Below are 208,278 nucleotides of genomic sequence, written 5' to 3'. Positions count from 1 at the left end.
CCATTTCATTCATTCCCTCTGAATATATTTACTGCCTCTCAAATGCTTCTGAAGCGATACCCAGAGTTTATTTAATTTTATTTTTATTGTTAATATAAAAATAATTTATAATTTTAAATTGCTGTGGATGTATTCGGCCTATGTCCCATTAGGATAAAAAAAACTTTAGTCTTCAGCTCAATCGCAGCTTCAGGTTGCCACCGGCGCCCTACGTAAAGCATTTCGTCATGACGTAGAGCCTGACCCTCCCTCCTCCCAGAGACATAGCCCTTGAGCTCAGCCAATCACAGTGCGGGGCTCTCAACTTGACACCACCTACCGCCAATCGCAGGGCGCCTGCTCCCTGCCAACGACAGGCGGCCGAGAAGAAGCCCCGCCCACCGCGGGAATATCAATAGGGGAGCCATGGGAGCAATGGAAGCCTCGGCTCTCGCGAGGATGCTCCCTGAGCTCCCCTCTTCCCGAGGGGGACCGTCACGTGACTCGGCATCACCCAATCCGCGCGTGGGCCGCGGGGGTCGCCGCGGTTCCCGCCAAATACGAGCGCGGCGGCCGCGGCAGCAGCGGCGCGGGCGGGAGGGCGAGCAGCAGCGGCCGCCTGAGCGGAGCCCGCGCCTCCGCCGCCTGAGGGGAGCTCGAGACGCCGCCGGGGCAATGGTGGAGGAGCCGGAGTGCGGGGCGCCGGGCGCCCGCGGAGCGGCCGCAGGTCGGTTCCGGCCCACGCCGAGGGGAAGGGGGGGCGCGGCGCGCGGCCTGTGCGGGCTGAGGCGGCGGTTTGGGGGCCAACGGGCCTCCCGGCCCCGGGCCCGCTCCTCCCCGCCTGGCGTTCGGTCCGTGGAGCCGTTAACAATCCCGAGGAAGGGCCTTGCAGTTCGAAGGGCACCCTCCTTGACGTTATTGTTGCAGCCGCAACCATTTTTTTTCCGGCACTTTTGCGTCCGTTTGTCCTTCCAGAGCGCTTTGCGGTGACGGGTGTGTGTGTGGCCAGGAGGGGAAGCTGAGGCCCAGGGAGGCGAAAGGGCCGGGTTTGCAGGTTACCGAGTGTGTTTGTGTCCCCTGGACAAGTTGGACCCTGCAGCGGTCCTGTGGCCGGGTGGGGAAACTGAGGTCCGGGGTCACACGGGCTCGAGGACCAGAACAGCTGCGTCTGCGGGTCAGGGCCAGCCCAGGTAAGCGGCCCGGATGGTAGGGGTCTCGGGTTCTTGATGCTGCCGGATATGCATGGTGAAGACCTGTCTTTCTGCTTCCTGTGTCTTGGGAGGGGGCTTTCTGGCGCCTGGCAGGGCCCCAAAACGTGGGGTGGTGAACCAAGGAAGACCAGACGGGTTGTCTCCTCTGCTTGACTCCCATTTTACCCCCAGCACTTGGCACAATGCCTGGCACATAGTAGGTGCCCAATAAAGATGGGTTGGTTGAATGAATTAAGGGTTGGTAGGGACATCAGCTAGTTTAGTTCAGGGTTTTTCAACCTCAGCACTACTGACATTTGGGGCCATCCTGTACGCTGTAGGGTGTCGAGCAGCATCCCTGACCTCCACCCATTAGGTCTCAGTAACAACCTCTTCTTCCCAGTTGCGACAACCAAAAATGTATCCGAGGCATTGTCAAGGGGCCCTCTAGCTGAGAACCACTGTGCTAATTGTTTCCAGACTTCGGGATTTCAAAGAGACATAGAATTCATATAAATAAAGTTGGGACTGATTGTCATTTGACCCATTAATCATGTTTAATTAAAAAATTTTAAAAGCACCATCTGTTTTGACCATGCACCATAAAAGGGAAGGATGTTTTAATGCCAACTAAAATTAAGAGGGATATAATCTCAGGATAAAGAGCAGTGGTAAGTTTATACAGAAGTGTTTGTTAATTTGTATGTGTACCTTTGAACAATCTGAATCCCTGGATGGGATCCCTTTTTATGTCGACCTGAGGTTGCTTCTGGGCCCCGGGTCACCTCTGTTCCACTTGCATCAAAGCTGGTGACTCAGGGCCATGCCAATAAATCCTTGTGGTTGTCCTAAAAATAAATTTAAGTGGCTAAAGATTATGTATCCTTCAGCTGACGGGAGGAAATCCATGTTTTTGGTAACTGAAAACTTGAGAATGATATTATCTTGAAATAGGTAGAACGGAAATGTGAGCCTCTGGGTACTTTTCTTATATTCCAAGCTTGGAAGTGGGGAGAGCAGCTTCATCTAAGGGCAGCTGAGTTTTTTAAAAGGCCCTGATCTGCTTTTATTTATTTATTTATTTATTTTTAATTTTTTTTATTTACACTGTTTAAGTCTATATAACGGCTTGTCTCACAGAGAAGAGAACACCAGAATAGGTTAGACTTTCTTGCTATAGCAAGCTCAAATTGTGTCAGAGTTTTGATCATCTGCCACAGAGTGTTGCTTGCATCCTGATCTGCTTTTAAAAAATACTCACTTGTATGTATCTTTTTAAAAAAAAAAAATGTAGATTGGCCAAAATAACTAAATTAGACTTTTCCAAGCCAGGTCTAGCGGGTGTCAGCTTCTAAACTTATTCTAGCCATTTGAAGATATTTATCCAAAGATTTGGTTCTATTTATAGTCATTTCTGCATCAGCTTTGTTATTGTGATGCTTTTTTTGAGATTTTTTGTGTGTGCGTGCAGGAAAACATTCTCCCTTATCACTTCTTGACAGCACTTCAGCTCCAGCTTGGCAAGCTTGAAATGCTTTAAGATGTATTACCTTTTATAAACTCTGTTTTGAAAGAAAATAAGCCCTATTCTAATTTTACAGATTTGTTGGTGGGGAGGGCTTGGTTTGGAGGAGGATGATTTGGGTTCATATGAATGGTGAAATCAGTGATACAATGTTTTCTCTCATCTCTACTTTTACTCAGTCTTCTTTTCATTGTCCCTGTTACTGTGTTCATTGGTTTTCCACTATGTGCCAGGCCCTGAGCCCGTGCCACAGGTACAGTGTGGAGCAAGTCTCCCTGCTGTCATAAAGCTGGCATTCTGATGGGGGAGGGGGGAGACATAAACACAGAAGTCTCAGAGTGATAAGTGCTCAAGGAAAATAAAACGAGATGTGACGGTGTCCAGGGCAGAATTTCTCAACTCATTATCATTTTTGGGCCAGATAATTCTCTGTCGTGGGGTGCAGTCCTGTGTGTTGCAGGATATTTAGCAGTATCCCTGTCCCCTACCCACTAGATGCTGGTAGCGCCCTCTCTCCAGTCATGACAGCCAGAAATGTCCTTAGACGTCACCAAATGTTCCTGGGGAGGTGGGATTGGGGGCGAAATCAGCCACACTGGACAACCACTTTGTACACAGTAGGTACTGCATGTGTGTTTGCTACTTCATTTCCAGCATTTAATAACTTACCCTTTGACACTTATTCACAGCCATGGATTGCAAAGACAGACCAGCTTTTCCAGTCAAGAAGTTAATACAAGGTAACTTTCTGGGAATGGGTTAAATATTTGTTCCTGGTTTATATCCTTCATTGTCCTCTCAATTATATTTTCCATTCCCCTTGAGCAGAGGCCATCTCTTGGGGTCCCCAGCAGAAGTCTCCAAGGGGCTGAAGGGGAGAAAACAGTTGCATCTTAACAACTGGAAGCTGGGAAACCCGTTTCATTACACTGCTGTTGCCAGGAGGATATCCAGAGTTTGCTGCCCTTACAGTTGGATTTCTCTACTCCAGCACTATTGACATTTTGTAATGTTTTTGTCATGGGGGGCTGTCCTGTATACTGTGGAGAGTTTAGCAGCATTCCTAGCCTCGTCTCCCAAGTCGTGACAACCTTTAATGTCTTCAGACATGGCAGGCACAGCTGCCCCTGGTTGAACAGCGTTTTACAGGAAGTGTCCCCAAATCCTTTCGTGTAAAAAGGGGACTGGATTTACCCTTAGGCCAGGTTAGTGGCTGGACTGTATAAAAAAGGATGGTTTCTGGTTTTCAAAGCTTGGTTACCTGGTTCCCCTGTAGCAGTTTGCCTTCTCCTGTGTCAACTGATAGCAGGTTTGGTGTTGGTGGGAATCATATGAAGGGCAACCATCTTCTGAGGTTAAAGAATTAGGGGCAAACCGTAGAATCCAAGAGCATGATAATTTTATAAACTGACCAAAAACAGGCTTGTTTGTTGAGTCTATTACATTAGAAAATAGTTAATAAGATGTTTGGGCATTTGAGTACATGTGGACTCCATGGGAAGTCACTCACCTGAACTTCCTCACTCTCTTGAGGTGTTGCTGTGTATCTCTTGGGACCAGCCAGAAGGCTGGCATGCAGTGGGAGGGTACTTGTTTCATTGGCAAGAAAAGCTAACAGCTTGGGATGCTGGGAGAAGAATGAAATCTTTCCGCAGATGGATCTATCTCTTTCGCTCTTCAGAGCCAGATGCACTTATCTTCAAATGAGATTTCCACCCATAATAAATAACTTTGGAATTTGAACTGAATCTCAAACAGATCAGAAAGTGTCTTCTCCTTTGAAATTCTTGCAATGTCCCCGCTATGAAAGCTTGTCAGTTTTTGTTTGTTTGTTTGTTGCTTTTGCTTTTAGTTAGGGTGTTGGAAAAGTACATAATGAGAAGATAACCCCTTTTTAAACTTTAGAAATTCCCTTCACCCCCAAGCACAGCAAGGTCGATTACTCATTGAGCACGTGGAATATTAAAGCATTGATTGTCACTCTTCACACCCTTACTCAACATACGGCCTCCTTCTCTTTTGGTTTCAGCTCGTCTGCCGTTCAAGCGCCTGAATCTTGTCCCAAAGGAGAAGACGGACGACGGGTTGGACGACATGGGGGGCGCTCAGGGTGCTCCTGTGCAGGGTCACGTCCCTGATTTAGAGACCTCTTTGGACCACTTGGAGGACAACTGTCACATGGGCTCCGACATAGATTTTAGGCCAAAACTTGTCAACGGGAAGGGCCCCTTAGATAACTTTTTAAGAAGTCAAGTCAAAACCAGTATTGGCCAGACTGTGGTAATAAGCGATTTGACGGAGGACTCGAGTGACCCACCGGACGGCACCATGGGCCACGATAAGCTAAATTCTGCAGCCTCTCCCTCCCAGGAGAATGTAAACAGGGTCACAGACGAAGCTGGAGATGACAGGGGGCTGCCAACGGTCAGTCAGAAGGACGAGCTGGCGTTTCCCGAAGAGGCCCTTTCAGACCTCCCGTGCAAAACAGAGGCGGAGGGTGCTGACTCGGGGGGCGCGGAGAGGAGGGGACTCGCACAGAAGGGCTCGCCCCAAAGCTGCCCTGAGCTGACCGGTGGCCTGAGAACGTGCTCCGAGAAGGACCAGGACGGCTGGAGCGGGGCCAGGGGCATCCTGTTCAAGGGGAAGGTGCCTGTGGTTGTCCTGCAGGATATCCTGGCTGCCAGACCCCGAGCCAAGTCTCCTCCTGCCACACCTCCGGGCCAGGCTGTGCCCTCCGAGAGCGAGGCGCTGGAGTCCAGCCCCGAAGAGGACTCTGTCCTGAGCCATTCGTCCCTGAGCTCCTCCTCTCCCACCAGCTCACCCGAGGGGCAGTCTGCGCCCGCCAAGCAGCACAGCAGCCCTAGCCCCCTCCCCGCCTCCACACCCGTCCGCAGAGTGAGTATCTCCCCCGAATCAGTGCCGTCGGAATCCAGAGGCTTCTGGGTATGGCCCCTCACTCTTCACCCAGGGACACTGTGTCCCCCAGATGGCTAGTGGCCGAGCAAGTGGTGCCGGAGACCAAGTCCTGTGACTTTCCAGCATCGAAAGCCATTGGGGTGTTTGGTTGTGTGTACGTTGCGATGTGCTGATGGTTCTGTGAGTCGCTGGTGTGTCGGTGCCATCCTGGTAGCCCTGTTCACACCTAATTAACGGTGCTGGTCACCTCAGCCACTTTAGTGACTAACGGGTGTAAGCGGGCGGCTGTGACCCTTGACTCAGCCTTTAGCTTCAGCTCCCTGCATGCCTCCTGTTCCAACACAGACTCGTAGGGCCGTTGCTGTCAGTAAGCAGTCAGTAAGTGTTGGTGGAGAGACCCCAAGACGGCAGGAAGAATAAAACAGGGGCATTCTTTAGGGTCAGCTCTTGTCAGCACGGCCTGCCCATCTTAAAAACCTCACCCAGAATGGCGAGAACAGGAGAGTCCTGGCACCATGTTTAAGGACCTGGACAGGTGACTTTGGAAATGCCTGTTTCTGTTACTGGCTTCCGAGCGGCACAGTGGCCGATGTCTCTGTTCTCACCTGTCCTTGAGGTCCTGTGGGTAAAACTGATAGAATCAGTCAAGAATACCAAAGCATAGTGAACAGTGTTCTTTGGTTTTTTTTGGTTTTGTAGCACTTGTGTTTGTTCACATCAGGCTTTCACATAAGATTGGATCCTGGGGTGGGTTGTTCATTTGCTAACTGTACCTGCTTAATCTGACCATAAACCACCAACCTTGACTGCTTTCTAAAATTCGATCTCTAAGGGACTAGTTATTTTTCTAGATGGTTCCATTTCTTGTGTTTTACCTCCTTGAGATTGGAGAATGGGAAAAATGGCTTCCTCTTTAGGTACACAAAATATCAATCAAGAGTGGGGTCGTCTTTTTTCCTTCTAAGTTTCTAAATGTGGCAGACTGACATACTCATTTTTTAAACTTTCATCTGAGCTTTTACCCAGACTCAAAATCCGAGTTTGAGTCCCTTGCTGTCAGCCATCTTGTTCTGTTCTGTCCCTCCCGTTGCTCAGAATCCTTCCAGACTGCTGCTGCTGCTTTGCAGAGCTACTTTGTCACATGACTCATGACAGCCAGTGAACCTGGAGAACAGGACATGTACACATGTTTCTATTCTCCTTAATAGCTTCATTTTTTTTTAAGTTTGTTTTTATGCCCATAGCCAAGCCTGAGGACTGGGAAGCCATGCAATTGGGCCTTGTCACAGAAGAGTGTTACTTCTTGTCCGCTGGCCTGAGTGGCCATGCAACATCTGAGCACGTGAAACCAAGTGTGCTGCGTTTAGGAAATCCTGCCTCTGAGAGGCTCAATCTGGCTCTGAACACAGGCTTGGAGTTTTGAGATGTTCTAGAAGACAGTGTTACCACACAGCTTGGCAGATAATTCACACTGCAGGTGGCGAAGCCTTCAGGACCCGCCGCCACCCAGCCTGTGGCAGGAAATCGCCCCAGTCACCCACAGGATGGGAGTAGAGCCCCGTGACTTTGGGTGACAAGACAGGTATGAGAGCGAAATGGAATGACCACCAGGAGGTGCCTGAGGGCCTGGCGGAGGCAGCCCACCTCCAGCCTCACACACTCAGCTTTCCAGTTTAGCTTCTCACCTTTCGGGAGTGCTGGATTTCCTGGTCGGTTGGTTGGTTTCATGGTTGGTACCTGACTTTCACACCTTTCCCTGCTGTGGGCCCAAGTTTTTCCTGACCCCTGTGACTGTGGGGAATACTATTGTTCTTCCGTTTTCCCTCTCTGTCTCCTCCTCCTCCTCTCCAGACTGTAGGCAGACACTTGTTGAAGGCTTACAGATTGTTTCCTATTACCATGTCATGTGTGTGGTTTTTATTGGGCTCCGTTAGTTCTGGACTTGGAATTGTAAAATCTCTGCATTTGGAACCCCTAAGCATTTGCTGGTCCTCTGTTTTGTGTGTGTGTGTGTGTGTGTGTGTGTCCTGAGAGAGCTTTGTTTCATTTTTGTTTTTTAATAAATTTATTTATTTATTTTTGGCTGCGTTGGGTCTTCGTTGCTGCGCGCGGGCTTTCTCTCGTTGCGGCGAGCAGGCGTCTCATCGCGGCGGTTTCTCTTGTTGCGGAGCACAGGCTCTAGGTGCGCGGGCTTCAGTAGTTGCAGCACGCAGGCTCAGTAGTTATGGCTCGTGGGCTCTGGAGTGCAGGCTCAGTAGTTGTGGCACACAGGCTTAGTTGCTCCGCGGCATGTGGAATCTTCCCAGACCAGGGATCGAACCTGTGTCCTCTGCATTGGCAGGCAGATTCTTAACCACTGCGCCACTAGGGAAGTCCCTGTTTTGTTTTTAAAAGTACTTCCAGGTATCTAGAGAGTCCGACTTTGAAAAACAATTTAGGAACACCTTTTTGAGATAATCCAGGGTCTCTTGATTAGCCAGAATGTGGCTATTTGTCATCAGAGCTTTTTACCACCTAGGATAGAACCATTTCTCCAGTTTGTTTGCAGTTAGATGTGTAATTCAGCCTACATTATTGATGACTCAAGATTATTGTTCCGTAAAGGATTGTGTGGATACGGTGGTGTTATTGGAATCTATGGCTTGCCTCTGTACAGACGCTGGAACTGTTTCCCAGGTAATTTAAATTATACAAGTATTAAATTCTCCATGTTTAAAAAAGATCACTGAAACACTGCAGCCCCCTTTGGCTTTTTTCTGTCCCCCAGGTTGCCACTATCTTCATCTTATATTTCTCTGTGTGGTGTGTATGTGAGAGATCCCTAGGAATAAACAGTATCATTTTTGTTTCTTTACATGGGCCGTATAGTGTAAATATGTTTCTTTTTCATTCCAGGGTGTCTTAGCAATTTTTTACATTGGGATGGGAAAATCTCTTTTTAACTGCTGTATCATACGTTGATGGTCCCGTGATGGTGTGGATAAACTGCAGTTTGCATAGTCATTCTCCTTGATGGATATTTCTGTTGTCTCTCATTCTTGGCCTTGACAGACAGTAATTGTCATGAGCTTCCCCAAGTTGTTAAGTGGAACTGCAGGCTCACAGGAACGGGCGTGTCAGGTTTTGCCTGCTCTCAATCCCCACATGCCTGGACCAGTTAGGGTCGTGTCTCCCCTCCGCCTGGTGTCCCTCCCCTGCTGTCAGGTTTCTAGCTGCTGCGGGGCCTGTCCACAGCCACCTCTCCTCCCCTTCACTTACTGCTGCTTACTTGCTCTGGGCCTAGAAATTAGACCTCGTTAGGTATCACATCAGAGTGAGTGGGCCCTAGGATTCTCCCAAATAAAGTGTAGGAATTTTACCTCACAGACATGGTTATATCTGCCTTGACTCTTTGGGGTAGTTGATGTGTGTGTTTCATCCTCATTGTGGAATCCTGGATCTTGGTTTTTGGTAGCTCAGTTCCAGGTTGGTAAAATGTGTGGCCTATATTTTGAGAGAGTTCTATAAATACTTGGGCCAGAGGTCAAGAAGATTAAAATTATATCTGTTCAGTAAGGTCTATCTGAGTGCCTGGTAAAGCAATAGAGATACTAGTTTTAAATAAAATCGTAACTGCTCTGGTTGTTGGATATCGTTAAGGCCAGCTCTTGGTAGTCATGTCAACTCTCTCATTCCTGGACTCACAGCAAAGGGGAAGATTGTAAAAGGCACTGATTCTGCAGCTGAAATTCAACAACAGATGCGTCTTGCTCCCCAAACACCCTCATATAGCTGTCTGGCAGTCACATTTGGTGCTACCATCTTTAAACACAAAGGACAACGATATAGACACAGCACCTTACAAGTCCTGCTGTTAAATCCTTTCTTGTGGGGCTCAAGTCCGCAGGCTTGGCAGGCCAAGTGGATGCTGGAGAGGCAGATGCTTTTTCTTAAGCCCTTGGTAAGACGGCTTTGGCGTTTCTGTGGGCGCCTGCGCAGTGAGGTGGGATTGAGCATTCTGCCAATCACATGGCTTTCACATGACGGTGCGCGGCCCTCTCCTGAGGGAAGGCTTAGTCCAGAAAGGACTCGGTGCATCCTGAGTAAGAAGGATGTCTTAATCTGTAGTTTTCTTTGGTAGGAAGTCTTAGGGCGAGGCTTTCCTAGATAGAGGAAGCACTGTTTTTACATAGTTTTGTTGGCATGTCAGACAATTTCAAGAGAAATGGGCTTTCGGTTTTTCAGCTCGTCTCATTTTCTGGCTGCCTCCTCAAGTCTAAAATGAGCCCGGGTGGGTATTTCTTTCCAGCCTGAATTCTCCCCATTGGTCTTCCATGCAATGAATGGTCTGTTCGCCAGGATTCCCCGCTCTGGAGGTAGCTTAGGCCAGTAGCCTGGACTCCTTGTGTGTATTCCTACCTGGGACCATTTAGCCAGCACGGCGAGGGAGTCCAGCCGTGTGTCTTGGTCAGTCCTTGTAGTGGTCAGTCCTTGTAGCCCATGCTCAATTTGAAGCAGGACGATAGAGAATGCTGTGCTCTAGAACACAGGGGTTCTAGACCAGATTGCCACCTCTGGCCAGCTGACCTTTCTTCCTGGGCGTTTACTCTGTGTTCTAAGAAGCAGGGCTGTGCTGGGCAGGGGGTACAAACATGGGAATCCAGCCCGTACACGTGTCTTACTTGACTCACGGGGTGTTGATTTGTAGACATTACAGGCAGACCTTGGAGATAATGCGGATTTGGTTCCAGACCCCCACGGTAAAGCGAGTATCACAATAAAGTGAGTCACGTGGATCTGTTGGTTGCCTGGTGCATATAAAAGCTATGTTTACACTATACTGTAGTCTGTTTAGTGTGCAATAGCATTATGTCTGAAAAAAAGCACATACCTTAATTAAAAAATACTTCACTGCAAAAAACGCTGTTGTCTGAGCCTTCAGCAAGTCGTTATCTTTGCAATAGTAACATCAAAGATCACTGACCACAGATCACCATGACAAGTATAATAATGATGAAAAAGTTTGAAATGTGAGAGTTACCAAAATGTGACACAGAGACACAAAGGGAGCAAATGCTGTTGGGAAAATGGCATTGTGTTGGTGTGCCTGTACTCACACAGGAAATTTCCACTGGCAGCCTCTCCGGGGAGAAGCAGAAGGGGCAGCAGCAGTGCTGGGCTGCGTGCCTGTAAGACTCCGTCCTCTGTGGCCAGGGCGCCTCCTCTCCAGGTGCCTACAGACCTACCACTCTGTGTCTCCCTGACACCAAGGCCCCTGGCTGTGGCTTCTTATTTCCAGCTTGGCCACCTACGTTTTTTGGTTATCTGCCTCCCGGTCTCCCCTTTTATCCCCACATGCGTTGGAGTTTATGACCCAACTAAGAAGTTTTGGTTCTGTTTGCTGGAACTGGTCACCCGGAAAGGTTTTCACTGTTGTTGTTTTACATTGTTTCCTCCTTGCCCTCCCCAAGGACTGTGCAGTATGTTAAACGTGTTAAAGTGATTGAAACAACCTGTGTTTACAGATCAATGTCTTTCCTTTCAGATAAGTAAGAAATTGGTCAAAGGCTCTGCAGAGAAGAACAAGGTGAGACTGCAAAGAGTAAGACATGTCCCATGAAATAGAAAGTTCCCCTGATGCGCTTTTTGCAGTAAATAGGAAACAAAGCCCTTTGCCCTTCTCTGGCCCCGTTTTCACCCTCCCCTGCTTGTTCTGAGCATTATTTTGATTCTTGCTTCATTTTGCATAACTGGGCCTCGTGCTTATGGGTTGCATCATTTTTAGGTTGTTGAATCCTAAGGTTTTGCACGTAGGCTTTTCTAAGCTCTTATTATAATTAGTACTGACTGTCATAATAGTTGGGCAGCCCCACTGTAGTTTAAAATTGCCTTAAAAATAACCCAGTGGCTCTCCCTGCGCCCCAGCCTCCTATGCGCATAGATTGAAGTTCCATCCCTTCCCAGGCGCTGTACCGTGGTGGCCCCTACATCAGATGGGTGATTACTGTTTAGTGGTTCCCTGCTGAGTCTTCCATTCTGTTATCTGGAGGTCACCACGTTTCACACCCAGCAGTGCAGGGACCTTCTTCCTTACTGGATGAATTGCAGAGAAGGCCATGGCCTTCTTCCCCGACCAGCTCACGGAAGGGGCGCCGATGACAGTTGGCTGTGCGCTCACCAGGCATTTCCTGTGCCGTCTGCCTTATGGCTGTGTTCGATTTTTGTGGGTCAGATTTTGATGGCTTTTTTAGAGTTTATCTCATTCTTCATTGTAGTTTCAGAGATGGGCACCTGCGGGGCGGGAGTGGGGAGGGCCTGATTCCAGAAGCCTCCTGTCCTCGTAGTTAGCAGGGGGAGACTCCTCCTCACCACCCGGCACTCGCGGCTGGTCTCGTTACTCAGTTACTCGATCCAGACCAGCCCCTTCTTCAGGTATCCCACGAGTCACGTGCGGAGGGTACCTGGCAAGGACGTTCTCAGATCTCTACCAGCATGCCTCCATGGCTCTTGTGAAGCGAGCAAAGGTTGATCGGGGCAGAGGGTAGGATATTCTCTAGGGACACGGGCATGATCATAGGCCTGTACCAAAAGCTGAGTTGTCGGGCTTCTGCCAAAGGTGAGAAGCTCACCTTTGGTGGTTCCTGTCCTTGAGAATTACCCTGCGCTATGTTAGAAGGTAATGCCCTTCAGTCTGGGAGGTGAAACTTGTTTAAAATCAAAATTATATAATAACCCAGCGCCCCAGGCCACATACGAATTCTTTGGAATGAGGAGCTGATGTGATTAAAGGAGATGTTCCCACTTTAAAGAATATCCAAGAAACTAGCTGTTTCCTCCTGCTGGTGATGAAACGGCACTGCCGTAGTCATAGAGATCACTCTGGGTCCTTTCTTAACGTCTGACCTTTTCAGATCCCAAGAAATGTTTGTTCGTTTTGGGTTTTTTAATTAATTAATTAATTTATTTATTTATGGCTGTGTTGGGTCTTCATTTCTGTGTGAGGGCTTTCTCTAGTTGCAGCAAGTGGGGGCCACTCTTCATCGCGGTGCGCGGACCTCTCACTATCGCGGACTCTCTTGTTGCGGAGCACAGGCTCCGGACGTGCAGGCTCAGTAGTTGTGGCTCACGGGCTTAGTTGCTCTGCGGCATGTGGGATCTTCCCAGACCAGGGCTCGAACCCGTGTCCCCTGCATTGGCAGGCAGACTCTCAACCACTGCGCCACCAGGGAAGTCCCCGTTTTGGTTTTTTGAGAAATGGTTTTAAAGATAAAAAGAATTTTTTCTTTTGAGAAATGGCTGTAAAGATTTAAAAAAATTTTTTTTTGCTTTTATTTTTTAATGTGTTCTCATCTGCTCCTCACTGTTTTTTTTTTTTAAATAATTAATTAATTTATTTGGTTGCGCCGGGTCTTAGTTGCAGCAGGCAGGCTCCTTAGTTGTGGCATGCGAACTCTTAGTTGCGGCATGCATGTGGGATCTAGTTCCCTGACCAGGGATTGAACCCGGGTCCCCTGCATCGGAAGTGTGGAGTCTTACACGCTGCGCCACCAGGGAAGTCTCAGTTCCCCCCCCCCCTCGGTTTTTAAGACTTGCTCGTCAGGTTCCCCCTCCTTGTCTCATCCCACTCTCCCATTTCAAGAGAAAGAAAAGAAACCCTATTGTCTGGAATAGTTTTGGGGGGACGGGAAGGAAAATATTTTTGTTTTGAAGGTAGGGAAGCAAAACCTGTGGGTGTTTTTGTGTCTTTATTTCACCACAGCTTTCTGAGCAGATAAATGCAGTTCAGACCCAACAGCAGGTACCCGGTGTAGGCAGCCTAGAGGTGCTTACTTAATCTTTTTTAATTAAGTAAAAATTAACCCTCATCCCACGTTTGAAGACGGTGTCTTAAACGTATCTTACTTTGAATTGCCCAGAAGGTCCTGTGGCAGCCGGCTAACCCTCATCGCCTTTCTCATGACAAGGAAATGTAATGGACTGAAAATTCCCTTCTTTGTAAGGACGCCGACCAGCAGGCTGCTCCCGGGGCTGGTTCCTTCGTGCCTCCCCTCTGCTTGCGCACGGCCGCCCCCGGACGCCGGCGCGGCCCTTCGTGGCATCCGCGGGGCTGAGCTGTGGACCGTCTCCCGTGCAGGATAAGGAGCGCCTGGGCAAGCAGCTGAAGCTCCGGGCCGAGAAGGAGGAGAAGGAGAAGCTGAGGGAGGAGGCCAAGCGGGCCAAGGAGGAGGCCAGAAAGAAGAGGGAGGAGGAGAAAGAGATGAAGGAGAAGGAGCGGCGCGAGAAGCGGGAGAAGGACGAGAAGGAGAAGGCAGAGAAGCAGCGGCGCAAGGAGGAGCGGCGCAAGGAGCGCCAGGAGGCCCTGGAGTGCGTGCCCCGCCCCCGCCCCTCTCCCCTCCCCCCTCCTCTCCCCTCCCCCCTCCCCTCCCCATGCCGGCCTCGTCCCCGTCCGTCTCCCGGGGACAATTGCCGGGCATGGGCCGGGCCTGTGCTGGTTGGTGAAGCTGAGTTTTGATGTCTCTTAGGGCTAAGCTGGAGGAGAAGCGGAAAAAGGAAGAGGAGAAGCGGTTGAGAGAAGAGGAAAAGGTAGAATGTTCTCCCAGAACTTGCATCTTCCTGTGTGTTTGAGAAGCGGGGTCTTTTGCCTGATTACTGCTAGATTTCGGATGTCGTCCCAGAGGTAGTGGGAAGCGGGGCGGGGGGCCCAGGGACTGACACGTGCCTGCTGGCTTGACATCCCGGTCCTTCTGCAGCTCTGACCTTTTGAGACTGCCTGGTACCCACTTGTGGGTTTTGAGAGCTAACAACAAAATAATGCTTTCAATCTAAAAATGCTTGGGGTTCAGTTCTAGGGGCTTTTGCATGTTTTAAAACAGTTTCTCGGGATTTCCCTGGCAGTCCAGTGGTTAAGACTCCGTGCTTCCAATGCAGAGGATGCAGGTTTGATCCCTGGTGGGGGAACTAGGATCCCATATGCTGTGCGGCATGGCCAAAAAATAAAATAAATTAAAAAATAAAAAAATAAACAGTTTCTCTTCATTTCTTCCTCATCCTCCTCTTCTCTTACATTGCAGCGCATTAAAGCCGAGAAGGCGGAAATCACGAGGTTCTTTCAGAAACCAAAGACTCCACAGGCCCCCAAGGTGAGCAGCTGGCCTCCTTTGGCTTTACTTTTGGCCTTTGTCAGGCTGTTCCTTTTGAAAAACAAAAAGATGTCTTCTGACCCACTGGCTCTGCTTTCATCAAGAGGGGCCTCCGCTTGCCCAGGGAGCTTTGATCTCTGGTAGGGTCTGGAGGTTCGATATCTTGTCATTCACTATGTGCTCAAAAAGGCAAAAAGTGGCACGTTTGCTAAAACTGCCAAGCATTTAGAGGTTGCTTCGTCAACAGTTTTGTGCTGGGAGCCGTGTGGGAAGGTGTAAGGGAGGAAGACCCAGTCCTCACCCTCGGAGATTTTCTGCTCAACGTAGGAGACAAGGTTGAGCATAAAGCATGTGGGATTCAGCACAGGATTCTGCTTCCCCATCTGCCATCCGGTCACCTTCTAGACCATCCTTTGCCTGTGGAGACCCCAGACCTCCATCCCCCCCCTCCCTCCATGCTCCAGAGGTGTGACCCACCTCCTCTGATGCAAGGGTGTCCTTCCAGATCATTCTCTGGGTGCGTGCATCCCTTCGTATATTTGTGTATTTATGTAGGTAACAAATCATGAATTTATTATGTTACCGCTTTGTTCGCTTAGCCCTATCTTGGATTCTTGCCATGTTGGCCTCTCTTCATTCTTTTTCGTTGCTGCATAAAGTGTCGTGATGTGGGTGGCATCATGGTTGATATCCCCCTCCCCTGTTGATCCCCCCAAACGGTGCATGGATGTCACCTCTCGGGACGCGGACTTGCCACTATGTCCGGAGGACACAGCGTTGACAGAGTTGTATTTGTCATTGTCCAAGTGCCCTCCCAGCAGGAAATGCTGATGGACAGTCTCCCGTCCCCACAGTGCGTGAAAATACGTCCTCTCCGCCTACTTACTGCCAGCACTGGATGTGGCGAATTTTCTTACAACTGCCGACCTGACGGGTGAAAAATACGTATCTTTGTTTCACTTTGTTTTTCCTTGATTCTCAGTGCAGTTGAACATCTTTTCATCTTTGCTTGCCATTTTATTTCTTTTTCTGTGACTTTCCAGTTCCTGTTTCTTGCCCATGTTTCTGTAGGATAGGCTTTATCCCGTATCTCTGGCTCTTTATATAGTCTGGGTTTTCATTCTTGGTGGGGTACACTACACATACTTCCTTCAGTCCATTCCTTCCCCCTTGACTTGTTGATGGTATCTCGTACAGAAATTTTTCGTTTTAATGTGAACATTTTTATTCTTTTACTGTAATTGGCTTTTGCTTCAAAAGCCTTATGTATCCTGTGGTTACAGACATGTTCTAATTTTTTCCAGGTTTTTTTTTTTTTTAGCTTACGTTTTGTTTTTTTATGTTTAGTTCCTCAGCTTAGCTGGAATTCTTTGTGCCCGTGGATTCGGGCGTGGCCATAATGTTTCCCTGTACGGATACCTGATGTTCCCAGCAGCTGTTAGTGAGGAGAACAGTCTACTGGTTCTTGGCCTCGGCTGTGTGTTGGACTCACCAGGGAGCTTTAAAAATCACTGGAGCCTGGATCCCATCCCAGAGAATCTGATGGGCCTGGCTTGGGCATCAGGATTTTTAACAGTTCCTGGGTGACCCTGTCATGCGACCCACAATGAGGGTGCTGGCCTCAGCTGTTGTTTTCTTGCTGGGGTGAAAGGCTGGCCTTCTTATACCCAACCTCAGAGACGTACACGCTCCTCCTAACCCCCCATGTTGTCCTCACTTGCTGCCACCTTCGGGATCCGCTGACGCAGACGTTCACGATGCTGAAGGAGCTCCAAGAAGGGAACTCAAACCTACCAAGGTTGGGAATTTCTGGAGGTCCAGTGCTTAAGACTCTGTGCTCCCAATGCAGGGGACACAGGTTCCATCCCTGGTCAGGGAACTAAGATCCCACATGCTGCCCGACACCGCCAAAAAAAAAAAAAACCTACGAGGGTTTACCGAGGAGGATTCTTAGGACACAGACACCCGTGTTTCAGGTTTACGTCAGGCTTCAGCTCTGTTTCGAGTCATCTTGTAACAGTGTGGCGGGTCACTCTCCTAGGTCTCTGTTTGCTCATCAAGGTCTAATTATCTTTAAAAAAAAAAAATCCAGTGAGATCCGTCCTTTTCAGGAGTACTGATCAGCGAGTTCTGACAATGTACAGGGCCCTGCAGCCACCTCCGTCATCAAGATGTAGAGCATTTCCGTCCCCCCAGACGGCTCCCTCCTTCCACCACAGCCCTGGCAGCTGCCGACACGGTCTCTGGCCCTGTAGTTTCGCCTTTTCCAGAAACCCACTCAAATGCCATCAAGCAGCATGTGGCCTGTGTACGCGTCTCCTCTGACCTCCCAACCTGAACGACTCGAGAGCACCGGGCCTCGCGTCCAGCGGCTCCTCCTCACCGCTGCTGTGTGCGGGTCTGTCACAGTAGGGGTGCCATCACGCCCCTTCTCCATTTCAGACCCTGGCTGGTTCCTGTGGGAAGTTTGCCCCTTTTGAAATCAAAGAGCACATGGTCCTCGCCCCTCGCTGTCGGACCGCCTTCGACCAAGACCTCTGTGACCAGTTAGACCAGCTCCTCCAGCAGCAGAGCGGCGAATTCTCCTTCCTGAAAGATCTGAAAAGCCGGCGGCCCCTCAGGTCCGGACCCACCGTGGTTTGTAACCAGAACACAGACCTTTTTAACAGGTTAGTGCTGGTGGAGACTGCCGTTTGCCCGTTGGTGATGTCAGAGAGCCCCTGGGTGGCCCGGGCAGACCCCTGCATTCTGGTCGCTCCTGAGTCCTGTGGCCTTGGCTGGTCCTCTCCCTCCTGGGCCTCAGGCCCCAGACTCGGCTGCTTCACCAGACCTCTCTCTTCCGGCTTCCCCTGAGCCTCCGGAGTCTCCCGGGTGCAGCGGCTTCGCAGAAAGCCCTGCTTTGGAGGGTGGGCTGTGTGTGCCAGCCTCCCGGCAGGGCAGGGACATTCCCCCACTGTTGCCAGCTTACCCGTCACACGCCGCCTTGGTGCGCGCTGTGGGGCAGCTGCTGAACAGTCGGGCTTCTCCCTCTCCTCGCGCCAGGCCCCTGGAGTAAACGCTAGCCTGCCTCGGGGCAGGTGGTGCCGCCGCTTCAGGGCCGCCCGTCACGGCCCGCTGCCCTGGGGGGAGGACCGCTGGTGGTGGGCGGGCGCGCCACAGAAGGGCCTCTGAGCGGGGGTCTCTCCCCTCAGCGACGTGGTGATCGTGGAGAGCAGCAAAGTGGACGACGTCCCCGAAAAGAGGAGGTTTGGCAGGATGAAGCTGCTGCAATTTTCCGAGAACCACCGGCCGGCCTACTGGGGGACGTGGAACAGGAAGACGACGGTCATCCATCCGAGGGACCCCTGGGCCCAGGACCGGGTGAGCGTGCGGGCAGCAGCCCCTGGCCCTCTGCGCCTCCTTCCCAGTGCGCCCTTCTCCCTGGGCTCCGGGGACTCCCTGAGTGTTCTAGCCTGCGTGCGCCACCTTTCCCTTCCGCCCCTGAAGACGACAGTGACCACCGCGTGTTTGCCCCCTCAGGACCTCCTGGACTACGAGGTGGACAGCGACGACGAGTGGGAGGAGGAGGAGCCGGGGGAGTCCCTCTCCCACAGCGAAGGGGTGAGCGCGGCCGGGGGTGCTGCCGGCTTCCGGCGAGAGCCGCCATGGCCCGGGCCGGGCTCCCTCACACTCAGCGTCCGGGTTTACGGCCGTGCTGGGAAAACCTCAATGAGTGGCAGTAACCTGCCTGGCGGTGGACGGGGCGGCGTCCACCCGCTTCTGGATGGGCCTGCCTGCTCGCTGCCTCACCGAGGGACCCACCGCTCCCGCTGCTTTACGTCTGGGCCTTGCTCGTCTGTGTCCTGCCTGACCCCCACCCCCGCTGGAGCACGATGGGGCTGGGTCATGGGAGTGTGGCTGACCCTCAGGGTGTGCATAGGAGTGAGACTGGAAGCAGTAGGAGGCTTTTTCTTTCTTAGACGTTCACAGGTTAAGATTTTACGTGAAGCATGTGTTGTTTCCACACATCATGAACGTACTTTTCTCTCTTCTTGAGGACGACGATGATGAGGTGGGAGAGGATGAGGATGAGGACGATGGTTTCTTCGTGCCCCATGGGTACCTGTCTGAGGATGAAGGAGTAACCGAGGTGAGGGGTGAACGGGGAGGGGACAGGTCCGGAGCTTGGTGGCCGCCGACCTGGGGGTGGTGACATAGGTCTCAGCCCACCCCCACGGCCGATTCCGCGTGGACCTCGCTCCCCACAGCCTCAGAGGCTCAGCGCTCCCGCCCCCCCAGCTTTCTCAGTTCTGCCAGATGGTGGGACTGTTGAGGGAGCCATATCTAGGGCTCCGAAGGCCTGCCGGGTCATGGTGTGTGGGTAGTGGGGAAGCTGACAGGGCTGATGCCACTGCGGGAGTGACTTGTCTCAGAGCCAGACTTGCGGGGCCTGTGTTCTTCGTACGTTTCCAGCCAACGAGGCAGACAGGTCTCGTTGGGCCCGCAGTGTATCTGCCTTAGACAGTGGCACCAGTCTGGGGTGGGAGAGGGCTGGGCATGGTGATTTCAGCTTCAGGATCACATGTTAACCAGAAAACCCACAGTGGCATTAAGAGGCTTACTGGCGAGGTAATAAAAAATACCTGTGACTACCCAGGGATGGCCAGAGGGGGCAGATGCACCTGAGGCACCAAATGGGGGAAAGTGCCAGTTATCGTTCAATCCGAAAATGCCCTCTGCCCGTTTCATCACCTGTCGGGGGTTGGAAGCTGGGTGGGCGCCGTTCCTCGCCGGCCCGCCCCTGCACGTGCTCTCACTGCCCCAGAGGCTGGGATCACGGGTGCCGGGGAGAGGGACCCTGAGCGAGCGTCTGCTCTCTAACCTGTAAGGAGTGTGCCGACCCGGAGAACCACAAGGTTCGCCAGAAACTGAAGGCCAAGGAGTGGGACGAGTTTCTGGCCAAGGGGAAGAGGTTCCGCATCCTCCAGCCCGTGCAGATCGGCTGTGTCTGGGCGGCCGACAGGGACAGCGGAGCTGACCTGAAGGTGCTGCAGCAGTTCACGGCCTGCCTGCTGGAGACCGTGCCCCCCGAGGAGGAGCAGACGCCCAAGGCCTCCAAAAGAGAGAAGAGGGACCAGCAGAGTGAGTGCCGGGGACGGGTGGGGACGGAGGGCTCGGGCTCCCACCTCCTCCAGGCCCGGGGCAGGCAGGAGACTTCCTAGGCACGTGGCCTGGTAATTCAGAAGTTCTTCCAAAAAATAGCCAAAGCCAGCGCTTGTTGAGCACGTGTGTCCTTTCTGTGACACTCACGAGAGCAGTACGGGGCAGCCACTTCAGTCGGCCCGTTGGCCCAACCAGCACACACATCCCTAGCTCTTCAAAGCCTGGGAGGGCCCGCCACTCAGAAGGAGAACGTGAGGACTGTTACTAAGGAAACAGGCGCATGAAGTGAGACATGACAGTTTATCGCAACGAGTCCTGCCTCCTGAGGCTTGGGCCTCAGAATCTCTTCTGGAGCAAGTTCATGTGTCTTAAGTCCACCCATAAAAAGCCACCCGCACTAAACCTATTGTGGTTGGTCATTTCGTGATGTCAGTAAGCATTTTGCTGCTCACCTTAAACTTACATGGTGCTGTGTGTTGATTATATCTCAATAAGACCAGAAGGGAAAAAAAGTCCACCCGAAGCTGACCGTGTTTCTCGGCCTCGGTGACAGATTGGGGAACCCGGGTGCCACGTTTATTCCATCCCGCCCCCGAGTCTCATCCACCGTGTCCCCCCTCTCCCTGCCAGTCTTGGCCCAGCTGCTCCCGCTGCTGCACGGGAACGTGAATGGCAGCAAAGTGATCATCCGGGAGTTCCAGGAGTGCTGCCGCCGAGGACTGCTCAGCAAGGACGCCGGCAGCCCTGAGCTCAGCGCCGCCAGCCCCCCGAGCCCTGGCCCTTCCCGCCCACAGACCCCCACCACCGGCGAGGACACCGCCGTCCCCTCCAAGGCCAGGCTCAAGCGGATTATTTCTGAGAACTCGGTGTATGAGAAGAGACCCGACTACAGGATGTGCTGGTACGTCCACCCACAGGTGCTAAAGAGCTTTGCCCAGGAGCACCTGCCCGTGCCCTGCCAGTGGAGTTACGTCACCACAGTGCCCTCGGCCACCAGGGAGGACAGTGGCAGCGTCCCTGCCCCAGGGCCCAGCCAGGGGACGCCTGTCTCGCTCAAGAGGAAGTCGGCGGGCAGCATGTGCATCACCCAGTTCATGAAGAAGCGCCGGCATGACGGGCAGGTGAGACCCCGCAGCGGCTTTGTTATATTTAACAAACTTTCTTTTTAGAGCAGTTTTCGATTTACAGCAAAATTGAGGTGACAAAACTGACCAAAATTGAGGGGAAGGTACAGAGATTTCCCGTGTGCCCCCTGCCCCCGCCACGCACAGCCTCCCCCAGTATCAGCGTCCCCAGCCAGAGCTGTGCGGCAGTTGCAACTGATGAACCTACATGGACACGTCACTGTCACCCAGACTTCGTGGTTTACTAGCGTTCACCCTTGGTGCTGTGCGTCCTGTGGGTTTGGACAGATGTACGAGGACTTGTATCCAGCATTACAGTGTCATACAGAATAGCGTCACTACCCTAAAAACCCCCATGATCCGCCTATTTATCCCTCCCTCCCTCCAACCCCTGGCAGCCACTGATCCGTTTACTGTTTCCATGGCCTTCTTTCACTTAGTCGTGTGCCTTTAAACTTCTTCCCTGTGTTTTCATGGCTTGAGAGCTCATTTCTTTTTAGTGCTGAATAACGTTTCACGTCGTGGCTTTTATTTAGTTTTTGCACTCATTTAACACAGTTACTAAGCACTTGCTCTGCACTAGGTACCCTGCTAGGCCTTGTAGACAGTGGTGAGCAAAACACCATCTAATGGGAGACACAGACGGGGGTCGGTGGAGCAGACAGCCAGCCACGTGATTGCAGCCTGACAGCGCGTGGAGGAGGAAGCGCGTGGCCCCGTGGGGACACGTGTCGCGAGGGGCTTGCCCTCGCCTGGTGGTGGGCGGGCTTCCTGAGAGACGCTGGTCCCCAGAGTGAAGTCTCCAGTGCTGCCTGGACACCCAGAGGCTGGGACCCGAGCCTCAGCCTGGGTCTACGTTTGATTGTTCTTTCTCTTACTGGAATGTGGGCGTGAATGAGTCTCATCTTGTAGCTACTCTTACTGGAAACCTTGTGGTGTGAGTACTGGGTCCTCACTTTTTTCTTTTCAAAAGATAGATTTTATTCCTTTTATTTTATTTACTTTTGGCTGCGTTGGGTCTTCGTTGCTGCACGCAGGCTTTCTCTAGTTGCGGCGAGCAGGGGCTACTCTTCGTTGCGGTGCGCAGGCTTCTCAGTGCGGTGGCTCCTCTTGTTGTGGAGCAGGGGCTCTAGGCACGCGGCCTCAGTAGTTGTGGCTTGCGGGCTCTAGAGCGCAGGCTCAGTAGTTGTGGCTCACGGGCTTAGTTGCTCCGTGGCATGTGGGATCTTCCTGGACCAGGGCTCAGACCTGTGTCCCCTGCATTGGCAGGCGGATTCCTAACCACTGCGCCACCAGGGAAGCCTCTGATTTTTTAAAAATCTTATTGATTTTTGGCTGTGTTTTGGGTCTTTGTTGCTGCACATGGGCTTTCTCTAGTCGCGGTGAGCGGGGGCTGCTCTTTGTTGCGGCGTGAGGGCTTCTCATTGCGGTGGCTTCTCTTGTTGCAGAGCACAGGCATGCAGGCTCAGTAGTTGTGGCTCAAGGGCTTGAGAGCGCAGGCTCAGTAGTTGTGGTTCGCGGGCTTAGTTGCTCCACGGCATGTGGGATCTTCCCGGACCAAGGCTCGAACCCGTGTCCCCTGCATTGGCAGGCGGATTCTTAAGCACTGCGCCACCAGGGAAGCCCACCGGGTCCTCACTTGAGGCAGGCGTCTCACAGACCTAGAGATGTGGGGAGACTTGATTTTACGAGGAGGAGCTGGGTCTTCCGCTCACATCCCGGGCTCTCCTCGGGGGCGCTGCCACTCCAGGAGCCGCTGCTGAAGGCTGGGTGGTGACGGAGACAGAGGGGAGCCGGCATGCGCCCCAACCCCACCCCTGCCCCCCGCCCCCTGCTCCTCTGCTGTTAGTTAGTGTGTGGCCATCGGGGTGAGGAGGCCAGGGGGGTCGGGGTGGGGGGAACGGCTCTTGGAGTGACGTTTAGCCTTCTCCCTGAGGCCAGCAGACTGGTGAGGTCTCGGGTGCAACGTAAACCTGCTTCCTAAACTGTCACAGCAAGAGGGACCGTCAGAACCATCCGGTGTGGTCATGCCGGCTGTTCCTGCCGCTCCCCAGCCCCTGTCCCTGTGAGGCCTGTGGACACGGCTTGGTACTGGGGGAGCCCACCTGGTGAGGAGTTGGGGGCCCCAGCCCCACAAACACTTCCCCCCTGGGCCTCGACCCAAAACAATCCGTTATGTGTTCAAGCTGTGTTCAAGCCCCAGAGCCTTTTCACGGTCGATGTCATTAGCCAGACAATCTTAGCAGGACCGCGAGTGTGGCTGCTCTGGTTGAAACTGGCCAGAGAGCCCGTTTGAAAGGGGCTGGGTCTGGAAGACCTCCTTAGTGTCCTTATCCAAGCAGTGTTCGTGGGCTCCTACCCCCATCAGCCCTCCCTTAGATTCTCGCGAGACACAGCTGTCTTCCTGAGCCCCTCTCTGCTCTTCCTCTCCTGGTATGGCCATCCCCACGCGTGTTCATTGCCTGTGTTTCTCTATGTGGAAAACGACTGTTTAGCCCTTATTACTTTCCTCACGCCAGGCACTTGACGTGGATTCTTACGTTTCATTGGTGCTTCGTTGTTTACTGAGCTACCAAGAACGAGAAAATGCTCCCACATAAACTTGGTGTCCCTCCCCAGGTGAGAGGGGTTGATTCATGAGAGTCAGTGACGCCTTTCATCCCACAAGGCACACGTGAACAGCAGGCAGTGCGGCTTCTCCCCGTTCACAGGCCTTGAAGAGGCTCCGCGGTGTGGCGGGGACTCACGGAAGGCTACACAGCCGGTGGCTCTGGGTGTGCTGGCCCCAGCGGTTCTGATTCAGTGGGTGTGGGGTAGGTGTTAAGGTCTGCAGTTTAAAAGCCCCTTCTCAGGGAATCCCGTGGGAAGGCCCCAGGACCACAGCGTGGCCCAGCACAATGGGTGCATCTCGGGAAGGGAAGCTCAGAGCACCGGCTCTTCAGGGTGGTGGGGAGTCATCCCCGCTGCTCCTCTGAGTGCTCGAGGTGTGACACACTGCTTGTGACAACACTTGGTCCCCTGGAACTGGGCAGGCCTCAGGTATAAAGCCCCCTGCGTCACCTTAAACTCATGGGAGTTTGTCTCCAGCAACAGGAAGTCAGGAGCTTGTGAACATTGTCGTCCGGGGCCAGGCACCTCCTGTCGCACTCCCTCCTGCTTTAGTTTGTGGCCTTGTCTTCATGGTGGCAGAATGGCTGCTGCACCTCCAGCCAGCAAGACGAGGATGGCCAAGCCCACCCTGGGGAGGATTCCCGTTTGGCTGGAGGGGAGGCTGACTTCCACCTTATCTTTCTGGCTGGAATGCTCTGGCATAGCCACCCCAGCTGCAAGAGAGGCTGGTTCAATGAGACCTTGACTGACAAAATGCTGGTTGATTTGGAAGGGCGGGTGGGAGGATAGCTCTGGGTTTGCGTTGAGCAGGGCCTGTGCTGCACGGCGCCAGCATAAAGTGGGAGCCACGGGTGGTAGTTTCTGAGGTCAGGATTGGAAGAGGCCTGGGAGCACGCGGAATGCTTCCCCTTGCGTTTTCGTAAAGCCACTAACTGATCCTTCCACACGCTTGGCGGTAATTATTGCTAAACTATAAACGCATATGAGTAGTTTAGCTTGGGTTGGGCTTTTTCAATTTGTGGGAATTCGAAAATCTTTTCATTTAGAGTTCAAAGTAGCCATGCTACCTTACAGGTTTACAAGGTACCATGATCTAGTGAATCGAACAGGCTGAGGTCAGGTGCCAGTTCTGCCACCAAGTGTGTGTGTGGCCCCACGGCAGCTCAACCCTTCGGCCTTGGTCTTATTTTTACATGGGCAGGGGCTGCATTTGCCCTTTCCAGTCTCCATGCTTTGTGGTTCAGTGTCTTCCTACTCCGGAGGCTCACTTTCCGCCGCTGCACCCTCCCCTGCAGTAGTGACAGCAGCGTGGCGAGCTGTCCCGTGGCCCTCAGCTCAGCAGGACTCGGGGCGCCGTCCAGAACCCTCACTTCAGAGGCTTGAAACCTGTCGCGTACCTGTGGGGCTGTGGGCGGTGGTTCCTCCGAGATTTCCTCATTCATCTGCTCTTGGCTTCCTGTCTGGAGGGCCCAGGGGCTGGGGAGAGGTCTAAAGAGACACATCTGTCCCATCCCTCACCCGACCCAAACCAGTACCTCCAGGGCAGTGCGGGGGAGAGTAGCGCTGTCTGTTCGTCTTGGCCAGTCAGCTCTCTTGAAACAGGTAGCTGGAAACTGCCCACAGCGTCCCCAGTGGTGCCCCTGCCTGCCTGGGGCCATTCCTGCCTCGGTGGCTCCCAGCCCGAGGAGCCCAGCGTGGAGCTTCTACACTAGCACTGAGGGGGCTGTGAGCTTGAGCCCTGTCTGCCGGCCAGGCTGGGGAACCGTGGGCAAGGCGGACAGCCCTGGTGTGCTGTCGTCCCTTTTCCAGGCAAACGGAGACTTCTGTAGCAGAGGAGCTCCAGGAGTGTTTTGAGAAATAGCCTCCCCACGGAAGTAACCCCAACTCCACCGCCTCTGCTGGCTCTTTGTTCATGTACAGAGTGCGAGCCGCGTGTGGATGGGTGATGTATAAAATCGGTCCTGTTACTTTCCACAGTCTGTCTCTCTGTCCTCTCTGGTGGAAGCCAATGAAAACAGCCTGGGAATCTCACTGGAAATCCTACCCTCCGTAGAGCCTTCCCACCCCTCCCAACCCCTGTCCACAGGGTGCAGATGGTGTCCTCATGGGCAGAACTGGTCGGAGTCTCAATCAGAGGGAGAGAGTTAACCAAGCGTCAGGCGGAAGGGATGAAGCTGTTGGGCAGAGAAGGAAACACTGACCAACTAACTTCTCAGCCACTTAATGCAAATAATAATTCAGAGAAAGTGTGTGCTTTATCCATCTCTCTTTCAAACCAAACCAGAAACCCAGAGTTCTCATTCAAAAACAATAAACAAATTATTTTTGTAATCAGGTAAATAACAATGGGGGTAGTTTTCAGAAATCTGAACATAATTAGTTCATTTGAGAGAACTCCCCCAAAGTTTCCTTGGATCATAACCCATCAGACAGACTCCTCAAGATGGGTGGAGGAGGTCAGGAGTAGGGAAGCGGGTGGCGGGAGGGGCCACACCGTCCCTGTCTGCTGCTGCTGCCACTGCTGACGGCCGTGCGCCTTGTCTGTTCAGGTCGGAGCTGGGGACCTGGACGGCTTCCAGGTGGACACAGAGGAGGAGGAGGAGGAGGAAGGCGACTGTGTGATCATGGACATCTCGGATGTTGGGGGTGAGAAGAGTCCCAAACCCTCCTTTCCTTCAGGCTGGCAGGAAAGGGAAGAACGGTTACGGTCACTCTCCCGCTCGCCTCCTGTGACTAACGGGGACTGAGTGAGGAGGCCCTGGAAGGCGCTGGGCGGGCCGGTCTGATGGTGGTGCGGGCAGTAGGCTCCAGCCCAGGCCCTGGGCTGCCTGCCCTGGTCTGAAAGCTGCATTTAGGAAACCAGAGATCTGAAGGTTGGTGGTGATGAGCCGTGTCAGGGAGGGAGGGTCTGGGGTGGGGCGCCCGGCACTGGTGAGGGGCAGCCTCTGAACCGAGCTTCCCAGGGGCAGTGAGCCCCAGGCCGGCCATCCTCAGCAGCATGAGCTCCAGCAAGCCACTGGGCCTTGCCGCCCACTTTCCTCATCTTTGCCACGGGCTTCCCCTGCCCTGGAGGGTCAAGGGTAAAGCCGCTGGAAAGTGCCATGGAAGCACACGGGCTAGAGGTGGACACGGCCGAAGCTCTAGTGAGGATCGGGCAGCCTGCCCGGCCCCACAGTGGACACGGCAGCTGAAGCCCCTCCCTCTCTTGCTTTGCAGACATCCAGGCCCCGTGTGGAACCACTCCTGGAGCTGGGGGGTCTGTGGGAGTGGACACCAGTGAGAGCCTCGTGGCCTCCAGCTCGCTCGGCCCCTCCTGAGCGCCCCGACTGGCCTGTGTATGTACGTAGAATGGTTAGGGTATTTTCAATGCCTCTCAGATACTTGAAAGTCCCAATTCCTGTGTAAAGAGCACTTTGTCCTGCTTCGCAGACCTCCCTGGAAGTTTGGAAAGTTTTATATAGGATGCTTGATTAGTTCTTTTTGATATTTGTAAAAATTTCCCCCCCAAAGCTGCATATTATTCTGTCCCTTAATAAAGCATTATTGTGATGTGATGACCTGCACGGGGAAAGCCTGGTTGTGCTCTCCGTACCCCTGGCAGGCACTGTGATGAGATGCTTGTAAATGAATTGAAGCCCCTCGGGTGCGGTGTGGCGCCCGGACCTGACATGGATGTGTATAAACTATTGTCTAGCCTCACCTGGCATGTCTGTCGTCTTTTCAAACACGTCACTTCTGTGATTGGTGTGTCCATTGCCCTGGGCCCGAGCCCGGTGCTCTGTGCCGTCGGGTGTCCGCTCCCCGCCCTGCTGCCCCCTCCCCGCCACGCGTGGACCTGTGGCATGTGTATAAAGCTTTACGCTTTGCAAAAGCGCTGTTCCACCTCTTTGTTGTGAAATCCTCAACCTCCCCACTGACCTAGTTCAAGGTGAGGGCTTCTCGGCAGGTGGCTTATGCCGGTTAATCCCTCCTGCCCCTCGGGTAGGCGAGCAGAGGTATTCCCCACCTCCAGGAGCTGAATCCTGGCTTCCAGAACCGACCTCTGGGTCAGGCCACCCCTCGGGAGTGTTGAAGCTGAGCAGCGTGGAGCCAGCCACGGCGCCTGCTGGAGCCCTGGCCTCCGAGGCCCTGGAGCAGCCCTCGGACGGGGCTGTGATAGGCCCCGCAGAGGCGTCCGAGCATGCGCTGAGGGCCTGGGGCAGCTGAGATTTTGGCAGAATTCAGACTCCATCGGAACCGGGCTCCTGTCTGCCGGCCCCTCACATCATGCTGTCTTTGTTGCCGCTGTTCCCGAGATAGAAGAGTCGGCTGGCATCTCATTGTGAAGAATGGTTCAGTGTTGACTGTGGATGCACCCGAGACAGGGCGACACGACCCCAGCCCCAGGGAGCTCGCCATGTGGTGGCCAGGTCCCTGCCGGGCCTGCCTCTCCTGGCAGCACCCCAATCCTCCTGGAGGGGTCCCATTCCTCTCCAGCTCTGGATGGGTGGGGCTGACAAGCACCCCAGTTGTGGGGTGAGGACCCTGGCCCAATCCAGGACGAGCTGCTGCAGGTGGGGTGCAGCTGAGTGCCGGCACAGGGACAGGACGCAGGTGTGACTCCACCTGTGATGTGACTACCTGCAGCGGTCACGTTGCCTTAAACCGTTTTAGTTGCCACCTGACAATTTGCAGTCGACTCCTAGTAGTTGAGAGCAGAACGTGAGAGCAGGGTATCAAGCCGAGGCAGTGCTGGGTTCCGGAGATGAGGCGGCAAAGGAGGATGGGCCCAGGTCCTGCCCCCACGTGAGAACAGAGCTGCTGGCGGCCCAGGTGGGAGGCAAAGCGCGTGTGGCTGACGGGGTTACCAGGGAATTTTGTTTCAATCACATTTGGGGCCTGGATGCTTTAATCTCACAGTGGCCAGACAACCAGCCACCACTGGCCTCCGTGAAGGCAAGGGTCCAGTAGGGGCCACAGCCCGGGGCCAGGCTGTGGGTGAGAGGGAGGGGACAATCCAGATGAGTGGTCAGGAGTGGGGGCTCAGGTGTCTCCCGGCAGAGGTGTGAGCAGAGGCGAGTGCCCGCACCCTCCAGGCCTTGGTCCCCCCGTCTGTGTTGGCTCCCCACGGCTGCTGCAACAAACCACCAGACTTGCTCTACTGGCAGTTCTGGGGGGCAGAAGTCCGACAAGGGCCTTAACTGGCTCAGAATCAGGTGTCAGCAGGGCTGGTTCCCGCTGGAAGCTCTAGGGGGACTCTGTTTCTGTCCCTCTTCCAGCTGCTGGAGGCCAACCCGATTCCTTGGCACGCGGCCCCTTCCTCCACATCTCCCCGTCCCTTCTGTTTTCCTCCACGCATTAGAACTCACCAGGTTAACTCAGGGCCACCTCCCATCTCATCCCCAATCACAGGCCAAGTCCCTGTGTCACATAAAGTAATGCATTCACAGGTTCCAGGGAGGAGGATGTGGACATCTGGGGGAGCTTGCCCTGCGGGGCCTGCAAGGCTCCGGGGCCCTGGGAAGCGCTCAGCAGGGCTGGCTCATCAGGCCGGTGGGGACAACAATTAGGAAGGGGCGGGAAGTGAAGAGCTCGCCTCGGACGTGAGGGGCCCCTAGGTGCCCAGGCAGCCGCGGGGTGTCCGCCTGGGCCCACTTCACCGGGAGCCACAGCCGGGCCTCGCCTGCTGGCGGCTCTGCAGAGCTGCCACCCTGCGCCACCTCCCACGGCTTCAACTCACCACCGGGAAAGTAGTCAAACACCCTATTTATTCAGGTTTAGAATTTTACACACCGTGTCCTGACAGGCCCAGTGTCTCGTTCTTGTGCCAGTCACCTCAGGGCTAGCCGCAGCCACCGGGGCCACAGCACACGGGGACTGGGCCCAGGCTTCTCTAAGCAGGCTACTAGTGGCTGCTCCATCCAGGTGGCAGTCTCGGCACGCGTCCACGGCCAACCAGCAGCCCTCCCCATGCCTGCGGTGCCCGTGGGCAGGAGGAGGTTCCGGAGGAGGCTGGGAGGCCCCGGAGTGGTGGGGGGACCGGGGACGAGGGGAATGTGGAGGAAGCAGGGAGAGAGCATGAGACAGACCCACAGGGGCTGAAGCCAACCCTGCTTTTATTTCATTAGAGCTGCTTGATGGCCGACAGGAGCTCGGGTTTCAGGACAGATGAGTCTGGCTGGGTCCCCGCAGCCCTGATGTCCGCTAGCACGGCTGCATCCCACGAGAAGGTCAGGAGGGCCGAGGGCACCTGCAGTGGGGTAAGAAGCCTCAGCCTCGCTCTGGCCTTTATGTGACAGAGCTCCCGCTTCACGTTCAAATCTTCCTGCTGGAGCCGGGGCCACGCACGCCCGGGGCCGCTCCCCGCCGCTGATGGCACACCCATGCGCTCAGTCCGTTCTCATAACAGGGGCTCCTCTGATGATGACCCGGGCTCGGGGACGCCCCCTGGCCTGGCTGAAGCCAACCCAGCATCGGGCAGCAGTCAGTACTTCCTGTCCAGGCCTCCCTGAATCAGGGTCTGACCGCCCTCCAGCCCCCTCCTGCAGCCTCCCAGTAATTGCTTGCGTTTTGAACGCCACCTTGGCTCTGCGCCGCAGAGGACTCTAACACACTGGGCACATTCCCATTTTGTAGACACAGAGAAGTTACTCAAGATCACATGGCAAGAAGTGGAAAGGTGGGACTCACACCCAGGGAGCCTGGCCCCAGGACCCCTTCCCCTAATGCCATCCCCAACCGAAGAGCAACCCCCTCCTCGGGGGTTTGTGCCGATTCAACAAGAACCCAGAGAACCCGGATCCGCTGCGCGGGGAGCCCGTCACTCACCAGCCCGCACTCATTGAAGGCCAGGTTCTCGTCCTCCGACAACTTCTGCCCTCCCGAGGCCAGCAGCTCAAAAGGCAGCCAGTCGATCTGCAAGGCCTCCCGGACAAACGCGTACAGTGCTGCCACCCGCTCCCGGGCGTAGAAGGTCCCTGGCGGTGGGACAAGAGTGGCGCTGGAGCTCGTGGGAGCCCCCCTGAGCCCACCCAGCCCCCTGAGCCCTCGGCCTCCTCCCCCGGGACGAGCTCAGAACAGAGCAGGCTGCTCCTGCCGGCGCACGGCGGACCCGAGGCAGCATCGCCAGCACGCAGCACGCAGCACGCAGCACGCACCCTGGAGGAGGCAGCCGTCGGGGAAGCGCACGCGCAGCAGCGTGTACGTGTACTTGCGCATCTCCCTCTGCTCCTCCCGCTCGCGCATGGCCTTGGTCCGCAGCACGCTCAGCCGCTCCACGGCCTCTGACCGCAGCCGCTGCTCTCGCTTGAGCTCCTCCGCCGTGAGGTTGAAGAAGTCCGCAGGCAGGTCAAACTGGGAGGCCAAGGGCGAGGGCCGGAAGACCCGGCGCTGGCGGGCCAGCGTGGCCCGCACGGGCTCGGCGCGCAGCAGCTGCTCCTTGTGCTGCTCCAGGCTCTGGGGCTGGGCCAGGGCGGCCTCGCTCAGCACGTAGAACTCCTCGGGGCCCTCTGGGACACGTGGGCATGTCACTCTGCGGTGGCAGGGAGACCCCCGAGCCGGCCCCTCCCACCCCTGCCCCTGGGCTCAGCCACGGCCTTTCTCTTTTTCTCTTACCCTGGTCGGGGATCGGAAGCAGCACCTTCTGGAAGCCGATGGCCTCAAAAAACTCGTGGGTCCCTTCCAGGCAGTTAATGCGCTCCTGAGAGCGGAGCCAGAGGTCATGCGGGACACTTGGGGCCTCCTCGTGCCCCACCGGCCTCACTGCCCACCCCGCCCTTCTGGCCCAGAGTCCCGTCTCAGAGCGGCCGCTGCCCCTGGACAGGATGAACCCCCAAAGCTGTCTGCAGGGGTGAGCTCACAGAGGGCCTGGGATCCCAAAAGGTCAACACCAGGGTGAAGGAGGCTGAAGAGCCAAAGGACAGCGGAGGCTGGGAGTCCCCAGAAGCGGGGGAGGCGGGCTCTGGGATGCTGGATGTGGGTGGGGACCCCCAGGAGAGAGCGGGGCCCCACCAGCTGCACGGGTACCACGGGCCAGAGTGCTAGGACCCCGCGATTTCTCCACAGAAACCAGAAGTCTGCGTTTGCGTGAAAAATCTCCCCCGTGCCGATGTGTTCCCAGCTAATTCAAAGAAAAGTCGAGTCACGCCGTGGGTTGGTGGCGAGAGCAGACAGTGTACGCGTACTGTGCTCGTCCTGCGCTCACGAAGCCCTCCCTCCCTGCCTGGCACCTTCTGCCCACCTCAACTCCCAAGCCCTGCAGGGGCCCTTCTGCAGCCGGCTCTGGCCACCACCGGCTGGCTGCAGCCCAGCTGCTCCCACAGCCAGCCTGGGTCCTGGGTGGCCTCACAGGCCCGGCCACGCCGGCCACCCCAGGCTAAGTCACTCTGGTGGCAGCCCTCACCTGGAACACCTTGTTCTGAAGCTTGATCTTCCGGTACTTCTCCTCCTCGGGATGCAGGTGGATGTTGTCCAGGTACCTGGGGCGGACAGGGGAGAGCAGCTCAGAGCCACACCGGCTCGTGCTAAGAGTGACCCCCCGGGAAGGCTGCCGTCACACCCTGGACACCCCATAGAGCCCAACCCCTGGTGCCCCTGACACTGGGCCTCCTCCTCGGTCCTGTCTCCCCCTGAGGGCACCAAGGAGCCACCGTGGTGGGGGTGGAGCAGGCAGAGCCAGAGCTGATGGGTCCCCAGAGCCGGCTTGGGGGTTGCTGAGCAACACAGACTTCTGGCCCCACCCCCGACCTGCTCCCATCAGAGGAGTTGGCGGCCCCACCCCCGACCTGCTCCCATCAGAGGAGTTGGCAGCGGGGGAGACCCTGCCTGCTTCACATTCTTCTGATGATCCCAAAGGGAAGCCAGGGTTGGGAACCCCCAATTCAGTAAACCTCTTCGTTCTAAAGACTGGTAAACTGAGGCCCAGAGAGGCCAAGCCCCTTCCCCGAGGGCGAGGGGGAGTGAAGTGTGGGACCTGGCCTCACAGGGTGGGGCCTGGCCTCACTCCCATGGCCGTGCTCCCTCCGGGGCCCCTCAGCCGGTCGCGATGGAGGCCCAGGAGCTGGCACCCCGGTGGGAGGGGGCCACCCACTCACCTGGCGATGGTGTCCACGCCCAGCTTCACCCGGTCCCGGTCCTTGTTGAACGTGTGGATCTTCATGATGGAGGCGGCCACTGGGTCGGTGGAAAAGTGCTGGGAGGAGGGAGGAAAGCTGAGTCAGAAAGCGTCCACCTCAGGGCCTGGAGGCCATGCCAGCCAAGCAGCCAGGTCTCAGCACTCAGGTGGCAGCAGTGACACCGGTGACAACAGTAAGAACTGTCTGACAGCAGGCCCTAGCATGGGACCAAAGCAAACTCAACAGCAGAAAAAGGAGGAGGAAAGCCCTTTTGATGACTCCAGCCTGGGGCCTCAGCCCTGCCCTCACGTCTAGGGAAAAGAGGGCGATGGCAGCCCGGGTTACGCCACTCCTCAGGTCGGCGTGACACAGACCTTTGCCTACCGCTCTGGCTTTGGCGCCCAACGCCAGCACTGAGCGCGCCACCAAGGGCGCAGCAGCTGAGTGCCCGGGACCCGCTGGCCACCGCGGACCTGCCGTCCCTCCTCATCCCCCATCCCTACGAGGGACGTTCTAGAAACAGACGGAGGTGGCAGAGACAGGACGCAAAAGAGGTCTGTGACCTGCGGCTGCCTGGTCACTCCTGGGGGAGGCAAGATAGTGGAGACATCACTGACCGGTCCCCGTGCCTCGGGGGCTCCCCCTGCTTCCCTGGGGAGAGGAGGAGCTGCAGATGGAGAGGTCACAGGGCCCACAGTTGATCCCTCGACCGGCCAGCCTCTGGGCAGCCCTGGGGACCCTGCGAACAGCACCCCAGCGAGGAGAGGCTGAGAATGGATAACTAAGGCGAGGGGCAAGACTGGGCAGCAGATCCGCTCACGCTCTGGACAGCCACTGCACACGGCCACACCGTGTGGTCTTGTTTCTCTGCAGCCCCAGAAAGCCACTAGTTACATGGCGAGTGGGGCTGGCACCCGCGTCAGCCCCAAAGTCATTTGCTCTGCCTGGATAATGGTGGGGGTGGGGCCTCCCTGGCGGTCCAGTGGTTAAGACTCCACGCTTCCACTGCAGGGGCCACGGGTTCGATCCCTGGTCTGGGAAGTTCCGCATGCCGCGAGGTGTGGCCAAAAAGAAAAAAAAAAAAAATGGTGGGGGTGAACAGCTGGGTCACCAGAGGTGATGAATCAAGAGCACAGACGACCTGGCCCACTCAGATCTACCCCTGGGCAGCCCCACAGAAGCCCAGCCACAGCTCCTGGAAGGCAGCTGTGGGGCTTCCACCCTGCCCCAGCTACCTTCCCTCAGCTACACTGGGGTGAGCCTTCAGCAGCCACAGCTGTGTCACTTAGTTGTCTGATCTGAACTGGGCCAGCTCTCCTGGGAGCTTCAAATTGGGACCCAGCCCAGTCTGCCAGTAAGTTGCCAGGGTAGGACAAAGAGACGTGGAAAGGCAGAGAAATCGGGTCTGCAGAGAAGCAGCAGTAAGATGGGGGGTGTCTTCAGGACACGGCTGAGCCAGGCTCACCGCCCCCTACTCCAGCCTCCTCAGGACAAGCACACCCACCCACCCAGGGAAGAGCTGCAGCTCCAAATGCTGTTCTCAGATGTTTCCAGGCAGCCTGCAGCCTTGTTTAAATTAGGACCAGGGTGCACGAACGGACAAGGGGACAAAGGAACAGACACATCCAGAAAGGAACCGAATCCACGTAGGGATTTACTTTGTGATAACGGCAGATTTCACAGTGGCCAAAAGACAGGTGTTTCAATAAATGAGGACTGGGGAAAACTGGATAACTATCTGGAAAAAAAAAAGAAATAACACTAGCTCCATGCGTCCTATTCTACAGAGGTATAATTCTAGTGGGATCAAAGCTTTAAACATTAAACAAAGCAAACAACAAAAGACAAAACAGAAAAGCACTAGAAAAACCATGGAAGAGTTGTTTTAATCCTGAAGTGGCGAAGGCCTTCCTAAGTAGGTCACAAAACCCAGAAGCCATAAAATAAGGCCGACACATTGAATTACATAGAGATTAAAAATTTCTACATGGCCATATGACCATAAGCCAACTCTAAAAGTAAACAACTGGAGAAAAATATTCACAACTCAGATCATAGGCAAAAGACTAGTTTTCCTAATATGTAAAGAGTGCCTACAAATCAATAAGAAAAAAAAAAACACCACCCAACACAAAAATGGGCAAAGGATGCATTCTCATATGAAAACACAGCCAACCTAAGCCAAAATGGAAATGCAAACTAAAACTATGCTGAGATATTATTTTTACCAATCAGTTTGGGTAAAGACAAAAACTGTTTGGTAACCCACAGTGACGACGGGGGACAGGGAAATTGGTATTTTCTCACACACTGCTGGGTGAGTGTGAATCAGGACAACCCACATGGAACTTCATCTGGTGACAACTATCCAAAGCCCTACACGCTGTCCTCTGTCCCAGCAACTCTGCTTCTGGAATGGAGCCTACAGCTCAAAGTGATGTACAGACAAGGTTTTCATCATAAATATTGTCCTCACTAGCAAAAGACTGGAAACTTCCTACACGCTTATCAACACGGGGTTGGTTAAAGAGTCAGGGAACAATTTGCCGTGAGTCATCACGCAGTCACTGTGGAGAATGCAGGCTTTCAAACCGCTCAAGAAAAAATAGAGGCATGACAGAGCCAATGGGGTAAAAATGTTAGCAACTGGCAAATATGAGTAAGATGGGCAGAATGACATACATATTTGTGACCTGATCCCTGGAACCTGGGAGTATGTTAAGTTATGGGTCAGGGGGTGTGGAGGTGACAGATGGAGTTAAGGCTGCTGATCAGTGGACCTTAAAATAGGGAGATTAGCTTGGATTAGCCAGGTGCGCCCAATGGAATCACAAGGGCCCTTAAAAGGGGGAAGAGAGAGAGAGAGAGAGAGAGAGAAGCAGAGAGATGGCAGCTGGGAAAGACCTGGCCTGGCACCGCTGGCTGTGAAGACGGAGAAGGAGCCATGGAGTACAGACAGCCTGACTCCCCCTAGGGCTCCCAGAAGGCACACTGCCCTGCGGCCACCTTGACTGTGGCCCCGTGAGACCCAAGTCCCACTTCTAATTTCCAGAATTATAAGAGGCATGCTGTCTGGAGGCACCAAGTTCGTAGTAATCTGTCAGAACAGTAATAGGACACTCCCACCCTGAGTAAAGGATGTTCACGTGTTCTTTTTGTTCTCCTTGCAATTTTTCTTTAGGTTTGAAATTATTTCCAAATACAGAGTTTTAAGGGGGAAAAAAATGTGGAAGTTCTTTCTGTACTGATATAATACCTAGCAGTTTCCACGTCAGGCGTGAACGGTACATTACCTTTTACGTAAAACAAACACACAGCACGTGTGGCAGACATAGATGCATCGGTAGTTTGTACATATTTGGAGCATCTCTGAAAAGGGGCCTAGACTACTTACAGCTGCTGCCTCAGGGAGAATGGCCGCGAGGTGGGTGGGAGGCGGCTTTTCCCCGCCTACCCTTCTGTATCTTGAATTCTGTTCCTCAGGTAAGTATTCCCTCTTTAGAGAGGTTAGAGTAGAACCACAGCATATGCTCTGTGCCATCCGGGCTCCCGGGGGGTGGCTCCGGCACCGGGGCCGGCACTCACCGAGAGAATGGCCTCTCTGATGCAGGCGTCCCGCTGGTCCTTCCTCAGGATGGCCCCTGTGAACGGGCAGGTGAAGTACACTCCGGGCACTGCCAGGTGTGTCGAGCCCTCCTCTTTGGGCTTGGGCACCTGGGAGGATGGGTGAGGGTGTCTGAGCCTAGACTGTGGACAGAGGCCACCCCGAGCCGCCCGAGTGCCACAGTCCTGAGAGCCTGGCCCTGGGAGCCAGACATCCTGGTCCCAATGCTGTCCCCTCTGCCTATTAGCCATGGGACACCGTGGCCCAGTGGCCAAGACCCTCTGAGCCTGTCTTCTGGTCTGTAAGATGTCCTCGAGGGACCACCTCAGAATTCAACAAGGTAAGGAACGGAAAGCGTGGAGCAGCTCCGGACACGGTGTAAGTGCTGAATTGATCGTTCCTGCTCTTCCCGCCCCCCTACCTGGTGAGGAAGGGGCTTTGGTGGGAGAGTGAGGAGTCATGGTGCCCTGGACGAGTCCCAGCCTTGCTCTGGGCCTCAATTCCTAGGTAATATCCAGGGTCCCTTCCATTCTGAAATTCAGTGAGGCCTCACAGGTGGTGCTGCTCAGAACACCCTTTCTGCCAAGTTCTCCTTTGAGGCCTGCCTCCTCCAGGAAGGCCTCCCTGACTACACCAGTCTCCGTGGTGCCCTCCTGTATCCGAGGAAGGCAGCAGAGGGCAGCGCTAAGGCTAAGGGCTTTGGACTCAGACAGACTGGGGTTCCAGTCCTGCCCCTGCTGGTTTCAAGGTGCATGACCAAGGGCACCGGGCCTCACCTCTCTGAACCTCAGTTTTCTCTTCTGAAAAGTGGGAACTGTAACAGCACCTACCCTCATGGGGTTACAGGGGAGGGAGGGGACTTAACGGAGGTGCAGTCCCTCCCCCAGGGCCTGGGCCTGGTGTCATTAGGTGCCAAGCACGCAGGTCCCAGACGACACCGCCCTCAACCACGGGGATCCCCAGCGTCCTGAGGCCAGAGATGACCTCGACCCACCCCGATGTCCCTTCTGCATCTCCCCACCCTCTCCAGCACCAGATGCTTACCGCCCAGGGCTGGGCACCAATCAGACCAAACGCAGAAGAGAGCCCAAGCGGGCACTCCAAGGGCTCCCAGCTCCCCTGCCCGCCCCAGGCCACCCCTTGGGTGTCGTGCTGCCATCGTGATGCTTTTACCGGGTTGGTCCCTGGGGTCTCCGGGCTCCCACTGACAGTTGCTTCAGCTTGAAGTTCCTTTCTCACTGGGGGGGAGAGGCAGGGACGGGTCAGTGTGTGAGCCAGGCACACCATTCCCCAGCCTGGACCCTCATGTGGGTCAAACTCTAGTCCTTCCAGCTCGAGGTCCTCCCAGCCCGCCAACCTCTCCGTGCCCCCAGGCTGCGCCAGGCCACGTGCTCCTCCTCCTCTGAGTCCCAGCCCTCCCCTCTGCAACCTCCCTGACATCCGTGCTGCCCAGACCACAGCAGACCCCTTGGCCTTTCCACCTGCATGGCCCCTTTGTGGACTGGCTCACAGCTGTGATTTAAACCCTCCTCCCACCCCGAATCGCTGGCTGTGAAATTATTTTCAGCCAGAGCCAAGCACAGGACCTGGAACGCATGAGAAGTCAAGGATCAGCCTCGAGGACAGAGGGGCAGTGGCCTGCCCCACCGCCCCCCGTCCCCACCCCCGTGGCCCAAGGACGGCCGAGGCTCACCCTGGCTCCGGATGGACTCCTGCGACGTGGGGCCCCGCGCCCTGGGCTGCTTCTGCTCGAGCCGGGCCAGGGCCGCCGCGGCCGCCATCTGCGCCTCATCGGTGGGTCCCTGGCGGGGCTGCCGGAGCGCCGGCTTGCTGGGCTTTTCTTTGGGGGCCTTCTCCCTAAGGAGACGCGGAGGGACCGTGAGGTGACGTGGGGGCAGACAGAAGAGCTTTTGTCCCTCTCCCACTTCTGCTCCTGCCCCAGCAGACAGACATGGGCCTCTGCCCCAGGGGCCACCAGACAGGTCTAACGCAGACGGAGGAGCCTCGGGAGGCAGACAGTGACTCTGCTCCCGCCCTGCCCGCCACTTTGGACAAACCCTGCACCGGCCTGGGCGTCGGAGTCATCCTCTGTCAGGCGAGGTAAGAGCACACCTACCGTTCGCAGGGGCTGACGCTCTTCGCCCCCTTCCCTGGGCGAGAGGCTCCACCCTTACTGTCTACGAGGGTGAGACATGGAGGCTTCGTCTACTGAGCACCTACTGTGCGCCAGACAGCGCGCCAGGAGCTAGCTGTCGCGCAGCGCGTCTATTCCGCATGGCAACGTGCCTCCCAGGAGGCTTCATCTACTGAGCGCCTACTGTGTGCCAGACAGCGCGCCAGGAGCTAGCTGTCGCTCGGCGCGTCTATTCCGCATGGCAACGTGCCTCCCAGCGAGCGCTCCAGACGCCCTTTCACAAGCCCCAGAGGGCCACCGGAGCTCGGGCAGCGGGCCAGGCTGCACGCAGGCCCTGCGTGGAGTGTGTTACAAGGATCTGGTTTAGGGACTTCCCTGGCGGTCCCGTGGTTAGGACTCGGTGCTCTCACTGCCGTGGGCTTGGCTTTGATCCCTGGGCAGGGAACTAAGATCCAGCATGCTGCGCAGCATGGCCAAAAAAAACCCCAAACAAACAAAGATCTGGTTTAATCTCCCCTCCACCCTGGGAAGTAGGCAGGGTGATCATCCCACGGGATGGGCAGCTTCCTAACCCAACCTAGCTCGAGAGCGACCTGGCCTTGACGTTCCAGCAGAGATGGCCTTCTTCCCACCAGGGTCTGACTCACCTGCCTCACCCTCCTCCTTTCCTCAGGACCCTCTCCCGATGCCAGTAGTTGGAATCATCTGTGCTATATCTCTAGAACCTTCTCAGGAGCCAAGGCTCTGAGTTCATGGCCCTCATGCTTCCCGCTCTGCTCAGACACCCGGGCAGCCCTCTTTTCTTGTCCCCAGGCCTCTGGGAGCTTCCTGCCCATCCCGGCCCCTCTCTCCAGCCCTCCCAACAGCTGAGAGTTTCGGGTCGAAGAAAAGACAAGTCACGTAGTGCCACCCTAGCCCCATCTTTCCATAAAAACGCCATTTTTCCAAGACCCCTCACTCACCCGCTTCATGGCTCCTCTGGGCAGCCAGAGGGATCCTTCTAAAACCCAGTCACTCCTCTGCACAAAGCCCTCTCATCCCATGCAGGACAGAATCCTGCAGCTTCCGCACCCTACAGGCCCTTCACGACCTGCCCCTTTGCCTTGTTCACTCCTATCTAAACTCCCTGCTGTTCTTCACACAGACCCAACCTCCTACCACAGGACCTTTGCACCTTCTGTGCCTTCTACCTGGAGTGTTCTGCCTGGGAGGGACAGGCACCACTTCAACTGTGTGCGTGTGTGTGTGTGTGTGTGTGTGTATGTGTGTGAGAGAGAGAGAGACAGAGAGACAGGGGTTGATTTCCACACAGCTGAGTCTCACCTCATCCAGCTCTCGCTCAAAAGTCACCTTCTCAGAGAGGCATTCCCGGACCACCTAACAGTCACCCACATGGCTCACTCTCTGGACCCTGTTTATTTTTCTTCAGGGCCCATCTTTCATCGTTTATGTGTTGTTCTACTTGTCCTTCTCTCCCCACTACAACGTGAGCCCTGAGAGGGCACGGATTTTCATGCCGTAACAGTGCTGGACACACACCCTCGCACGCACCCTGAGTCTCCAGTCTGGCTCCAGGCACGTCACAGAAGCTTGGATCTCCGTGTGACTCCCCTCTCCTGTCCTCCCAGGCCTCCAGTCTGACACAGCCATCAGCCCCCACCTCCTTCCTGTCACACACAGTCCCAGCTGCACCAGCCCCCCACCTCCACCCACTACTTGAGGAACAAATGAATGGACCCCCTTGTCTGGCCCACCGCTCTCCCTGGGCCCCTCTTAAGCTGCCCTCCTCTCCCTGTCACCGCCCCAGGCTCCCAGGACCTGCACTTCCCTCCCGTACTCATGGATCTGACCCTCATGGGCCTCCTCTGTCCCACTACTCCTTTGTCCCCTCCCAAGAACCCCAGGGGCCCCCAATCCTCGTGACAGATGCCCTGATGTCCTTGCCACGCACCCGATCTCCCTCACCCACCCCCACTGCCTCATGATGCCCCACCACCCCTTCCTGCCAGCCTCCCTGCCTCTCCTCCAACCCCCTCCCAGCTCCGACCTCTTCACAATCCCTTCCATTATGCCTCACAGACCCCTCCCCAGGCTGACCTCTTTCTTCAGTCACTCCCCATCCTAAACCCCCTGGGGCCCCCCAGCCCCCTCTGTAGCTCCTGGTAGCAGCCCCAGCCCCTCCTGAACTCCCTCTTCTCATCCCATCCCCCCCAGTGGAGCCTCCTTCTCAGCCCACCGGCCCTCAGTCTGGCATCCTCACCTGGTCCAGCTCTTCACTATCCTCTGCACAGCACTGGCCCCTCACGCCTCCAGTGTGGCCCCAGGCCCTTCTCTTCTCCAAGTCCTCCCCAGATAAGTCTCAGAGGCCTGGAAATGCAGGCCACCTCCCCTCCCCTCCCAGGTCACCCTCGGGGCCTCCAGGCCACTCAGCCATCACCCACGAGGCCCCCCACCTCCTTCCAGTCGCAGACTCCCCCAGCTCCCCACCTCCACCCACCTGCCTCCCTTCTCCTCCCAGACCTTCCTCAGCCCCTTGCAGCACCCACCACCCACCCACCCAGTGCACCCGCACCTCCCAAGTCCCTGACCACCCTTCCAACAACGCCTCAGGCTCCCTGGGCTTCCAGATTCTCAACCCGTCCTCCCTCCTGCTCCAGAACCAAGGCCCAGACCCCTATCGCCACAGAGTCTAAGCCTCACGACTTTTTGCGACCCCAGCTCTACTTGTTTCTCCAGGCTCAGTCCCCAATCTCTGGTCACCTAGATTCCCCCAAGCCCTATGCGATGCCTCTTCAGGGCCCCTTCTCCGCATCCCCGGCCTCTCCCTTACCGCCCGCCCTAACCTCCTAGGGTCTCCAGGGACCCCCCCTCACTTTCTGCAGCCCCGCCCCCTCCAGCCTCTCCCCCTCCTGCCCCGCCCCCGGTGGCCTCCCCTCCCCCCTACTCCCACTCCCTCCCTCTTGCCCCGCCCCCCGAGGTTTCTCCCCACGCTCTGACTCTCTGCCGCCCCTCCCCGCCTCTCGTCTTCCCTGGCCTCCCCGCCCCTCCCCCTCCGCTCATCTCCGCCCCCGGGCCTCAAGCCTCAGCGCCTGTCACGCACCCCACCGACTCCATGAGCTTCTGACCGGGCCCCGCACTCTTGAACTTGACGTCGGCCTTGATCTCTTGGAAGAATTTCTTCATGGTGGCGGCAGGCCCGGCGGCGGGGGGCCGCGGGGGGAGGGGGCCGCAGGGGCCAGTAAGGGAGGGGCCGGCAGGAGCCAACAACCGGAAAGAAAATACTGGGCCGCCGGAAGTCCCGCCTTCCCGAGGGCAGCCCACGTGACAATCGGTCTGGCGCCGCTTTCTAGATGTCCGCGCCTTGCTGGCCCGGAGTGAGCGCTCTGCACTGTCGGACCGCGTCTCGGTGGTTCTCCTGGACTCTGTTGCCAGGGGCAACGAGGGCGCTTCCAGCGGGAGGCTGTGCTTGGGCGCCTTCCACCGGGTTCCCCAAGGAGTGACAGGAGAGGGAGGGACAGACCTACGACCCCACGGAGAAAGCGCTGGCCTTGTCCGTTTCCCTCCTCAAGAACCATCTCTGGCTCCCCAGCGGTTACGTGATAAGGTCCCAACTCAATATGGGGGCATTCAAGGTTCCCACAAGGCAACCCGGTGGTCCGCCCTAGTAGTCCCCCACGCACACAGTGTGGGAGAGAATGAAGAGGATGCACAGAGCTGGGGCTTGGGGACCCACGATGGCGGACCCCAAGGGTTTAAATTAAGGAGATCGGGAGATTATCCTCAGAGCATTGACGGAGTTTAAGGAAGAATGGAAGAATCTGGTGCCGCCCAAACTTTAACCTTCCTGAATTTCAGTTTCCTATCTATGAAATGGGGATAAGAATAGTACCTGCTGGACTTCCCTGGCGGCGCAGTGGTTAAGAATCCGCCTGCCAATGCAGGGGATATGGGTTCGAGTCCTGGTCTGGGAAGATCCCACATGCCGCGGAGCAATTAAGCCCGTGTGCCACAACTACTGAGCCTGCGCTCTAGAGCCCATGAGCCACAACTGCTGAGCCCACGGGCCGCAACTACTAAAGCCTGCACGCCTAGAGCCCGTGCTCTGCAACAAGAGAAGCCACCGCAATGAGAAGCCCGCACACCGCAAGGATGAGTAGCCCCCGCTCGCCGCAACTAGAGAAAGCCCACGCGCAGCAACGAAGACTCAACACAGCCAAAAAAAAAAAGACAATTAAGCCTCTAGGTCTAATTTATGGGAATTACAAGGGATGGACAAAGAATAAAACAGCCTCACAAGGGAATTCCCTGGCGGTCCAGTGGTTAGGACTTGGCACTTTCACTGCTGAGGGTCCGGTTTCAATCCCTGGTCGGGGAAATAAGATCCCACAAGCCGAGTGGCATGCCCCGTCCCCCGCCAAAAAACAAAAACAAAAACAAAAACAGCCTCATGAGGAGACAGACAAATCCAGACTGTGAGACATTCTCCAAGCTGACTGACCTGGTTGCTCCAGAACATCAACGTTGTGAAAAATAAACAAGATTCTAATTAAAAGGGATTAGAGGGATATAATCTTTACTTGTAGTGCAAGAACCTTGATTTGATCCCTGTTAAAAAAAAAACTGCAAAAACTTCTTAGAACAATGAAGAAAATTAGAAGTGGACTGAATATTAAATAATATTTTGGCATAAATATGAATTTTCTTTGCTGTGATAAAAGTATCACACTTATGTAATAAAACGTCCCTATTCTTAGGAAATGCTGAAGTATTTAGGGGTGAAGGGTCATGATGGATGTATGAAACTTTCAAATGTTTAAAAACAAATACGTATATATTCACACACATATAGAAAGCACATATGGAAAAATGTTAACAATTGTTGAATATAGGTGTAAGGTTGTGGTGGTTTTAAAATATGTCCATAAAGTCTTTGATGCTCCTGCTTTCCAAAGGTGGAGCCTAATTCCCCTCCCCTTGAATGTGGGCTGGACTTGGTGACTCACTTTTTTTTTTTTTTTTATGTGAATGGCGAAGAGGGTTGCTCTTTATTTGACTTTCTCAAAGGCTCCAGTATGCTCAGTAAAGTTTCAACTCATTCTGGGATGGAAGGAAAGGAACAGTGCCGACTAAATGTAGCATAATGTGACAAATACGACATAATGCTTGTTCAGTGGTATCCTTTGTTTTCATGGTTTGAGATAGAGAAAACTAATTAAGTGGCTGAATTTGGACAGGAATCCAGGTCTCTTAACTCTCCATCAAGCAAATAGTCTTTTTTTTTCTCACTATACAATACTATTTGGACAACAGAGAAAAAAGTTTTTTCCTAAGCCACGGAGACTTAAGTTTGGCAATGCACCAAAATCATGATTTGATATTAGATCTCAAAGCTGGAAGTAAGTTTTTGTTTTTTGGCTCTTTAATTTTTGAAATGGCAAGTTACCTTTATAGGTTGGGACAGTATCCAACTTCCCTTTTTTAACTTGTCTCTCCAAAGGCCGAGCTATTGCCACACGCTGCACTTTATAAGAATTAAGATCCCGTTTGTAGGTAATACCAAGATCAATCTCCCCCTGCTTTGGTTTATATTCTTCTGGTGCATGGCGAGGCTGTTTGACTATTTCATAAGGACGATAATCCGACTTAAATGTTGTTATTCCTTCCATTTTACCACGATGTGCTCGAAATTCTTGCTTGGGCTTCAGACTCTGAGGTGGAAGAACATTGCCATACATAGGATATTTTTCCAAATATTCAGCCGCAGGTACAAATCTGACACAGACACCAGGTCCTCATGCTCCCGGCTCGCGGGGTCGGCTCCACAGCTCCTCCGCACCCGCAGCTTCTGCAACTCCACCGCGCCGGCCTCAGTCGAGGCAACCGCGGGGGCCCGGCTAACGGACGCGCCACCGGCGGGTCAAAGGTCATGCGTTCCCAGGTGACTCGCTTTCCACAAATGGAATTGGGCGGAAGTGATAGCGTGCAACTTCTAGACTGGATCGTAAAAGACACTGCATCTTCCTCCTTGCTCTTGCCTTTTTTTTTTTTTTTTAATTTATTTTATTTATTTTTATTTTTGGCTGCGTTGGGTCTTCGTTGCGGTGCGCGGGCTTCTCATTGCAGTGGCTTCTCTTATTGCGGAGCACGGCGTGTGGGCTTCAGTAGTTGTGGCACACGGGCTTTAGTTGCTCCGCGGCATGTAGGATCTGCCCGGGCCAGGGCTCGAACCCGTGTCTCTTGCATTGGCAGGCGGATTCTAAACCACTGTGCCACCAGGGAAGCCCCCTTGCTCTTGCTTTTGAATGACTCAGTCTGGGGGAAGCCAGCTGCCATGTGGTGAGGATGCCCAAGCAGTGATGTGAAGAGGTCCATGCAATGAGGAGCTGAGGCCTGCAGCCCATAGCCATGGGAGGGAGCTGACACGGAAGTGGCTCCTCCAGCCCCAGCTGAGCTTTCAGATGATGTAGCCTTGGCTGATATCTTGACTGCAGTCTCATAAAAGACCCTGAGCCAGAACCCCCCCAGATCCCTGACCCTCTGAATCTGCATGACATAATAAATGTTTGTTTGTTTGTTTGTTTGTTTTGGCTGCACAGCGTGGCATGTGGGATCTTAGTTCCCCAACCAGGGATCGAACCCGCGCCCCCTGTGTTGGAAGCGCAGAGTCTTAACCACTGGACTGCCAGGGAAGTCCCAAAGGTTTGTTGTTTCAAGCAACTAAATTCTGAGGTAATTTGTTAGGCAGCAATAGCTAACTAATAGAAGAACGTACTGTGTTCATTGTGCTACCCTTTTCATCTATTCTAAATGTTTGAAATATTGAAAATTAAAGTTTAGTACTGTGAAATAAAGGATCATATCCCTTATATTCTCAAATGAAGATAACAAACTAATCCAAAATCACACAGCCAGACAATGGCAGAGACCCGCCACCCCTTTCCCTGAGAGTAAAGTGCTATCAGACTACTCTGTCTGGCATTCAACATCAGGAGGCTCCTGAGGGTCTAAAAAACCTCATCTCTTGTCACCACCCACTTTGCCCTCTCTGCCTTAGCTACCTGGCACTATTCATCGCTTATTACCTCCAGACCTTTGTCCAGGCAGTCACCTCTGCTGGAAGAGACCTGTCCCCAATCTGTCTAAAGTAGTCCTCTTCCTCCAGGTAGCCCTCCCTGACTACCTTCCTCATGCTGGGTGTAGTCTACTCTGAGCTCCCAAAGCACCTCCCTCTTAAAAAATCATTGGTAATATTTGCTGAGTGCTCTTTACGTGCCCATATTCTGTGTGTCATCTTCACAATCTTCACAGCAGCTCTGTTTATAAATCAAACAGTGTTAGGACTCCCATTTTACAGATGAGTAAACTAAGTTCTGGAGAAATCAAATTGCTTGCTCAAGGTCACCCAGCTTTTACATGGCTTTTGATTTTTGTGTTCCAAGATATCCCGCAGTTGCAGAAAAAGCTTCTCTTATGTTTTCTTCAAAAAGCTTTGTAGTGGAATTCCCTGGCGGTCCAGTGGTTAGGACTCCGCACTCTCACTGCCAAGGGCCGGGGTTCGATCCCTGGTCAGGGAACTAAAATTCCACTAGCCGTGTGGCTCGGCCAAAAATTTTTTTTAAATAATAATTTTAAAAAGCTTTGCAGTTTAATTTTTACATTTAGGTATGTGATTAACTTTAAGATTTCTTTCTGTGCGTGTGTATGATATAAGGTAGGGGTCAAGGTTGTTTTTATGTATTCATGTGGCTGTTTAGTTGTCCTAGAGAAATAGGACTTCAACTCTATAGGGTCCATATTTTTTTAAGATTTTTTTTTTTTGATGTGGACCATTTTTAAAGTCTGTATTGAATTTGTTATAATATTGCTTCTGTTTTATGTCTTGACCAGGGATCGAACCTGCACCCCCTGCATTGGAAGGAGAAGTCTCAACATCTGGACCGCCAGGGAAGTCCCTATAGGGTCCATACTTTTAATCCCTGTGGTCAGCAGAATAGTGCTCCCTAAAAATGACCATGCCTTAATCCTGAGAACCTGTGAATATAGTGACATTTGTGGCAAAAGAGATGCTTCAGATGTCACTAAATCAAGGACCTTGAGATGCAGACATGATCCTGGATTCTTTGGCTGGGCCCCATGTAATCACAGGGTCCTTATAAGAATGAGGCAGGGGGGTCAGAGAAGATGTGATGACCACAACAGTACGAGAAGGACCCGATTTGCTATTGCAGCTTTGAAGATGGAGGAAGAAGCCACAAGCCAAGGAACGCAGGCGGCTTCTAGGAACTGGAAAAGGCAAGGAAACTGATTCTCCCCTCAAGCCTCCAGAAGGAGTGCAATTCTGCCTATATTTGGATTTTAGCCCAGTGAGACCCATTTGGGTCTTCTGACCTCCAGAATGGTCAAAATAGATTTGCATTGTTTTGTTTGTTTGTTTGTTTTTATAAATTTATTTATTTTATTTATTTATTTTTTTAGCTGTGTTGGGTCTTCGCTTCTGTGCGAGGGCTTTCTCCAGTTGCGGCGAGCGGGGGGCCACTGCTCATCGCAGTGCGCGGGCCTCTCACTGTCGCGGCCTCTCTCGTTGCGGAGCACAGGCTCCAGATGCGCAGGCTCAGTAGTTGTGGCTCACAGGCTTAGTTGCTCCACAGCATGTGGGATCTTCCCAGACCAGGGCTCGAACCCGTGTCCCCTGCATTAGCAGGCAGACTCCCAACCACTGCACCACCAGGGAAGCCCGATTTGCCTTGTTTTAAGCCACTAAGTTTGTAGTAATCTGTTACGAAAGCAATAGGAAATGAATACAACCCCTAGACTAAATAACCCTAGGAAACAAGTACTGATATTTCTCACCAATTTATAGGGGAGGTTGCAAAGTTCTGGATGGACTTGTTCATATCCCTGCAGCTTGCAGAGGGATGATTCAAACCCAGGACCATCGGACCCCAATCACACTTCAGTGGGTGCTTCTTGAACCATAATGCAAACTCAAATCCCATGGGGAGCTTGTTTATGTATTTTTAAAAATATTTATTTATTTATTCACTTATTTTGGCTGCGCTGGGTCTTAGTTGCAGCACGTGGAATCTTTGTTGCGGCGTGCGGGATCTTTAGTCGGAGCATACGGGCTTCTTAGTTGGGACATGCGGACTTCTTAGTTGCGGGATCGAATCCAGGCCCCCTGCCTTGGGAGCACGGAGTCTTACCCAGTGGACCACCAGGCAAGTCCTGGGAGCTTATTTAAAGGCAGATTTTGTTGCCTCTGGTCTTGAGGGGGCTGCGATTCTGCATTTCTGACAACACCCTCCTGGGGAGAATGAATGAGGCAGGAATGAATGAATGAATGTTACCCTCACAGCTCAGGTAAGGAGAAGCTCTGGGGCAAATGTCCAACACTCCCAGATTCCAATCCCCCGGTGCTATCCCTCTGCCTCAGTTTCCTTATATGGAAAGCAGGGGTGAAAAATAACAACTGACAGGGGAATGAAATGAACCATGTTAAATGCTTACTATATGTGACTTGGAACATAGTAGCTGCTCAATAAATCTTAGTTATTATTCTACTTGGGTAAGTGGGCAGTAAATATTTGTTAATCAGAGGATTGAGGGACTTCCCTGGTGGTCCAGTGGTTAAGACTCTGCACTCCCAATGCAGGGGGCCCAGGTTCGATCCCTGGTCGGGGAACTAGATCCCGCATGTCACAACTAAGACGTGGCACAGCCTTAATAAATAAATATTTTTTTAAAAAATGATAGGATTGGAAGCTGATGGCCCAGGCTGTAAACTGGAGCTCAAGCCTGCAGCACACAGTAGGTGCTCAGGTCACCTGCTGTTTAGAAGGAGACGTTCCATGCAGTTCTTGGGGCAGGGCAGCACCTTCCCCACCTTGCCTCCTCCGGCCAGGTGCCAGGCACCATCTCTCAGGGAACAGGAAGCAAAGTCACCTCCCCAGGTGATGACTAATGGCCCAGCCGTTGGCTTCAGTGGCCTCTGATTTGGCGGGAAGGCATGGCTCCTCTCCCCGCTCAGCCTGCCACTTTGGGGGAGCCCTCCTAACCCTCTTGGGGAACTCTGCCCCCTGGCTTCCATCAGAGCCTGATCTTTTTTCAGCTGCTCGACATAGCTCAGTCTCTGGTTTTCTGCACTGGCTCAAGGTCTGGAGGAGAAGTTTGCACTGAATCAGGAGGGCCCTGGAGGTGGGGACCCAGAGAAGTGGCATTCTTGCCCTCGGAAGGACTGGATGTATGACCTCAGGCAAGGCACGCCCCTCTCTGGGCCTCAATATCCCCATCTGTACCCGGGCCTAGGCCAGACCCCTCTGCACCAAGTTCCTCATTTATTGTGCAATTTCTACCTCTATGTGAGGGTGCCCAGATTTAGCAAATAAAAATACGGAATGCCCAGTTAGATCTGAATTTCAGATACAAATACTTTATTGTTTTATATATATAATTTAAATTTACAGGGAATTCCATGGCAGTCCAGTGGCTAGGACTTGGCGCTTTCACTGCTGGGGCCCGGGTTCAATCCCTGGTCAGGAAACTAAGATCCTGCATGCCCAGTGGCTCGGCAAAAAAAAAAAAAATTACAATCTTAACCATTTGAAAAAGAACTATGTGTCAGATATTGTTATGTGTTATTTCATGATATATGCATTATTAATTATTTTTATTGTGATAAAATATATATAACACATTAACCATTTTAATCATTTTTAAGTGTGCAGTTCAGTGGCATTAAGTACATTCACACTGTTGTGCAACCATCCCCACCATCCATCTCCAGAACTTTCTCATCTTCCCAAACTGAAACTCTGTCCCCATGAAACACTGACTCTCCATCCCCTCCCCCAGCCCCTGGTCCCACCATTCTACTTCCTGTCTCTATGAATTTAACTCCTCTGGGGACCTCTTATAAGTGGACTCATACAGTATTTGTCCTTTTGTGACTAGTCTATTTCACTGAGCATAATGGCCTCAGGGTTCATCCATGTTGTAGAATGTGTAATAAGTACTTGTTTAGTATAGGTATGTCACAAATATTGCATGGAACATACTTACCCTAAAAAAGTATTGGTTGCATATCTACAATTCAGATTTAACTGGTAATTCTGAATTTTATCTGGCAATGTTACCTACAGCCTTTCTTCACACAGCAGCCTAAGGAATCTTTTTTATTTTTATTTAATTTATTTTTTTAAATAAATTTATTTATTGTATTTATTTTATTTTTGGCTGCATTGGGTCTTTGTTGCTGCATGCGGGCTTTCTCTAGTTGCCGCGAGTGAGAGCTACTCTTCGTTGCAGTGCGCGGGCTTCTCATTGCGGTGGCTTCTCTCGTTGCGGAACACGGGCTCTAGGAGCGTGGACTTTGGTAGTTGTGGCACGCGGGCTCAGTAGTTGTGGCTCGCGGGCTCTAGAGCACAGGCTCAGTAATTGTGGCGCACGGGCTTAGTTGCTCCGCAGCATGTGGGATCTTCCCGGACCAGGGCTCGAACCCCTGTCCCCTTCATTGGCAGGCGGATTCTTAACCACTGCGCCACCAGGGAAGCCCCAGGAATCTTTTTAAAAACAGCTTTATTGATATGTCATTTACATACCCTAAAATTCACCTTTTTTAAGTGTACAATTCAATGAATTTTATTGTATATTTACAGAGCTCTAGGACTATCACCACAATCTAGTTTTAGAACATAAGGTGATTTTCCATCACCTTAAAGAAACCTCATACTCCTTTGCAGTCACTCTAGATTCCTACCTTCAGCTCAAAGCAAATACTGATCTACTTTCTGTCTTGAAAAATTTGCCTTTTTTGGACATTCTATCAAATGTCATATGATGTTGGAATCATAGAGTATGTGATCTTATGTCTGGCTTTTATCACCGAGTATGTTTTGGAAGTTAATCCCTGTTGTAGTGTGTATCGGTCCTTCGTTTCTTTCTCTTGCTGAAGAGTCAGCGGTAAAATTCATCATCAGGATATACCACATTTGGTTTATCCATTTATCCATAGATGGACATTTGGGTTATTTCCCCTTTTTGCTTTTTGTGAATAATGCTGTTATAACTATTAGCTGTATAAGTTTTGGTGTGGATGTTTGTTTTCATTTCTCTTGGGTAGATACATAGAGTTGGAATTGCTGGTTCATATGGTAAGTCTTTGTTTAACTTTGTAAAAAAACCCAAAAAACAGAAAAACCTGCCTTTTTGAGATGTATTTCACATGCATAAGGATGTTTCTTGAGATTAAAGTATTATCTCTGTACCCTGTGATCAAATCCCTCCAGGTTTTTCTTCCCCAAGAAGTTAAAATAAAACCCAAGCGTGTCACTGATATTCACAAGGCATATGATAGGTCCTTAACGGACCCTTTTGCTATCCGCTCTGCCCTAAATGCCCTCCCAGTGCCCACCTCCCTACCTGGACCTATTTCTAGTCATCTTTGAGCTCTCTGGTTAAACTACTATCTCCTCCAGAAAATACTTCTGTTCCCCCATGATAGACGAAGTCTCTGGCATTACTCAGCCTTTTTTTTTTTCTTTTTCCTTTTTTTAAAAAATTGAAGTATAGTTGATTGACAATGTGTTAATTTCTGCTGTACAACAAAGTGATTCAGTTATACATATACATACATTGTTTTTTATGTTCTTTTCCGTTATGGTTTATCACAGGATGTTGAATATACTTCCCCGTGCTATAAAGTGGACCTTGTTGTTTTATTCAGCTCTTTTTTAAAAAAAAAATAAATTTATTTATTTTATTTATTTATTATTTTTGGCTGCGTTGGGTCTTCGTTGCTACTCTACGTTGCGCTGCATGGGCTTCTCACTGCAGTGCCTTCTCTTGTTGCGGAGCATGGGCTCTAGGCACATGGGCTTCAGTAGTTGTGGCACGCTGGCTCAGTGGTTGTGGAGCCCAGGCTTAGTTGCTCCGCTGCATGTGGGATCTTCGCGGACCAAGGCTCGAACCCGTGTCCCCTGCATTGGCAGGCGGATGCTTAACCACTGCGCCACCAGGGAAGCCCAATTCAGCTCTTTCTTAAGCATCCTATTTTATTCAGAGTTCCTTCCCTGGGTCTTAATTACAAAGAAATTAACATTTCTTTGCCTTGCTAGACGTTGGATACTTCAGGAGCCGGAGTAACAGCACCTAAGTGCGTCCAGTATTTCCTGCTGCCAGGCACAGTTTCCAGAGCCTTAGGGGCGGTGATGTCATTTAATCCTTACTCCCCTATAAGATCTGTACCATTATGAGTCCCGTTTTACAGGTTGGGAGACTGAGGCGCAGAGATTACATAACTTGGCCAGGCAGTGCTCAATACATTTTTCTCGACTGAATTAGTATGAATATTGGGTATTTTGTGGCTCTGGCATATGGTGCTCAATAAACTTGTCGTGAGTGAAGAAATAAGTGTTTTGTGAATTTTTTGGCTGCTTATCCTCAGACCCCCACATGACCCGTCCCTACCCCTAAGCCCCGCCCCCTCGAGCAGGCAACGGCGCGTCCCTATTTTGAGTTGAACCTCGTCAATTGCGATATCCAATGGCGGACAGCCGCTTAAGCCTTTCCTCCTGTGATAGCTAACGCCGGTTCTCTACCTTGAGCCGCTCCTCTCGTGGTACCCAATGCCCTTCAGCTCTATATTATGCCCCTCCTCACAGGAGCGGGAGGCTATTAATGACGCGCCCCCTACAGTGATTGGGCCTTCTTTCCTGTGGTAATCCAATAGCATGTTTCCTACTTAAGGCCCCTCCTCCTGTGGCGTTCTATGGCCCGCCCCTCTACCCTAAGCCCAGCCCCGAAGGAGCCTGGCTGCCTGCCTCTACTCTCCCAGAGCGCCTGTTTCCCTCCTCCTACCTTTCCTCTTTCACCTCCCTTAACCTCCGTCCCCTCCCATTAGGCTTCTGGGTCACGCCCCCTTGGCTCTACCCGTTATCCAATCCCGTTAACATGCTCTGCTCCAACCCCTCTTCTCATTGGTCCCCCTGCTCCTCTATCCCCGCACGTGGTCCTGAGCGACGGCGTCGCCCGCCCGTGACGGCCGCAAGGCGGGACTTCCGGCGACGGGCAGGCCAATAAACACGCTCCGACCCGCTACCCAGGCCGTCGCCCCCGCCCCCTTGGCGCCCTGCTCCCGCCCCCGGCTTCGCCTCCCTTTGCCGCCGCTGCCGCCGCCGCCGCTGCTGCTGCTGCCCGTGCCGCTGCCGCTTCCCGCGGCCTGGGCCTCCCGCCGCCAGCATGCCGCACGCCTTCAAGCCCGGGGACTTGGTGTTCGCCAAGATGAAGGGCTACCCGCACTGGCCGGCCCGGGTGAGGCCGCGAGGGAGATGGGCCAGGCGACGGGGGGTTGGGGGTGGGGTGGGGCAGTAGGGGCCCCGGGCCTGAGGGACCCGCGCTCCCGAGGTCTGGGGGACTCCGGGCCTGAGGAACCCGCGCGCCTGGGTTCTGGGGGGACCCGGGCCTGGGGGACTCGCGTGCCTGGGGGTCTGGCGGTCCCCTTCCTGAGGAACCCTCGCGCGGGGATTGTGCGGGAACCTGGGCCAGGAGGTCTGGGGGTCCCGGGCCTGAGCGACCCGCGCGCCGGAGGTGCGGAGGGCCCCGAGCCTGGGGGACCCGCTCTGGGGGTCCCAGAGCCGAGGGACATGGGGTTGAGGGACCTGGGGCCTGAGGAGCCAGGGTTCAAATCTGAAGGAGTTTGGTGGGTGTGAGGGGAGCTGAGGAATCTGGGATTTGAGGAGAGGGTTCAAACTAATGGGAAGGAGGTGCTCCGGGCTGAAGGACCTCTTTATGGGGGGCAAAAAGAAGCCAAGTTCTGAGGGGCTGGGGGTCCTGAGCCACGTATGAAGGGGGCCTATGGATGAGGGTTCCAGTAAGGGAGAAGAGTTGAGGGTCAAGGTTGAGAGATGCTCAGCAGGACCAGGGCTGGAAATAGGGCTGGGTGCTGTGTTCACAAGGTCGCTGGAGCTGAGGGGACTGGATCTGAAAATGTGGGGCATCAGAGACCGGAGATTGGAATAAGACTTGTTTGGGGGACCCTGGGGACTGGTGCCCTGTGAGGACTCCCCCGCCAGACCCTGGTGGAGGAGGCTGGTGGGAGCACAGGGTGGAGGGATGCTTGAATCAGAGGCCAGTCACGGGGACTCAAGCTGGAAAGAGAGAGCTCCTGAGGGAGGGGGCTGGGCCCAGGGGACTTTAGGGATCCCCTCTGGAGAAAGCTGGGATCCAGAGGACCCAGATGGTTCGAGGGGTCCAGTTCTGAAGGGAGTCTTGAGTGCGAGTCTCAGAACTGCAGTGTGGAGTTTCAGGCACTGTCTGTGGGGCAGGCCAGTGTGGAGGAGGGGCCAGGAGGTTGTTGCCATCCCCAGGTCTAAGTCACCCCAGGACTGATGTTGGTGGAATATGCATGTTAGGACTGAAGGAATTTGGAGGGGGAGGCAGTAGAAGCATGAAGCTGAAGGTTCGGCTGGAACAGAAGGAGCTCAGGAGTTGCCTGGGCAGTACTGTGGGGTGCCTGGAGATTTCAGCCTCGTTCCCTGCCAGACCCTCCCTCCCTCTGGGTGGAAGTAAGCAGAAGGGCATCACACAGAGCTGGGCGTTTGGTTGCAGAGAGGCCGCCACAGGATGCCAGGAGTGGGCTCAGGGACTGCTAACCAGGCAGCCCTGAGAGTGGTCCATAACGGGTGCTGCCGCTGGGATGCCTGTGCCTCAGGCTCAGAGGCGGGTCCTGGGTGAGGTCAGAGCAGAAGCGGGCCTGGAAGGCACGGGCAGGCTGGTCCTCAGCGTGACGGAGTTTGGGGATGTGTCTGTGCAGGAGCGGGATGCTTGGGATGGGTGTTTGGGGCCCAGGGCCCAGGGACTTTGAAAAGTAGCCCAGGGAACTGAGGAAGGAAGCTGGGTGAGGGGGGCAGGGAAGGTTCCAGCAGCTCCCAGGCTTTGAAGAGGACGGGAAGGAATTAATGGGGACCAGAGAACCCACTCAACCTGATTTGCTCGGGCTTACTTTCTTGGAAGCACCAGAGTGATAAAACTTTACGGGCACTTCCCTTCCTCCCAGAGTACCAGCTTCTCCCTCTCCTCCGCGCCCCGCTCCAGCTGGCTCTCTAAGCCCAGAATGCTTCCAAGCACCTGATTGGAAGGGAAGGGGCTGCTAGCCTCCTGTGGGGAAATGACTGACAGCTGCTGCAGCCCATGGGCCTATAGGGAGAGGGTGGGACTTCCTGGATGCTCCGGGCCTGTCTCCTGCAGCCCACCCCCCACCCTCTGCATCCTTGGAGCTGCCAGCTGCAGCCTCTGGGAGACTGATCACCGATTGCCTCTTTGCAGGAGGGGGTCCTTTGGGGGGTCCTGGGAGTTCACAGAAGCTGGGCTTGGCCCCAGCCCCTGGCTGCTCAGAGGACCATATTTGGCTTTGCCCAGGTGAAACACCTACCTTGGGGGAAGAGAGAGCACCCTGGGGGGAGCGGACAGGTATGCAACTGGGGGGGGGGGGGCGCGTTGCACAGAAGAAGGCAGATGCCTAATTGGAAGGTGATGAGCCTTCCTCTGAAGGCTCCCCTCCTCCCAGCGTGCTTTCCCCCAAGTAACTTGGCTGTTTTCCTGGTCACTTCCTGGGTCAGTGGGTGAAGCTGTCCCCCACCCCCCAGCCACCCCCTGACTGGCCTCTCACTGCAGATCGATGACATCGCCGACGGTGCCGTGAAGCCCCCGCCCAACAAGTACCCCATCTTCTTCTTTGGTACCCACGAAACGTAAGTGTCCCCCGCTGGGGGTGGAGTTTTTCCAGCTGTTGCCTCCCGGGGTGGCCTGGCTCACCTGGGCTCGGCCCGTGGTTCTTTTCTCCAGAGCCTTCCTGGGACCCAAGGACCTGTTTCCCTACGACAAGTGTAAAGATAAGTACGGGAAACCCAACAAGAGGAAAGGCTTCAATGAGGGCCTGTGGGAGATCCAGAACAACCCCCATGCCAGCTACAGTGCTCCTCTGGTGAGTCCATGCTGGGGGTGGGAGGTTGGCGGGGGTCTGCGGAGCCCAGGTCAGGCGGGCACTCGAGCGCGCTGGGGACCAGAGGTGGTCTTAGCTTGTCCCACAGAGAAAGGAGAGGCCTCTGGGACAGGGCTCCTCCCGCTGGGCACCGCTGATGTTTGGGGCCTCATCGTTCTCCGTGAGGGCGGTCCTGGGCACTGTCGGGGTTGGAGCAGCATCCCTGGCCCCACCCACGCGATGCCAGGAGCTCCTTCTTTACCCAGTTGTGACAACCAAACACGTCTGCGGACATTGCCGAGTGTCGGGTGGAGGGGTGCAGGATCCCTCCTGGTGAGACCCACTGCTCTAGGTTTAGCCTGAATGTGAAACAGCATCGTTAGAGCTCCTAAGAAACCTTTTGTTTTCTAAGGAGAAAAATTTTTTTCCTTTCAGTAACACCCTTTCCTTCCCCCATTACTGCCAGATTTCAGACTCGGAAAAAGGCTGTAGTTAGTAGACGTGAGAGCTCTTGCTTAGGTGGGAAAGAAGTGCTAAGAGTCACAGAGATGACATTCTCAGTGGCAAATCAGTGTCTGGAAACATTCAGGGAAAAAAGGGAATTTAGAGAAGTTGAAGTTAAATTCGTACCGAAGCCGTGGAAAGCTGAGGAAGGGTGGCAGAGGGGTGCCTTGCTCTGGGTGTTTTGGGGCGAGATGCAGACGAGGGGAGTTGCGGGGAGGTGGAGTAGCCTGGCCTCAGCAGGGCTGGGCTCCAGGTGGGCCGGAAGACCCGGCGAATTGACCGCAGGGCTCGGACCTCTGCTGTTAGGGAAGAAACGGACTTCCCTCCTGGTCTGTGGGCGGGGAAGCGGGAGTCGGAGAGGGTCTGGTTTGTGTGAGAGAAGGACCGAGTAGTTTTGTAGCATCTGGTCCTGCTTGAGAACTCGGGGTCTCGAGATGGTCTGGGTGTGCCTCTCCTGTGCCTCCGTCTACCCACCGACCCGGCAAACACTCCTGTATAGACCCCGGCCGCATGCATGCCATGTGGCGCACTAGGGACGAGGAATCCTAGGTGAAGCAGACACGCCTCTTGCCTTCTGGGAGCTCATGATCTAGAACCTGGGGTCCGTTCGAGAGCTCTCTCCAGTGCTGAGGGTTTGGCAGCCCCTTCTCAAGGGGCCAGGCCCACGTTTCATGTGTGTGGTGTCTTTTACCTCCCGTGATGGGTCTGGGAGATGGATGTTCCCCCTGCTTTGGTCCCCGCCGTCTCTCCGGGCTTTGCACATTCCGCACTTGGGTAAACGGATCGGAAGTTCCTGAAGGTAGTTGAGTTTCATGAGACCGTATTCTGGCCCCAGCCCAAGTGCTGGTTAGTCTTGTCCTAAGCTTATTGCCTCCTGGTGAATCATCACACCATTTAATGTTTATTACGCACCCTCAGCCTGTGAAGTACCGCGTAGATGCCTGCCCTCAAGGAAATGAAATTCAAAAATAGTGTAACCTTGACATTAAACCCACCCCATACAGACTCCCCAGGTTGAGAAGTAGCTATAGGTGTGAGAGCATATTACTGCTGTTTGGTTCTCTGACCCATGTGTGCCTCCAAACAGAACATTGGGTTAAAAATGCAGATCCCTGGGCCCTACCCCGAGAGGTTTAGGTGTGGTAGTTTAGGGCTGAGGCCTGGGCACCTTGAGGTGGTTCATCCCCCGAGTTATCTAGATGCTTCTGATGGAGCCAGTCCACAGCAGGCTTTTGGAAGCACCGCTTGGAGGGTGCCCGGGCAGTCTGTCTTTTCATCCTATAAGGTTTTCGTTTAGTTTTACGTTTTGAGTGGGAGTACAGACTCCTGGTACAAGACTGAAAAGTACAAAAGGGCGTACAGTGAGGGATCAGCCCTGCCTCTCGGCCGTTCTGTTTCAGTTTCCTCTCAAGGTAGCCCCAGCTACCAGTTCCTTGTGTGTCCTTCCAAGATTCTTTGTTCACGTAAAACCCTACATAGCTTGCTTTTTTGAAGCATGTAATGCTCTACTTGGCTTTATTCCCCCAATTGGTCTCTCTCGTCTGTGCAGAGAATGGCTTCATTCTTTCTGACAGCCTTAACTCGGCGTGCTCCCACCAGGAGCGTATGGCAGGGCCTGTTCCCGCACCCTCCTGCCAAGCCAGGAGGTGGAAAACGGTATCTCAGTGTGGTTCCAGCTATATCCAGTAATCCCAAGATGGGCTGGGTAGGTGGCATCTTTTCCATTTTACAGCTGGGCACGCTGAGGCCCGGAGCGTTCGCTTGATTGCCCGGAAGGACCCAGCTAGAACGTGAGGCCTCAGAAACCTAGACCAGGGTTTTTCAACTTCTCTCCCTCTCCATGGGGCGTCCTAGGCACTGTGGGCTGTTGAGCAGCATCCCTGGCCCCGCCCACTTGATGCCAAGACCCCCGCGCATCTTGACAATTTGAATGTCTCTAGACATTGCCAAATGCCCCCTGGGCAGAGAATCACCCCTTGTTGAGAAGGATTGACCTAGAAGGATCCCAGTTGATACATCCTTGTGACCTGATAGAGGAGGTAAAGGGACCTGTCCCAGTAGCTGGTTTGAGCTGAGCTGGAACTAAAACCCAGGCCTCCCGTCTCCCAGGCTGAAGTTCTTTTCTGGTCGGTACAAGCTGGGTGGGGTCCTGGAGGGGCAGGTGGGCCCAGAGAAGGACCTCTACACATGGATCCTGGGGTAAGAGCCCTGCTGTGTGGATGCGTGGACCTGGGTTCGAGGCCTGGCTCTTCCTCCTGTTCACCGTATTCTTTGGGGATTGGTTGATGTCACCTCTCGGAGCCTCTGTTTCCTCATCTAAAACAGAGGCTCAGGGTACGACGAGCTCTCACGGGGCTGTCGGGGGAACACGGTGAGCCGGTTGCACATCAGGCACCCGGCACAGGGGTGCGAGGTGTTGGGGACCGAGGAGGCCAGGCTGGGCCTGACCTTCCCTTTCCACCTCTGTCACCCTCTCGACCCATTAAGACAGTGAGAGGGGGCTTCCCTGGTGGTCCAGGGGTTAAGACTCTGCGCTCCCGGGCTTCCCTGGTGGCGCAGTGGTTGAGAGTCTGCCTGCTAATGCAGGGGACACAGGTTCGAGCCCTGGTCCGGGAAGATCCCAGGTGCCGCGGAGCAACTGGGCCCGTGAGTCACAACTACTGAGCCTGCGCGTCTGGAGCCTGTGCTCCGCAACAAGAGCGGCCACGATAGTGAGAGGCCCGCGCACTGCGATGAAGAGTGGCCCCCGCTCGCCGCAACTAAGGAAAGCCCTAGCACAGAAACGAAGACCCAACATAGCAATCAATCAATCAGTCAATCAATCCTAAAAAAAAAAAAAAGACTCTGAGCTCCCAATGCAGGGGGCACGGGTTCGATCCCTGGTCGGGGAACTAAGACCCCGCATGCCGCGCGGTGAGGCCAAAAAAAAAAGACAGTGAAAGAGACCAACACTCATCACTCATCTCACTCAACCAGTGGGTCTCGGGATGGTTGCAGGTCAGCTGGCTCTTGGCCCTTATTTCCTGGTTCCTCTCTGAGCCACCAGTGTTCCTGTCCTCCAGACGTCTCCATGGGGGTCAGATTTCCCAAAACTTTTGCTGGCAGGTAGTTAGGTCTCGTGGGCCGAGCCCAGGAGATGCAGAGTTCCTGGCTTTATCCCCAAAGCACAGTGCAGGGCAAATCACTTACCTTTCCGGAGACCTCGTTTCCCCACTTATGGAACATGCCCACTCGTCCCAGTCACCTCCCCGGTTGTCGAGGCGCACATCCGGCCACAGGTGGTTGAGCGCTTAGCAGAAGCAAGCCGGGGTTTGTGACAGGCAGTAGCTGTGTCCAGTGGGCCAGGCTTCGGGGCCCAGCAGAGCTGGCTTGCACCCCAGCTCTGTCGCTTAGTCGCTGTGTGATCTGGCTCCATCACGCCGCCTTTTGCCTTGTCTGCAGAGTGAGAATGACAGCTCCCCACATGCTACACGGAGAGAGGTGATCCCTCGTGTCTGCTAGCTCTCGCTGCCACGAGGCTGACTCCGTTCCTCCCGCAGACGATCAGGAGGGTCCTGGACCCTCCATTTAGTCACTCACACTCCAAGCTGCTGTTTCCTCCGTGAAGAACCGGGGACGTCCTTTCCCTTCTCCACTCACCAGGGGTGCCCCAGAGAAAAGCGACGCCCTGGAGGAGAGGTGTGAGGGAAATCCGCCTGAAAGCCTGATGGTTCTCTCCCAGCGTTTCAGGTTTGGGCTTGACCTACTTCGTGTGGCACTTTTTACCCTTTTTTTTTTTTTTTAATTTTTGGCTGTGCCACACGGCATGCCAGATCTTAGTTCCCCGACCAGGGATTGAACCCATGCCCCCTGCAGTGGAAGCGCAGAGTCTTAACCACTGGACCAGCAGGGAATTCCCTGTGTCATATTTTAGATCCCACATATAAGTGGTATTGTATGGTATTTGTCTTTCTCTTTCTGACTTACTTTGCTTAGTATGGTTATCGCTAGGTCCATCCATGTTGCTGCAAATGGCATAATTTCATTCTGTTTTACAGCTGAGTAATATTCCAATGTGTATACGTACCACATCTTCTTTATCCATTCATCTGTTGATGGACATTCAGGTTGTTTCCGTGTCTTGGTTATGGTAAATAGTGCTACTGTGAACATAGAGGTGCGTGGATCTTTTCGAATTATAGTTTTCTCTGGATATATGCCCAGGAGTGGGATTGCTGGGTCATGTGGTAGCTCTATTCTTAGTTTTTTGCGGAACCGCCATATTGTTTTCCGTGGTGGCTGCAACCACTTTACATTCCCCCCCCACACAGTGTAGGAGGGTTCCTTTTCCTCCACACCCCCTGACTCTGGTCTGTTCACATGGCCGTGGTTGGTCTCCCACTAGACTGTAAGCTCCCCAGGGGCAGGGCCCGTGCCGTGTTCACGTCTGGGCGCTCCCACCTCCCTAGCACAGTGCCTGGCACCTGGCTGCTGCTCACAGATGGCAGCGGAGTGTGCAGATGAGCCCGGCACGCGGCTAGCACAGAAGAAGTGCCATCTACGTGTCTGCTATTTTTGCGGCTGTTACCGCCTGAGCAGGCATTTTGGCTAAAACAGAAATAGAAGTGCCTGGAAGTTCGCACCCAGAGGTCCTGTCCTAGGTCATTTTCTTCCTCATCAGTAATTGCAATAATAATAATTTTTACAAAAAGCAAACCTCGATGGACCTCCTGCCAGTCTGGGCACTGTCCTCAGTACATGCCACTTCTGTCTCACCCTCGCCACAGCCCTGTGAGGCCAAAGTGCTGTCGGCCCCATTGCTCAGATGTGGGATGAGGCACACAGGGGCTTAAGTCACTGGCCCAGGGTTTGCCCTCAGATCCTGCAGTGCTTGAATCCTAGTGGCTAGCACACACGTGCCCATCTCGTCCTGCCGCATCAGTCCTCAGAGCTTTCTGTTTTGTTTTTTAATATTGTTTGGCCGCGCCGCACGGCGTGTGGGATCTTAGTTCCCCGACCAGGGATTGAACCCACGCCCCCTGCGTTGGGAACACAGTGTCTTAACCACTGGACCGCCAGGGAAGTCCCCCTTGGAGCTCTCTGGGCCTCAGTTCCCGCATTTGGAGAGCGAGCAGGCCAGACCCTGACACTTGAGACCCGGCCAGTGGCTGCTGTCCTGTGGGCCACACCTGGTGGTGACCTGCTGTCTCTGTCCCCACCCCCAGCCGGTGAGTTCCTCCGACAGCGAGGCCCCTGAAGCCGACCCGGCAGGTGGCAGTGAGGACGACGAGGACCGGGGGGTCATGGCCGTCACAGCCGTGACCACTGCAGCTGCCAGCGACAGGATGGAGAGCGACTCGGACTCGGATAAGAGCAGTGACAACAGCGGCCTCAAGCGGAAGGCAGTGGCCTTGAAGGTAGGGGCACGGGGGTGGAGCGGGCACAGCTGTCCTGTGGGGGGCTGGGGTCCTTCCTCCTCCCGCCCTTCCTCCTCCCTCCACAGGTTCCATCTGGCCGCCTGCTCTTCTCCCTTTCCTTCTTTCGGTTTCTAGTACATTCACAAAGTTGTGCCAGCATCCCCTCTGTCAGTTCCAGAACTTTCCATCACCCCAAAAAGAAACCCCGTCCCCACTGGCAGTCCCCCCACATCCCCACCCGCAGCCTCTAGTAACCAGGAATCCGCCTCTGTGGAACTTGCCTGTTCTGAACGTTTCCCATCAGTGGAATCACACACCGTGTGTCCTTCTGTGTCTGGCTTCTCTCACTGAGCATCGTGTCCTCAGGGTCCATCCATGTGGTAGCGAGTGTCAGGGCTTCTCTCCTTTTCGTGGCTGAGCAATATTCCCGGGTGTGGCTGGACCACACTTTGTTTATCTGTCATCCGTTTATGGACATTTGGGTTGTTTCTGCTTTGGGGCCATCACAAATAACGCTGCTGTGAACATTCGTGTACAAGTTTTTGTGTGGATGTGAGTTTTAAGTTCTCTTGGAGAGATTCTCTTTCCTGCCTTTTTCCCCCTCTTCTCTGCCTTTTGACTGCTTCCGAATATTTGGGTGCAGAATGAAAGGACCAGGACCTAGCAGCAAATTCTTTTGATAGAGTAAGGCATTGTTTTTATGATTTTTAAAAATAACCTTTGCTTTTGGTTCCAGTTATAACAATAAGCCATGCTCATCGTAGATAAGTTAGAAGATGTGAAAAGCATAAAGAAGCCGGTGAAAAATGCCTGAACTATCTGAGGGGGTTTCTGCGCCAAGGACTAGAAACATCCTGATGTGTTTCTCCGTGATCTTGTGTGTGCCTCACGGGCGGGGTGGGTATGTAAAGTGTGGAATTGGCAATCACGCACGTAATGTGTCGTGCTGTTTTTCCACCTAATAGATGAGCATTTCCTTGTCCTTAAACGTTATGATTATTTTTTAATATTTTATTTATTTATTTATTTATTTGGTTGTGTCGGGTCTTAGTTGTGTCGGGCTCTTCGTTGCGGCGTGAGGACTTCTCTAGTTGTGGTGCGTGGGTTCAGTAGTTGCAGCACGTGGGCTCTCTAGTTGTGGCGTGTGCCGGCTCTAGAGCGTGCAGGCTTAGTTGTCCCGCAGCATGTGGGATCTTAACTTCCCCGACCAGGGGTCAAACCCCCGCCCCCTGCATTGGAAGGAGGATTCTTTTTTTTTTTTCTTTTTCTTTTTTCCTTTAACATCTTTATTGGAGTATAATTGCTTTACAATGTTGTGTTAGTTTCTGCTGTATAACAAAGTGAATCAGCTATATGCACACGTATATCCCCATATCCCCTCCCTCTTGCGTCTCCCTCCCACCCTCCTTATCCCACCCCTCTAGGTGGTCACAAAGCCCCGAGCTGATCTCCCTGTGCTATGCGGCTGCTTCCCACTAGCTATCTGTTTTACATTTGGTAGTGTATATAAGTCCATGCTACTCCCTCAGTTTGTCCCAGCTTACCCTTCCCACTTCCCGTGTCCTCAAGTCCATTCTCTACGTCTGTGTCTTTTATTCCTGTCCTGCCCCTAGGTTCTTCAGAACCTTTTTTTTTTTTAGATTCCATATATATGTTAGCATACGGTATTTTTCTCTTTTTGACTTACTTCACTCTGTATGACGGACTCTAGGTCCATCCACCTCACTACAAATAACTCAGTTTTGTTTCTTTTTATGGCTGATATTCCATTGTATATATATGCCACATCTTCTTTATCCATTCATCTGTCGATGGACACTTAGGTTGCTAGAAGGCGGATTCTTAACCACTGGACCACCAGGGAAGTCCCTGGCATCGTTTTTTAAAAGTCCTTGTTGTTTCTGTTTACAGTTATTGGAGGAGTTAGACAGAAATATGTTGAAAATAAATGGCCGCCCCATCCTACCTCTTAGATATTAACCACTACTTGTAGGTTAGTATGTATTCAGGTTTTGTTTTTTGGGGTTTTTTGGCCAACTTTGCATTAAATGAATGTAAGTCATTATTACAACACCTTTCCCCCACACTAGGGAGACATTTAGACGACCTCTTCCCTCGTAACCCAGCACCCTAGCTGGGAACACACCTATTGGTGTTCCTTTCTCCATTTTTGGGGGTGTGGCTATGGCTTTCCGCCGGGTCAGCTTTGTGCTCTCTCTAGTTAACGTTCTTTTGTCGCTGTTTTTCTGTGTGTCCACCATCTTTTCACGTGGTCTCCCTCTGTGCATGTCTGTGTCCTAATCTCCTCTTCTTATAAGGACCCCAGTCATATTGGGTCAGGGCCACCCTAATACCTCGTTTTACTTTAATTCTCTCTTCAAAGACCCATCTCCAAATAGTCACATTCTGAGGTCCTGGGGGTCAGGGCTTCATTGTATGCGTTTTGGGGGAACACAGCGCAGCCCATCGTACCCTGGCCTTGGTCAGGCCCCGGAGGAGGCAAGATGCTCTCAGTAAGTGCTTGTGACGAGAACCAGCGAGTCTGGGCTGTAACGGGACAGAGGCAGAGGTGCATCGCACCTAAACCCACGCCCTGACGGGGAGGACCAGGCGTCAGTGGGCTGAGATCTGTGTCCAAAGCTCAGTCCTCTTTGCCTCCTCAGTTCTTCCTTTATACAGTTTCTTAAATTGGCTTCTTTGAGTGGGCATCTGGGAGTCTGTGAACCCCTGAAACCTAATTCAGAATTGTATGTGTGTGTGTGTTTAAAAAATCTTTCTTATTGAGGTGAAATTCACATAAAATTAACCGTTCTAAAACGTACAGCTCAGTGGCATTTAATACATTCACAGTGTGGTGCAACCACCACCTCTATCTAGTTGCAAAACATATGTGTATGTGTTTTTCTGGGGGAAGGATCCCTGGTTTGTATTCTTCATTTTTTTAAATTGTAGTAAAATACACACAACGTGAAATTCACCATCTTAACCATTTTTAAGCGCACAGTTCAGTAGCATTTTACATTCACACCGTTGGGCAACCATCCCCACCATCCACCTCCAGAACTTTCTCATCCTCCCAAACTGAAACTCTGTCCCCAGGAAACACTGACTCCCCCTCCCCCTCCCCCAGCCCCTGGCGCCCACCATCTACTTCCTGTCTCTGTGGGTCTGACTCTCTAGGGACCTCCTGTGAGTGGGATCACACAGTATTTGTCCTTCTGTGTCTGGCTTCTTTCACTGAGCATCATGTCTTCTAGGATCAGTATCCCTGGTTTTTATCAGATTCTCAAAGGGGTCCCTGCCCTCCTCCCCGCAAAGTTTCCCGAGCACACGGGCTTTCTCAGTTGCTGATGTGTCCGGGCTGCTCCCCTTCCAGATGTCGGTCTCAAAACGAGCTCGAAAGGCCTCCAGTGACCTGGATCAAGCCAGCATGTCTCCATCCGAGGAGGAGAACTCGGAAAGCTCCTCCGAGTCAGAGAAGACCAGTGACCAGGTGAGCAGCTGGCCGGACCCCGGGCAGGTGCCCAGGGGGAGGGATGCACCGGGGGGGGCGCCGAGGGGTAGCCGGCCGGTGGGCACCACATCCAGCTCCCTTATCTCCGCCCAGGACTTCACCCCCGAGAAGAAAGCCGTGGTCCGGGCCCCACGGCGGGGCCCCCTTCCAGGACGGAAGAAAAAGGTACGGGTGTTTTATTTTGTTCCCACACACCGGCCGGTGGAAGCTCCTCAAGCATCTCCCCACGGTCACCAGCCACGGTCTGCGGTCAGGGTCAGTCCGTTTTGGAGGAGGGGAGGCTGTAGGCCCCAGGGAGACCCCGGGGCCCGCTGACATCCGCCTCCACCTTCACTCATGGCTTTGGCCCATGGTTTCCGAGTGCCGTGTGCACAGAGCACCTCCCCGGAGCAGGAGACCACCCAGCCGCTGCTGCCCCCGAGAGGGCCTTAGAGGCCAGTTTGGAAAACGGGATGCTGGGATGCTGGCATCGGAAGGGGGCAAAGCACTCTTAGGGGCCCCATGAGAGAGAGAATGCACGCGTGCGCGCGCCTGTGTGCAAGTGTGATGTATGTGCGTGTGTGTTGTGTGCAAGCAGGCATGTATGAGCGTGTGCAAGTGTATTGTGTGTACACAAGTATGTGTGCATGAGCGTGTGAGTGTGGTGTGTGCATGTGTATGTCTGGGGTTCTGGGCCAGAACGAAGGGTTGTGGGTTTGGGTGGGGCGGGGCGCTGCAGGGACGCCTGGGGCCCCCTCGCCCTGGCTGCTCTCACCTCCCCCGGCCTCCCCCAGAAGGCGCCGTCAGCCTCCGACTCGGACTCCAAAGCAGAATCGGACGGGGCGAAGGCTGAGCCTGTGGCCGTGGCGAGGTCGGCGTCCTCCTCCTCCTCCTGCTCCTCCTCCTCCGACTCGGACGTGTCCGTAAAGAAGCCTCCTCGGGGCAGGAAGCCAGGTAGGCAGGCGGTGGGGTGCTGCCCTGGGCCTGGGCCTGGCCTGGCGGTGGTGGTGGGGGGGGGAACGCCCACCGAGAGACGCCTTCCGTAGCCGAGAAGCCTACCCCCAAGCCCCGCGGACGGAAACCGAAGCCTGAGCGGCCACCGACCACCTCGAGCAGCGACAGGTGGGTGCGGGGCCCTCGGGGCGGGGGCGCGGGCAGGCCGGGACGGGGGCCCTAACCGGCCCGCACCCCCAGCGACAGCGACGAGGTGGACCGCATCAGCGAGTGGAAGCGGCGGGACGAAGAGCGGCGGCGTGAGCTGGAGGCGCGGCGGCGCAGGGAGCAGGAGGAGGAGCTGCGGCGGCTGCGCGAGCGCGACAAGGAGGAGAAGGAGCGGCGGCGGGGGCGGGAGCGCGGGGAGGCGGCGCCTGCGGGCAGCGCGGGCAGCAGCGGCGACGAGCTCAAGGACGACGACGAGCCCGTCAAGAAGCGCGGCCGGAAGGGCCGCGGCCGGGGCCCCCAGTCCTCCTCCGACTCGGAGCCCGAGGCCGAGCTGGACAGAGAGGTGCGTGCGGCGGCGTCCGTGCAGCAGCCGCTGTGTGCTGGGCGCCAAGCGGTCAGGGAAACACAGAGAGCCCGCTCTTAAGGAGCTGACACGAGGGAGGGAGACGGGCAGCGGACCACCTGAGGATGGTGTGTGGTGCCAAGGAGATGGAAGCCAGGGCGGGGTGTGAGCTGCGGGGGCGAGAGGGTTTCCATCGCAAAGAGGGCAGACCTCAGAGGCTTCAGGCGAGCAGCCCATATTAAGTAAGGATCTGAATGAAGTGAGAAGATACCTGGGGGAGAGGCATTCCTGGCTGAGCGCATGGCCGTGCAAAGGCCCTGGGGCAGGACCATGCCTGGTGTGTTGGAGGAACAGCGAGGAGGCCCGTGTGTCTGGAGCAGAGTGAGCGAGGGGGGGAGAGGGAGGAGGGGAGGGGACGGGGCAGGTCATGTAGGGCCTTGTGGAGGACTTGGGCTGTTACCCCAAGGGAGGTAGGTGGGACCCTGGAGGGCTGTCGGCAGAGGAGGGGGTGGGTGCTCACAGGTGCCCTCTGGCTGCTGCGGGGGAACGGCTTGTGGGGTAAGCATGGGAGCAGTTCGGCCTCTGGTGCATGTTGGTGGTGACCGTTAGCACCATGCGTGACCACAGGGCGTCAGCTCCCTGTCCTCCTGGCTCTCACAGGCCAGCCTGAGTCCAGGAATCCGAGCCCCCCGGGCCCATCACCTTCTAGTCTGAGCCCAGGATCCCACTCGATAGGGGTGGGGGAGCCGAACAATGCCCTGTTCTCTCCCCACTGCTCTCCGTTTTGTCACAAAAGGGGGACCAAGTTCCCTGGCACGGGAGATGTCTTGCTCGGCAAGGGGAATGCAGTGGGGCTGCCCCACTGTTGGGTGATCCTTTCAGGGCCTGAGAAGCTGCTGCCCGGGGATGGACTGGACACGGGGTCCATCCTGCCCAGTCCATCAGCTCCCATCAGGCGAAGGTGACAGCAGGGAATGTCACACTGTGTTTCTAAGGGAACAGCTCAGGGGTCTGGGGCAGCCCCACGCCGCCTGCCACTCCAGCCCTTCCCTTTCTCTGGCTGCTACAGGTGAAGAAATCAGCGAAGAAGTTGCACCTGCAAAGCACAGAGCCCGCGCGGAGACCCAGCCAGAAGGAGAAGAGAGGGCGCCCCGAGGAGAAGCCCCGGGCCAGGTCCGTTCCCGCACTGCCACTCCTCCCATAGCCCCCTGGGGGTCCCCACATCTCAAGGGAGGGCCCCATCAGGTTATGCAGGAGTCACTGCCCAGGTCTGTGGTCCTTCCCCAGAGCAGGCCTCTCCCCCCGGGGTGACCCTGCTCCCAGGGGACACCGGGCAGTGTCCTGGGACATCTGTGGTGGTCACATGGGGGGCGGTTCCTGGGATCCAGTGGGTGGAGCCAGGGAGGCTGCCCCTCTCCCCACAGTGCCCAGGATGGAGCCCCACAGAGGATGACGTGGCCCCCGTGTCGCCAGTGCTCAGGAGGAGAGACTGTCCCCAGACCAGTGGCTCTCAGGCTTTTTAAAGTCCAAGGCCCACTGAGGTGGGAGCACAGAGCCCATCTCCCTGCCCACTTTCTGTGTGGAATCCCGGCCATCAGTAAACGAACCTGCCCCCTGGGAACGTGGCAGCCAGGCTGCCGAGCAGGATGTAGAATCGAAGGCTCGGTGACACGCCTGCCGCCGTTTCCCAGCATCGTATCAGAGTCACTCATGCGCTGGGGTCTACGTAACTAGCCACTCACCCTGAACCACTTGTTTAAAAAAAAAAAAAAAAAAAAAATTTCTGGGCTTTCACATTGTTTACTTTCTAGAGGAAGGGTTATGTCTTGGGTCCTCTCAGGTGCTGCCGTAGACCAGGTCAGGCGGGCCTTGAGCCTCCTCCTCCCAGCCTCCCGGGCCTCCTGATGGTTTCCTTCTGCAGCGGCCATGGGTCCCCCCACAGGCCCCCGGCCCTCAGTGGGGACATTGGTCAGGGGCCTTCTAAGGGCACGACTCTCCACAGGCCCGCGAAGGTGGAACGGACCCGGAAGCGGTCAGAAGGGTTCCCACCAGACCGGAAGGTTGAGAAGAAGAAAGGTGAGGGGCCAGCTGCCCAGCCCTGGTTGCAGCCTGAGGTCGCCGAACGGGAGGAGGGACGGCCCTGGAGGAGCCGGCTCCCATCACCAGGGACCCCGCTCAGGCCTGGGCGCTGCCTTCTCTCTTGGCCACAGAACCTTCCGTGGAGGAGAAGCTTCAGAAGCTGCACAGCGAGATCAAGTTCGCCCTGAAGGTTGACAATCCGGTGAGACCTTCCTCGGGGTGCAGAGGTCATGTCTCAGTTCCCCTGCCCCCTCATCGCTCGAGCTCCCTGAGAAGTCTGGGGACGCTGAGGCAAAGTCAGGCCGCATGCGCAGGGCAGGGTCCTTGTTCGCGTGGGCGTCCACCAGATAAGGGCCCAGCTTGGCCTCCTGAGTGCAGTGCTCTGCGTTCCCACCAGGTGATGCCACGCGAGGCCCCAAGACCCCTCGAGTTCTGGGTGCTTCACCACCGTCCCCGGGGCTCCCTGTTGCTCAGCCCAGGGTGTCCTTCTCTGCCCTCTTGGGCCCCCTAGAACCCCCGCAGCTAGGCGCTGACCCTCCTCGCTGCCCTCGCTGCCCCGCAGGATGTGAAGAGGTGTCTGAACGCGTTAGAGGAACTAGGGACCCTGCAGGTGACCTCACAGATCCTCCAGAAGAACACGGACGTGGTGGCCACGTTGAAGAAGGTGCGGCGGGAGCCCAGGGGTTGAAGGGGCTGGTGGTGGGGCTACGGGTCTGCTTGGGGCGCTGGGCTTCCGGCCACGGCCGCCTGTGGTCAGCGAGGAGGAAGCCGTGTGCACGGGAGGCGCTGCGGGGTGCGGTGATGGGGGAGGGTCTTGGGCGGGGGGTGAGGTGGCTGCGCCCCCTGAGCCAGGCCTCTTGGTGGGCCAGATCCGCCGCTACAAGGCCAACAAGGAGGTGATGGAGAAGGCTGCGGAGGTCTACGCCCGGCTCAAGTCTCGGGTCCTGGGACCAAAGATCGAGGCCATCCAGAAGGCGACCAGAACTGGGCCGGAGAAGGCCGAGGAGATACTGGCTGGAGAGGAGGCCCCTGCGGAGAGGGCGGAGGACGAGACGAGCGCTGGTGAGGAGCTGGCGGGCGGGGCTCTGAGCAGACCGCCCAGGTGGCGCCACCTGTCGGTACTCGCTGCGCAGGCTGGCTGTGTCCCCAAGGCAGCTGGTGTCCGGGCCACACGCCCCTGTGCTGCTCATAGGCTCCATCCAGACCCTCAGAGCCAGCTAGCAGGGGAGGCTGTGTGTGTGTGCGGCCAGGTGCGCGAGTGTGTTTGGGACGGGCGGTCGCAGAGGTCTGGGAGGGGAGGGCCACGGGTGGGCTGAGAGGAGAAAGGGTGTCTGCGGTGGGGACAGTGGCTGCGGGGACAGGAGAGCGTTCCTTCCTGCTGGGGTCATGCGGTCCTGGTGAGAGATGTTTGGAGCAGCCCGTAAGGCCAGCACCGAGAGGGCTTAGTTGAAGCCGAGGCTGCCCGGGGGAGAGCACAGAGGGGGCGTTTCTCTTTACGTCTGTTTGGACACGGCCGTGGCAGGCTTTCCCCGGTGTTGCCCACGGCCGTTTGTTTACCGGCCCCTCCCATCTTCAGGCTGCGTGGACGGGCCAGGGGCCGGCTGGAGGAAGAGCCCCACGCAGCCGGCCGCCCCCGTGTGTCCGGTGGCTCGGGGGTGCGGGTGAATTCAGGTGCACAGGCGGGTGCTCGCACGCTGCTCGCTCTCTGCAGGGGGGTTGCCCCACAGCGTCCCACGAGCCTCTCTCCCTGCAGATCTCGCAGCCCCTGTGAACGGGGAGGCCACGTCCCAGAAGGGGGAGAGCATGGAGGACAAGGAGCCGGATGAAGGACAGAACTCAGAGGAGGGGCCGGGGGGCGGCTCCTCTGAAGACCCGTTACACAACGAGTAAGTGTCGCCGGGGCCGCAGGGGCAACTTCCGGAGAAGGCAGCCCGGTGTCTGAGCTGCTCCCAGTGGGTAAGGGCCAGAGGGACAGCAGTCTCCCACATGCTGACTGACCCCCAGGCCCCTCGGAGGGAGCTCTGGGCTCGGGGCTGACTGGCCTGGGCCTGAGCTCTAGGAGGGTGGCTCCCTCCTGACACCCGCCACGGGAGCAGCCGGGGCCGCAGGCACGGCAGGGGGAGGTTGGGGGCGAGGGCTGTTGGTCTCTGTAGGTGGAAGGAAGGAGACAGACAGCAAGGGGCCTGCTCACCCCCGCCCGCCCGTGCTGTCCTCCACCAGCAGCGCGCGGGAGGGCCCCGACCTGGACGGGCCCGGGAAGGAGCGGCAGGAGCGAGAGAGGCTGCGGGTGGACTCGGAGTCCCTGGACGACGAGGACAGCTGAGCCGGGCAGCCTGCGGCCGGGCCCCGCCGCCAGGCGCAGCTGCCCCGAGGCCTGCCTGGCTCCTTCCCGGCACCCAGGGAGCAGAGAACTGTTGGGGAGACGCTGTGTTGTTCGTTTGTATTTGTCCCCCTGGGTTTTTTTTTTTTTGCCTAATTTCTGTGATTTCCAACGGACATGAAATGACTATAAAGGGTTTTTTTAATGAAAAAAAAAAGTTGCTTTTATTGGCTCGGTTTTCTAGCGTGTCTGGTTTGCAGTTGTCAAGGAGCCGTCCAGGGACAGAGGGTTTTAAGCCATAGGGTCACCGTGAACAGCGAATATGAATTTGGTTCTGATGGTGCTCCAGGCCCTGCAGGGCTGACGGAGGCAGTGAGCAAGGCCTTTCCAAAAGTACCAGGAGGGATGCTGAGGGCTGTCTGTTGTCCTCGATGTTCACAGGGCATGGGTGTTGTTGGGGGCAGGCCTCGCTGTGTGACGTGGGCCGAGTGACACCCCACGCTCTGGGCTTCTCTGTGCTCACCTGTCGCTTGGATTCAGGTGTGGGGGGATGTGTGTGCAGCACCCAGCCAGGCATCTGCACACGGCGGTTGCTGGTTAAACGGTGGCCTCTACCGTGTGTCCCCTGTCCTGCCGGTGGCCGAGCCCCTCTGTCCCGGCTGAGAGAGAGGTGTGGTGTGGTTTTGCTCCCTGGGCTTGGCATACCGGCCCCGCCCCTGCCCCGTTTGGTTAGGTTTGGTTTGGTTTGGTTGGATTTGGTTGTCGCTGAGCTCGGTTTCCGTGAACGACTGTTTCCAGTGTCACCCCCTCCGATGGCCGTCCGTGATGGGGAGTGAGGAAGGAAGGGCTCGGGGAAGTTCCCGGACTGGTCCCCGTGTCTTGCCTCGGCCAGCTCCTGTGGTGCAGGGCCCCTCGTGGCCCCTGGCAGCCGTGGTGACCCTCTGGGGAGAGCTGGCCCATCCGTCCCAGGGCTTGGAGCACCTGGTGATTTCTGAGAAGCGGGGCCTCTTTGCTTCCTCCGTCAAGGAGGTGGCCAGATAGGGGGGCTGCGGGCGTGGGAAGTGGGGGCTTGACAAGCCTCGGGCCGCTGGAATTCTGACGCAGCAGCTCCCTCAGCATCTCCCGGGGAGCAGGGGGAGTGGCCCTCTGTTGTCCCACCTTCCCATGTGCAGCCCACCTCGCAGGGTGCCCCAAGGATCCAGGGAGAGCACGGCGGGAAGGAAGGGGCCCTTGTCCCGGGGCTGCTGGTCTCCGGCCTGGAGCACGTGACCTGAACGTGTGTCGAGCACGTTTTTCTGTTTTTGGTTTTTCTGGCCGCGCCTTGTGGTTTGTGGGATCTTAGTTCCCCGACCAGGGATCCAACCCGCACCCTCGGCAGTGAAAGCACAGAGTCCTTACCACTGGACCACCTGGGAAGTCCCCCGAGCACATTTTGTCACGTGCTCCCTAGGGCCCCATCCCTTGTGAGGGAGCCCCTTTATTCCTTCATTGGCAGCCTCTGGGCCCAGGGACCTGAGAACATCATCTGTGGGATCCTTGTGATCACCCATGACCAGGGGGCGCTGCCGGGTTAGTGGGCTGCAGCAGGAAGGGATGTGTACTCACCCCACCCCCGCCCGGACAGTCCGGTCCTCAGCTGTCAGTGGCTGCTGCGGCTTTGCCTTCATGAAGCCCCTGGGCTGGGTCGGCAGAGGCGGTGGGGGCCTACCTGCCTCAGGATGATGGTGGCGTTCTGGTACCTTCTGGCATGCGCTGTTTGCTGAGGGGTGTAGGCTTTCAGAGCGAGGACGGAGCTGCCTGGAGCCCAGGATGGAGGAGCGGGGCTGCCTGCCAAGCTGGTATAGCTAGAGGGCCCAGGCTGGGGTGGAAGACCCCCCCAGAGGTAAAAGATAAAAGGGCCCTACTGGGGGTGCTGAGTGGGGAACCTTCAAGACAGGCACGATTCCCCTTTTTGTTCCTAAATGAAGCGCTTGCTTGAGATCTTCAGGCGAAGCCCGGGCCCCCCCGCCGCCGTCGAGGGTCTTAGCCGCCCCGGGCTCCTCGGCCAAAGGGGCCAGCTGTGCTCTGGGAGAAAGGTGGGGCGCCAGCCGGCAGGGCCCGGAGCTTCCGGGGGTTGGGGCTGGTTTCGGGCGGGGGAGGGGCTCCTACAGCTGCTGCCCATCGGGGTGCAGGGTGAAGGGCCCCACCAGCCAGCTGAGCGGAGGGCTGTGCTGCATGCTCTCCAGCAGCTGCTCCAGCCCCTGCCACGCCTGGCGTACGCCCTGGCGGCTCTGGGCCAGGCGCTCGGCCGGCAGCTCCGCCACGGAGGCGGCACAGGAGACGACACTGTGCAGCTCGCAGAGGCTGTGCCGCGCCTGCCTGAGCTGCCACCGGAGCTCGGCGGGGAGGCCCTGGAGGCCGGAGGCCAGGCTGCTGTAGGCGACATGGAGCTGCTGGACAAGGCTGCAGACCCTGGACAGAGCCCCGGCGGCTGGCACCTGTGGGCGGAAGGAGGGAGGTGAGCGGGGCTGGAGGGGAGGGGCAGGAGCACCGGCCCCCTGGTACGCACCTCTCGGGCGCCGGCTTGGCTGCTCAGATCCTGGTCCGGCCACGGCTGCTGGTCTGGAGCCTGCTGGGCCTTCTCAATCTGGAAAGAGACAGCCCAGCAGAGACATGAGGCCTTCTTGTCAAGGACCTTCCCAATACTCCCCCGGGGGCAGCATTCCCAGGCCTGGCCTGGAGCTTCGTGTCTACCTTTCCTGTGGCGTGGTGGAAAGGTTTAGGGCCAGCTGCACCAGGATGGTTCACGTAAAGAGGCAATAATCCAGGTTCCTCATGAGGTTGTCAGGGAGCTCAGAGAGCAGAACGGCAGGGGCACCATGTCACACCCCAGCTCAGAATCCTCCCATGTCTCCCAGTGAGTGGCCTTTGGACCGAATCCAGTTCCTCACCATGGCCTGCGTGGCCTGCTCAGGACACCTGCAACCTCACCTCCTGCTGACTTCCCGCTGTGCTCTCTGCTCAGGCCACGCTGGCCTCTTTTTGTCCCTCGAGCACGTCCAGCATGTTGTTGCCTCAGGGCCTTTGCACGTGCTGCCCACTCAGCCTGAAACATGCTTCCTCTGGCCCAGTACGGTGGCCCCCCAAGCCCTCCCTGTCAGATCTCTGTTACTCTCCTCAGAGGCCTATCACTGTCGAGTTACCGTGAGTTTCTTTGTTGTTCATCTCTCCCCCTTGGGTGGGAGCTCTGTCAGGACCTTTTCCTCCTTGCTTTTTGGGTCCCTGGTACATAGGAGCCCCACAGCCCCATTGACTAATCTTCCTTGTCCTCCTGAGAGCTCAGCAAGTGGACCAAATGTTGACTCCAACTTTCCATCACCCTCCCAGCTCTTACCCCAGCGACTCCATCGGGGGGCCTACTAGTCATCTCCAGGTTACCCTGTCCAAGACCAAGCCTTAATGTTCACCACCCACCCACCCAGGGCATTTCTAGGTGTCCCCTGCTAAAAGTCCCCGAGACCTTGTAGGGTATTTTCTCTCTCCCACTTCTCACACCTAAGCTGGTAGGTCTGCTTTGGAAACACATCCAGAAACCCAACTGCCTCTTGCCACCACTGATGCTACTCCCAAGGCCCCCCTCAGCATTTGCCAGGATTTTTGCAGAAACCTCACTCATTTCCAAGGGCTCTGGCCCTTGACCCCGGTGGCCTGTCCTCCCCACAGTAGCCAGAGGGATCCCCTTAAATAAAACCTCTGTTGCATCAGGCCAACCCTCGGCCCCCAGTCCTGGGTGCTGCGGGGTGTGGAGCAGCCTCCCTGCTCCCACCCACTCAATGCCAGGAGCTCCACCCCCCGCCAGGTGACCACCACAGACATCCCCAGGCATGGCCCAGTGTCCCCTGGGGGCACGACTGCCCCGTTGAGACCCTCTGGGTTGGAGCAGTGGTCCTCAAGTTGCGGCTCACCACAGACCCCTGGGGCACTGATGGAAAACACAGGTGCCTGAGCGCCTCCCAGGGATCCCCACTCAGGCAGCATGGCTGGGTTCCTCGCCACCTGTGTAGACGGGGCTGTTCGACATTTACGACCCATGACCTTGAGAACCTGGAGATGCTCAGACCCGGGGGTCCATCACCGTCTGCATCAGCCACAGATGGGATGCCACTAAACTTCCTACCGCAGGCAGGTCAGCCCGAGCAGCACCCACAAGGAGCCAGCGTGGGTGTCAGTGGTGCTGCAGGGGGAGAAACCTGGCGTGGAGGGGTGAGTGGGGCTGGCGAGAGAGCATGACCCCGCTGGCTCGGTGCCTGTCCCCGCGGTGGCGTTCAAGTCACCTTCCTCTGGGCCCTTCCTTGCATCACTGAACCCCGCCCAGATCGCATCGGTTCCCCCTACCCTGTCAGCCCCTTCACTTTACCCTCCCCTGCCACCGGCCGCCCTCCTGCTCCTTGGAACACACCTAGCTTGTTCTCAGGCCACTGTCTGTCCTTGCGGTCCCCACTTTCCACACGACTTGGCTCAAACAGACACACTCCTGCCCTGCCCCTCTCTGCACGACTGTCTTGTTTCCCTCTCTGCAACCCCGTTGGTGGCAAGTATTGGGTCTTGTGTCCATCTTCTTCCCTGGAATACAAGCTCCTTGAGAGCAGACCCGTGACTGAGTGGCCGACGGCTGTTGTCTACTAGGTGCTCAGTAAGTGTCTGTCGAGTCCCCCACCTGTGGCTGAGGAAGGCACCGGCAGAAGGGAGGGCTCTTACCAGCCAGAAGGCGTCCTCGAGCTGGGCCAGCACGTCCAGGGCCTGGAACTGGCCTTGCTGCAGGTGGCTCAGGGCGTGCTCGAAAGCCCGCTGGCGGAAGCTGGGGTCCAAGTCGCCCAGGCGCACGAAGTAGCTGCTTTGGTCGGCCGTGGACTCCCTCAGCCGGGGCTGGGAGGCAGCCAGCTGAGCTGAAAGGGAAGACAGGGTCGCTCAATCTGAGAGGCCCCTCGGGCGTCAGGGGCATGCGTTGTACAGACGACCAGGCCCCTGGGAGCTGGGACCAGCCTGTCCTGTTCTCACCTTGTTCCTCGGTGCTCATGGGCTGGAAGATCTCCCCCAGCTCCTCCAGCTCATCCCGGAGTGTTGCAAAGCCCCGGGCTCCTTCCTGGCCGCAAGTGGTGGCCCCAGGCCCTACGTCATCCTCCTTGCCCAGGGCAGCCCCTTGGGTGAATGTCACCTCAGCTGACACGAGGCCCTTGGTATTGGTGGTGGCTTTCCCAGCAAGGTCCAGGTGTGCACACAGAGTGTCCAGGGGCCTGGAGACCCCGCAGGACTGAGCCTCATGAGGGTTCAGGATGGTTTGTTCTCCTTCATCTGGGGCTCCGGAAGTGGCGAGTCCACCTGAGGCAGCATCCTGGGAACCAGGTAACCAGTTCTGGATGGTTCCGAAATCAGTCTGCACACCTCCTCGGGCCACGTTCCCTACCCTGGTGAGCCCAGTGGACACGGCATCTTTGGTGCCTGTGAGGACAGCCTTCGAGGTGTCCAGACCCCACTGGGCAGCAGCATTGGCCACATTCATGGCACCAGCCATGCCACTGGAGACGGTGTTCCTTGTGACAGCTGAAACATTTTGGGTTGTATTCAGCCCAGTTTGCACAGCCCCTGTAGCCACATTCACTGCCCCAGTGAGCCCTGTGGACACTGCATCTTTGGTGCCTGTCAGGACGGTCTTGGTGGTGTCCATGCCAGTCTGGATGGCCCCCTTGGCCACACCCATTGCTCCAGTGAGCCCAGTGGACACTGCATCTTTGGTGCCAGTGAGGACGGTCTTGGTGGTGTCCATGCCAGTTTGGACAGTGCCCTTGGCCATGTTCACTGCCCCAGTGAGCCCAGTGGACACTGCATCTTTGGTGCCAGTCAGGACAGATTTGGTGGTGTCCATGCTGGTCTGGACGGCTCCCTTGGCCACACCCATTGCTCCAGTGTACGCAGTGGACACTGCATCTTTGGTGCCAGTCAGGACGGTCTTGGTGGTGTCCACGCCGGTCTGGACGGCTCCCTTGGCCACACCCATTGCTCCAGTGTACGCAGTGGACACTGCATCTTTGGTGCCAGTCAGGACGGTCTTGGTGGTGTCCACGCCGGTCTGGACGGCCCCCTTGGCCACACCCATTGCTCCAGTGTACGCAGTGGACACTGCATCTTTGGTTCCAGTCAGGACAGATTTGCTGGTGTCCACGCCGGTCTGGACGGCCCCCTTGGCCACACCCATTGCTCCAGTGTACGCAGTGGACACTGCATCTTTGGTTCCAGTCAGGACAGATTTGCTGGTGTCCACGCCGGTCTGGACGGCCCCCTTGGCCACACCCATTGCTCCAGTGTACGCAATGGACACTGCATCTTTGGTGCCAGTCAGGATGGTCTTGGTGGTGTCCACGCCAGTCTGGATGGCTCCCTTGGCCACACCCATTGCTCCAGTGAGGCCAGTGGACACTGCATCGTTGGTGCCTGTTAGGACAGTCTTGGTGGTGTCCATGCCAGTCTGGACGGTGCCCTTGGCCATGTTCACTGCCCCAGTGAGCCCAATGGACACTGTATCTTTGGTGCCTGTTAGGACAGTCTTGGTGGTGTCCATGCCAGTCTGGACGGCCCCCTTGGCCACACCCATTGCTCCAGTGAGGCCAGTGGACACTGCATCTTTGGTGCCAGTCAGGACGGTCTTGGTGGTGTCCACGCCGGTCTGGACGGCTCCCTTGGCCACACCCATTGCTCCAGTGAGGCCAGTGGACACTGCATCTTTGGTGCCAGTCAGGACGGTCTTGGTGGTGTCCACGCCAGTCTGGACGGTGCCCTTGGCCATGTTCACTGATCCAGTGAGCCCAGTGGATACTGCATCTTTGGTGGCTGTCAGGACAGTCTTGGTGGTGTCCATGCCCATCTGCACGGCTCCCTTGGCCACACCCATTGCTCCAGTGAGGCCAGTGGACACTGCATCTTTGGTGCCTGTTAGGACAGTCTTGGTGGTGTCCATGCCAGTCTGGACGGTGCCCTTGGCCATGTTCACTGCCCCAGTGAGCCCAATGGACACTGTATCTTTGGTGCCTGTGAGGACAGTCTTGGTGGTGTCCATGCCCGTCTGGACAGCCCCCTTGGCCACACCCATTGCTCCAGTGAGGCCAGTGGACACTGCATCTTTGGTGCCTGTTAGGACAGTCTTGGTGGTGTCCACGCTCATCTGGACGGCCCCTTTGGCCACACCCATTGCTCCAGTGAGCCCAGTGGACACTGCATCTTTGGTGCCTGTTAGGACGGTCTTGGTGGTGTCCATGCCAGTCTGGACAGTGCCCTTGGCCATGTTCACTGCCCCAGTAAGCCCAGTGGACACTGCATCTTTGGTGCCTCTCAGGACAGTCTTGGTGGTGTCCATGCCAGTCTGGACGGTGCCCTTGGCCATGTTCACTGCCCCAGTAAGCCCAGTGGACACTGCATCTTTGGTGCCTGTTAGGACGGTCTTGGTGGTGTCCATGCCAGTCTGGACGGTGCCCTTGGCCATGTTCACTGCCCCAGTAAGCCCAGTGGACACTGCATCTTTGGTGCCTGTTAGGACGGTCTTGGTGGTGTCCATGCCAGTTTGGACGGTGCCCTTGGCCATGTTCACTGCCCCAGTAAGTCCAGTGGACACTGCATCTTTGGTGCCTGTGAGGACAGTGTTGGTGGTGTCCATGCCAGTCTGGACGGTGCCCTTGGCCATGTTCACTGCCCCAGTGAGCCCAGTGGACACTGCATCTTTGGTGCCTGTTAGGACGGTCTTGGTGGTGTCCATACCAGTCTGGATGGTGCCCTTGGCCATGTTCACTGACCCAGTGAGCCCTGTGGACACTGCATCTTTGGTGCCTGTCAGGACAGTCTTGGTGGTGTCCACACCCATCTGGACGGCCCCTTTGGCAACACCCATTGCTCCAGTGAGGCCAGTGGACACTGCATCTTTGGTGCCTGTTAGGACAGTCTTGGTGGTGTCCATGCCAGTCTGGACGGTGCCCTTGGCCAGGTTCACTGCCCCAGTGAGGCCAGTGGACACTGCATCTTTGGTGCCTGTTAGGACAGTCTTGGTGGTGTCCACGCCCGTCTGGACCGCCCCCTTGGCCACACCCATTGCTCCAGTGAGGCCAGTGGACACTGCATCTTTGGTGCCTGTTAGGACGGTCTTGGTGGTGTCCATGCCCATTTGGACAGTGCCCTTGGCCATGTTCACTGCCCCAGTGAGCCCAGTGGACACTGCATCCTTGGTGCCTGTGAGCGTGGACTGGGTCATGCCCAGGCCTCCTTGGACCACGCCTTTAGCTGTGTCCACGACGTTGGCCATCCCAGATGAGAAGGCATCCTTGGTCCTGGTCATCTTGGACCACACTAAGTCGTTTGTCCCGGAGATGACCTGATGAGGAAGGACATTCGTGATCAAGCAGAGAGTGCTAGACACCTCACTCCCCACCCTTCCCCAGTCTCCACCTCATCCCTAACATGACCCGGGGAGTGGGACCTTCCTCCCAGAGGCCCAGCCTGCTCTTTTCCCACCCCGACATACCTCCCTCCCTGGCTTCCAGGATACAGCCTACTGAGCTCTGTCCCAGCGCCCCGTGGTTCCCCTGACACAATAGATCCCCCACTGCTGACAGCTATTCCCTAGCACCTCTGGGACCCTCCTTGCTCAATATCCCTTAGCCTTGTACTCAGCAAGCCATTGAATTACGTGTTTTCTTCATCTTGCCTAATCTCTATGGCAATTTTGAGACTGGTTTCCCCATCACGGGGAGAAATTTGAGGAGGCCAAATGCTTGTTAGCATGAATGTATTCAAGTAAGAGAAGGGGATCTGGGTATCTATGTTTAGAAGAGTAATAACTGGAAAAGTACAGGGCCAAGTATTGGGTTTGAGCCATAGGAAACTGTCGATAACTTGGTAGGTCAAAAATGAGGGCAGTTTCCTCTTGTTCATCCAAACTGCTGAAGGGCTGTGATGGCCTCAGGGTTGCCACCACCCAGGTTCAACCAGCAGTTTCCTATTTCCAATTCAGGGGTTCTTAACCCAGGGTTAGGGGTGACCCAGGGTGATCCTGCCCCCGCCCCCCCCCCCCCCAGGGAACACTGGGCGATGTCTGGGGACATCTGTGACGATCACAACTTCAGGGAAGAGGGAGCTCCTGGCACTGAGTGGGTGGGTGGGGTCAGGGGTGCTGCTGAACACCCCCCAGTGCCCAGGATGGCCCGGCCCTGAATTGGCCAGACGACTGAAGTTGAGAAGCCCTGAAATGTTATTCTCACCACCTGCCTCCTGCCCAGCATCGTCTCAAGTGGGCACCTTGCCCACAGAGACCTGGGTTCAGCTCTTTCCCACACTTGCTGTGTTACCTCAGGCAAGCCACATCCCCTCTCTGAGCCTCATCTGAAGAGCGGCAATTAAAACAGCACCTCTTGGACTTCCCTGGTGGTGCAGTGGTTAAGAATCCGCCTGCCAATGCAGGGAACATGGGTTCGAGCCCTGGTGCGGGAAGATCCCATATGCCACGGAGCAACTAAGCCCACGCGCCACAACTACTGAGCCTGTGCGCCACAACTACTGAGCCTGCACTCTAGAGCCTGCGAGCCACACCTCCTGAAGCCCACGCGCCTAGAGCCCGTGCTCCACAAGAGAAGCCACCGCAATGAGAAGCCCGCGCACCGCCACAAAGAGTAGCCCCCGCTCACCGCAACTAGAGAAAGCCCTCGCACGGCAACGAAGACCCAATGCAGCCAAAAATAAATAAATAAATAAATAAATAAATAAATAAATAAATAAATAAATAAATTTATTTTAAAAAATCCCCTCCCAGCCATTTAAACAAACAAACAAACAAAAAACAATAAAAACAGCACCTCCTTCAAAGATTGGCAGAGAAAACTGAGTCAAGGTGCCTGAAGCACTTTGCAGGCAACAGATGCTCCATTAATGCAAGTGAAGAGGGGTGGAGGGGGAGGAGTGAAAAAGTGGGGAGGGGGGCCCTCAGCTGCCGGGGTCCATTTTAATTTGGGCCACAGGGTGAGCCCGGTGGTTCTTTGTCCTCCGAGATGCTCAGATCTGGCCGAGCTGAGGGCAGAGGGGAGTTGAGGAAGACGCCAGTGTCGGGTGTGTGCTGGGCGGAAGGGTTGTATCAGGGCTCTGTCACCCTGCTATGGCCCTCAGCAGTCTTACATCAGCCACTCCGCTTGCCCTGGCCCTGAGGACATGGTTATATGGGCGGTCCCCGGTCATCCAGGACCGAGGGTGGATGCATCGTTGGCCACTGTTCAGCCTCTGACTGCCCAAGGTTCAAATCCCATGCTACAGTGTCTTGCTGTGTGACCTTTGGCAGGTGGCTTGGCTTCTCTGTGCTTCAGCTTTTGTGTGGGGTACTATTGCTCCCTTCCTCGCAGGACGGTTGGGAGGGTTAACTATTAAGCAGCACATGTAAACACTGAGCCCAGAGCCTGACACAGGGTGAGTGAGTTACCACTGTTTGGGTCGTAATGTGCTAGGCACAGAACTGGAGTGGGGGTGGGGGGTGTCTGTAGACCAGATGGAGCCTCATGGTGCCGAGCAGTAAGGCAGTACTGCACCCATTTCACAGATGTAGAAACAGAGGCTCAGAGGGGAAGACTGGCCTGGAATCCCACAGGGGTGTCTGCCTGCTCCTTGGCCTATGACAACCCCCAAATGGCAGGAACTGAAACATCCCAGGAGGAGGTACTCAGGGGGAGGCGGAGCCCATCAGACCAGACCAGGCTCTGCCAGCCCCTCTCACCCTGTCTGAAAGCGGCAGCGTCTTCTCAATGCCCCTGGTCGTCTGCTCCGGGTCGGTGGCCACTGTGGGGACAAGAGCCAATCAGGCAACCCAGGGAGGGACACGCGCTGGCATCAGCCACCCTGAAGCCCATTGCACAATCAGCGGGCACAGCCCGAAAGGTCAGGAATGTCCCAGCTGCCCTGCCAGGGACGGCAGAAGGTGACATCCACGGCCGTGGGTCTGGCTCCCTCAACCCCCAGGGGCGGTCTCCTGGAGCAGGGGTTCTCTAGAGTTTTCTCTGCCTGGGTCCTGGATGCTGGACGCCCACCCAGGGTGATGCAGGGAGAGGACTCGGGGCCCCGCCCTGCCCCACTCCACCACAGCTGGCAGCCGCCTGCCAGGCCTGGGTATATGGAACAGAAGTCAGCTGCCTGCGGGGGCCCAGAGCGGCCGCCCCAGCCTGGGCTCCCCTGCACCAGCCCCTCTTCAGGACTTGGGGTTAGGGCTGGAGCAACTGGAGGATGGGGAGCACCCCAGGCTGTGTGACGCCAGGGAAACTGCTGCCCCTCTCTGGAACCAGGATCAAAATCTTTGATGAGCTTAGACATGCAGAACGCCCAGCCCCTGGTCCACAGGGTGTCAGAAACGGGGTGATGAAAGGCGGAGGGGGGGTTGAGAATGTGGGGGGCATTGCTGGCTGTGCCCCCTTGGGCCACTCATATTTATGTCTCAGGTCCCCATTTGGCACTAAATGAGCATGCCAGCTGCGTGGGCTCTGTTGAGATGACGCAGGCACCTATGAAGCACCCCCAAGATGGGCACAAGTCCCTGCTGGGGTCCATCTCCAGAGCTCCCGCCTCCACGGAGCTGTGCACTCACCCTGAGCCTGGGGCTGGGCAGTCTCGGTGGCTGGAGCATCTGCGGGATGGGCGACCGGCCGGGCCTCTCTCGCTGAGCTGTGGGCGTGGGCCGCCGGGTTCCGGGCAGAACTGAAGCCAGGCAGGGACCCAAAGAAGCTGCCCAGGGTCTACATGGGGTGGGGAGAAGCATGAGCAGAGCCAGGCCATGGTGGGGGTTGGGTGAGGGGAGCATCAGAGAGCCCTGGGTTCCCAAACTGCCTCAGGCCCTTGCTCCTGGATGACCTCAGCCACTAAGCCTCAGTCTCCTCGCCTGAGCAATGGGCAGGTTCAGCCTGCCTCCCATGGACAGAGAAAAAGTTCATTCTCTGGGTCTCTCCTTTTCCTTCCATGGCCCACATTTCTCAGATGGGGAAACTGAGGCTCAGAGAGGGGCCGAGGCTGGCCCAGGGTCACACAGCAAGGAAAGAACTGAGGTTTGAGTGCATCCTCCCACCCCCCACCCTCCAGCTTGGGACTGGAGGGAAGATTGGCACTGTGGCCTTCAGATCCCTCCCCCACCACCCCCCCGGGAAGCCCCTCCAGACCCCAGGACTGTGGAGGTCACCTTCCCAAGGTTCTGTGGTCTCTCCAGGCCCCAGTTGCGATCTTTCCCTCCCACGCCTGCCCTCACCTTGCCCTTGGGTTTGGGGGGATCCCGGCCTCCATCTTGAGCAGACATGGTAATCCTCTAAGCAGCTGGAAGGGCAGAGAGGGGGCATGAATGGGGGCTCCCGGGCCTCCTGCCCCACACCCATAACCCTGAGCAGTCCCCCGATACCCGCCCGGAGGCCAGCCTCACCCTGGCATTGCTCACCTGGACCGTGTGAGGGTCCCCTGGAGTGACGGGAAGCACAGCTGGCATCTGGCTCTGCTCTCAGCTCCCAGGCCTTATAGGGTCTGGGGTGGTGCAGGCCTGGCCGGCAGAGGCAGGCGGCCAGTGGGCCAGGGGAGGGCCCTGGATAGTCACGTGCCTGCCCGCTCCAGCGTGGGCCCCGGGCCCAGCACCTTTCCCCTGCTCTCAGCACTGGGCAGCCTCTGCCCATGGCACCCACCTCCCACCAGACTGAGTGATTCATGGGCCGTCCTGTACCCTCAAGGCACAGCCTGCACACTCTCGGCCTCTGACTTCCATCTGTGTGACGGGCATGGTTCAAGTTGCTCTGCTGGGCCACCTTGGCCAGTTACCATCCTTGTGCCTCAGTTGCCCCCTCCAGACTCCTCACCGTGGCCCACAAGGTCTTACTTCCTCCCTGCCCTCATCTCCCTCCCTCTCTGCCCCCCTCACTCACCATGCTTCAGCCACACAGGCCTCCTCTCTGTTCCCCCAAATCTCCAGGCATGGCCCTGCCCCAGGACCTTTGCACCTGTTATTCCCTCTGCCTGGAGCATCTTCCCCAGACACCCGCACAGCTTCTTCCCTCACCTCCACCAGGCCTGTCTTTTGTTCGCTGCTATGTCCCCTGCAATAGAACAATACTTGGCACACAGTTGGCAACTTAATAAATGTTTGGCTAAACGGACCAACTCATAGGGTAGTTGTGAGCATGAAATGAGGTCATGCGTGTAACCTGTTTACCCCAGTGCCTGGTACCTAGCAGGTGCTCAACAAACATCAGCTTAGCATTGTCCAGGCACAAAGAGATGAGCAGGGTCTGTCCTGAGCAGTGAGGGGACGTGTCACTCTCCAGAAGGGACTTCCCTTGAGAAAGGGCCTAAATACAGACCAAGACAGGACATCAACAGAACTGGAGGTGCCCTAGAAGTGAGATCCAGGCCTGGTGGGCTTGGGCCAACCGAGGGTGGATTCCTGGAAGAGGTATCCTGTACCTGAGGCCACAGAGCTGGGAAGTGGCAGAGACAGGATTTGAACCCAGACCCAGAGCCTATATGCCAGCAAGCTGTCTGTGGGTGGGTGTGCAGGCAGAGAAATGACTGCTACGCCCTCCCTGAATGCCCCCTGCCCGCCCCTGGGACAGGGGTCCCAGCTGTGTCCAGTTGATGGCTCTGGGTGCTAAGCTGGGAGGAGGGAAGGTCCAGCCACTGGGCCTGATGACCCCCAGGTCGTTTCCTTGGAGCCATCACTGTGTTTGCCAAACAGTTGGGGAACAAAACAGGGGTGTCTCCCAAACTCTCTCCTCAGCCAATGCTTCCCAAAGGTGGTGGAGAAGGGGGGTGGGAAACCCAGGGTGTGCCCCTCCCCTCCCCTCCCCTCCCCTCCGCTCTCCGCAGGGCTGCCACAGCATAGCGAAGGGGGAGAAACCCAGCAAAAATAACAAAAATGATCATAAACACCGAGTTAGGTCCCTTCCTTCCTCTGCCCACAGCACTCCAGGGCTCCCACCTCCCTCAGGGTAAAAGCCCAAGTCCTCCCCGTGGCCCACAAGACCCACCCTGTTCCCTCCCTGTCCTCCCCTCCTTCCTCTCTCCCCCTCGCTCACTCTGCTCCAGACACATGGGCCTCCTCACTGTTCCTCCAACGCACCAGGCCCGGTCCTGCCCCAGGGCCTTTGCACCAGCTGCCCTTTGTGAGGAATGCTCGTCCATCTTTGCACATATGTCACCTTTTCAGAAAGGTCTTCCTGGACCCCTCCTCTCCTATTTAAAAAAATATCGCCCTCCTTGTACCCCTGCACACTCCCCCATCCTCCAGCTTTTATTTCTCATCACCTACTAAGACAAATAATTTACGTATTTTTCTTGTTTATGGTCTGTCCCTCCTAGAGGGCAGAATTTTTCTGCATTTTGCTCACTGCCGTACCTGCAGGGTACAAGACTGCCTGACACACAGCAGGCGCTATTTAATAACTATTTGTTAAATGAACCAACGAATGAGTGAATGACGATAGCTTCCACAGGTGAACGGCCTACTAGGATTGAGGGCTTACTTACTTAAGGTAGTAAGGGCTACCTTACTCCTACTTTCATACCTGTTTCACAGAGGAGAAAACTGAGGTTTGGAGAGGAGCAGTTGCTTACCCATCCGTTTGTAGGCAAGGCGGGGACTCAACCTCAGGGCCTTAACTACTGCTCCCTCCCCCCAAATTCCAGGACTTACCTCATGCTCTTTCCCTCCCCTCAGTGCTGGTCAAACTGATTCCCCACTGCCGTGCCTTTGCCTGAGCCTGAGCCGGTCCCTCTGTCACATGCCCCTTCTGTGTGTCATTCGGCTCATCCTCACCAAGCCTGGCCCTCCAGGAGCCCCCAGCCTTGTGAGGGAAGAGAAGGCAAGGCTGCCTGTGGTTTATATCCAGGTAGAAAGCACTTGGAGCCCCAAGAAGGTGGGCTGCAGAGGGTTGGAGCTATCCCACCAGGGGAGAGTCAGGGAAGGCTTCCTGGAGGAGGTGGCATTGGGGCTGGGCTTAAGGATGGATGAGATGTATCTGAGAGATGGTGGGGAGGGTGGGAGGCATTCCAGGCACAGCCTGAACAAAGGCCCTGAGGTGGGGGAATGTGCACAGTTCAGTGGGACTGCAGCAGTGTCTCTGTCAGCCCAAGGATGAAACCAGAAGTCCTCAAATGCCAGGGTGAGGAGCGTGGATGTTTGGTCTGAGGGCAAAGGGAGCCACGGACATTCCCGAGGAGGGGCAGGGAGGTGAATCTAACTGGTGGGAAGTGGTTGGGACTCCCAGAGCCACCCATGGACCAGATCCCAAGGAAGGCAGGGAACACCCTGACCTCACCACATCAGACCGTGCTTTCCCAACACCCTGCCTGGCCACAGGGGAGTTTGAGGGACAGCCAAGAACACGGCCAGAGGACGGGGGGCCCCCGCGAGACTGGCCTGTGCCCCTTACCCTGCGTTTGTCTCCCCCATCCTGACCAGTGCAGCCAGAGAAGCCACAGCAAACTCAGCTCCTACAGGCCCAGGGAGGAGGGCATAGGAGGAGCTGCTCCCTCTGAGCCCCCTCCTCTCGATCCCGCTCCTTGCGGTTTCCAAGAAATTCATTAAAGTGTGAACAGCTTCCATTCCAGGAACCTACATCCGAATGCTTAACCCGGGTGGGTGGGGGCACTAACGGGGAACTCCAGACAAGATGTCAAGCTGGTCAGGGAGGCGTCACTCCTTTCAAATTTCGAACCCTGGCTTGTGCCATACAGTTGGACACCTCTGAGGCCCCCAGCACCCCGACACTGAGACCCACCTCGGCTGGAACAGAGGCCACTGGCCTTTGGACAACACGAAGCACCTTTATTCTGGAGAGCAAAACCCCAAACAGCAAAGCAAGTGGGTGTGGCAGGTCCAGCTGTTGAAGCATCTTTGGGGACCCCTCAGTCCGGGATAGACAAGCTGGGGGAGGAAGGGGACACTCACTTTTCAGAACCCCAAACAGAAGCGTGTGCTTCTATCTGGGCAAAACATGCGACTCTCTGGGGAGTTTTGATCAGCTTCTTGGGGTGGGGCAATGCGGGACCACAGCCAGTGAACGCAGCTTGGGGCTAGTCAGACCTGAGTTAGGTTCAAGTCCTCATATGTCCAAGGGAAAGACTGGGGATGGTCTAATATCAGTGAAGCTGGTCTAGGATTCAGAGTTAGGTCCCCAGCCCCCAACTCCGTGCCTGGGCCAAGGCCAAGGCATCGGCTAGTAATGCTGATGCATGGCCGCTAGGGGGCAGCAGGGATCTCGGGGTGCAGGACGGCCTCCAGCTGCTTTCGCGGTCCCACGGCCCCATCGGGTCAGAAGTCCAGTTCTGGCATCAGGGTGTGCTTGCGGCGGCTGGGGGAGTTAGGCTCCTCCTCGAGAATGTCCCCGGGGAGGCCCATCCCGTCCCCGTACTGGGCCTGCCAGGCTCTCTGCTGGGCCGGCCAGTTCAGGTGCGCCCAGCGGGGGTCGGGCCCCCCCACGACCTCGTCCACCAGGGCCGCCAGGTCGGGCGGGGGCCCGGGCCGCTCCACGAGGATGGGCGCGAAGGGCCCGACCAGCCAGGGCAGGGGCACGGCTTGCACCACCAGCTCCAGCAGCTCTTCCACGCACATCTGGGCCCGGGCCACGCGGCCCCGGCCCTCGGCCAGCACGGCCGCCGGCACGTCCTCGAAGCAGCTGGCGTCGGCGAAGGCGGCCTGCAGGGCGTCCACACTGCGCCGCACCTCGGCCACCTTTTCCTGGGCGCTGGGGGGCAGGCCCCGCACGCTGGTCTCCAGCGCGTCCACGGTGCTCTGCAGCTCCCGCATCAGGCTTCGGGACAGCACCAGGGTCTCCAGCTCCGCCTGCGGGGGAGGGGAGGGGAGGGGAGGGGAGGGGAGGGGAGGGGAGGGGCCTGGGTGTCCCGGATGGACCCCCGCCAGGACCCCCGCCCTGCCTCAGTTTCCCCATGGACTCTTGAACCAGCTGACCTCAGTACTTGGTTGGAGCCGGCTGGAGCCCCGCCCCTGGCAACCCCTGGCAGATCCAGAACCCCTCCCACGCCCCCCCAACCCCCCTCCTCCACGCCATCTTACCTGACTGCGGCAGCTGTTCTCTGGGGAGTGCTGGCTCCAGCCCTCCCACAGCTCATGCACCTTCCCTGGGCAGGCTGGGGTGATGGGCGTCACCCCGCACTGCATGTGGTCAATCTGTGGGGACAGGGACCACAGTAGTCAGAACTGGAGGATTTGGAATGTTGGGGGCACCAGGACCCCAGCCTGGATCTGGCCTCAATAGGCATTTCCGGAACATCCACTGTATGCAAACCTTCCGCGCCTACGGATCCAGCCTGGCCGATCTGCCCATTTTCTCCCCTGCCCGTGGTCAGACCTGAGACTTGTGGTTCCCCTGAAACTCAGACTCACTGCCAGGTTTTGCCCATGCTTGTGCCTCTGCTAGGAACACTCTTCTCTCCATCCCATCCCCCTGCCTGGTTCACTTCAGTTCAAGTCTCACTGTAGACGTCACCCACTCCAAGAAGCCTCCCTTCCCCGGCTCCTGGCTGGGTGGATCCCTCCCCTCCGGGTCCCACAGAACCCAGCATGCTCTCCCATCATGACCCTAGTCCCCCTACTGGCCTGTGAGTGTCCTGAGGGGGCCACTGTGCCTTCAGTGCCCAGGACAGGGCAGGTATTAGAAGATTAATAGAAATAAACTGTGATCCACACAGTAGAACACAGTCTGCCCTCCGTATCCGCGGATTCTGCATCTGTGGATTCAACCAAGGTTCGCAGTTGGTTGAATCCGTGGATGCAGAACCGGTGGGTACAGAGGGCAAACTGTACTGCACCATTTTACAGAAGTGACTTGAACATCCTCGGATTTTGGTATCCGTGGGGGGTCCTGGAACCAATCCCTCGCAGATACTGAGCGATGACTGTTATTCAGCCTTAAAAAGGGAGGAAATTCTGAAACACGCTACAACATGGATGAACCTTGAGGACACTCTGCTCAGTGAAATTAGCCCACTCCGGTGCTCACAGGTGCCCTCTGGTGGCTGCTTCAGGAAGGACAGACTGTGGGGTCCAGGATGGGAAACCAGGACCAGGTTGAGCAATCACGGGGGCTGGACCCAGGTGGAGCAAGAGAAAGGAGGAGGTGTGGGCGGGTTCTGGGTAGACTTTGAAGGCAGAGCCAACAGTACTGGCTGATATGTCGGATGTGGGAGAGGAGGAGAAGAGGGAAGTTGAGGGTGACTCCCAGGTTTTGGCCTGAGGCCCTGGAAGGACAGGGCTGTCATCAGTTGAGATGGGGAGAGGGATGCAGGAGGAGCAGGTTGGGGGCGTCTGAACTCATCAAACCCAGAAAACAGGAGCTGTTATGTTCCTTTGGAGCAGGGAGCGATGCACAACGGGGAAAGAAGCTGGGTTATCAGCTAGAACCTAAAGGCTGGGAAGATTGTGATTGGTGATGGGAGAGCCCGGGAAGAGGTACCTTCACTCTCTTCCCATCCATCTTAACTGCCTATAACTTCCCCTCCTCCACAAAACCTCTTCCTGCCTCCCCAGGCTGAGCCTTGACCCCCACTGAATGCCTCCAGCCCCGGGTCCCTCCTCTGCCCCAGCCCTGCACATACACGGTTCCGCCTCCCCCTTTCAGACTAGCAGGGGACCAGGTAGTCCGCAGGCACTCAATCCACGCATGCTGGCCTGCATGACGGGGTGGGAAAGGGGGGCAGGCAGAGGGCTCTCACCAGCTCCAGAGTCTCCTGCAACTGGGCCAGTGTGTCCTGGGCGTGGTGTTTCCTCCGCCTCAGTTTCCCCAGAGAGTGCTCATATGCCAGGTGGCGGAGCCGCGCCGACAGGGAACCCAGGCGTACAAAGTAGCCCTGATGTCTCCGCTGCTCTTCCACAGAGCCCACTTCCGGGCCCTCAACCTCCGCTGCCAGCGCCGCTGGAGGACGGGATGGGGAGGGGAGTCAGCGTGCCCACGCCCTCTGCTTCTGGGTGGACACGCCCATGGGCTCTCCCACAGCTTGTATATTTCCCCTCTACAATATCAATTCATGCGACCATCCCCAAGCCCTCCGATGTAGGCACTATTATTAGCTCTATTTACAGATGAGGAAACCCAAGGTAAATAGAGGTGAAGTCCCACGGGGTGCAAGAGGCTGACCCGGGATTCGAACCCAGGCACTCGTAACCACCTTACTGACTGCCTCGGTTCGAATCCCGGGTCTCTTTACCTCGATTTTCCTCATCTGTGAATGGAGCGTATAATAATGAAAGAGTCGCTTACAAGTGTTTGGCCCACAGAAGGTGCTTCAAAAATGGCTCACAGCCTTTCTGCGAAGGAGGGGGCACGCCCCATGTTCCTCTAGTGCCATAAAGCAGGGTTTGGAAGTCAGATTGTCTCCAGGGTCAACGGACCAGATGTAGAACACTGGAGAATGGTGGGGTTTAAGGGAACCACGTAAAGGGGAGGACGCCATTCAACCCAAATGTCTGATTTTCCAAGGCAAGTTAGAAATCAGGATTTGTAGGGCAAAACCTGATTTTTAAATGCATGTGATGAATTAAACCATTTTAAAGGCATTGCACAGGCCAAATACTACAGTATGGGGGGCCAGCAGCTGGAGGCCGTGGCCCTCAAGTCTATAAGCCCCATATACTCTTGGGGCTCTGGGTAGTCAGATTTCTAGTAGGATGCGGGTTGGGGGAGGTCAGGCCTGGGCTGGAGCTCCATGTTCCCTACTGATCTGCTATGTGGCCTTGGGTGAGGCCGGGACCTCTCTGATCCGTCACCGCCAGGGATGGGTAGGAGGATTCAGGGGCGAGCGGGGAGGGCTCTGGCCTTACCAAGCTCCTCCTCAGTCATGGGCAGGAAGTGGTCTACCAGCTCCTCTGACTTGCCCAGCACGACGTCCACGGCGTGGCTCATGGATCGTTTCAGCTCCACGCTCCAGCGGCGGCCTTGCCGAGCCAGGCCCACCACGCCTGTCACGCCACTGGCCACTGCGTCCTTGGCCGAGTTCACCACCTGGCGGAAGGGGCCCAGCTCCAGTTGCTGTAGGTCTCCGGCTCCCTTCCCCTGCCCCCAGCTCCCTGGGGCCGCGGGGCAAGGACCCCTGGCCCCTGTTTGGCTCTGGGCCACAATTTCCCCTCTTACAAAGTGGAGGAAAATCAAATCTCTTCCTCATGGGGTTGCTGAAGGGATTCCCAGCACCAGCTGGCACATATTATGTGCTCAGTAAACACGGGTGTCAATGATTTTCATCTGGCTGCTGTTTTGTTCCAGTTGACCAAAGCCTGACTGGGTCCTGGAGTCCAGCTGACCCAGGTGTTCAGGCTGCGTTTCTCGCTGCCACCTCCACCCCCTACAGCTTCCCCACAATCTGGTGGTGCTGGGTACCGTCTCTGAAGGTTGCTGGAGAAAGGGCAGCTTCTCCCCCAGCTTGTCCAGGCCCCTGCAGGCGAGATCGTTCACTGTGGCCACTGGAGACAGAGAGGCAGCGAGCGAGAATTGGGGAGATGTCGAGGGAGAGAGGGACACAGGGACATAGAGGGAGGGGATGCTGGAGGGAGAGGCAGAGAAAAAAGGAGACACACACACATACGGAGGGAAAGACAGAGGGGGCACCTGGCTGGCCCCCTGCAAGGGGCCGGGACCCTGAGCGTGTGGGTGAGCCACCAGGCTGGACCCTGCCTCTCTGCCCTTCCCGCCTCTGCCCTGCCACCGCTGCTGCCAGCACCAAGGTGACTCCTCACCCATGTCCAGCTCAGACGCCCCAGCGAGCAGGCTCAAGGTCACACGAGCCGGCTGAGAAGGAGGCGGGCGAGGCCCTGGGCTGGGACCCTCAGGTGATCCCCTTCCTTGGTCAGATGCGAGGCCAAGGGTCTCTCTGTCCCCCAACCCCACTGCCAGGTTGGACCCCCTGAGCTGGTCACAGGCTCAGGACGGGTGGAGGAAGGGGCAGACAGGGGAGGGAGATTGGACAGGCAAAGGGACCCAAGGCACATCAGGCTAGCCAAAGGGAGGAGGACAGTGAGACAAGATGGGGACAAAAGGAGGGGGGCCCCAAGGAAACAGCTAAGGGCAGACGGGCAGGTGATCAAACTACAGAGGGACAAATAAGCAGAGACAGAGGGCAGAAGGGATGCAGGTAGAATGGGGGATGGGACAGGCAGAGAATGGAGGGTGAGATGGCACAGGCAGAAGGACCAAGAGAGGGGATGACACAGGTGGATGGGGGACAGGCCGGTGGACAGAGTAGAGGCACGCAGCATAGGTGAGACTGCAGAGGGACACCCGTCTCAGGGGGTCCACTGCAGCACCTGTCATGCAGATGGAGCATGAGAGGGTGGGGCAGTGGGACAAACCACAGGACCCAGGACTCTGGCCAGGGGGACTCACGCTGGGGCTGCAGGTGGCTCAGCAGCGGCTGGGCGTGGTCCAGGGCACGCGTGGTCAGGCCGCACACGCAGTGCTCAGCCAGGCGGCAGGCGGAGCCCAGCAGCGGGTGCCTGTCCTTGGCAGCGCTGTAAGCATCGGAGACCGCGGTGCACGTGGCCCTGACCAGGGGCAGGGCCGCCACACGCTGCACCACGTTCTGCAGGAAGGGGTGGCATCAGAGGGGTCCCAGGTGGAGGTGGGGGGCTCAGCCACATGCTAGAGAGCCCATTCACCCTCTCTGGGCCGGGACGAGGGGCAGGTGAGAGGGGTGGGGGGGGAAGTGTATTGAGCGCAGCTGCGTGCAGGCAATGGACACCCACGCCGAGGTGCGCCTAGAGCTCCTGTTCTCAACAGCATACACAGAGCGGGACCGGTTCTGAAAGACTCAAGTCTCCTTGAGGGAAGAGCCATTAGTGTCTGGTCATTAAGGGCACAGCCTCTGGAGCAAGACCACCTGCGTTCAGTTCTGGTTCTCCACTTTCAAGCTGTGTGAGTTTGGGCAAGTGCGTGAACTGCTCTGTGCCTCAGTCTCCCTATCTGTAAAATGGGTTTCTAGGGCTGTGATGGGGATTCAAGGAGTACAATATGTGAAGCGCTTGGAACAGTGAATGATGCAGAGTATAGGCTGTGATTGCTGCTATTATTATTGTTGTTGTTGTTAAGAGTGCCATGATGGTGGACACAGAAACAGAGAGATACAGGTAGAGACCCAGAGATGGGAGTGGGAGAGAGCTGGGCAGAGGCCAGGTAAGCTGGCTGAGAGTGTCTGGAGAGACACATCCCAGAGACACACCCTTCCCTGGGCCTCACTTTGCCCCTCTGGGAAATGGGTAGAATGTGCCTCCCCCAACCATGCTCCAAAATGCCCTCAGAGTAAGGTGCTCGAAGCAAGGGCAGGGGGACCCAGTCTGAAACTGTCCCAGGAGGGACTGCCCCCCCACCTCCTCCTGTGCTGAGCTCCATGGGAGGTGAAGCCCCTTACCTGCTGGTCCTGCTCCCACAAGCTGGGTCTGGGGGCCTGAGCCACCTCGTCTTCTGACATGCCTACTGCAAACAGGGTCACCCTGGGGGCAGGACAGAGTGACGGGCCCCTGCACGCCAGCCCTCCCGGCTCCCGCCCAGGCCCTGGGTTCTGTCTGGCTGGGTTTGGTGACCCAGGCAAGTCTCCTTCCCTCTTGGGGCCTCAGTTTCCTCATCTGCAAAATGAGGTAATGATAATGCCTACCTCAGAGCGCCCTGGGCAGGGACAATGCATGCACAGGGCTCTGTACACAGCAGGTGCATAGTAGAGAACCTCTGACAAAGTGGAGGCCCTGCAGTGATTCAAAGCATGGGCTCTGGGCAGAGAGACACCTGAGTTCGAGTCTGGCCATTACCTGCTGTGTGACTTTGGGCAAATGCCTTCACCTGTGTGGGCTGTTGCCTCCGCTGCAGTTACGGAAGATCCCTGTTGCCCTGGCCCGGGATGGAACCGAGCAAGCCGCAGAACCCCAGTAAACCCACAGTCCAGTTTGACACACAGGGAAACTGAAGCACACAGCAGGTCCATGGTGGGCCCAAGGTCACTCAGCTAAGTAGACTCAGAGCGGGACTTCGACCTCAGACTCCCCGCCTGCAGTTCTTCCCCCGTCCGCACCCAGCGCCCTCAGAACCCTAGTCCTCTCCCAACTGGGTCCTGAGCTTTTGCCAACTGGACCAAGGGTCTCAGCCACCTGCTCCGGCCTGTCACACCACTCCTCTCCCCAAGCCGCTGGACTCTCGCCCTCCCACCCACCCACCGCGCCCCCGGGCCTGCTGGGCACTCCTGGACGCCGCCCGCGAGGCACTCACCCGGGCGCGTTCAGCCTCAGCCCCCAGGTACTGCGGCAGACCCCACACTTAAACTCCAACCTCCGACGCCAGCCTTCCCCGCCCGCCTTATAGTGATTTGGGGGCGGGACCTTCGGGGACCGACCAATAGGGAGAGGCCTGAGGGGGGCGTGCCCGGGGCGGGGCTCCGGGCCCCCTCGCCCTACCCAGGGGCTCCCAGAGCGCCCTGCGGTTGCTATAGCAACTTGGGGACGCTGCATGCCAAGGATTGAGCTACTTTCCTTGGCTAAGTTTGGCCACCTGCCACCCTCACTGCTGTTGCCGCAGAGACGGTGGAGGGCGATCACAGCCCCCCCACCGCTTCGCCCAGTGACCTTGGGCAAGTCCTCAAGGTCTTTCTTTTTACTTTTTAAAACCTGCCGCTTCACTAAGCCGGAAGACAGGCCAGCCCATTCACTTGGATCCCCATTTTACAGATGAGCAAAATGAGGATCAGAATACTTAAACCACTTGCCCTGGGTCGCCTAGGATTGAGGAATCTGATTCAAACCCAGCTCTGCCAGATTGCAGAACCCTGGCTTTCATCACCACACCTGGAATGACCACCAATGTGGGCATGACCCTCCTTCCAGGGAGCTGCAAAAACCGAGCATGCCCCAAACATCCCAGGGTCCCCCCAGTCTGACCTCGACCCCCATCACGCCCAACATTGTGTTGGAAGGTGGCCCTGAGGTTCTGGAGCTGTGAAAACACAGCCCCCAGGGCCTCTGCCCAGCTGTTCAGCCCCATCCAGCCTGCCCATGCTCGTCCTGGGCAGCTGCTCCCCTGGTTATCACAGGCCAGCATGAAAAATTGTTTGGAGCCCTGAAGCAATCTGGTTTAATTTAAACCTTCCCCAGGACACAAGCTCTGGAAGGAATCCACTGGTAAAATGACACCTTGGGCAATGGTCAGGGTTTTATTTCCAGTTAAATCCAAGGATGGGGAAAGGGGAAGGAGCAGTCACAGCCATCAGATCCCAATTGCTACCCGTCTGGGATTTCATGGCATGCCTCTCCTTTCCTTCTGCTTCATTCTGGAGACCTAGGAATTCGCCTTGGGAGAATGCGAGGAACACAGCGAATACATCCAATTCTGTTCAACAGTTATTTATTAACCCCTTCCAGTCTGACCTCAAACCGAGTGATGCTGAGTAAGAGGGAACCCAGCCCCAGGCCCTGCACTCAGAGAACCCCTGAAACTGGGGGAAACAGAGCCAGATTGAGCCAACCCCAGTGTGGCCAGGACAGGTTGGAGGAGCCAGAGACCAAGAGACCTGGGAAAGAGGGGAAAGAGATTTCTGGAAGAGCATACAGCTTGAGCAGAGGCAAGGAAGCAGGAAGAGCCCGAGGTGTGTTTGGGGCAACATGGGCGAAACAGGTCCCAGCAACTATGGGAAGCCCAGCCTCACCCTTAGAAGGTGGGATTATTTGCTAAGTGGGGTGCGTCGTCCTGCCAAGCCTTGCCTCCCCACCCCGCCCCCAGCCCCAGGCTTCAAGGGGACCTGGCCACCGCTAGGAGCATTTGGCCCTTCAAGGCTTTAGGGCCAGCGCAGCGTGTGTCATTGCGGAAGAACATCTTGTCTTCGTTGGCCACCAGCCACTCATAGAGGTCGTCCAGTTTCTGGTCGCAGATCCAGGGATTACCTGAGAGGTCAAAGCCGTCCTTCATGTTCCCAGCAGCTTTCCCCAAGGACATCCAGAGCCCCTTGGGCACGGTGGTCAGCAAGTTGTTGGAGAGGTCCAGCATGTCCAGCTTCTGCAGACCTCGGAAGGCGCCGGCTGCCACTGTGGCCAGCCTGTTGTCGTTCAGGAAGAGGTAGCGCAGTTTTGGCTGGCGCACCAGAAGGCCCTCTCCGAGCTCCTGCAACCTATTGCCCTCGAGGTGCAGCCGTTCCAACCTCAAGGGGCCGCTCAGAAGGTCAGGGGGCAAAGTCTGCAGCTGGTTATTGCCAAGGTCAAGGATGAGCAGGTCGGTGAAACTGGCCAGCAGCCCAGGGGGCAGCGTCTGGAGCTGGTTCCCGGATAGGTCCAGATGCCGCAGGGCTTTCAGGCTGTGCAGCCACGAGGCCTCCAGAACTTTCAGCTGGTTTTCCTTCAGCACCAGGGTGTGGAGGGCAGCTGAGACCTGGAAGAGGCCAGGAGGCAGCCGGGTCAGGGCGTTGCGGGTCAGATCGAGCACCTTTAGCTGAGGCACAGGCAGCAGGAACTTGGCGGAGAGGTCCTCCAGCTGGTTGCTGGAAAGGTGCAGTTCCTGGAGGTTAGGGATGCCCTGGAGGGTGTTGGCAGGCAGCTGAGTCAGGTTGAAGAACTCCACGGCCAGGTAGACGGTGTCAGCTGGGAAGTAGTGGGGGATTCTGGCAGGTGGTTGGCAGGAGACGGAGCTGCCATTACCCGAGTGGGACACCAGGCAGGCGTCTGGATTTGGGGTGACCCCCTGGGCTGAGACCACAAATAACAGCAGCAGGAAGAGGATTCTAGAAAGATGGGAGTCCCAGCCTACTGGGCTGCAGGCAATGACAGAAAATGCTTAATAAATCAAAATAATGATATTATATACCCAGCAAAGTGAAAATATACCCAGAATCTGCCTGCTTCTTCCCACCTCTACTTTCACCACCCTGGACCATGCCACCTCATTGCTGGCCTGGACTAGTGTAGTAGTCCCCTCCTCCTCCTCTCCTGGCTTCCACCCTCAACCCCCACCCCCCACAGCTGCCAGAAGTAGCTCCTGTTCCAGGAAGAATTCTATGAAACCTGAGTTTCTTAGTCTGACCCCTACATACTACCCTTCCCCATTGCCAGCCCAGCCCCAATGGACTATTAATTATTTGCAGTCCAACTTGCTAATTTCTTCTGCTCTCACTTGTTTTCTGGGTCATTTCTTGTCTCCCTGGCTCCATGTTTTGAAGGCAGAGCCTATGAACTCTTACTCATCCTGCAAAACCCCAGCTCCAGTGGCCCCCTTTCCACAAAGCTTTCTCTGACCTTTCCAAGCAGAATTCTCAGTTTCCCCCTCTGGACTGCTCCTCTTTCTGTCTAGCCCTGTCTAGGTTATCTGTGCCCAGCCCCATCTTGCTCCAAAGTTCTGGGGTGCAACCCGGGACTCCAGATACAAACGAGACTCTGAGCATGAAAAGTGCATCCTGTCTTGTACAGGTCTGGAGGCGGGCATTTGGTTGGGATGGTGAGATTTACAGTTGGTACTGGAACCCTTCGAGGGCTGGGGCTTCTGCTCCTCCCGGTCCCTCCAGCAGTAATGCCCTAGCCCAGCAGCACTGGAGACCACCTGAACATCCTTGGTTACTACAGCCCGTGGGCCACCTGGGCCTTCTGCAGTAAGTGTGTGTATGGGAATGAGTCTGTCCATAGATAGAGCCTGAGTGTCAGTCTGTTCCAGCCTGCAGGCCTACGTCTGGCCCTGTGACTTCAGTGGGTCAGACGGAATGTCCATGGATCTCTGCACTGCCTGGTGTCCGGGCCTGCCCAGGGTGGGCGGGGTGGGGACCTACCTCTGTTTTTGCTCTGGGCTCCAAGAGGACATGGCGGCCTCTCTCTTTTCCATCCAGGTTCCCTTGGTCTGGCAAGGTGGCCTTATACCTGCCTGGGCTGGGGACAGGGGCACCAGCCATGGGGAAGTCTCCACCCACATCCTGTTCCCGTTAGGGGCTGGACCTGAGCCAGCCAGGGGGAAGGGAGGGGTCAGGATTGCAAAATTGCTTCCTGGCAGGGGGAGGACAGAAGGTGGGCTGCCCACCGCCTTCTCGACCCTGTTTCTACCTAGTTTTTCTTTCCCCTGAGTCCCGCTTTTGGGGAGTGGGTACCCAAGAGTCTCTGAGGCTGAGTCCCCACTTCCCCCAATCTAGGAATCAAGGGTCAAGTTTGTAAGGCGCCAGTCTGTCCTGGGAGATGGGGACAACTGTTTGAGCAAGAGGTACTATTTATAATAAATTTGAGCAACCAGGAAGCTCAGTGAAGAGAACAAAAAAGCACTTGTCTTATATTCATGACATATTCTTATTTTTTTTTAATAAAATAATTTTATAAAAAGAATTCAAAAGCAAGTGATGCCAAAAGTCTCCACAGTCTTTGAACAATGGTCTGGGAGGAACTAAACCTGGTTCTGAATCCCAGCTCTTCTGTGACTGCTCTGCTTTGTGAACTTGGGCAAGTGGCTTAACTTTTCTTGGCCGCAGTTTCCCCATCTGTGAAGCTGAACTCAGTCTCCGAGAGCCCCTTCCATTCTTTCTTTCTTCAGCTGAAGCTGATGTGCTATTTGTTTTGGACTTTTCTTATTTCCTAATAAGTGCATCTGAAGGCTCACACTTCCCTCTGAGAACTGTTTGACTGCATTTCACAGGTTTGGCTATTCAGTGCTTAAATTCTTGTTGAGTTCTAAACATTCAGGTGTGACGTATTATCTTTATCTGCATGCCTGACTATGGCCTCTTTTTCCCAGCCCAATCTCTGAAGGGTTTTGTCCCTATTCAGCTGTGAGGATGACTAAGCATTCTCTTAGTGGACATACGGGCTGAGAGGGAAACACACAGGCTGGCATAGACCGGAACAGATAAAGAAAGACAGATAACCACCTGCGTGAAATACACGGACATACATAGTGACAAAGAGACAGGGAAAAATACATAGACAGACCCAGAGACACAGAGCAGGACACACAGGAGAGAACAACATATCTGCAGAGATGGACACACAAAAACAGACACACACACAAACAGGCAAAGGACCTGAGTAGACGTTTTCCCAAAGAAGACATACCAATGGCCAACAGGTACATGAAAAGGTGCTTGACATCACTAATCATCAGGAGAATGCAAATCAAAACCACAACGAGATGTCACCCACACCTGTTAGAATGGCTTCATCAAAAAGACAAGAGATAAGAAGTGTTGGTGAGGATGTGGAGAAAGGGGAACCCTTGTGCACTGCTGGTGGGAATGTAAATTGGTACAGCCGCTATGGAAAACAGTAGGGAGCTTCCTCAAAAAAAAAAATTAAAAATAGAACTACCATATGATCTGGCAATCTCACTTCTGGGTATGTATCCAGAGGAAATGAAACCAGTATCTTGAAGAGATATCTGCCCTCCCATGTTCATTACAGCACTATTCACAATAGCCAAGACATGGAAACAACCTAAGTGTTCATTCACAGATGCATGGATAAAGATGTGGTGTATATATGTATAATGGAATATAATTCAGCCATAACAAGGAAGCAAATCCTGCCCTTTGGGACAACATGGATGAAACTTGAGGGCATTATGGTAAGTGAAATAAGTCAGGCGGAGAAAGACAAATACTGAGTGATCTCAGTTATGTAAAATAACCAAATTCATAGACACCAAGAGTAGAATGGTGGTTGTCAGGGACTCGGGGTGAGGGAAAGGGAGAGATGTTGGTCAAAGGATATAGACTCCCAGCTCTAAGATGCATAAGTCCTGAGGATGTAATGTACAGCGTGGTGATTAGTTAACAAGACTGTACAGTATACTTGAAAGATGCTAAGAGAGTAGATCTTAAATGTTCTTACCACACACACACAAAGTAACTATGTGAAGTAATGGATGCGTCAACCTTATTGTGATAATCATCTTACAATATATATCAAATATATCAAATCATCAAGATATGCACCAGAAACCTACACAATGTTATATGTCAAATATATTTCAATCAAGCTGAAAAAACAAGACACACAGGTACAGGAGGAGCTGCTAGATGCCATCATGGTGTTTTGTTTCTTTGTTTAAATCAGTCTCCCCATGATAAGCGGGGGACAGGGGGTCTGTCCTGTTCATTGCTCTATCCCCAGAGCCCAGCCCACAGTAGGTGCTTAATCGACATGGGCCGGAAGAGTTGTGAATTGTAGTGACATAATGCTAAAGTGATCTCTTAAAATGAAATCAGATCATGTCTCCTGCTTAAAACTCTCTGATGGTTTCCTGTCCCACTTAAAATTCATAAGGCTGGAGGGAGCAGGGAGTGGGGAGTTAGTGTTTCATGGGGACAGAGCTTCAGTTTGGGAAGATGAGAAAGTTCTGGAGATGGATTGTGGGGATGGCTGCACAACAATGTGAATGTACTTAATGCCACTGAGCAGTACACTTAAAAATGGTTCAAGTGGTAAATTTGATCGTATATGTTATTTACCACAATTAAAAAAAAAAATTGTACTCCTCACTGGTGAGGCCCTGCCTGCCTGGGGCCCTGTGCTCCTCTCCCTCCTCATCTCCAGCTGCTCCCCTTTCACTCACCTAGTGTGGCAGCTCCAGGCATACTAATGGCCTGGGCCCTCCTCCAAGCTTGTTCCTACCGCAGGGCCTTTGCACTGGTTGTTCCCTCTGCTTAGAACACTCTGCACATCTCCCCACAGCTGCTCCTTCTAGCCCACCTTATTTCAGCTTACATGTCACCTCCTCTGGCAGGCTCTCCTCAACTCCCCCCCCATACACAGTCACCCCCTACCTAACACATTATCTGGCTTTTTCTTCATTACACATATCGCTAATTCAAATCAAGTCCTAATTTGCTTGTATATGGTTGGTCTTCCCCATTAGGCTGCGAACTCCATGAGGACAGGGGTCTTTGTCTCCACACAGTGGCTGGCACACAGTAGGTGCATAATAAATTTTTGCTGAAGGACCAGAGATTGGCCCCCATCCAGATGAAGACTGGGACCCCCGCAACTCTCCACATTTCCACACCCAGCTCCCCATCATTCTGTTTGCTGCAGTGACCCAGCCAGGACTCTCCCAGGTGCTCCCAACTGCCCCAGGCCAGGCCAGGCCACTGTCCAAGTCCCACCCCCAGGAGACAGAGCAGACCCAGAGCCTTGGGGGCCGGTGGTCGTAAACAGTTTTATTGACAGGGGGTTGGGGGAGGCAAACTCCAGAGAGGGTCCAGGACTCTCAGCTGGCCACTCAGCTGGCATGCATGGTCAGCTGGAGGTCAAGGGGGAGGTCACAGAGGACAGGTGGCATGGGACCCTCTGACCACCCTGGGGCCGTATTTACAGGGGGGCCCGCCCGCCTTCGCCATCCCCCAGACCTCCCGAGCCCTTAGACAGCCGCCAATACGACTTCTGGGCAGGCCGTCCCGACCCCCTGCCTGAAACCCCTTCCTCATCACCCCTCAAACTCCTAACCGGCACCTCGGAAGCCCCCGGCTTTCTGGAAGCCACGGCGTCGGCTCAGCCAACGCCCAGGCCGCTGGGGCCTCCTCGCTCGCACACAGACACGCACACCGCACGTGGCCGCCCCCACGCACACGCCGCAGCAGCCCGCGGGCACACGCGCACGCCTCCCTCCCCTTCCCGGCCCCTTGCACACGGACACGGCATGCACACATACACACACACACACACCCACACACGCCGGGGGCCGGGTCGAGGAGGAGCCTCTGGGTGGGGCGGGGGGGGGGGAGCTGGGGTCTGCAGATGTGCCCCCTCCCCTTCCCACCGCCAAGCCCCCGGCCGCCACCCCGAGAACGGAGTTGTGCAATTGGTTAGAAAACTGCAAAAGAAACGCAAATTGGAAAACAAACCAAAAATCCACGCGCAGAAGGTCAACCTCAAATCCACAGCACATTCCGCCCGCCCGCCCGCCTGCCCCAGACCGCCTCAGGGTCTTGCGGCCCCGGGGCGCGGCGGGGCGGGGAGCCGAGCCCCTTGTGCTTCCGGGCGGCAGAGGGCGCCCCCCACCCCTCGCGGCTGGGCCGGGGGTCTGAGCACCCACTCGGAGCTGGCCCGGTCTCTCGCTCCTGGTTCCCGTGGCTGGCACCGCCGAGGCGCGCGGCCCCGGCCTAGGGCACGGGGGGCGCAGTCCTGTCCGGGCCCCCGTACGAGAGGAGGTGGGCCAAGTCCGTGCCGGGCCGGGCGTGGCGGCCGCGGGGTCGGGCCTCGCCGCTGTTGATCGTGTGCGTGCGGCGCAGCGCGGCGGCGGGCGGGGCGTGCGTGCCCGGCCTCCGGAGGCTGCCGGTGGGCGGTGGGCTCCAGGGCCGAGGGATGCCGTCGGCGGCGGAGCTCGGGTCCGAGGGGCCCGTGGGCGCCGACACCACCCGCCGGCGGTCCGGGCTGGCGTGAGGGGTGAGCGGGAAGTCGCCGTGGGAGGCGCGGCCGGGCCGCGGGACGAAGAGGCGGGCGTCGGGGGCCGGCTCGCCGGGCGCGGGGGGCGGCTCGGGGGCGCGGGCGGGGGCCAGCAGCAGGAGGGAGGATGAGACGGAGGCCGTGAGCAGCGCGTGGCCGTGCTCCCAGGCGCGGGGGCCCAGGGCGTGCGGGTGCGGGGTGGGCAGGCGCTTCTGGGGCAGCGGCGTCTGCTCGGGCGTGGGCAGCAGCCCCGAGTCCAGGTCGTGGGGGCCGCCCTGCAGCAGCGTGGCCTTGGCCCACCCGTTCTGCATCAGGGGCGCCAGCAGGGCCTCGGGGGGAACCCCGGGCCCGCCGCCGCCCCCGGCCCGGCCCCCCGGGCCGCCCGCCCGGCGCTCGCCCAGGCGGCTCACGCTCAGCACGGCCTCGCCGCCCCCGTGTGCCAGGATGGCCTCCTTGTCCTTGCGGCGGGCCAGCTCGCGCCGCTCGCGGAGCCCCACATACCAGCCCACGCTGAAGCCGGACACCACGGCGCCCACCACGAAGGCCGCCACCGACGACGTCACCAGCAGGTTCACCGACACCAACCCGGCGCGCTCCTCCGAGAGGCTGGCCCGCAGGAGTCCTGGCCGGGAGGGCGGCGTGTGAGGGGCCCAGCCGAGGACGGTCCCCTGCGCACCTCTCGCGGCCTCCGGATGGTCTACCCACTCAACGTCTGTCTGCTTCTCTACTTCGTGGCGCCTCTCTGACCCTTTAAACGCCCGTCTGCCCATCTCTCTGTCCCCTGGCATCTGTCTTAAAGTTTGTCTGCCCATCTGTCTGTCTCCTGGTCTCTCTCTCTCTGCGGTCCCCAGCGCCCCCTCGCCATCTGTCGGTCCTTTTCCCACCTCCCTACCTGGAAGTGGGGCCCCCTGCCCTTCCCAAGCCCTGACGGAAGCCAGTACCCGCCCCCCGTTGGGCATGGGCGGCAGAGGGTGTGAGAACCCTGGCGGACCAGGACTCCGAGTCCCCAGGCCTCCTCCCCTCTCCCCCACTTACCTGTGCAGTCCCCTAAGCCTGAGGTGCTGGCCCCGGACACGTCCTGCTCAAAGGTGGCTCTGATGAGGGCAGGGGGGCAGAGAGGCACAGTCAGCAGAAACCCCTCGCACAGAGCTGTGGTTGGGGGGGGGACTCCCGATCATCACGTGGGTCACATAACTGCCCCCCACCTCCCTTGTCCCCAGTACCTGGTGCCAGGGCTGAGGAAGATGCAGGAACCATCCGGGGCCCAGCCGCAGTAGGGGTCCTGACTGCCAATACAGTTCCTGGAGCAGACAAGGGACCCGGAGGGCAGATCAACCACAGCCCCTTCTGAGGCACCTCTTACTGTCAGCTCTGGGAGTTCTCAAGGCACGTCTTAGGGGTGGGGGCTATTCCTTCCCCATTTTACAGATGAGAAAACTGAGGCTCAGGGAAGTTTACTTTTGCCCAAGGGACAGAGCCAGGGTTGGAGCCGAGGCAGGCTTGCCCCTGAGTCTGTGATTTGGGTGTGTGCTATGGCATCATTATTGCCAAGTCGGCGGGCACAGGGTCGGGTGCTCCGTGTGAAGGGCACACTGTGAGTCCAGAGATGTGCCAGTGTTTTATCTGCATGTGATCTTCCCACCCATTTTATTTTATTTTTTGGCTGTGCCACGCGGCATGTGGGATCTTAGTTCCCCAACCAGGGATTGAACCCGTGCCCCCTGCAGTGGAAACGCGGAGTCTTAACCACTGGACCGCCAGGGACATCCCTCCCACCCATTTTGTCTTTTTTTTTTTTAATTTTAAAAAATTTATTTTATTATTATTTTTTATTTTTGGCTGCGTGGACTCTCTAGTTGTGGCACGTGGGCTTAGTTGCCCTGCTGCATGTGGGATCTTAGTTCTCTGATCAGGGCCTGAACCCATGTCCCCTGCATTGGAAGGCGGATTCTTAACCACTGGACCACCAGGGAAGTCCCTCCCACCCATTTTAGAGGCAGACAAACAGCTGTCTCCCTGGTCCCCAGCTTCTGCTCCTGCTGCTATTAGAAATGTCAATCACATCCCATCCTGCTCTGCCCATAGACCTCCAGGGCTCCCACCTCACTCCAGGGGTGGGGGAAGGAGCCCAAGTACTCCCCACAGCCCACAGACCCTGCACGACCTACCCCCCGCCTCGTCCCCTCCCTGACCTCCCTCCTCCCTCTCTCCCCCTTGCTCATTTTGTTCCAGCTACACAGGTCCCCTCTCTGTTCCGCCAACACACCAGGCCCAGTCCTGCCCCAGGGCCTTTGCACATATTCTGCCCTCTGCCCTGCTCATTGTTTGGTGAGTCAGGATGCTGTTGGGGCCTGGACTTGAACTTGACTCTCTCCCTCTTCCCGTGCTCACCTCCCCTCACTTCCCCTGCCCACAGCTGGCCCGGGAGTACTCACTTCATGCATCCTGAGTATTGCTGGCAGCGCGCCACGGGCACTCGGACCACACAGCGGGGGAAGGCCGCCAGCAGGCCACCCGAGGCTGCATCCAGCTCCAGGCTCAGCAGCCGCTGCCCTGCCTCGCCACCCCCAGAGCGTCCACACCTGGGGGTGAGCAGATTGGTAAGACTCAAGGGGCACGCCCTATCTCCCTGCCCACTGGCCCTGTCCCTTGACCTCTGCCCGGCCTCACCTGTCCGGCCGGTAGGTCTCAAACTCCTCCAGGAAGACACTGGGCCCGGTGGTGCCCGAGGCACTGGCGTTGGGCCAGACAAGGAACTTGAGGACAGTGCCCGCCTCAGAACCCAGGAAGACGACAGTCTGGTTGCCCCAGGGGCCGGCGCCCACGTCCACGGCCACTCGCGTCAGCTGGTACCTGGGGCCAGGTTTGGGCAGAGGTCAGGCTGCCTCCTAGCCCCCTGGGGTCCTGGGCACACTCAGAGACACCACCCACGCCCGGCAAGGTGGACATGGGCGTGGCTCCAAGGGGGCACATCATGGAGAGAAACAGACCCCCAAACCCGACTCCTACCTGGGCCTGCCTGTCTCTCTCCCTGTCTCCCTCCATCTCTCTGTGTCAGATGGTCTCTCTCTCCCTCTCTCTGTGTCTCCCTCTGTCTCCATCTTTCCGGGCAGCCCCGGAGCCACATGCCCAGCTGTCTTGAGTGTCCGGCTCCCCTCCTTGTGTCCAAAGTTGGCCCTGTGCTCCCTCCTTGCCCACCACCCTGGCCAGGGCTCTCCTTCCCACCCAGGCTCGGCCACCAGGACCCTGGCCCCGTGTAGGGACTGACCGCATCAGAGTCCGAACAATCCAGGGCGCGTGGCCCAGTGAGGGCACTGCCTCGTCCATCAGGGGGTGTGTCTTGACGAAGTTGAGGATCTCGTCCGGGAAGGCGCTGGAGGCATTGTACTGCATGCCGGGAGCCGCACAGCACCCGGGCCTGGGTGGGGACGAGGGGGTGGTCAGGGTGGACATGGAGGCCCCCACATAGGGGCTCTGATTCACCAGGGGACTTGCTGCCCTGCCCAGAGGGCCTCGGTTTTCCCCACCTGCATAATGGGTACAGCTGAACTCGGCAACAGCTATTGAAATAACTAACTGCCTGGAAGTCCCAGCCCTTGGTCCAGGGTCAGGATCCTACCCAGGCACCCGTCTCAGGGTCGAGGGGGCTCTCACCGGGGCCGTGGCACCTGGTCCTCCGGCACGGGTGTCCAGATGGACTCAGGGGACTTCTGCTCACGGAAGCGGCCCTCAAACACGGCAGCCACCTGTGTCATGTCAAAGGCGCAGACGGCCGAGCCGGGGATGCTGTGGGTGGGGGCAGATGAAAGGGAGCAGTGAGCCTGGCCGGGGGCTGGGGGGGGGGGACTGCCCTGGGCAAGCAGGTGGAGGAGTGTTTGTCCTCCGGAGCTGTCACATGTTCAGTTACCTGGGCCAGAGGTTGCTGCCCCTCCCCGCACCCCCCGTCCAATCCAGTCACTCCACCTGCTGAACAGTTCTCAGACTGGATCATAGTTCAGCCCCTCCACAGCCACCCGTGTCCAGGCCCCCCCTTGTCACTTGCCTGGATATCCAGTCTCCCAGGTGCCACTCTTGCTCCCTTTCAACCTATTCCCCAGGGAGTCTTCCAAAAATGCAAACCTGACCTGGTCCCTCTTCTGCTCCTTACTCTCCCATGGCTCCCTAGTGCTCTCAGGATAAAATCCAGGCTCCTCCCCACAGCCCGTCACCTCCCTGCCCTCATATCCTCCACTCTCCCCCTTGCTTCCCTCCACGCCAGCCACATGGGCCTCCTCCCTATGGTTTAAACATAGCAAGCTCATTGCAGCCTCAGGGCTTTTGCACAGGCTGTTCTTCCAACTTGGAATGCTCTTCCCACTTCTTCCATCTCACAACCATTGATGCCTCCTCCAGGAAGCCCTCCCCGACCCCTCCTCCAAAGGCAGAGGATGAGGACGCCCCCCCACCCCCACCCCCATCTGCCAAGTTCTGGCCAAAGGGCCTCAGAGGGTCAGTGTCTGGCTTGGTGCCCCCTGGCCTGGGACCGAGGCCTCCCGGGAGTCCAATCTTGCCCATTGCAGGACCCAGGGAATATGTGGTGAGGTAACATGGGAACTCTATGCCTGTGCCCACCCGGTGCTCCCAGTCTGCTCCCGACGGTGCCCGCTGACCTGTTGCTGGGCGTGGAGAAAACAGCAAGGACCACGGGCCGGCCCCCCAGGCTGACCACACCCGTGACGGCCCGCAGCACGTTGAAGTAGAAGTGGGAGTCCCCCGGCACCGAGCAGTTGAGCCGTGCCTTCAGGAACGACGTCCACTGCTTCTCCAGCACGCGAGGGGAGCCGCCCACATCATTCTTGCACACCCGGGCCACACGGGACACCACCACCTGGCACATCAGCAGGCGGGGGGGGCGGGCCTGAGCCCTGTGTTCCACAAGGCCTGCCCGCAGGTCGCACTGCCCGCTACCCAGGATGGGATGCAGGAGCCTGGCCCCGGGTCACTGTGGGTGCCCCAGCCAGTCACCCTAGCCCCCTAAGCACCAGATTCCCCAGCGAAATGTGGGGATGACGATGATCACAGCCACCACGACAAGCGTAATCATCATCGCTTCCACTTACAGATCACTCACTAAGTACCAGGCACTTTATCCTCCTCATCTCTCACGTTCCTCCCAAAGCTCTACAGAGGAGGGCCTACTGATATCCCCGTGGTACAGAGGGGAAACTGAGGCACAGACAAAGGAAAGTGACCGAGGCCCAAGGTCACACTAGTAGTAAGTGGCAGTCTGTGCACTTAAATGTCTCCATGGATTGAGGGATGGGATGGATGTATGGATGGATTAGTGGATGGATGGATGAATTTGAAGGAGACAATGATGGACAGTGAAGATAAGGAAGAAGGAGATAATCAACTGATGGATGAATGGGTGTGTGGATGAATGGGTGGATAGATGGATGGTTGGATGAGTAAATGGGTGTGAGTCCGCATGAATGGATAGATGGGTGGGTGGATGGATGGATGAAAGGATGGATGGGTGGACAGATGGATAGATGGATGTGAGTGTGGATGAGTGGAGAGATGGGTAGAGGAATGGATGAATGGATGGATGGAAAGGCAGATGAAGGAGGTAATGACAGATCAGTGGATGGGTGGATCCATGGGTGGATAGAAGTTTGAATGGAGTGGATGAGCAGGTGATGAAGAGGAGATGGGATAGATAATTGGATTATAGAGGGGTGGGCAGGTAGAGGGAGAGATGGATGGTAGATGGATGAGCTGATCAGTAGGAGGATAGATCAATGGATGGTTAGGTGTATGAATGGATGGACGGGTAGGTGTATGAATGGATGAAGAAGTCAATGAGTGGGAGGTGGGTGGATGGATATATAGGTGCATGGAAGGGTAGATGAGTGGACGGATGGATGGAGGATGGCTGAGTCAGGGGGTGGGCGGATGGATAGATAAGTGGTTTGATTGGAAGTGTGGGTGGGCTGAAGAACAGATAGATGGGTAGGTGAGAGGGCGGCTGAGTGGGAGAGTGAGTGGGCAGACAGATGGGCCATTGAGGAAGGATGGATAAATGATGGTAGATGGGTGGGTGGACGGGCGAACAGCAACGGCACTGGGACTGCATTCAGGGGTGTATCTGACTTCAGACCCGGGACCCTCACCCAGGGCTGCTCCAGAAATGTCTTCAAGCCCCAGGGGCCTGGACCTGGCTGGAGTGGAGGGCCCTGAGGACCAGAGGGACCCTCTTGCCCCAGGTGGAGTTTCATGGACCCACTTCTGCTCCCCACTTCCCGAGATCAGAGCCTCTCAGCTGCATGCCCCACTGCCTGGGCCTCTTTGGGAGGGGAAATAGGGCCCTACCTTTTCCAGGTAGTTAAACTCCATTGCGATCTCCCGGAAGAAGAAGTAGATGTGGCTGCCCCACTCCACCACGTGGACGAAGTAGGGCTCTGGAGGAGAGGAGGGGTCAGAACTCAGCCCGTGACAGGAGAAAGGGAGTTTCTGGGGCTGGGAACACAGTAGCCTGGGTGGCTGGCTGCTTTTACAGTGAAGGGAATATCAGCTGATTACCCAGGCAAAATAAAAGAGACCAAAGTTTTGGGGGTTTTTTGGAGGGAGTAGGTGTCAGAATCCTAAAATCACCGTGTCTTCTTTCCACAGACAGCGACGTCTATTATTTTGTCACCTTCCTCCCTCATGTGTTGAGCTGAGCTCCTACCATACCGCTCGTGCTGTTCCATTTCGGGTTACTAAGCCACCCATTTCCAGCAAGTTCTACTTTAGATCCAACTTAAATCTTTCCTCTAACTTTATCTTCAAAGAGGCTAGTAGGGGCTTCCCTGGTGGCGCAGTGGTTGAGAATGTGCCTGCCAAAGCAGGGGACACGGGTTCGAGCCCTGGTCTGGGAAGATCCCACATGCCGCGGAGCAACTAGGCCTGTGAGCCACAACTACTGAGCCTGCGCGTCTGGAGCCTGTGCTCCGCAACAAGAGAGGCCGCGATAGTGAGAGGCCTGCGCGCCGCGATGAAGAGTGGCCCCCACTTGCCGCAACTGGAGAAAGCCCTCGCACAGAAACGAAGACCCAACACAGCCAAAAATAAAAATAATAAATAAATAATAAATAAAAAATTAAAAAAAAAAGAGGCTAGTAGGTTCCAAAGATGAGATGGGAGTTCCCTGCCTGTCTCCTCTGGGACTGTTATTCTGGTGGGGGAATTTGATGAATGTCAGCCCTACCAGGTCTGCCCCTATCACCCCACCTTTGAACCACTTGGAGTCATGTTTCACGGTGCGCAGAGTGGGTCGGTCCCCGAGGCTGCGGTAGATGACGGCGTCGATGGCTAGGAAGTCGGTAACGGTGGCTGTGAAGAGCATCCCTTCTGGATGGGGGTGAGTCAGGGGGAGGCAGGTGAGAGATTAGATCATAGAGGCCAGAGGCTGGGTGGGTCAAAACTTGACTTCAAGACTGAGCCCTGAGCCTAAGTGAGCCCTAAGCCCCAGGCTGAGCCCCAACCCTGCCGAGGCCCTGACTTCAGGCTGATCCCCAACTCCTCCGCTCATCCCCAACCTCGGCTGAGCCCTGCCCTTGAGATTCTGCCTGTTTCATAGCTGGAGAGATGGTCTCCCAGCCACCTTCTAAATGACCTGACTCCAAGCATGGGAAATGCCATGTCTTGCTGGGGACTGGGGCCCCATCAGATGGTCAGAGTTGGGGGCACTCACCAGAGAAGAGGGCAACATTGGCGTGTTTGGGGTCGTATGGGCAGCGGGCCATGCCGCTGATGTTGTCCCCGAGGGGCTGCAGTGTGTCCATCTGCAGGGGGGACAGGGACTGAGTGACAGAGCTCCTGTCTATACCTAGCAGCCCCTGGCTCCCCCAGCCACCCCCTCCAAGGGGAATCCTGGTGCCCCCTTGGATGTTGTGTGACTTGGTCAGTCATTTAACCTCTCTGGGGCTCAATTTACTGATCTGTAATAAATGGGTCTGAATCGATCCTAATTCATCCTATAACTGGTTTGTAGTTTAAGTTGCTGCAGCCTGTACAGGCCTCCTTTGGAAGCCTCCTCTGGAGCTCCGGGTGAGGGACCTGGGAGGGCATATCCAGTAAGGCTTCCTGCAGGAGATGATGTGGCCTGGGGATAGGGCATGACCAGTGGAGGGCCGGTAAGCAAAGGCGTGGAGGTTGAACCTGGGGCAGTCAGGGCTTCGAAGAGCGGTGACTCACGCTGTAGTTGGCACACACGGGGTTGAAGGCATTGGAACCACACACGAAGAGGGTGGATTCGTCCCGAAGTAGAAGCACCTTTACAAAATTTCGACACTCGCCCTGGATTGGGGCGGCGGGAAGAGAGAAGCCAGGGTGGGTGTGGTCACGGGTGTGGGCGGGGCCAGGGCAGAGGCGGGGCCTGCAAGGAGGGGCCAGGGATGTGGGCGTGGCAAAATCAGGGGGCTAAACTAGGACTAGGCTGGGGACGAGGCCATGACTAAGGGAGGGGCCCAGACAGGGAAATAGGGCACTTGAAGGGGTGGAGCTATGGCAAGACGAGGGCTAAGGGCACGGCCACGATTGAGGACCACCTTGGGGGCGTGGCCAGGCTCTGGGAGTAGCCATGGCAACACCAGGGCCCTGGCTTAGAATGAAAGCAGATTTGCCCTGGGGGGTGGCCAGGACGGATTGGGGCATGGTTGGAGGCGTGGCCAGGGCTGATGGAGGCGTAGCCAGGGCTGATGGAGGCGTAGCCAGGGCTGATGGAGGCGTAGCCAGGGCCCACTTACCTCCTGCTTGCCCTTCATCCGACACACGTTGATGTCGCTGGGGTTGGAGCGCCAGGTCAGCTTCTGGGACACAGAGAGCTGGTGAGGTGAGCGGGGTCCTTGACAGCCCTAGGAACCCTGCTAAGCAGGCCCGAATCCACCTTGCTCCCCAGCTCAGTGTCCGGGCCCCACCTCCCACCTGCACCCCTTCCTCACCCGCTGGTACCGCAGCTCCATGGACGTGGGGGGCTCCAGCTCCACCCGGTACAGGTTGTCCCTAGAGGAGGGGTGTAGTTAATGAGATCGGAGAGCCTCCCCCCCCTCCCCACTATTCTGACAGCAGACGTGAGGTCCAACACGTGCCAAACAGGGGCGTGCCAGCGCCCCTGCCACGTGCAGCTCCGCATGTGCATGCCCTAACACGCCTCCTCGTGCCCTAAAGTGAGCCACGGGTTCTAGCACACCCCACATGCCTTACCACGCCACCTCACGCTTACACACTCCATGGCCTACACCCAACACAACGCACTGTCTGATGCCTTTACATCCGCTGTCCCCGCCTCAGCACCCCTCGGTCTCCCCCAGGCTCTCACCCCTCCCCCCATGCCGCAGAAACTGCCCTAATCAAGGTCACTGGCCCCTGTTAAGTCCAGCGGTCACTTCTCTGTCCTCCTCCCCCTCTCCACAGTGTCTCCCCTGGCCAGTGCACCCTCCTCCTGAGAACTCCATCCTCACTGGGTCCCTGGACCCTGCACTTGCCTGGCTTCCCTCCCACCTCTCCGGGCCCTCCTCTCTCGTTGGTGGGCCCACACCTGGGTCCTCTGGCCTCTTCCCTCCCCCATCCACACCCCTCCTGGGCCGCCTTGTCCACTCTCAGGGCTGGAACCACGTCTCTGCCCGGATGACACCCACAGTCCTGTCTCCAGCCAGGGCCTCCCCTGAGCTCCAGATTTGGGGTCCAGCTAACCCTCAAGGTCTCCACGAGGGGGCTCAAAGGTGTCTCATACTCTGTCTCACACTCAGCTTGGCCACACGGCACCCGACCATCCCCCAAATCTGCTCCCGCCCTGTCAGCCATCTCGGCTGAGGCAACTCTATCCCCACGACATGGGAGTCACCTTCAACTCCCTTCTCCTTCCCTCCCAATATGTCACCTCTGCCTTCAGTATCTAGCGAGGGCTCACCCACTTCTCACATCCTCTATGACCACCACCCTAGTTCAGCCCCCATTACTGCGCACCTGGACCAGCATTGTCCCCTCTGCCCTAGTCTAGTGGCTCCTGCCCTCACCAGTACAGTCTGTCCTCCCCCAGCTGCCACCGGAGGGCACCTGTGAGCACCTGAGTCAGGTCCTGTCCCTCCTCTGCCCACAGCCCTCCAGGGTCCCACCTCCCTTGGGGGTAAAAGCTCAAGTCCTCCCCTGCAGCCCACAAGGCCCTGCCCTCCCTGCCCCGTCCCCTCCCTGCGCTCCCCTCCTCCTTCTCTCCCCCTCACTCACTCTGCTCCAGCCACACGGGCCTCCTTGCTATCCCTCCACCATGCCAGGCAGAGTCCGGCCCCAGGACCTTTGCACAGGCTGTGTCCTATGCCCTGACTTCTCCCTCTCCCCCAGATTTCCTTATAGCTGGCTCCTCATCATTCAGGTCTCAACTCAAATGTCACCTTCTGAGAAAAGGCTTTGGGGTGCCACTTCAGCACCCCCTCTAGCACCCAGTGAATTTTGACCAAACAGCTGTCCCTACCTGGTAACACATCATAGCAAGCTCTGGGCTCCAACCACACCCAGAGTTCAGCACCCTTAAAAATCCCACCCCAGGGACACACATTCACACTCCAGCCAAACAACAGGCCCCAGCATGCAAACCTCCCTAAAATGCTACCACCTACTCCCCCACACCTCACCCTGCCCGACAGTCCCTCGTACCTGTCCCCGATGAAGAGCGTCCTGTTGACCCGCAGAACCCGCTGGATGTTGAGGTCGTCGGTGCCCTCTGCGGGGGTCAGGTGTCCTGGCCCGCTGCCCACGAACACGGGATAGTGGTTTAGGTCTGGGGGGAGGGTGAGGAGGGGTGTGATCCAGGGCCAGGGTGAGCCTGGCCTGGTAAGCCCCCGGGGGAGGGGGCAGCAGATCCAGCTGGGGAGCAAGACCCTCCCTCGGGACTTCCCCTCTCCAGGCCCCCCACTCACAGTCCCTGGGGGCCACGCTGAGTGGCGGCGGCTCCTCGGGAAAGAGGCCGTGGGAGCCTCCCAGTAGCAGCAGCAGGAGCAGTAGGGCCGGGCGGGGAGGGGGCGCTCGCGGGGTCCGCATGGCGAGGTCAGGGCGACAGGAAGTGACACCTGCGAGCGAGGGGCCATGCGGTGAGCCGTGTGGCTTGCAGTCCCCATTGCTGCCAGCAGAGGGAGCGCGAGAGCCGCGGCGGCGGGGACCTTCAATTTCCAGAAAAATTCCCCATCGGGGGGGGGGGGGTAATCATTTAAAAATAACAACAATCATGGCAATAACAACACCAGCACTTACTAATTACCATAACAACTTTCTGGCCACATTTTAGTGAAAGCTCAGGAACCGGTTTCTAACAAAAAATGGATAATCATGAGAATATTTATTTTAAAAATTAAATGATTTTAAATTAAAAATTAATAATAATAATAGATAAACAGGGACTTCCCTGGTGGCGCAGTGGTTAAGAATCCGCCTCCCCAAGAGGGAAGAGATATGGGGACATATGTATATGTATAACTGATTCACTTTGTTATAAAGCAGAAACTAACACACCGTTGTAAAGCAATTATACTCTAATAAAGATTAAAAAAAAAAAAAGAATCCGCCTCGCAATGCAGGGGACATGGGTTCGAGCCCTGGTCCGGGAAGATCCCACATGCCGCGGAGCAACTAAGCCCGAGCGCCACAACTCCTGAGCCTGGGCTCTAGAGCCCACGAGCCATAACTACTGAGCCCACGTGCTGCAACTACTGAAGCCCGCGCGCCTAGAGCCCGTGCTCCGCAACAAGAGAAGCCACCGAAATGAGAAGCCTGCGCGCCGCAACGAAGAGTAGCCCCTCCTCACTGCAACTAGAGAAAGCCCGTGTGCAGCAACGAAGACCCAACACAGCCAAAAATAAATAAATAAATAAATTTATTTTAAAAAAACATTTCAAAACATATATTTATAAAAAATTCAACCTCAAAACATATGTTTTAAGAATTCTTAGAACTAAAACACAAAAACCTTAAAATGAAAGTCTCAAAATACAAAAATTCAAAGGCTCTTGGAATTTCATAAACCACAATCTGGGAACTGCAGTACTTTAGAATGCAGAATATTCTAGCTGGCCAGGGACCTCAGAGGCCCCGGTAAGGTATCTGACTTCCTTCCCGATAACAGCCTTTCTGCCCTCTCCCGGAATACCTCTGTGACAGGAGCCTCACGACCTCTTCAGGGGGCCTGTTTCCCGCTCCCGCTCAAGGGAAGTTGAAGAAACTTCCAGGTGTGTAGAGTGGAGACCACCCCCCACCCGTCCCAAGTGATGATCTGGTGGGCGGTGTGAGCAGAACTCACCCTCTGGAACCCAGCCCTCCACGCCCCTTCCAGAAGGAGTGCAGTCCAGAGGCCCCAAGAAGACACCCGCAGCCTCCGGGCAAGCCCCGTGCCTCAGTTTCCCCGTCTGAGCAGCAGGTACATCTCTGAGCCCTGCCCCAGCCTCGGGGTGCGGGGATCCCGAACCCGTGGAGGTGGACGCGAGGCGGGAACTTTGGCCCTGGAACGCCTGCCTCTGAGGATTCAGGGCCAAAAAACAGGAAGGCCTTGCGTGCAACAGCGGAGTTTCCTCTCTGTGACCCTGAACTTCCAGGATTTGTGACTCAGCGGACGCCAGCATCTCACGTGTGCGCGGATCTGGCTCTGCTTCCTTAAGAGTTTCCTTCCCCGGCTCCTCCCCTTCTTAGCAACGTCCCGTGGCTCCCAGCGACCCCCGAGCCAGGCCCCAGACACTGCATTCAAGACCCCCAATGGGATCACCAGCCCCGCTGCTGCCTACCCCACCCTACACGCTTCCTCCCTACAACACCTGCCGGGGCACCCCGCCTCTGGTGTTCTGTCTGCTCTGTGCCTTCTTTTTCTTTTTTAAAGATTGATTGATTGATTGATTGATTGATGTATTTATTTACCCGCTGGGGAACCCCGCCTCTGGTGTTCTGTCTGCTCTGTTCCTTCTTTTTCTTTTTTAAAGATTGATTGATTGATTGATTGATTGATGTATTTATTTACCTGCCGGGGCACCCCACCTCTGGTGTTCTGTCTGCTCTGTGCCTTCTTTTTTTTTTTTTAAGATTTATTTACTTACTTATTTGTTTGTTTATTTATTTATTTATGGCTGCGTAGGGTCTTCGTTGCTGGGCGTTGGGCTTTCTCTAGTTGCGGCGAGCGGGGGTTACTCTTCCTTGTGGTGCGCAGGCTACTAATTGCAGTGGCTTCTCTTGTTGTGGAGCACAGGCTCTAGCTGCGCGGGCTTCAGTAGTTGCGGTGCGTGTGCTCTAGAGCACAGGCTCAGTAGTTGTGGTGCACAGGCTTAGGTGTTCCGCAGCATGTGGGATCTTCCTGGACCAGGGCTTGAACCCGTGTCCCCTGCATTGGCAGGCGGATTCCTAATCACTGCACCACCAGGGAAGTCCCTAAACATTTTTTTTTAACATTGTGGTAAAATGTATAACAAAGTTTGCCATCTTAACCATTTTTTTAAAAAAAATTAATTAATTAATTAATTAATTTATTTTTGGCTGTGTTGGGTCTTTGTTTCTGTGCGAGGGCTTTCTCCAGTTGCGGCAAGCGGGGGCCACTCCTCATCGCGGTGCACGGGCCTCTCACTGTCGCGGCCTCTCCCGTTGCGGAGCACAGGCTCCAGACGCACAGGCTCAGTAGTTGTGGCGCACGGGCTTAGTTGCTCCGCGGCATGTGGGATCTTCCCAGACCAGGGCTCGAACCCTTGTGCCCTGCATTGGCAGGCAGATTCCCAACCACTGCGCCACCAGGGAAGCCCCATCTTAACCATTTTTAAGTGGCACTAAGTATATTCACATTCTTGTGCAACCATCCCCACCATCCATCTCCAGAACTTTCTCATCTTCCCAAAGTGAAACTGTCCCCATTAACTGACTTCCCATCCCCTCCCCCAGCCCCTGGTCCCCACCATCTACTTTCTGTCTCTATGGCTGTGACTCCTCTAGGGACCTCAGATAAGTAGAATCAGACAGTATTTGTCCTTTTGTGTCTGGCTTATTTCACTGAGCATCATGTCCTCAAGGTTCATCCATGTTGTAATGAGTGTCAGAATACCTTGACTTTTTAAGGCTCCGTAATATTCCACTGTGTGGATGGACCACATTTTATTTATCCATTCACCTGTTGATGGACACTGGGGCTGCTTCCACCTTTTGGCTGTTGTGAATGGCTATGAACGTGGGTGTGCAAACATTTCTTTGAGACCCTGCTTTCAATTCTTTTGGGTGTATATGCAGGAGTGGAATTGCTGGATCGTATGGTGATTCTATGTTTAACTTTTGGAGGAACTGCCATGCTCTTTTCCACAGCGGCTGCACCATTTTACATTCCCAGCGGCATTGCCCATGCGTTCCAATTTCTCCTGCCAACACTATTTTCTGTTTTATGATAGTAGCCATCCTAATCGGTGTGAGGTGGTGCTCTGTGCCTTTTACCCCATGTCTTATCAGAATAATATTTAACTTCAGAAACTTCAGGACAGCAGCTTCCACTCGTGGGCCATGCAGCATTGTGGTGAGGGGAGGGGCTCCAAGGCCATAAGGGTTCAAATCCCAGCTCTGCTATGTACATGCTGTGTGACCCTGAAGAGGTCACTCTACCCCTCTGGGCCTCAGTTTTCTCATCTGTGAAATGGGCATGGTAACAGTATCGACCTCACAGGCCTGTGGTGTTAGCAAAGTGCCTGGCATGCTGCAGGTGCTCAGTAAATGCTAATTATTATTATTATTGTTGTTGCTGTTGGTATATTGAGTATCAGAGGCTGGGCTGGGTGGTTTCCAGGAATTGCTTCATGGAGACCCCTGATGGCTCTAGTATGGTTGGTATAATGTTCAGCCCATTTTGCAGATGGGTAAACTGAGGGGCTGATTGAGGGGCCACGACCCACCAGAGAGGATGTGGCAGCTGGATTGAACCCAGGGCTCTCTGCTACCAGGATTTTGCTCCTGGGGGTTGAGCGTACGAATGGTCATGGCAAGATTAATAACCACCCGTTCCGTCATCCCTCAACCCAGTGAGGCCAGCAGTTACTTAACACCCGGTTCACAGATGGGAAGACTGAGGCCCCAGGTCGGGATGGGACCTCACGGCTCATTTTTTCTCCTGGTTTTCATAACTTTGTGATGCAGCAACTCGGGGCTAGAAGGCTGTTCCTGTCCTCCCTCTGTCCACAGCTGCACCCAGCCCCTCAGAACCACCCTGGGAACCCTGAAACCCAAACTGGGCTTTTCTTACCAGCCCCGTTGTTCCTGAGCCAAAGACAAGGGTGTCGGCCTCCCAGTCCCTCCCCTGCCCTGAAGGCCCCATAGCCCAGCTCCCACCCCCTACCTGGTCCCCTGGTTTCCAGTCCCGCCCCTTCAGTATCCTCCTCAAGGTAGCAAAGGAATCTTTCTAGAACCCAAATCTCACTTGTTTCTTCCCTGATCTAAACCAGGGTCTCTCCCCTTCGGCACTGCTGACATTCAGGGCCAGGTCATTCTTTGGGGTGGGGAGGCTCTGGGCACCGCCAGGTGTGGAGCAGCATTCCTGGCCCCCACCCACTCGATGCCAGGAGCACCCCTCAATTGCGACAACCAAAAATGTCCCCAAACACCACCCAGTATCCCATGGGGGGCAAAACCACCCCCAGCTGAGAACGTCTGCTCTAAACCCTTCTATGGCTCCCCAGTGCCCTTGAAATGAAGTCCCTCCCCTCCCTTCCATCTCCAGCTCTGAGCATCTGCACATGCTGTTCCCTCTGCTTGGAACAACTTCCTCCTGCTCCCAGTAACCTGGTGAACACGCTTGCTCATCAGGTCTCAGACATCTCCTCCAGGAAGACTCCCCACATCAGCCCGGATTGACTTCCTCTGGGCTCCTGCCTGCCTGTGCAGGAGGGTCCTGCTCACCCTATCTTCCAAATGCCTGGTTAACTGTTCATCTTCCCCACTGGACTCTGAGCTCCCCGAGAGGGCGGGACTGAGTCTGTCTTGGCCACCACTGTGTCCCCACTGCCCAGCATAAGGCCTGGCATACAGCAGAAGCTCAATAAAGAATAAAAGTAGGGCTTACCTGGTGGCGCAGTGGTTGAGAGTCTGCCTGCCAATGCAGGGGACACGGGTTCGAGCCCTGGTCTGGGAAGATCCCACATGCCGCGGAGCAACTAAGCCAGTGAGCCACAACTACTGAGCCTGTGCGTCTGGAGCCTGTGCTCCGCAACGAGAGGCCGCGATAATGAGAGGCCCGCACACCGCGATGAAGAGTGGCCCCCACTTGCCACAACTAGAGAAAGCCCTCGCACAGAATCGAAGACCCAACACAGCCAAAAATAAATAAATAAATAAATAAAAATGAGCCCAAAGTTAAAAAAAAAAAAAAAAGAATAAAAGTAGCAAACACCAAGCACTTGTGATGTGCCAGGCACTGTCCTAAGGACTTAAATGAACTCATTTGATCCGCACGACACATCGGAGAGGTGGGTGCTGTGCCCCTTACACAGATGGGGAAACTGAGGCACAGAGAGGCGAAGTCACTTGCCCAAATGGAAACGGTGGAGCCAAGACTGAAACCCGCTCAATCGACATTTGTTAGTTTGACGATCATGCAGAGCTGAATCCCACATGCTCTTTGGGGGAGTCTGGGTCACGTCGGGGCCAACCCACTGCACCTGGCCTCAGTTTACTCCCCTGACCTGGGGTTATCGGAGAGGTGGCACCTCTCCCACCCCTCCAAGACCATCTGCTTCTCTCCATGAAACTCGAGGCGTCTCTGCCAGCAGCTGCCCGGCGCCCACTTGCCCGGAAGTGGCCCCACCGCCGGCCCTGGCACCTGGTCACTGGGAGCCGCACTACCTCCCAACCCCGGGGCCGGGCGTGGGGAGCTGCGTGGCCAGCGTGTGCACCCCTTGGCGTGCAGGGCACCCATGCATCCACGTGTCTGCCTGCCTGCAGCCCTGGAGACGTACATCCATGCACGTGGGGGTGGGAGGGACGGTCATAAAGAGATAGAGGTCCACCCCCAGCCGGGAGGGCTTGCGCTGTGGCACGGCCTCTCTGCCTGACCTCCCAACCATCACTCCAAGCCTTGGTACAGTCCCACTATACAGATGAGGAAACTGAGGCAGGGATGGAAACTCCCCCCAGGCCACCCGGCTTCACCCTCCCATCGACCTTCCCAGGTACCATATGGCCTTAGCTACTCTAACTTCGTCAAAAGTTCAAATTTCCTTCTGGAACATTTTTTCCCACCTGGCCAGGGCTACCTGGGCTACCCCAGGGCTTTAGCATACATTTTAGGATCAGCTGGTAAGTTCCAAAACAAATAACATAAAACATAAAACCTGTTAGGATTTTCACCGGAATGGTGCTGAACGCATAGACCAAATTGATCTATTGACGGACAGGCTCCCTGTCTCCGCTAATGGCTCAGGCCCCACCTGGGAGTCACCCCCGCCCCGGAACTCCCTTCAGCACTGGCCCCTTCTTTTCTCACCCTCACATCCAATGCCAGCAAGTCCTGTGGGGTCTGCCAAATTCATCCAGAATTCTCACCCTTCACTAGTCTGTTCCCTGGTCGGCCCCCAGCACCTCCTGCCTGGACCCCACAGTCCCCTCCACCGGTCCACAGCTCCCACCCTTCATCCCCACAGTCTGTCCTCCCCGAAGCCGCCACCAGAGGGCGCGCGTGAGCACCCGAGTCAGGCCCCGCCCCTCCTCTGCCCCCAGCCCTCCAGGACTCCCACCTCCCTCCCAGTAAAAATCCAAGTCCTCCTGGGGCCCACAAGACCCTGCGCGACCTGCCCCGTCCCCTCCCTGCGGTCCTCTCCTTCCTCTCTCCCCCTCGCTCACTCTGGTCCAGACACTTGAGCCTCCTCGCTGTTCCTCCAACACACCAGGCCCGGTCCTGCCCCAGGGCCTTTGCACAGGCTGTTCCTCACTCCTGAAAGCCTTTTCTCTCAGATACCCACATGGCTCCCTCCTTGTTTCAGGTCTCCACCCCCAACCGCTGGACTCTAGCAACCCCTTCCCTCCTCATGCACCCACCTCCCACCTGGGGTCCAGTGTCACACTCTCAAAGGGTCCTCTAGACACTCTGTTACTTCGAATATGGTCCTCGGACCACCAGCAGCAGCAGCCTCACTTGGGAGCGGTTAGAAATGCTGAGTCCTGGGACTTCCCTGGTGGTCCAGTGTTTAAGACTCCGTGCTTCCATGGCAGGGGCATAGGTTCGATCCCTGATCGGGGCAGTTCCACATGCCGTGAGGTGCAGCCCCCTCCCCCCCCCAAAAAAAGTCTACACGGGGATGCCCCCTCCTCCAGGAAGCCTTCTCTAACTGCCTTCCCTGGCAAGCTCCGTTTCCCCGGGCTCCCCCAGCCATGACCCTGCCCTCGGCTCCACCCAACCTCACCAACTTGGGCGCATCTATGACCAGCTCTGGCTCTTTGTACCCCAAATTGGAAACTAGTCATTCACTCATTGGATGAGCAATTACTGAGCACCAGTTGTGTGCCAGACACTGTTCCCAGCATGGGGCCGCAGCGATGGCCAAGACAGTTGAAAAGCCCTGCCTTTGGGGGGTTCCCAGTCCAGTGGGGAGATAGGGGTACACGCGTTACCAAAAAACAGAACTCAGCTTCTGACAATGATATCGAAGTCTGAAGATGAAAATGCAGAGAATGATGGAGAGTGATGGCAAAGGGGCTGCTTTGGATGGTGGTCAGGGGACTTCCTGAAGAGGGAACTGAAAAGGCAAAGCCCTGGAGGCTGGAACCGTCAAAGGAACAGCAAGGAGATGCCGATGGGCGGGGAGGCTGCCATATCATAAGGGAGGAGCCCTGGGACTTTCCCCCTTTTCCAGACAAGACACAGAGCCTCAATTTTCTCATCTGTAAAATAAGGCACTAGAACAGGGCCTGGCACACCTGTTTACTCTCTGTGAAATGACCTTGCTGAGTGACCTTGGGCCAGCAGCTTGCCCTCTCTGGGCCTCTCCGTACCACAGCAGGTGACTCAGTGACCCCAGGCCAGGCTCGGAGCCCCTGTTTCTCCATCTGCTGTGGCAAGGATGGGGGCGGGATGCCCGTCTCCAGTTCCATGGAAGGAGCTCCTGTCAGCCTGGCCGCCCCAGGATTCCAGCTCCGGGGCCCGGTGTCCCCGGGGGGATCAAGTAACCTGGCCAGGCAGCCGGGCCCCTGCGTCGTCCAGGTCTAGTTACCAGCTCTGCTTACAGCTGCCTCCTCCACCTGCCTCAGTTGCCCCCAGCGCAGCCCAGCCGGGCTCCGGGGCTGTCTAGGAACTTGGCAGAGTGGCCAGAGGGAGTCCCTTGGGGCCCAGGCCACGGGGGCGCTGAGGAGAGGGGCTCCCTCGCCCCGCAACGTTCGCACCACGCTGGTTAACTCGTCCCTCCCCAGCCTGGGAGGCGGCCAGCACATCCCCTTGGTCCTCAGCCTTACCTCCCTGTGTTCTCGGTTCCCGGAACCTCAGCTTCCCCATCAGTGACTTGAGCATGATAACCATCCCCAACGGGTTATCAGGATGGGTAAATGAGCTCCAGATAGTAGGTGCTTAATAAATATTGACTGCTGTGCAGCCTAGGGTTACATCCTTCCCCTCTCTGGGTTTGCTTCTGCCTCTGTAAATCAGGGATGAGAACATTGGCTCCACGGGGGCAAGGGGTCTGGTGCACAGTAGGCACTCTACACATACAGGCTGAATGAATGTCCCACAAAAAGATCCAATTTATGAAAGAGCTACAAGGATCTGTTTATTCCAGACTTCCTGAGCACCTACCGTGTGCCAACATGGCCGGGGATTCAGCCCTGACCAGGATCATGCACAGAGCCGGGCATGCAGTAAGCACCCAATTAATGCTGGGCATCTCGTTTAAAGAGGATGGTGCTCAGAGCACCCGAGCCGACTCCCCGGTGCACCCCACAGCAGCCCAGCAGGGCAGGGATTTAAGCTAAAATTTGATGAAGCCCCTACTGTGTGCCGGCTGCTGGACCAAGCCTTTCACATGTTTGAACTGGTTTCCTGCCCACGCCAACCCTATGAGGCAGCGACCAGCACCATTATCCCCATTTCACAGAGGGAAAAACTCAGGCTCAGAGAGGTTAAGACACTTGGCCAAGGTCTCACAGCACAGAAGGGTGTAGTTGGGATTCGAACCCAGGCCACGTGGCTAAACTGCCTCTTGCTGACATTTACCGGGTGCCCACAATGTGCCATCTGTCAACGAGGCTGCACAGCCTAATTGAACATTTTGCAGATAAGCAAGCAGAGACCCAGAGAGAGGCTGCCCCAGTGCCAGGCCACTCAGAGAGCCAGTGGGGACACCAGGTGGCAGAAGCAGGACCTTGAGTGGGGGACATGGACAGGTCCCCGGGGCTCCCAGCCAGCCAGACAGGGGGTGCTCCTGGGTAATTAATTTTAATCACTGTTTGGAAACTTGGCTGCCAGGAGGCAAATCGGAAGCAGCAACTTGTAATTAGGAATAGGGAAGGGGGGCGCTGCTTTCTTGGTGATGCGGCGACCATTCCGAGGAAATTAAAGTGTCATTTATGCCCAGCGGGTAATTAGGGGGCCTGGGAGGGGGCCACTCGAGGGGGCTGGGGGCTCCTAGGGAATCCGGGATGGCGCTGGGGCTTGGGGGTCCGGAACCCACAGATTCCCAAGTGGGGGGCCCTGAGCCGGCCTGGGGGCAAACGTACCCCGGTCTCAACCACAATTTGGAGGAAACACAGAAGAGCAGGGTGCTGCTCTTGGGACCCAGCTTTGGGGGACAGAGGGGAGTAAGGCTCGGCTCTAGGGGGCTCCACTGTAGGGAGGGCAAACAGATCTGGTCCCCGCCCTTGTGGTCCTCGATCTGGAGGAAGCAGAAGATGGTGAGCCCGGCCCCTCTCACTCGGGGTTCTGGGAGCCCTCCTCTCCCCCAGGCTGATCCTCCCAACCAGAAGTCCCCCAGTCACTGTTCCTCCCTAGAGGCCCTGTCTGGGAGGCCACAGGGATCCCCAAGTGGGATGAGACCAGAAAGGCAGGTCTGGAGGGGGACACCGCTGAGCGATGCTGGGCGGGAGGCAGGAGGGGCCGTGCCAAGTGCTGCTGGGAAAGGAAGACCTGGCGATGAACTTGAAGAAGACAAAGGCGGGAAATGGGTCCTGGGGGATGGTCCTGGGGTCGTAGCGGACCACAAGTCCTGGTGAGTCAGGGCTCAGGAATGGTGGAGATGCTGGCAGAGTGACGTGGGTTCTGGGGGCTGGGACGTGAGAACTGTGCATCAATGGAGCAAAACGGTGAGGGGACAGGGGCCCCCGTTTTGCTGAGTGACCTCGGGGAATTTGCCACCCCAATCTGTGCCTCATTTCTTCCCAGACCCTGGGACTTAGACATTCAAAGGGGAATAACAGCAAACATTTATACAGCACCTATTGTGTTCCAAGCCCTGTGCAAAGGGCTTTGCAGAAAGTACTGGTGGGGTAGGTAGGAGGGGTTTCCTCACCATTTTACAGGTGAGGAATTGTAGGCAGCTCAGAGTGGGCAAGTAATATGCCCAAGGTTGCACAGCTAGGAAAAGGCCAGACTGGTTTTTGAACCCAGGCCATATGGTCCAGACACACACTCTTAACCTTAACACTATGTGCCCCCAGAGAAAGGGGCTCTCAGTCCCCCACATCTAGCAAGTCCAAAATCTACCCTGATCCACACATTTCTTTTCCCCTCTACTGCCTCACCCTGGCTGGCCCCCATCATGGTTCATCTGGACCAGCACAGACCCCTCCACCCTGGTTCCCCAGCTCTGGCCCTTGCTGCCCACAGTCTGTGCTCCCTGCAGCAGCCAAAAGGCACCTGTGAGCACTTGAGTCAGGCCCCGCCTCTCCTCTGCCCAGAGTCCTCCAGGGCTCCCACCTCACTGGGATAAAAGCCCAAGTCCTCCCTGTGGCCCACAGGGACCTGCATGACCTGCGCCGTCCCCTCCCTGCCCTCCTCTCCTCCCTCTTTCCCCCTTGCTCCCTCTGCTCCAGACACAGGGGCCTCCTCACTGTTCCTCCAACACACCATGCACGGTCCTGCCCCAGGGCCTTTGCACGGGCTGTACCCTCTGCCTGGAAGGCTCTTCCAGTTCTCTGCATGACTGGCTCCTTTTCATTTTCCAGGTCTCAGCTCAAACACCACCTCCTCAGAGACACCCTCCCTGACATCATCAGCTAAAAGAGCCCCGCCCTTCTCAGTGTCATTGTCCTCGGGGCACTTGTTATACTCTATTCACTTTCTTTCCTTAGTGTTCATGTTCCCATCTAGTGTGAGCTTGGCAAGGGCAGGGCCTGGTCTGCCTTGGTCATTGCTGGGTTCTCAGCACCTGGCACATAGTAGGCAGTCATTAAATATCTGTCAACTCATGAAATGAGAGCAAAGACCCCACAGCTCTCAATGAGATCAGGACCAGAGGCCACAAGCTTCTGCTTTTCAAAATTATTCCTTTTTTGGGCTTCCTTGGTGGCGCAGTGGTTAAGAATCCGCGTGCCAATGCAGGGGACACGGGTTCGAGCCCTGGTCCGGGAAGATCCCACATGCCGCGGAGCAACTCAGCCCGTGTGCCACAACTACTGAGCCTGCACTCTAGAGCCTGCGAGCCACAACTACTGAGCCCACATGCCACAACTGCTGAAGCCCGCGCGCCTAGAGCCCGTGCTCCACAACAAGAGTAGCCACCGCAATGAGAAGCCCGCGCACCGTAACGGAGAGTAGCCCCCACTCGCCGCAACTAGAGAACGCCTGTGTGCAACAACAAAGACAAACACAGCCAAAAATAAATAAATAAATAAATAAAATTTATTAAAAAAAATAATTATTCCTTTTTCTAGAGTAAGAAAAGAACAGGTCCAGACCTGGCATTTTCCCTGCATCCTCTTGTTTAAATGTTCAACCCTAAGGGAGAGAGAATAGCATCCATGTTTCACAGATGGGGAAACTGAGGCTTAGAGAGGGGGCATGAGGGGGTGAGTGAATGAAGAGATGAATTCCAACCCAGGTAAGTCTGCTCCAACTGTTGTGGCAATCTCTAAAGACAAAAATTCAGAGGGGCTGTCTCAACTGCCCCAGGGGATTCTAACTGGGCCTTCAGGAAAGGGAGAAGGTTCTGAAACTATCAGAAAACATGTGGTTTCCCCCCTGGTGAACTCCTACACATCCGTCATGGTCTTAGCGGCAATGCCCCTCCTCGATGCATCTTCTCTGATCCACCGGGAAGAGCCAGCTTTCCTCAGCCCCATTTTGCCCCAACTCTGATCCCATGTAGCCAAGAGGGCCAGGGTCTGCCTGTTTCCCCTCCCTGAGCCTGGAAGACCCTTGAGGGCCAACCAGGCACTAGAGCTAAATCTCCCTCTCTGCGATCCCAGCATCACCCAGCCCAGGGCCAGGCACACGGAGGCCACTGGGAGCATCTGTTTAGTGACTGACCTCCCCTACCGCTCTGGACCAGGTCTCCCCCTGGGCCCTCCTGAAAACCCATGTACCCACAATCCTCTCTGGGATCCTGCAGTTGGGAAGTTCTCTCCTAGGTCAGCTCTTGGAAGGCAGGCTCAGCCTGGGACAAAATGCATCCTGGGAAATGTAGTCCTCACTAGACTGGGCTTCCCTCCCAGCAGGCCCTGGGGCTACCACCTTTGGACCCTGGGGCCAGTGAAGGAGCTTCAAGGGTGGCTGGTAGGGGGCCACCCCTGTATCCCTGCCCAAAGAGATGGAAGAGGGGTCCTTGGCCTCCCAAGTCACCTCCTTAGCACATTTTAATGCCTGCCACTTCATCTGGACATCCCTCAAGGGCAGGTGATGAACGACTGTGATAATAAGAGAGAATTATGTGGCTCAGGCCCAGACCTCTCAGGCCACACATCAAACCCTGGCTCTGGCAAGCCAAACCTACACCGATCACAATGGTGGGGGTATCTAGCGTGCGGGTCTGTCCCCTGAAGCCGACTCCTAGATAATTTGACCACGGGATGTGGGGCAGGCGGCCGGGGCCCCCTCCCAGGCTGCCATGAGCCTCAGTGTCCCTGTTTCTGCTAAATGAGGCCCCACCCACGGTCAACCCCAATCACCGCTGGGTCTTGGATGAATCAGTCTGAGAATCTGCAGCCCCTTAAATGGCTAAGGATTTTGGAATCACTGTATCCTAAACATTTTTCCAGCATTCTGGAAAACCTGTCTCCTGGTAGTTATCCTTCCCCACGGCTGCTCAAGGTCTGAAACGTGGCCCATTCCCTCCCCTGCTCTAAGATCTTCGATGGCTCCCTATTGCCCTCGGGATAAAGCCCGCTCCCCAGCTTGGCATCCGCGGCCCCTGTCACCTCTCAGGCCTCATTGTTTATTGTCTCCCACCCTTAAAATAGCCCAGTCACTCAGGAGTCCCCCAACACACCCCTCCGTGGTTTTCCCCACTGCTTCCTTCACCTGGAATCCCTGTCCCCCTCACCTCCTGGCAACCGCCTTCTCACCCCTCAAGGCCAGTGCCAGCATCCCCTCCTCCAGGCAGGGGATGCTGGCACTGGCATCCCTGCTTCCACCTGTCCTGACCCGGGCTGAGTCCTCTCTGGGTTCCCCATCATCACCTGGCAAAGGGCAGGGCACACAGGACAGGGCCACACCACAGGGTCAGTTAGGGACACCCTCCTTCCCGGGAGATGGGCAGCGACCGGCACATCCTTCAGCCCCGGGGGACCCAGCTTACCTGTCCCGCCAGCTGACGTCAGGGTCACCTTTGCAAGGACAGCTTGATTTCTATCTTCCTGGTCCAGCCCCCCGTAACCCCAGCAACTCTCCGCTCAAGCCCTGGGCGGCCACTGAAGATGCCAAACCCTTCTGCAGCTCACATCTCCAGCACCTTCTTTGACCAGAGGACAGAAGTGAATGGCCCCTCCCTGGTGACTCAATACCTCCGCTGGGAGTCGTGCTCTCACCTCAAAGCAGAGGAGGCGACAGGACCCTTAGGCCCCATGGGTGCTCAGCCCTGGCAGAAGGCAGGTGGGGACTGGAGGGAGAGGTTACAAATCCAGGGTATTCCTTGGGACCTCTCTCTGCCTTATCTCCCTCCACTCAGGTCCTAAAACCTTCTGGGGAGATTGCAGCCCAGAGAGGGCTAGAGACCTGTCTGAGGCCACACAGCAGCACCCCTCCTCTCAGGCCCCAGCCTTCTCTATGATGCTTTTTTTTCTTTTTGGAGAGGGGTGGGGCGTTGGAAGCTCCAGGTCTAATTTCTGCCCTGCCCAGGTTGGCTGGGTGGGGGGCCGGGGTTTCCAAGGAAACCTTTGGGCTGGCATTTTGGGTTTCAGCAGATGTGGAGGCTCCTTTCCCCCTTGACCCCATCTAACAGTCCCAGCAGTGGAGAGGCCTGGCTTCCCTCTCCACCCATTCTGCCGCCTCCCTGGGCCTCTGTCACCCTGTCTGTTCTTGGGAATGGGCCAGTTCAGGGTGGACACGCTACAGTTTAATTAGTCTCCTGCCAGGCTGCCACCTACCCGATATCCAAGGTCCGCTGTGCCACAGGGACCCCCCAGCTACCTTCCCTAAGAGCTCTGGACCCCCTCCCAGGAGAATCCTGACCCCACCTATGACTCCCAGCCTGTCCCCACACCCTGTACTCTGTCTAAATAGAGTTTCAGCAATTGCTCAGATACATTCAAAAATTTCATCCTTGAAAGAAAACATATCTACTAGGATGTGGGAAAGGGACTGGCCAGTGTCTGTAGGGGAGGGGATGCCCCGGGGGTACTGAACTTTGATTTTGGAGAGTGCGCTGTACCCTTGAGAAGCTGAGGGAACCCAGAAAAATATGAAGCAATGCAATTTTGCAAACTGGGGGGCCCTTCTGAAGCCCCAGCCATTAGTCCCCCCCCTTCCTCCTTAAACCCAAAAGAGACCCCCAAAACTTAAGGGCCCAATCCCCTAACCCCAAGCCCTAGTTCCCCTCCAGTCTGGGGGTCAAAGATGACAGCCTCACGGGGAGGATGCCAAAGACCTCAGCCAGAGAGGGCCAAACAGGGGTTGAGGGTCTGGGAATCGCCCCCAGCCCCAGGACGCTTGCAAAAACTCCCAGCTTCAGCGCCTACAAGTCCGGGCAGGGGCAGAGCAGGGCGGAGGTGCCCCAAACTCGGAGGGCACCCCGAGGGGGAGAGCGGGACAGGGGGCACGTGACCCCCACCCTGGAGACCAATCAGCGCCCACGGGAGGGGGCCACACTCGGCGCCCCCCACCCCTCCCAGCGCTCTCGGAGAGAGACGCTTTCTTTGTCCCTTTGTCAGCTCTTGGGGGGCCCCGAACCCCTGGGCTCCCACTGCAGCGGGGGGGATCCGGACCGGCTGACTCTCTCCCCCCCGCCGCGGCCCCTCCCCCGCGGCCCGGGCCCTGGACTCCTTCTGGGCCGGGCGTGAGACTGGAGAGGGCTCAGGGGCGCCCAAGGTGCGGCGGCTGGACCGCGGAGTGGGGCGGAGGGGCCTCACCTCGCCGGGACCACCGCACCAGGCCCGGGGGGCCCTCGACTTAGCGCCCAGGGCCCCGCCCCCCAGCATCACCTCCCACCCCCGGCCAGCAGGCCCCCTGCCTGCCCTGAACCCCCCACCTGGGCCCAAATCCAGCTCCCCAGCGGCGCAGCCGCGAGCCCCCATTATTGTGCCTCCTACGGTCCCCCCGGACAAAACCTCCACCCGTTGCGGTGCCGACAGAACCCCCATTATAGCTCCACATACAGGCCCCCAGTCAACAATCCAGGCCCCCCCAGCTGCGGTGCCATTAAACACCCCCATTATGGAGTCTCATTCAGCGCCCCAGGCCCAAATCCAGACCCTTCAAAGCGTTGTTACTGGACCCCCATTATATCGCTCCATACTGCGACCCCCCTAAAATCCAGCCCCCTCCCCAGTTGCGTTGCCGGCAGATCCTCCCGTTACAGAGCTCCACAAACCCCCTCTCCGGCCCCAATCCATCCCCCTCGCAGTGGCGGGGCCCCCAGGCCCCCCATTATAGCGCCTGACCCGGCCACCCCAGCCAACAATTCAGCCCCCAGCTGCGTGCCGACAGACACCCCCGGGATAGTGCCTCCCCAGCCCCCCCTCTTGCAGACGCCCCGGGGTGCTTACCTCGGAGCCGCGGCCGCCGCGAGTGCGCGGGAGGGAGCTCGAGGGCGGGAGGGCGCGGGTGGGGGGTGGGTGGGGGGGTTCGTGCGCGCACCTGTCCCGGCCCGGCCGGCTCAGCCAGGCATCCCGGGGTGGGGAGGGGGGCTGGGGGCGCGCGCTCTCCCCGCCCCCGGGCCCGCTGCGCTGCGCTGGTGAAGGGGGCTCAGCCCCGGCCCCCGGCGCGCTGGCGTCGGCTCCGGGGGGGGCGCTGCGCGGCCGCCGGACCGGGGGCGCGCCGCGGCCGCATCTCCTCTGCCCGCCGCGGCCGCCGCTGCGACTCGCGACTCTGCCACCTCCGCCCCCCCTCCCCCCCACCCCGGCAACCCTCCCTTACCAAGCCGGGCCGGAGCCGCGCAAAACCCGGCCCGGAGCAAAGGCGGCGCGGAACGGAGGGCGGAGCCAGGTGGGCGGCCGGCGGCGCTGGGGGCGGGGGCGGGGGTGGGGGGGGTGGAGGAGTGACCCAAGAGAAGGCACCCTGCTTTTGTCCCGGTGGAGGGCCTGATCGCCGCTCCCCTCCCCAAATTACTACCCCGGTCCATTCTGGCCAGTCCCGCATACCCAGAATCCATCCTCTATCGGATCCGCGGGGAAGATGGGGATGCTGCGGCGGCAGGAACTCCGGGGGTCTACATGGCCCTCTTCATATATGGGGACATTTATTCAATCCACAAGCAGTATATTAAACAATACTCAGTAGACATGTAAGGAAACTGAGGCATGGGGGGCGTCTTGTCCAAGGTCACCCAGTTAGAAAGTGGCAGAACTGGGATTTGAACAGAGCAAGCTGGCTGCAGAGACCATGGCTATCTTCTGTCCCAGCGCCCATGGGGCCTGACGGGAAAAGAGGTTCCCAGGGGGCTGCAGCATACCCTCAGCCGGTGGGGAGCACTTCGGCCCCCTGCCTTTGGGACTCCAAGACAAACTGGTCTTCCTGTTTCCGAGACCTCCCTGTAACCTCCCTGCCCCTTTGTGACCTTAGAAAGAGAGCTCCTCTCAGGACCTCAATGTCCCTCTCTGTCCAAAGCACCTCTCCACATGGGTGTGACTGTGTATGTCTCCCCCACTGCGCTGCACGCTGTCCCGGTCCCTGTGGCATCTCCAGTATACAGGAGGTGCTCCATAAAAGTTTTACTATTGTGTATTTATCTAAGTGACATTTCTTGCACACCTGCTGTGTGCTTATGTTTGATGCATACATAGCATTGTTCAGTCCTCAGGACAGCCACACGAGGCTCCCACAGATGGGAAACTGAGGCACAGAGAGGTCGACCAGCTTGCATAAATCCTCTTGCCTTTGGTTATTGAGCACCTTTGGTGCCTGCCTTGCCCGCTGAGTCCCACCCAGGGCTCCCAGCAGTCTGGGGGCTCAGGCAGGCTGTGTGGCTTCCCAGTGGCGCACACACGCAGTGGGACATTGGATCCTGGGCCACCTGCAGCCTCCCTGGCATGCGTGGAGACAACCCGGTTCTTCCAGGCCCCCAGCAGCTGCCCAGGGGCCGTCCTGGCGACCACAAACCTCTGCTAGCAGCCAGGCCTTCCTGCCACCAGTGGTTTTGCTCTGACCAGCTTTCCAGCTGAGCCAGAGTCCCAGGCAAATCAGCCAAGCACCTGCCTGCGTCTGTCTGGACTCTACCCCCTTGCCTCCTGCCCCCTGGGGAGACTGAGGCCAGCCCAGCACCGGGGAGCGCGCTAAGTCCCAGCACTTCAGCTTGGTGTCCAGGCTCTGCACTCCCCTCCCACCTCTATACCATTCCACGTGCTGTGCCCTCCCACTTGCAGTCTTGGCCCCACTGGGCTCCTCGGCAACCTATTCCATCAACAAACATCTAAAAAAAAAAAAAATAAAAAAAAAAATAAAAAAAAAAAAAAACAAACATCTATTGAGCATCTACTGTGCGCCAGGTCCTGGACTGAGCAGTCAGCAAGGCAAACTGGCTTCCTGCCTACAGTCTAGCAGGGGAGACAGAAGAATCAGTGGCTGCCGAACTCAAGGTACAGATACCTGCTGAGATAGACGGGGGGGGGGGGGGGGGGGCATTGTGCGGCCCAGGAGGTCCATGAGGTGATGTGGGGGCCATGGAAGGACGACAGACAGATCTGGCGGAGTACATGGGGTGCAGGGGGTGGTGGGAAGGGTATACTAAGCAGAGGGACCCGCTGGGACAAAGGCCCTGAGGGAGGCCCCACCCCCGCGGGCCGGCTCAGCTGCCGTCCAGGCTTCGGCAGTCATGAATGGGTCTTTCATGCCCCGGACCAGGGCAAGGTCAGACCGGGCTGCTCCCTCCCCCGCCCTGGGCTCCTGACTGTCTGAGCCTTGACCTGGAAGAGGGTGGCAGGAAGTTCACAGCTTGCCCGCCGGGTGAGCCAGGGAGGCCCCGGGAGGGGCAGGGCCTTGCCCGAGGTCACCAGCGCCAGCAGAGCCCTCCAAGCTGTGTGACTCTGAGCAAAGCCCCGCCCCTCTGGGCCTCAGTTTCTCAGGTCACGTTGGGCAGCTCTGCGCTCCCGTCCAGCTCCGACCCGCAGGAATCCAGGGCGGGTTTTGAGGGTGCCCGCGGCCACCAACACCTTCCTCCCTGCGTGTCCAGGCCGCGGCCCCGGGTCCGAGGGGTCCCGGGGAGACCTGGAGTGGGTCACGCGGCCTTTGTGTCCCCCGGGATGGGCTGAGGCTAAGCCTGGCCTTGGTGCCTGGCGCCTGCGGGGAAGGAAAACCCCGCCCCGCTGCCTGCGCGCCCCCCATCAGGGCTCCCCGCCTCGCCGCCCTGCTGTGTGACTCCCGCCGGCCCCAGCCCCTCTCTGGGTCGCGCTGGAGCCAGGCGGATGGGCAGAGGCTCGGAGGGGTCAGCTGGGTCCCGCGCCCCCTTCCTGGAGGGTCCCAGCCTTGGTTTCCCCAGTCAGGTCCGGGCCCTCTTTTAAGCCCAGGTTGGGGGTCTTAGCTGCTCGGTCGCGCCCCCTGGTCCCGGCTCCGGCCTGGGAATCTCTGGGGGGGGGGGGCTCGGAAAGGGCAGCTCCGATTGGCTGAGGCCGCCTGTGACGTCAGGGCCTCCCCGAGCCCCCTCCCCCCAGAGGCACGTGGGGGCGACCGCAGCAGGGGAGGGGCCCGGGGTCCGGGCGGATTCGGGGTGTCCCCCCAGTCTGAGCCTGCAGCTGGTTAGCGCAGACGCGATTCTCCTCGGACAGATTTTTCCCTCGTCCCATATCCCCCTCCAGCCCCCCCCAGAACGGCAGCTGTTCCGGCGGCAGATGCGCTGGCTAAATCCGCCCAGCTGGTCCCTCCGCAGAGCTAACCGCCTAGAGCCCATGGTGGGGTGTGTGTGCATGTGCGTGTGTGTGTGTGTGTGTGTGTGTGTGTGTGGGGCATGGCCTTGACCCATCCCTGCCTCTTGCCCTTTGACCCCAGCCTGCTCTCAGGGCAGGCTGAGGGGCTCCTCTCTGGGACTCTTCTCCAGATTCAAAAATAGTCCTGGGGCCTTTGGAGCATTTGAGGGACCTGGTGCCCAGAGAGGGTGTGGCCCTTTCCAGAGACCACACAGCACCCCTGGGCTGGGAAAATGACCCATTTTGTGCATATAGTAATAATGATAATGATGAGCTAACATTTATGGAGCACCTACTATATGTAGCCCCATGATTCCAGAGCATGACTACTGTTATTGCCCCATTTTCAGGTGTGGTAACTGAGGCCCAGAGAGAAATGGCTTGGCCACTCACATAGCCAGGAAATAAAACTGGAATTTGAACCCCATGCTTTTAATCGTTTCCAAGGGCTCAGGGACCTCCTAGCTTGGAAGGTTCTTTTTAAAATTTTTATAATTAATTTATTCTTATTATTTGTTTATTTTTAGCTGCATTGGGTCTTCCTTGTTGCCCCCGGGCTTTCTCTTGTTGCGGAGCTCAGGCTCTAGGCGCGCAGGCTTCAGTAGTTGTGGCGCACGGGCTCAGTGGTTGTGGTGCATGGGCTTAGTTGCTCCACGGCATGTGGGATCTTCCCGGACCAGGGCTCGAACCCGTGTCGCCTGCATTGGCAGGCGGATTCTTAAACACTGCGCCACCAGGGAAACCCACCAGTGGTACTTCTTTTATCCATTTACTTGTTTCTCTTCCCATTCCTGCCCCCTCTTCTGCCCCACCCCTGCAATCAGCTCTGCCAGGGCAGGCCAGAGTCTGCCTTGGTCATGGCTGTGTCCCCAACGTCTAGAACAGGGCCTGGCACACAGTAAGCATTCAACAAATGTGTTGAACAAATGAATGAATGAATGGGGGCCTGAGAGCTCTGCCTTCATTGTACAGATGGGGAAACTGAGGCCCAGCTGGGCAGGAGCCCAGGGTCACTCAGTCCCCTCGGCAGCAAAATGGGGCAACATGAGGCCACCTCTTCAGGCGGGGGGAGAGGTATCCAGTGAAGTAATAACTTCAGGAGCACTTATTAAGTGCCTGCTGTGTGCACTGCATAGCTCCAGGTACTGTACACATTTTGAGCCAGAGCAAGGATTTAAACCCAGGATGCTTGGCCCTAGAGTTTGCCCGAGTCCCCCTCCATTTCAGTGGAGAGGGTGAATGCCAGGCCTGGGCACACAGTAGGCCTTCAGCCAGGCAGCCAGCGGGGATGGCTGGGGGCTGTCCAGCCTGAGACCCTCTCTGCAGCCCCTTGGACCCAGGGCTGTGGCTTGAGCTGACTGTGTGTCTGGCTGGAGCTCCAAGCGCCAGACATACCCCCGGGAAACAGTAGAGAGAGAAGCAGCAGCATTCCCTGCCTGATTTGTGAGTGGAAATTAGAGCAATTACAGTGCTTCCTCCCGGTCAGAACCAGTGACATCCCCAGAAAGGCATGGGTGTGTCCAGGGTCCTCCCAGAACCCCCAGCCCCAAGGCCTCATCTGAATATGCAAATGAGGCAAGGGGCACCCTGGTACTCAGAAGGGAGAAGTGGTGAGGGACCCAGGGACCTCTGAGCTCCCTGGGGTCTGTCCTGGGTGTGGATAGGAAACTGAGGCACAGAAAGGGCAGGAAGCCAGCATCACTTGGAGGGAGGTGGAAAAGTATCACATTCTCCCTGTTCAAAATCCACCCTCCCCTGAGCTTCCTGTTCCAGCCTAGCAAACACATAGAGCTCAGCCCCACCCCAGGATCTTTGCACTTGCTGTTCCCTCTCCTTGGGAAGATCCTCATGTGTTTGGCGAATATCCTTTTCTCCAAGAGGCCTTTTGTTAATTCATTTTTTAATCAGTGATGGAGTGGTAGAATGGGCGTGGCCACTGCAGGAAATTTGACACCTGCTACAACATGGACGAACCTTGAGAACGTGATCCTCAGTGAAAGAAGCCAGACACGAAAGGATAAATACTGTCTGATTCCACTCATAGGAGGTCCCTAGAGGCGTCAAATCCATAGAGACAGGAAGTAGATGGTGGAGGCCAGGGGCTGGGGGAGGGGATGGGGGGGTCAGTGTTTCATGGGGACAGAGTTTCAGTTTGGGAAGGTGGAAAAGTTTGGGTCTAGGTAGTGGTGATGGCTGAACAACAATGGGAATGTCCTTCATGCCACTGAATTGAACATTTACAAATGGTTAAAATAATATTACATTAGGTATATTTTCCCACAAAAAAAATCAAATCAAATCAAAACTGTTATGGGAAATAAAAAACCAAAACAGCCAGTGGCAGTAGAGGGTGTGTGTGAATGACCTCATCTGGTGGCGATTCCGTCATTGCCACCAAGGCTCTCGACTCAAGTGACGCTGATGTCAGTGTGTGGAGGTACAGTTGGCGGGCCCTGAGCTCACCCTCCATGCCCAGGCTCCTTGTGCCCTTTGGGACCTGCCTGGGACAAACTCAGCTTTGGCTACAAACACTCTGCTGCGTTCAGGAAGCAGAGCCGAGTCCGTAGGTCTTGACCCTCATTGGCCTATTTATTCAGCTGACTTTATTGAGCACCTACTGTGTACCAGGCTCTGCTGGGTAGTGCTGGCGACACAATGGTGACCAAGACAGAGCCAGGTTCTGTCCTGGCAATGCTCACAGCTCAGGGCAGGAGAAGATGAACTTATTTAATGAGTATGGATTGAGTACCTACTGGATGCCCCACTTGTTTTAGTCACTGGGGACACAGCAGCAAACAGAATAGATAGAAGTCCTGGCCTCGTGGAGCTGACGTCCCAATGGGGTTGACAGACAAGAAGCAACATAAACGAGTGAGATCTATGCTGGGCCAGATGGTGCTAAGGACAAAAATTAAGCAAGGAAAGAAGATGGGAAGTGCCCGAGTTGGGGGAGATATTAGGCAGGTAGTCAGGGGACGTCTCATGGAGGAGGTGACATCTGAGCAGAGACCTGAAGGAGGTAAGGGAGAAAAGCATGCAGGTATGTGGGGGAAGGGAGCTCCAAATGGGGGGAACGGCCGTGCCAAGGCCCTGGGGAAGGACCGTTCCTGACCTGCTAGAGGAGGAGCAGGGGCAGCATGATCTAGGGGGAGAGAGGGAAGAGGTGATAGGGTGTGTGTGTGGGGGGCAGGTCATACAGGGCCTCGTGGGCTGTGGGGACCACTTCGGAATTCATTTGGTTCCTCAAAGACCCCAAGCTGTCTTGGTCAAGGCACTTGGTCTCGATCCCAGCACTGCCCAACACAGACCTGGCACACAGTAGGCACTCAGTAAAGACAATGGAGTATTGGCTAAGGTCCAGGCAAGTGTCAAGGAAGCCTCCTTACCTCCAGGGTCCCGTGGAGCGGTGGGCCAGTTCTCATCCCAGACCTGTCCTGGAATGGCCAGTGAGGCCAGCGGTTCCCCTTGTCCTGCCTCAGTTTCCCCTGCAAGAAGATTCCAATAGGTTATGATCAGAGTGAAGGTGGGAAGGTCACTCCACTGATCCAAGTGTGTGGTGGGGAGCAGGTCTGCCCCCAGCACGCCCTGAGGTGGGCAAGGGACCCCTGCCGGGCCCTCCTCCCTCATTCCTTCCAGTCGCCCTCTCTGCTTCTCTCCTATCCTCTCTGTGTTTCTCCATCTCCCCACCCTCTTCTTCATCTCTCCATCTTGCTCGTTTACTGTCTTGGTCTCAATCTTCCCCCAGGTCTCCAGATTTCTATCCCCCACGCCCACCTCCTGCCCCTTTTCCTGCTTGCCCCCAAGACTGTCCCTCTACCCCCAAAGATCCCCAAGAGATGTGGGCTGAGACAGCTACCCACCCACCCTCCAGCTTCCAGGGTCCCTTAGGCCATTGGGGAATTTGTTGGGGGGAAGGGGGAGGAGAAATAAATACTTGTGTCATTTACATAAAATCTGCATCAATTAGCATATTGATTACAAACAGTTTTGTAAGGGAAATATCAATAGTAACTTGAACAACAAATGAGGCAGGCAGCCTCCCCAAGGGAGCAGCTTGTCACAAGCCCGCCTATTTTATAGACAAGGAAACTGAAGCCCATGGTGGGTGAGGTCTCTGGCAGGGTCTCTGCCCTCTCGGGGCATTCATGGACAGACAATGAAGAACCGTGTGAATGACTAAAATAATTTCAGATCATTATAAAGGCCAGGAAGAAAAGACGATGAAGAGCAGCAGCTGTCTGGAGGCATCAGGGAGCGTTTCTCAGATGAGGTGACTTTTGAGCTGAGACCTGAAGGAGAAATAGGAACCAGTCTGGGGAAGAAGAAATAGGGGAAGGGCAGAGGGAGCAACATGTGCAAAGGCCCTGGGGAAGGACCATGTTGGAGGAACAGCCAGGAGGCCCGTGTGGCTGGAGCACAAAGAATGAGGGGGAGAGAGGGAGGAGGGGAGGGCAGAGAAGTGTTGGGGACATGGGGAAAAGTTTGGATTTTATTTCAAAGGCACTAGGGAGCCATGGGAGAGTTTATAGTGAGCAAGTGACATAATCTGATTTAACGTTTAAAAAGGTCCCTCTGGCTGCCTTGCCGAGACTGATGCACCCAAGGCAGGAATAGGCCCCAGGGGAGGAGGGACTAGTCTGGGGGAGCAACATGGGGGCCTAGACCGGGACAGGGGCTGAGGAGGTGGAGAGAAATAGGCAGATTTGAGAGGCCTGCTTTTTTTTTTTTTGGCTGCCCTGGGCGGCATGTGGGATCACAGTTCCCTGACCAGGGATTGAACCCACGCCCCCTGAATTGGAAACACAGAGCCTTAACCACTGGGCCGCCAGGGAAGTCCCTTGAGAGTCATTTTGGATGCAAAGACTTGGGGAGCAAGGAAATGGGAATCATCCAGGAGGACTCTGAATTCCTCCCCCTGCAACCTCCTCCCCATCTGTCCCATCTTACATTGGGTTCAGCTCATGTCACTTCCTCCAGGAAGCCCTCCTGACTGCCCTGGCCAAGTCTAAACTGTCTGCCTTGGTCCTGCCAGCTTCCCAGCACCCAACACAGTGCAGAAGCCCTATGTGTTCCGTGAGAAAGAGGGAAGATTCCAGGGTTCTGGAATTCGAAGATTTCTACAAACCAGTAACCCTCACCTCTGGGCTTAGAACCTCATCTGCACCTCCCAGGGACAGGCCCAGTGATTCCCCTCTTTTCTCAGTCCCCTGGCAGGGGAAGCGGAGGGCAGAAGAGGTTGAGCTCATTGGGGGAAACCGAGGAACTGCCAGCAGCTTTCCCCACTGTTTTCCAGCAGGGGTCCTTGGGGTTGGTGGCTTCGGCCCAGCTACCACAGTGGGAGCCTAGCCAGGAAAGATCTGGAGAGGGAGAGAGGCAAGGCCAGGAGGGGCTAGAAAAGTGTCTATTTTTCCTCCTGCAGCTGTATTTATAGATTCCCTTTGATGTCCCAGCGGTTGGCTGACCTGGTTCTCTGCTGCTTAGGGAAGACAGGTTCTCGGTGCTGCTTCTGGGAGCTGGGCGGGGGCTGCCTGGATGTGGAGAGCCAGGTGTGCAAAGACTGGGCCCCCAGGCTTGGGGCTGGGGAGGCAGGGAACTTGCCTCAGTTTCCCCATTTGCAAAATGGGGCTGTCAAGGTACAGTTCTCAGAAAGTTGAAAACATAAACTCTGGTCAATGATTAATTAACTCATTATTCAGGGAACCAGTTAAATGGTCATTCTCCGCGAGAGGGGGCTACTCTTCCTGCGGTGCGCGTGCTTCTTATTGCAGCGGTTTCTCTTGTTGTGGAGCGCAGGCTCTAGGAGCGCGGGCTTCAGTAGTTGTGGCTCACGGGCTTAGTTGCTCCGTGGCATGTGGGATCTTCCAGGACCAGGGATTGAACCTGTGTCCCCTGCATTGGCAGGTGGATTCTTAACCACTGCGCCACTGGGGAAGTCCCCAAGCTGACTCTGAGAGCATTTAAGGGACTGGGTATTTATCAGGATTTTTTTTCTTAAGAGTGTTAGAATAAGATTAGGCTGGGTACAAACTAGTGAATGTCCTACATGCAGCAAAACCATAATTGGAGTTTTTTTCTACCAGACAGAAACCTACAAGTTAACTGTAACTTACCAGGGCCTGGGCTCCTACCAGATGACAGCAAGCACTTTCTCATAGAGCAATGCTCATCAGTAGAACTTTCTATGATGATGTGTGCTCAAAGTTATACAGCTTTGTAGGTTTGAACAAATTGCTTATTCTCTCTGGGCCTCAGTTTCCACATCTGCAAAAAGGGACTTCTATTAGCAGTCTCCACCACCTCATTTGGTTTGGAGGAGAATTAAATGAGCTAATCCACGTAAAGCAGGCACCCAGTGAGGATGCAATAGGTGTTACTGTAGTTATTACTGATTGGGTTATTTCACCCTGTGAGTCATATAACCTTGCTCTGTGCCTCAGTTTTCACATCTATAAAATGGGGTCAACAATACTTGGGAACTCAGAATCCTGCTAGAAGATAGAGTTCATTCATAGAAAGACTCTAAACATGGCCCCGGGCACATAATATGCACTGAGGATGTGTCAGCTGTTATCATTATTGGTGGTGGCGGTGACCAGAGAAGCTGACTAACTCTCCCAAGGCCACACAGCCAAGCAATGCCAGGGCTAGGAGTTGAAGTGGGGTCTTTCCAGCTAAGGTTGGTAGCGGTGCCAGGGCTCTTCACAGGGTCAAGAGGGATGCCGGTGGGTCTCTGAAGACCCGGCGCCCAGGCCCCAGGGTTAAGCCCCCGTGGCAGCTGAACTTCCGTGCATCTACCCCTCTGAAATCCCTGGGAAGCAAGGCATCAGGTGTTCCGGAACAGGCGCCTGCTCTTGACAGGCGGCCGCACACATGGAGGGACAGCTGGTGGAGGACGGGTGGGCAACAGGGGCACCTTGGCCAGAAAAAGAGGTCACGAGCTGCCCCAACCCACTCATCCCCAGGCAGGGGCCACAAAGCCTTCTCTTTCATGATAACCCTCAAAACCTCAATTCCCTCATCAACATTTGGCAAATATTTATGGAGTACCTCTTGTATACCAGGTGCCCTGCCAAGCCGTTCCGTCGAGCATTGGTAACTAAGCTTCAGGAAAAAACAGTCACTTGTCTGGGTCACACAGCAAATAAACAGCAAAGCTGGGACTGCAAGCCAGGGGCTCTTGCTCCTGCCTCAGGACCTTTGTACTTGCTGTTCTCTCTGCCAGGAACACCCTCTCTTGGCCCCTAATATCTTTAGCCTTCAGTTTAGATGACACGTCCTGTGGGAAGCCTTCCTTCCCTGACCCACCAGCTCCCTGACCCCTATAGCTGCCTGTGTGCCCCCATCACAGCCCTCTGACCCCCATCACCCCACGGACTATCTCCCCCACTGGACCGTCGTGAGCTGTATCCGCAGCCTCCGGCACAGGCTTGCAGACAGTAGGTGCTCATTAAATGTTTGTTGAAGAATATGAATGAAAAGATGAATGAATGAAGTCAGAATTTCTACCCATCCCCCATTTCAAAATTGGCTCCTAGATCTGGGAAGAATGAGAGGTCTAAGCGGGAATTTGAAGGGGGTATGCATGCCTGAAGGTCTTTCTCGCAGTTTCTGATGAGGAGCCTAGCCCGGGACTGGGTGTTGGAGGTAGGGGATCTCTGCAGGTATTTGCTGGATAACCGGGCCCGCGGGGCGCCCGGGGAGGGCGGAACCTCAAAAGCTCTGGTTGCTCCAGTCACAGAATATGAGGGTGATGCAGCAGATGAGGACGAGCCAGGGAAGCCCCCACCAGCCAAGGAGTCAAGTTTCTATCTGGACAGCCGGAAGGGGCCGTCCCAGGACACTCCCCACCCCAAGGAACTGAAAGATGGGAGGTGGTGCTTAGAAAGAGGGGGGCTGAGAGAGAGGAGGGGGCTGAGATAGAAGAGGAGGCTCAGCCAGGGGAGAGGGTTAAGGGAGAGGAGAGGGCGCTGAAAGGGGAGGGGCCGAGAGAGTGGAGCCGGCTCATAACCGGGAGGGGCTTCAGGGAGGGGTGGGGCTCGGCGAGGGGCGGGGCTCAGAAAGGTGGTGGACCCGCCCGGTTCTGTCCTCCGCTGCGGCCCCAGGACGCCGGGGTCCGGAGTGTATCAAGTCACCGGGTTTCGCATCCACCCAGAAACTTGGCCGCGTCCCAAGAGCTCAGGGTCGCCTCCCATCCCGCTACCCTACCCGCCCTCTTCTCGGGTCCTTCAGGTTCCCTCCGATCCCCCCTCCCCCAAGTCAGCTGTGTCCGTATTTATAGCGGTGCGGGGCCCCGATGTCACTTCACTTCCGAAAGGGATTGTGTCCCTTAGTCCTGCCTTCAGAGCCCCCCACACCTGTTCCCGGCACGAGCCCCGGGGCCGGGGGGAGGGGGCGGCCTCTCCTTCTGGAGCCGCCGTGGGAGAGGGGGCTAAGCTCCCTCGCCTCCGTGAGATCCCTCCTGGCTGGGTGGGTGCGCCTCCCGCCCCTCTCGGAGCCCCCGCCCCTCTTGGAGGCTCTGTCTGATCTCAGGACACCCCTCCCTGCACACCAACCTCGAGCCGCTCTGTTCCCAGGCTCCCCGAGGCCCCAGCCCCGCCTGCCCGCCTCCTCCTCCGGCCTGCCCATTGTTCTGGATCCGGGGTCCTGGGGGCTGGGCGGGCAGGGGTCTGCGTGCAGGGGGCGGGGGCCCGCCGACTCCCTTCCCGTCTCTGGGCAACGCTGACAAACCTGGAGGGATGCTGGCCCCGCGCCTGACACAGAGGCGGCGCTGTTCCCTGCTAGGGGCCGGAGGGCACTTAGGTGACCGCCAGGGAAGGGGATCTCAGGCGGGGTGTGTGTGTGTGTGTGTGTGTGTATGTGTGTGTGTGTGTGTGTGTGGCAGATCTAACTGCCCCAGGTTGGAGAGAGGTTGATGGACGGGGGCCATGGGAAAACTTTTCCCTGCGCCGTCCCCATTGTGTCCCCGACTCATGCAAATCAGACCCTACTGTTTGGCCAGACCCGACAAGGGGTGCTTTACAAGCCTGCGCGCACGTGGTCCTCATAACCTGGATTCTGCAATTAAACCCACCTTATGGATGCTGAAACAGAGGCCGGGAGAGCCTTTGGTGACTGGAGTGGTTAAGAGACCCGGTTCTGGGTGCATGGCCTCACGCTGGAGCCCCAGCTCTGCTATGTCCTCCCAGCACAGCCCAGCGGCTCCTCTGAGCCTCAGTTTCCTCATCTGTACAATGGGCAGATAACAGAACCCACCCGGCGCATGGCTCTGTAGATTCCACTGCTCCTGGGTGGGAAATGATACTTAGCACAGGCTGCGCCTCTCAACTCAGAGAGACAAGGGTTCAGACTCGGGGTGCCACTTACTAGCTGTGTGACTGGCCAGGCCACGGCACCTCTCTGTGCCTCAGTTTCCCCAACAATAAAATGGGGACTATAGGGACTTCCCTGGCGGTCTAGTGGTCAAGACTCTGCGCTTCCACTGCTCCACTGCAGTGGGCACGGGTTCCATCCCTGGTCCGGGAACTAAGATCCTGCAGGCTGCATGGTGCGGCCAAAAAAAAAAAAAAAAAAAAGGTGGGGCGGGCACTATAATAGTATCTAACGCATAAGGTTGCTTTTACAATTAAAGGAGTTACTACGCATACCCACTAGCATGGAACACACCCTTCATAAATGTTAGCTTTCTCTCCTGTTTTCCCTCTGAGTCTGTATTCTTCATGAGAGAGGCTGGTTGTGTGACTGTGAAGGGGTGGTATTCCCAGGGCCTCCCAGGCCCCCAGGCTTAGAGTCAGGGATTGAGGTGGGTGTGTCTGGGACTGGTCCCCCTGCCTGGTGAGTGATTCCCCCATCCCAGAGCCCCTCCAGGCCAGCAGCCCCCAGCCCTCTCCATCCAAGCAGTGGAGGTGGCAGCTTCCCCCTCCACCTGCCTGGCAGTCACCAAGGTGGGTGCCCCTGCCAGGAGCATCTTTCCCAGAGTACAATTTCCTGGTGTGGGGGTCGTGAGAGACCCACTGGAGCAGATTCTGGAGGCAACAGAAGAAAGGGTGAGTGTAAACAGCCGACTCTCGGAAACCGGGTGGTCAACAGAGAGGAATGTGGGATCAAGAAAAGGGTTTTAAAACGTGCCTTGAGGGAATTCCCTGGTGGTCCAGTGGTTAGGACTCCACGCTTTCACTGCCGAGGGTGCAGGTTCAATCCCTGGTGGAGGAACTAAGATCCTGCAAGCGCGGCCGAAAGAAAAGTGCCTTGAACAGTGTAAAGGCTCACAAAATGGATGCAGCTAAATATACTTTTATTAGATAATAATTAAAATCATTATCCTAATGACGGTTATTACCAGCTCCCGATGCTCTGGGCTCCAGAGTCTGTCATCTCCTTCAGCTCACAAAGGAAGGGCTAAAAGCGACAGCACGCGGCCAGGGGCTCACAGCCCAAAGTCTAGGCCCCAGGGTGCCCAAGTGGTGGCACCGATTTCTATTTTAATATGTTGTTTTCAAAGCCCAGGAGGCTGCAGGTTCCTGTCTCTCGGGCTGGGAGCAGTAATGAGGCCTCTCCAGGGAGGATGAAAAGCTAGAAACAGGTTCTAGAAGCTGGTGGTTGTCAAGGCGAGGACAGCCGGGATCAAAGCTGGGAGGTGGGAGGCCCCCAACCTGGCCTCCCCCAGCTGCCAGTTTGCAAGTTCTGTCTGGGAGGGGCTGTGTCCCAGGGCCAGTGTGCACTTATTGAGCACCCACTGTGTGCCAGGCTCTGGGAACTCAGAGGCATCTGTGACAGATATTAATGAAAGAAGTTCCCCAGTACAGAAGCAGCCACAGCCAAGAGAGTTTGAAGGAGGCAGGGAACTGCAGGGGAGTGAGGGGATGGAAGGGCTAGCCTGAGGAAGTGACACTTGAGCTGAGAACAGAAGGATGGGGGGTGGGGGGGGGGGGGCGTTTGCCTGGCAATGGAACAGCAGGGACAAAGGCCCTGGGGCCACATGAAGCATTGACTATTTCAGAAACTGGGTGGCCCCAAACAAACCCATTTTCCTTTTGTTTCAGAGCCTCATTTACTCCATCTGTGGAATGGGAATAATCACAGAAACTCAGAGAATGTACCTCTCCGGGGGTGTCTGAGTGTGTGTGTCCACCTGTGTCCTCCCAGCTCACCCCAACATTTACTCTTTTATTAGGCTTACTCTCCCCCTCCCCTTTCAGAGGTCAGCTCCCCAGAACAGGAGTTTGTGCATATCTTGTTCACTGCCATAATTGCCAGGCCTACCATGCATTAAGTACTCAATCAATACCTGTCAAATGCATACATAATAAGTATTATAGAACAGTGAGTATGCACCAGGCCCTGTGTTAAGTATTTTCTAACTATTAATTTATTTAATTCTCCTGGAAGCCCCATGGATGTGTGTGGGGAAGAGACTATTATAATCCCATTTTGCAGATGGGAAGATTGAGGCACAGAGGGGTTATGTGCCCACGTGTCTCACCACCATGCTACACCGCCTCTGTCTGGACCTGTGGGTTGTGGGCTTGTGTGTGTTTGAGTGTCTGTGTGCATCTTGGTGTGTTCTTTGTTCTTGGTGTCACCAAGTATATGAAGATCAAACATACCAGAGGCTTGCATGAACCTGGGAAGGGAGTCTGAGCCTGCAGGTCGGTGGGTGCCCTAGTCCTGAAGGGAGGGCAGGCCCTCTCTGGTGAGGCAGAAGGTCCAGCCTTCAGGCCTTGTTCCCGGTCCTGGAGCGGGGCTCCCTCCCACCTGCCGTGGCCTGGCCCTGGCCCAGCTGCCGACCTCAGGAACTCGAGTTCCCCCGGGGAGGCAGGCAATCAATTAGAACTGGCAGCGTCGGCCTAAGTAAAAGGCCTGCTTTAATGAGGAGGTCAGAAGGGCTGCTTGGAGCAGGAGGCACTGGGTTGGGCCAGGCCTAGCCAGGGCTACGGGGTCCCGTGGCCACCAGTGCCCACCTGCCTGCCAAGCCTGTGAGTCCCTGTGTATGCTCTTATTATGTTTATCATCAGCAGGCCGGACCTATTTATAGACCTGAGAGGAGCAGCATCCAACTCATGCAAGCTGCAAACATTTACTGGGTGCCGACTGTGTGTTAGGCTCTGTGCTAGGTGCGAGGACCCAGAAGGGGCAAGACACACTTCCTATTGGATCTAGTGGGAGTCACAGACATCACCAGGTAACCCACATAGGGCGGTAAGGGCTGTGATGATGACACACAGGTGGCAGTGGGGACCAAAGGAGGCATCAGGGAGGGCTTCCTGGAGGAGGTGATCCATAAGCTGCGATCTGAAGGATGAATACAAGCAAGTCCCAAAGGAGGGCAGGGAGGAGGAATATCATGGCATGGTTAGGAATGATTCCACATGTTCTGGGTATCTAAAGCTGTATAACCAACTGTGGTAGGCAAAATAATGCTCCCCAAAGTTGTACCTGTCTAAATCCCTAGAATCTGTGAATATTTAACCTGACAGGGCAAAGGGGAATTAAGGTTGCAGATGGAATTAAGGTTGCTAATCAGTGGACAGTTGAGTTAAAGAGATTATTTTAGATTATCCAAGTGAGCTCAGTGTAATCACAGGGAACCTTATAAAAGGGAAGCCAAAGAATGAGAGTGATGTAAAGGCAGAAAGACTCCACCAGCCATTGCTGGCTGTGAAGGTGGAGGAAGGGTTCCCCCCCACCCCCGATGCCCCTTTTCCTTGAGTTGAGGAATGTGGGAGGCCTCGAGAAGTTGGAAAAGGCAAGGAAACAATTCTTCCCTGGAGCCTCCAGAAGGATCAGCCCTGCCCACACCAGGATTTTAGCTACAGAACTTTAAAATAATTTGTGTTGTTTCAAGCCAGTAAGTTTGAGGCAACCTTGGTGTTCCTTGACTGGTAGCCGCATCACCCCAATCTCTGCGTCCATCATCACATGGCTGTCTTCCCTGTGTGTCCTAATCAGCCTGTCCTTTCTCATAAACACACTGGTCATTGGATTTAGGGCCCACCCTAAGTCCAGGATGATTTCATCTCGAGATCCTTAATTACATCTGCAAAGACCCCAGTTGCTGGTAAGGTCCCATTCCAAGGTCCCAGGTGGGCATGAATTTGTTTGGGGGCAGCGGGGGTGGGGTGCGGGGGAGTGTTTGACTTTGGTGTGTCTCCTGCTCTTGAAGGTCACCTCTTGGAGGGCAGGAATTCTGTCCATCTTGGACCCCCACAGCATTCCCTATGCCTAGAATACGGCCTGGCACACAGTAGGTGCTCAATAAGTATCTATCCAGTGAATGATTATGAAGCAGCCGCTGTGTACCAGGCCTGCCCTCGAGGACCAGGTTACAGGGACTTGGCCTCTCCACATGGAGAGGGAGTTTTTCATGCCTTGTCTGGAAAAGAGAGAAAACATTTGATTCTCCATTGTTCCAAGGGCCTGGGGCAAAGTGAGGGATGGGAGAGACCAGGGGACCCGACTGTGGTTCTTCACTGTGTAGCCCTGGGCAGCAGCAGCAGCAACAGTGAGAGGTGTGGGAGCAGCGGGAGGGAAAGTGCTGGTGGAGATGGTGCTTCTGCAGGAGGGAACCCCCCTGGGAATCAAGATGGGGAAGCAGTGAGGGAGGGAAGGGGTTGGTCAGAGAGCTGGTCGGTCCAGCAGGACACTGGACCAGAGGGCAGCGTGCTCACCCGCCCCTCTCTGGAGTGAAGGCAGGGCCAAGGCGGGGAGGGGTCTCTGTGTGAACCAGAATGGGGGTGGGTAGAGAGAAGCAGGACCAGGGGGAGGGGTGATGGAGGAGGTGAGGAGAGACAGAGGGAAAGAACATTGAGAGACACACAGATAGTGACAGAGACAGAGAGACAAAGATAGTCAGAGATAAAGGGAGGCACAGAGAGACAGAGAGACTGAGATTGAGCCCCAGAGAGAGAGAGGCGCAGAGAGAGGGACCCAGGGAGAGACTGAGAGAGACAGAGAGGGACAGAGACAGAGACAGAAGGAGACAGAGGGACAGAGAGAAGTGTGTAAGAGGCTCCCAGCCCATCCTCTCACTTGTCCCCTCTGGGCCGAGGGCTCTGGTCTGCCCTGCTTACCTGCCCCCCATTCCCCTAGCTGCCACTTGAGACCCCTCCTTGAGGGACCGCAGTCCCTAACATCAGGGCTCCCCACTGCAGAGGCCATGGGCTCGGCCGTGAGACCCTCCTGATCAGAATCAGGACCCTGATCCCCACTCAGCCAGAGCTGGGTCCCAGAGACAGGGACACATTTGCTCCTAAAATGGGGGCGGTCTCCACCACCCAGGCCTGAACTGAGCTGGGGAGGCCACACTCACGATGCTCCCCCCGGGTGTGACCCCCTGGGTGTTTTCCTTCCCTTCTCTGGCACACCCCACCCTAAGCCTGCGTGGGAGGGTTTCCCTCCATTTTACAGGAGAGGAAACTCAGGCCTAAAGATAGGGAGGGGTTGTGGAGGGGTACAGGTTCATTCACCTAGAAAATATGTACCAAACACCTACTGTGTGCCAGGCCCCATGCTGGGGGTCCTCGGTTCACTGTGGTGGCCAAGACTGATTGGGGCCCTGTCTTCATGGGGCTTACAGTCCCATTGGAGTGACAGACTCGAAACCAAGCAATTACAACTTAGGGTGGTGAGGGTCCTGATGCGGGACATCCAGACGTTTGGGGGGGCGCAGATGAGGCACCTGGCACAGTCTGGGGATCAGGGAAGGCTTCTTAGAGCAGGGGCTATTGAAGTTGAGACATGAAGGCTGAGTAAGAGTGGGAAGAAGAGAGAACATGGTCTAGGCAGGGGGTATAGCACGTGCAAAGGGCCTGGGGTCAGAACCAGAGAAAGGATTCTTTTTAAGAACTGATGAAGTGGGGGCTTCCCTGGTGGTGCAGTGGTTAAGAATCCGCCTGCCAATGCAGGGGACACGGGTTCGAGCCCTGGTCCGGGAAGATCCCACATGCCACGGAACAACTAAGCCCGTGCGCCACAACTACTGAGCCTGCGCTCCAGAGCCCGCGAGCCACAACTACTTTAGCCTGCAGGCCTAGAGACCGTGCTCTGCAACAAGAGAAGCCACCGCAATGAGAAGCCTGCGCACTGCAACAAAGAGTAGCCCGGCTCACCGCAACTAGAGAAAGCCCGCACACAGCAACGAAGATCCAATGCAGCCAAAAATAAATAAATAAATAAATTTAAAAAAAAAAAAAAAGAACTGATGAAGGGAATATGATGTTAGTAAGGGCCCACCCATGCAGAGGTGGAACTGGTTTATTATTCTGAGGGCTCTTTTGTGTGTGGGGGGGTTTTCATATTTTCCTGGTAAGTCTTTTTCTATTCTTTGACATTTAAGCTTATCTGCATCATTCTTTTTTCTTTCTTTTAACACTATATTATGAGACATTTCAAACATGTATAAAAGTGGAGAGAATAATACAATGAAACCCCATGTACCCATCATCAATGTCAAAAAGTTATCAATTAATTATTGATCTTGTTTCATCTCTCTTGGTATTATTTTGAAGAAAATTCCAGAATCATATAATGTATACAGACATAGATCAGTTTGTGTCTCTAAAAGATAAGGACTCAGGGCTTCCCTGGTGGCGCAGTGGTTGAGAATCTGCCTGCCAAGGCAGGGGACACGGGTTCGAGCCCTGGTCTGGGAAGATCCCACATGCCGCGGAGCAACTAGGCCCATGAGCCACAATTGCTGAGCCTGCGCGTCTGGAGCCTGTGCTCCGCAACAAGAGAGGCTGCGATAGTGAGAGGCCTGCGCACCGCGATGAAGAGTGGCCCCTGCTTGCCGCAACTGGAGAAAGCCCTCGCACAGAAATGAAGACCCAACACAGCCATAAATAAATAAATTAATTAAATTAAAAACAAAACAAAAATAAATAAATAAAAGATAAGGACTCATTATCTTAATTAAAGATAATTGAATTATCTTAGTTAAAAAATTAATACTTCCATAATATCATCAAATATTCCACTGGTCTTTAAATTTCCAATTATATAAAAAGTGTCATAATTCTTTCCCTACAGTTTGAAGCAAGATCCAAATAAGGTCTACACACATAATTGGTTGATTTCTCTTTACGTCTTTTTGTTTTTTCCTTGCAATTTATTTGTCGATGATACAGCATTCTGTTTTAGGTGTGTCCTCCAAAGAATATAGAGATGGATTTTGTTTCTTTGTTTCTGTTTGTATGCATCTAACTTGAGAGTCTATGTCTTTCAAGTAGTGGGTTTAATCCATTTATATTTATTGCATTTACAGACGTATTTGGATATATTCCCATCACCTTCTTTTATTGTGTTTTCTGTTCAACATGATTTTTTTCTGTTGCTTCCTTTTTACCTTCTCTTCAACCTTCTGCTGAATTTGTGGATTTCCTTTATTTCCTTTTTTATTCCCTCTAGTGATTTGGAAATTATTCATTCTATTTTTATCCTCTCAGTAGTCATTCTTATAACACTTTTTTAAAAAAACATGCATACTTAGCTTATCATAGCAGAAAGTTAATCCGTGTCTCTTTGCCTCTCTCAACAAGACAAATCTTAAGGTTCATGCACACCACAGCCTTCCCCACCCTCTCCCCGACACACACACACACACACACACACACACACAGCATGAACACAGCATGTCACTCTTGCTGGTATTTGAGTCCTGCCTTGGCACACCCAAGGAAGGAAGTGAGGGGGGTTTGCCCATGTGGGTCATCAATGCTTGCAGGAATGGCCAAAGAGGTGGAGATGGATTCCAGAGACCCTAACTCTCTGTGTCACAGGTCCTGCTTTGGGCCTCAGTTTCCCCATCTGTAGGAAAGTGTTGAGTCCCTCCTGTGCTAACACCTGAGGATTTTGAGCCCCACCCCCCATCTTTGTTCCCACCATTCAGGCAAAAGACCGTGCCGGGAACTAGAATGCAGGACTGAAGGGGGGCAGTGGGGGCTCCAGGAGTTCACAGGAGACGCTAATGTCATCATTTACTTCACTGAGCTAAATAATCTTGGGAATTGCTCATCAGGGCCTGATAATTCGATTGGATTTCACGCACAATTAGGCTTTCAGAGCTGAGGAATTCCGTCGTTGAGTTCAGGGAAGAAGCTAGGCTCCCTGCCAGAAAGGCTCAAGGTGAGGGGGCAGCAATGTGGGTGCCCAGCCCCAGGAAAGGGCCAAATGTGCAGGTCGGAGGGAGGCCTGGATGTCCCAGTCAGTGGGTCCAGTTGGGGCTGGAGTTGAAGACCACCAATCAAATTCAACTTGTCATTGTTCATTTATTAGTCGATTTATATTTGGAGACCTTTTTTTCTCTTTTTAAACATAAAGTCCAGAGAATACCATCACATAAGAACCAACCTCAGTTAATGAACACAGTTAATGTTTTGTCACTTTGGCCTGAGATTTTTGTTCTTCTTCTGTGAAAGAATTCAGAATGATCGATTTAAAATCTGAGTCAGATCCATCCTACTTCTACCCACAGCCCTCCAGAGCTCCCACCTCCTTTGAGGTAAAAAGCCCAAGTCTTCCCCATGGCCCACAGGGTCCTGCATGACCTGCCCTGTCCCCTCCCTGCCCTCCCCTCCTCCCTCTCTCCCCCTTGCTCACTCTGCTCCAGACACAGGCTTCCTCACTGTTCCTCCAACACACCAGGCAGGGTCCTGCCTCAGGGCCTTTGCACATGCTGTTCTGCCAGAAATACCTTTCCCCAAAGTATTTTCTTCTTAGTGATTGGTCACCTATTCACCCTTTAATGCCCCTGCTCCAAGCCCCTTTCAGTGCAGCCTTAATTCTCCCACCCAAACCAGAGCCTCCTATCCCTGTTCCCCTCTGGCCAACACCCACCCCCAGCTCCAGCTCCCCTCCACCCCAGCCTGACCGTGAGGCCTGGGGGTTGGTCTGTGGGAGACCACCTGGGCTCCAGTACCTGCGCAGGTACCCAAAGATAGCTGCTAAAAAAGACAAAACACCTGTTGAAGCATTTATGATCTGAATATCCCTCTGAGTCTGAGGCTGGCCAGGTCTCTCTCCCTGATCTCTCTCCATCTCTCCTTATCCGTTTCTATCTCTGATCCCTAGTGTTTCTCTGTGTGTCTGTGTCTCTCTCCCTCTATCTGTCTGGGTCTCCTTTTGTCTCTGTCTGTCCCATGAGGCACCTGCTGCATTCACTGCCTCTCTCCCTCCCTCCCACAACTTCCCTCCTTCTCAGCCCCCTCCCTGCCCTCTCACGCCCTCCTTCATCCCCTACTCTTGTCCGCCTTTCCAGTTTCCCTCCCCACTGCACCTCCTTCACTCTCCTCCTCTCTGTTCTCCCCTCCCCACGCCACTGGGGACCCACACCCCTCTGTCACTGGTCACAGGTGGGGAGATGGTCTGGTCTCCCCCATCTCTTTGCCTCTCCTCTGACTTTTTTTTAAAGAAATTATTACCTTTGTTAAACTATTTATTTATTTTTGGCGGTGTTGGGTCTTCGTTGCTGCACGCGGGCTTTCTCTAGTTGCGGTGAGCAGGGACTACTCTCTGTTGCGCTGCGTGCGCTTCTCATCGCGGTGGCTTCTCTTGTTGCTGAGCACAGGGTCCAGGTGCGTGGGCTTTGGTAGTTGCAGCATGCAGGCTCACTAGTTGTGGCTCACGGGCTCTAGAACACAGGCTCAGTAGTTGTGGCGCACGGGCTTAGTTGCTCCGTGGCATGTGGGATCTTCCCGGACCAGGGCGCGAACCCGTGTCCTTTGCATTGGCAGGTGGATTCTTAACCGCTGCGCCACCAGGGAAGTCCCTCCTCTGACATTCTATTTCAGTTTTTGTTAGCAGGGATCTCAGATGTGCTGGGCACCCTCCCCCAGTGCTGCGTGTCTCTGAGCTCCACATTCCCCTTCTCTACCAGTCTGGGCCCCCTCCTCTATTTCTGGATCCCTCCATCTGCTCCCCACCTCCCCAGGTACTCAACTGAGAGCTGGGAGGCAAAATTGAAATGTATCCTGTGGCCTCACCTTCTCCCTGCCTGGCTGGGAGTGGGGGTGGGGGGACCAGAGGGGGAAAGGGGCCTCCCCAAGGTCACACAGCGCCTGGCCTGGGACCCCCTGTGGCTTCAGGTGCGAGTCACAGCACTTGCTGTGCCCCCCTTGACAGTTCAGCTTCCTCATCTGTATGGGGACCCAGTGGCACCTCGCTGGGTGATAATTAAGCAAACTGGCACAGAGAAAGTGCTTAGAACATGTGAAAGATGGAGTCGGGGGACTGGGGGACCGCTGTGGACTTGGATGATACCAAGAGGTGGAGGGGGATGAGGGAGGGGGCCGGCTTGCTTTGGGACCCTCATCCAGAGGCCAATTTGGTTCAGAAAATGTGGCCGGGGTTTCAGGGGCTGGGTGTGGGGAGGAGGCGGGCTGGTGGGACAAGCTAGTCTACTCTACCCCAAGAAATGAGTGTGGATTGGGGGGCTGGAGGAGAGAGTGAAGAGCATTGCGTTGCCTAGCAATAAAGATGAAGCTGAGGGGGACTTCCCTGGTTGTCCAGTGGGTAAGACTCTGTGCTCCCAATGCAGGGGGCCCAGGTTCGATCCCGGATCAGGGAACTAGATCCTGCATGCATGCCACAACTGAATCCGCATGCCGCAACTAAGGAGTCTGCATGCCGCAACTAAAGAGCCCGTGTGCCACAACTAAGACCCGGAGCAGCCAAAATAAATAAATAAACTAAATATTAAAAAAAAAAAAAAAAGATGAAGCTGAGAGACAGGGTCAAGACCACTGATGTCCCAGGGTCTGGGGCGGGGGATGGGGGTGGCATTTAAGAAAACAGAGTTGATATTTAGGAGTTTCAGCAGGGTGCTGACATTAATCAAAGAATCTGTGGGGAGGGGGCACAAATTCGTTTGTTCAGTCTGTCTTTATTGAGCACCTACTGTGTGCCAGGTGATGGGAACACAGCAATGAAAAAACCAGACAGAGGTCCATGCCTTTGTGGAACTGATATTCCAGTGGGAAATGGAGGACTAACAAGATATATATACAAGGTCCAGTGGTGAGCTGAGCTATGGATGGAACAAAGTAGGGTTGGGGGGGTCAGGGAGGGGAATGGGGCTATTTTAGACAGAGGGTGGTCAGGGAGGGCCTCTCTCAGGAGGTGACTTTGTTTATTTATTTATTTACTTATTTATTTATTTACTTATTTATTTTTGGCTGTGTTGGGTCTTTGTTGGCGCGTGGGCTTTCTCTAGTTGTGGCGAGTGGGGGCTACTCTTCGTTGCAGTGCACGAGCTTCTCATTGCAGTGGCTTCTCTTGTTGCAGAGCACGGGCTCTAGAAGCACAAGCTTCAGTAGTTGTGGCACGTGGGCTCAGTAGTTGTGGCGCATGAGCTTAGTTGCTCCACGGCATGTGGGATCTTCCCGGACCAGGGCTCGAACCTATGTCCTCTGCATTAGCAGGTGGATTCTTAACCACTGCGCCACAAGGGAAGTCCCTCAGGAGGTGATTTTGAACACAGACCTGAAGGAGATGAGGGAAGAAGCTACGTAGAAATATGAAGGAAGAGCATTACAGGAAGAGGGCACAGCACATGCAAAGGCCCTGAGGGAGGACCACTACTAGATTATGAGGGATGTATATTATATATATATAATATATATTTTTTCAACATATATATAGACATTTTTCAACAGTAACAGGATAATAGTCTAAATTAAAACCCCATAACACTTTTTTTTTTTAAATTTTATTTATTTATTTATTTTTGGCTGTGTTGGGTCTTCGTTGCTGCGCGCGGGCTTTCTCTAGTTGCGGTGAGCCGAGGCTACTCTTCGTTGCAGTGTGTGGGCTTCTCATTGCGGTGGCTTCTCTTCTTGTGGAGCACGGGCTCCAGGCGCCTGGGCTTCAGTAGTTGTAGCTCATGGGCTCTAGAGCGCAGGCTCAGTAGTTGTGGCGCACAGGCTTAGTTGCTCCGCGGCATGTGGGATCTTCCCTGACCAGGGCTCGAACCCGTATCTCCTGCATTGGCAGGCGGATTCTTAACCACTGCGCCACCAGGGAAGCCCCATAACACTTTTAACAGCTGTGTAGTATTCCACAGTGTGAGCCTAAAGTGATATCCTTAATGAAGCCCCAGCTCTAGGATGGCCCTCCAAGGATCCCCACCTCCTGCTCTATCACACCTGTGTAATCCCCTCCAACTGGGTGTGATGGGGCCTCTGACTCACTTCTAAACAATAGAATATAGCAAAAGTGATGGGATGTTACTTCTGAGGTTAGTTAATTTACATGAGATTGTAAATTCCTTTTTGCTGTTCCTCTCTCTCTCTCTCTCTCTCTCTCTCCACAAGCTCACCCTGATGGAGAAGGCCACCTGGCAAGAAACTGAACACCACCAACAGCACCTGACCAGACTGGACAGCCCAGCCTGCCCTAGTTGCACCTGCAGATGAGACCGCAACCCCAGATGTCTCCCTGAACGTGGTCTCGTGAGATTCCGAAGCAAGGCACCCAGCTAAGCAGCGCTGGGTTCCTGACCCACAGGATCTATGGGTAGTGACGTGTGCTGCTGGCAGTTTTTACGTTTGGGGTCATTTCTTGTGCCGCCAGAGATGACTAAGCCAGCACACGTGACTTCTTCAGGCTGGAAGGCAGTTTTTCTGGGCGGGAGCACAGTGTGGGGCGGGGAGAGAGGAGTTTGCGTTTCGCTGACAGGGCGGTGGGGAACCATGGGCGTTTGGGGGCAGCGTGGGATGGGATGAATCTGGGTTTTAGCTTGGTCGTTCTGGTTATGGCTGTGCGGGGACAGCGCTGTCAGGGGGCAGGACTGGAGGAGGTGGGGGGCCCGGGATGGGACCCCAGAAGTCTCCTATCACAGCAGCTCAGGCTCTGTATCTGCCCTGGGAGTTTTACATCTTCCTCACCCTCCAAATCCCACCTCTCCATCTCTCCCTGCCCCACTCCCTCTGCCGCTGCCCGTGATGAAAAATGGAATTATATTTTTATAACTTCTTGTTTTTCCCGAACTGAGCTCCATGTGCACTGGGCTAAATTTAAAATCAGATGGATGTAGGGTGATCGTGTTCACTCTCTCTCCCCTTGGGGAAAAAAAAAAAAATGTGTCTATTCAGGTGCTGTTCCTCTCAGGGATGGGGGGAGGGGAGGGGGAGCGGAGGGAGAGGGGCATTTTTGCCGAGGAGTGACAGGGCTGAATTGCCACCTCTGGAGTCCCCCATCACAGTCCTGGTCACCCTGTGCGGCAACCACCTGTTTCTATGTTTGTCACCTCCTCAGGGCCTCCACCCTTGCTGTTCCATCTGCCTGGCACACCTTTCCCACACATCTCTAGGGTCAGCTCACCCTTCAGGTGTCAACTTAAATGTCATCTCCTCCAAGAAGCTCTCCCTGACCAACTGGCTCCAAAAGCTGCTCAATTGCTTCCTGTCCCATCATCTTCTTGCATTTTCTTGACAGCACTTATCATCACCTGGAATTTTCTTAGGCTAATGATGGCAATTCTTTAGGTACAATTAAGGGAACTGGATCTTGGGTGCCCAACCGCTCCCAAGTCCAAACGACAGGCTGGCCAAGGCCTGCCCATCCCCCTCACCTTCTCTATGACTCTCCCCAAATAATTCATTTACCACTCAGCAAACATGTATTAAGTGGCTACTGCACTGGACTGTGTATCTAATGGTTCCTGACACTGTGTGCCTATTTGAATCACCTGGGGAGCTGTTAAATCCTGCCACCACCTTCCACCCTGTCCTTGCCTGCCCTGAGATTCTGAGTTAATTGGTCTGAAGTGGGGGCTCGGTACATAATTCAAATGTGCCACCAGGGTGTAGTATGGTCGTTCTAGGTTTCCTCATTTCCCGAAAAGACCAAGCTCACCCATGTTTCCAGGTCTTTGTGAAGCTGGTGCCTCTGCTGGAACGCCCTCCCACTTCCTCTGCACCTATTTAAGTCCTCCACGACTGACTTTCTCTCATCCTTATAATCATTTACTTTTAATTTTGAGAAAAGGGAAGAAGAGAGAGGGCTTCCCTAGTGGCGCCGTGGTTAAGAATCTGCCTGCCAATGCAGGGGACACAGGTTCGATCCCTGGTCCGGGAAGATCCCACATGCCGCGGAGCAACTAAGCCCGTGCGCCACAACTACTGAGCCTGCGCTTTTAGAGCCCACGAGCCACAACTACTGAAGCCCGCACGCCTAGAGCCCGTGCTCCGCAACAAGAGAAGCCTCCGCAATGAGAAGCCCGCGCACCTCAACGAAGAGTAGCCCCCGCTAACCGCAACTAGAGAAAGCCCGTGCACAGCAACGAAGTCCCAAAGCAGCCAAAAATAAATAGATAAATTAATTAATTAATTTATTTAAAAAAGTGAAAAAGAGAGAAAAGTGCAAAGACGAATATAGAAAACACCTGTGTATCTTCCACCCAGGGTTGACAATAAATGGTTAACACTTGTCATATTTGCTTCAGGTCTTTTTCATCTTTTTAAGAAGCAAACAAAATGTTAGAACGTTTATATATGTACATTCTCGCAAGCACATATATCCATGAACAGTGAATAGGATTATTTTGTTCATTAAAAAAAAATACAGGGAATTCCCTGGAGGTCCAGTGGTTAGGACTCCGCACTTTCACTGCTTTCATGGCCAGGGTTCAATCCCTGGTCGGGTAACTAAGATCAAGTCTCGTGGTGTGGAAAAAAAAAAAAAGACATTAATGTACTCATGGTATATATAATTCTGCAACTTATTTTTTTCACCCAATGTTGTATTTTTGACTGTCTGGGTTCGAATTCAAGCTCTGCCATGTGAAGGCTCTGTGACTTTGAGAAAGTCACTTAGCTTCTCTGTGCCTCAGTTTCCTCACTATTTCAGAACAACAAAATACTCTAAAACTTAACAGTTTGAAAAAACAAACACTTATTATCGGGACTTCTCTGGTGGTCCACTGGTTAAGACTCCATGCTCCCAATGCAGGGGGCCCGGATTCGATCCCTGGACAGGGAACTAGATCCCACATGCCACAACTAAAGACCCTGCATACTGCAACTAAAAAGATCTCACATGCCATAGGGAAGATCTCGCACGCAGTGACAAAGATCCTGCGTGCTGGAACTAAGACCGAGCACAGCCAAATAAATAAATAAATAAATAAATTCAACAACAGCAACAAAAAGTTATTATCTCATTTCTAAGGGTCAGAAATCTGAGAGTGGTTTAGCCGGATGGTTCTGGCTTGGGGTCTCTCATGAAGTTGCAGTCAAGACATTGGTTGGGGGACTTCCCTTGTGGAGCAGTGGTTAAGAATCTGCCTGCCAATGCAGGGGACACGGGTTCGATCCCTGCTCCGGGAAGATCCCACATGCCGCAGAGCAACTAAGCCCGTGTGCCACAACTACTGAGCCTGCGCTCTAGAGCCCGCGAGCCACAACTACTGAGCCCACATGCCACAACTACTGCAGCCCGCATGCCTGTGCTCCGCAACAAGAGAAGCCACCGCAATGAGAAGACCGCGCTCCGCAACAAAGAATCGCCCCCGCTCGCCACAACTAGAGAAAGCCCTCACGCAGCAAAGCCGCAACGCAGCCCCAAAAAGTAAATAATTAAAAAAAAAAAAAAAGCCAGTCACTAAGTCCAGCCCACCCTCAAGAAGAGGAGAATTAGTCTCCATCTCCTTGAAGAAATTGTCAAAGAATTCATGGACATATTTTAAAACTCCCACATTTGGAAAATACAGGTACTAATACTCTCTCCTTTTTAGCAGGTACTTTTTTTTTTTTTTAATTATTTATTTATTCATTTATTTATTTTTGGCTGTGTTTCTGTGCGAGGGCTTTCTCTAGTTGTGGCGAGCGGGGGCCACTCTTCATTGCGGTGCGCGGGCCTCTCACTATCGCGGCCTCTCTTGTTGCAGAGCACAGGCTCCAGACGCGCAGGCTCAGTAGTTGTGGCTCACGGGCCTAGTTGCTCCGCGGCATGTGGGATCTTCCCAGACCAGGGCTCGAACCCGTGTCCCCTGCATTGGCAGGCGGATTCTCAACCACTGCGCCACCAGGGAAGCCCAGGTACTTTTTTTTTTTAATTTTACTTATTTTTTAAAATTTATTTGTTTTTGGTTGTATTGGGTCTTTTGTTGCTGCGAGCTCTTCGTTGCGGTGTGCTGGCTTCTCATTGCAGTGGCTTCTCTTGTTGCGGAGCACAGGCACGCAGGCTTCAGTAGTTGTGGCTCAAGGGCTCTAGAGCGCAGGTTCAGTAATTATGGCGCACAGGCTTAGTTGCTCCGCTGCATGTGGGATCTTCCCAGACCAGGGCTCAAACCCATGTCCCCAGCATTGGCAGGCAGATTCTTAACCACTGCACCAACAGGGAAGTCCCTAGCAGGTACTTTTTAGTAGTTGTTTTAGGGTCGTTTTCTAAGGGATGCTATTTGTTATCACACACAGAGTGCTTAGCACAGTACCTGGTTCATTGTAGGTGCTCAATAAATGTTAGAAATTATTACTGTATAGATCTAACTACGTCCTTTTTGACTGTTCTACACTATTCCATTGTTTGGATATGCCTTAATTTACTTGCCTGTTCTCTCAATGGATTTTTAGGTCAATTCCTGGTTTTTAATTTTACAAACACTGCTGCTGTGAGCAGTCTTTACATATCTCTTTATGTACTAGGCAAAGTATTTCCCTAAGGACTATGGTTAAAAATAGAATCGCTGGGTCACTGGATGGATGCACTCAGTCGCATCAATTCTTCTCCCATCGTACCCCATCTGTCCCCAAAACAACAGCTCACCAGAGTTAATGCCTCAGGGCCTTTGCACGTGCTGTTGCCTCTGCCTGTACCACTCTTTCCGCAGGTATCCACACAGCTCCCTCCTCACTTCCTTTAGGTCTCTGCTCAAATGCCACCTCCTCAGAGAACCCTTCCATGAACACCCTGTCCCTCTAGCAACCTGCTTCATGTTTGGTGAGAGAACTTAACCACTTGCCATTATATTAGGCATTTTATTGGACTGTTTATTGTACGTCTTCCCCACTGGAATGTCAGCTCCATGAGGGCAGGGATTTATGTGTTTCCTCCACTGCTGCATCCCCAGCATCCAGAACAGTGCCTGGCACACAATAGGCATCCAGTAAATACCAGCTGAGTGCTGATCCGATCTGGGTGGAGCGCTTAGGGGTCCTGACTTAGCCTCTCTCCCCCTTGGGTTCCATCCTGAACGCTCCTGAGCTGAAATTGAGGATTTCACTCCTTCTGGAGGCTCTAGGGAAGAACCCATTTCTTGCCTTTTCCAGCTTCTAGAGGCTGCCTGCATTCCTTGGTCCATGGCCTCTTTCTCCATCTTCAAAGCCAGCCAAGGCTGGTCAAGTCCTTCTCAAACTGTTACTATCTTTCTCACTTTGTCTTTTTGCTTCTGTTGTCACATCTTGTTCTCAGACTCTGGCGTTTCTGCCTCCCTCTTATAATTACCCTTGGGATGACACTGAGCCCACCCGGGTAATCCTGGATCAGCTCCCCATCTCAAGATTCTTAACTTAATTGCATCTGCAAAGTCGCTTTTGCCACGTAAGGTGACATACGCAGAGGTTCTGGGGATTAGGACACGGACATCTTTTTTGAGGGGGAATTATAATTCTGCCAACCACAAAGAGATGCCGACATGGATAAATTCGTTCATTCCACAAACACTTATTGAGTGCCTACTGTATGCCAAGCTGTCCTAGGTGTGGCAGGCAACAAGGCAGACAATCATTCTGGCCTTCATGAAACATAAGTTCTAGTGAGAGAGACAGAGAGGAAACACATTCAATGAAGCAGACAGAATACCTGATGTTGGCTACCGGGGAGGGTCTGCCTGAAGGGGTGACATCTCGACACCTGGCCAGTGTTGCCCAAAGCTGCATGCCCCTTTTTCACAAATAACATGACTTTGGAGGGTGCTTGGCAGGGTGTGAAATAACCTTGAACTCCCATTGCAAAGACTCTTCTTAAGTGTCATTTCCATCTTCCCCAAGTCTCAGCTGGGTCCTGGGGGAGGGGGTGTCTGTAACGCCTTTTCTACCCACTAATCCCATCACAGGATCAGTGCCTCTGCAGGCGGCAGTAACCAGTGAGATTCAGATCAAATTGTTTTTTCAGTTACCTTCTATCTACGATGAGAAATGCTGATTTTTCTTTCACGTTTGTGATTAAGAGAAAAGGACTTCCCTGGTGGCGCAGTGGTTAAGAATCCACCTGCCAGTGCAGGGGACACGGGTTCGAGCCCTGGTCCGGGAAGATCCCACATGCTGCGGAGCAACTAAGCCCGTGCACCACAACTACTGAGCCTGCACTCTAGAGCCCGTGAGACACAACTACTGAGCCCGCATGCCTAGAGCCCGTGCTCCACAACAAGAGAAGCCACCGCAATGAGAAGCCTGCGCACCGCAATGAAGAGTAGCCCCTGCTCACCGCAATTAGAGAAAAGCCCATGCACAGCAACAAAGACCCAATGCAGCCAAAAATAAAATAAATAAATTTACTAAAAAAAAAAAAAAAAACCCAAGAGAAAAGGACTTTCAAAAACCCCTATGGGTATCGATGTTCCAGATGTGAGCGGGTTTAAAGGAAAATATTAATTACAGGTGTGGGGAAAAGGGAAAATGTAAAAAATCATTGGCACAAGTTTGTGAAATGTCACCTGTCCACTTTACAGACTGAGAAACAGAGGCCCGGGAAAAAGGAAGGACTTCCCATGACCACAACCCACTGGTGGGCTGAAGGTCTTTCCCCAGGAGGGGAGGGGTGAAGGCAGCAGGTGTTTCATCATTTCCATACTTTCACCCATTTGTGAGCAGGAGTCTCCCCAACCCTCCTTGCCCGCAGCTGTTGAGAAAAAGCCCTATGAAGATATTCAGGAAACAGCATCCCAGGCAGAGAGAAAGGCCTGTGCAAAGACCCTGGGGCACAGGACTGTGCCTGGCATGTTGGAGGAACAGCGAGGAGGCCCGTGTGTCTGAAGCAGAGTGATCAAGGGGGAGAGAGGGAGGAGGGGAGGGCAGGGGGAAGACATGGGCTTTTATCCCCAAGGAGGTGGGAACCCTGGAGGGCTGTGGGCAGGCGAGAGGCCAGACTTGACTCAGGTGCTCACTGACGCCCTCTAGCCGCCACAGGGAGAATGCATTGAAGAGGGAGTGCAATGGCCGAAGGGAGACCAGTCCCAGCTCTCTCACTCGCTGTGTGTCCCTAGGCAAGTGAATTCCCTCTCTGAGCTCAGTTTCCTTACCTGCTAAAGATGGACCTTAACAACTCCTTCTTCCTGGGGCTGCAGCAGGGACTCTGCGATAACACGCGGATGGTGCCTGTTGCCCCAGATTCTGGCTGGGTGTGCTGCTACTGAGTTATTATTTTAGGGTGTCAGGGTTCTGCTAACACACTCTCCCCAAGGTGGATGAGGTCAGCAGCACCCCCTGCTCAGGCCCCGATGAAGTCAGCAGGACAGACGGGTGGGTGTGAGGACAGCCGTGGAAATAGATTTCCCACCTGCGCTTTGTGCCTCTGGGAGAGGTGAGGATGAGCAAACCAACGGGAACATCACACTTCACAGGCTGTGAGACGCAACACACCTCGCTGCCTGGGAGCTCCCTCCTGCAGGAAGCCCTCCCAGATTGCCTTGACTCTCTGGGGTCCTGCAGGAAGCTGTTGCGGGGAGGGGGAAGATCTCAGGGAAATAATAGGGACCCCAGAGAGGCTGGTCAGATGGAGGGAAGGATAGTCAGAGAGGACCGCGGAAGTGCCCAAAATGTGTGGGAAAGTGCTGAGCAGGATGGGAAGTCAGGCAGGTGTGGGTTAGAATCCTGGCTCAAACTCACTTGCTCTGTGACTCTCTCTAGATGACTCCTTTCTGCTTTCTCAGCCACCAAGTGGAGAGAAAAGTCTACTTTTTTTTTTTTTACCAGGGATCCAAGCCGTGCCCCCTGCAGTGGAAGTGTGGAGTCCTAACCACTGGACCGCCAGGGAAGTCCCAAGAAAGGTCTCCTTAAGTTGCTTAGCAAATATTTAGTAAGCACCTACTGTGTGCCAAGCCCTGTTTGGGGCACCAGGGACACAGCAGTGAACAAGGAAGACCCAGCTCTGCCCTCCCAGGGCTCTCAGGCCTGTGGGGAAGGCATACGTTTAGGTGGGTTGCTAAAATACAGGGGGACCATAGGTGTGGTGGGGGGCACCTAGGGCTTTGTGAACCCCAGAGGAGGACCAGATTCAGCCTGGGGAGGGGGGTCAGGGAAAACCTCCTTCTGAGATGACCCCTGGGGAGTGAATAGTTCTCCAGGCAAAGGGGTGAGGAAGAACGGTGCCTGGCAGCAGGCTCAGTATGGGCAAAAGTCTGGAGATGAGAGAAATTCTGGGTGATGTGGTGATGTGAATGCAGGCCCTGCCTGGAGGAGAACGTTGGATGTGATTGTGCCTGGTCATGGGGCAGATTAAACAAGAAAATCATCATAAAGTGCCCGGCTCACAGCTGGGTCCACAGGTTTTAGAAGCTAGAAAGTCCAGGGGCTTCAGGCACAGTTTGATCAAGGGCCTCAGAACTCAGCCTCCTTCTCTGACTTGGCTCTACTGTCCTCCATTGACTTCTGTGTCAAGCAGACAGACCTCGCAGACTGACCCTTGGCAGATCCCAGCTGATGTCTCCCCAGTTTAGAGATGTCTTTCCTATAATTATCAATCATTTCCCAGGGCTGGTTCCCCTTGGCTCACACTGAGTTGCGTGCTGTAGCAGATGCTCTCAGAGCCCTGTATCTCTGCAGCACTCACAAACACTTAAAACACTCTGCTGTGGGGCTTTCTCTCTGCCCAGAGCCAATATTCCTGGGAGCAGCCCTCAGGCAATGCTGGTTGAAAGTTGGAGGATGGATACCCCAGCTCCCTCACTCTTGGGGAGGAACAACTGTGTGGTATAGTGTACACTGTTGTCTCCCAGAAGTCCTCAGCATGACTGAAACTCAACTGGCTCGTGACACACCCTATATCGGCTGCCTTCCCTTACTTATCTAATTTTCTGCTCTCTTACTGGTGCTAAGCAGACCCCAAGACAAGATTCTGGCTGCAGATAGTTTATCTGGGAGGTTGTGGTGATTTAAAAATATGCCCACAAATTCTTTGACATGCTTACCTTCAAAAATTGAAGCCTAATTCCCCTCCTCTTGAGTGTAGGCTGTACTGAGTGACTCACTTCTAAAAAATAGAATACGGCAGAAGTGACAGTGTGACTTCTGAAATGAGGTCATACATACGAGGCACGTGGCTTTCTCTTTGCTCATTCTCTCTCTCTCTCTGATCATCCATTCTGGGGAAAGCCAGCTGCCATGTTGAGAGGACACTCAAGCAGCCCCTGGTGATGCCGAAGTGGTAAAGAACTGAGGCCTCCCACCAACAGCCATGTGCTGGAGCCAGCTTGGAAGCACAGTACAGACATGGGTACATACACACCAGCCATGTGGCATGCCCTCGTGTGTGCACACAGGCCACTTGCCGCCTCACATACACCCCACACCAGAGATGTGTCAGATACTTAACAACCAAAGTGGCCCCGGCATTGACTACCCAGATCAGAGGGTATGGGAAGGTCTGGAGGTCCCAGGGGAGCAGCTGGCATTGAAACTGAGGGTGTGCCAGGGACAGGAGTGGGGACAGAATAGTATCCTCTCCCTGAGCTTCAAGAGAGAGTTTTCTCTCCCACTCTGGTGCCACTTCTCTGGCCTTCCTCACACAGGCCACTGTCCCTCTGCAGGCCCCCACCCGCCGTGCCACGGGCTCCTGCCACTTCCTCCTTCCTTCCACTGGACCTTGGCACATGCCGTGGTTCTTTCTGCTTCCCCTCACCTCACCCTAGCCCGCACATTTGATGAATCTCAGGGTCACACCTACCTCCCCACCCCAGCTGTACCAGTGCTCCCTGCTAAAAGCACTCACAATCCCCTGCTTTTTGCCTTTCTTTTTCTCTTTTGGCGGTATTTTATTTTATTTATTTATTTTAAAAAATTTATTATTTATGTATTTATTGTGGCTACTCTGGGTCTTCGTTGGGGCATGCGGGCTCAGTAGTTGCGGTATGTGGGATCTTAGTTCCCTGACCAGGGATTGAACCCAGGCCCCCTGCACTGGGAGCTCGGAATCTTAACCGCTGGACCACCAGGGAAGTCCCCATAAGTTTAGATTTACTGAAAAGTTGCAAAGAGAGTACAGAGAGTTTCTACTCTTCACCCAGCTTCCCTTAATGTTAAAAAATAGAACTACCATATGACCCAGCAATCCCACTACTGGGCGTATATCCTGAGAAAACCATAATACAAAAAGAGACATGTACCACAATGTTCATTGTAGCACTATTTACAATAGCCAGGACATGGAAGCAACCTAAAGGTCAATCGACAGATGAATGGATAAAGAAGATGTGGCACATATATACAGTGGAATATTACTCAGCCATAAAAAGAAACGAAATTGAGTTATTTGTAGTGAGGTGGATGGACCTAGAGTCTGTCATACAGAGTGAAGTAAGTCAGAAAGAGAAAAACAAATACCGTATGCTAACGCATATATATGGAATCAAAAAAAAAAAAAAAAAAAAAAAAAAAGGTACTGGGCTTCCCTGGTGGCGCAGTGGTTGAGAATCTGCCTGCCAATTCAGGGAACATGGGTTTGAGCCCTGGTCTGGGAAGATCCCACATGCCGCGGAGCAACTAGGCCCGTGAGCCACAACTACTGAGCCTGCGCGTCTGGAGCCTGTGCTCTGCAACAAGAGAGGCCGCGATAGTGAGAGGCCCGCGCACTGTGATGAAGAGCGGCCCCCGCTTGCCACAACTAGAGAAAGCCCTCGCACAGAAACGAAGACCCAATACAGCCATAAATAAATAAATAAATAAATAAATAAATAAATAAACCCAAAGTTTAAAAAAAAAAAAATGGTACTGATGAACCTAGTTGCAGGGCAGGAATAAAGGCATAGACATAGAGAGTGGACTTGAGGACACAGGGTGGGAGGGGGAAGCTGGGGCGAAGTGAGAGTAGCATCGACATATATACACTACTGAATGTAAATAGGTAGCTAGTGGGAAGCAGCTGCATAGCACAGGGAGATCAGCTCTGTGCTTTGTGACCACCTAGAGGGTGGGAGGGAGGGAGACGCAAGAGGGAAGAGATATGGGGATATGTGTATATGTATAGCTGATTCACTTTGTTGTACAACAGAAACTAGCACAGCACTGTGAAGCAATTATACTCCAATAAAGATCTATTAAAAAAAAAAAACCTTACATAACCTCAGCACATCTGTCCAAATGAACAAACCAGCGTGGGCACGTTAAGATGATCAGACGCAAGACTTCCCTGGTGGTGCAGTGGTTAAGAATCTGCCTGCCAATGCAGGGAACATGGGTTCGAGCCCTGGTCCCAGAAGATCCCATAACTAGTGAGCCCGAATGCCACAACTACTGAAGCCCCTGCGCCTAGAGCTCGGGCTCTGCAACAAGAGAAGTCACCGCAATGAGAAACCTGTGCACCGCAAGGAAGAGTAGCCCTCGCTGGCCGCCAAGTGGACCCAACGCAGCTAAAAATAAATAAATAAAATAAATTTATTAAAAAAAAAAAGATGATGGGACACTCCAGACTTCCTTTGGATGTCTCCCGTTTTTCCACGAATGTGCCTTTTCTCTGTTCCACGGTCCAATCCAGGATCCCACATTGCACTGAGTGTCCGCTGCCTTTTAGAACTGCATGATTGCAATTTTAAAATTATTTGCATCATTCCTGTTTCATGCCTCTCTGGAAGTTAGCTCCGTGAAGGCGGCAGATAAAAGACTCTGAGGCTGGGGACTTCCCTGGTGGTCCAGTGGTTAGCACTCCGCACTTCCACTGCAGGGAGCACGGGTTCGATCCCTGGTGAGGGAACTAAGATCCCACATGCCGCGTGCTGCGGCCAAAAAAAAAAAAAAAAGGAAACTGAGGCTGATCCACCGATAGGAAGTTACTTGGTCTGAGCCAGAAACAGCCGGGTCTGTGTGATAAAGGAGCTAGACCTACTCCCTTGTAGAGCTGTCTCACCGACTGAGTAGAGGGGTGCTAGGAGGGTTCTGAGGGTGGAGGGAATGGTATGAGCACTGGTGTGGCAGTGCGTCCTCGAGAAACTAGGTGAACACTGTCAGGAGGGAGGGTGATGGGGGTGGCAGGTGGGGGGAGGGGGAGGTGATGCGCGGGGAGCTCCAGGATAAGGTCTGGCAGAGCCTGTTAGAGCCGCTGCAGGTTTTGGAGCAGGTGATGATCTGAGCAAGCGCGGGGGACCTTGGGAGTTTCTTAGCCTCTCACTGAGCAGGGCCAGTCTCTCTGGGCCTTGGGGAAGGAAGGCAGCTTCTTCTTTTTTTTTTTTTTTTGGCCGCGCCGCAGGCATGCAGGATCTTAGTTCCCCGACCAGGGACAGAACCTGCGTCCATTGCATCCCTGCACTGGAAGCACAGAGTCCCAACCAGGGAAGTCCCAGAAGGCAGCTTGTTTGGATGTGGGGTTGACACAGCCTCAGAGGGAAGCAGGTGGCCCGCGGGGATCCAGAAGAGATGCATCCCCCAGGAGAGACCGGAGGCTGTGGGGGCTGGGATCCACGGAGCCTGGGGCCAGGAGGGGGTGGGGATGTCACAGAGGAAACAGGCTCAGCACGAATCTCTGCCCTTGACTCTCCCTTTGCCTTTACCTTGTCCTCAACTCCAGCCACGTCCCCAAGCATCTGGATTCTGAATCTTGCCAATGACCCCCCCCAACTGCCCTCACCCCCACTATCTCCCCCAGGAAAGACAGTTCAGCCAGGTCCTCTGCACTCTGGCTCTGCCTGACCGTCTACCCTCCTCAAGATCTCCAACAGCTTCTCCTCTGCCCCTTGGGGGTGCAACTGGGGCAGGGCATGGCAGGGCACCTCCTCTCCTTCCCCACAGCCTCCTCCTCCCTGGCCTCCCAACTCCAGCCTTGCCCACTGCTGTCCACCCCACACTGGCCACTAGAGAGATATTCCAGTACATACTCTAATCTCGTCCAGGCTCTAACACCCTCTGACGCTCCCCATTGCCCTCAGGATAAATTCTGGATTTTTATATACAACGTTTGATGTCCTGAGGGTCCCTGTGGTCTGATCGGGGCACACACCGTCCCCTGTCGGCCCACAGAACTTCCCAACCTCTGCACCCTTGCTCACACCTGGGGTGCCTTTCCTTCATCAGCACTTCAACCCTTTCTAATGTCCTATTCCTCCATAGCCTGGGAGCTCCTGGGGGCAGGGAACACAACCCCACAAAAAATAATAATGCATCCTCGTACTGGGTTAAGCACTTCCTGTATCCTCTCAGTCAGTCTTTGCAACTGCCCTGCAAGGCGGGTGTCATGAGTCTGATTAACAGATGAGGAAACAGAGGCTCAGAGTGGACCTATGATTTGCCCAAGGTCAGTGAGTAAGCCAAGAATAAAAGGGACCCTCCTTCCTGCTTCTTCCCATGGCCGACTCCTGCTCTTTCTTTAAGTCTCAGCTCAGCTGTCATCTCACCCTGGGCTCCCAGGTGGGGTCAGGTGCCTAGTCTGGGCTCCCACAGCTGGAGATGATTACTGCATGACTTATGTGCCAGGCCTCCGCTGAGCATCAGCACTGTGCCCCTGAAGTCTTAACAAATCTCTGAATCTGGTGCTGTGACTGCCTGCACCCATCTTCCAGATGAAGCAACTGAGACTCCAAGAAGTGAAGTTTCCTCCTGCTGGGAATGCGTGTGTGTGTGTGTGTGTGTGTGTGTGTGTGTGTGTGTGTGTGTGCTCACTACCCTCAGAAGCAGCAGCAGATCCAGCCATCCCCTCCCCAGCCACACGCGCCCGCACATACACCCGCGCGCGCACACAGGCCCACACCTGGCCGTTTATCCCCGCAGGGTCCCGCCTCCCACACGCGGGCGGCCGGCTGGCGTCTGCGCGGCTGGCGCTTGTAAATACATCCTCCCGCTGGGGCCGACTTGCTCCTCCGCTCCTTCGCTGCCACCGGGAGGGAGATGGGGGGGATGGGGGCGACGGAGGCACAGGACTGAAATTGTTCTTAGGACCTTCCGGCCCCACTTTCCTTCTGCCTCCCTGATGATGGGGGAGAGGGGGGTCGCCCGGGCCCTGGGTCCCCACTCCAGGCTGAGCCCGTGACCCCGGGATGAAGACAGACCCTCACGCTCAGTGTGCCTTTGGAAAAGTTCCACGGGACCTCGTGGCCTGGCCCGCGGTAGAGGCTCAAGCAAGGTTCGCCCCCTTCTCCCGTCCCCCGTCTGGACCCGAACACCCAATCCCTTTCTTAAGTGGCCTTGGGAAGGGTCTTGCGGGGATAGACAGATGGGCTGGGGACAGACGGATCGCGGCACGTGGGAGTTACGCCTGGGCCTGGGGCGTGGGAGAGTGGTGCTCTGGCCACCGCCACCATCGGTCCCCAAAGAGCTCCGGCTGCGGGGAAGCCGCCAGGCGGGGGAGAAGGGGCTCCCTGAGGTTCCTGGAGAACAGGCTTTCCTACCATCTCCCCCGCCGCCTCCACCACTGTGGTCCCATTGCGCAGGCGCGAGGAAGACGCGCAGAGAAGGGGGTCGCTCGCTCCTAGTCACACAGCCCCGCCGGTGCAAGGTCTGATCTCGGGGTGCAGGTGACGCTGGATGGGTCTAGGGCCTGGGGTGACTTGGACTTGGGGGCCCTGTCCCGCAGTACATCTCCCGCCCACCCGGGCGACCCATTCCCGGGAAAGCTAGGGCGCCGCGGGCCCCGGCTGTGGGCAGAGCACGCCCCCTGCCGGCCACGGCAGGAATCGACGCAGCTACGAAGCCCGGGACCTTGGATGGAGCCCCCCACTCCGAATAGAGCACCCACCCAGCTCCCCGCTCCCCGGCTGAAACTGACCCCTGATAGAGCTCCCGACGCTGCGTTCAGCCCCAGCTCTGAGCTAAGCTCCAGATCCCGAGACCCTGGTCTCAGGCTAAGCACCCAATTCCAAGTTGAGCCTCCGACCCTGGATAGAGCCCCTGGTCTGTTTTTCAGACCCCTGCTCGCTAGCTAGACCCCCAAGGATGTCCGACCACCTAGAGGAGCTGTACACATTGCTCCCGACTCACAATGTTACAGGTTCTAATCCCATCTCTTCCACGACCTGGCTGAGCGGCCTCAGACAGGTCAGTTGCTTCCTCTGAGCCTCACTTCCGTCATCTGTGAAATGGGACGCTTGTACTCCATCGCAGAGTTGCTGTGAGAATTTGGTGAGTTAATGTACGTCAAGTGCTAACAGTCACTGGCACGTAGTAGGCGATCAGTAAATCTTAACTACAGTATTGTTATTATTATTACCAGATGTGCTGCTAGGCACTTTAAAAGAAAAACAGCTTTGGAACTTCCCTGGTGGTCCAGTGGTTAAGAATCCGCCTTCCAATGCAGGGGACTCGGACTTGATCCCTGATCGGGGAACTAAGATCCCACATGCCGCGGGGCAACTAAGCCCACTCGCCACAACTACTGAGCCCGTGCGCTCTAGAGCACACGCGCCACAACTAGAGCGAAAGATCCTGCATGCCGCAACTAAGACCCGACGCAGCCAAATAAATGAATAAATATTAGTTAAAAAATAAAAGCAGGGCTTCCCTGGTGGCGCAGTGGTTAAGAATCCGCCTGCCAGTGCAGGGGACACGGGTTTAAGCCCTGGTCTGGGAAGATCCCACATGCCGCAGAGCAACTAAGCCCGTGCGCCACAACTACTGAGCCTGCGCTCTAGAGCCCGCAAGCCACAACTACTGAAGCCCGCAGCCTAGAGCCTGTGGAACAAGAGAAGCCACCGCAAGGAGAAGCCCGCGCACAGCAACAAAGAGTAGCTCCCGCTCGCTGCAAGTAGAGAAAGCCCGCGGGCAGCAACAAAGACCCAACGCAGGCAAAAATAAATAAATAAAATAAATTTATAAAAAAAAAGTTCTAAAAAAAAAAAAAAAGTAAAACAGCTTCATCATGACATAATTTATATACCATACAATTCACCCACTTAAAGCATACAATTCAGTGGTTTGGTATGTTACATTATTCATTTTCTAAAATTATGGTAAATATATAATAAAATTTACCATTGTAACCATTTTTAAGTGTACACTTCAGCGGCATTAAGTGCATTGACAGTGTTATGCAACCATCACCACCATCTGCCTCCAGAACTTTTCCATCAACCCCAACACAAACTCTGTGCCCATTAAACACTAACTCCCCATTCCTGTCTCCCCCTCCCCCAGCCTCTGGTCACCTCTATTGTACTTTCTGTCTGTGGATTCGCCCATTCGAGGTCCTTCATATAAGTAGATCATACAATATTTATCATCTTATGATTGACATCTTAAACCTATATTTTCAAGGTTCATCCATGTTATAGCATGAATAACTTCCTTCCTTTTTGTGGCTGAATTATATTCCACTGTACAGATGGATCACATTTTGTTTACCCATTCCTCTGTTGATGGACATTTGGATTGTTTCCATCTTTTGGCTATTGTGAATCATGCTGCTATCAACATTGTTGTACAAATACCTGTCTGAGTCCCTGCTTTCAACTCTTTTGGGTATACATCTAGGAGTGGAATTTCCGGATCATATGGTAATTCTATGTTTAGTTTTTTTGAGGAACAACCAAGCTATTTTCCACAGAAGCGGCACCATTTTGCATTCCCACCAATAAAGTACAAAGGTTCTAATTTCTTCACATCCTCCTGGACACTTCTTATTCGTTCTTTTATTTTTCTCATTTTTATTTTTAGTTTTTCTGGCTTGTGGGATCTTAGTTCCCCAACCAGGGATTGAACCTGCGCCCTCGGCAGTGAAAGTGTGGAGTTCTAACCACTGGACCACCAGGGAACTCCCCTTATCCATTCTTATTTGTGGCCCTGTAGGTTTTATTATTCCCATGTCACAGTGCATAGGAATTATCGACCCCAAATGCCAATACATAGTGACCCGGATGAGAAACCCTGAACTCAGGAGAGGGTAGTACCTGGCTGTGGATGGTTGGAGGTGGGACAAACATTCCTGGGTTTGAATCCTGGCCCTGCCACTTGTGCCTGCATGTCCTCAGGCAAGTCACTTCCACTCTCTGGGCCTCAGTATCCTGTCCAAAAAGAAAAAGGGGGGGATGAGATAAAGAGACATTTCATTTATTTTTGCCTCATGAGGTCTGTGCCAGGGTTGTGTATCCCCCACGTGCAGGGCAGGACTCGACATACATTGGTTGTCCGGACTGCTCTGGCCCCCCTGGTCCTATAGCCGCAACTGGGACCCAGGGTTGGGGATGCAGGGAGGAAATGCAGCAGCAGGGGAGCTGAGAGCTGCTACTGGGCCCGGTTCCCAGGACTCACAGCTGCATCCTCCGGGGGCCCCAGCTGTCCCCACTGCCCCACCCGCTGGAGGCCTGGAGGCTCTTGCGTATCTCGCTGGCTTATTCCCACGGACACCGAGGCTGGATCTGGGAAGTCCCCTGGTGGGGTCTCCAGGGTCCGTCCACGTAGCAACTGCCACAAACCTCACCCGCAACCCAGAAAGATTTATCTTCAACCTTGGGTCAGATTCAGCCCGTCTGGGAGGTATAGCAATCTACATGTTTAAGGGGCTCCCACGTCCTTCTGCTGTAAAGTGTTCCCCGGGGCCGTACTTTAAACGGAGTCCCAGTGGTAGAAAGGGGCCTTCCCAGAGCCACGCGGTTGTTCTGTTTTTCTTTTTCGCTCTCTTTCTCTCCCCGGCCCCCATCTCTCTCTGTTTTTGACTCTAGGTCTCCTTCCTCTCATTTCTTGGACGGAGCCCGGGGTTGGCCTCTCCCCCTGCATCCGGCCCCTTTCTTGATTCCGGAGGAATTTCCCAGAGCTGCCTGACCCCGCCCCAGGTCCCACCCCTCCCACGCGGCGACCTGCTCCCATTGGACTCTTCGTACACCGCCCGCACTGCCATTGGCTGAGCCTACGTCCTCGCCCACCCCTACCCTCCCCCCCAACCAGTCCCTGAAGGTCCTATGCGCGCGGGCGGGGGCGGGGCCGCTCAGAGGGGCGGGGCAGTTGGAGGGCGGGGTCGAGCTTCCTGCCCCGCCCCGCCGAGTCCCAGTCCTCAGGCACGAGTCTCGTGGCCGCAGCAAAGGCCCCTCGGAGGCGGCTGGACAGAGCCCTGACCGTCGGACCGACGACGGAGTCCCAGAGAGCAGGTGAGCGAGCGGTGCCGGGGCGCCCCCCAATCTCGGCTTAATCTTGGGGGCCACCTGGCCTCTCTGTTTCTCTCGCCCCCTATGTCCCTGACCCCCCTTCTGTTTCCCTCTACCTCTCACTCTGTCTTTCTGTCACTCTCTTGATGTGTGGGTTATGGGGAGGCATCCTGGGTCTGAACTGCCCACCCTGGCTTGGGGTGGTGCTCTGGGACCAGCACCCCCCTCCCCCCAACAAGAGGACTCTGATGGACTCTGCCCCCTTTCACAGTGCAGGGCACCAGGTGCCAGGGCCAGATTCCAGAGCTAGGAGGGCATTCCAGGTGGTGGGCAGCCAGGCCAAAGGCGTGGAGGTGGGAATGAGTGAGACTCCTGGCTGGTCCAGGCAGCCGAGACAGTCAGAGCCAGGCCCACCCAGACTGGCCACCTGGGAGCTCCCCAGTGGCCTGAAGCCTTGGCCTCAGTTTTGCCAGCTGTGAATTGGGACCTTCGTCGCTGAGGTAACTGGCAGTTGACCTGACCCAGATCTGCATGCATCACTACCTTCTGTCTCCTGGGGGGCTCTCCTGGAGGAGGAGCAGCCCCAGCTGTAAACAGGCCGCTGAGGTTACTTCCTGAGCAGGTCTGAGCCCAGCTGGGGGAGGTGAACGCCCTGGGTGGGGGCCGTGCCATAGCAGGGTGAGGGCAGTTCAGCCCAGTGGTTGGGTTGGTTCAGCCCAAGCTCAGACCTTGGAATCAGATAAACCTGGGTTCCTGCTCTGCCACTCATCACTGATACCTTGAACTGAGTGATTCAATTCTCCAAGCCTCAGTTTCCTGTCTGAGGGACATAACTCCCTGGGGGTGAGGGCAGCTTCCAGAATTAAATGCAGGAATGTGGGCCCTGCAAGTCTCTACCTGGCCTCCACCTCCTCCCTCTCTCCCCCTCACTCACTCTGCTCCAGCCACACACCCTCCACATTCCACCAACGCGCTCCAGGAACCATCCTGCCTCAGGGCCTTTGCACAGGCTGTTCCCTGTATCTCCATGACAGGTGCACAGGCGCCAACTTTAAAACATAACAAGTTGCCTAGATGGGCTGGGCCAAGGGACTGCCAGGCCAGGGCTGGGCGGCTGGGTGGCTGGGAGGGGCGGAGGAGGAGCCGGCCCAGGGACACTGTACCTATGGAAACCGGAACAAAGAACTGTTGCCCCAGCCCTGCGAACACCTGGGCTGAGCTTCTTCCACTTGGCAGGCTTGGTGGCCTGGGACGCAGGTGGTGGGTGAGTGCCCAGACCTCTTGGAGGGGGGTGAGTCAGGGACTCACACCCCACTCTGATGGGGGGCAGGGGTCCCTAAGTGAAGAAACCAGTCAGGCAGGTGCAGATTGGAGGCTCTGTAGTATCCCCTTCTGCTGTGTGGCCTTGGGCAGGTCAGGTGCCCCCTGAGCCTCAGTTTCCTCATCTGAGGCCTGGGTAGGGGAGGGGCCTTTTGGTTGCTTGGTGATCTGATGTGATGGGTTCAGGAGGCCTCAGTGTCCCTGTCTGTCAAATGGGGCCACCAGAGGGTGCCTAGGACAAAACTCCATCTGTTGTCATGGAAACAGCCCCAGAGGCAGATGCTGAAGAAACGACACATGCTTGTGCAGGTTCAGCCCCAGGTGTTACAGACTGAGATGGGGACCTAGAGACAGGCAGGACTTGGCCCAGTTGCAGAGAACTTGGGCTTTTACCCCAGAATCCCCCACATACACCCCTCCATGAGACAACTTCCCCTGGAATCCCACCACCTGAGGGATTCACAGAGGCACCTCTGGCCCAAGAGTCCTTGGGATCTTCTAAGGCCCCGTCTTCCAGGCCTCACTTTTCCCTTCTGTCCAATGGGGCAGTGGAGGTTGGGGAGTGTCCACCGGGGGGGAGCCCCTTCCAGAAGGGTTCGTGCTGTGCTGCTGTGTGACCCTGGGATATCTGTTTTTCTCGGGGCCTCAGTTTCCCTGGCTGGACAATGGGGCCCTTGGACGAGATATCTGACTCTGTGCCCCTCTGGTGCTGGGAGGTCATCTATTCATTCAACAACTGGTTCTGAGCCCCTACTGTAAGCCAAGCCTGGTGCAGGGTGCCAAGGACCTGGCAATGACCAAGGCCCATCTGGTGTCCCCCACCGCCCACTCAGTTCACAGACTGGGGTTGGGAGAGATGGACATTCATCCAGAAAAGTCATTAGGGTTAGCTGTAATTGCATGAAGGAGTGGAGAGACAGACTGATGGGGAAATTAGTTTAGATGGGGGATCTGGGAGGGCCTCCTGAGGAGGTGACATTTGAGCTGAAGCTCAATGGCAAGAAAGAAATAGCCATGTGGAGACCTGGGGGGAAGAGCAATCCAGGCAGAGGGCACAGCTCGTGCAAAGGCCCTGGGGCAGCACCATACCTGGTGTGTTGGAGGAACAGCCAGGAGACCCGTGTGTCTGGAGCAGAGTGAGCGAGGGGGAGAGAGGGAGGAGGGGAGGGCAGGGAGGGAATGGGGCAGGTCGTGCAGGGTCTTGTGAGCCATGGGGAGGACCTGGGCTTTTACCCCGAGGGAGGAGGGATCCCTGAAGGGCTGTGGGCAGAAGAGGGGGAGGACCTGACTCGGGTGCTCACTGGCGCCCTCTGGCGGCTGCTACGGAGAGGACAGACTGTAGGGTGCGAGGGCAGGAGCCAGGGGACCAAGATGGAGGCTGTGGGGCGGTGAGAAGTGGGTGGAGCCCGGACTCAAGTAGGGGCTGCATCCACATTCCTGCCAGGTGACCCTCCAGCCTCCTCCACTTGCTGTTAAAAATCTTTTACTTGGGAATTCCATGGCGGTTCAGTGGTTGGGTTTCCACGCTTTCACTGCTGTGGGCCTGGGTTTGATCCCTGGTTGGGGAACTAAGATCCTGCAAGGCGCGCAGCGCGGCCAAAAAAAAAACAACTTTTACTCAGCTTGAGCCTCAGCCTGTCCTGTCTTTCTCTGTAGAGGGGTGGGATATGGTCTCCCAACATTCATTTTTGCCCACTGGTGTCCCCCCCCCCCCCCACCCCATCCCAGCTCTTTCTTCAGTGGAGATCTGACCGCAGTTGAAAGTGTCCCAACTCCCACCGCAGCCTGGCAGGCAGCCAGACCCTGCCCATCCTTGGGGTGGCCCCCGAGGGCTCTGGGGAACCCGGTTTGAAAACCACTGGTATCGGCCCCCCCCCACCTCAGAAAAGCAGGTCCCCCCTTTTGCCATATCAAAATGGGCACCGACTGTGAGGTCTGAGTGATGGTTGATAAAGGGCTGGAAGCAGTGGGTGCCCTCATTGCTGGCAGAGGGTAATAGTGTGGGAACCAGGACCGTGGGGGCATTTGCCACGGTGGGCGGAGACCTGGAGCCCCTGAGGCCACCCTGGGCTGCTGCAGCAGGGGCTGAGGGAGGAGGCCCCGCTGAGGGGGCCCATCAATTATTGACGCCCTTTGTTGTGACATAAAGAATTCATGCGGAGGGCGGGCCGCTCCGTGGACCAGTGGCATGCTGAAGCCAGCATCCGCCCTCCCCACCCCCGCTCACGAGAGCCACTTGCTGTATTGTCAGGAATTTCGCGACCCCGTTGTTAACATCACCATTATTAAAAAGGACAGACCATCAATAAAACTGGAAGAAAAAATAAATTTAAAAAAAATGACATACTATGAACTTACAATCAAATACATTATATTTAAAACAAAGGTATGGATGGGAATTCCCTGGCGGTTCAGTGGTTAGGACTCGGCGCTTTCACTGCCGAGGGTGCAGGTTCAATCCCTGGGATCCCACAAGCCGCTTGGCAGGGCCAAAAAGAAAAAAGAAAACCCCCCCCAAAGATATGGAATATTATTCAGCCATAAAAAGGAGTGAAGCCCTGGGACTTCCCTGGTGGTGCAGAGGTTAAGAATCCGCCTGCTGATCCGGGGGACACGGGTTTAAGCCCTGGTCGGGGAAGATCCCACATGCCGCGGGGCAACCAAGTCCCGTGAGCCACAACTACTGAGCCCATGTGCCTAAAGCCAGTGCTCCACAACAGAGAGAAGCCACCGCAATGAGAAGCCCGCGCACCGCAACGAAGAGTAGCCCCCGCTTGCCGCAGCTAGAGAAAGACCGCGCGCAGCAACGAAGACCCAACGTAGCCAAAAATAAAATTAATTAATTAATTTAAAAAAAGAAAACCCCTTAAAAAAAAAAACGGAGTTAAGCCCTGAGCCTTGAAAACATGACACTCAGTGAGAGAAGCCAGACACATAAGACCACATAGTGGGTGATTCTTTTTATAAGAAAAATAGGCAAATCCATAGAGGCAGAAAGTAAATTAGTGGCTGCCAAAGGGCTGGGGGAGGAGGATGGGGAGTGACTGCTAATGGGGAGGGGGTTTCTTTTTGGAGTGGTGAGAATGTTCTGGAATTAAATAGTTGTGATGGTTACCCAGCTCTGTGAATATATAAAAACACTGAATTGTACACTTTAAAGGGTGAATTTTATGGTATGTGACATATACTTCAGCACAACTTATAAAAAAGCAAAGGTCAAAAATCCTAATTTCTGATTATTTTACTGCACTTTGCAAGGATCTATGCTCTTGAGGTTATTTTCATCTAGTGTATCTGTTTGGTGGAGATGGTGAGCAGTTCTGCCCAACTCCATTTTCAAGTTGGAAGCTTGAAATTGGCCGTGGTGACAGAATTTACACCATGGAAATTGGCAAATGCTACAAATCAGGGTTTGATATATTGTTCTGTCATCATCTAATCCGGAGGTTGGCCAACCTTTTTTTAAAATTTATTTATTAATTTATTTATTTTTGGCTGGGTTGGGTCTTCGTTGCAGTGTGCAGGCTTTCTCTAGTTGCAGTGAAGGGGGGTTACTCTTCCTTGCGGTGCGTGGGCTTCTCATTGCGGTGGCTTCTCTTGTTGTGGAGCACGGGCTCTAGGCGCGTGGGCTTCAGTAGTTGTGGCACGCAGGCATCAGTAGTTGTGGCTCACGGGCTCTAGAGCACAGGCTCTGTAGTTGTGGCGCACAGGCTTAGTTGCTCCGTGGCATGTGGGTTCTTCCCGGACCAGGGCTCGAACCTGTGTCCCCTGCATTGGCAGGTGGATTCTTAACCACTGCGCCACCAGGGAAGGACCCAAGCTTTTTCTATAAAGGGTCAGATAGTAAATATTTTTGGCTTTGCCAGCTGTTCTGCCTCTGTTGCCTCTCTTCAAGGCTGCGTTCCAATAGGACATGAATGGGCGTGGCATGTGCCAATAAAACTTTATTTACAAAAACAGGCAGCAGGCCAGAATTTGCCACCCCTGGTCTAACTTCAGGAAATGTCAATAATGAAAATTAAATTTTAAAGGGTGGCATGTCTCTAGCTGCTTCCTTGCGAATAGCACAAAAGCACTGGGAATATTCTCTCACTATTCGAAAACTGCCATCGGATTTGGCAAAGAAGTCGCTCACCTGGCTGATAAGTGAGTGAGTGAAATCCGAATTCTCCTTGTTCGTATGAAAGAGACCATCCAGCGACATCAGTGTCAGACTGCTCTTCTTTCTCCGTAGCAACTATAGATTGGCTACTGGTACCAGTTTGGCAAAACTCACCAAGAACACATAGTGAGCCTCGATTGGGTGTGAAATTCACCTGTGCAAAATCCTTTCTTATGTCTGTTAAGTTGCATGGGGCACATCCTTTATGTCAGGAACATTTATGGTAAACATATGTATGTACCTACATGCCTACATTTATTTTTCCTGGAAAGCTGGTGGCTAAGAATTTTCCAGCGCTTAGTGAATGGGGTGGGACGCATCATTCACGGTGCACCCGGGGGGCACTGGGGACCCTGGGAAGCAGGATCTTCTGCCCTGTGGAATCCCCATCACCCCCACACCTAGCATCCAGGACTGGGAATGTGTGGGTTGAGGGGCCACCCCAGCGCACCTGTGACCTGGGTTGGATGGGGGGCCATGACTAGCATGTTGCAGGGACAGCAAGAGGGGAGATGAAGGAGGGTAGGTCATTGATGTGGGGAGCGGGAAGGTTGGCCCTGCTCCAGAGTTTGGGAACAGAAGGGATTGGGAGGAACGAGGTCCACTGGGGCCAGTGCCGTCCACTGCCATTGTGCCCTTCCCCTCGGGGGAGGCTCACATTCAGTCCTGCTTCCACCCCACCCTCCCTCCAAGCCCACCTTTGCCTGTGCGGGGAAAGGACGCTGTCAAGTCTAGAGCAACCCGAGGCTCCACCGTCTGTGGCCAGTTTGGGAGCTGGAGTGTCCAAAATGGGGACGGGAACAAAGGTCAGAGTCAAAAAGACAAAGTGGGCTTGGCAGAGGGTGAAAGTCTGAGCGTGGACAGAGGGCTGAGGTTCCGGGAAGAATGTGGGGTGCAGGGCAGCAATCAGCAGAGCCAGGGACTCAAGTGACTAGACACCCATTTCACAGATGGGAAAGTGCCTCCAGGGGCTGGGGCTGGTCTGAGATCATGGAGGGGAGACCTCAGAGCTGTGGGAGGGCCTGGACAGTGGCCTCCTCAGGGGCTGTGGACCAGCCTCCGGTCTCCTCCCTGGCACTGTCCTGCCCCAGGGCCTTTGCACCAGCCATTCCCTCTGCCTGGCTCACCCTCCCCCAGACCCTGTCCTTCCAGTCCCAGCTCCAGGGGCTCCACCTCGGAGGGGCCCTCCTGACCACCCAGCCTAGGTCACCTGCCGTCCCTGGCTGTCACTGCCCCCCACCCCCGGGCCTTATCTGTCCCTGAAATTATCCTGTTTATTTCCACATTCGCTGCTTCCTGGTGCCTTCCCCTTCCAGCAGGGGCAACACCTCTTAGGGGGCCGTTTTGGAAATTCAGAGGGCTTTTTTTCCCCTCCCACTTATGATAATAACAGGATATGCTAGCATCTGGGGGGCAGGGACCAAGGCACTAGGCGTCTGGCCACGCTCAGGGCAGCCCCTGGCCCTCACAACGTCCTAATGTCCTGCCAGAAACGGAAACCGATGACTAGGGGTTTCAATATTCAGTGAATTTTCCTGAAATGCAACTCCTGGGTAAATCAAGGGAAGATGGAGCTCTTTTTTGATAGAAATTTGTAGCTACATGTTCCCTGCAATGCCCTGTATGGGGCAAACCTCTGACAGATGCACTCCATCGAGGAGGAAAATTTTTTTTTAATACTTCTTTGTGTATTTATTTGGCTGCACCAGGTCTTAGGTGAGGCCCACAGGATCTTCGTTGCTGCATGTGGGATCTTTAATTGCGGTATGTGGGATCTAGTTCCCTGACCAGGGATCGAACCTAGGCCCCCTGCATTGGGAGTGCGGAGTCCCAACCACTGGACCACTGGGGAAGTCCCAGGAAAATTATTTTTTAATCAAACATGTATTGAGCATGTACCTGGCCAGGTGGAAGTGATTTGCTAATCTCCACTTGTGTAATCCTTTTCTTTTTTTAAAATAATTAATTAATTAATTAATTAATTTTTTTTTGGCTGCATTGTGTCTTCGTTGCTGCGTGTGGGCTTTCTCTAGTTTCGGCGAGTGGGGGCTTCTCTTGTTGCGGAGCACGGGCTCTAGGTCCATGGGCTTCAGTAGTTGTGGCTCATGGGCTTCAGTAGTTGTGGCTCATGGGCTCAGTAGTTGTGGCACATGGGTTTAGTTGCTCCGCGGCATGTGGGATCTTCCTGGACCAGGGCTTGAACCCGTGTCCCCTGCATTGGCAGGTGGATTCGTAGCCGCTGCGCCACCAGGGAAGTCCCTGTAATCCTTTTATTTCTGTTTGTATTACTACTTGGGCCAAATCCTGATTTTTACATTTTTAAATTTATTTAACTTTTTTTTTTTGGCCGTGCTGCGCGCAGCATGTGGGATCTTAGTTCCCCGACCAGGGATCCAACCCGCACCCCCTGCAGTGGAAGCGCGGAGTCTTAACCACTGGACTGTCAGGGAAGTCCCAATTTATTTAACGTTTTTAAAGTGAGGCATAAAATATAGAGAGAGTAGGGGCTTCCCTGGTGGCGTAGTGGTTGAGAATCTGCCTGCCAATGCAGGGGACACGGGTTCGAGCCCTGGTCTGGGAAGATCCCACATGCCACGGAGCAACTGGGCCCGTGAACCACAACTACTGAGCCTGCGCGTCTGGAGCCTGTGCTCCGCAACAAGAGAGGCCGTGACAGTGAGAGGCCCGTGCACCGCGATGAAGAGTGGCCCCCGCTTGCCACAACTAGAGAAAGCCCTCGCACAGAAACGAAGACCCAACACAGCCATAAATAAATAAATAAACAAATACTTTAAAAAATATATAGAGAGAGAGTAAGGGGCACAAAGGTATAAACTATATACACTTGATATATATACAGTAAGTGTTCAGCTTGATGACATAGAATTCACATACTGTAAAATTCACTATTTTAAGTGGTCACATTCCAGAACATTCTGCCACCCCCAAAAGAAATCCCATCCCCATTAGCACTCTCCATTCTCTGCTCTCCAGCCCCTGGAAACCACTAATTCACTTTCTGTCTGTGTGAATTTGCCTGTTCCAGACGTTTCCCATCAATGGAATCACACACAGTGTGTCCTTCTGTGTCTGGCTTCTCTCACTGAGCATCGTGTTCTCAAGGTCCATCCACGTTGTAGCGAGTGTCAGGGCTTCACTCATTTTTATGACTGAATAACATCCCAGTGTGTGGATGGACCACAATTTGTCCATTTATCTGCTGGTGGGCATTTGGGTTGTTTCCACTTTTTGGCTATTACAAATCATGCTGCTATGCCCATGTGTGTATATGTTTTTATGTGTACGTATGTTTTTGTCTCTTTGGGGTAGATACTTAGGAGCATAACTGCTGGGTCATGTGGTAACTCTGTGTTTGTTTGAGGAACTGCCAAAAAACTGTTTTCCGTGGCGGCTGCACCATTTTCTATTCCTACCAGCCGTGGATGAGGGGCTCCAGTTTCTCCCATCCTTGCCAGCCCTTTTGTCTGTCTTTTTGAAACGGCCATCCTAGTGGGGGTGAGGTGATGTATCATTATGATTTTGACTTCTGTTTTCCTAGTAGCCAGTGATGTTGAGCATCTTTTCACTTGCTTATTGGCCATTTATATATCTTCCTTGGAGAAATGTTAGATTTTTTAAAAATCAAGATATAACTCACATACCATAAAATTTACCCTTTGAAAGTTTACAGTTTTCTGGGTTTTAGTGTATTCACATTTGTAACCATCCAGCTCGATGACTTTTTACATTGTGTAGACCCAGATGGAGACACAGAACATGAAACATTCCAGGGACTTCCCTGGTGGTCCAGTGGTTAAGACTGCGCTTCCACTGACAGGGGGCGTGGGTTTGAAAAAAAATTTTTTTTTTTAGTTAAAAAATTAGGGACTTCCCTGGTGGTCCAGTGGTTAAGACTTCGCCTTCCAATGCAGGAGGTGCGGGTTCGATCCCTGGTCGGGGAGCTAAGATCCCACATGCCTCGCGGCCAAAAAACCAAAACAGAAGCAATACTGTAACAAATTCAATAAAGACTTTAAAAATAGTCCACATCGGGCTTCCCTGGTGGCGCAGTGGTTGAGAATCTGCCTGCCAATGCAGGGGACACGGGTTCGAGCCCTGGTCTGGGAAGATCCCACATGCCACGGAGCAACTAGGCCCGTGAGCCACAACTACTGAGCCTGTGCGTCTGGAGCCTGTGCTCCGCAACAAGAGAGGCCGCAACAGTGAGAGGCCCGTGCACCGCGATGAAGAGTGGCCCCCACTTGCGGCAACTACAGAAAGCCCTCGCACAGAAACGAAGACCGAACACAGCCAAAAATAAATAAATAAAGGAGTTCCTTTAAAAAAAAAAAAAAAAAAAAGGTCCACATCAAAAAAAAAAAAAACTTAAAAAAAATTTTTTTTTAATTAAAAAAAAGAAAAAATTCCAGAGCTCCTCCCTGTACAATCCCCCTCACCTTTATCACCACATATTAATTTTATTTTTATACCAGCGGGTGGAGACAGACGGTACTGCCTGTGGATTCCATTTCAGGGAAATGGGGGCACCCAAATTCTTTTGTAATAAGGAGGTGGCATGGTGTCTAGAAGGCTGGGATCCCGTGGAAGGCAGGGACGGGATCTCTTTTGGTCACTGCTATGTCCCCAGTGCCTGGGACACAACTGGTGTTCCATAAATGCTCACTGAGCAACTGAATGAGTGTTCCAGCCGAGCCCTTGAAGCTTTATTGGGCTTTTCTGGCTTGTGACGATAGTGGGGTGATCTGGCATTTGGTGGGCAGGGGCCAGGGACACTGGCCGTCTGGCCGCTGGGCCCCTCCGCTGTCCCTGGGAAGGCCCTGCCCCAGAAGGGCTGCCGTGGTGCAGCCGGGCCCCTCCTGGCTTGTCTGCCCTTGGACTTGGCTGAGCGCAGCTGGCAGGAAGGAAGGCTGGGGTTTATTTTGGTCCCCAGCATGCTCCCCCGGGACAGCAGTCATCTCCCTGTCTGGCTGCTTGGATGGAGGCGTTTCTGGTAGAACAATGGGTCAGCGGTGGTGGTGGTGGGGGGAATCGCTCTGACCCATTGCAGCTGGGCTGGTCCAGGTGTCACAGGTCTGGGGACTGCCCCAAGGGGAGTAGGGGCTAGGAGTGTGGAGGCCAGGAGGGAAGGCTGCAGCTGCCCCCGCGCCCCGCCCCTTTTCCTCTGTGCTTGGCAGGGTGGGTGCGGGGCAGCGCTGCTGCTGAGGGCCCAGGCTCTTCCTGAAGCTGGTAAACAGGACAGGCTTCCCCTCTGAACCAACATGCCCGACCTCAGGACTTGCGGAGGGGAAGGTCAAGGCCCAGAAAGAGGCAGAACCCTGCCTGGGGTCACACAGCAACCAAATAGGCAGAAAGACCTGGGCACCAGAGTCCTTGGGATCCAGGGAAAGGCCTTCTCCTCTCTGAGTCTCAGTTTGTCCATCTGTAAACTGGGGAGCTGGACCCAGGGAGTTGGGAGTTCCCCCCCGGGTTCCAATGTTTGCAGACATTCTTTCCCTCATACATTCAACAAACACTTACTGGGTGTCTGCTGGGTACCAGGCCCTGGGCTGGTCACCAGAGACATGGCGTGAACAAGAAAGATGCAGGGGACTTCCCTGGCAGTCCAGTGGTTAGCGCCCTGTGCTTCCACTGCAGGGGCCAGAGGTTTGATCCCTGGTTGGGGAACTAAGATCCCGCATGACCTGCGACGCAGCCAAAAAAAAAAAACAAAAAAAGATGCAGCCCCTACCCACGCTGTCAGGCCAGGGAGATGGACACCGAAACCAAGGTACTCGGGGCCGTGATGGAGGATGCCCCGGGCACCATGGGAGCCAAGGGGGCACCTGGCCCAGCCTGGGGCATCCAGAAGTCTTCCAGGAGGAGGTGACAGTAACTCTGAGATTTGAATGAGTTTACGGGATGAGTGATGGGTGGGGGAGGGGTCTAGGTAGAGGGAATGGAATAGAACGTTCTAGAGAAACAGAGGTGAGAGGGCATCCTGGAAGCATAGTTATTCCTTGCTGCTGCTCTTTTTTCCAGAGAACATCACAGAGAAATAGGTCTCTACATTCAGGGAGCTGAATGGCATAGAGCTTGAAGGTCACAAGTCCAGGCAGTGGCGTCCAGCCTCTTGCCCGGGGAAAGCTCACAGCCCGGGGGACACTCAGGTTGGCCACAAGCTTCTGCCCTAGGATGGAGTTAGTTCTCCCTCCTTACAGTCACCATCCTCCATTTTACAGATGGGGAAACTGAGGCACGGGGCAGTTATGTTGCTTGACCAAGAGGTTAGAGCCAGGAGCAGGCCCTAAATATCGGGGCTGGTTTTGTCGTGAGGGACAGCTCCCAGCCCCCCAAGGCTCAGGGCCACTCGCAGGAGTCAGCTGGGGAAGGCAGAGGGCGTAGGGGTGCAGAGGTGGTGGGGGCAGGCAGTCCCTGTGTTGCTGTGTGGCCTTGGGGAAATGGCTCAGCCTCTCTGAGCCTGTGTAATTTCTTCTGCAACCGGGCAACCAGCTGAATACAATACCAGGCTGAAGTGATGAAATGGGCACACGCCGCTGCACCAGGGCCTGCCACGCGGTGCTGAGTCACCCGCACCCCTGCTCTGCCCCAGCCTGTGTACAGGGTCTGGGGCTGGTGTGGGAGCAGGGAAGACTGGGTCATTCATCTCCAGGCCCGTCCTGACCTCTGTGGGCAGGGAGAGGGCGGCCGAGGGTTGGGACTTCTCCCGGGGTCTGAGCTCACACACAGATGGGCTTTGTGGAGGTTCCTGTGGCTGAGTGGGCACTCACGTGGCATTCCTGGTCTGGCTGGCCTGAGGCTGGGGTCGGGGTGGATTCCCACCAGAGCCTGGGGCAGCAGCGGGTCAGGGCTGGGGGTGGGTCTCAGGCTCCCTCATTCATTTGGCAGATGTTTCTGGAGCCTCGAAAAACACAGCGGTTAAGGAATCAGGCCCATTACCTCCCCCGTGGCCTGCGGTGAGGCAGACCACGGAAGAAGCAAAGCCAGCGGGGCAGAGCAGTGACGGGGGACGCCTGGGGTGCTGTGTGGCTCAGAGGAGGTGCCTCACTGTCAGTCTGGCTGTTCGGGGGTGGCTTCCTAGAGGAGGTGGTGTCCAGGCTGAGCTGAGGGATGAACCTGCGAGGGCGAGAGGCAGGGGCTTAGGGGCCAGGGCTTTTGGGGGATGTATATGAGTCCACCAGAGAAGAGGCAGGGGTTTGGGGGCCAAGATGTTGGGGGATGTACAGGAGCTCACCAGGGAAGATGCAGGGGACGGAATGAGGTGTGGGCTTTGGTCCTGAGAGCCATGAGGAGCTGCGAGCTGGTTCTTACAAGGAAAGGGCTAAGCCCAGATGTGCAATGTAGGAAGAATTCTGGCGCTGTTGGAAGGAGGTGGTTGGAAGGGGAGCCTCCAGAGCCTGGGGGATCTGGAAGACTGCTGTGCAGGAAGGACAAAAGGAGACAGACATAAGGGACAGACAGAGGTCCAGGCTTCTGTGGTTGGAGGCCTGGTCACTGTTCCCAGAGAGCCAGCCTGCCATTCACCTTGGCCCCCTCCCTGGCCCTTTCCTGGGCGGAAGCTGATGCAAGTCAATATTTCTGTATCAGAGGAATCAGCAGAGTGATGCGTTTCCAGAAACCCCACAAATGGCCCTGGGGAACCCCCACCCAGGCCACTGACCCCCCTGACTCATTCAGGGCCTGACTAAGGCCTCAGGATGTCCGTTGTAAACTGAACGGGGTGAGGAGGCCAGGAGGATTGGTACCTGGGCTCCTCCACCCTGAACAGCCCAGGGGCTGGGCTGGGACCCTGTCTCATGGAGCTGCAGGATGAGGGGAATGATAAGCTGGACCCCCCCCCCCCCCGTGATAACTCACCTTGAGCCCCTTCTCAACTCACAGCAAGGATACAGTGGGTTTGCAGGGCTGGTACCAGGGACCACAAGTAGTGGGATTCAGAAGGCCCTGCCCATTAATTTCCAAAACATACAAACAGCTCATACAACTCAATAACCAAAAAACAACCCAATCAAAATACGGGCAGAAGACAAAATAGATATTTCTCCAAAGAAAACATAGAAATGGCCAACAGGTAACATGAAAAGATGCTCATCATTGCTAATTATTAGAGAAACGCAAATCAAAACTACGATGAGGTATCTCCTTACACTGGTCAGAATGGCCATCGTTAAAAAGTCTACAAATAACAAATGCTGGAGAGGGTGTGGAGAAAAGAGAACCCTCCTACACTATTAGTGGGAATGTAAGTCGTTGCAGCCACTATGGAGAACAGTATAGAGGTTCCTCAAAAACTAAAAATAGTGTTGCCATATGATCCAGCAATCCCACTCCTGGGCATATACCCAGATAAAACTCTAATTCGAAAAGGTACATGCACCCCAATGTTCACAGCAGCACTATTTACAATAGCCAAGATACAGAAACAATCTAAATGTCCATTGACAGATGAATGGATAAATAAGATGTGGTACACATACACAATGGAATATTACTCAACCATGAAAAAGAATGAAATAATGCCATTTGCAGCAACATGGATGGACCTAGAGATTCTCATAATAAGGGGAGTAAGTCAAAAAGAAAGACAAATACCATATGATAAAACCTATATGTGGAATCTAAAATAGGACACAAATGAAGTTATCTACCAAACAGAAACAGACTCACCGACATAGAGAACAGACTTGTGTTTGCCAAGGGGGAGGGTGGGTAGGGGAAGGAAAGATTGGGAGTTTGGGATTAGCAGATGCAGATGAGTATATACAGAATGGATAAACAAGGTCCTATGGTATAGCACAGGGAACTAGATTCAGTATCCTGTAATAAACCATAACAGAAGGCCCTGCCCAGATTTCACCATTACACATTAATTCCTTTGACTTTTTTTTAGAAACAAATTCCCTTAGGGTCCCTTGGGTCATCATAATGCTATTTTTTAAACGAGCTTTTCCTAAAAATAGCTTTTGCTATTTTTTTCACAAGTTTCTGCCGTTCTGTGCTCCAGCTACTTGGAATTTCCCTCCTCTAGGCCTTGGAGCATGGGGATCTTCCCGCCTGGGATGCCCTCCCCATTTTCTCACCTGTCCCTTCCTCCAGGAGGTCAGCCTGGGCCCTCTTGATCTGCTGGGGTGCCCGTGCTATGTGGGCTCTTGCAGCTTCCCGGATGGTAGCACTTGCTGTGTTCCTGGGGGCTCGCTGGTCGGCTCCGTACACCCAGTCCCGGCACACACAGTAGGTCTGTGGAATGGGCACGCAGGCTCCCCTGGAGATAGGCTGCTGGTGTGTGCCCATTTCCCGGATTGGGAAGACGGTGGTCGCCAACGTTAGCGGCCCGCCCAGGCAAGCCCCTGGCAGCCGGGCCGTGCGGGCTGACGGCGGGTCTGTGTCCTCACCCCCGTGCAGGGCGGATGGACACCTTCAGCACCAAGAGCCTGGTCCTCCAGGCCCAGAAGAAGCTCCTGAGCAAGATCGCATCCAGGGCGGTGGCGGCCGCGTTCATCGACGACACCAGCAGTGAGGTGCTGGACGAGCTGTACCGCGCCACCAAGGAGTTCACCCGCAGCCGCAAGGAGGCCCAGAAGGTGGTCAAGAACCTGGTCAAGGTGGCTGTGAAGCTGGGCGTCCTGCTGCGCAGCGGGCAGCTGGGCGGCGAGGAGCTGGCGCGGCTGCAGCGCTTCCGGCAGCAGGCGCGCCGCCTGGCCATGACCGCCGTCAGCTTCCACCAGGTGGACTTCACCTTCGACCGGCGCGTCCTGGCCGCCGCCCTGCTCGAGTGCCGGGACCTGCTGCACCAGGCGGCGGGCGCGCACCTGACCGCCAAGTCCCACGGCCGCATCAACCACGTGTTCGGCCACTTGGCTGACTGCGACTTCCTCGCCGCGCTCTACGGCCCGGCTGAGCCCTACCGCTCCCACCTGCGCAGGATCTGCGAGGGTCTCAACCGGTTGCTGGACGAGGAGAGCATATGACCTCCGACCTGACCTCCGACCTCCTCGCTCCAGCTTCCCGCTGGGGGCGGAGCTTGCGGGGGTGTTTTTAACCTCTTCCAGTCTGACTCTGGCCAAACCCCCCACCCAACCTACGCACGCACGCACGCACGCGCGCACGCGCGCCTCTGCAGCTCTAAGGACCCAGGTCACCTCTCCTCCTCCGGCCCAGTCTCCGTGGGGAGAGGAACTCAGCGCGGAGCCCGGCACGGCCTGCCTGCGCCAGCGGCCTCCCGGGACACCTGGAGACCACTGCCTGCTCCGGCGCACCGTCTGCACAATGACCCTTGAGCCACCGGTCTGAACCCCTCAAATCACTTGGTGTCTCTGACAGCTGGCGGCTTCCCACTTCATAATGTTGCCTGGGCTTTTGCATTCCCGCAGAGAGGGTCATGGGAAACCAGGAGAAAGGGAGTGTTACACAGTGAGCTGTTCCCCCGCCCCAAGTTCCCCGAAGTCCTAAGCCCCAGGGCCTCTGAATATGACCTTATTTAGAAATAGGGTGATTGCAGATGTAATTAGTTGAGTTCATACTGGAGCGGGGGTGGCTAATCCACTCTGAGTGGCGTGCTTATGAGAAGGGGACATTTGGACACAGACTCAGAGGACAATGCTATATGAAGGTGGCGGTAGAGACTGGGGGGAGGTGTCTGCACGACGAGGAACACCAAGGACTGCCAGCCACCACCAGAAGCTGGGAGAGAGCCTGGAACAGCCCTCAGAGGGAACCAGCCCCGCCAACCCCTTGATCTCAGGCCTCCAGAGGTGAGAGCGAACAAGCTTCTGTTGTTTCAGCCTCCCAGGCTGGGGTACTTCGTTCCGCAGACCAGGAAATGGGCCCTGGGAGCCACGCGAGGGCCGCGGTGGGTGCAGGTGTGTCAGTGAGGACGCCTCCTCCCTCTGGTTGGCATCGTGGCCCAGACTCCCACGTGGGAGAGGAATGGAGTGCGCCCCCGATGCAGGGCGTCAGGGGAAGCTGTCTGAGATGCGTGCATGTTTTTAAATGATGATTTCATATTTGGAAAACAAACACACAAACAATTGTTTTTATAAGACAGGCCTCAGAAACAAAGCTCAACAACTCTTGGCTTTGGCGACGCTGGTGCGGCGATTCTTAACTTGGGGCGTGGATGGACACGTTGGGGTGTGGGAGCGTATTTGTGATCTGTCAGAAGTGGGCATGGGTTTTAAAAGACTGCGAAACCCGGCTGCAGGTCTGGCCATGTCAGGCCCGGGAAGGTTATTTTGGGCACTCAGGGGGGAGGGGGGGAACGATGTCTATTTTTGCAGAACCTGGTCTGTTTAGGGCAAAGACTGCAAACAGAGGAGGCCTGCAGGCCTTATTAGGCAAGAAGATGGGTTTGCTTAGCCCCATCCGGTGTTTTGAGACATTTGGAATTAGTTGCCAACACTTAAAACCAAGGAAATTGCACATCCCGATCTTGATCTTGGCGTTTCTCTAGAAAACACGCCTGCACTGCCCAGTGGTGAAGCTGCATAGAGGTTGCCCGTCTTTGCTTTGCCACAGTCCCCACCACTCCCTTTTGCCTCTCCACGGCATGTGGGGCTGACTGATAGATTAGGACCCCAGATTCAGGGCAGCGTTTCTCTGTTTGGTTTCTGCTGCTCTGAAAAAGTCAAAGGCTTTCACTCAGGATCCAGCTGTTCCTACCTCTGCCCTCCACTTCCAAGGCAAACTTTCCCATTTATCTTGGGTCAAAAGACATCTTCAAATGAACAATCGTGCATTTTGATTATGCCGAGAAGCCCCACATGAAATCCTTTGCCCTCTGCTCTGCTGGCATATATCCATGTGATAAGGCTTTGTACCTGTCTTGACTCTTTTCATACACTTGAGATTTAATTTAAAAAAACCAAAGAGCACTACAAAACTATGTAAATAAAAGCATCTGACAGTTTGCTCTCACCCACCTAGGGTTTTTGCCTTTTGAATCAAGGTTGCACATAAACGTCACACACCCGCAGCCTGTTAGCAGGTTTGATTCCCGCTGCGTTGGATGACAGACTAGCAGATTAGCAGGGGTGGCAGAGCTTGGCTTCTGCAGCCCAAACAGGGCTCAGTCCAGCTCCTCATCATGACCAAAGGTCCTGGGGCCAGGCGGCTTCGCTCACCAGAAAGCTCCATAAAGGCACACGCACACGTCACGTGGAGTAAAGGGGAAGCTTCTCTGTGTCCAGAGGTGCCCTGCTGTGTCCCAGCACATTGCACCTACCGCTCTGCATCCCTGCCGGCGGCCAGTACTTGGAAGTGGTATGTGCCGCCAGGCTGACCACAGAAGAATCAATATCCCTCTCAGCCAGGGTCTGGCCCTCACGCACCTCAGGGCCCAGGGTGCGCCATCGTCTCCACCTGTGTCCAGCTGCCAGGTTTTTGCAGGAGGCCCTGGGCAAACATCTCCTGGGCCCTGTTGAGAACTGCAGGTCGCCGTGGTCGGTGGAGCGAGCCTCCCCGAGGACGTGTGTGCCTCCAGAGCTGCTCGCGAGGTGGTGCAGATCATGTGCGCTTGACCACTGAGGCTGCTGGTGCCCCGCCCCTGCCCTGAGTACCGTGGGCCCGAGGTCCCCCTCAGTGGTTACTGGTTCTGAGAACAACTGTTCATCTTGCTTGCGCCTCTCTCTGGAGCCATTCCTACACCAGCACCGCTGAGGCCCCGGGGCAGGAGGGGTCACAGCAGCACCGGGCTCCTGGGTGGCATGAGGGAGGGCCAGGTGAGTGACAGGAACAGAGAGGCCTCAGTCGACCCAACGTGGTGATTCTGATCATCAAGGACCCGCTTCATGGCCACGTGGTTTCTTTCCTCACAGTCAGAGGTCAGGGTGACAGTCTAGTGGGGGTCAGACTCCCAGGCCCCGCTGTTGGGAGACCAGGCCCCCCTGAGTGGCTGAGGCCTTTGGGGATACCGTTTATTTATTTTGGTTTGCTTGCGGGTTTTTGTTTTTTTTTTAAAGTCACCGAGCTGCAATCCGGCCTCAAAAAAAATAAGCAGAGCCAACCACAGGATGCAGAAGAGCAGGTCTGCCCTGGAGCGCTCACCCTCTGCCGGGCGTGGCCCCATGGGCTCGGCGAGGTCCAGCTGCCTCGGGACCGGCACGTCTGCGCCTGCAGAAAAGTCCCTGTGCCCAGGGTGATGCAGCTAACCCGTCTCCAGCAGCAAAGGGAAGTAGGGGCCCCCAGCCCCACGTGCCCAGCCAGGCGGGCACCAGCGCCAGATGCCAAGACTGTGTGGTTTTTAATTGTCTTATTTATTTAAATATGAAAGACCATTTCACTTCTGCCCAGTGAGTCTGAAAGTTGGTCCCCTGGGGGATGACAAGAAAGCAGCTGGCTGAGGGTCAGAGAGCGGCAGGGTGGCTCTCCCCAGGAGCGTCCCGGAGCCCGGCCTGATCCTAGGGGAGACGCTGCTGCCTTCAGAAAAGCTGTGAGCCCCGTGAGCCCCACCTTGTGCCCTGATGCCTCTTCTGGTAAGAAGAGCAGTGGGTCTCAGAGCCACACTCCTCGTGGGGAGGGACAGGTGGGAGCCAGGAGAGTCCTGGCCCTCCGCACTCTGCCCCGGGGCCTCAGCTGCCCTGCGAAGCCCTCTGAACGGGGCAACGTCAGCCTGGGCAGAAAATTAACAGCCCCCACCCCCCACTGAAAACAAGTACTGGGCCCTCATGGGGCCCGGCTCCTTCAGCGGAGATGAGGAAAAGCCGCCCTCAAAGGGGCTCCTGGTCACAGCTCACTGCGTGTCGCCTTGGCCACGATCACCAGCTTGGACAGCTCAGCCTTGAAGGCCCCGGGCCTGTGGGACACTGCAAAAGAAGAAACCCTTGGTCAGCCCTTGCCTCCGCAAATCCTCCGTGTCCTGAGCCGGGTGCAGCCGACGACGGGAGCAGGGCAAGGCAGGGGAGCAGCCTCCCAGTGGACTCCACAGGGAAAGGCCCCTGGCCCTGGACGTCTTACGGGTGAGGGATAGGAGAAAGGCGGGGAGGCTGTGGGACTGTCCTGAGGGCAGTGGGAGGCCATGGGAGATGTCGACGTGGGAAGAGCCGTGGTCATTTTTGCCACACTGAGAATGGCTGGGGTTTGGAGGTTTGCACTGGCAAACTTGTCTGACGCTCTTCGGGCAGGATCAGGGAACCTGGCCGCCCCCCGCTCTGCACACCCAGCCTGCCCCCCACTCCCTGTCCATCCTCACCGCCTCTGCTCCCTGGGGCTCAGGGTCTGCAGCAACCCAATCCCCTCTGTCCTTGATCTCCACTCTGAACGGGCCCCTGCCCCCACCCGGAGGACCTGCGGGCAGGTTGGGCCTCCTTCCAGGCCCTCCTAAAGCCCCGCTTATGCTGCCCATTCCCCTCCCCTCCCCTCCCCTTGGTGCCTGGTGACGTCCACGGCCACATGGGTTCCTCATCTCTCCCCCATCCTTCAGGACCCTCGGGGCTCCCCGACTCGGCTCAGCCCCGTGTTCACCGTCTCACTCACTCGTCCCACCTTGCTCTCGCACCCTGAGCCCCAACTCGGGTGCCTAGCCCCCCTCTTTCTGCTCGGCATCTGGCCTGCATGGCTACAGCTGAATGGGGGTCAGAGGCCATGGGGGTCTCAGGGCCTCAGGAGGTGACCCCCGCCTCCCGTGTCATGCATGCACAAGGTCCCGACCGCACTGCTTGAAGCTGTCACGGAGCCCAGGACGGCCAGGCTGTGTAGGCGTCAGACCCCGCGGCCCCCTGCTCCCCGGCCTCCTATGGAGCTGAGTGTCCCAGGACGCAGCTCTCCGAGGACAGACTCTCATGCTCTCCGTTCTCTGCTAGGGATTGGGCAACTGTGCCTGCCGCCCATGAGCGAAGGGTGGTTTCTACATTTTCAAATAGCTTTAAGAAAAATGGCATCCTGTGATATGGGAAAGTGATATGACATCCACAGTTCAGTGTTCACGAAATAAAGTTTTATTAGAAGGCAGCCACCCCCATTCACTGACTAGTGGCTTATGGCTGACTTTGCCCTGCGGGGGCTGGGTCGAGTTGTTTCAAAGGGGGCCCCAAAGCCGAAAATATTTACTAGGTGGCCCTTTGCGGAAGCCGTTTAGGGATGGCAGGCTCCTCTCACCACAGGGCCCCTGGATCGCCCTCTAGCGGGGGTCTTGTCCCCTCTCTCACCCACTCCCTGCTTGAGAACCTGGATTCCAGCTCCACAAACCCCTCTACATACCTGCTGTTTTGGTCACTTCAAATTCCTCGTTTTTCAGGGGCACATCGCTCTCTCTTTCAAAAGCAGCTTTCGACTGAAAGGGAACAAGTGGCAACTTTTCTAATTGGGAAAGAACACGGCTCGCTTGGCTTTGCAGAGCAGCAGAGACTAAAGCTGCATGCTTCTGCTGAAGAGCCGCGTGATGCTTTTTTAAGCACATAAAAGAGAATCCAGCAGAAGCAGTGGGTTAATCCACTTAAGAGATTGTCAACTAGCTTAAAACTTCATGCCTTCCCTGCAAATCGAAGGGAATTTTTTTTTTTAGTTAATTTATGGAAATGATACTAGCATGGCAGTCTCTTGCATGTAATTTTTAAACAGCCGAATTGTGTCTTTTTCAAATCGGTAAAAATAATAGAGTTTCAAAGTAAGAAGGGACCCCAGAGAGCGATTAGTTAACGGTCTGATGGACAGTCTGATGTGTCATTGGAGCGGCCACAGTCCCCGTTATACAATCAGACCCTTGCTGGGGTTGCTGGGAGGGAATTTTGTAGATGTGACAGAGGTTCATCCTGAGCTGACTTTAAGTAAAAGAGATTATCCTCAGGGACTTGGGTGGGCCTGATTCAATCAGGGGGAGGGCCTTCAGGGCAGAGCTGAGGCTTCCCTGGCGGAAGCCCCCAAAGCCAGGCTCCCACAGTGGTAGCCGATTCCTGGCAGCGAATCTCTTAATGCCTGTCTCCTACTGGTTCTGCTTCTTGGACTGATAAGGTGGTTTTCAAACTGTTTCGGACCCAGATGGAGAAGCAGGGGTGGGCTCTGCAGAGTGGCTGGGCTCTGGAGTGGGGGCCGTGGGAGTCAGGAGCGCAGAAGGTGCTGGGTGGGCTGTGAACCACAGGTCACTGGAGCCAAGGGGTGTGGGGCCCTCCCGACACCAATGAGCCGCACACCTGCCCCCTGGGCCAACTTCCACCTTCGCTGCCCCTGTCCCAGGGCTGAGCGCCCTTGCCCCCCGACTTCCTGTTGGCTTTGCCAGCAGGGGGCACTGGTGGGAGGCTGGCGGGCCTTACAGGAGGGAGGCCAGGTGTCCCTGGGGGTCAGCCGGGTTCCCCTCTGGGCACCGTAACCCCGGCCCCCCGCGCCTCCAGGCCTCCCTCTAAGGGCTTGGTGTCCATCTCCTCATTCCCCTCCCCCACCCCCCCGGGGTCTCCAAGTTGCAGTCCCTGGTGGCCCAGCCAGGCGGCCACCCCATGTGCAGGTGACACTCACGTAGGCCATGCCGTACTCGATCTCAGCACCCCGCACCTCTGCCTTGAACTGCGTAAAGTACAGGTAGGACTTGCCCTGGGGCCTGCGAAGAAAGGTCGGGCGATAGGGTCAGTCCAGGGCTGCGTGCCCCCCCCCCCCAACTCTCCAAGATGGGATTCCCTGCCAGGCATTTCTGGGAAGGACAGATGGGGCGCCCTCAATGTGACCCACTGTTTCCTCTTTGCCAGGATGCTCTTCCGGCTCGTTGATGGACAAGCCTCTTTCCCCTTCTGGGTAGGAGCTGTTCTAGAACGGGGCCTCTCGCATCCACTCACAGAACACTTCTCATCCAGTGGACAACATCCCAGCTGTGCGCTAGGGGTGAGGCCGGGCCACATCCCGGGGGTGAGAAGTACGGGGGTTAACTAGGAACAGGAGGGTGTCTGGGGCTGAGCGTGTCCCTGGGGGGCCGCTGGGTGGTCAGCTAAGAGGCTGCGGGCTGAGGACCCTGCTTTGGGCCAGTGCGGCCTGGGTCTGTGCCCAGGTGGAGGGCTGGTGCTCACGAGCCTGTGTGAGACGGTGGTCTACAGGCGGGGGGATGCAGCCCTGATAGCTAACCTGTAATTAGGGAACCCCCCACCCCGGCTCCCTGCCTCTGGGATGCTTCTCTCTGAGGCTGGGAAGGGGCACAGATAGGGTCTCCCCTCTCAGCGGGGCTGACGGTAACGTGTTGAGGACGCAGGGCTTCCGCCCCCACGAGAAGCTCCCCAACAATACTTGGTACTAAAACGCCTGCGGTTTGTAACGCTTCGAGCAGGAGACGGGGATTCTGCGCCAATGCCTGCAAGCGTGTTCTTTAACTAAATGTCGCTGTCGCTGCTCTCTAATGTGTCCCGTTTCTTGACCTGTCCCCTATGTTGACCCCGGTCCCCTGAGGGTGAGAGCGCGGCTGGGACTTCTATGTCAGGCGCGTGGCAAATGCTTGAGAAATCTGTTCTGCTCGGGCGACACATTCCAGGCCGTGAGGCCCAGGGGAGAAGGGCCAGGAATTGGTGAAGCTCCATCACCCTCCTCCCCGTCAGAGGGCCGAGCACCCCCTTCTTGGGCTCATGGAGCTGGGCTCCAGGAAGCGGGATTATGAGAAGGGTGGGCACAGCGGGAGATTAAGTTCTGGAGCAAGCAATGTGACTGAGGTGACCACGAAGGGGGTGGCATCTGGGGAGCCCGGCCCCTCTCCCGGGGCTGCGGCCACTGCCTAGACCCCACCTCCCAGTCCCCCCGCCCCTTCTCGGCCTCAGTGTCAACGTGCTTCCCTGGGAAGCCCTCCTCGCCCTCAAGTCCCACACAGGACAGCACCCCCTCTCCCGCCTGCGACCCTCCAGGGGCGCAGGGCGCCGTCAGTATGGGTACCGCCCAGAGCGAAGGTGTCTCATCCGGGAGGAGATCCCACTACCGGACCCCCGCTCACCTCCAGATGGTGCAGGTCAAGTGCTGGTGGTCTTCGCTGGTCCCCAGACTCATCTGCCACTTCTGGGGAGAGAGGACAGGCAGGTCAGTCCGGGACACACAGCCTCGCTATCATATGTCTGTCCAAGCCCACGGCACGCACCACACCAGGAGTGAACCCTGATGGCAACTCTGGACTTGGGGTGATGGCGTGTCCGTGTAGGTTCATCAACGACTGTCACAAACGTCCCACTCTGGTGGGCGATGGTTGGGGGGCAGGGGTATACAGGAAATCTCTGTGCCTTCCGCTCCATTTTGCTGTAAAAAATAAAGTCTATTGGGAACGATAAAAACAAAAATAAAAGAAGGAAAGACAATACACCCATGCTTGCTTGCATAAGCATAGAGCAGTCCTCGGAGAAGATGCAAGATTTTAATAACCCCGGTTACATGTAGGACGTGGGTGGGAACTGGGCCGACAGAAGGCACTGGAGAGCTTCTTATGTTTTTTTCTTTTTGAATGACGTGTGTTAGCTTTTTTATTTTTATTTTTTTGGCCGCACGGCATGCGGGATCTTAGTTCCCCAACCAGGGATCGAACCCATGCCCCCTGCAGTGGAAGCGTGGAGTCCTAACCACTGGACTGCCAGGGAAGTCCCTGTGTTAGCTTTTTTTTTTTTTTTTTTTTTTTTGATAGGTAAGAAATGGATTTATTTAGAGAGAAACACATTCCACAGACAGAGTGTGGGCCATCTCAGAAGGTGAGAAAGGCACCAGGGTACGGGGTTGTCAGTTTTTATAGGAGTGGGTAATTTCATAGGCTAATGAGCGGGAGGAGCATTATAGCTATTTTAGGAAGGGGTGGGGATTTCCAGGAATTGGGCCACTGCCCACTTTTATTTATTTATTTATTTATTTATTTATTTATTTATTTATGGCTGTGTTGGGTCTTCATTTCTGTGCGAGGGCTTTCAGTTGCGGCAAGCGGGGGCCACTCTTCATCGCGGTGCGCGGGCCTCTCACTGTCGCGGCCTCTCCCGCTGCAGAGCACAAGCTCCAGACACGCAGGCTCAGTAGTTGTGGCTCACGGGCCTAGCCGCTCCGCGGCATGTGGGATCTTCCCAGACCAGGGCTCGAACCCATGTCCCCTGCATTGGCAGGCGGATTCTTAACCACTGCGCCACCAGGGAAGCCCCCTGTGTTAGCTTTTATAAAAAACTAAATTAAAAAAAAATTTTTTAAATGGTTCCAAAACACACCGCTACCAGTTTATTCTCATTTTCAGGGCCTCTGAAAACCAGGCCAAATGCAAGGTCTGGTGACCTGCGGCGTTTTTGTGTTTTGCTAGGAAAATGAGAGTGTCCCATCCTCTCCAGAGAGTAAAGGTGGAATACGATTGCTGATAATCTGGTTAAAGGCCAGAGCTTTTCCATTAATAGAAACAGGGCCATTTGTATGTTAATTATAATGCGAGTAAATGGTGACTTGGAAGTCTTTTGCCTGCAGCATGAAGGTAGAAGCCAATTACTCAGGTGGGGCAGGCATGGCAAGGGGACCTGCCCAACACATTTATTTTCTATTTAAAAACTCCTGCCCACGGCTCCAAGGCCTCTGAGCACCCGGAAACAAGTTTTACGCTGTGAAATATATCTGGGATGGTTTTCCATAGCTCTTAAAAGATTCATGAAAATGAGGCTTCTTTTTTAAAAAAAAATTTTATTTATTTATTTATTTGGCTGTGCCGGGTCTTAGTTGCGGCATGCATGCGGGATCTACTTCCCCGACCAGGGATCGGACCTGGGTCCCCCGGCATTGGGAGCTCGAAGTCTTAACCATTGGACCACCAGGGAAGTCCCGAGGCAAACATTTAAACTTTTTTTTTTTAAATTACGAAAGCAAACAAAATTAAAACCAAGAGCTTCTTAGCAATAGGGTCAACATCCCTCTGAGTGGTCTTGTTATATGAACTTGACCTTGGTCTCGAGGCCACAGGCCGGGGTGGGCAGTAGGCGCCCTTGGTAAGGCTCAGGTTTTGGCCTCAGACACTCACACGAGGGTGTGTTTTGGGGCAGCCTGTTCAGCCTGAGCCTCTGTGACCTTCTCTGGGAGGCTAGGGGGCTCAGGATCTAAGTGGCCGGGTGTAATCGAGGACAGGTAATTGGTAACCGCTGTTATTTTTTATTAGGAGACAAGTAACATATGGTGAAATGGACCCATTTCAGTGTCTGTTCTGAGTTTTGACAAATGCACACACTGTGTATCCACTGCCCAATCAAGATACAGATCAGTTCCATCTTCCCAGTTATCTCTCCTCCATCCCTCTGGAGTCAACCCCTTCCTGCAAATTCCTGGTAACCACTGATCTGCTCTGTCCCCATAGTTGTGCCTTTGCAAAATGCCACCTGAGTGGAATCACACAGGACATGGTCTCCTGTGCCGGTTAGTCTCACTCAGCCTAACGCATATCAGATTCACCCATGTGGCTACATGTATATCAATAATTCACTTACCTTTAACAGCTTTATTGAGAAACAGTTTACATAACATACAATATGAGGTTTCCCTGGTGGCGCAGTGGTTAAGAATCCTCCTGCCAATGCAGGGGACCCAGGTTCGAGCCCTGGTCTGGGAAGATCCCACATGCCGCGGAGCAACTAAGCCCGTGAGCCACAACCACTGAGCCTGTGCACCTAGAGCCCGTGCTCCACAACAAAGAGAAGCCAGCGCACCGCAACAAAGAGTAGGCCCCGCCTGCCGCAACTAGAGAAAGCCCGCGCGCAGCAACGAAGACCCAACACAGCCAAAAATAAATAAATAAATTTATATTTTAAAAAAATACATGTATAGACGATATGCTTTTAAAGTGCATGCTTCAATGCTTCCTAGTATGTTCAGAGCTGTGCAACCATCACCTGTATCTAATTCTCATCACCCCCCAAAGAAGTCCCATCCCCATGAGCAGTCACCCCCATCCCCTCCCCCAGCCCCACCACCACGAAGCCGCTGTGTCTGTAGATCTGCCTGTTCTGGACGTTTCCCATCAATGGAATCACACCCTGTGTGTCCTTCTGTGTCTGGCTTCTCTCACTGAGCATCGTGTCCTCAGGGTCCATCCACGTTGTAGCGAGTGTCAGTGCTTCTCCCCTTTTCATGGCTGAGTGATGTGCCCATGTGTGAAGGGACCACACTGCGTTTATCCATCATCAGCTGGGGGACACTTGGGTTGTTTCCACTTGTTGGCTACCATGAATCAGGCTGCTATGAACATTCACGTACAAGCTTTGTGTGGACACAAGTTTTCATTTCTAATGGGTAGATACCGAGGAGTGGAAGCATGGGGTCGTACGTTTAACTTGATAAGAAAGGGCCAGTTTTCCCAAGTGGCCGCATTCCCGCCAACCTTGGACGAGCTCTCTGGCTGCTCAGGATCCTGGCCGGCGCTGAGATGATGAATAACCCTGTGTCTGCTGTCACCCGGCACCAGCCGGCCTCTCAGGTGACCCTCTGGAGAAACGAACCACTGTCAGAGCAGCCTGGCCTCCCGCTCTCCCCAAGCCCAGCCTGCATCCCGGGCCCCCTGGGAGCCCACACCACAGACCCATTTCCCCTCTGTTGACGATGGCTCTAGAGAAGCGCCACTTGGGCCTCTGGGGCTTCCGTTCCAGCTGCTCCGAGGGGCATCTTGGCGGGGCCCCCAAGTGTGGCCAAGCGGATCCCGGAGAACATATTGGACGGCCCCTGCACGTTTGCTGAGAATCCGGCCGGCTGTTTGCTCCTAAGCAGGTGGCAGGCCCGCAGCCAGAGAGCCCGTGGGTCGCACCGTTGGGTTCACGCAGCTCTGCAGTCGGCCCGTGGTCTCTCATGATCACAGTTCTAGGCCGCTGCTGCCGGAACAAGTCGGTGCTGGATGTGTCTGCTCTGCTCTTAGGTGTTTCCTTTAGGATGAATCCCCTCATCCCAAACGGGAGAATCAAGCCCGATGCTGGTTTTAGAATTTGTGACCCAGCCGCCTTTCCAAGAGTGAGCCTAGGTCTCTCCCCCTACGCTGCAGTGGAACGTCCATCCCAAGGGTCCCGTTAGGGAGGCGCGGGCGCTCTTTTCCAAGCTGCTGGTGACGCGAGGCGTGTCCTGGCTCAGGGCGGCGGTCAGGGGCCTGCGCCTTGGGGACCTTGGTCACGTCCCAGCTGGAGGAGCCAGGGCAGTCTTCAGCCTCTGGGCCACCGTGTCCTCATGTGTGAGGCGGGGATAAGGGCAGCCTCCTGGGGTTCTGAAGAGGAAACGAGACGTGTATCTCTCCCAGCACAGCGCGGGCCGCCCGACAAACACCAAGGCGATGGTGCTATCACAATTTTATTGTATGATGAATTGATCATCTACACAACAAAGGGGGCATGGAAAGGCCTGACTGGGGGAGGAAGGTGCTTTGGGACTGATCTGGAGCTCGTGGCAGGGCACGGCTGGACCAAGGGGCCTGGATCAAGGGAGAATGCTCCACCACTTGTCACCATCCCACAATGGAGTGGACCACTTGGAGAAGCAGCGAGGCCTGGAGGTGGCCAAGGAAGGGGCGGACGATCGCAGGATGCCTGCTGTCCTGGAGGCAGTGGGAAGGGCGGCGATCCTCCCCAGCAGAGCTGCAACCCCCTGGTGACACCGCCGGGAAGGGTGTCACCAGGCGTTTGCTACATTTTGTTAAAATACTGTTGCTGGGGGACTTCCCTGGCGGTCCAGTGGTTAAGACTCCGTGCTTCCAATGCAGGGGGCGCTGGTTCAATCCTGGTCGGGGAACTAAGGTCCCACATGCTACGCGGTGCGGCCAAAAAAATAAATAAAATACTGTTGCTAGGAATCATTTACTTTTATTTACAAACTGGAAATATCCAAAGTAAGGAGTGCATTTCATGTCACTCTTGCCCAGTGGTTTTTCACTTGGGGACCCTTTTGTTCCCCCTGTGGACACTGGGGTTGGGGGGGCGGCTGCTGGCATCGAGTGGGTGGGCACCAGGGAGGCTGCCCAGGACGGCCCCCCACAGAGAGCGACCCCGCCTCTAAAGTCAGCAGTGCCCGGTGGAGCGGGGGAACTCGCTCTCACCGTTTTTTGTTTTTTTTTGTTTTTGGCCGCACTGCCCTGCTTGCAGGATCTTAGTTCCCTGACCAGGGATCGAACCTGGGGCCACGGCAGTGAGAGCGCCGAGTCCTAACCACTGGACCCAGGGAATTCCCGCTCTTGCCCATTTTAATGTGCTGCCCTGAGTCGGGGAGTGGGGGTGGAAGAGAGGGACTCAGAACCAGGATGCTGGGAGGGGTAGGCACGTGACAGGCAAACATGGAGCGGTCCCCAGGCAGCCTCCATCTCTGGGACTCTCCGTTGTTATGGGACACAGTGCCATAGACTCTTCTGGAAGGACAGTAGTGTTCCCTACAGTCTGAGGGTTGGGGAGGAAAGCACAATTTAGGGGTACAAAAGATGCTTTACACTGACTTTCGCAGTGACAATTAATTCTTTCTTTTCAATGATCTTTCATTCTTTCTAACAATCACGAGGAGAAAATCTATTTTGTGTCTCTTCTCAAACACGTGTGATTGCCCTCCCTTCAGACAGAACCAAGCGGCGGTGTCTAGCCAGAATTTAACAACAGTATTTTATACTCAGAGTATTTATCTGTAATGGTGCATTACTGGCTATAACAGTAGTCTATTGCTGTGTGTATTCGTTTCCTGGGGCTGCTGGAACAAATCACCACAAATTTGGTAGCTTACAGCTGAAATCTGTTCTCTCACAGTCTGGAGGCCAGCAGTCCAAAATCAAGGTGTGGGCAGGGCCGTGTTCCCTCTGGAGGCCCCAGGGGAGAATCCTTCCTGCATCTTCCAGTTTCTGGAGGCTCCAGGTGTCCCTTGGCTTGTGGCCACATCACTCCACCTCTGCCTCCATCTTCACATGGCCTTTTCCTCTGTGTGTCTTCTTTTTATCAAATCTCCCATGTGTGTCCCTTACAAGGATGTGTGCCACTGGATTTAGGGCTCACCCGGATAATCCAGGATAATCTGTTCATCTCAAGATCTTTAACTTAATCACATCTACAAAGACTTTTTCTTAAAAGTCACAGGTTCAAGGCATTAGGATGTGGACATATCTTTATGGGGGGGGCCTCATTCAACTCACTACACTGTGTGACAAATTACCACAAATTTAGTAGCATTAAAAGTTGTGCCGGACTTCCCTGGTGGCGCAGTGGTTAAGAACCCGCCTGCCAATGCAGGGGACACAGGTTCGAGCCCTGGTCCGGGAAGATCCAACGTGCCGCGGAGCAACTCAGCCCGTGCGTCACAACTACTGAGCCTGCGCTCTAGAGCCCGCGAGCCACAACTACTGAGCCCACATGCCACAACTACTGAAGCCTGTGCGCCTAGAGCCCATGCTCCTCAACAAGAGAAGCCACCGCAATGAGAAACCCGCGCACCGCAATGAAGACTAGCCCCCACCCGCCACAACTAGAGAAAGCCTGTGTGCAGGAACAAAGACCCGATGCAGCCAAAAATAAATAAATTAATTTAAAAAAAAAAAGCAACGCCCATTCATTAGCTCACAATTCTGTAGGTCAGAAGTCCGGGCATGGTAGGGCTGGGTCCTTTGCTCAGTCTCATAAGCTGACATCAAAGTGTCAGCCAGATTGCGTTCCCACCTGGAGCGCTGGGTCCTCTTCCAACTCATGTGGTTGCAGCAGAATTCATTCCTTGCGGTTGGAGGACTGAAGCCCTCGTTTCCTTGCTGCCAGCCGGGGGCCGCTCTCAGCTCCTGGAGACCACGTCCTCCCTCCCACGTGGTCCCTCAAAGCCAGCTGTGCTGCACTACGTCCTCCTCGTGCTTCGAATCTCTCTTACCTCCTCTTCTGCCTCCAGCTGGAGAAAACAGCCAGCAAGGAACTAGGGACCTCAGTTTCACACCGAAAGGGACCGAATTCTGCTAACAACTGGAATGTGTCTGGACGAGGGTTCTCCCCAGAGCCTGCAGGTGAACACCCAGCCCAGCTGACACCTTGACTGTCGCTTTGTGAAGCACCCAGCTGAGCCAACCGGAACTTCTGACCTCCAGAACCGTGGGATAATAAATGGGTGTTGTTTTAAGTTGCTCAGTCTGTGGTAATTTGTTACTCAGCACAGAAAGTGAACACAGTACCCTTAATAGAGGCTCATGGGAAAGGCAGAGTCACGTCTCACATCCTTCCTTCTATCCAGACGTTTGTTCACTCCGTGGAATTATGAATGGAATCTGCCATCACTATGTAACTTAAGCACTGTCTTTTATTGGTTAGGTAAGAATAGTCTGATGTCCAGTGTCCCCTAGAGAGCATCTCTGTATGACAATGGATATTGTCGTACTAAACCACGTAGAATTTTGAACAACTCACCTCATTGGTCCCTCCTTGAGATGCGTAGGTGAACACACAGGTATATTTGTCCTAGAGAATGGAAGGGAAAAAAAGTCTCGGTAGGAGATAATCGTTAGTGCTTGAGGTACAGGGTCTCAGGATGTCCTTCTGAGATCCAGAATCAAGAAGATCCTGCTTTTGAGTATCTGCACTCAGAGAAAGGAGGTGGAGCCAGATCCCTCTGGCCAGCCCTGCAAGGCCTTCCAGTGTCTGCAGATCTGGAACTCCCGCACCTGTCTCCCTACTTGGGAGATCCTGGGTCAGGACAAACAACCCAGATGGCTTCTGGGGGATGAAGAACAGGAAAGGGGAGGTCACACCCCCCTCCAGCACCCACCCGTCTAGGAACATGAACTTTGGAAGCAGGGGCACCTAGGGGCCCATCTCTGCTCCACTGTGGACCTTGGACAAGTGCAAAGCTTTCTGAGCCTCTGTTTCTTCATCTGTAAAATGGGCCTCACATAAAGAATTTGGCACAGTATCCTTTGGTTATAAGGAAGTACTCAACAAATAGTGATGATTGACATCGTTGTTACAGGCAGGGAAAAGGAGACTGGGAGAGGAAGCGACTTCTCCAATAAGCTAGGGACGGGCTAGACTAGACCCAGGCCTGCTACCTCCAGGTAAGGAGGGCCTGGCCCCACATTTCAATGAAAAAGACGGGGGGGGGGGCCTTGTGCAATGGAAGGAAAGAGCAACGCCTGTCCACTTCCTCCCTGGTCAGAGCTACAGCGGGACGACCTTCTGCAGGCCCTGGAGGCATATGCCCATCAGCCTCCAGCTCCCCTCTCCCCATCGCTGGGCCCTTCCTGCCCTCCAACAGCGAGGGAGTCTCCTGGGTCTGGGGGATAGGGCTGCTTGGGCACGCTGGGCATGAGACAGGAATTAGGCACGAGGCTAGTGACCCAGCCCTCCCAAAACCGCCAGCCCCCCCAAAACCGCCAGCCCCCAGGAGCCCCGCCTCCCTTCTTAGTTCTGTCAGGCCTCGCTACCAAGTCCCGCCCTCCATCCTCAGGCCCTACCCACGCCGGTCCGCGACCCCTCAGGCCCCGCCCCCGCCGGTCCGTTGCCCCCCCTCCCCCAAATCCCGCCCCGCCGGTCCGCGCCCCCTCCCCCCCAGACCCCGCCCCGCCGGTCCGCGCCCCCCTCCCCAGGCCCTGCCACCGCCTGCACCATTGCTCAAGCCCCCGGGGTGGCTGAGGCACATACCCCAGGGCCCACATTCTGGGAGAAGGAGTGCACCACGCCGCCGGGCCGCACGTCAAAGGCCACCGTTGTGGGCTCAGACACCGCCCGTGCCGGCCTCAGCGCCACGGCCACCAGGAGCAGGGCGGCCCACCAGCTCACGGCGCCGCCGCCGCCATTCCTTCTTCTGCTGGGCGCCGCCATCTTGGGATCAGGTTCGCTGGGCAGGGACGGCGGACGGAGCGCGGTGAGGGACAAGTGGGGTGTCTGCCGGAGGCCACGTCGGCGTCCACACGACCACGTGATCCGGAGCGCCCCGCCCATCCGGCCCGGGCCGCCATCTTGGGGCGGGGCTTGGAAGTACAGGGAGGGTGCTGGGGTGCGTGAAATTGGAACAGGTTCCTTGGTTTAGGGTCCATTCGTCCCTCACTAGGCAAGTGATTGACCCTTCAGCTCCTCCAGTTCGTACATGTACAAGGAGTGAAGGAAATAAAAGGTCACCACTAATATTCAGATTAATACATATAGGCAGAATGAGGGAAATGACAGATCACCGTTGAGCAAACACCTCATGATTGTTACAGCCAAGATCCGTGGATCGCTGCTAAAACCTGGTGGGGGAAACGTATGGTGAGAAACAGGATACTTGCGTTGTCTCAAAGTATTTTCCCCCCAAGATACATATTAGTTACAAAGGGAAAGTAGTAATTTTACAGTGGTGACACCATCTTTAGCCTAGTGATCAAGTCAACGTCGCTGAAAATGAGACAGTGACACCATGGAGCCGCCAACGGGATGCAGAGAAGGACATTCTCAGTGCCACGTCCGTGGAATTCCTGTCCAAAATGGACGACCTCAGTTTAATCAAAGCAAATAACGAAATGAACCCAAGTTGAGAGACATTCTACCAGGATAACTGGCAGTACTCTTTAAAAGTGTCAGGAAAGACAAAGACTGAGGAACCATCACAGAGGGAGGAGACCAAGACATGGAAAGGAAATGTGGGATCCTGGATTGGCTCCTTGCCTTAGTCTGGGCTGTTATAACAAAGTCCCACAGACTGTCTGGCTTAAACAACACACATTTATTTCTCACAGATCTGGAGGCTGGAAATTCAAGATCAAGCCTCTGGCAGAATTGGTGTCTGGTGAGAGCCCATTTCCTGGTTCACAGACTCCATCTTGCTATGTCCTTACATTATGAAGGGAGAGAGGGAGCTCTCTGGGGTCCCTTTATGAGGACACTAATCCCATTCATGAGGGCTCCACCCTCATGACTTAATCATTTCCCAAAGACCCCCCCACCTCCTCATACCATCACACTGGGTGTTAGGGTTCAACATGAATTTGGGGGCAGGGGACACAAACAATCCGGGGCCAGAAAAGTGACATTAGAGGGAGAAATGGTGAAATCCAAATAAGGTCTGTATATTAGATAATAGGATTGTATTGATGTTAATTTCCTGGCTTCAATAACCTGGCTTGTACCACAGTGACGTAAGATGTTCACATTAGGGGAAGCTGGGTGAAGGGCATTAGGGAACTCCACTATTTCTGCAGAAATAGCTCCCTCTTTGCAGCTGGCTGCTGTGGACCCGTTAGGAATTGACTCCATAAATGGGAAGCCAGCAGACCTATTCTGTGTTAAACACAGCAGGATTCCCTTATATCTCCATATCCTCAGTGCTGTGTTTGACCAGCCTGTCGCTATGAAAGATTCAATTAGTGGCCAAGCGCTTTTGCTAACAAGGTATTTCAGTTGTGAGTGGTCTTGAGTTTCCTACTCAAAGAGGGGTAGGTGTGTGTGTGTGTTTTCAGAAAGACTGAGCCCCAAGCCTCTTGTTTCTCCATTTTCCTTTTTGCCTCCAAAAAACAACAAACAAAAAACTGAAGGGATTAAAAGAAAAAAAACCATCATTCCCAAGATCCTGCTTTTTGATCATGACATGAAATCTAGCAGTCATAAAGGAAGAAAAGATTTGATAACACAGGTATCACGACTTTTCTCTCCGTGGTCAGGACACCATAAACAGGGTGGGTGAGGACATAATAAAGAGGATGCATGAAGGAGCTCCCTTGTGGTGAATAAACAGCTCTGTATTTTCTTTTTTTTTTTTTTCTTTTTGGCCGCAGGGCATGTGAGATTCTAGTTCCCTGACCAAGGATCAAACCTGGGCCCCCTGAAGCGGAAGCACGGAGTCTTAACCACATGACCCACCGGGGAAGTCCCCAACAGCTCTGTATTTTGACTGTGGTGGTGGTTCTAGGAATCTGTACAGGTGACAGTGTGGAGTAGAACTACACACACACAAATGAGTGCATGTGAAAGCTGATAAAATCTGAATAAGGTCTAGAATCTAGTTAATTGCGTCGTATTCACATCAGTTTCCTGGTGTGACAGTGTGCTAGGGTTAGGTAAGATGTAAGCTGGGTGAATGAAGGGTACACGGGACTCTGCACTGTTTTTGCAACTTCTCACGTGTCTATAGTTGATTAAAAAAAAAAAACAAAAAAAAAGAAACAGAGGCTTCCCTGGTGGTCCAGTGGTTGGGACTCCGTGCTTCCGCTGAGGGGGACGTGGGTTCGGTCCCTGGTTGGGGACCTAGGATCCAGCATGCCTCGAGGTGCGGCCAAAAAAACAAAACACCATACAGCATTATAAATCAACTATACTTCAATTAAAAAAAAATAGAGAATTTTAAAAATACCATAAACATGTTTGAAAGGCAAATGACAAACTGGGAAAGTATCTGCAAACGATATGAAACGGGTTTTTATGTCCATCGCTTATGGGTTCTTGCCAGTTAGGGAAGAGCTGAGTGCTTCCACCAAGAAAGGGCTCGAGCATGTACACGGGCAACCTGAAACAGAGCGGGAACCCTCCCTCAGATGGAAATCCCACCAGTGGTGGAGAAAACAAGTGGCCCTGTATCAACCATGAAGAAAACAAAGGTCTCTTAACCTGCCACCTCCAAGACCAAGACCTTCTGCCAGCAGACACTTGTCCTTTTGTAGCTGCCCGTCACCCATTCCCCCCATGTCCCTCCCCAGGCCTTGTTGTCCGGGCAGGAATACAACTGACTGAAGTTTGGCCGATGGATGCTGAGTACTGACCTAGGGAGGTAGGGGTAGTAAGTTCCGATGAAGAGCTCCTGCTTGAGGGGCTTCCCTGGTGGTCCAGTGGTTAAGACTCCACACTTCCACTGCAGGGACTGTGGGTTCCATCCCTGGTTGGGGAACTAAGATCCCAAGTGCTGTGAGGCACGCCCTGCCCCACCCCACCCCCCCAAAAAAAGTTCCTGCTTGAGACAATTGCAGGACGCCGGCTGCCAAGCCTCGGGGGGCAACCCCAGTGTCCCCTTTCTCACCAGCTTCTGTCATTCTGTGACTTGTGACTAGTTGCCTCTCCACTTTCTTTGACAGCGGATTAAGGGGGCAAGACATCTTCTTGTTCCTGAGATGATTTTAAACATTCACTGGCTGAGATTCCTACCCATAAAACATTTTGAGATCAGCAACACAGTTCAATTTGCAACATGTATGACCATGGACTGATTTCCTTCATATATAAAGTGTGTCTACAAATCAGTGAGGTCAATAGATCAAAAGAAAGGTGGGCAAATGATTACTCCTAAACAAGTGTCTTAAAGCATGAAAATATTCGTACACGTAAAAGAAATGTGGGGGGCTTCCCTGGTGGCGCAGTGGTTGGGGGTCTGCCTGCCAGTGCAGGGGACACGGGTTCGAGCCCTGGTCTGGGAGGATCCTACATGCCACGGAGCGACTGGGCCCGTGGGCCACGATTGCTGAGCCTGCGCGTCTGGAGCCTGTGCTCCGCAATAAGAGAGGCTGCGATGGTGAGAGGCCCGCGCACCGCGATGAGGGGTGGTCCCGGCTTGCCACAGCTGGAGAGGGCCCTCATGTGGGAACGAAGACCCAACACAGCCACGAATGGGGTAAATAAATAAATAAATAAAGGGAAAAAAAAAAGAAATGTGCATTTGAATTACAGTGAGATGCCATGTGTCACTCCTAAGATTGGCAAAAATAACACGTAATGAAGGAATGGAGGAGCAAGCACACTTCACCAAGAAGTGTGTACACTGAGGCATTCTTTAGAAGGTAATTTGCAATATCCTTTAAAATTAAAAATGAACATGCCTTTTTATAATGCTAGGAATTTACCCTATACACTCAGACATATGCCCCAACCATGTACAAGGCTGTTTGTTGTAGGATCCTTTATACCAGGGGTTGGTCAATTACAGCCTGTGGGCCAAATCTGGCTGGCTGTGTGGCTTTGTAAATAAAGTTTTATTGGCACACAGCCACGCCCACTCATTCACACATCACCCGTGGCTGCTTTTGAACTGCAAGGGCCAGAGTTGAGCAGTTGCAACAGAGACTGCCTGGCCTACAAAGCCTGAAATATTTACTATCTGGCCCTTGACAAAGTCTGTTGATTTATACGAAAAGCCCAGAATAATCTGTTATCCCTTGATAGGTGCCTGGCAA

The 208,278-nt window shown here is 55.1% G+C and overlaps 9 protein-coding genes and 2 non-coding genes across 19 annotated transcripts; 4 read left to right on the top strand and 7 right to left on the bottom strand.

Moving 5' to 3' along the window:
* The first annotated feature begins 511 nt into the window (after window positions 1–511).
* On the top strand, window positions 512–27,297 carry CHAF1A (chromatin assembly factor 1 subunit A). The gene is made up of 15 exons (XM_059919883.1): window positions 512–706; window positions 3,384–3,434; window positions 4,724–5,589; window positions 11,135–11,176; window positions 13,724–13,953; window positions 14,112–14,172; window positions 14,661–14,729; window positions 17,172–17,398; window positions 17,921–18,089; window positions 18,249–18,329; window positions 18,766–18,858; window positions 19,598–19,850; window positions 20,502–20,992; window positions 26,155–26,251; window positions 26,822–27,297. The coding sequence occupies exons 1-15, from the start codon at window positions 655–657 to the stop codon at window positions 26,920–26,922; spliced, it is 2,883 nt and encodes a 960-aa protein (XP_059775866.1). The 5' UTR covers window positions 512–654; the 3' UTR covers window positions 26,923–27,297.
* On the bottom strand, window positions 2,276–2,399 carry LOC132364210 (small nucleolar RNA SNORA28). Its single transcript, XR_009502756.1, has one exon. It is a non-coding gene; the product is annotated as a small nucleolar RNA SNORA28 (small nucleolar RNA).
* A 2,386-nt stretch (window positions 27,298–29,683) lies between the features above and the next one.
* On the bottom strand, window positions 29,684–41,729 carry UBXN6 (UBX domain protein 6). Its single transcript, XM_059918725.1, has 10 exons — window positions 41,536–41,729; window positions 37,995–38,158; window positions 37,475–37,539; window positions 36,283–36,411; window positions 32,677–32,774; window positions 31,986–32,061; window positions 31,199–31,283; window positions 30,742–31,092; window positions 30,413–30,561; window positions 29,684–29,834 (listed from the first exon to the last, which is right to left on the bottom strand). The coding sequence occupies exons 1-10, from the start codon at window positions 41,616–41,618 to the stop codon at window positions 29,709–29,711; spliced, it is 1,326 nt and encodes a 441-aa protein (XP_059774708.1). The 5' UTR covers window positions 41,619–41,729; the 3' UTR covers window positions 29,684–29,708.
* A 6,315-nt stretch (window positions 41,730–48,044) lies between these two features.
* TRNAG-CCC (transfer RNA glycine (anticodon CCC)) lies at window positions 48,045–48,117 on the top strand. The gene has a single exon. It is a non-coding gene; the product is annotated as a tRNA-Gly (tRNA).
* Window positions 48,118–52,567: 4,450 nt separating this feature from the next.
* HDGFL2 (HDGF like 2) lies at window positions 52,568–70,920 on the top strand. Of its 4 annotated transcripts, none has more exons than XM_059918723.1 (16): window positions 52,575–52,742; window positions 55,104–55,180; window positions 55,275–55,413; window positions 61,119–61,310; window positions 64,687–64,803; window positions 64,918–64,989; window positions 65,601–65,757; window positions 65,850–65,925; window positions 65,998–66,307; window positions 67,377–67,480; window positions 68,310–68,383; window positions 68,518–68,588; window positions 68,949–69,050; window positions 69,256–69,448; window positions 70,140–70,272; window positions 70,607–70,920. In XM_059918723.1, exons 1-16 carry the CDS (start codon window positions 52,671–52,673, stop codon window positions 70,707–70,709), a joined length of 1,992 nt encoding a protein of 663 aa, XP_059774706.1. In that variant the 5' UTR covers window positions 52,575–52,670; the 3' UTR covers window positions 70,710–70,920. The 4 variants fall into 4 exon arrangements, with proteins under 4 accessions (XP_059774707.1, XP_059774706.1, XP_059774705.1 ...); XM_059918722.1 differs by having other exon boundaries at window positions 65,598–65,757; window positions 70,610–70,920; XM_059918721.1 differs by having other exon boundaries at window positions 65,598–65,757.
* PLIN4 (perilipin 4) lies at window positions 68,322–83,560 on the bottom strand. Of its 2 annotated transcripts, XM_059918720.1 has the most exons (8): window positions 83,176–83,560; window positions 82,993–83,057; window positions 82,342–82,489; window positions 81,481–81,542; window positions 75,744–79,098; window positions 75,444–75,631; window positions 73,255–73,332; window positions 68,322–73,183 (listed from the first exon to the last, which is right to left on the bottom strand). In XM_059918720.1, the coding sequence occupies exons 2-8, from the start codon at window positions 83,038–83,040 to the stop codon at window positions 72,851–72,853; spliced, it is 4,212 nt and encodes a 1,403-aa protein (XP_059774703.1). In that variant the 5' UTR covers window positions 83,041–83,057; window positions 83,176–83,560; the 3' UTR covers window positions 68,322–72,850. The 2 variants fall into 2 exon arrangements, with proteins under 2 accessions (XP_059774703.1, XP_059774702.1); XM_059918719.1 differs by lacking the exon at window positions 83,176–83,560 and having other exon boundaries at window positions 82,993–83,167.
* Window positions 83,561–86,529: 2,969 nt separating this feature from the next.
* Window positions 86,530–94,077, bottom strand: PLIN5 (perilipin 5). 2 transcript variants are annotated; one of them, XM_059918717.1, is made up of 8 exons: window positions 93,986–94,077; window positions 93,138–93,219; window positions 92,117–92,312; window positions 91,115–91,197; window positions 90,562–90,742; window positions 89,457–89,656; window positions 87,799–87,912; window positions 86,530–87,567 (listed from the first exon to the last, which is right to left on the bottom strand). In XM_059918717.1, exons 2-8 carry the CDS (start codon window positions 93,195–93,197, stop codon window positions 87,037–87,039), a joined length of 1,365 nt encoding a protein of 454 aa, XP_059774700.1. In that variant the 5' UTR covers window positions 93,198–93,219; window positions 93,986–94,077; the 3' UTR covers window positions 86,530–87,036. The 2 variants fall into 2 exon arrangements, with proteins under 2 accessions (XP_059774700.1, XP_059774701.1); XM_059918718.1 differs by having other exon boundaries at window positions 93,138–93,202.
* Window positions 94,078–95,096: 1,019 nt separating this feature from the next.
* On the bottom strand, window positions 95,097–97,608 carry LRG1 (leucine rich alpha-2-glycoprotein 1). The gene is made up of 2 exons (XM_059919882.1): window positions 97,515–97,608; window positions 95,097–96,509 (listed from the first exon to the last, which is right to left on the bottom strand). The coding sequence occupies exons 1-2, from the start codon at window positions 97,565–97,567 to the stop codon at window positions 95,498–95,500; spliced, it is 1,065 nt and encodes a 354-aa protein (XP_059775865.1). The 5' UTR covers window positions 97,568–97,608; the 3' UTR covers window positions 95,097–95,497.
* Window positions 97,609–100,860: 3,252 nt separating this feature from the next.
* SEMA6B (semaphorin 6B) lies at window positions 100,861–171,441 on the bottom strand. Of its 3 annotated transcripts, XM_059918713.1 has the most exons (19): window positions 171,248–171,441; window positions 170,594–170,707; window positions 135,972–136,070; window positions 113,040–113,189; window positions 112,777–112,900; window positions 111,069–111,129; window positions 110,874–110,936; window positions 110,323–110,424; window positions 109,820–109,910; window positions 109,357–109,476; window positions 108,457–108,545; window positions 106,755–106,972; window positions 105,760–105,891; window positions 105,374–105,523; window positions 104,776–104,958; window positions 104,541–104,687; window positions 103,329–103,406; window positions 103,141–103,199; window positions 100,861–102,727 (listed from the first exon to the last, which is right to left on the bottom strand). In XM_059918713.1, the coding sequence occupies exons 2-19, from the start codon at window positions 170,664–170,666 to the stop codon at window positions 101,823–101,825; spliced, it is 2,844 nt and encodes a 947-aa protein (XP_059774696.1). In that variant the 5' UTR covers window positions 170,667–170,707; window positions 171,248–171,441; the 3' UTR covers window positions 100,861–101,822. The 3 variants fall into 3 exon arrangements, with proteins under 3 accessions (XP_059774696.1, XP_059774699.1, XP_059774697.1); XM_059918716.1 differs by lacking the exons at window positions 135,972–136,070; window positions 170,594–170,707; window positions 171,248–171,441 and adding an exon at window positions 129,235–129,449; XM_059918714.1 differs by lacking the exons at window positions 135,972–136,070; window positions 170,594–170,707; window positions 171,248–171,441 and adding an exon at window positions 114,413–114,686.
* A 247-nt stretch (window positions 171,442–171,688) lies between these two features.
* TNFAIP8L1 (TNF alpha induced protein 8 like 1) lies at window positions 171,689–189,197 on the top strand. Its single transcript, XM_059918712.1, has 2 exons — window positions 171,689–171,787; window positions 186,687–189,197. The coding sequence occupies exon 2, from the start codon at window positions 186,692–186,694 to the stop codon at window positions 187,250–187,252; it is 561 nt and encodes a 186-aa protein (XP_059774695.1). The 5' UTR covers window positions 171,689–171,787; window positions 186,687–186,691; the 3' UTR covers window positions 187,253–189,197.
* Window positions 189,198–190,515: 1,318 nt separating this feature from the next.
* On the bottom strand, window positions 190,516–204,021 carry MYDGF (myeloid derived growth factor). 2 transcript variants are annotated; one of them, XM_059918710.1, is made up of 7 exons: window positions 203,789–204,021; window positions 202,559–202,609; window positions 202,032–202,049; window positions 195,172–195,233; window positions 193,725–193,806; window positions 192,477–192,549; window positions 190,516–191,083 (listed from the first exon to the last, which is right to left on the bottom strand). In XM_059918710.1, exons 1-7 carry the CDS (start codon window positions 203,966–203,968, stop codon window positions 191,004–191,006), a joined length of 546 nt encoding a protein of 181 aa, XP_059774693.1. In that variant the 5' UTR covers window positions 203,969–204,021; the 3' UTR covers window positions 190,516–191,003. The 2 variants fall into 2 exon arrangements, with proteins under 2 accessions (XP_059774693.1, XP_059774694.1); XM_059918711.1 differs by lacking the exon at window positions 202,032–202,049 and having other exon boundaries at window positions 203,789–204,018.
* Window positions 204,022–208,278: the final 4,257 nt, after the last annotated feature.

Source organism: Balaenoptera ricei, chromosome 3, assembly GCF_028023285.1.
Source record: "Balaenoptera ricei isolate mBalRic1 chromosome 3, mBalRic1.hap2, whole genome shotgun sequence".
In the NCBI taxonomy this organism is placed as follows: Eukaryota; Metazoa; Chordata; class Mammalia; order Artiodactyla; family Balaenopteridae; genus Balaenoptera; species Balaenoptera ricei.
This window is presented reverse-complemented; position numbering and strand designations above follow the sequence as displayed.

Bases quoted from the DNA above. Each gene is read 5' to 3' on its own strand.
- MYDGF (XM_059918710.1), bottom strand. From the start codon at position 203,968: ATGGCGGCGCCCAGCAGAAGAAGGAATGGCGGCGGCGGCGCCGTGAGC. The intron at 193,807-195,171 runs GTGAGCGGGGGT...CTTTCTTCGCAG, and splicing joins TTGACCTGCACCATCTGGAG to GCCCCAGGGCAAGTCCTACC. The intron at 191,084-192,476 runs GTATGTAGAGGG...CTTCTTTTGCAG, and splicing joins TGAAGTGACCAAAACAGCAG to TGTCCCACAGGCCCGGGGCC.
- PLIN5 (XM_059918717.1), bottom strand. From the start codon at position 93,197: ATGTCAGAAGACGAGGTGGCTCAGGCCCCCAGACCCAGCTTGTGGGAG. The intron at 91,198-92,116 runs GTGAGTCCCCCT...CTCTGTCTCCAG, and splicing joins GAGCCACCTGCAGCCCCAGC to TGGCCACAGTGAACGATCTC. The intron at 89,657-90,561 runs GTAAGGCCAGAG...CCCGTCCTCCAG, and splicing joins CATGACTGAGGAGGAGCTTG to CGGCGCTGGCAGCGGAGGTT.
- HDGFL2 (XM_059918721.1), top strand. From the start codon at position 52,671: ATGCCGCACGCCTTCAAGCCCGGGGACTTGGTGTTCGCCAAGATGAAG. The intron at 64,990-65,597 runs GTACGGGTGTTT...GGCCTCCCCCAG, and splicing joins TTCCAGGACGGAAGAAAAAG to AAGGCGCCGTCAGCCTCCGA. The intron at 67,481-68,309 runs GTCCGTTCCCGC...GACTCTCCACAG, and splicing joins GAGGAGAAGCCCCGGGCCAG to GCCCGCGAAGGTGGAACGGA.
- TNFAIP8L1 (XM_059918712.1), top strand. From the start codon at position 186,692: ATGGACACCTTCAGCACCAAGAGCCTGGTCCTCCAGGCCCAGAAGAAG.
- LRG1 (XM_059919882.1), bottom strand. From the start codon at position 97,567: ATGGAAAAGAGAGAGGCCGCCATGTCCTCTTGGAGCCCAGAGCAAAAA. The intron at 96,510-97,514 runs GTAGGTCCCCAC...CATTGCCTGCAG, and splicing joins AGCCCAGAGCAAAAACAGAG to CCCAGTAGGCTGGGACTCCC.
- PLIN4 (XM_059918720.1), bottom strand. From the start codon at position 83,040: ATGTCTGCTCAAGATGGAGGCCGGGATCCCCCCAAACCCAAGGGCAAG. The intron at 82,490-82,992 runs GTGAGGGCAGGC...CACCCCATGTAG, and splicing joins CCCCCAAACCCAAGGGCAAG to ACCCTGGGCAGCTTCTTTGG. The intron at 81,543-82,341 runs GTGAGTGCACAG...TTGTCCCCACAG, and splicing joins TGCCCAGCCCCAGGCTCAGG to TGGCCACCGACCCGGAGCAG.
- SEMA6B (XM_059918713.1), bottom strand. From the start codon at position 170,666: ATGCAGGCACAAGTGGCAGGGCCAGGATTCAAACCCAGGAATGTTTGT. The intron at 110,425-110,873 runs GTAAGTGGGCCC...GCCCCAATCCAG, and splicing joins GGATGAAGGGCAAGCAGGAG to GGCGAGTGTCGAAATTTTGT. The intron at 106,973-108,456 runs GTAGGGCCCTAT...CTGATGTGCCAG, and splicing joins AGTTTAACTACCTGGAAAAG to GTGGTGGTGTCCCGTGTGGC.
- UBXN6 (XM_059918725.1), bottom strand. From the start codon at position 41,618: ATGAAGAAATTCTTCCAAGAGATCAAGGCCGACGTCAAGTTCAAGAGT. The intron at 37,540-37,994 runs GTGAGCCTCGGC...TCTCCCCCCCAG, and splicing joins GGAGTCCATCCGGAGCCAGG to TGAGAAAGGAACTTCAAGCT. The intron at 30,562-30,741 runs GTGCGTGCTGCG...TCCCACCGCCAG, and splicing joins CGACGGCTGCCTCCTCCAGG to GGACCTTCTACGCCCGGGAG.
- CHAF1A (XM_059919883.1), top strand. From the start codon at position 655: ATGGTGGAGGAGCCGGAGTGCGGGGCGCCGGGCGCCCGCGGAGCGGCC. The intron at 18,330-18,765 runs GTGAGCGCGGCC...TCTCTTCTTGAG, and splicing joins CCCTCTCCCACAGCGAAGGG to GACGACGATGATGAGGTGGG. The intron at 19,851-20,501 runs GTGAGTGCCGGG...TCTCCCTGCCAG, and splicing joins AGAGAAGAGGGACCAGCAGA to TCTTGGCCCAGCTGCTCCCG.